The sequence below is a fragment of the Alligator mississippiensis genome, chromosome 7 (genome assembly GCF_030867095.1).
Source record: "Alligator mississippiensis isolate rAllMis1 chromosome 7, rAllMis1, whole genome shotgun sequence".
In the NCBI taxonomy this organism is placed as follows: Eukaryota; Metazoa; Chordata; order Crocodylia; family Alligatoridae; genus Alligator; species Alligator mississippiensis.
The window spans coordinates 88481869-88765736 of NC_081830.1; the positions used below are offsets into that span (position 1 = coordinate 88481869).

General features: G+C 49.9%; 5 protein-coding genes across 9 annotated transcripts in view; 3 read left to right on the forward strand and 2 right to left on the reverse strand.

Annotated features, from left to right (window-relative positions):
* The first annotated feature begins 15162 nt into the window (after positions 1-15162).
* On the forward strand, positions 15163-88149 carry LOC102571956 (IgGFc-binding protein). The gene is made up of 72 exons (XM_059731873.1): positions 15163-15228; positions 17763-17844; positions 19272-19409; positions 19746-19987; positions 20074-20357; positions 20462-20739; positions 21100-21698; positions 22067-22634; positions 22801-23000; positions 23110-23490; positions 23720-24006; positions 24693-24964; positions 26941-27090; positions 27482-27738; positions 27825-27909; positions 28461-28702; positions 28789-29072; positions 29177-29454; positions 29817-30415; positions 30784-31351; positions 31518-31717; positions 31827-32091; positions 32421-32662; positions 32749-33032; positions 33137-33414; positions 33801-34399; positions 36115-36682; positions 37266-37465; positions 37560-37940; positions 39352-39638; positions 40736-41004; positions 42127-42368; positions 42455-42738; positions 42843-43120; positions 43482-44080; positions 44450-45026; positions 45193-45392; positions 45502-45766; positions 46096-46337; positions 46424-46707; positions 46812-47089; positions 47477-48075; positions 49791-50358; positions 50942-51141; positions 51236-51616; positions 52251-52537; positions 53635-53903; positions 58672-58722; positions 60808-63603; positions 64571-64818; positions 65162-65339; positions 66130-66238; positions 66729-66820; positions 67423-67599; positions 70553-70755; positions 71541-71685; positions 72334-72575; positions 72974-73138; positions 73819-73946; positions 75126-75394; positions 76190-76398; positions 76997-77138; positions 78517-78767; positions 79763-79892; positions 80650-80818; positions 81400-81573; positions 82300-82430; positions 82891-83090; positions 84244-84382; positions 85778-85903; positions 86563-86674; positions 87895-88149. Exons 1-72 carry the CDS (start codon positions 15163-15165, stop codon positions 88049-88051), a joined length of 21729 nt encoding a protein of 7242 aa, XP_059587856.1. The 3' UTR covers positions 88052-88149.
* Positions 88150-90780: 2631 nt separating this feature from the next.
* On the forward strand, positions 90781-94632 carry PLAAT1 (phospholipase A and acyltransferase 1). The gene is made up of 3 exons (XM_006270907.3): positions 90781-92131; positions 92525-92793; positions 93570-94632. Exons 1-3 carry the CDS (start codon positions 91903-91905, stop codon positions 93669-93671), a joined length of 600 nt encoding a protein of 199 aa, XP_006270969.2. The 5' UTR covers positions 90781-91902; the 3' UTR covers positions 93672-94632.
* A 1593-nt stretch (positions 94633-96225) lies between these two features.
* Positions 96226-145411, reverse strand: ATP13A5 (ATPase 13A5). Its single transcript, XM_059731270.1, has 30 exons — positions 145236-145411; positions 137190-137363; positions 136864-137010; positions 136583-136653; positions 135583-135663; positions 134720-134789; positions 132329-132463; positions 128633-128705; positions 127783-127914; positions 126559-126729; positions 125449-125606; positions 122590-122778; positions 121931-121992; positions 117608-117758; positions 115674-115748; positions 113732-113888; positions 111870-111987; positions 110998-111122; positions 110611-110774; positions 107410-107532; positions 106259-106338; positions 105101-105143; positions 104211-104320; positions 103409-103505; positions 102243-102315; positions 100680-100854; positions 99302-99480; positions 98013-98101; positions 97474-97554; positions 96226-96744 (listed from the first exon to the last, which is right to left on the reverse strand). The coding sequence occupies exons 1-30, from the start codon at positions 145323-145325 to the stop codon at positions 96544-96546; spliced, it is 3594 nt and encodes a 1197-aa protein (XP_059587253.1). The 5' UTR covers positions 145326-145411; the 3' UTR covers positions 96226-96543.
* An 8542-nt stretch (positions 145412-153953) lies between these two features.
* Positions 153954-195633, reverse strand: LOC102571272 (probable cation-transporting ATPase 13A4). Its single transcript, XM_006270905.4, has 31 exons — positions 195576-195633; positions 194000-194275; positions 189227-189400; positions 186477-186614; positions 185161-185231; positions 184988-185068; positions 184082-184151; positions 183382-183516; positions 182782-182854; positions 181231-181362; positions 180381-180551; positions 178282-178439; positions 177297-177485; positions 176640-176701; positions 175616-175766; positions 172991-173077; positions 171711-171864; positions 169733-169844; positions 168301-168425; positions 167173-167336; positions 165462-165584; positions 165060-165139; positions 163968-164010; positions 163176-163285; positions 162331-162427; positions 161707-161779; positions 159972-160146; positions 159308-159522; positions 157384-157472; positions 156402-156482; positions 153954-155606 (listed from the first exon to the last, which is right to left on the reverse strand). The coding sequence occupies exons 2-31, from the start codon at positions 194090-194092 to the stop codon at positions 155271-155273; spliced, it is 3762 nt and encodes a 1253-aa protein (XP_006270967.3). The 5' UTR covers positions 194093-194275; positions 195576-195633; the 3' UTR covers positions 153954-155270.
* Positions 195634-213695: 18062 nt separating this feature from the next.
* The window catches only part of OPA1 (OPA1 mitochondrial dynamin like GTPase), a 72625-nt gene continuing 2452 nt past the window's right edge, over positions 213696-283868 (forward strand). The window contains exons 1-30 of one of the 5 annotated variants that reach the window (XM_019486415.2): positions 213696-213820; positions 217849-218167; positions 218490-218586; positions 219793-219900; positions 221880-221933; positions 222573-222640; positions 231657-231767; positions 236833-236886; positions 238000-238104; positions 239132-239218; positions 240849-240962; positions 242052-242132; positions 242619-242693; positions 242942-243013; positions 243102-243201; positions 244342-244472; positions 244871-244943; positions 245041-245113; positions 245597-245712; positions 248392-248456; positions 248558-248634; positions 250529-250694; positions 250982-251134; positions 252553-252661; positions 253013-253092; positions 255601-255741; positions 257251-257367; positions 259365-259458; positions 261274-261384; positions 283558-283653. In XM_019486415.2, coding sequence (XP_019341960.1) covers positions 213792-213820; positions 217849-218167; positions 218490-218586; positions 219793-219900; positions 221880-221933; positions 222573-222640; positions 231657-231767; positions 236833-236886; positions 238000-238104; positions 239132-239218; positions 240849-240962; positions 242052-242132; positions 242619-242693; positions 242942-243013; positions 243102-243201; positions 244342-244472; positions 244871-244943; positions 245041-245113; positions 245597-245712; positions 248392-248456; positions 248558-248634; positions 250529-250694; positions 250982-251134; positions 252553-252661; positions 253013-253092; positions 255601-255741; positions 257251-257367; positions 259365-259458; positions 261274-261384; positions 283558-283622 — 3045 coding nt within the window. In that variant the 5' untranslated portion in view covers positions 213696-213791 and the 3' untranslated portion in view covers positions 283623-283653. The remainder of the gene's footprint in view (positions 213821-217848; positions 218168-218489; positions 218587-219792; positions 219901-221879; positions 221934-222572; positions 222641-231656; positions 231768-236832; positions 236887-237999; positions 238105-239131; positions 239219-240848; positions 240963-242051; positions 242133-242618; positions 242694-242941; positions 243014-243101; positions 243202-244341; positions 244473-244870; positions 244944-245040; positions 245114-245596; positions 245713-248391; positions 248457-248557; positions 248635-250528; positions 250695-250981; positions 251135-252552; positions 252662-253012; positions 253093-255600; positions 255742-257250; positions 257368-259364; positions 259459-261273; positions 261385-283557; positions 283654-283868) is intronic. The other 4 variants (XM_019486414.2, XM_019486418.2, XM_019486416.2 and 1 more) reach the window with 4 other exon arrangements.

Below are 283868 nucleotides of genomic sequence, written 5' to 3' on the forward strand. Positions count from 1 at the left end.
GATAATGATTGCTTATTCAGGGCCATCTGACTTCCCTTTGGCTGTTGCCTCCTGCCCCTTTCCCAGGCCAAGGTAACAACTTACGCACAACACTTTTAAAGGTACCCACACATCTTCTCCCTTCACATGTAATATCTCCCATGTAATACTAACATTGGAAGGTTAATTCAACCCATTGTGGAAGTGCATTTTAACAGGTCGCTATTAGTCTCTGTGTTGGCTTTTTATCTCTAAATAAGTGATCTTCTCAGTTTCTCTGCATTCTCAGTCCTTGTTGGTTCAGTTCTTGTTTGGGTTCCTTGTCTGGATGTCTCCACTTCTGTCTTTTCACTCTCCTCTGTTGTTTCTTGTTGCTTTGATGTTAGCTCTGTTTCCTTTGATGAAACTCATGATGCTGCTGCTTTTCTCCCCTTTATGAGCCGCAAGTGTCGTCTGTTCCTTCTGAACACCTGTCCTTCTGGTGTGACTTTATAGGATCTGGGAGGTACTCGATGGGAAACAAGTGCTTTTTTCCCCCCCCAGTCGCCCATCTGAAATGTATCTTTGCTGTGCAGTTGTGGTGACCCCCTGGAACCCCTGTCATAGCACCATTTTTGCTTGAGTTTGTCAAATTTTTTTAAGGTTTTCCCATTTTGCTTTTCATTCTGCTGAGAATTGTGCACAGGATTCGGCAGCCTGGTTTTGAGTTTCCTGTTAAACCGCATTTCTGCTGGGGGCAATGCATGTTTCATGGGCGTTGCCCTGTAATTTAATAGTGGCACATAAACATCAGTGTATTAATCTATAGCTTTTTCAACAACTTCTTCACTATTTGTACTGCATTTTCCACCAGACCACTGGACTCTGGGTATTTAGGACTTGAAGCGCTGTGACAGAAGCCGTATCTGTCTACAAATTCTTTAAACTCAGGACAGTTGAATTGAGGCCCGTTGTCTGTTCTCACGATCTGTGGAATCCCATGTCTAGCAAAAATTGACTTGATGTGAGTTATGCCATGGTTTGCTGTTGTGTTTTTGAGCAATGCAATTTCAGGATAGTGGGAATAATTATCCAGCACTAATACCTATTTTTTCCGAAATGCATAAATAAGTCAATTCCCACTCGATACCACGGAGCTACGGGCTCCTCCATGACCATCATGGGCTCTTTTCTTTGTGCTGACCTGTACTTTAGGCACACTGAACAAGCCCTTCCAGCATCTGCTATGTCATTATTTATGTTGGGTGAATATAGAGCACCCCTTGCTCTCCTTTTGCATTTTTCAGTATCTAGATGCCCTTCATGTATTCTGTTTAACATGTCTTTCTTTAGCACTGCTGGAACAATAAGTCATGAGCCTCTGAACAACATGCCATCCAGTACTGACACCTCTTCCCTGAACTGAGAAGTAGGGGCTAGGTATATATTTTCCAGGCCAACCAACACAAATAGCTGTTATCTCTTTTTGCAATGTGGTGTCCTGACCAGCAGCTTCTGCAATTAGTGCCCACATTTTCTGTAACGAGAATCACTCTTTTAATTATGTACTATGTCTGAGTCTGGAATTCTTCATTTTCTGTCGTGTCATATGCTCTGGCCAACATATCTGCAATAAGTAGATGTTTTCCTGGTGTGTATTGTATGCCTAGATCATACATTTGCAATTGAAAGAAAAGTCTCTGTCATCTGGGCGGCATAGATATCATAGACATTAGGGGCTGGAAGGGACCTCATAAGATCATTGGGTCCTGGCCCCCCGCCATAGGTGGGAAGTCAGCTGGGATCAAGTAACCCCAGCAAGAAATAAATCCAGCTGTTTTTTGAAGGAGTCCAGAGTAGGTGCTTGCACCACATCTGGGGAGAGTTTGTTTCAGACGCTGGACACACACACTGTAAAGAACTTTTTTCTAATATCCAGTCTAAATCAGCTTTCCTGGAGTTTATGGCCATTAGACCTTGTTATCCCTTGGGGAGCTCTGATGAACAGCTGTTCTCCCAGGTCCTGATGTACCCCTCTTATGTAATTATAGGCAGCCACCAAGCCCCCCTGAGCCTTCTCTTCTCCAGACTGAAGAGTCCCAAGTCCCTCAGCCTTGCCTCACATGGCCTGCCTTCCAGGCCTTGGATCATACGAGTGGCTCTCCTCTGGACTCTCTCAAGCTTCTCCTCATCCTTCCTGAACTGGGGGGCCGAATACCCCGCAGTACTCCAGCTGTGGTCTCACCAGGGCCGAGTCAAGTGGGAAGATGACTTCCCTGGTTTTGCTTGAGCTGCATTGGTGGATGCATGCCAGAGTTCAGTTAGCTTTGTCCGCCACTGCATCACATTGGTGGCTCCTATTCATCTTGCGGTCAATCAAAACCCCCAAGTCCCTTTCAGTTGTGGTGCTAGTGAGTGTAGCATTGCTGAGCCTGTAAGTGTGCTGGGGGTTCCTCCTACCAAGGTGCAGCACCTTGCACTTCTCTGCATTGAAGTCCATCTGGTATTTGTCAGCCCACCTTGAGAGTACGTCCAAGTCGGCCCAGCTGCAGAAGCTCAAGGAAAAAACAGAACAAGCTGAACTAGACAGGAATAAAAGACTGCAAAAACCCAAGGCAACACACAAACAAAGAAAGGAGGACCTCACTATGAAGCAGGCAAGTGGGGGCCAAAGAGAATTCCTTGAAGAAACAATGGCCAGCTGCAGATGCTGTGGGGGTTACCATAAACCCATGCAAAGCCCTGCATTCAGTAAGATTCAATCACTTTGCAAGAGTTTGCAGAAAGGAGCAGGAGGCACCACACCATAAACAGCAGGTGCATGCTCCATGCAACGAGGAAGAGGAAGAAAAGAATAGCACTAGATTACATGCCCTCAGTACACCCTTCAGAAGGTATTGCTTTTGTAGGCTTCCTTTTGGACTGTGTTCTTCATCCAAAGTATTTCACAGAAAGGTGCAAGACATTTTTGCAGTTCTTGATGGAACTATATTTGATATTGATGATGTATTATTTGGGGGAAATACTATGGAAGAACATGGCTTGAGGCTAAGAAAGGCACTACAAAGAGCTCGCAGAGCAGGTTTGAAACTGAGCAAGCGAAAATGCAAATTCAGGGTCAAAGAAATAACATGTCTGGGAGTCAAGTTCTTTGAGATAGGGACGCAAATTGATCCTGCAAAGGTTAAAGTCGTTACAAACATGCCATCTCTTATACTAAGGAAGAAGTGCAAAGATTACTGGGAACGAACAATGTTGTAGGGAAATATCTACCTAATTTAGCAGGATAAACCAAACACCTTAGATCACTCCTACAAAAGCATGCTCAGTGGGTATGGGAACATGAATGTGAAGCTGAATTTAAAAACTTGGAGGAAAAAAAATTAAGTTCTAGTACTAAAATACTATGACCCTAAAAGACCCACTAAATTGTCAACAGATGTTTCTAAAGATCACTGGGCAATAGCGATCATCACCTGCTGGATTTTCTTGAGAAGCTGGATACCTTCAAGACAGCCGGCCCTGACAATCTTCACCCCAGGGTACTCAAGGAGCTGGCGAGCCTCATAGCCCAGCCTCTAGCGCGGATCTTTGACAACTCTTGGAGCTCTGGTGTCATGCCTGAAGACTGGAAGAAGGCCAAAGTGGTGCCTATCTTCAAGAAAGGGAGGAAAGTGGATCCGGCTAACTATAGGCCCATCAGCCTGACTTCTATCCCGGGGAAGATCTTAGAAAAGTTTATTAAGGAGGCCATCCTTAATGGACTGGCCGACGCCAACATCTTAAGGGATAGCCAGCACGGGTTTGTCTTGCTTGACCAATCTCATTTCCTTCTATGACCAGGTGACCTATCACCTGGACAGGGGAGATGAGATTGATGTCATATATCTTGACTTCAAAAAAGCCTTCCATCTGGTGTCCCATGATCGTCTCTTGGAGAAACTGGCCAATTGTCACCTTGGGTCCCCCATGATCCACTGGCTGGAAAATTGGCTCCGGGGTCGGACCCAGAGGGTAGTAATTGATGGAAGTCACTCATCGTGGTGTCCTGTGACCAGTGGGGTCCCCCAGGGCTCTGTCCTTGGACCCATACTGTTCAACATCTTCATTAATGATGTGGACACTGGAGTCAGAAGCGGACTGGCCAAGTTCGCCGATGACACCAAACTTTGTGGCAAAGCATCCACACCAGAAGACAGGCGGATGATCCAGGCTGACCTGGACAGGCTCAGCAAGTGGGCGGATGAGAATCTGATGGTGTTCAACGCCGATAAATGCAAGGTTCTCCACCTTGGGGAAAAAAAACCCGCAGCAGCCTTATAGGCTCGGCAGTGCTATGTTGGTTAGCACTATGGAAGAAAGAGACTTGGGGGTCATCATTGACCACAAGATGAACATGAGCCTGCAATGCGATGCTGTGGCTAGTAAAGCGACCAAAATGCTGGCTTGCATCCATAGATGCTTCTCAAGCAAATCCCGGGACGTCATTCTCCCCCTGTATTCGGCCTTGGTGAGGCCGCAGCTGGAGTGCTGCGTCCAGTTTTGGGCTCCACAATTCAAAAAGGATGTGGAGAAGCTTGAGAGAGTGCAGAGAAGAGCCACGCGCATGATCAGGGGTCAGGGAAGCAGACCCTACGATGACAGGCTGAGAGCCCTGGGGCTCTTTAGCCTGGAAAAGCGCAGGCTCAGGGGTGATCTGATGGCCACCTACAAGTTTATCAGGGGTGACCACCAGTATCTAGGGGAACGTTTGTTCACCAGAGTGCCCCAAGGGATGACGAGGTCGAATGGTCACAAACTACTACAAGATCGTTTCAGGCTGGACATAAGGAAGAATTTCTTTACTGTCCGAGCCCCCAAGGTCTAGAACAGGCTGCCGCCGGAGATTGTTCAAGCGCCTTCATTGAACACCTTCAAGATGAAACTGGATGCTTATCTTGCTGGGATCCTATGACCCCAGCTGACTTCCTGCCCTTTGGGCGGGGGGCTGGACTCGATGATCTTCCGAGGTCCCTTCCAGCCCTAATGTCTATGAAATCTATGAAATCTAACTATCCAACGCAGGGCATCTAGGGCTCACACCAAGGCTAAAGCCCTTGACTTCAGAAGGGCCAACTTCAATGAGGAGACTAGTGGGGGAGGCACTGAGGGCCCAGAAGGTAGAGGAGATGGGAGCCCACGAGGGATGGTCGTACCTTAAAGGGGCGATCCTCCAGGCCCAAAGGATAACAGTCCCTGAGAGAAGCAAGGAGGTAAGTGTGCTCAGAGACCCCCTTGGCTCAGCAAGGGCCTTCAGCAACACTTGAGGACTAAAAGGAGGGCGTACGACCAGTGGAAGGGAGGAAATATCACCAAGGAGGAGTACTCCTCCTTGGCCCAGAAGCGTAGGAGGTCTATTAGGAAGGCCAAGGCAGAGATGGAGCTCAGGCTAGCGTCCAGGATTAAGGACAACAAAAAGTCCTTTTTCAAGTACATTGGGAGCAAGAAGAGGGCACCAGGCAATGTAGGGCCCCTGCAGGACACAAATGGTAATCTGGTGGCCACGCCAGACAAGAAAGCTGATTTTTTTAACAGTTTCTTTGCCTCTGTTTTTCTGAACAGGGACCGGAATATCCCACCTACCACATTGATTTGCTCCCTTCAACTAATACTCTTTGGGTCCGACCCCGTAGCCAGTTGCCTAGCCATCAGACCATATGATGATCAAGGCCACAGTTCCCCAGATTAGCCATGAGGACATCATGGGGAACTAGGTCAAAGGCCTTCTTGAAGTCCAGATAAATGATGTCCATATCATCTCGCTTGTCCAGGGCATATGTTACCTGGTCATGGAAGGAGATGAGTTTGGTCAAGCAAGACCTGTCAGTCACAAAGCCATGTTGGCTGGCATTCAGAAGCGTGCCGTCCATTAGTCTGGCATTGATGGATCCCTTGACAATTTTCTCCAGGATTTTTCCAGGGACGGATGTCAGACTGATTGGTCTATAGTTCCCATGTGTGATAACCCTTTCTTTGCTATTGTTACCAAAGGTTTATGAGCAGTGTCAGTTATCACAGGCTTCCCATAGATGAATATATGACATTTCTTACAGCCATATACCAGAGCTAAACTTTATTTCTCAATGTGTGCATATAGACACTCTGACTTGGAGAGTACCCTAGATGCATGTGCTACTGGTCTCCAGCGATCTCCATGTTTTTGAAGCAAAGCTGCTCCAGTGCCTTCTTTAGAAACATCTGTTGACAATGAAATGGGTCTTTTAGGGTCATAGTATTTTAGTACTGGAAATTTAATCTTTTTTCTTCAAGTTTTTCAATTCAGCTTCATGTTCATGTTCCCATAACCACTGAGCATGCTTTTGTAGGAGTGATCTAAGGTGTTTGGTTTGTCCTGCTAAATTAGGTAGATATTTCCTTACAACATTGATTGTTCCCAGTAATCTTTGCACTCCCTCCTTAGCTGTAAGAGGTGGCATGTTTGTAATGGCTTTATCCTTTGCAAGATGGATTTGCATCCTATCTCAAAGAACTTGACTCCCAGATATGTTATTCCTTTGACCCTGAATTTGTATTTTTGCTTGCTCAGTTTCAAACCTGCTCTGCGAGCTCTTTGTAGTGCCTTTCTTAGCCTCAAGCCATGTTCTTCCATAGTATTTCCCCCAAATAATACATCATCAATATCAAATAGTTCCATCAAGAACTGCAAAAATGTCTTGCACCTTTCTGTGAAATACTTTGAATGCAGAGCACAGTCCAAAAGGAAGCCTACAAAAGCAATACCTTCTGAAGGGTGTACTGAGGGCATGTAATCTAGTGCTATTCTTTTCTTCCTCTTCCTCGTTGCATGGAGCATGCACCTGCTGTTTATGGTGTGGTGCCTCCTGCCCCTTTCTGCAAACTCTTGCAAAGTGATTGAATCTTATTGAATGCAGGGCTTTGCATGGGTTTGTGGTAACCCCCACAGCATCTGCAGCTGGCCATTGTTTCTTCAAGGAATTCTCTTTGGCCCCCACTTGCCTGCTTCATAGCGAGGTCCTCCTTTCTTTGTTTGTGTGTTGCCTTGGGTTTTTGCAGTCTTTTATTCCTGTCTAGTTCAGCTTGTTCTGTTTTTTCCTTGAGCTTCTGCAGCTGGGCATTTGTTCTCTCAGCCCCTTGGCACATTCAAACTGTGTTTTCCAAATTAAGGTCAGGATTCTCTAGGGCTAGGGACAGACGTTACACATAAACCAGTTTAAGTGATTGGAAACTGGTTTAAACCTGTAACAGAGCAAACATTCAGTGCAGATAAACCAGTTTGAAAATGGCTGAAACCCGTTTTAGATAAACCTGGTTGAATGTAGTATGAGATTTAACTAATTGGAGTCAACTAGTTTATGCAATGTCTGACCCAGACCCCTTCCTGGTTCAAGTTAAACCAGAGTCCCCCAGTATCGCAGATGCTTTACAGCCCTGAGCTGGGCTAGCCAGAGCTCGGACAGAGACTGCAGGTACAGCAGTGCCTGCCTGGCTTCCCCCTCTCCCACCCTCTCACCCCTCCCCACTCAAGCAGAGATCTCCCCCCCGCCCCCCCTTCCGCTGTCCCACAGCGTAGACCATAGCCAGCATGAGGTATGCTAGCTAATGCTGAGAGGTGTCCATGTAAGGCAGACCAGCAAAGGCCGACTGGACAGTGTCCACTTAGGGATTTTTAGAGCTAATCAACAGGTATTTGGTAATGTCCCTTTGTTCCTTCCTTGGAAAAAGTTGTTTAAGAAGACCTTGAACTAATGACAGAGGCTTTTGTTTTCTTGATGGGGTGCTAAACACTGTGTTATCAACTCCCTGCTGGCTCCCTCTCTAGTCAAGAGCAGTGAGGTTGGGGGGGACCCCTCCCTAATCAGAGCGTCCTGCCGGGGGCTGGCCATGCTCCCCCCCCCGCTCAGCACTATGTTAGGGAAGGGAGGGCTGCTCTAGCGCCACCCAGCTTCTAGCCTGAGCCACTTCTGGTATGTGCCTGCATTTCTTCAGTCCAGAGGGGATGTCTGTGCACTTGCAAATGGGTTCAGCCTAGCCAGGTTAGACTAACCTGCAAAGATTGAAACAATTCAGGCTCAGGCTTTTTGCAAGTCTGTCCCTAGCCTAGCCATCTTTTCCTGAGGGTTGTATCCCTTATACCCAATACTATTTGGTCTCTAATCATGGACTCTTTTATTTCTCCAGAGTTGCATGACTGGCTCAGCAGTCTGATGTCTCTGACAAACTCCTCTAGTGTCTCACATTCTTTCTGCTCTCTCATATGGAAATTATACTGTTCAAAGGTTTCATTTTCAATATTACTGTAGGTTATAATATTCCTCGATTTTTTTTTTTTTTTAAATTACCGTGCCATAGTTTTTCTGTTCTGCTTCTGACAGCTGTGGGCTATTATAACGATACAGAGCTTCTGGGCCTGCTATATTTAAAAAAAAATAGCTACCTTGAGTGGATCTTCCTTCTCTGTAGCTCTACTGGCCATCAAATATATGGTAAAGCTCTGCTTAAATTTCTTCCAGTTTTCTGCTGCCTTGCTAGACAGTTTTAACTCCTCTCAAATTCTGAGATGATCCATTTTTCTATCTTTCCTCGCACCCCACTCCTGGTACCAGATGTTATTCTCAAAAGACCAAGGAGTTAAGCCTATAGAATGATAATGGCTGTTTCTTCAGAGAGCCCTCCTAGCTCCTGATCTGCTGTTGCCTCCTGCCCCTCTCCCCAGGCCAATGCAACGACATATACATAGGCAGACACGGTTCTTTGGGTAAATGTGATATCTTTTATTAGACCAAAGATATCAGATTTACCCAAAGAACCTTGTCTGCTTATGTCCTTAGACCAACATGGCTACAACACACAAAACTTATACATAACACTGTTAAAGGGATCCACACAGGGAGGTGGTGAATTTGGACCATGAAAGTTCATTGTCTGTTAGGCTATCACATTTGTCCTGGGATAAATACTAAAACAGTTCATGGGATAAGAGGTACTAACAATTCACCCCAGGACATCTCAAAGTGCACCTGAACAGTTGTCCCAGGATTGCATTATTGAAGCAATGACAGAACAGTGGCAGTCCATCCAGCCTCTCATTAAACCCTGATTAGAAGGGTGATGTGTGTACACACCAATCCTGGAACAGACCCATTCTGGGACAAACAGAGGCACTTGTACAGGCATACAAGCAACGTCTGTTCCTAGTCTTAGTGAGCCAAAAGCTTGTGCTCTGATCTCTTGCATCTGGATGGCAGAATGAGAAAAAAACTCAGTTCTCTGAATGAGGTTTCCATTTGTACTAGCTGTCGACACCAGCGAGAACTTTTCTTCCCCACACACATATTGAAGATGTAATGAGAGTCTCTTTTCACCAGACACAGGAAAAGCCAGCCCTTTAAACCCTGAGGCTATTTTATATGGAACAGATACATTGACCAAGAGCAGAACACTTCTTTTGCCAAGCTACATAGATGGTTTGAAATCAAATATTATCAAATGTCAAAAGTCTCTGCTAGTCTGTGCTTTATCAGAGGTAGATAGCTCAGGCCTTGGAACCCAGCAATTTTTGTTCCTTCTCATTGACACTTTGCTGAAAGGGTTTTATGATTGTCCCCACCCTCTGTCAATATATTCTGCTGTTGCAGTCTTGGAAACCCTCATTTCCTTCTCACTGAGTGAAGTCGGTGCGTTGATATGTATATTCCACGGCACTGAACATCTAGCTCTGTCTTCTAGCATGGGAACCCTCTGGCATCTACAATGTATTTTAGTTGTATTCGGTCTCTCAGTGCTGGACACCAAAGGGTAAGTAGCACTGTACTGAATGTACATTAGCACAGCTATTCTACATTAGGGGTGTATTCTCCCCTTTAATTGAAGGATATTGTTCAAATGAATGGTGTTATTTTTGAAATGAGTGAATAATTCCATGCATTATCTCCCAGCTATGGCAAAGCTCTGGAACACATCTGGATTGCTCTCTGGGACATCTAGAAGGGAAAGGTCTTCTTCAAGTTATCCACAAAATGCTTAGATGGCCGTGAACACTAATTACTTGTCTTCCTTTCTATTCAGATGCTTCTAAGATACCCTTCTCAATGGGATCTAATTGCTATGCAACATGTTATAACGACTGCTTAGTGTGACTGAAATGAGAGTTTCTTCGCAGGCTGGACTTGCTCTTTGAGTGCATGGCACCGTCTTTGGGTTGTCCTGATCTGCCTGCCCATCCTCCAGCCAGCTTGCTCCAGAAGCCTTCTAATCACTCTGTCCCTTTCTTCACGCTGTGCTTTGCTGTTGAAACACTCTCGCAAGATTCTGTCCTTTCTGCATGTCACCCCTTGGGTTTTAGCAGCAGGCAGTTTGTTGCATATCTTTGATGCATTTGCTAAGCAAAAGCCCTCTTTTTATGCTGTACCAAGCCCTAAACAAAAGGACTGGGGCACCATGGGGGCAGGGTGAGCTGCGCGGCACCGAGTCAGGCAGCCAACACCTGCCCTTGCAGCCGGACGGTGTCGTCAATCTGCCCCTGCCCACTGCAGGCTCTCATGTGGATGTGCGGGGTGCACAGCCACCAGATCCATTAACTATGGATGTAACATTTCTGCCCCAGCACAGGGCTGAGCTTTGGACCTGGGGTCTATCTCATCCCCATGATATCAGTGTAGTTATGTAATATTTCTATAGCACCACAACAGTGTTGCCAACACTCATGATTTGTGGCATTGTTGTTAAAGTCTATCCTTTGGGAATGTGAAAAACTTAGCTCTTTCTTTGCACGCACACACATATATAATGCATGTGTGTGAGTGTGTTGCATATAATATATATATATATGTAAAAGAAACAGCTAAGTTCTTCACATTCCCAAAGCGTAGACTTTAAAAACAATGCCACAAATCATGAGAGTTGGCAACACTGCCACAAGGTCTGCATGATGCATTACAGACAAACTGAAGGGCAGGTCCCTGCCCAGACGAGCCTGTGGTGTAAACTGGAGAGAGGGTTGCCTGGGGTGGCAGACAAAAGTGGTAAGAGGTATGCGGAGGATGCAGGGAACCTGGAAATTGCAGGAAAGTGCCAGGGGAGAGATTGCCCTTGCACCCCTTAGTGCTGGTGTACGTGACAGTGCAGCATGCAGGAGAGCGGAGAAGCTGGCCTTTTCTCTTAGCTTTAGTGAGGCTGCTTTCCATCCTCCAGGTCCCAGGCCCTAGCAGAGGGTGTCATCTGTTCACCCAAAGTCAGTGGGACACAGAGCTGAGGATCATTCACAAAACAAAACCAGCTCACTCTTCTTTGAGTCACCCTTGTAACCTCAGGGCAAGGCCAGTTCTGGGGAGAAATGGCCTGTGTCACGGCGGGGTCCTTTAGGAGGGCCGTGATCTCCTCGAGGTCCCTTGCTCCGTGTCAAGGCCGGCCCAAGGCACCCTCTTATTCTCGCCCGCCACGTCTTGCTGGTAAATATAAGGTTGGGAGGCTGCCTATGACTCCCTGGGCACGGCTACTCGGGACCTCTGTCCCCGTGTGTTCCTGGACCCCACCTGGGGTCTCCCGGTGTAATGGGTGCTCCCCAGGCACCCTAGCCTTATGGGCTGCGCGTGGCTCCTACCACCCCTAATACCACGCCCCAAGCCTCACTGATGTGAAAGACGTTGGTGTGTCTGCACTAGTGCCCCTTCCTGGGCTCTCTCTAACACAATGTCCCTCAATGGGACTCTTGTCCACTCTGGGACTTCCTCTCTGGCCACTGGTCTTTTGGGCCCACCGCACTATTACCCTCTCTGGTGCAGGCTCACGGCGCTGCTACTCCCCATCCTCTCGTGGCAACCACAGCGCCTTGCCCTTCTCTGGGACACTGTATTGCTAACCCTTCCTGCCTGGGTCCACCGCAGCACCTTGCCCTTTCCTGGGTTTCCCTGCAGTGCAGGCCTATTACCGGGTTCGCCCCGCCCGTTCTGGGCTCCTCAATAATCACCCCTCCCTGGGGCTGGGGTCTATGCACCCCGCAAGTGACGCCCTTGCTGGCATCTGCTGCGCCCATCCTGGGCTCCCTAATATGGCGCTCCCCCTCTTTGGGGCTCGCCGTGCCCACCTTGGGCTCCCTGATAAAATCACCCCTCTCTCTGGGGCTGGGGTCTACGTACCCGGCACACAACCTGGGGTCTGTGTCCCCCGTTTGCAACCCACTGGTTGCGCAGGATAACGCGCCCTCCTGGCGCTAGACTGCGCCCTCACTGGTGCTAGGGCACCCCCACCCCTATGGGGTACCTATGAGGCCGCCTCCAACCCCTACAGCCTCACCCAAGCCTCCGGTGTAATAGCAGAGCCAAACATAAACTCAAAGTACAAGCCTCTAGGCTATAACATAACTACAAACCGCATGGCTATAACTTAGTATCATGGCTCGAGCCTCCAGGGCTATCATGAGCTATCCTTGCCATCTAGCTTCTTCCCCCATCCTGGCCGCGGGAGCTCCTGCCTCTCTGGGTGCTGGCAGGGAACTGCCAGCCTGGCCTCAGCCCTGGGCTTTATAAGGGCCAGGCCCTGCCCCCTACAGGCAGCTGACTCCGCTTAGTTGCTCCGGCAACCCGTAGCTGCGCTTGTTCCCCTGGCAACCCTCAGCTGGACTCGTTCTGTCCGGCCAGGGCTCGCTCGCTCTCTCCCTGGCAGTCTCTCCTCTCTAGGAGCAGGGGCACCGGGGTGCCCTGCGACAGCCTGGCATGCAGAAGTATTTGGTTTTGACGGGTAATGCACTCCCCCCATCTCCGACTCCGGTTCCAAGCAATGAGATGAGTGAGGAGAAGATGGAGGCCACCAACTTTTGGCTCAAAGAAGAGTGTGGTTCTGCCAGTGCATCCACTGTGTTCAAAGAAATATCACCATGTTTCAGGAGGATGTAAGCCTCCACCTTTCCTTTGACCTGCTTATTGTTAGCACCAGTATTTCTTTATGATTTTATTTTAAAGCCACCTGATCCACATGGAGTTAAGGGAATATTTTTCTCAACAGGATCGACCAAAGAACAGCTGACAGTTCAGGAACCTGGGATCCCAGAACAGGTAAGTGCAGCTCTACCTTGTGTTACGAATCTCCCGTACACTGCCCAGCCCATTTCTCCAACCTGTTGTCCTCCTGTGTTTCAGCCTACATCACCAGATGCAATTTTAACAACAACTCGAGGCCTTTCTGTGACTGGACCCAGCCGTGTGCAGTGAACCAAGGAGTGTGGATCAGAACGAAACATGCCACACCCACGGAGGGCACGGGTCCAGATGGCGACTACCCCAATGGAAGTAAGAGCTCATTTCAAACCCTCTTGATTTTCTAGCAGACAAGACAGCTGATCAGCTTTTCTGCCCGACTTCCTTTCTTAAAGGACCCTTGAGGCACACTAAGCTTTTAAAAATATTTTTCAGCCACTAATTTCCTTGTGTGCTGAGGCCTGGCTGGTCGAAGTGCAAGACTCTCTCCCCTTCTCACTTGTAGATAACCTGACTTGCCGCAGAGTGAGTTGGAAATCTCTGTCAGTTCAGGGAAGCAGGAAAAGGCTACTATGGGTGGACCTAGGGTTTTGAAAAGTGGGGTGCAGATGGTGTGGCGCAGCATCACATATAGCACGACGCATATTTCTCCAGTTAAAGAGAAACTAGAAGCTTTACTAATATGCCAGGGGCCTGGTGCTACATTATTCAATTTAAGAGCCAAACAGAAACAAATGTAATTGTAATGGAATGTGAAGTAATTCGATAGATTTCTATATAGAGTTTAAAAAAACACAAACCAGGCAAAAAATAGTCAAAAGGTATTGTTTCATTAATCGTGTCATCCTTACATTTCAATGCACATTTATGCAGATTCATAAAACAGTATCTAGTCTTCTTCAGTGTCTTGACAGTGCCGCCAGTACTTCAGTGCCCAGCATTTCTACACCTCAGTTAACATGACCGCACCCAAGTTAAGGATTTTAGCTAAAGCTAAAGACAGTCTGCAGGGCTGTGATATAGAAGAGTGGCATTACCAGGAACGGCCAACGCACAAAATTGCAAAAGAAAGGTTCATATGAATAAGGCAAGATCAAGACCTTAAAAAGGAGAGAGGGCTGTTAGCACCTGTGAAATGAAGAGAGATTTGCAAGAATCTGGTAGACTGAGTCATGAAGTCAGTTGAGTCTGTCAGCGCTGCCTGAATAGAAATGCAACTCCTTCCCCACCCCCAAGTCAGTTAGTTTTAATGTCTGGATGGGGCAGGATCAAAGGGGGGAGGTGCAGCTGCACCACTGCACCCCCTGGGTCCACCCCCAAAGGCTGCATGTACAGCGCTGTAGAACAATGGGAATGCGGACTTCAGCCATAGTGCACGTACAGTAATGCTACTCAAGGTTCAGTTGGGGTCCACGTTTGTTGATAATAATTAACAGCAATAACTCTAATGATTCTAGACCCAACAATGACATCCCCCATGACTCAAGCTGGCACAGAGTATTACAAGGATCAATTTATGATAAAATATGCTTGAAAAGTTGGCCATAGGCTGCATGTGTGATACAATCACCTACCCTGGAAATCTTCAAGAGGAGACTAGACAGTCACCTCGCTGGGGTCACCTGACCCCCCCCCCCCCCCCCGGTTATCTCTCCTGCCTGGTGCAGGGGGCTGGACCTGATGATCTTCCAAGGTCCCTTCCAGCCTTGCAGTCTATGAATAAAAGCAAGTTCAAGCATAGTCCAGTCCTCCAAAGAAGGGTGACTGGGGATTTACTGCCATCCCTTTGTACGCCCCATCGATGTGCTATCCTAACCTTAGCAAAAGCCATGTTCCTTTGCACTATTCGCCCATCTGATCTCCCAGGTAGCCAACATCAGACCTAGTCAGTACTTGTCCCAGAGTAGAACTGGTTGGGAGTCTTCTGTTGTAATCACTTTGTGAATATAAAAATTGGCAAAATCACTTCTTTTTCTTAACTATAATACAACCTTGCTTTTTGCTGTTAAACAGTGCCCAGGATCCACTCCAAAGGTGGCTACAATTCAGTTTTAAATGACACCAAGCAAAACACAAATCTCTGTCTCTCCATTCTGCAGGTGGCTATTTCATTTACCAAGAGGCCAGTAACCTCATCCCATTCGATGCGAACAGGCTTGAGAGTCCTAGCATAGTGGTTTCCGGAGGCATATGCATAGACTTTTGGTATCACATGCTTGGTTCAGAGGATCTGAACGAGCTGAAAGTCATTGTGCAGGATGAGGCAAAGGAAACTGAGGTTTGGCATCGACATGGAAACCAAAGTTCTTCTTGGATGTACGGTTTCAAAACTGTTTCTTTTGAGGCAGAAAAAAGAATAAAGGTAACAGACACCAAGAACACTCCTAAATGTTTGACACGGCAGGAACGATTTTCCTAATCTTTGTAAGCTGTAAGGGGCTGTGCTCTAAAACCAGGAGATCTTGGTTACACTTTGCAATTCAGTGACTTGAAACAAAGGGCAATTGCATCAAATTACAGTATAAACAGAGCGTGCTCTGCTTTTGTCCCCTCTAATTACCACTTCATCATATCATGTTAATGGCATAACTGAGAATAATCAGGGTGTAAATGAAGTGTAGTCAGTGTATTTGGGTTCCAAAATGGCATGCATTAAGTAAGGAACTAAAGTGGCAATAATAAGTGTTTTAGACCTGTAGTTAACCTTCTATCATAAAGGCTGCTTGTAATCATTAAAAAGTGTACACATGATATATTTCCTGTATATTCAGATTATAATTATGCTGTAAGTAAGGTTGCTGCATTATCAAGTGTAACCAAAATCTTCTATGTCAAAACAAAAAACCCCTCATAAAAGCCATTTTGGGAGTAGCTCTGGATGCACTTTTGGTGCATTCTTGCTCTTCAGTAGGCAGCAGCACTGTGTCCAGAATTGGATAAAATATGGACCAGATCACTGCAGTTGTAGCAAATGTTTATCCCTAATGTTGTGAATCTATTGACCCTTGACTCTGCCTATCAAACTTGTGCTGCAGCACCCTAAAAACATTCTCACAATGATTCTTATGTGCATTTAGAGATTATTGTATATTAACTAGGTGCATCTACATTTGCAATTACTGTGATGCAATACACTTCAGAGCAGTTTGAGCCAGAAAAAACTGCTCCCAGGGGCAGCATCTACACATGCAACCTGAGACGGCAGCAGTTTGAGCTGGGGTGGAGAAGGCTTGCAGCTGGCTGGACTGACCAGGCACAATTGATGCCCCCAGTCATTGTCTACATGTGTGTTTCAGTGCAGTAAAGTACTCTACTGTCCCCTATAGTACGTGGAATTAATTACTTTACTGTGCCCTAATGCTAGCGCACATGTAGACAGTGACACTTTATTCTGGAGCAAATTGGTCTATTCCGCAGTAACGTGCACGTGTAGATGCACCCACTGTGTAAGTTTTCTGTTATGTGTTTGTATAGCATCTTGCTCACTTGGAAATTTCCCAGCTCTAGTTTTCAGTTAGAAACAGTCAGCTTAATTCTCAGTTTACTGCACTTTTACACCACGACTGACCATTACCTCAACCTGAACTCATCCTGCTTTACCCCCTGCTTTAACTGAGAGAAGAATAAGTCTCTGTGAATTGTCCTGTTGCTTTTAGTTACATTGTATGAAAATACTTTTGCCTTCCATCTTCCTTACAATGGCATGATTTCAGGCTGCAGAGTACATAAATGTGATGGGTTTGTCTGCGAGTTGAGTTTAAACCATTGAGGCACTGTCTAAATCTGACCCTTCAATAGATCTGAAAAAGCAAATATCAGGGCACAATAGAACAATGCATCAGGTCCCTGCTTTGATATGGAGCATTGCTTTTAGACTTCCACGGCAAGTCCTCTGCTTTAAAAAAAGAGTAGTAAATGCACTTAGTGAGGGGAATGGTCCTGCATGCACTACAATACTGGACTACAGGGGTGTGTGAAGCAGGCCCTATTCAATTCGGACTTGGCCTGAATCAGGGACAGTGATTCGATTTGTTGATTCAGATCACTGTTCCTGATTCGATTCGGCCGAATCCGAATCTGAAGATTCGATGCTGATTCAGAGAATCAGTGATTCAGACATAGACACAGCTTTAAAAATTATTTCTACATACCTCGAAGTAGCAGGCACAGCTTGTGATCACTGTGATGCTGGGGTGGATACAGCGTCCCACAGCAGCGTGGGGGGCCCTCTACATGGTCGGCAGCCAACCCGGAAGTGGACTGGAAGTACTTCCGCTTCACTTCCATGTCCGCTGGGTCTTGCGCAGGGGGGCTCCCCATGCCCCCCGGCTCAACGATCAGCCATGGGAGGACCCCCAGAGCCCCCTCAGACCTAGGAGGCACCAGTCAACAAGCCGGGGGGTGCATGGGGGGTCCCCCTAAAGTGCTCCCCAGGAGACCTGGAAGTGCTTCTGGTCCACTTCTGGGTCTGCTGCTGAGCATGCTGGGGACCCCTATGCTCTTCTGGGATGCTCCATCCACCCCAGCATCACAGCATTTGTGAGCCTCCTGCTACCTAGAGGTACATTGAAAGCTGTCTATGTCCAAATCGCCAAATCTTTCCAAATCTCTCTGAATTGATTCGGAGGGTTCCGATTCGATACAGAGAGATTAAAGGGTCCTCTGATTCAATTCAGATTCGGAGATTCAGCCACCAAATCGGGCCGAATCTCCACCGACTTGAATCAAGGACTGAAGCTTCACACAGCCCTACTGGAGTAGGGCCCCTTCCCATCATCTGAACATCAAGGATTCACTTTGCGTCCTGTTTAGGTCATTTTTGAAGCTGTTCGAGGACTGACAGAATATGGTGACACAGCGGTGGACAATGTAGGTGTCCGAAGGGGACCCTGTGGTGAGTCTTGCCTTGCATCTAAGTGTATTCCCAACCCACTTTTCCATTTTAAGCTGTTTGCTGTACCAGAATGCAGGATAGAGTAAGGACTCCTCAGTGTCCAAATGCCATTAGAAGGAAGTGTTAAAGTGATGTTGTAACTGTAATGGTCCACAAAATATGTGAGAGGCAAGGCTTCTTGTGGATGAGGTCTTTGACTGAACCAACTGCATAACTGGAAGAGACTTAAACAAGCTTTTGGTCCCTGAAAGCTTGTCTAACTCTATGCCAATGATGCAGCTGGTCCAATCAAAGATATCACACACAAAAATCCGGGCCTCTCACATTAGGAGGAAGTCAAAGACAAAGCATTCACTATGAGGCTCAGAAGGATGTCTTGTGATTTCCCCAGGTTCCTCCCATATCCATCCTCAGCACCCCAAACTTGTTCAAAATGAGCTGTGAGCTTCTCTAAAAAGAACCAGTTTTCATGAAATTCAACAAATGTGGCTCGTTTTGTACCATTACTGCTGAAAGTCACCTGTTTTGGAGAGGTCTCTGCTGAGCATATATTAATAAAGAAAGAGCATCCCTTCCTGCCTGAGCTCTGCAGACACCCTGACTTCCTGTCCGAAACAAATAACAACCAATCAGTAGAGACAAGAGGCAGCCCAAACTCTTCGATTCAAAGCATCCTGCATGGGCAGTGGGGAAGTTTGGTTCTGAATTGGCCATTTGAGGCTGATATGAGCATTGGACTGAATCGAGGCTGGGTGACTGGAGAAAGGACACCGTGTGTGGTGAGTGATGCGTCCAGCCTGCCGGTGGGGAGAATGTGAACCAAATCAAAATGCAAGCAGAGTTTTTGTGAAATCCTCAGTGCAGTGACATGAATCGGAGACCTCCGTGGCACTGCCAGTGGTCGCGGATGTTCTACACTAGCAGATGTGGAACCTGACCCCGTGCTGTCGTGGGCAGGAGTCTCCTAGCCAGACTGGCAATCTGTGCTCTATTTACAGTCCCGAGTGCCTCACGTTCAGCAGCTGCCTCTGCTTTCCATCCCCTCTAGGGCAGACGTGCGTTGCAGAGGCTGATGCTGCTGAAGGCACCAGGTGCTGGCAGCCTCCCTCAAGTCAGGTTCGTGCACTTGGTGCCTCATTCTGACTTTGAAAGTCCAACTTCAGCCCTAATATGTAGTCATTTTGGTTTGGGATTTTGGATCAGACTAGTTGCACCAGCTTTAAAAGACTGCTTGGTTGAGAAAACTGCGGACTGTAGGCCGTGCCTGTCCAGGATGTTGTGTTAGGAGATGGAGAGAGCCTCCTTCAGCCCATCATTGAAAAAAGGAAGCGTTTTCCTCAGCAGACAGAGACAGACGTGTCACATTTCTGCTGTCTGGAAGCCAGACATGTTTCACACAGCCCATATCCAGTGTTGTTTCGTTACAGAGCCTGAGCCTGGAACGCCGACCACCACTATCCCTCCGGCCACCTCCACCAGCACCCCCCCAACCATCTCTACCACTACTAAGGCTGACACGACTACATCTCCAGAAACAACCACACAACCCCCCTTGCCAGGTTCAGGTGAATTCTCTTAACAAACCCATATATGAAGGGCTTTTGATGTGTTAATTGGTGTCTCTGAGACTCGGTGTTTCAGTACCAGTCTGGTTACCCTGCACACTCCTCCGCCAGTGGGTGCGGATTCCAACCCAAGGGCTAAATGGATGCCTAAAACCCGAGACAAGACCCTGCATGAGCAGGGGACAAGGGAACTGCTGGAGTCATGTGGGCTGCCACGGGCCCAAGGCCCATACCCAGCATTGTACCTCCAAACTGATGACTTCATGTGTACCAGGGGAGAAGCAGTGGTGGTATGGCTTAAACTCCTGGGGGGGTGTTGTGTGCTGTGCCCTGCAGAGTCCTGCGTGGCGGAGGGAGACCCTCACTACCTCACCTTTGACAAGCAAATGCACCACTTCATGGGGACCTGCACCTACACCCTGTCCAAGCTGTGTGCACCCAACAGCACGCTGCCCAGCTTCAACGTGGAGGCCACCAACGAGCACCGCGGAGGCTACACGCACGTGTCCTACGTTCGTGACGTGGCGGTGGATGTGTACGGCCACAGGATCACTTTAGAGCAGGGCAGAGTGGTGACGGTGAGATCCGAGTGATGGGAGAGGGTGAGGAGGGAGGTGCCTCTTAGCCTGCCGGTTCCAACCCCGGTGCCCTTTCTGCTTCCCAGGTGGACGGGAAGCGGGAGATTCTGCCCTTGGAGCCATCCGCAGGTCTGACAGTCTCCTCCAGCGGCATGTACGTGGTGGTGACCACAGATTTCGGTCTGAGAGTGAGATTTGATGGGAACCATCGCGTGGAAGTGACACTGCCAAGCTCCTTTAAAGCACAAGTGTGCGGGATGTGCGGGAACTACAACGAGAACCCAGCGGATGACTTCCTGAATCCCCAGGGCGGGATGGAGCCGGACTCGACCAGCCTGGGCAACAGCTGGCAGGTCTCCAACCACAGCAGGTAGGTAATGCTGCAGGCAACCTTGGTGCTGTCCAGGCAGTGTGAACTGTACAAGGAAAGCCCCACACCAACCTGAGACGCCTCTCTCTATGATCTTTCCTCAGTTGCCCTCCAGCAGTACATAAGCCCCCTATATGCAACCAGACCACCCAGCAGCTGATTGGGAGCAGTCAATTCTGCGGGCTCCTCAAGGAGGGGACCGGCCCGTTCAAGCAGTGCCACGGTGTGCTCCGCCCTGACGCATACTTCAACAACTGTGCCTACGACCTGTGTGCGCTGCAACTGGAGCCCGGGGCCCTGTGCCGGAGCCTGCAGTCGTACGCGGATGCCTGCCAGTCCCTGGGAGTCACCATCGATGCCTGGAGGAACGCCACCTTCTGCCGTGAGTCAGGAAACAAATGCCCAGGGCCCCTTCCATGTTTCTAGGCTCCCATGAAGCTTATAGGTAGCAGGTGGGTGAGGAAGGGTTGGACACAGTAACCTCCAAGGCTTCCAAGGACAGGCTCTTCCCTTGAATGCTTATGTTTTATCCTGGTCTCTTGCCATTGCACTGAACCATGGGGAGACTGGTGTGAATATGGGGTGCTCAGGCTGTAGAACTGACAGTGTCTTCACGGTCCATAAGCAGACATGAAGATGGGTTGGCATGAAACTGCAAATGCCTTGTCCAGGGTTGATCAGGTGGCCAGGAGAGTACCTTAGCACAACAGCTCTCTTGATATATTTCTCTTGTTTCCCGCAGCGATCCAGTGTCCTGCCAACAGTCACTACGAGCCATGTACAACCGCCTGCCCCGCAACCTGTGCCCGTCCCCTGGCTCCATCCACCTGTGGCCAGCCGTGTGTGGAAGGCTGTGTGTGCGACAGCGGGTACCTGCTCTACAATGACCGGTGTGTCCCCAGCGGGCAGTGCGGGTGCTGGCATGAAGACCATCACTACCCTGTTGGCTCTGAGTTCTGGACCGACGATACCTGCTCCAAGAAATGCAGATGCCCCGCTGCAGGCAGCAAGCCGACATGTGCTGTGGCCTCCTGCCCCCGGGACTATTACTGCGGGGTGCAGAACGGCGTCCCTGGCTGCTACCCCAACACTTACGGCATCTGCCGAGTGCACAACGACCCGCACTACAACACTTTTGACAAGGCAACTCACCACTTCATGGGCACCTGCACCTACACGCTGGCCAAGGTGTGTGGCAGCAACAGCACCCTGCCCCTCTTCAACGTGGAGGCCAAGAATGAGCATCGCGGGAACCCCTGGGTGTCCTACGTGCAGAGGGTGCGAGTCGAGGTCTACGGGCTGCGCATAGACATCGTCAGGAACCATCGCGACCGAGTGCTGGTAAGTGGCAGGGCTTCCCCAGGGCCACTGGGACATGCAAGAAGCTCTCTTATGCATTTCTTCATGCCCATTCATGTTCCTGTTTGTTGAAGCCACTGACTGGCGGTAGCCCTTAGATACTCCTGGCCTTCCCACTATGTCCTTTATGTATTTCCCTTTGTCAAGGGCCCAGAGACCCAGTAAGACCCAGTAGGTGTTTCATGGTGTAGCATGCTCAGAGCTGAGCAGAAAATGGAAATGGCCCTCATCCTCATGCACGGTAACAGCTGGAGTGGCCAGATCCTGCTTTCTTGCTCTGGTCTCCCAGACAAGTGTCTTAGGTCATCACTGGGGAAAAGAAGAAGGCAACTTCCCTTTCCTTCCCTTAGGTGAATGGAGAGTGGACAACCCTCTCGGTGATGGCAGCTGGCGGCTCAATCCGAGTGAGCCGGAGCGGCCGCTACACGGTCCTGGAGACGGACTTTGGGCTGAGCGTGTCCTACGACACGGACCACTCAGTGGAGGTGAAGGTGCCCTCCACCTACTCCAACCGGACCTGCGGCATGTGCGGGAACTTCAACGGGCGCAGAGACGACGAGTATATGAAGCCGGACGGACAGCAAGCCGCCAACTCCAACCAGCTGGGAGAGAGCTGGAAAGTGGAGGATGGCGACCCCTCCTGCAGTATCCCCGCCCCGCCTGCCCCCCCGTGCACTGCAGAGCAGGAGAGGCTCTACCAGAGTACGCAGTACTGCGGCATGATGAGCAGCCGGCCAGGGACCTTTACGGCCTGTCACTCGGTGATCAACCCCGAGAGCTTCGTGGAGAGCTGTGTGTTTGACCTGTGTGCCCTGAACGGCAGCCAGCAGCAGCTGTGTGGCGCTCTGGAGGCCTACGCGGCTGCCTGTCAGGGGGCCGGGGTGATACTGCCTTCCTGGAGAAACGCCACCTTCTGCAGTGAGTAGCAAAGCTGGAGCGTTGGGTCTTGCATCAGCACCGCGATGCATCTCCCCGGATGCCGCAGACTGGTGGGGCCCCCCGGCAGTGTCTGTCCGCGCTTGGGCATGTTTCCAGAGGGGGAAGCCTGGGCCTTAAACCTTCTTCCCTCCTCTCCCTCCTGCAGCTCCCGCGTGCCCGCTCAACGCCCACTACGAGTCCTGCGCCACCGCCTGCCCGGCCACGTGTGTGGACCGCCTGGCCCCCCAGAACTGCAGCAAGCCGTGCGTGGAGGGCTGCGTGTGTAACACCGGGTTTGTGCTCAGCGGAGGGGCTTGCGTGCCGGAGGCACAGTGCGGCTGTGTGTGGCACGGCAGATACTACAGCGTGAGTGCGGCTGTCCCACGTGCATGCTGGCTGGGGGTGGCATCCTGTGGCCCAGGTTCCCATCAGTAACCACCGTGCTTTGTATCCCCGTCCCGTGTCTCCCCCACAGGAAGGTCAGATTGTGGTGACAGAGGACTGCACACACCGGTGCGAGTGCCTGGGCAGCGGGCAGATGAACTGCAGTGCCTTCTCCTGTGGTCCCGAGGAGGTCTGCAAGCTGCAGGATGGCCAGCGCGGGTGCTTCACAGCCGGCTCTGCTACCTGCCACATCTACGGTGACCCCCACTACACCACCTTTGATGGAAAGCTGCACCATTTCCAGGGGGCCTGCAACTACACCGTGGTGCAGAGCTGCGGCAACTCTTCTGCCCACTTCGCGGTCACCACCCGCAATGAGCACCGGGGCAGCCCCTTCTGGACGGCCATCAACTCAGTCGCGTTCAGCATGGATGGCCTCCACATCGTCCTCAGGAAGGGCAAGCTGGTCTACGTAAGTGCCCTCCCTCTTCCTTCAGACAGGGGCATCAGCCTAGTGTTGCCTGTGGTGCCCTGCGATGCTGCTGTGCAACTCCCACATACGTCCCACTCCATTTCCCGCTGTGGCCACAGCAGATACCTAAGGGCCCCACACTGAGCGCAGAAAGGAAGAGAGGCTCTTCATCCTGTAGAGCTTCCCTGGTTTCACCGCCTTTCTCTCTCTGTGCTCCTCTCCCATTCAGATTAACCGTGCTCTGATCACTCCCCCGGCCAGTCCTCTCCTCGGAGTCTCCGTTGCCCTAGTGGGAGCCCATGTGCAAGTCACAACCCCGCTGGGTGTGCAGCTGCTCTTCAATGGGGACCACGAGCTGCTTGTGCGCGTGAGCGAGAAGCACCGGGGAAGTGTGTGTGGCCTATGTGGGACCTACACTGGGAATCCAGAGGACGACTTCATGAGACCTGACGGGGTGGTGGTGACTGATGGCAATGACTTCGGGGCCAGCTGGCGGGTGCCCGATGCGGATTGGCCGTGAGTGCTACCTGAGTAACCATTCCTTCCAAGGGCCTTCTAGGCAGGGCTTGGCCTAGCCGTGGGGAACAGCCCAACTGGGCCGTGTCTTCTCTATGATGCCTCTTTCTGCAGAAGTGATTTCTGGAGAGGGCTTTCCTAGTCCCAGTGCCAGACCCACCCTCACAGGCATCCTACTTTCATAGAGGCCCTTCTGCTTCCTGGTTCAAGAAGAGCTGGTTTTCTCGTTTCTTAGTAGAAAGTCTGAATTCTAGACAATGGCAAATGTGAGTGACCATGCTGGTGCAAGTCATCATTTCCATGCTCTGCTGACAGTTCCTGGGTTAGTCCCTGTGCCAGTGCCCTTCATGCTCTATTCTTTCTCCCCAGTTCATGCAGCCATCTGTGGGATGGGCTCCAGGTGCAAACACCCATAAATGTAGGCACCCTATGTCCTGTAGCAGTTTCCTTTTGTTTCCAGCTGTACGGATTTGAGATCTCAGGAGAATGTCTCAGGAACCCCCAGAATAAAAACAGAGCAAAGCCTTTGGGTTATCACTCCTCCTAGTTTCTGACATGCATGGGCCTTTATCCACAGGCTTCAAGGGCATCTTGTCTGAGCCTTGAGGTCCATGCGGGTGTGTTCCGGTCACTGCAGTCCCCAGCATGCACCCCCAGGCCCACGCTGGTCTCTGTACCTCTTTTAGATGCAACCAGACTGTTCCTCCACCTTCCACATGTACTCCCTCGGAGCAAGAAGCTGCTAAGGTGAAATGCGGCATCCTCACCGCGTGGGACAGCCCGTTCTCCACATGCCACTCTGCTGTTCCAGCACACCTGTACGTGCAGAGTTGTGTCTATGACCAATGCGCCACCGATGGCAGCTTGGAGCAGTTCTGCAATGACCTGGAGGCCTACGCTGCTGCCTGTGCGATGGCTGGCATCACCTTGGGAGACTGGAGCGTGGGCACTGTCTGCGGTAACTTGCCTCTCTTGCTGGGGAAAGCCTGCGTGCTGAACCTGGACCTGCCGTGTGATGGGGCAGGATGAGGGTTTCAGGTTTCACAGGGCTCCCCCCCCCTTCTTGTGGTGAAGCAGAACTCGTGCCCTACCAGGGAATGACGTGAGATCCCCGTAACATTCTCACAGTGCATTCTGGGGGCAGGATTTTGTGTCATCCATATGTATGATACGTTCACTTGGAGATTCCCACTCCTGGGAGGTCTTTACCCTTGGGACGGGATCTGCAGTCCAGAACACACTGCTGTCCCGTGAAGAAACAGCTGCTCGTCATGCACGAGTCATACGGCTGGGCACCAACATCTTGTAGGCACAGGCCATGGAACTGTCTGGCACTGCCTACGATTCCCGGGGCAGTGCCACTCAGCTCCTGCTGGCAGTTGCCTGCAGCATGAGCTCCCACTGGCTGCACAGTGCAGTGCCTGCAGGACTGCAGGCCTGGCCTGTCCAGGATGTTGTGCCAGGAGATGGAGAGCCTCTTTCATCCCCAGCGTCTGTTTTCCATTCTGTTTCCAGCGGCTTGGCAGGCCGGGACAGACGTGTCACATTCCTGCTCTCTGCAAGCAGGGCGTGTGTGGCACAGCCCATATCTATGCTGTTCTGTTGCAGACACTAGGCCACCAGTAAGGCCCAAGAAGTAGCCTTTTTGGTTTGGGATTTTCAATATGCCTAGTCACACCAGCTTTGAAATTCTGCTTGGTTTGGGGAGGCTGTAAGCTGCTGAGCAGTTGCCCTTGCAGACTGTCCCACTGACTTCAGATCAATCCAGTTCTTTATCATGTGTTGCCCTGGATGTTACTTATTTATTCATCTTTGTGGCTGTGCTCCTCCAACCTCCAGGTTTCTCACTGCCAACATCTAATCCCCTGTTAGGCTGGTTGGAGCCAGGGCTTTCAACAGTAACAGCCCAGGCCCTGCTACATGGCCTGTCTCTGCTGGTCACCCTCTTACACTTCTATGTTCTCACCAGCAGAGGAGGATGAAAATGCACTTGTTAAATAAGTGCTGCACTGAAACCCATGCAAGTGGCTGCCCACACCTGAGCTGAAGCAGTGGATTTAGTTTGGGAGGCAGGAGGGTCTTTCACAGCCCTTCCCCCCAGCCCTAAAACAATACTTCCTGCCCCATCTCCCTATAGCTTCCCCAAACCAGCCATCCTTCCCGCACTTTCTTCCATTTCCCCTTCCACTTCTGATGCATGTGCAACCCTCTGTCTGCAAAAGTAGTGGGGCACTAGTAGGAGTAATACTGTCAGCATGCTAATGAAAGGGCTGTCAGTTGGCATTGATAAATGAAGCAACATGGGCACTGTGGGGAAAATTAATTTTTGTAGAGCCAACAGCACACGGGGGAGGGGGTAGAGTGCTAGCCTGATGCCCAGCCGTCTCTGACTCTCTGCACTGAAACAAGAGGTGCCGCATGCCCTCAATGAAACGTCCCTATTCCAACAGGGAGAGTGTTGCTTGCCTCGCTGTTCTCTTCTCCATGGGATTGCCAATCCATTCTTCACTGTTATGCGCTCTGCCTTCCTCTGAGACTTTTGGCTTGATCTCTTTCCTTGCTATTTAATTCAGAATTAAGCTGTCACATTTATCTCTTTTCTGGGACTTGGTGGGCCCTGCACCGCTTTGGTACAGTACTGAACTATTTCTTATTCACGCTATACGTACAATAACATCTACCTGTCACACAGAGATATGTGCCTTACAAACATATACACGAGCACGGCCCATTTCCTCACTTCCTATGGGTTTTGTCAGACATCACTTCTCATCCTGCCGCCCCAAACTCGCTTGGTGATGCATCCAAAACCCACTCCTCCGGACATGCCAACAACAAAGCTAGTGCTGTACTGGAATAGTCTGTCTGGAGGCAGTGGAAAGACTCCCTCAGGTAGATCCTAAACCTATCATCTGTGTTCTGTTCTCGTTCCAGCTCCAGAACCACCCTGTGACTTGTCCTGCTCGTTCGACACAAACTTCTGTAATTGGGAGCAGTTGGCGTCTGACAACCTTAACTGGACACGGCACAGGGGGCCAACACCCTCCCCGAACACAGGCCCTTCCTTTGACCACACTACAGGAGGTAGGACAACAGCTCCTTCTCATAGCACCCTGCATAGACAGGTTTGGTAAAGAGAAGTCAGGTGTTGACCGGCCAAGATTTCAAGAACAGCTGTAAGGGGAAGGCTCATTACATGTCATGACAGTCATGCCTGTGTTACCTCCACCTGGGACATATAGAAGAGTCAAGAGAAACAAATTATGTGTCCCAAAGGGAGACTAGGTGATGGCAGTGTTTTTAGTGTCGTTGGACAGCATCTTCTCCCCTTAGCCAGTTGAAGCAGAATTCTTTGTCCCTTGGGCTTGATTAGAGGATACACTACCCTTTCACATTTAAAGGGCCTCTAGACATTGTCCTGAGGTCTTGGGTCCTGCAGGCTTGTTGAGACTCTGTGCCTTCCTTCTGCTTTCAGCCGGTTACTTCATCTACCTGCAAGGAAGCGAGGCCAGGGCTGAAAATGTGGCTGGCTTGGTCAGTCCAGTGTGCGCTCCCCAAGGACACTTCTGCTTCCACTTCTGGTACCACATGTACGGAGTGGCCCAAAACATGACCCTGCGAGTGTACGTCATCAGGGATGGTGCACGGGAGCTGCTATGGAAGGAGTCTGGCAACAAGGGTGATAGGTGGAACAAAGCACAGATCACTGTGTACAGCACAGGAAACATGAAGGTAGGTGACATTTGGGGCACCCCCTAGGAAAGCAGCCAAGTGACTGGTAGGCAGCCAGCTCAGTATGCATCCTGCCCTTGTCCTAGATCCTCCTGGAGGGTGAGCGAGGTGAAGATTTCCGCAGTGACGTAGCAGTGGATGACGTCTCTCTGGAGCAGAGATGTTGCCCAGGTAGAGGGGCTCTCCTGAGAGGACCTGAGTGCCCATGCAGTGCCGAAAGGTCACTGTATTCAGCACTTCTGTCATTGCCAGCAGGTCACATAACTCTTGGCAAGTCTCAGTAGCATCATTTCATTGCAGGCGACTCTGTGTCAACACCACCGACGACCACCATCCCAAGCACCACGACTCCGTCTACAGCCCCTGTGATTTCAGGTGAATTTATTTCGGTAACACATTGCTAAGAAGACCCTCAGCACACTGGGCTGCATCACTAATGCTCGGGCTATCTGTAACGGTTGGGTTAGAGTGCAAAGTACTCATCTGTGGGGTCAGAATGTGACCATGTGTGTTGGAAATATGCTAGAAAATGCCTAAATCCCAGCTAAGGCTCTGCGCAAGCAGGAGACATGGGAAGTCTTGGAGCGGTGCCGGGTGCTGCAGGGTGAAAGGCTTAAGCTAAGGGTGCCTGCCGACAAGCTGGTGACTCCATGGGTAGCAAGGGACAGGCTGTGGTGGTATAGGTTTAATCCCTGGGGGGTGTTGTGTGCTGTGCCCTGCAGAGTCCTGCGTGGCGGAGGGAGACCCTCACTACCTCACCTTTGACAAGCAAATGCACCACTTCATGGGGACCTGCACCTACACCCTGTCCAAGCTGTGCGCGCCCAACAGCACGCTGCCCAGCTTCAACGTGGAAGCCACCAACGAGCACCGCGGAGGCTACACGCATGTGTCCTACGTTCGTGACGTGGCGGTGGATGTGTACGGCCACAGGATCACTTTAGAGCAGGGCAGAGTGGTGACGGTGAGATCCGAGTGATGGGAGAGGGTGAGGAGGGAGGTGCCTCTTAGCCTGCCGGTTCCAACCCCGGTGCCCTTTCTGCTTCCCAGGTGGACGGGAAGCGGGAGATTCTGCCCTTGGAGCCATCCGCAGGTCTGACAGTCTCCTCCAGCGGCATGTACGTGGTGGTGACCACAGATTTCGGTCTGAGAGTGAGATTTGATGGGAACCATCGCGTGGAAGTGACACTGCCAAGCTCCTTTAAAGCACAAGTGTGCGGGATGTGTGGGAACTACAACGGGAAACCAGGGGATGACTTCCTGAATCCCCAGGGCGGGATGGAGCCGGACTCGACCAGCCTGGGCAACAGCTGGCAGGTCTCCAACCACAGCAGGTAGGTAATGCTGCAGGCAACCTTGGTGCTGTCCAGTCAGTGTGCACTGTACAAGGAAAGCCCCACACCAACCTGAGACGCCTCTCTCTATGATCTTTCCTCAGTTGCCCTCCAGCAGAAGATCAGTCCCCTATATGCAACCAGACCACCCAGCAGCTGATTGGGAGCAGTCAATTCTGCGGGCTCCTCAAGGAGGGGACCAGCCCGTTCAAGCAGTGCCACGGTGTGCTCCGCCCTGACGCATACTTCAACAACTGCGCCTACGACCTGTGTGCGCTGCAACTGGAGCCCGGGGCCCTGTGCCGGAGCCTGCAGTCGTACGCGGACGCCTGCCAGTCCCTGGGAGTCACCGTCACTGCCTGGAGGAACGCCACCTTCTGCCGTGAGTCAGGAAACAAATGCCCAGGGCCTCTTCCATGTTTCTAGGCTCCTATGAAGCTTATAGCTAGCAGGTGTGGGTGAGGAAGGGTTGGACACAGTAACCTCCAAGACTTCCAAGGACAGGCTCTTTCCTTGTGTTTTTAACTTATATCCTGCTCTCTTGCCATTGAACTGAACTATGGGGAGACTGGTGTGAATACGGGGTGCTCAGGCCGTAGAACTGACAGTGTCTTCACGGTCCATAAGCAGACATGAAGATGGGTTGGCATGAAACTGCAAATGCCTTGTCCAGGGTTGATCAGGTGGCCAGGAGAGTACCTTAGCACAACAGCTCTCTTGATATATTTCTCTTGTTTCCCGCAGCGATCCAGTGTCCTGCCAACAGTCACTACGAGCCATGTACGACCGCCTGCCCCGCAACCTGTGCCCGTCCCCTGGCTCCATCCACCTGTGGCCAGCCGTGTGTGGAAGGCTGTGTGTGCGACAGCGGGTACCTGCTCTACAATGACCGGTGTGTCCCCAGCGGGCAGTGCGGGTGCTGGCACGAAGACCATCACTACCCTGTTGGCTCTGAGTTCTGGACCGACGATACCTGCTCCAAGAAATGCAGATGCCCCGCTGCAGGCAGCAAGCCGACATGTGCTGTGGCCTCCTGCCCCCGGGACTATTACTGCGGGGTGCAGAACGGCGTCCCTGGCTGCTACCCCCACACTTACGGCATCTGCCGAGTGCACAACGACCCGCACTACAACACTTTTGACAAGGCAACTCACCACTTCATGGGCACCTGCACCTACACGCTGGCCAAGGTGTGTGGCAGCAACAGCACCCTGCCCCTCTTCAACGTGGAGGCCAAGAATGAGCATCGCGGGAACCCCTGGGTGTCCTACGTGCAGAGGGTGCGAGTCGAGGTCTACGGGCTGCGCATAGACATCGTCAGGAACCATCGCGACCGAGTGCTGGTAAGTGGCAGGGCTTCCCCAGGGCCACTGGGACATGCAAGAAGCTCTCTTATGCATTTCTTCATGCCCATTCATGTTCCTGTTTGTTGAAGCCACTGACTGGCGGTAGCCCTTAGATACTCCTGGCCTTCCCACTATGTCCTTTATGTATTTCCCTTTGTCAAGGGCCCAGAGACCCAGTAAGACCCAGTAGATGTTTCATGGTGTAGCATGCTCAGAGCTGAGCAGAAAATGGAAATGACCCTCATCCTCATGCACGGTAACAGCTGGAGTGGCCAGATCCTGCTTTCTTGCTCTGGTCTCCCAGACAAGTGTCTTAGGTCATCACTGGGGAAAAGAAGAAGGCAACTTCCCTTTCCTTCCCTTAGGTGAATGGAGAGTGGACAACCCTCTCGGTGATGGCAGCTGGCGGCTCAATCCGAGTGAGCCGGAGCGGCCGCTACACGGTCCTGGAGACGGACTTTGGGCTGAGCGTGTCCTACGACACGGACCACTCAGTGGAGGTGAAGGTGCCCTCCACCTACTCCAGCCGGACCTGCGGCATGTGCGGGAACTTCAACGGGCGCAGAGACGACGAGTACATGAAGCCGGACGGACAGCAAGCCGCCAACTCCAACCAGCTGGGAGAGAGCTGGAAAGTGGAGGACGGCGACCCCTCCTGCAGTATCCCCGCCCCGCCTGCCCCCCCGTGCACTGCAGAGCAGGAGAGGCTCTACCAGAGTACGCAGTACTGCGGCATGATGAGCAGCCGGCCAGGGACCTTTACGGCCTGTCACTCGGTGATCAACCCCGAGAGCTTCGTGGAGAGCTGTGTGTTTGACCTGTGTGCCCTGAACGGCAGCCAGCAGCAGCTGTGTGGCGCTCTGGAGGCCTACGCGGCTGCCTGTCAGGGGGCCGGGGTGATACTGCCTTCCTGGAGAAACGCCACCTTCTGCAGTGAGTAGCAAAGCTGGAGCGTTGGGTCTTGCATCAGCACCGCGATGCATCTCCCCGGATGCCGCAGACTGGTGGGGCCCCCCGGCAGTGTCTGTCCGCGCTTGGGCATGTTTCCAGAGGGGGAAGCCTGGGCCTTAAACCTTCTTCCCTCCTCTCCCTCCTGCAGCTCCCGCGTGCCCGCTCAATGCCCACTACGAGTCCTGCGCCACCGCCTGCCCGGCCACGTGTGTGGACCGCCTGGCCCCCCAGAACTGCAGCAAGCCGTGCGTGGAGGGCTGCGTGTGTAACACCGGGTTTGTGCTCAGCGGAGGGGACTGCGTGCCGGAGGCACAGTGCGGCTGTGTGTGGCACGGCAGATACTACAGCGTGAGTGCGGCTGTCCCACGTGCATGCTGGCTGGGGGTGGCATCCTGTGGCCCAGGTTCCCATCAGTAACCTCCGTGCTTTGTATCCCCGTCCTGTCTCCCCCCCACAGGAAGGCCAGGTTGTGGTGACAGAGGACTGCACACACCGGTGCGAGTGCCTGGGCAACGGGCAGATGAACTGCAGTGACTTCTCCTGTGGTCCCGAGGAGGTCTGCAAGCTGCAGGACGGCCAGCGGGGGTGCTTCGTTCCAGGGCCAGGATCAACGACCATTCCCACCCCCACGGCCATCTCCACCAGCATCCCCCCTACTATCTCTACCACTATCCGGACTTCAACTCCAGAAACAGCTACCGCACTCCCCGTGACCAGTTCAGGTGAGTTCCCTTCAGAAACTTCTTTCCCAAGCGCTCGTGATGTCTTAGTCGGTGTCTCTGCGACTCGGTCTCTCTGTACCAGTCTGGTTACCCTGCGCACTCCTCTGTCAGTGGGGGCAGATTCCGACCCAGGGTCTAAATCGATGCCTAAAACCCTAGACAAGGGCGTGCATGAGCAGGAGACAAGGAAATTGCTGGAGTGACGTGGTCTGCCACGGGCCAAATCCCAGCGTTGTACCTCCCCAATGATGAATCTGTCTGTAGAAGGGGGAGAAGTGGTGGCGGCATGGGTTTAATCCCTGGGGGGTGTTGTGTGCTGTGCCCTGCAGAGTCCTGCGTGGCGGAGGGAGACCCTCACTACCTCACCTTTGACAAGCAAATGCACCACTTCATGGGGACCTGCACCTACACCCTGTCCAAGCTGTGCGCGCCCAACAGCACGCTGCCCAGCTTCAACGTGGAGGCCACCAACGAGCACCGCGGAGGCTACACGCACGTGTCCTACGTTCGTGACGTGGCGGTGGATGTGTATGGCCACAGGATCACTTTAGAGCAGGGCAGAGTGGTGATGGTGAGATCCGAGTGATGGGAGAGGGTGAGGAGGGAGGTGCCTCTTAGCCTGCCGGTTCCAACCCCGGTGCCCTTTCTGCTTCCCAGGTGGACGGGAAGCGGGAGGTTCTGCCCTTGGAGCCATCCGCAGGTCTGACAGTCTCCTCCAGTGGCATGTACGTGGTGGTGACCACAGATTTCGGCCTGAGAGTGAGATTTGATGGGAACCATCGCGTGGAAGTGACACTGCCAAGCTCCTTTAAAGCACAAGTGTGCGGGATGTGTGGGAACTACAACGGGAAACCAGGGGATGACTTCCTGAATCCCCAGGGCGGGATGGAGCCGGACTCGACCAGCCTGGGCAACAGCTGGCAGGTCTCCAACCACAGCAGGTAGGTAATGCTGCAGGCAACCTTGGTGCTGTCCAGGCAGTGTGCGCTGTACAAGGAAAGCCCCGCACCAACCTGAGCTGCCTCTCTCTATGATCTTTCCTCAGTTGCCCTCCAGCAGAAGATCAGCCCCCTATATGCAACCAGACCGCCCAGCAGCTGATTGAGAGCAGTCAATTCTGCGGGCTCCTCAAGGAGGGGACCGGCCCGTTCAAGCAGTGCCACGGTGTGCTCCGCCCTAACGCATACTTCAACAACTGCGCCTACGACCTGTGTGCGCTGCAACTGGAGCCCGGGGCCCTGTGCCGGAGCCTGCAGTCGTACGCGGACGCCTGCCAGTCCCTGGGAGTCACCGTCGCTGCCTGGAGGAATGCCACCTTCTGCCGTGAGTCAGGAAACAAATGCCCAGGGCCCCTTCCATGTTTCTAGGCTCCTATTAGGCCCATAAGTAGTAGGCGTGAGCCAGGAAGGGTTGGACCTGGGAAACTCCAAGACTTCAAAGGACAGGCTTTTCCCTTGAATAATTAAGTTACATCCTGCTCTCTTGCCATTGCTCTGAACCACTGGTAGGTCGTCTTTGTACAACACAAGACTGGTGTCACTGTCTGGTGCTCAGGGAGTAGAACCAACCATGTTTTCACCGTGCTTAAGTAGGCATGGAGATGGATTGGGAGGACACTAAAAATGCCCTGTCCAGTGCTTGTCAGGTGACCACAAGAGTCCATTAGCACAACAGTTCCCCAGCACAATATTTTCTCTTGTTTCCCACAGCAATCCAGTGTCCTGCCAACAGTCACTACGAGCCATGTACGACCGCCTGCCCCGCAACCTGTGCCCGTCCCCTAGCTCCATCCACTTGCAGCCGGCCATGTGTGGAAGGGTGTGTGTGCGACAGCGGGTACCTGCTCTACAACGACCGGTGTGTCCCCAGCTGGCAGTGCGGGTGCTGGCATGAAGACCGTCACTACCCAATTGGCTATGAGTTCTGGACTGACGATACCTGCTCCGAGAAATGCAGGTGCCCCGCTGCAGGCAGCAAGCTGACCTGTGCTGTGGCCTCCTGCCCTCCAGCCCATTACTGTGGGTTGCAGAATGGCGTGCCTGGCTGTTACCGCTACACCTACGGCATCTGCCGAGTGCACAACGACCCGCACTACAACACATTCGACAAGGTGACTCACCACTTCATGGGCACCTGCACCTACACGCTGGCCAAGGTGTGTGGCAATGACAGCGCCCTGCCCGTCTTCAACGTGGAGGCCAAGAATGAGCATCGCGGGAACCCCTGGGTGTCCTACGTGCAGAGGGTGCGAGTCGAGGTCTACGGGCTGCGCATAGACATCGTGAGGAACCATCGCAACCGAGTGCTGGTAAGTACCAGAGCTTAGAGTCATGGAGGCATACGGCTGGATGCGACCTCCAGAGGTCACCTAGCCCACCCCCCTACCTCAGGCAGGATCACTCCTATCCAAACCATCCCCTATAAACCAGGATTTAAACTCTACATAAGACTACCCTCGTCTCCGATGCAACACACACCTCAGCCCTGAACCTGCTGCAGGGAAAGTATAGGAACCACAGCAGCCAATCTTCTACTTGTATGAAATACTGGCCGTATATGCTCAGGAGGCTCCACGTGGAGGTCATGTCCCCAGCAACACTGGAGAAAGTAAACCCCGTAATCCATACCAACCTAACCAGGCAGTAAAGCTGCTCCCTGACCTCAAATATGGCATCTGGTGACCTTACGCAGAGGTGCCAGGAACCTCTGGCTTTGTTCCCAACAGAAGCACTGGCACAGCTCAGTCAAAGTCCCCTGCCTGGGCTGCAGCCAACACCCAATGCCTCCAGGAAGTCTTATCTGACACCTGTGGCAGAAGAGAAGAGCATGGAGGGGAGGAAGCAGCTGGCAAAGCCTAGAAGGCTGGGATATCCCCATTGTAGACCACAGCCATCACCGTACCTAGATCATCCCTTACGAGTGCTGTTCAACCTCCTCTTGACATCTCCAGTGATGGAGAGTCTACCCCTGCCATAGGCATCTCTTCTAATGCTTCACTATTTTGACAAGGAATAAGCGTTTCTGGATATCCAATGTAAACTTGCTCTGCTGCAGCTTCCAGCTTCTGGTCCATGTCCTCCTCTCTGCAGCAAGACAGAAAAGGTGCTTTCCCTGTTCTGTGTGGCAACCCTTCAATATTTGAGGGCTGCTGTCATGTCCCCTCTTAAACTCCTTTTCCAAGACTTAAATATGCCAAGCTCCTTCAGCCTCTCCTCGCAGGACTTGCCTTCCAAGCCACTGAGCATTTTTGGTGCCCACCTCTGGACTCTCTTTACCTTTTCCACGTGCCTTTTAAAAATATGGGGGCTAGAACTTCACACAATGCTCTAGATCAGAGGTTCCCAACCCCCGGGCCACAGGAGGGTTGCCTGCCAGACAGGAAGCCCACAAGGGACCGGCATACTGTGGACCGGCATCCAACCCTTTTTTATACAGAGTATATAGTTATATATCTTTATAAATATACTCTGTATAAAAAAGGCTTGACTGCCAGTTCACAGTATGCCAGTCACTTCCGGTCTATGGTCGAAAATGTTTGGGAACCACTGCACTAGATGAGGCCTCCCCAGTGCCAAGTAGAGAGGCATAGTGAACTCCTGTGTCTTGCATTTAATGCTTCTGTTCGTGAATCCCAAAACCAAATTCACCTTTTGTGTGGCTGCAGCACACTGCAGACTCAGGCTTCCCGAAGGTCTGTTTCTTCTGGGTTCCCTTGTGGCTTTCTTCAAGCAACTTCTTCAAGCTCAGCATAGATCAGATCCTCTTACCGGTAGTGCTCCAGTATATGCCCTTCTAATGAAAGAGCTAGGGCTATATTCTGTAAGGGGCATTGAGCCATGCCCTGGGGAGCGGGTGTTTCTAGGGAGAGACCCTCAGAGATGAGAAGACAAAGGAAACATTTCTGATTCACCTGCACCGTAGGATTTGGAGTGACATGATTGTTAGAATGCTTCAGTTTCCTTGCAAGAGCCCTAGGTCACGGCTGGGTAAAATAAGAAGGCAACTTCCCTTTCCTTCCCTTAGGTGAATGGAGAGTGGACAACCCTCTCGGTGATGGCAGCTGGCGGCTCAATCCGAGTGAGCCGGAGCGGCCGCTACACGGTCCTGGAGACGGACTTTGGGCTGAGCGTGTCCTACGACACGGACCACTCAGTGGAGGTGAAGGTGCCCTCCACCTACTCCAGCCGGACCTGCGGCATGTGCGGGAACTTCAACGGGCGCAGAGACGACGAGTACATGAAGCCGGACGGACAGCAAGCCGCCAACTCCAACCAGCTGGGAGAGAGCTGGAAAGTGGAGGACGGCGACCCCTCCTGCAGTATCCCCGCCCCGCCTGCCCCCCCGTGCACTGCAGAGCAGGAGAGGCTCTACCAGAGCGCGCAGTACTGCGGCATGATGAGCAGCCAGGTGGGGGCCTTTGTGGCCTGTCACTTGGTGATCAGCCCCGGGAGCTTCGTGGAGAGCTGCGCGTTTGACCTGTGTGCCCTGAACGGCAGCCAGCAGCAGCTGTGTGGCGCTCTGGAGGCCTACGCGGCTGCCTGTCAGGGGGCCGGAGTGATGCTGCCTCGTTGGAGAAACACCACCTTCTGCCGTGAGTATCTGCAGGGAATCCAATGTCTGAGCAACTCTCTGGTGTTCTCGAGGGTGTCCCCCGTACCTGTGTCACGCCCTGCTTAAAGTTCACGCCTCGTCTCGGAAATATGACGTGCTCTTGGCAGGAAAGAAAGTCCCCCGTCTTTGGTCAACCCATAGAAAAGGCAGCAGCCTTCAGGCCTGACTCTGCCAAATGTGTTTTCCACCTCCTCTTGAGGTCAGAGATAGCCAAGGGTCCATGCTTAGTACATCCATAAGGTCTTTCTAATGACTCTGCAGGGGAATGGGTGGAGATGTCCCCGGAAGAATTAGGCATGGCATGGAGACGTATGAAGTTGGTTCGTTATGTTATGGAAGACTCCCATAGCTAAGGGCAAGTGGACTGAGTTGCTCAGTTTTACGTCCCTCTTTACTGGAACCGAATTGTTCTTGTGTGTCCTGGGCCTGAGATAGTGACTCTGGGGTTCTCCGCTCTTAGGGTGTCCTGGGGTTTAGGGTTTTTAGCGAAAGCCCGATGGCCTGGTCTAGGCGGTGCTGTGCATCAGGGCCATGAGTCAGTGCCTCGTGTGTGTGTTTTCCAGCACTCCCGTGCCCTGGCAACAGTCATTACAATCCGTACACCAGTGCTTGTCCTGCCACCTGCTTCGACCCCATGGCCCCAAGCAACTGCAGCAAGCCCTGCGTGGAGGGCTGCGAGTGCAACACCGGCTTCGTTCTCAGCGGGGAGCAGTGCGTCCCCATCAGGGACTGTGGCTGCCTCCATCAGGGCAAATATTATAAGGTGTGTTCAGGGCGCGGTGTGGGATTCGGGGTTCTTTCCTCGTGCGGGGGAATCTGGGCTCTTAACAGGGTCTTTATTGGGTTATCCCTGACAGAAAGACGAAACCTTCTGGCAAACCGACTGCAAGGGCAAATGCGTGTGCGCTGAGAACGGCACTGTCACTTGCAGTAACGAGACGTGTGAAGCGGACCACATCTGCAAGGTGCAGAAGGGAATCCTGGGATGCTACCCGCCAGACACCGCCACCTGCCACATCTACGGGGACCCTCACTACGTCACCTTTGACGGGAGACTCTACCACTTCCAAGGCGAATGCAATTATACCGTCGTCCAGCCCTGCGACAATTCTTCCGAGCCGTTCTCCGTGACCACCAGAAATGAACACAGAGGAAGCCCGGCCTGGACGGCGCTGAACTCCGTTTCTGTCACCCTGAAAAACGTTCACGTTGCTTTGAGGAAAAACAAAGAGGTCCAAGTAAGTAGACCCCCTGAGATGCAGAGGCACACAGGGTAGCCTGTCTCCTTGGCTCCTCTCCATCAGAAGTGACTCCGATTCCCAGGCCTTCTTCGCCCTCATGGCTCTAAAGAAACAAATACCGATACAAATGCTCTGCAGTACACCAGAGGCCAGGGCCGCGCTTCTTCTCTCCTAGATAACTTTAGGGTTTCAATTTGAAACCCTCACCTTGCTCCTTACAAAGCACAAGTGTCTTTCTCCATCTCTCTGCCAAGGGAGAAAGACCTGTTACGTTTGGCCCCTAGTAAATCCATGGAATAAAAGTGGTATTTCTCCATCACCCCTCTAAGGAAGAAATGACCTGTTATGCTTAGTAGGGATGTGCAGATTCGGTCCAATTCAGGGACAGTGATTCGATCCATCGATTCAGATCACTGCCTTCAGTTTGATTCAGCTGAATCCGAATCCGAATCTGAAGATTCGATGCTGAGTCAGCGATTCAGACACAGGCACAGCTTTAAAAGTTTTTTCTACATACCTCACGGGACAAGTGCAGCTTGTGATCGCTGCAATGATGGGGCGCATGCAGCATCCCACAGGAGTGCGGGCGGCCCGCCACGTGCTCAGCAGTCAACCTGGAAGTGAACTGGAAGTACTCGGCGATTGGCCACAGGGAGACCCTGGGTCCCCCCAGACCCAGGAGGCACCAGTCGTTGAGCCGGGGAGGTTCCCAGGCTCCCTGGTGGATCCAGAAGTGCTTCTGGTCCACTTCCGGGTCTGGAGCTGAGCACGCTGGGGAGCCCCCCGCACTTCCGCGGGATGCTGCATCTTCCCCAGCACTGCAGCGTTCAGAGACCCTCATACCTAGAGGTATGTAGAAAAAACGTTTAAAGCTGTATCTATGTCCGAATCACCGAATCTGCCCGAAGCTCTCCGAATCGATTTGAGAGATTATAGGGTCCTCTGATTTGACTTGGATTCAGAGATTCGGCCACTGAATCAGGCCAAATCTCCACTGAATCAAATCAGGGACTGAAGCTTTGCACAGCTCTCACGCTTGGCCCCTAGTAAATCCATGGAATGAAAGTAGTGTTCAGTTGAGGACATGTTGTGAGCAGTCACTCGTTAAGTGTTAATACTGTTTCTCACCCGCACTACTAGAGCACTGCTACTAGAGCACTGGCGAGCAGGGGCATGAGTAGGAGCCAGGACACGTGGGATCTCTCTGCTCTGGGTGGAGGGGAGGAGAAGGGCTGGAAGCAGTGCATCCTGGTAACTAGGTGGGCCACACTTTCACCAAGAGCCCTGTCGGGCGGCTTCTACCTTCTCCCAGTCCTTTCGTACGAGCTGCAACGTGTCTGCAGTGTGGACACCTCACTGATTCCCAGTGTCCTTGCTAAGTCTTTGGTTTGTGTCTCCCCTGTTTTAGGTGAATGGAATTCGAGTGGATCTTCCCGTGAATCTGCCTCCTGGGATTTCAGTTGCTCTGCAGGGAGCCTATGTGGTGGTTGACACCCCCATTGGCATTCAGGTCAAGTTTGATGGTGACCACGAGCTTTTTGTTCGTGCTGACGAGCGTCTCAGGGGGCAGGTGTGTGGTCTGTGCGGCACCTACACGGAGAATCAGCTGGACGACTTCCTGAAGCCAGACCACCGCCTAGAACAGGATTCAACTAAGTTTGGTGACAGCTGGCAAGTGAAGAATGACAACTGGACGTAAGTAGTTGGGGACTCTCTGGGGAGAACAGGTCAAGGTCTACAAGAACCAAGATGTTACAGGCTCCACGGACACCCGCACTCATTTTTTTACATAAGCCCGTGGCTTTGCCTCATAGATTCATAGATGTTAGGGTCGGAAGGGACCTCAATAGATCATCAAGTCCGACCCCCTGCATAAGCAGGAAAGAGTGCTGGGTCTAGATGACCCCAGCTAGATGCCTATCCAACCTCCTCTTGAAGACCCCCAGGGTAGGGGAGAGCACCACCTCCCTTGGGAGCCCGTTCCAGACCTTGGCCACTCGAACTGTGAAGAAGTTCTTCCTAATGTCCAGTCTAACTCTGCTCTCCGCTAGCTTGTGGCCATTGTTTCTTGTAACCCCCGGGGGCGCCTTGGTGAATAAATACTCACCAATTCCCTTCTGTGCCCCCGTGATGAACTTAAAGGCAGCCACAAGGTCGCCTCTCAACCTTCTCTTGCGGAGGCTGAAAAGGTCCAGTTTCTCTACCTTTGCCTCAGTCTGGGGCAAAGCAGATGTGAATCCTGTCCTGAGTCTGGTGTGCGCACCCATTCCCCTCTCAATCGAGGTTTAATGAGGGGCTGAATGCACCGCCACGTGTCTGGTATGGTGTCAGTGATGCAGTCCCAGGACACCTGTTCAGATGCACTTTGCTACGTTCCAGGACAGGCTGTTATAATTTTTTATCCCATGAACCTTTTCACAATGGACTTGGATGTCTGGATGATCAGACTGACTGCATCTACACAAGATGCTGACTGTGCAGTAGCTCATTAGCAGTAGTGTCATGTGGCACGAAGTGTGATGTGATGCTACTATACAGTAGTAACGAGCTACTGCACAGTCAGCATCCCCTAAAATCCATTCAGCGATCCTTGGGCACAGCAACTCCGGTTACTGCACAGTCATTGAGTACTTGTGTATGCAAGTACTGAATGACTGAGCAGTAACCACTGCACAGCAAGCTTCTCGTGTAGATACAGCAACCTTGTCCCAAGATAAAATGCTTTCTCCCAGGACATATACGATGTCTGTTTGTTCCTCGCATAATGGACCTGACGTTTCTTTCTGATGCAGCTGCGGGCCCACGCCTGTCCCACCAGCCTGCAACCCCGTGCAAGAGAGGAAGTATGAAGAGCTGTGCAAAATCATTGTGACCAGCAGCGGGCCTTTTGTATCCTGCCATTGGCCCACTCCCCCTCAGCAGTACTTTGAGAGCTGTGTCTATGACCTGTGCGCCACGGGAGGGGACACGGAGCAGTTCTGCAAAGTCCTGGGAGCGTACGCTGCCGCCTGCGAACTTGGAGGGGTGAGCCTGGGTGACTGGAGAAAGGACACCGTGTGTGGTGAGTGATGCGTCCAGCCTGCCGGTGGGGAGAATGTGAACCAAATCAAAATGCAAGCAGAGTTTTTGTGAAATCCTCAGTGCAGTGACATGAATCGGAGACCTCCGTGGCACTGCCAGTGGTCGCGGATGTTCTACACTAGCAGATGTGGAACCTGACCCCGTGCTGTCGTGGGCAGGAGTCTCCTAGCCAGACTGGCAATCTGTGCTCTATTTACAGTCCCGAGTGCCTCACGTTCAGCAGCTGCCTCTGCTTTCCATCCCCTCTAGGGCAGACGTGCGTTGCAGAGGCTGATGCTGCTGAAGGCACCAGGTGCTGGCAGCCTCCCTCAAGTCAGGTTCGTGCACTTGGTGCCTCATTCTGACTTTGAAAGTCCAACTTCAGCCCTAATATGTAGTCATTTTGGTTTGGGATTTTGGATCAGACTAGTTGCACCAGCTTTAAAAGACTGCTTGGTTGAGAAAACTGCGGACTGTAGGCCGTGCCTGTCCAGGATGTTGTGTTAGGAGATGGAGAGAGCCTCCTTCAGCCCATCATTGAAAAAAGGAAGCGTTTTCCTCAGCAGACAGAGACAGACGTGTCACATTTCTGCTGTCTGGAAGCCAGACATGTTTCACACAGCCCATATCCAGTGTTGTTTCGTTACAGAGCCTGAGCCTGGAACGCCGACCACCACTATCCCTCCGGCCACCTCCACCAGCACCCCCCCAACCATCTCTACCACTACTAAGGCTGACACGACTACATCTCCAGAAACAACCACACAACCCCCCTTGCCAGGTTCAGGTGAATTCTCTTAACAAACCCATATATGAAGGGCTTTTGATGTGTTAATTGGTGTCTCTGAGACTCGGTGTTTCAGTACCAGTCTGGTTACCCTGCACACTCCTCCGCCAGTGGGTGCGGATTCCAACCCAAGGGCTAAATGGATGCCTAAAACCCGAGACAAGACCCTGCATGAGCAGGGGACAAGGGAACTGCTGGAGTCATGTGGGCTGCCACGGGCCCAAGGCCCATACCCAGCATTGTACCTCCAAACTGATGACTTCATGTGTACCAGGGGAGAAGCAGTGGTGGTATGGCTTAAACTCCTGGGGGGGTGTTGTGTGCTGTGCCCTGCAGAGTCCTGCGTGGCGGAGGGAGACCCTCACTACCTCACCTTTGACAAGCAAATGCACCACTTCATGGGGACCTGCACCTACACCCTGTCCAAGCTGTGTGCACCCAACAGCACGCTGCCCAGCTTCAACGTGGAGGCCACCAACGAGCACCGCGGAGGCTACACGCACGTGTCCTACGTTCGTGACGTGGCGGTGGATGTGTACGGCCACAGGATCACTTTAGAGCAGGGCAGAGTGGTGACGGTGAGATCCGAGTGATGGGAGAGGGTGAGGAGGGAGGTGCCTGTTATCTTGCCAGTACCAACCCCGGTGCCCTTTCTTCTCTCCAGGTGGACGGGGAGAGGGAGATTCTGCCCTTCGAGCCATCCAGAGGCCTGACAGTCTCCTCAAGCGGCATATATGTGGTGGTGACCACAGATTTCGGCCTGAGAGTGAGATTTGATGGGAACCATCGTGTGGAAGTGACACTGCCAAGCTCCTTTAAAGCACAAGTGTGCGGGATGTGCGGGAACTACAACGAGAACCCAGCGGATGACTTCCTGAATCCCCAGGGCGGGATGGAGCCGGACTCGACCAGCCTGGGCAACAGCTGGCAGGTCTCCAACCACAGCAGGTAGGTAATGCTGCAGGCAACCTTGGTGCTGTCCAGGCAGTGTGAACTGTACAAGGAAAGCCCCGCACCAACCTGAGCCGCCTCTCTCTATGATCTTTCCTCAGTTGCCCTCCAGCAGAAGATCAGCCCCCTATATGCAACCAGACCACCCAGCAGCTGATTGGGAGCAGTCAATTCTGCGGGCTCCTCAAGGAGGGGACCGGCCCGTTCAAGCAGTGCCACGGTGTGCTCCGCCCTGACGCATACTTCAACAACTGCGCCTACGACCTGTGTGCGCTGCAACTGGAGCCCGGGGCCCTGTGCCGGAGCCTGCAGTCGTACGCGGATGCCTGCCAGTCCCTGGGAGTCACCATCGATGCCTGGAGGAACGCCACCTTCTGCCGTGAGTCAGGAAACAAATGCCCAGGGCCCCTTCCATGTTTCTAGGCTCCCATGAAGCTTATAGGTAGCAGGTGGGTGAGGAAGGGTTGGACACAGTAACCTCCAAGGCTTCCAAGGACAGGCTCTTCCCTTGAATACTTATGTTTTATCCTGGTCTCTTGCCATTGCACTGAACCATGGGGAGACTGGTGTGAATATGGGGTGCTCAGGCTGTAGAACTGACAGTGTCTTCACGGTCCATAAGCAGACATGAAGATGGGTTGGCATGAAACTGCAAATGCCATGTCCAGGGTTGATCAGGTGGCCAGGAGAGTACCTTAGCACAACAACTCTCTTGATATATTTTCTCTTGTTTCCCGCAGCGATCCAGTGTCCTGCCAACAGTCACTACGAGCCATGTACGACCGCCTGCCCCGCAACCTGTGCCCGTCCCCTGGCTCCATCCACCTGTGGCCAGCCGTGTGTGGAAGGCTGTGTGTGCGACAGCGGGTACCTGCTCTACAATGACCGGTGTGTCCCCAGCGGGCAGTGCGGGTGCTGGCACGAAGACCGTCACTACCCTGTTGGCTCTGAGTTCTGGACCGACGATACCTGCTCCAAGAAATGCAGATGCCCCGCTGCAGGCAGCAAGCTGACCTGTGCTGTGGCCTCCTGCCCCCGGGACTATTACTGCGGGGTGCAGAACGGCGTCCCTGGCTGCTACCCCCACACCTACGGCATCTGCCGAGTGCACAACGACCCGCACTACAACACTTTTGACAAGGCAACTCACCACTTCATGGGCACCTGCACCTACACGCTGGCCAAGGTGTGTGGCAGCAACAGCACCCTGCCCCTCTTCAACGTGGAGGCCAAGAATGAGCATCGCGGGAACCCCTGGGTGTCCTACGTGCAGAGGGTGCGAGTCGAGGTCTACGGGCTGCGCATAGACATCGTCAGGAACAATCGCAACCGAGTGCTGGTAAGTGGCAGGGCTTCCCCAGGGGCCACTGGGACATGCAAGAAGCTCTCTTATGCATTTCTTCATGCCCATTCATGTTCCTGTTTGTTGAAGCCATTGACTGGCGGTAGCCCTTAGATACTCCTGGCCTTCCCACTACGTCCTTTATGTATTTCCCTTTGTCAAGGGCCCAGAGACCCAGTAAGACCCAGTAGGTGTTTCATGGTGTAGCATGCTCAGAGCTGAGCAGAAAATGGAAATGGCCCTCATCCTCATGCACGGTAACAGCTGGAGTGGCCAGATCCTGCTTTCTTGCTCTGGTCTCCCAGACAAGTGTCTTAGGTCATCACTGGGGAAAAGAAGAAGGCAACTTCCCTTTCCTTCCCTTAGGTGAATGGAGAGTGGACAACCCTCTCGGTGATGGCAGCTGGCGGCTCAATCCGAGTGAGCCGGAGCGGCCGCTACACGGTCCTGGAGACGGACTTTGGGCTGAGCGTGTCCTACGACACGGACCACTCGGTGGAGGTGAAGGTGCCCTCCACCTACTCCAACCGGACCTGCGGCATGTGCGGGAACTTCAACGGGCGCAGAGACGACGAGTACATGAAGCCGGACGGACAGCAAGCCGCCAACTCCAACCAGCTGGGAGAGAGCTGGAAAGTGGAGGACGGCGACCCCTCCTGCAGTGTCCCCGGCCCCAACCCCACACCTCCCCCGCCGTGCACTGCAGAGCAGGAGAGGCTCTACCAGAGCGCGCAGTACTGCGGCATGATGAGCAGCCGGCCAGGGACCTTTACGGCTTGTCACTCGGTGATCAACCCCGAGAGCTTCGTGGAGAGCTGTGTGTTTGACCTGTGTGCCCTGAACGGCAGCCAGCAGCAGCTGTGTGGCGCTCTGGAGGCCTACGCGGCTGCCTGTCAGGGGGCCGGGGTGATACTGCCTTCCTGGAGAAACGCCACCTTCTGCAGTGAGTAGCAAAGCTGGAGCATTGGGTCTTGCATCAGCACCGCGATGCATCTCCCCGGATGCCGCAGACTGGTGGGGCCCCCCGGCAGTGTCTGTCCGCGCTTGGGCATGTTTCCAGAGGGGGAAGCCTGGGCCTTAAACCTTCTTCCCTCCTCTCCCTCCTGCAGCTCCCGCGTGCCCGCTCAACGCCCACTACGAGTCCTGCGCCACTGCCTGCCCGGCCACATGTGTGGACCGGCTGGCCCCCCAGAACTGCAGCAAGCCGTGCGTGGAGAGCTGCGTGTGTAACACCGGGTTTGTGCTCAGCGGAGGGGACTGCGTGCCGGAGGCACAGTGCGGCTGTGTGTGGCACGGCAGATACTACAGCGTGAGTGCGGCTGTCCCACGTGCATGCTGGCTGGGGGTGGCATCCTGTGGCCCAGGTTCCCATCAGTAACCTCCGTGCTTTGTATCCCCGTCCTGTCTCCCCCCCACAGGAAGGCCAGGTTGTGGTGACAGAGGACTGCACACACCGGTGCGAGTGCCTGGGCAACGGGCAGATGAACTGCAGTGCCTTCTCCTGTGGTCCCGAGGAGGTCTGCAAGCTGCAGGACGGCCAGCGGGGGTGCTTCGTTCCAGGGCCAGGATCAACGACCATTCCCACCCCCACGGCCATCTCCACCAGCATCCCCCCTACTATCTCTACCACTATCCGGACTTCAACTCCAGAAACAGCTACCGCACTCCCCGTGACCAGTTCAGGTGAGTTCCCTTCAGAAACTTCTTTCCCAAGTGCTCGTGATGTCTTAGTCGGTGTCTCTGCGACTCGGTCTCTCTGTACCAGTCTGGTTACCCTGCGCACTCCTCTGTCAGTGGGGGCAGATTCCGACCCAGGGTCTAAATCGATGCCTAAAACCCTAGACAAGGGCGTGCATGAGCAGGAGACAAGGAAATTGCTGGAGTGACGTGGTCTGCCACGGGCCAAATCCCAGCGTTGTACCTCCCCAATGATGAATCTGTCTGTAGAAGGGGGAGAAGTGGTGGCGGCATGGGTTTAATCCCTGGGGGGTGTTGTGTGCTGTGCCCTGCAGAGTCCTGCGTGGCGGAGGGAGACCCTCACTACCTCACCTTTGACAAGCAAATGCACCACTTCATGGGGACCTGCACCTACACCCTGTCCAAGCTGTGCGCGCCCAACAGCACGCTGCCCAGCTTCAACGTGGAGGCCACCAACGAGCACCGCGGAGGCTACACGCACGTGTCCTACGTTCGTGACGTGGCGGTGGATGTGTATGGCCACAGGATCACTTTAGAGCAGGGCAGAGTGGTGACGGTGAGATCCGAGTGATGGGAGAGGGTGAGGAGGGAGGTGCCTCTTAGCCTGCCGGTTCCAACCCCGGTGCCCTTTCTGCTTCCCAGGTGGACGGGAAGCGGGAGATTCTGCCCTTGGAGCCATCCGCAGGTCTGACAGTCTCCTCCAGTGGCATGTACGTGGTGGTGACCACAGATTTCGGCCTGAGAGTGAGATTTGATGGGAACCATCGCGTGGAAGTGACACTGCCAAGCTCCTTTAAAGCACAAGTGTGCGGGATGTGTGGGAACTACAACGGGAAACCAGGGGATGACTTCCTGAATCCCCAGGGCGGGATGGAGCCGGACTCGACCAGCCTGGGCAACAGCTGGCAGGTCTCCAACCACAGCAGGTAGGTAATGCTGCAGGCAACCTTGGTGCTGTCCAGGCAGTGTGCGCTGTACAAGGAAAGCCCCGCACCAACCTGAGCTGCCTCTCTCTATGATCTTTCCTCAGTTGCCCTCCAGCAGAAGATCAGTCCCCTATATGCAACCAGACCGCCCAGCAGCTGATTGAGAGCAGTCAATTCTGCGGGCTCCTCAAGGAGGGGACCGGCCCGTTCAAGCAGTGCCACGGTGTGCTCCGCCCTGACGCATACTTCAACAACTGCGCCTACGACCTGTGTGCGCTGCAACTGGAGCCCGGGGCCCTGTGCCGGAGCCTGCAGTCGTACGCGGACGCCTGCCAGTCCCTGGGAGTCACCGTCGCTGCCTGGAGGAATGCCACCTTCTGCCGTGAGTCAGGAAACAAATGCCCAGGGCCCCTTCCATGTTTCTAGGCTCCTATTAGGCCCATAAGTAGTAGGCGTGAGCCAGGAAGGGTTGGACCTGGGAAACTCCAAGACTTCAAAGGACAGGCTTTTCCCTTGAATAATTAAGTTACATCCTGCTCTCTTGCCATTGCTCTGAACCACTGGTAGGTCGTCTTTGTACGACACAAGACTGGTGTCACTGTCTGGTGCTCAGGGAGTAGAACCAACCATGTTTTCACCGTGCTTAAGTAGGCATGGAGATGGATTGGGAGGACACTAAAAATGCCCTGTCCAGTGCTTGTCAGGTGACCACAAGAGTCCATTAGCACAACAGTTCCCCAGCACAATATATTTCTCTTGTTTCCCACAGCAATCCAGTGTCCTGCCAACAGTCACTACGAGCCATGTACGACCGCCTGCCCCGCAACCTGTGCCCGTCCCCTAGCTCCATCCACTTGCGGCCGGCCGTGTGTGGAAGGGTGTGTGTGCGACAGCGGGTACCTGCTCTACAACGACCGGTGTGTCCCCAGCTGGCAGTGCGGGTGCTGGCATGAAGACCATCACTACCCAATTGGCTATGAGTTCTGGACTGACGATACCTGCTCCAAGAAATGCAGGTGCCCCGCTGCAGGCAGCAAGCTGACCTGTGATGTGGCCTCCTGCCCTCCAGCCCATTACTGTGGGTTGCAGAATGGCGTGCCTGGCTGTTACCGCTACACCTACGGCATCTGCCGAGTGCACAACGACCCGCACTACAACACATTCGACAAGGTGACTCACCACTTCATGGGCACCTGCACCTACACGCTGGCCAAGGTGTGTGGCAATGACAGCGCCCTGCCCCTCTTCAACGTGGAGGCCAAGAATGAGCATCGCGGGAACCCCTGGGTGTCCTACGTGCAGAGGGTGCGAGTCGAGGTCTACGGGCTGCGCATAGACATCGTGAGGAACCATCGCAACCGAGTGCTGGTAAGTACCAGAGCTTAGAGTCATGGAGGCATACGGCTGGATGCAACCTCCAGAGGTCACCTAGCCCACCCCCCTACCTCAGGCAGGATCACTCCTATCCAAACCATCCCCTATAAACCAGGATTTAAACTCTACATAAGACTACCCTCGTCTCCGATGCAACACACACCTCAGCCCTGAACCTGCTGCAGGGAAAGTATAGGAACCACAGCAGCCAATCTTCTACTTGTATGAAATACTGGCCGTATATGCTCAGGAGGCTCCACGTGGAGGTCATGTCCCCAGCAACACTGGAGAAAGTAAACCCCGTAATCCATACCAACCTAACCAGGCAGTAAAACTGCTCCCTGACCTCAAATATGGCATCTGGTGACCTTACGCAGAGGTGCCAGGAACCTCTGGCTTTGTTCCCAACAGAAGCACTGGCACAGCTCAGTCAAAGTCCCCTGCCTGGGCTGCAGCCAACACCCAATGCCTCCAGGAAGTCTTATCTGACACCTGTGGCAGAAGAGAAGAGCATGGAGGGGAGGAAGCAGCTGGCAAAGCCTAGAAGGCTGGGATATCCCCATTGTAGACCACAGCCATCACCGTACCTAGATCATCCCTTACGAGTGCTGTTCAACCTCCTCTTGACATCTCCAGTGATGGAGAGTCTACCCCTGCCATAGGCATCTCTTCTAATGCTTCACTATTTTGACAAGGAATAAGCGTTTCTGGATATCCAATGTAAACTTGCTCTGCTGCAGCTTCCAGCTTCTGGTCCATGTCCTCCTCTCTGCAGCAAGACAGAAAAGGTGCTTTCCCTGTTCTGTGTGGCAACCCTTCAATATTTGAGGGCTGCTGTCATGTCCCCTCTTAAACTCCTTTTCCAAGACTTAAATATGCCAAGCTCCTTCAGCCTCTCCTCGCAGGACTTGCCTTCCAAGCCACTGAGCATTTTTGGTGCCCACCTCTGGACTCTCTTTACCTTTTCCACGTGCCTTTTAAAAATATGGGGGCTAGAACTTCACACAATGCTCTAGATCAGAGGTTCCCAACCCCCGGGCCACAGGAGGGTTGCCTGCCAGACAGGAAGCCCACAAGGGACCGGCATACTGTGGACCGGCATCCAACCCTTTTTTATACAGAGTATATAGTTATATATCTTTATAAATATACTCTGTATAAAAAAGGCTTGACTGCCAGTTCACAGTATGCCAGTCACTTCCGGTCTATGGTCGAAAATGTTTGGGAACCACTGCACTAGATGAGGCCTCCCCAGTGCCAAGTAGAGAGGCATAGTGAACTCCTGTGTCTTGCATTTAATGCTTCTGTTCGTGAATCCCAAAACCAAATTCACCTTTTGTGTGGCTGCAGCACACTGCAGACTCAGGCTTCCCGAAGGTCTGTTTCTTCTGGGTTCCCTTGTGGCTTTCTTCAAGCAACTTCTTCAAGCTCAGCATAGATCAGATCCTCTTACCGGTAGTGCTCCAGTATATGCCCTTCTAATGAAAGAGCTAGGGCTATATTCTGTAAGGGGCATTGAGCCATGCCCTGGGGAGCGGGTGTTTCTAGGGAGAGACCCTCAGAGATGAGAAGACAAAGGAAACATTTCTGATTCACCTGCACCGTAGGATTTGGAGTGACATGATTGTTAGAATGCTTCAGTTTCCTTGCAAGAGCCCTAGGTCACGGCTGGGTAAAATAAGAAGGCAACTTCCCTTTCCTACCCTTAGGTGAATGGAGAGTGGACAACCCTCTCGGTGATGGCAGCTGGCGGCTCAATCCGAGTGAGCCGGAGCGGCCGCTACACGGTCCTGGAGACGGACTTTGGGCTGAGCGTGTCCTACGACACGGACCACTCAGTGGAGGTGAAGGTGCCCTCCACCTACTCCAGCCGGACCTGCGGCATGTGCGGGAACTTCAACGGGCGCAGAGACGACGAGTACATGAAGCCGGACGGACAGCAAGCCGCCAACTCCAACCAGCTGGGAGAGAGCTGGAAAGTGGAGGACGGCGACCCCTCCTGCAGTATCCCCGCCCCGCCTGCCCCCCCGTGCACTGCAGAGCAGGAGAGGCTCTACCAGAGCGCGCAGTACTGCGGCATGATGAGCAGCCAGGTGGGGGCCTTTGTGGCCTGTCACTCGGTGATCAGCCCCGGGAGCTTCGTGGAGAGCTGCGCGTTTGACCTGTGTGCCCTGAACGGCAGCCAGCAGCAGCTGTGTGGCGCTCTGGAGGCCTACGCAGCTGCCTGTCAGGGGGCCGGGGTGATGCTGCCTCGCTGGAGAAACGTCACCTTCTGCCGTGAGTATCTGCAGGGAATCCAATGTCTGAGCAACTCTCTGGTGTTCTCGAGGGTGTCCCCCGTACCTGTGTCACGCCCTGCTTAAAGTTCACGCCTCGTCTCGGAAATATGACGTGCTCTTGGCAGGAAAGAAAGTCCCCCGTCTTTGGTCAACCCATAGAAAAGGCAGTAGCCTTCAGGCCTGACTCTGCCAAATGTGTTTTCCACCTCCTCTTGAGGTCAGAGATAGCCAAGGGTCCATGCTTAGTACATCCATAAGGTCTTTCTAATGACTCTGCAGGGGAATGGGTGGAGATGTCCCCGGAAGAATTAGGCATGGCATGGAGACGTATGAAGTTGGTTCGTTATGTTATGGAAGACTCCCATAGCTAAGGGCAAGTGGACTGAGTTGCTCAGTTTTACGTCCCTCTTTACTGGAACCGAATTGTTCTTGTGCGTCCTGGGCCTGAGATAGTGACTCTGGGGTTCTCCGCTCTTAGGGTGTCCTGGGGTTTAGGGTTTTTAGCGAAAGCCCGATGGCCTGGTCTAGGCGGTGCTGTGCATCAGGGCCATGAGTCAGTGCCTCGTGTGTGTGTTTTCCAGCACTCCCGTGCCCTGGCAACAGTCATTACAATCCGTACACCAGTGCTTGTCCTGCCACCTGCTTCGACCCCATGGCCCCAAGCAACTGCAGCAAGCCCTGCGTGGAGGGCTGCGAGTGCAACACCGGCTTCGTTCTCAGCGGGGAGCAGTGCGTCCCCATCAGGGACTGTGGCTGCCTCCATCAGGGCAAATATTATAAGGTGTGTTCAGGGCGCGGTGTGGGATTCGGGGTTCTTTCCTCGTGCGGGGGAATCTGGGCTCTTAACAGGGTCTTTATTGGGTTATCCCTGACAGAAAGACGAAACCTTCTGGCAAACCGACTGCAAAGGCAAATGCGTGTGCGCTGAGAACGGCACTGTCACTTGCAGTAACGAGACGTGTGAAGCGGACCACATCTGCAAGGTGCAGAAGGGAATCCTGGGATGCTACCCGCCAGACACCGCCACCTGCCACATCTACGGGGACCCTCACTACGTCACCTTTGACGGGAGACTCTACCACTTCCAAGGCGAATGCAATTATACCGTCGTCCAGCCCTGCGACAATTCTTCCGAGCCGTTCTCCGTGACCACCAGAAATGAACACAGAGGAAGCCCGGCCTGGACGGCGCTGAACTCCGTTTCTGTCACCCTGAAAAATGTTCACGTTGCTTTGAGGAAAAACAAAGAGGTCCAAGTAAGTAGACCCCCTGAGATGCAGAGGCACACAGGGTAGCCTGTCTCCTTGGCTCCTCTCCATCAGAAGTGACTCCGATTCCCAGGCCTTCTTCGCCCTCATGGCTCTAAAGAAACAAATACTGATACAAATGCTCTGCAGTACACCAGAGGCCAGGGCCGCGCTTCTTCTCTCCTAGATAACTTTAGGGTTTCAATTTGAAACCCTCACCTTGCTCCTTACAAAGCACAAGTGTCTTTCTCCATCTCTCTGCCAAGGGAGAAAGACCTGTTACGTTTGGCCCCTAGTAAATCCGTGGAATGAAAGTGGTATTCAGTTGAGGACATGCTGTGAGCAGTCACTCGTTAAGTGTTAATACTGTTTCTCACCCGCACTACTAGAGCACTGGCGAGCAGGGGCATGAGTAGGAGCCAGGACACGTGGGATCTCTCTGCTCTGGGTGGAGGGGAGGAGAAGGGCTGGAAGCAGTGCATCCTGGTAACTAGGTGGGCCACACTTTCACCAAGAGCCCTGTCGGGCGGCTTCTACCTTCTCCCAGTCCTTTCGTACGAGCTGCAACGTGTCTGCAGTGTGGACACCTCACTGATTCCCAGTGTCCTTGCTAAGTCTTTGGTTTGTGTCTCCCCTGTTTTAGGTGAATGGAATTCGAGTGGATCTTCCCGTGAATCTGCCTCCTGGGATTTCAGTTGCTCTGCAGGGAGCCTATGTGGTGGTTGACACCCCCATTGGCATTCAGGTCAAGTTTGATGGTGACCACGAGCTTTTTGTTCGTGCTGACGAGCGTCTCAGGGGGCAGGTGTGTGGTCTGTGCGGCACCTACACGGAGAATCAGCTGGACGACTTCCTGAAGCCAGACCACCGCCTAGAACAGGATTCAACTAAGTTTGGTGACAGCTGGCAAGTGAAGAATGACAACTGGACGTAAGTAGTTGGGGACTCTCTGGGGAGAACAGGTCAAGGTCTACAAGAACCAAGATGTTACAGGCTCCACGGACACCTGCACTCATTTTTTTACATAAGCCCGTGGCTTTGCCTCATAGATTCATAGATGTTAGGGTCGGAAGGGACCTCAATAGATCATCAAGTCCGACCCCCTGCATAAGCAGGAAAGAGTGCTGGGTCTAGATGACCCCAGCTAGATGCCTATCCAACCTCCTCTTGAAGACCCCCAGGGTAGGGGAGAGCACCACCTCCCTTGGGAGCCCGTTCCAGACCTTGGCCACTCGAACTGTGAAGAAGTTCTTCCTAATGTCCAGTCTAAATCTGCTCTCCGCTAGCTTGTGGCCATTATTTCTTGTAACCCCCGGGGGCGCCTTGGTGAATAAATACTCACCTATTCCCTTCTGTGCCCCCGTGATGAACTTATAGGCAGCCACAAGGTCGCCTCTCAACCTTCTCTTGCGGAGGCTGAAAAGGTCCAGTTTCTCTACCTTTGCCTCAGTCTGGGGCAAAGCAGATGTGAATCCTGTCCTGAGTCTGGTGTGCACACCCATTCCCCTCTCAATCGAGGTTTAATGAGGGGCTGAATGCACCGCCACGTGTCTGGTATGGTGTCAGTGATGCAGTCCCAGGACACCTGTTCAGATGCACTTTGCTGCGTTCCAGGACAGGCTGTTATAATTTTTTATCCCATGAACCTTTTCACAATGGACTTGGATGTCTGGATGATCAGACTGACTGCATCTACACAAGATGCTGACTGTGCAGTAGCTCATTAGCAGTAGTGTCATGTGGCACGAAGTGTGATGTGATGCTACTATACAGTAGTAACGAGCTACTGCACAGTCAGCATCCCCTAAAATCCATTCAGCGATCCTAGGGCACAGCAACTCCGGTTACTGCACAGTCATTGAGTACTTGTGTATGCAAGTACTGAATGACTGAGCAGTAACCACTGCACAGCAAGCTTCTCGTGTAGATACAGCAACCTTGTCCCAAGATAAAATGCTTTCTCCCAGGACATATACGATGTCTGTTTGTTCCTCGCATAATGGACCTGACGTTTCTTTCTGATGCAGCTGCGGGCCCACGCCTGTCCCACCAGCCTGCAACCCCGTGCAAGAGAGGAAGTATGAAGAGCTGTGCAAAATCATTGTGACCAGCAGCGGGCCTTTTGTATCCTGCCATTGGCCCACTCCCCCTCAGCAGTACTTTGAGAGCTGTGTCTATGACCTGTGCGCCACGGGAGGGGACACGGAGCAGTTCTGCAAAGTCCTGGGAGCGTACGCTGCCGCCTGCGAACTTGGAGGGGTGAGCCTGGGTGACTGGAGAAAGGACACCATGTGTGGTGAGTGATGCATCCAGCCCATGGGTGGGAAGAAGCTGAACCAAATCAAAGTGTAAGCACAGTGGTTGTGAAATCCTCAGTGCAATGAGCTGATTTAGAGACCCTTTTGGCAAAGCCAGTGGTCTCAGATGTTCGAAACCAGCAGATCTGAAACTTGACCACGTGGTAAGTCGTGGGCAGGAGTCCCCGAGTCCGACAGCAGCTGCCTCTGCTTTCCATCACCTCTAAGGCTGATGTGCTTTGCAGAGGCTGATGCTGCTGGAGGCACCAGATGCTGGCAATGTTCAACCTCCCTGAAATCAGGCTCTTGATCTAGGTGCCTCATTGTGACTTTACATGTCCAATTTAAGGCCTAAGATGTAGTCATTCTGGTTTGGGATTTGTGATCCGACTAGTCACACCAGCTTTGAAAGGCTGCTTAGTTCGGGGAGGCTGCAAGCTGCTAAGCAGTTCCACTTAGAGATTGGCTCACTGACTTCAGCACAAGCCTGGTTTTTATCATGGGTTGTCCTGGATGTTAGTTATTAGTTCAATTTTGCTGCTGCATTCCTCTAACCTCCTGGTTTCTTATTACCTGCATCTAACGAGCCATCAGACTGATGGCTTTTAGCCCTATGCACAGTGAGACTTACCTCTAGGTGATTCATAACAGGAACCAATTGATTGTCAACAACATGGAGGAGAAACCAGTTAAGACAGCGTAGCCCAGTTCCTGCTGCAGAGGTGGCTGGCGTGCCCCGATGGCGTGCCCACGTAACCCGTACCCTGCTCCAGCGCTAAGGTGCCCCCCTCCTCACTCACCTGCCAACCTCGATGTAATAATTTCTTCAGAAGGGAGGCTGCCAACCGGGTCCTGGAGTGAGCCCCAGCTCCACTACCAGTCAGCAGGTCCCTCCTGGACACTGCTGGTCTCAACCCTGTCCGTGCCGCGTGGGTGCCCTTGGTCTGTCCATGCCCCAGGGCACAAGTAAACCTTACCTCCCCTTACACCCCGTCCATGCCTCAAAGGTGCCGCTGCGCCATCACTGAGGTGGGACACTTGTCCCCCAAAGCCCCCAGGCGCCTCAGGCATTTACCCCCTCGTGGGGCTTCGGCCTTCCCCGCTGTACCTCAGCTGGTCCCATAGCAAAGGGGACCTGGCTTCTGGGCTCTAGCCCTAGTCGCACCCTATTACAAGGAGGGCCAAAATGGAGGCTGGACTCCATTTCCCAGCAGCCTCTGCCCATGTTGCTGTTTCCATGGAAACCGCCTGAGCATTGGACTGGAGCCCTGACAGCCGCATGCCCTGCCAGTGCTGCTGGGGCCGGTCTCCATGGAAACCCTGGCCCTGCACTGTCACAGCTCCTGAGGTCTCCATGGAAACCAGCCACAGTGACACAGCAGGGGTTGCTGGGAAATGGAGTCGGCTGTGGATCCGAACCTGCCCGCAGGCCGGACTTCGCCTGTCTCCACCCCACTCGGGGCTCTGGGCCCTCTGGCTCCAAGCTGAGCATTGAGCCTGGCCCCTGGCAGGGCTCGAGGCGGTCACGTGCCCCTTGCAAACCACCCCTTAGCCCCTTGCACAAAGCACCAGGTGAAATGCAAACCACGGGCTGAGTCCCCTCCCCTGCCAGCCCTCAGCATCTTACCGGCCAGTGGCTGGGACAGCGGGATCTCTAGCAAGCAGCTTCCTGCAGAGCTCCTTCCCGCTGCAGCGCCAGGGCCCGACTGCCCCCGGTGCCCCCGGGCCTGTATTTATGCATCTCCCTGGCCCTGCCCCCTGCGCGCCATGTGCCCTGCCAGCTGCTGCAGGCTTCTGCTTCAGCTCCTTAGCTCAGCCCGGGGGTTTAGGGCTGCTAGTCTCTTCTACTCTCCCATGCAAGGCTCCAGCCCACGGTGCTACTGCAACCCAGCCAGCTCCCTGCCAAGTGCTTACTCAGATAGGTATAACCTTGGTCTGAATAAATGAGAATCAAGTCCAGGGTCTTCACTCCTTTATTTCCGGAGCTACACGCAAATATGATTCCTTGGCTTCTTAAAGAGCTCCACTTCTGTAATGGACTGGAGATCCAAGGGCTCTGGATGTTTTGCTCTGTTAATTTAAGGCCAGGGTAGATTTTAAAAAGGCTGTTCTACATTTTACATTTCGGAGCAGACAGTGCAAGCACAAAACAACCAGCTGTGCTGACAATGATAGTGGTTATGCAAGACTCTTCTCGTAGGATTCATGTCTTCACGCTCAGGTCTCTATTTAAGCTCTTCTGGTATGCAGGGTGGCATTATTTTCCACGAGGACCCAAAACTGAGGGTTACAAATTGTCCTCTTGGAAAGCTAATCCTGCCTGAGCATCACCATCAGCGATCCTAGTGTAAATCCAGAGTAGATATCAGCTTCAGTAGTGACAGGTCTAGACTGTAACTACTACTTGGAATTAGTCTCCTGATTTTCAGGTTATAGTTGTCAAAAAACATTGCGAGGTCAGTTCTGCCTCGGATACACGTACACAATTCTCATGGGTGTGAAATCAGTGGAGCTGTGTATGTCGTGAGACTCACAATTGAGATACAGCAGGAATGTGTCAACGTGCCTTCTCATCTGCCACCCCCTTTCTCTAGCTGCGCCGTCTAGCCCGGACCCACTGAAGTGGACCTGGCTTGTAGGCACCACCTCTTACCTCGATTACCTGTCTCCACCCTGCTCTGGGCACTGAGCTTGCTCCGGCTCTGCCTGGGCCCCTGGCCCCATGCTTTGCACCTTGAGCCTGACCCTGGCAGGGTTCAAGGCAATCACATGCATGTCGGGCACTAATGGGACCTGCAAACCAGCCCTCAGTCCTTTCCACAAATCACCAGTTGTAAACTGTGACAGCGACTTAACCTGCTCTAGGTACAGCCAACAACAGCAATAGCTCGCTGTCTTGCAGCAAGACTTCCCCTTGCCTGGGGTTGTGCAACCCTTTACCTGGATGGGCCTCTCCCTTCCTGGGCAGCAGGGCTTTGCCACTGCCTGGTCTCTCTCGCTGCAAGTTTTCTTCCTAAAATAACAGGCTCTGTGTTACAGCTGGTCACTTCATGTCCCTGCCCTTGAGATCCCTTGTCTGACCAGTGAAAGGTATTATGTAAGAGCTGGAAGGCACTATATAACAGCTGGGTGATCATCAAACCTATATAGGAGCGGGAAGGCACTATATAACAGCTGGGTGATCATCAAACCTATATAGGAGCGGGAAGGCACTATATAACAGCTGGGTGATCATCAAACCTATATAGGAGCAGGAAGGCACTATATAACAGCTAGGTGATCATGAAACCTCCAGCAATGGGAGTTAGCTATTTTGGGTTAGGAAGCAAAGTTGTTCCCGTAGATCATGGCTCTAATGAAACAATGTTTAAATACATATTTAATAGTTTGTCAGTCCAAAAGCCCTAAGAAACCTCAGCTGGCATCGCAGCAAATTTCCCTTGCAGGTTAAAAATTTGCAATCAAGTTTTCAATCAAGAAAATGTCTAGACACTGGAGGCATTTAACTATGATTCACATCAGCAAAAATACCTATTTGTTCAATTTACATTGTGCAACGATGCTATGATTATTCATCCTGTGTGCAGTCTAATCCCATTTACTGGCTCAGAGGCCATTGCTTCTGGCACTTTGAGAACAGGGGGTCTTCACTGTAAGAGCACTGTTACTTTCACTAAGGCTCAATCTACCCATCAAACCTGTCCTTGAACAACTGCTGTCCCTAACACTGGAGTATTCAGGAATGGATATCAATAGGATTACTTTGTAAAACCAAGTGACCTGGCTCAAATGTCTTATACTGAGTGTCTGCTTTAAAATGACTTCTTTTTTTAAAGTGTTTGAATTTTAAAGGTTTTTTTTCTTAAAGTTGATTTTCAAAAGTTTGGCTAATTCCAGGAGTGAGCTGGGGGAGCGTATACTTTTACTCATGTTTAGAAAATGCCTAACCCGCTCACTGAAAACATCTAGTGACTTTTGTTTTTGAGCAGGGACTTGACATGTTGGGGACAGGGGTTGAACCTGGTATTAGGGTGTGCCTGTTTGCCATTCCTGTGGAAACGCTGGCTAAGTTTTCCAAGCCTCTAAAAAAATCACATTTTTCACATGGCAGAGACTTGAGTTAGGCAGCTAAATGCTTCGAGAAGATCCCATCTATACTGAGGAGCCTTCGTGCCAGGGTAGCAGGAGCTGAGCGGGATTTTCCCCACGCTTGCTGCTCCTGGTAAGGGAACTGAGAGCGGGGAAGCACTGCCTCTCCGGTGCTGTCAGCCTTGCCCTGCTGCGTGGAAGGCAGAGGGGATGAAACCAGACTGAGGACGGTGGGAACAGAGCAAATAGACAATAAGGAGTTGCAGGAGAAAATCAGAGGTGCGGTATGTGGGAGACTGACCTTGCAGGGAGATGGGGAAACAAGGGTGAGGAGGAAGGAAGAGACTGAGACCAGCCAGGAGTGAGCAGGACAATCCGGGTGGGGGGGAGATTGAACCTGGGGTGGGCACGCAGCCCATCGGGAATTGGGATGAATAGCTTTGGGAGAAGCAAGGCAGGACTGACCCCGGAGCAGGCAGAAGAGAAAGAAGCAGCAAAGTTCAGCCTTGGGGCAACCCAAGAGAAAAGGCTGGCCACGGTATATCCCATACGTCCCATTTCTACAAGACCATTTCTCACTTCTTAGCAAATGTTAACCAGTGCTGCACTCCCCCGTGCTATGACTCTCACAGCAGGTTTACCAGCTTCTCATCATTCCTGTCTCTGTCTTTTTCCCAGGAGATGCAACGACTACCACAAGTCCAAGCACAACAACGTCCACTCCAACAGGTAACTCGGTTCCTTTGGTGTTTAACTTAGAAATTTGCAGGGGTGCAAAATAACGGATGGCTGGATCAGCAAATAACTCCTGGCTGGATCAACAAGAGCTCTGCCCAGCGTGAGAACCAGAAAGCAGGGTGATGCCTAGTTCCCCCAGTGTGTGTCGTTACCCTGGATGCTGGGATCCTGGTTCTCCCTGTCTAGTCCTGCTCTTTTGTGCTGTAAGCGCCTTGTTGCACTTTATGCTGGGAGCGGCACAACTGTTGATCGGGCTTAGTGCTAGCTTGGAGCCTGGAGCAGTTGCATCCTTAGTCTAGAAAACTTCCCTGACTGTCCCGCACCTGCGCAGCGGTGACTTGCTGGTGAGCAGGGGCAGGACTAGGAGCTGTAGGGCTGAGTTGCCGCTACCGGGTTGGTGAGCACTTCTATCCCTGCTCTATGGATGTGGGTGCAAGAGATCCTGGGATACTGGAGGACTTCAACCTGGGGGAAGTAGCCACACCTTCATGGAGCAGCAGCTGGGTAGTATGGATCAAAGATAATCCCACCCTGGAGTGGCATATATTTAAGCTGCATAGTGAGTGCTTAAAACCATGTTAAGGTGTTAGTGTGAGGACAATCCAGGCGTTAAGACCTCCAGAAACTGCTTCAAATTACCATGTAACAAGGCCCTTGGATTCTGCAGTGCAGGCAACAACCACCACTTCCAGGTCCACTCCTTACACACCGAGCCCTGCTGCCTTCGGGGATACAACAGGTGCATCTCCAAAGAGAGGGTGCAAGAGCAGTTGTCTGTGCAAGCTTGCAGGAGCCCTGGAGGGGCTGAGGTCATTCTGAGGCTGCTGATCGGAAGCAGTTAGTCACTACTGAGGAACAAGACGCTCATGGGTTTTTTGCATAGGTTTTCAAGAAAAAGTTTGCATTTTACCAGAAAGGGAGCCTGGCCTGCCAGAGCCACTCTGGCTGCGGGCCAGGCTCTGAGCGGCGAACTCAGCACCGCTGCCGCCCTGGGCCTAGGTAAGGCTTCTAGGGCCAGCAGCAGCCTCCCGACCCGACCCGGGTCAATTTGCTGTGCACCAGAGCGCACGTGCAGACATGAGAAGCGGTGCCTGGGGACAAATAGCACTGGCACAAATATAAGCCGCTGCTATTTGTCCCATGGAAAAGGTACGCCCCTGCACGTGCGTGCTTGTATGGATGTGCCCTTAGTTGCCAAGTCAAGAGGAGTAAAAGGGTCCCCAAGGCTTGCCCAGAGCCTAGTGGTTAGAGCACTTTCCTTGCTAACAAATCCTCCCACGGTGACCCCGTCCTGACTTCCTGGGAGCACATTTGAAATGCACAAGCATTCGCTGCCAGGAGCGGTGGGAACCACCGCCTGTGTGCTAAAGGACATGTCCTCTCATTTGTGAGAGGCCCTGACACTATACCAGCTCCCGCTTCGCTGACGCAAAAGAGCTGGAGAAGCTCATGAACAAATAACACCGAGCAAGTCATGCTGGCTCATCCTGCTTGCCTCCGCAGAGGTGAGGTACAGGAAAGCAGGGCCAGCCAAGGATCTCGATGGCACATGCGAGAGTTGTCATGTTTAGATTTAGGAGACAGTAGGGCTGGGCTTTGAAGTGTGCTTATCAAGGGTTAGGGCCTTTTATATGGACACCCCACCCCAAAGGGAACACTAGGAGGCATTTAGCCGGGAAGGGCACCATAGGAGCTGTGCCTCCCAAAGCCCCAGGGCGTACATGCCCACTGTTGTGTCTGCATGTACACGTTCCTTCCTGCTGTCACCTGCGTGGCTCATCACAGGCCTCTCAACCTGCTGATCCAGCTCGCCTCCCATGCATCACCGCTAACTCCCTAGGGCCCGGGCTGTGGCAATTCTGCTAGGCCACGTGTGCAAGGGGAAGTCTTACTACTCCCTCGCTCCCCCTTCCATGTAAGACCCAGACAGATGCTGGTCTTGAGTGGTTTATTGTAATAACCCAGCTAGATACTTCATGCCATGGCCTCGTGGATGCCTTGGGGTATTACAAGTGAAAAGAGAGACATTGCATTTTTGAGGTGATTGACATTTTGCTTCTTGCTTCACTAAAACAGGAATGTCAACATATTCCTCATCTCCCTCTACTATGACAACTGTTTCTAGTACCACCAGCTCATCCACGTCAGCCTCCACTCCTCTGAGTACGACAGAGCCACCAACCTATTCTCCAAGCTCCAATCTTACTACCACCACTTCTGGTACCACCACTTCATCCACATCAGCCTCCACTCCCCTGAGTACGACAGAGCCACCAACCTATTCTCCAAGCTCCTCTGTTAATACCACCACTTCTGGTACCACCACTTCATCCACATCTACCTCCTCTCCTCTGAGTACGACAGAGCCACCAACCTATTCTCCAAGCTCCAATCTTACTACCACCACTTCTGGTACCACCACTTCATCCACATCAGCCTCCACTCCCCTGAGTACGACAGAGCCGCCAACCTATTCTCCAAGCTCCTCTGTTAATACCACCACTTCTGGTACCACCACTTCATCCACATCTACCTCCTCTCCTCTGAGTACGACAGAGCCACCAACCTATTCACCAAGCTCCTCTGTTAATACCACCACTTCTGGTACCACCACTTCATCCACATCTACCTCCTCTCCTCTGAGTACGACAGAGCCACCAACCTATTCTCCAAGCTCCTCTGTTAATACCACCACTTCTGGTACCACCACTTCATCCACATCTACCTCCTCTCCTCTGAGTACGACAGAGCCACCAACCTATTCACCAAGCTCCTCTGTTAATACCACCACTTCTGGTACCACCACTTCATCCACATCTACCTCCTCTCCTCTGAGTACGACAGAGCCACCAACCTATTCTCCAAGCTCCTCTGTTAATACCACCACTTCTGGTACCACCACTTCATCCACATCTACCTCCTCTCCTCTGAGTACGACAGAGCCACCAACCTATTCTCCAAGCTCCAATCTTACTACCACCACTTCTGGTACCACCACTTCATCCACATCTACCTCCACTCCCCTGAGTACGACAGAGCCGCCAACCTATTCTCCAAGCTCCTCTGTTAATACCACCACTTCTGGTACCACCACTTCATCCACATCTACCTCCTCTCCTCTGAGTACGACAGAGCCACCAACCTATTCACCAAGCTCCTCTGTTAATACCACCACTTCTGGTACCACCACTTCATCCACATCTACCTCCGCTCCCCTGAGTACGACAGAGCCACCAACCTATTCTCCAAGCTCCTCTGTTAATACCACCACTTCTAGTACCACCACTTCATCCACATCTACCTCCTCTCCTCTGAGTACGACAGAGCCACCAACCTATTCTCCAAGCTCCTCTGTTAATACCACCACTTCTGGTACCACCACTTCATCCACATCTACCTCCTCTCCTCTGAGTACGACAGAGCCACCAACCTATTCTCCAAGCTCCTCTGTTAATACCACCACTTCTGGTACCACCACTTCATCCACATCTACCTCCTCTCCTCTGAGTACGACAGAGCCACCAACCTATTCTCCAAGCTCCTCTGTTAATACCACCACTTCTGGTACCACCACTTCATCCACATCTACCTCCTCTCCTCTGAGTACGACAGAGTCACCAACCTATTCTCCAAGCTCCTCTGTTAATACCACCACTTCTGGTACCACCACTTCATCCACATCTACCTCCTCTCCTCTGAGTACGACAGAGCCACCAACCTATTCTCCAAGCTCCTCTGTTAATACCACCACTTCTGGTACCACCACTTCATCCACATCTACCTCCTCTCCTCTGAGTACGACAGAGCCACCAACCTATTCTCCAAGCTCCTCTGCAACAACCACCACTTTTAGTACCACCACTTCATCCACATCTGCCTCCACTCCCCTGATTACGACAGAGCCACCAACCTATTCTCCAAGCTCCTCTGTTAATACCACCACTTCTGGTACCACCACTTCATCCACATCTACCTCCTCTCCTCTGAGTACGACAGAGCCGCCAACCTATTCTCCAAGCTCCTCTGTTAATACCACCACTTCTGGTACCACCACTTCATCCACATCAGCCTCCACTCCCCTGAGTACGACAGAGCCACCAACCTATTCTCCAAGCTCCAATCTTACTACCACCACTTCTGGTACCACCACTTCATCCACATCTACCTCCTCTCCTCTGAGTACAACAGAGCCACCAACCTATTCACCAAGCTCCTCTGTTAATACCACCACTTCTGGTACCACCACTTCATCCACATCTACCTCCTCTCCTCTGAGTACGACAGAGCCACCAACCTATTCTCCAAGCTCCTCTGTTAATACCACCACTTCTGGTACCACCACTTCATCCACATCTGCCTCCACTCCCCTGAGTACGACAGAGCCACCAACCTATTCTCCAAGCTCCTCTGCAACAACCACCACTTTTAGTACCACCACTTCATCCACATCTACCTCCTCTCCTCTGAGTACGACAGAGCCACCAACCTATTCTCCAAGCTCCTCTCTTACAACCACCACTTCTGGTACCACCACTTCATCCACATCTACCTCCTCTCCTCTGAGTACGACAGAGCCACCAACCTATTCTCCAAGCTCCTCTCTTACAACCACCACTTCTGGTACCACCACTTTATCCACATCTGCCTCCACTCCCCTGAGTACGACAGAGCCACCAACCTATTCTCCAAGCTCCTCTCTTACAACCACCACTTCTAGTACCACCACTTTATCCACATCTGCCTCCACTCCCCTGAGTACGACAGAGCCACCAACCTATTCTCCAAGCTCCTCTGCAACAACCACTGCTTCATCAACATCAGTGTCCACTCCATCTACAACACGGCAGACAACTCCCGCAGTTCCACCTTTAGGTAATTCTTAGCAGTGACCTGAATTTTTTGTCACTTGTTGCTGGGTTGAGAGTTGAGTTATCCAGCATAGCATGAGCAAAAGCAGTTCCACCTCCCACGCGCCACCTCCAGTCAGTGCTAGGGGAGGGGGTTTCACTGAGGACACAGAACCGTTAGCACACGTTCACAACTTCTGCACTAGGCTAGTGGACTGGTCTGAACCCTCGTCGTAGTGCTGAAGGGGCTTTAGCATTCCCTTGAACTGCCCCACCCCAGGCAAACAGGAATGGAAGCGGATTTAGCCTGGATTTGCACACTGACCCAGAAATGAGTGCTGTGAAGCACTTCTGTTTCTTGCAAGAAAAAGAGGAAAGAAACTAAATCCAAGTGATATAATAAAGCTGTTTAGTAGCTTTCAGTACTAGGAGCAGGAGCAAAAGTCCTCGTTATGTTTAAGGTGGAACATGATCAGGGACTGTACGACACGATGGTTGGTGACAGCCGAGGGCTGGACTTGATGACTCGCAAGGTCCCTTCCAGGCCTGTGTAACTTTGTTCCCATGTGTATAGAGGTCCTTCATTTCTGGAGATTTGCATTTACAGAAATGAATGTGAACTAGTGACCACTCCCTGTTTCTCCCTACATCCTGCACGTGCAGGGAGCAGAGCAGGTGCTGGCCAGTAAAGGGGAATGCATCTGGTGGAGCTCAGGCTTGCTTCTACCAAATGAATAAGTGCACTGATGGGATGACTTCCTTCTCTTTCCTCTGAGCCAGGGGTATGACTTCTCCTTAGAGCAGCACAGGGGGCCAATTGTGGACAGGTGGCGGGGCTGCTAGCCACTCTGCTCCGGGCTGCCGCTGTGATAATTTGTTCTTAATTTCCATGCACAGTGTGCAGACACCCGAGCGGTGTGCTCAGAGGTGAGAAACTTAAGTCAATGTAGGAGAGATCTGCATGCAACTAATCCACGTGTCTTTCTTCCAAGGTCGGGCTATCTGCAGTGCATCAGGGGACCCACATTATAATACCTTTGACCAGAAGGTTCACCATTTCATGGGCACCTGCACCTACACCCTTTCCAAAGTCTGCAATGCCTCTACTGGGCTTCTTCCTTTTGCTGTGTCCACGACCAATGAGCACCGGGGCTCCAACACCAAAGTTTCTTATGTAAAGTCAGTGCACGTGGAGGTCTATGACAATCAGATTTCTCTTCTGAAGAACAGGAAAGTGAATGTAAGAACCAATTATGTGTATTTTAATATTAGATGGCCTTAAAATATTCAGTCTTCCTAAAATGAGACATGCAGACATGTGAAAACATGAGCTATTTTGGCTGGACATACAGGCCACATGGTGTATTTGTTGAAAAGGCCTCTCCGAGTCCATTGAGAATATTCCTGATTACTCAGTTGAAATTTGCTTTCTAAAAACATTCTGTGATATTCTCTTCACATCCATCGCATTGATCAGAATACCCCTATTGGTAAACTCATTTGCTGGAAGATTTGTGGGCTATTCACTGGGAATCGTGGGATTGTGGACAGCTGTCAGCTGATTTTCCCATCTTCTTGTATAGGTGAATGGCAGAAGGGTGAACCTGCCTGCGTTCGTTGGAAGCAAAATCAAGATCCTAAGCATTGGCGGCTATATTCACCTGGAAACCGATTTTGGACTCTGGGTCAGATTTGATGGAAATCACTATGCAGAAGTCTCAGTGCCCTCTAATTACCAGGGCCAGCTTTGTGGCCTCTGCGGTGAGTTATATGTCCTTGCATTTTAGGGCTTTAGGGACCTAGATTTAATAGCTGAAGGCCAGCGATTGACTAGTTTTGTATCAGGCTGTGTTCTCCTCTATATAAATCTAGTCCTTAAATAAAACAGAGTATTGGGGAGTAGCTGTCAACCTTTGTAGACTCCCTAGTTAACCTCAAGGCCCCCCTCGTAAAATGCCAGCTCTTAATTTTCACTCATGTTTTGACTACAGAAAAATAATAGAGCTGTTTTTCTGTTGCACAGGATGTGTCGAACACTCTGGATTCCTATTTGAAATCTCTGAGTTTATCTTGTGAATAGTGTTTGCACACCTAACCATGCTAACATTGCGTGGCACCCCACAACACCCTTGAAAGGGTCTCAAGGCACCCGGTTGAGAACCACTGGTTTATTTAAAGAATAACACTGTGGCTTTAGGTACCTGACACAATCCTGGTAACCTGGGATTCAACTCAGAAATGATAGCTTCGGCTTCTTTTTAGCAGTACCATCGCCACATGGGGTTTTTTCTGGTGCTGCGCGCTACCTTGCTACTTTTCTTACCACTGCGCAGTATCATCGCCGCACAGTTAGTGCTCAGCAATGCTACTGCGCAGTAACATCTCATGTAGACATGCTCAGTGGGGTCACAACCGAAGAGATCTTCCAGTGGCTGAACCTTCTTTCATCACACAAGCAAGTTCATCAGAGTACATGGTACAAATCATGCAATGATTTGGCCATTGTGGGTTTCGTGTAGTCTCAAGTCTGTCTTTTTTACCCCCTTTATAGGCAATTACAACAATAATCCAGGTGATGACAACATAAAGCCCGACGGTTACGCTGCACGAGATTCCACAGAACTTGGAGACAGTTGGGTAGTGCCGGAGAACAACACCGTGTATGTACAGGAGCTGCTGAAGAAATTCTAGCAAAATGCACTGCATGCTGTCCTGCAGTATGCCCAGCAATGTTGTTTCTACTGCCTGGTCCCATACTGGGATTAAGCAAAATCCCCATTCTCTCCAGCAAACCCAGGGATCCCTCTTTACACAAAGCAGTGAGTGAGCAGCTAGCCTGCCTATCTCTTGCCTTCAAAGTCTCCATCCAAGAGGCACGCACCAGGCAGGAAGGGCTGAAGTGAGCCCACTCCTTTGTTTAGTAGCTGTGTTCTCCCATTCATTCCCATTTCCCAGAATGAGTCTAGGGATGTCTCAAAGCACAGTGGGAAGAGGAGTCCCACTTACGGTGTCCCTGTAGTGGGGTAGAAGATGGCCTTCGGTGGAGCTTGGCTGTGAGAACAAAAAAGCCCACCCTGTAGTGCAAAACCAGCATTTGTCTGAGCTTTGTTTGGAGCAATAAATTGATGTTGTCTCTCTTGCTTCACCCAGATGCTCCAGTGATCCTCCCGGGACCTGTGACCCCAAGCTGGAGAGCGAAGTGAAGAAGAACACGGCTTGTGGCATGATCTCCGATCCAGCAGGTACGGTGCAGATGGCCGCGGTGGCTGGCCTGCTCTCCGGGACCCTTTGTTCTATGTCTGCATCCAAAATGTGTGTCATCCCCAATACTGACAAGTGCAGCAGGACCCACAGGAGTTGGGGGGACCTGAACGTCCTGAGCAGGCAGGTTGTCTCCTTGTTGTGCTCCAGAAGCCTGTAAAAGCTGCTCCACCACTGCCGCCTGCCCATGTGCTGCAATGCCCGCTTTGCTTTCTTGGAGGAGCAGGGCAGCGGGCTCTCTGATGCACATTTATTCCAGCTACTGGCTTCTGACAGCCTGTGTGCATTTTCCACTCTGAGCACGGGGAGCTGGTGGGAAATTTCAGATACCAGCAACTGGCACATGCCCGCGTTATACCAGCGAGCACTGTGTTTTCTTCGAGGGACCCTGTGCTCACCCATGTAAACACAAGGAGCAGGACTCAGCCCATCTCGGCATTTGCACATGTGCTGTTTGGCTTGTTCTAGAGAGACCAGCCTGGAGCACGAATGGCACATTTCTTGCCGTGGCAGGGGATGGGGTAGTGTAGGAGCTCAGCTTCTCTCATCTTCTCTTTCTGGGCTTCTTCCTTGACTCATCCAGGTGTCTTCAAGGACTGTCATGCCAAGGTGAATTGGGAGAATTTCTTTAATAACTGTGTCTACGACATGTGTCTCACTGGAGGGCAGGCAACGTCCTTGTGCTACGGGCTGCAGGCCTATGCTGAGGCGTGTTCAAGTGCTGGGATCTGCATCAAGTGGAGGAGTGCTACACTTTGCCGTGAGTATTGCCATACACATCAGTTACTTTCTGGACATAAGAGTTGCTCAAAAGGTGGAGATGCTTCTGGCTGGGAATGGGATCTGTCCCTTTGTCATGCCGGGAGCCTGCCCAGTTTTATCATGGAGTACTTGCCTAGGTTTTGCATGATGTTTAGGTTGATTCTCCCCCAGCCTTGCAAAGCATTCAGATATGGGTGCACAGAGCACTCCCACACTGTGTTGTCATCTTCAGATTCAGGCCCACCTGTCACTAAAAGGACATAGGCTGGTTCTCTGAATCCTCTGTATCCCCTGTTTAGCCCCATGCTGGGTGAGCTATAGGAGCTTGTGCATGCAGGATAGTCGTACATGCAGAAGCAAATCCCTCTTTTGGTGCAAGGGCAAGGTACTGCAGGGCCAACAGGTGTATGCACATTTTGTAAGGCTCACCCACTGTGCACAACCCACAGCGAGGAGGGGGTTAGGAAAAGACCCTTGTAATCCTGAGGCCTGAGGCTGATGGCCTGGAGAGGTAAGGGAGGAGAGCTGTAGGGAAGTAGGGCGAGGGGAAGATGCAGAGTCTGTGCAGTGGAAGGGAAGTGCGGGGCAGAGGATGTGCTGGAGGCTGATGGGAGGAGCAAAGGTCCCCAAAAGTTTAATGCAGTCTGAATCAATTCCATCCCATAATGAACTGGGATTTGCCTCTAACTCAGTTGTTAGCTCCCTGTTTGATGTTAAATACCCACTGCCTAATTACACGCCTCAGTTTAAACGCTTCTTATTAGCTTCTAAGGAAAGTTTCATTATGCTCAGCTGTATTTGATGTGAGCATCTGCACAGGGGAAATACCAACAAACTGCAGCTCTGCTCCACTGGCAACTCCCCTGCAAAGCCCGTGCCAGCACGCGGATGTGCCGAGGCCCCAGAGACTCGGCGCTGGCTTCCAGGCTGCAGCTCATTTAAAGGGAGATCTTGGGCAAACAGCTGTTCCCTCCAAGTTGTTAGACATGCAAAGCTCTCATAGCCCAGACTAATCAGGAGCCCTCTGAACTCTCTCCAGATTAATTAGCTACAGCATTAAATAGTAAGAGGGAACTTACGGGGATCTACCTATGCTGCACCCCTGGTTGTGTGATGCAGGGATATGTCGTGAGCGGGCCTGACTTGCACGCCTTGTCTTCCCACTGGGGTCCGTATCCCCAAAAACACAGACCTGGGGGCCTTGGGGAGCTGCTGCTGATTTTAGTAATGCCGTGTTGAGTTGCATGGGTTTTGGTGAAGGTCCTGCAGAGTTACACTGGCCTTCCTGGGGTTGACAGCTGGCTCTATATGCAACCCATACCATAAAATCCTATTAAGGGGATTCTAGGAGATGCTTGTATTGGAGAAAATTGGCCCTGACTTTAGCACAACCCCTGATTTAAAAGCATCTGACAAGTCAGTCCTTGCAGATGGCAGAATGGAGACAGGCATAATGTAAAAAGACAGGGCGGAGCAAGGAAAAGCATGGAAAGTCCAAATCTCAGGGTGAAAGCATTGGACTTGCAACAGTCAGGGAGCTGAAGACTTAAAACTTGGGTACAACTGCAGAGTGGGACAAACCAGAAGCATTAGAAAGCTGCGTAACGTGGTGCTCCCTAAATCAATAGTATAAAGTCCACTGGGGACCAGACAAGAAGCTGGTGCCTGGACCAGCAGCTGAAACCACTGGTGGTGATCGCCTGAAAAAATAAGGGGAGCTGCTGCAGGACTGGAAGTGAACAGGACCTCAACTGTACATGAAGCAATTAGTTGTGTGAGCCAGCTAAAAGTAGCCCGGGCTTTGTAGATCAGAGATGGACAAACACCTCCGTATCGCAAAGTGCAACCTGCTCCGAGTGATGGAAGCAGGCGTCTGCTGTGAACGCGCTGGGGATGAAAGAACAGCATTTTCTCTCTATAAGCGACTGGGAGGGAAGAAGAAGACAGGGTGTAATTCTTGTTTCTTTTTTTAAATACTTGGCGGGTGCTCAGATAGTTAGTACCTTAAGGGGGCCATACTTGTACCCAGAGAGAGTCTTTTATTCCTTTAATTTGTGTGAGTTTTGTGCCAGTGAAACGAGAGCCTGAGAGGCTGAAATCCTCTCCCCATTCATGCAGCGTCTACTGTCTGGGGAGTTGCACTAGAAGCTCAAGTGGGATTAAACTCACCACAGGCCACTCCAGTGGTAATGGCTAGGACTGAATTTTAAGTACTGGATTGGCTGTGAAAAGCCCTTGGCTGCTGACAGCATCCCTGCCCTGTGCAGCTGCCTGCCTCTGCTCTGGGTGGCCATGTAGGTTTGGGGCGACTTCCCCCAGCAGTGTCTTTTGTCTTAAGCTCATGCAACTGCAGGGAAGAGAAGAGCACTGGTGGGAGAGGTGGTCCCCCTGGCTTTGGGGAGCATTGGTAGAAGGGGTAACCCCAGCTGTGTCCCAGCTCCCTGCTTACATCATGGATGTCTGCACCTGTGCAGCTGCTTAGAAATCTGCAGAAGCTCTGATGCATGTACTGTGATAATTCCCCTGACTGCAAACATGCAGTCTTGGGCCTCTCTGGACTTGTTTGGGACATTTGGACACCTGTTTGCTGAGACCCACCAGGGCTGCTTTCATACGAGCCACCAGCCAGAGGTGCCGTGCAAGCAGCTGCCCTCTGTTGCCACCCATATTTTACCAGCGTGTGAAAGGGTGGAGGTCTCATCCTGCTCATGAGCAATCCTTGGATACAGCCAGCCCCTAACCATGGATCGTTTGTCTTTCTGTGTCATTCCCAACAAAAAACACTACTATCCAAGTCCTTGAGAAAAGCATCAGCAGCCACTGCTGGACACATGTCTCCAGCCACACGTGGCTTGAAAGATGCATTGTAGGGAGCCGGCAGTGGCCGTTCTAAGAAGATGGTTTGGGAATTGTTTTGTCTGAGTTTGCCTGGTTTTCCTTCCTGCTTGTAGCAATAACCTGTCCGGCACACAGCCAGTATGAGAGCTGCAATACCGTGTGTCCGCTCACCTGCTTGACTCCCTCCACACTCAGCTCTTGCAGCTCCTCACCGATGGAAGGCTGTTTCTGCAGTGAGGGCTATCTTCTGAGTGGAGACAAATGCGTGCCTCAGGAGAGCTGCGGTTGCATCGATGCTGATAAGAAGTATCACCAGGCAAGTTTCCCCAAGCACCATGTCACCATAATTACCAATGCAGTTTCATTTTGCATCATATGTTCATGAACATGTACATATGTGCGTGGCATGCAGCGGAATGGATGGCATCCAAAGTCTGCCTGAGCCTAATGAGCCATCGGGCTAATGAGGTTAAGACACTCCAGTTCCTATAGCCAACAGTGTACAAGGGAGTGATGAGGGATGTGGCTGTGACCAGGACCCCATTTACAGCTGGACCGACTGGGCTAGCCTTTGGCACAGGCCTGGGCAGAACTGGAACTCATACCTCTGGAGATGTAATGTTCTGCCATTCTTCCCAGCAACAGATGGGTTGACAGGCACTTGGGGTGTGTACACACATACCAAGACAACTTAAAATAAGGCGACTTAACTAAGCTGACTTAAAATAAGGCGACCTAACTAAGCTGACTTAAAATAAGGCGACTTAAGTTAAGCCATGTTGGAGTGTACACATGTACAGCTCGTTGATATGGTGGCAGCTGTCTTGTGAGCTAAGTCAATTTAACTAATGCAGCTCAAAATACCACATCTCAGAGGTGTATTACCTTGTGCCAAATGTAAGCCAACTCTGCTCCATATACATGTGTACTCTCTGCCAGTTAAGCTGGCTTTAAAAAAGTTAAGCCAATTTAACTGTCATAAAATCAATACATGTGTACACACTCCCAGATATTCCAGACTCCTTCAATCACCCTGATGGGAAACACCGTTCTCTCTCCTTGGTAGCATGTGTGTTCATGTTTTGCTGCTTCCTCCCACAGTTGGGTGAAAGCTGGTTTACCCATGAGAACTGCACTGAGCGCTGCACCTGCAACAACAACAGCGACATCACGTGTGCAGCCTGGAAATGCGGCATAAAGGAGAACTGCAACGTTCAGGATGGGGTCCTGGGCTGCCATGCCTCCGGTAAGTTCTCCCTGACAGTCCAAGTGGGAATTCGGCATTAGACCTTCCTGATGTAGAAGGGCTTTCATCTTTTGTGTGACGGTGGAGATGCTCACCGCTGACTTCTCCCAGTGCTCAGAGACGTTAAAAGGCAAATTCCCATCTTGCAAATGCTGGGCTTTCCTCAACTGCAGCAGGTGTGCTGGGGGTGCAGAGCCATGCCCCAAATGACCAAATGCCCTGAGTCAGAGGCATGAACTCGGGTTGAGGAATGAATGAGGAAGCTTCTGACCCTGAGGGCCCAATTTAAAAATGGCAAGTGCCCAATTTGGTTTTGCAAGGGACACGTGCTGGCAGGCCACATGCAGGCAGTCCACAGTCCATGCAAGTACCCAGCAGCACACCAGAACAAGTGGCGCACTTGGCATGTACAACTACATGTTTACACATGTTTTGCAAACAAGGGTTAGGAGATGCCTTTGGAAAATGTAGCCCTAAATGTCACCAGCATGAATCTGGGCTGTCCCCAGTGGGAGTCCGCCTGAGTGGGAATGGTGAGGGTTGGGTCTCTGGAGCCTACTTCGGGGCTTTTCTTGTTTGCAATGCCTGATACCAGAACAAAACTCCTTAGCTACCGTAGATCACTATGACCTTTCCTTTAACCTTCAGGGAGCGCATCGTGTCAGGTGGTAGGTGACCCCCACTATTTCACCTTCGACAAAACAATGCTCACCTTCTTGGGCACCTGCACCTACACCCTGGTTGAAACCTGCAACAACAACAGCGTCGTTCCGGTGACCATCAGAGGCAAAAATGAAGACAGGGGACAGAGAGGTGCCACGTACCTCAAAGAGGTCTACATCGATGTGTACGACAGCCGAATCACCCTCCAGAAAAGCAGGAGCATCCTGGTATGTGGTGGTGCTTTTTATGTGTTGAGGACAGCAAGCATGCACTGGCTGATTCAGGGCAAGGAAGTGCCCTGTCTCACAGAGAAGTGTGTCCATGCTTCTTTGATACCCATGGCTGTCCCAGTACAGCTGGATTTGAAAGCACCACCTCCAGCTGGGAGTGGAGAGCCTTTTGACCCTTCTGATGTGCTCATGAAGGCATGAGATAGGAACACTGTCCATTTAGACAGAGGACAGGTCATGGCTGCCGTTGACATTTCATTGGGGGGGAGGGGGGATGTACAAGGCCTGTTTCTGCTGGGCAATCCTCTAAATCCTTGGAGAAAATAAGTCCGGATCAAAAAAAATGCTGTAACGGGAGACTGTGTTTGGCGCTGATGAAAGGTCTGTTGTCACAGCTCAACAAGGAGAGAGTCTACGCTCCGGTGAAGAACCGAATGCGAGGCGTGTCCATTGGCAACGTGGGGTTGTACGTGGTGGTGGAAACCGACTTCGGGCTGGTGGTGAAATACGATGGAGACCATCACTTGGAAATCAGTCTCCCGGACTCTTACTTCTCAAAGGTGAAATTCAGTAACTTATGAATCACGGTTGTTGCTTCAAAACACGGGATTTTCCTTTTCTGCGACCCCCGTTCATTTTTATTCATTTTCCGTCTCCTGCTTTACTACCACGTCTCTCATTGTAGGACTGCTGTGTGCACACAAGGCATTTCTCCTCTGTTTTCTTTTTTACAACCAATCGCTCATGGTTCAAAGGAGCATTTACAGGAAGTGACACAACGGGACGAGTAGCTGGCGCCTAGATGCAGAAAGTGCCCTCGGCATAACGGTGCATGCTGTGAAGTCGTAGGGGATCACAGATATATTACAGCAGGGGTGACCCACTGCAGGACAGGTGCACTAGTGGCATGGGCAGCCTCTGAATGTGGCACGGGTCAGATCGGGGAAGGGAAGAGCAGCAGATAGGGAAGGAAACAGAAAGCAGAGCAGTAGAGCACACAAGGGAAGGGGATCAGTGGCACAGGACTAATTTGTGACACTCCTGCCATAAAGGTTGGCTGCTGGTGCATTCCAGCTTCACTTCATTTCTCTTTTGTCTATTTAAATGGTACCATCCACATCTGAACTATTGATTACGGGGCTAGCTGTTACCCAGCGTCTCAGCGTATTTCTTTTCTCCATCACCCAGCGGTGCTGGGATAGGGGCGCAGTGCTTGTAACCTCGTTCTCTTGAATCTCAGGTGTGTGGCATGTGCGGCAACTACAACGGCAGGAAGGATGATGAGCTGCTCATGCCCAATCGTGTGCAGGCGAGTAACGTTGCGCAGTTTGGAAACAGCTGGAAAGTGGAAGCCGACAGCGAACGAGGGTAAACCTGACTCCTTTTCCTCATCCCATTTGTATCTCTTGGGGTATCCATCTCCGTGCAGGTATTTCAGTGATTTTCCTGCTTTGTAACATGCAATGGCCGGACTGCTTCTAGAGCTGATGCCTCTCCTTCGAGAAGCCGGGGCTCCAGCGGAGATCTAATTCAGTGAGATGCCAGGAGATGAGGAGCTTGGACTGCCAAGCACCTAAACCCTCTAGTGCAGCACCCAGATAACACTGCCAGTCAGTGTTATTTGCATTGTGAGCGCCCAGCGCGGGCGGATGGACGGGCAGAATTGTAGAAAAGCTGGGCCGGAAGAGAGCGCTGACCCAAACCCAATTCCTTCAATCTCTCCTTATGTCCCTCGGTGGCTTGTTCTCGTCGCTGTCCCCTGGATTCACTCGTCTTAAAGCGTGGTGCCCCAACCTGGACACGCTACTCCATCCGAGGCCTCCTTCTTGCTGAGCAGAGTAGGCTAATTGCCTCCCATGTCCTACATGCAACTCTTCTAATTAAAACTCCCAAAAATGCGATTTGCCTTTTTGCAGCAGTATCACACCATTAACTGAGATTTATCTCGGGATCTACGATAACCACCAGATCCCTTTCTGCCTGACTCTGGCCTACACAATTATGTTAGACTTGGTTCGTCATGTCTTAAGTGTAACATCTGCCAGGGGCCCAGTAAGTCCCTAAGCTGTTTTATTGCCCAGATCTGTTGCTGTAAGCAGTGGGCGAACCATCTTTTTGGGAAGGCTATGAACACCCATGTTTTTTAAGTGATTCCCATACTTACGTTTGCATTGTTTTCAGGGACACATGTTCATGTACACAAAAGTTGTGTGTGCATATTAAATGGTTCATTGCCTATGCATATATTGTAAGGGTTTGCACATGCAAACATGAGCCAACACACAAGGCAAAAACATTTGAATGTGCGGATAACCCAAGCTCCCTTTCTTCCCTCAAGGCGAAGGCAGGGAAGAGATTGATTGGCGAGGCAGAAAAGCCTGCATTTGTCACTCATCTTTTTTTCCCCTTGAGTAGAAAGGACCGTGGCCTCCAGAACTACTCGCCTGACTCTTCCTACCAGCAACAAATGTTCCCATCTGGGTCTCAGCCTCAGTGTGCCCCGTGGTATTTCAGACTAAAATCCTCTGTGGTTGTGTTTCCTTGCAGCTGCTTACCAGACAAAGGAGACGAGCCTAACCCTCCCTGCACTGCTGCTGCCAGACCAAACATGGAAAAGCAGTGCAATGCCTTGATGTCAGACCCCTTCAAGCGGTGCCATCACCTGGTTGATCCCGAGCTCTTCATCAAGAGCTGCATCTACGACATGTGCAAGTATGGCGGCATGAAGTCCACTCTCTGCGACATCGTTCAGGCTTATGTGGACACCTGCAAGAAAAACGGGGAGAGCATCACGTGGAGGAACAGCACGTTCTGCCGTAAGTGCGCGGAGAGACCAACCTGGTTTGCGTGGCTGAGAGGGGAAACTGAACTAGCAGCCTTTATTGGTGCTAGTTAGCATTTGGGCACTGGGTTGTGCTGGAGTCAGACCCTGAAATCTGTGTCCCCTGCTCGGGACTGGGCCCATCTATGAACAGCAACTCAGAGATGGGTTGGTTTGAGGAGCTGGGTGGACATTTGATGCTGCAATGAGGTTAGAGAAGAGAGGGGAGATAAGGGAAGACCATAGGGCACCTAGAAATGTGCGAGTGCATTGGGGGAAATGGTTTTTAAATGTCTTCATTCTGCAAGTGTTGTTGGAGTGAGGCCTAAGGGCTTGGCCTGGAGTCCGTTAAGGGCCATATTCATCATCGGTGCTTGGACCACTCCCACAATGCAAAAGAGCCATCATCTCGGCTCAACCAGCCAGTTGAACTGTGCATGTCTGTTTTCTGCCCCCGCCACGAAATAGGGCAGGTGACGCATGACTGTGACTGCAACCCAAGGAAGTTTTCTGTACAATTATTAGTTATCAGTGGCCCTTGCAGCACCCAACACTGAACAGAAATGCTCTAAAAGCAATCCCCGCCAGCTCCAAAACGCCCGGGCTGAGTGATGGGTAGCTCTGAAAGGCTCAGCTGCTCTTTAAAAAAAGCCAGAAGCTAGAGTTATTAAATAACCATGTAAAAATCAGGCGAACGTGGCTGGCGTCTGCACCCTGACTGTATTAGCATCGTACCTGTGGGCAAGGGACCGTGTCGATCCTGCTGTCTTTGTTCTCTCCATCCGCGCAGCATTACCTTGCCCCTCGCACAGCCACTACACTGCCTGCGCTCCTCTCTGCCCGGCCACCTGCAACGACATTTTTGCACCCACGCTGTGTGAGAAGCCAGGCGAGTGCACAGAAGGCTGCGTGTGCAACAACGGCTACGTGCTCAGCAATGACCGCTGCGTGCCGCTGAGGGACTGCGGCTGCAGGGACAACAAGGACAACTACTACAGCGTAAGCGGGTTTGGTCCAAAGCGACTGCCTGGTTTTGCAGCTCTCAGCAGCTCCCGGCGCCTGGGCCCACTGCCCACATTGACCCAAGAGAAACAAACTGGGTCTGAGCAGCAGAGCCGCTGACAACTGCTTCTCTAACGCAAGTCAGTGGGCAATGCAGGAGCTTGTTGCTTTTGCACAGCAGGCCCCAAAGAGTTTAAAGATAGGACCCAAAACTGGGACTCCCAAAAGCAGTGAAAACCTCTGAACACTAGTGATTTGCCGGGGCTCACTCAGGAAGTTTGCCCCAGTCTTTTGTGTCTCGGTTATCTCATGAAGGCAATAAGCCGTGTAGGACTGCAGTGCCCCAGCAAGACTCAGAGCACACGAGAGTGCAGCACAGAGCCCAAGGGTAGGTTCGTATCTATTTTCCAAGCATACGTTAAATTGTGGGTATTTCCCCTCTGCTCTAATAGAGCCAGGAGGGACTGCTCACCTCTCTTGGGTTCAACATGGTACCTAGCTGGATCTCGCCTCTTTTGCTGCTGGCCCCACATTGTATTTGTGAAGAATCACCCCTTTTTGAACGGTGCCCTTAACACAGCTTGTATCCCACCAGGTCGGGGACAGCTGGGTAACCAAACACTGCGGTCAGAAATGCCGCTGCCGCAACGGAAATGTCATCACGTGTAAGGACTACACCTGTGAGATTGGCTCGGTTTGCACCCTCCACAACGGGAACTACAAATGTAAACCAACAGGTACGTGTGCTCAGAGCCCTGCTGCCGGGGAGGGACCGGGCCCCGGGAGCTCCATCCACGCGGGATGCACTTGTACGTCTGCACGGACAGATCATCTGGTGGTGCCGGGGCCACGGGAAGGGATGCGACAGTGACATCTGCTCACTTCCCAGCCTCTTTGCCCTTCTCCGGCAATGCAAAGGGCTCTTAGTGGACACCAGCATCACCCCTCCCCTCCTTTCATCCCAGTCTCTGTAAGAGCAAATTCACTTACCCGTAATGCAGCACGGGGACTTGCTTTCCCCACTTCGCTCCGTGTGTTGGCATTTACACTGCAGCGCGCGGCGGGGATGCAATACTGACACACCAGCGGTGAGGGGTTTCAACCTCCTCTGCACGGGATGATGGCAGAGGAGGGGCCCAGATGCGGAGAGGCAGGTCCGCCTTGTGCTGCTTTGGTCCTGATAGTGTTGATGGCAGGGTACTGCTGCCACGAGAGCATGAAAAGGCCTCGGCTGTCCGCTGAGCTCCCCTGGTAGGCAAGGAAAGGTAAAATTTGGGGTAGGAGAGGGAAGGAAAGCAAATGTGGATCCTTCGGCAAGGACTCCGTTGTCTTCTGCTGAGAGCTGGGCTTGGCAGCAGGACAAAGGAGAGGAAGCTGTTAGTAAAGCTCAGAGTTGGGCAAATGTTGGGTGCCTCCTTCGGAGACCCCGATGCCTTTCATCAATCAGTCGCTCTGATGAGCCCGCTCCTCTTGTACCCAACAGCTCTGCTCAAGATGCTGCCATGCTCGCGAGAGCCGTATCAGGAGCGAGCCGTTTCTTTTGGAAGGTGGCATTAGGTCCCCTGGAAACCTGCCTGCTGCTGTGGTTGCAAATGTGGGGCAAGGGTGTGGGATGGTTGCAAAAGAGCCGGTTCCCACTCTTCCCCATTTGGGCAGCCTAGTGCTCCAGGGACACTGGAAAGCAGCTGGCCCTGTGTTAAGGGACCCATCTAGGGAGCAGGGCAGGGTCAATGTGCCTTCCCTGCTCTTATCAACAAGGTAAAGCAGCTCTGCTGCAAGGATTTGCAAACCCAGTAGGGAGGAGAGAGGGTTCAGAGACATTGCACACCCTTCACGGGCTGTCTGGGCCTGACACCGTGGCTGAAAGGACTGTCTGGTGAAACTCCGCTGTTGGGTAATGAGACGAGCGGCAGTTCTGCGTTGTAAGACCACGCCGGTCGCTGTCCGTCCGTCTGTGTGTCGCCATCACCAGTACAGAGTCCGGGCACCTGCCGTAGCTTTTGTAAGCAATGGCCATAACTCTCTGGCCTGTTATTACACCAAGCCAGTCAGCGGCCTCGAACGAGAGAACTGGCCTCTGCACTCAGACTGACTACGGACACTGTTCCCTCGTAGGTTTTGGGAAGTGCCTGGTCACCGGGGACCCGCACTACCTGACGTTTGATGGCTTGTGGCACCACTTCCAAGGCAAGTCCACCTACATTCTGGCTCAGACCGTCCCCGAAGTCCCCGGCCACCTGCCGCCATTCAGCATCGAAGGCAAGAACCAACTTCTGCCTCTAAGTCGACGCATCACCTTCCTCAAGGAGGTCCGGGTCAACGTTTACAACCACACCGTGATGTTCAAGCAGAGGAAGAGGCTCGTGGTAAGAATCACATCTGATGCATCCCTCGGCTTTTTACTGAACGAAAGACGTTGCAGTGAAAGTTGGAGATTTACTGTCTCTCAGTGACCAACTTCCTCGGTCTCCTTCGTCAGGGAGCGTCTATTAAATTACAGCTTCTGGTACTGCACTGCTAACCTGGCACGGGCAGAAGCAGGGAGTCGGGCTCTCGATGCAATGATACTGGCTTAAAAACCCTATGCTTTAAAAAAAAAAAAAATTCACACCCCTTTTTCATTGCCTCCGAATTTGAGACATTCAGGGGTCATGTTTTCAAGCCTTTCTATTCAACCATAAGAGACAAAAATTTACTTTAAAAAATCAGGACTCATGGTAGAAGTGATATCTTTTATTAAACCAACTAGATTTTTGCAAAAAAAAAAAAAAATCTTTAATTGCAAGTTTTTGGTAAAAATGTAGTTGGTCTAATAAAAGATATCATCTCGACCATGAGTCCTGATTCCTTTTGCCACCAGACCAATTCAGCTACAACCTGGATACCTTAAAAAATTATGAAATCTGGGATTGTCTTGCAGTCACCTGACCCCAGAAACTGGGGCTTTTAAAACCATAGGAGTGGTCTTTGTGAGGAGGGAAAAGGAAGCAGACGAATCATGCTAAGGGAGTTGCACTTCTATTTCTCACATTATCTATCATTATTATTCAGTCTTGTGTTTGCTTGTGCACATATGATAACATCTTTTCTAGCCAAAGAATGGCAATCTCGGGGGGGGGGGGGGGGGTTAAAAAAAGGGTGAAAATACTGACTTTCAGGTCAATCCATCTTCTTTTTGTGCAACATTTACCTGCAATAAGAAGATGAATATCAGAGGTTTTCTTCAGCTATGGCTGTTTGAAACTTTGATCACAAAACCTGAAGACAGGAGAGCTTAGCTGGGAGTTTTTCCCTGCACCCGGGCTTGCGTTTGAATTTGGGCCCAGGACTGTGTGTTAAAAATGCTCTCCCTCTCTCTCAGCTGGACGGAGTGAGCGCTATCCCCCCTGCCCGTCCTCACGAGGGTATCCAGATATTCCAGCGAGCAACGAGAATTTATATGCAGACAGATTTTGGCTTATCCATTAGCTATGACGGCTCTGAAAACTTAGGTAAGTGTGATCAAGAGAACCTACAGTAGCATTTATTCAATTTTACCCTTCCCACGGCACCTTGTGTCCCAGAGGAGATTTCCACCCAAAACGAGACTGGAATCTTGTATCCTCTGAGCCCGTGAGTCTCCTTTGCAACACGACATCCCAGAAACCAGGGGACAGGCTGTTTCCCAAGAACTAGACAACCGGCAAAAGTGGTACCTTTGTGTTTCACGAGTTTAGGGAAAATGGGGCTTGGATTGTTCCTGGCTCTGTTCATGCAAAGCCAAACTTCAGCTAAAGCTAAAGCAAAATCGCCCACGGTGGCTCATGGGGGTGATGGGATGAGGGTCAGACCGGTCCCTTGGTGGTTCTCCACTACCCCGGCAATGGCTGCTGCTCCCTGAACCCTGGGATTGCATCTTTATCTCGGGATATATCTTAGCATTAGAGCCGTAGGCCTGGTTCTCTTGCTTAAACCCAGTTTATTTCAGTGTAGACTCCACTGGCACAAGGGAGATCGCTCCTTAGCTACCAGGTCTGAGAGCTGCTCGTGGGAGTAGAGGGCAAGGGTCCCCGTACCCACCACCGCAGCCCTGCAGGAAAGGAAGGCCTCTTTGACAGGACACCAGTGCAATTCAGGGAGGGATCCCTCCTAGCATCCCCTGCCTGTGGTCCGATCCTAGCACAGAGCTGCCTACCCTTCCCGTCCTTCCCTTCTGCGCGCTTGCTGGTGCTGGGTCCCGGTATCAGCTTCTCCTTCTGAAACCCCCAGACATCACCCTGGCCAACACCTACAAGAACAAAGTCGAAGGCCTGTGCGGTAATTTTGATAACAAGTACAGGAACGACTTCACCAAGCCTGACGGCTCCCGGGTGAGGAACGTGAACGTGTTTGGGGAGAGCTGGAAGGTCCCCGTCGAGAGATCGGCCCATCGGCTCAGGTACACCCTATATATGCACCGGGCCAGGGCTGGCTGCTTAATGAGGCCCTAATAACCTCCAGAGAGGCTGCTGGCACCCTCTTCAGCCTTGGTCTTTCTTCTTCCTGTCTGGGGTCATTCATGTCTTTTTCTAGCTTGCGTGAGGAGGTGGCAGTGCCCCTGCAGCACCCTGGGTTGGTGCCACATCAGGGAGTTGCACCGTGTCGGACTGGAGGGTGGGTGGGCATGGGGGTCTGGCCTCTTTCAAGCGAGGCTCATGGACCCTGGCACAGGCAGGGATCATTTACCTCCCTGGATGACCTGAGGAAAGGCAGAGGCTGATCCGACATCCCCCTGCCTTTGGGAGGCAAGGGGAGCTTCCAAATGCAGCGAGGCTCCCCATGCTTCTGCTCCTGTCCTGACTCCCTGTGTCTCCTCGCTTCCCTGGCTCCGTTCCTCTTCCAGCCAGGACACGGCAGGTGGAGGCAGTGAGATGTCCCCTTAAATCTGGCGTTGCACCCCATCACTGTACTGCTAAGAGTGCATTAGTGTGAGCACTGCACTGAGCAAACTGATGTGCGGTCAATGACTTCCCGTTCCAGGCGAGCTGCAGATGACGAACTGGACGATGCCAAGCTGGAAACCGGGTTCCACAGCGAGTGCTCGGAAAGCCAGCTGCTTCATGTCAACACCACTTCCAAATGCCGGGTCCTGATAGATCCAAACGGCCCCTTCCGAGAGTGTCACTCCAATGTCTCAGCAGACTCCTTCCTGCAGTAAGTCCCTAGGATCGACAAAAGTCTTTCCCCCAGCTCTTCTTTCAAGGTGTTTCTAGAGGCTCCACAGTCAGGTGCATCCACAAACAGCACAGCCATAGACAGTGAGGGCTGGAAGGGACCTCAGGGGGTCACATCCAGTCCAAACCCCTGCTCAAAGCAGGGCCAGCCCCAACTACATCATCCCAGCCAAGGCTTGGTCTACCTGGGTCTTGGAAACATCCAAGGAAGCACCTGGTGCTGAGCCCAGTCGCTCGGCTGGCATTGCACTGCCTCTCGGTGCAGTCTCCACCGTTCAGGGTGTAACAGGGTGGCAAGGTTTCGTGAGCAGCTGATCAGTAAACCAGAGGTCTGGATGCATGGTAATGGTGAGGATACAGGCTGATGTGGGAAGGATGCTTGCGTGCTGGCAGGGATCTAGGAAATCGGCTCTTAGCACAATGCAGTCCACGATGGAGCTCTGCCAGCCACCAGGAACAGAAACGCACGTGGCCGTGACAGGTACTCGTGTCCTTGCTGCTCACACGGGTGCGTGCAAATGCAAAGCCCAGGAGAACAAATTGACCCCATCTTCCCGGTGTCCCCAGGTTTGTATAGTCTTTCTTGCATTACTCAGTCAGAAAAGTACTGGAAAGCCTTTGCGAGAGCCCCAGCACAGGATCAAGGGACAGCCGCTGGCAACACGGCAGCAAATGTTTCGGGCATGAACGCTTTCTCGTGTTGCAGGAACTGCCTGTTTGACATGTGCGTGGAGCCCAACAACAACGAGATGCTGTGTCGGGACATGGAGCAGTACGTGCTGGTGTGTCAGGAGAGGGGCATCGCCGTGCAGAACTGGAGGGAGCGGACGTCCTGTGGTGAGCACGAGGGCGCTCTGTCTTTCCAGACACACAAGTCAGGGTTTGCAGCTCGGAGAGCCAAGGACCCCCACCCCATCCTTCCCTCGGGTCCCGCTCTCTGCTCCCTCTTTATTGTGGCCCATTACAGTTTATCCAACTCCTGAATTCTTTACACACGAGATGAGGCAGACCCCCTTCCCCCCCCCCAGCCCACTTCCCATTTTGATAGGCTTTGATCTCTCTCTTCTTTTGCTAATTGTGTGTCTGCTACACCCGTAGTGGCACACAACAGCCATAGAGCAGCTTGACGCGCCCCATTCTTGCTGCTACGCTTTGGGCCCGAGTTATGTGCTGGCTTTCCTCATGGGGGTCCCGAGTAAACCTGAACAGAAAATAGGGTCCCAGGAAGCCGGTGCGCTGTGCTCCCACGTGCTGCAGCCTCCCGGTACAATGCACCTCTCCTGACTTCCGTCTGCAGCTCCGCAGTGTCCCCCCAACAGCACGTACAGCATATGCACGTCTGCCTGCCCCGTTTCCTGCGGCAACCTGGCAGCTGCCTCGGAGTGCGACCTGCCCTGCGTCGAAGGCTGCGAGTGCCTGCCCGGATACATCCTCAGCGGCTTTGACTGTGTGCCCTACAAAGAGTGCGGCTGCACCTTCCTCAACCAGTACTACAAGGTGGGTGGGGACCGCTCCCCAACCAGCGCTTGGCACCAGTGGCCTCTCCAAATAATTCTTGCCAGTGCCTAATCTGTCCTTAATCATGCGTGGCTTCATGCTGGCCATTTGCTCTGTGATGTTTTGGGTCTTAGAGAAAGGGCAGGGGGTGGAGCAGGTCACGGCATGTTCCTGGGGTCCCTTCCTGCCTGTAGGAAGTGCCGGGAGCAGCACCATGGATGCAAGCACTTTGGGGGCCCATGCAATGGCACTGGAAAGTCTGGGCTAGCTCTGTCTCATCTGCCCCCTGAATAACTGTGCATGCAAGAAGGGATATCCTGGGCTTATAGATGTGTTAGGCACTGGTGATAGAGACCTGTCTTAGCACCTCACTGTGGGCCCAGTCCTGGCGGCTCTGAGCAGCACCAGTGGAGAGCTCACAGGCTCTGTGAGCATGCAAACTCAAACACGGCATGCCAAAATAAACACGTTTACAATTTGTAATGCTCATTAATGAGGATTAAATGCCGTGGTGTGTACAAGTGCCCTCTGACATGCATGGTGCTCCTGCTGATCCGGTGCCTGCATAGGAATGGCTTGGGAACAACACACCCCACATCCAGGGCACTGGACTGGATGGTGCTTGAGGTCCCTTCCAGCCCTGGGTCTGCCGACAGGGCTGGACCCTCGCAAATGCCTGTGCCTTGAGCTCTGCTGCAGAGCCGGCTGCCCAGGAGGGGCTTCCTGCCCCTACCAGACAGCAGAAAGCAGCTGCCTCCTTTCATAGGGTGAAGCTACAGACCTGAAGCACGTGCAGGCTCTGCCCATGATGATGATGGGGTTCCCTCTGGGGCAGCACACAAGCAGGCTGTGGGGCTGGCTTGGCATCCACTCCTATTTTTCAGGCTGACTTTATTCAGTGCCTCTGAGTCTACCAATGGACATGGGATTTATTCTGGGGCAGCCACGGGATTTACTCTGAGATGCTACGGCGGCACAAGCCCCCTGTCCCATTCTAAGGGCTTGTGAAATACCAAGATAGCAATAATTTGAGTTAATTCCTATTCCAATGGCGTGTCTATGCCTGTTTTGATGCCAGTCAAACCCTGGGCCAGTTAGACCTGGGACAAACCTGAGGTCTGCTTTTAACCTCACACTCCCCATTCTCTCCCAGGTTGGAGAGACGTTCATGACTGAGGACTGCTCTCAGACCTGCGTGTGCACGGAAAGCTCCAGCGTCTCCTGCCTCCCAAAACCATGTGGCTCCGAGACGGTTTGTGGCGTGGCCAACATGACCCGTGGATGCTACCGGAGTGAGTCCATCTCTATGCACGTCCTCTTGCCCCTGAGCTCTCTGCCCAGGGTCCCTCTAGGAGCAAGCGCTGCACCCGGGCAGACCTTGTATAAGGAGGGCCCTCGGGCAGGAACCCAGGATGGGCCTCTTGGCAGGGGGGAAGGATGTAGGCAGGAAAGGGGCTGTCAGGTGTTGCCAAAAGCTTCCCAGAATGTCTTGGGCAAGCACTTGTCAGAGGCTTCTTCCACAACCTTGCTCTCCTCGTGCTTACAAACCATCAGATCTCCAGCCACCATTTATTTGCAGCCAGTTGAACCTGGTTTGTTCTTGGAATCGCAGAAAAGTGGGGCTGGACGACAGCTCCAGAGGTCCCATCTAGTGCAACCCCCTGCCCAAACCATGCCTATCCTTGTCCTTTAGTGCAAGCAGCTTTCCTCTCTCCATGATATTTACCCTCTTGGTACCTTAACGAGAGCAATGGTCTCCACTCTGAGCCACCATTTGGCCCGGTGACACAAGCCGAGCCCCTCTGCTCATGCCCCTGTGATGGACTCTCCAGCCCCCTGATCATCCCAGTCCCCTTCTCTGATTGAATGAATCTCTCCTGAACAGGGAAAGCCAAAACTGTGTGCAGTGTTTGAGTCTCCCCAGGGCCTCGTGGTGCAGCAGTGTGATTGCTTCCCTGTTTCTAGTGGAGAGGCTGGATCCCTTCTAGGATGGCATTTACAGTGTTTCTGGCATAGGGACATTTTGATGCTGGCTAATACACCCAGGGCAGGTCTTTCTCCTCTCCTCCTTCCAAGGGAGGAGTTTGCAGCTTAGAAGGGAAATCCCTGTTATTGGTTCCCCAAGTGCATGAGCCAAGTTCATCCCAGTTCTATTATTCCCTTTCTCTCAGTCATTGAATCATAGACAATGAGGGTGGGAAGGGACCTCAGGAGGTCACATCTAGTCCAACTCCCTGCTCCAAGCAGGACCAGCCCCAACTACATCATCCCAGCCAAACTGAGCCTTAAAAACCTCTGAGGATGGAGACTGCACCACCTCTCTGGGTCACCTGTTCCAGTGCTTCACCACCCTCCTAGGGAGAGAGTTTCTCCTAATATCCAGCCTCAACTTCCCTTGCTGCAACTTGAGCCCATTGCTCCTTGTCCTGTCATCTGCCCCCACTGAGACCAGTCCAGCTCCAGTTCTTCTTCCATGCCATCCCAGCCCTCCTCTCTGTTGACTCTATCACCGGCCATTTGCACTAAGACACACTTACTTGCTCAAGCACCAGGCCCTGAGCCAAGGAAACCCCTTAAAACATGGACTAGCACCGTACGGCTGCCCTTTCTCATGCAGGGGAGCAGGGGAAAGCTTCCCCAGGCCGGATTCCCCTGGGAGCCTGACACGTCCCCCTCCCTCCTTGCAGGTTCTCCGTGTCTACAAAACCCCTGCCAGAACGACGGGACATGCATTCCCGGCAACAGCGATTCCAGCTTCAGCTGCATCTGTCCTGACCCGTACATGGGGCCTCTCTGCGAGAAAGACCGGATAGGTAAACAGGCTGTTGTGAGCTTCGTTAGACACACGACCTGCTTGGTCAGCAAAAGCAGTGTACGCTGACTGCAAACAGCTGGGCCTGAGCAGTCACGAACAGGCTGCTTCTGCCAGGACCCGATGCTGCCCTCGGTGACACGGGTACAAATCAGGAGTAGGTGTGAGACCAGAATTGAAATCGGACTCAGGCCCACATCGCATGGGCACTCAGAAACTTAGTCGTGGGTGAAGGGCCCAGTCCCGCTCACGCTCTGGAGGCTTCGCCTCTGAGGATCCACTTGCAGGTACAGCCCAAAGCCACGGGATCACGGAGTCTGCCACGTGCTCAGTGCTCAGGGTGGGATACAGGGTCGGGGCTCTGTGCCCCCCTGGGATGCAGCTCACGTCACGACCTGGCATAGCTGATGGTGTTCCCTGCCCCAGCCTGTGCCTGGCAGACATGGTGAGGATGTGGGCACAGGGCTTATCCCTGCAAAGAGAAACCTATGGTTAACTCAAGTTGCCTCTGGAGGGAGTGGCAGCAGAGGGGCGAGAGTCTGCCCCAGGCTGGAGCCCAGAAGCCAACACGCGCCACGTCAGACAGATCTACAGCTGCCTGGGCGTGGGAAACCTGCTCACTCCCTGCATGCTGAACCTGGGCTTGCCTCTCCCCCACAGATAACCAGGTCATCCCAGGCGGATCTAACTCCCTGGTCTACATCATCGTGGGTGTCGCTGTGGGTGTTGTTGTGCTGGCGCTGATCATCTCCCTGGTGCTCTGGGGATACCGGTAAGGGTTTTCCCAGCTGCTCGACACAGGAGCAGGGTCTGGGAGCTGCAGCATTTGCACTGCTTACCAGCACAGCCAGACACGACCTGGTGCTCAGGCCATTGGTTACGGTGTAACCCACCCTGCATGTGGCCACCGGTTACAGTGTAACCCACCCTGCATGTGGCCATTGGTTACGGTGTAACCCCCCCCCCCCCGCATGTGGCCATTGGTTACAGTGTAACCCCCCCCTGCATGTGGCCATTGGTTAAGGTGTAACCCCCCCACATGTGGCCATTGGTTATGGTGTAACCCACCCTGCATGTGGCCATTGGTTACGGTGTAACCCCCCCCTGCATGTGGCCATTGGTTACAGTGAAACCCCCCCTGCATGTGGCCATTGGTTATGGTGTAACCCACCCTGCATGTGGCCATTGGTTACGGTGTAACCCCCCCCTGCATGTGGCCATTGGTTACAGTGAAACCCCCCCTGCATGTGGCCATTGGTTATGGTGTAACCCACCCTGCATGTGGCCATTGGTTACAGTGTAACCCACCCCTGCATGTGGCCATTGGTTAAGGTGTAACCCACCCTGCATGTGGCCATTGGTTAAGGTGTAACCCACCCTGCATGTGGCCATTGGTTACGGTGTAACCCACCCCTGCATGTGGCCATTGGTTACGGTGTAACCCACCCCTGCATGTGGCCATTGGTTAAGGTGTAACCCACCCTGCATGTGGCCATTGGTTACGGTGTAACCCACCCCTGCATGTGGCCATTGGTTAAGGTGTAACCCACCCTGCATGTGGCCATTGGTTAAGGTGTAACCCACCCCTGCATGTGGCCATTGGTTATGGTGTAACCCACCCTGCATGTGGCCATTGGTTATGGTGTAACCCACCCTGCATGTGGCCATTGGTTAAGGTGTAACCCACCCTGCATGCGGCCATTGGTTATGGTGTAACCCACCCTGCATGCGGCCATTGGTTACGGTGTAACCCCCCCCCCCCTGCATGTGGCCATTGGTTACGGTGTAACCCCCTCCGCATGTGGCCATTGGTTACAGTGTAACCCCCCCCCCCACATGTGGCCATTGGTTACAGTGTAACCCACCCCTGCATGTGGCCCATGGAGCCCCTCAGTCCCACCCAGATCCCATTAGTCTGCTCATGCTGGTCCCTAACCATGAGGCAGCATGGTGGAGCAAACCAGTAACCCCACGTTGACTCTTTCCTTACAGAAGGAAGAGGCAGGATCAATCGAGATTAGCCAGTCAAAGGTCTTGGTCCTTGAGCCACTCAACGGATACACTAGACCAAGGCACGGGACAGCAAGACCTTGGCTTTGTGGTCAACACAGCGTTTGATCAGACAGAAAATCAACCGCACCACTCCTAGCGACCTGCTTTCCTTCTGACTGTTGTCCCTTTTCCTGCTCATGATTTCCCCCAACCCCTTCCTAGCATAATATTTACTAATAAAACCCCTGGACATCTCTGGGCACTCTCGTCTCCCTCAGTGTCCCCAGCCCTTGCTGGAGGGAAGTGGACCTGACTCCCTGCAGAGGTGCCGTGGACTGCAGCGGCACTGCTTACGTGAGCAGCACCGGGGGTAACTGGTGCGGCCCCCTGCCCGCAGCTGGCTCAGGAACTGCTGTGGGCTTGTTCCCTGCCTGGAGGAGGTGGGCGAGGGTCTCCGGAGAGCTTGGCTGCAGGCAGGGGCTGACGGGGTCCCCGCCGAGGGAAAAGCTGACCTGCTGTGGGGCTGGGGTTGGGCCTGACACCCCTGGACCACCCAGGGCTGGAGTTGGACTTCACAGGTCTCGTGCTGGCCTGGTACAAACACTGCCAAAGTCTGTGGGCTGCTGGCCAGCATTGCAAGGCCTTGGTTGGCACTGCTGCAGGTGTGAGCCTGATGACCCCGGGGTGACAGAGGTGCGCGTGGTCTCCCCAGCACAGCACTTGGGATTTGCACCCCGGGCTGGGCGAGCGCATGGAGCTCACGCAAGCAGACAAAAGGGCATTGTGCTGCGCAGGCGTTCAGGAACGTGCGGCGCTATTGGGGAGCAGAATAGGGCTTTGCCTTGCTTGTGTACTGGGAGCAGAGCCGGGCAAAGCCCCCTGCTCAGGCAAAAACCAATTGCTGCAGGTGCCTGGGAGGTCACAGCCGCTCTGACGGCGTCAGATCTGCGTGCTCAGCATCCGCTTCCTATTGTTAGTGACGGCCCCTCCTCGTGCCCTCGCCCCCGGGAGCTCCGGGTGGAGGGTGCTCGGTGTCGCGTGCCTCAGCCTCCCGCACAGCCGGCCCGGCTGCAGATTACAAGCATCTCCTGAGTTGCCATGGATACCTGCGCCGTGCGGCTGCAGGCAGGGAGGCTTTGCCACGGGAAAGGCCTGCCAGCATCCCAGACTCGAGGCAGGTGCCACGGGGAGCAGAGGCACGTCGCTGACACCTGAGGACGAGCACCGGTGAGTCTTGGCATCGCCGTTGCCGCCCGCCTGCAGTCCGGGCTGGCCCCCGAACGCCAGTACTGACCCCATGCCGCTTCTCGGTGCCTCCGTCCAGTGCAAGCCGCAGCGGTGACATGCACCCCTGGGGCCTGAACTTCATTGGTTCTGTTCCTAAAAGCGGCCCCAGACTCGCCCCCTTTTTGGAGACTGCTTGCTCCTTTGCAGGAATTTCACGATGATGATGATGGGGGAGTGCGCCGGGGGCGCTGGCCTGACCATCTCCACCCGCGTGTGCACTAATAGCACGGTTTGCCAACACCCTGGACCGCGGACCTCAGCGGGGCCCATCTCTCAGTAGCACCGAGGGCCGGATCCTGCCCCTTGCCCTGATGCTCTGGGAGGAACAACCAGCCTCAGCCCCTCCACAGAGGGGGGTTTCTCCCTGGCGGACAGCAGCAGCCGAAGCCCTAAATCCCCGCTGGGCCCCACAGATTCAGGGGCCCCTCATGGGAGGGTCCCACGGCTGCTGCCTGTGGGGTCTGTGGCTGGCCACGGGGGCCCGGGTGCCTCCGTGTTTTGGACAGTGAGGCCAGGGCCCCGGTAAACTTATCCAGGGATTCCCCGCGAGGCTGTCCTACGCCTGCCGCCTCCGCAGGGGGGATGAGACCCATGTCCCCATCCTTAGCAGAAAGAGGCATTTCTGGATGGGTAAGAATAAGAGCTGCCACGTCCTGGGTCAGACCCCAGGTGTGTCTTGCCCGGTCTCCTGCTGCGCGGAGGCTGGAAGGGAGCGCCTGGGTCCGAGCCGGGTTTCCCCTGTTCCTCTCCCCATCGCAGCCTCCAGCACTTGTAGGAAGGTCTGATGCAGACGCCAGCTCCCTCACTGCCCTGCTCAACAGCCTTTCCTCCAAGCACTGGGAGGACTCCCATCGCCGGCCCCTTCGCCAATGTGGCCTTGAGCCTCCCACAGCCCCCGAGGGAGCAGGAAGGACCTGACTGCAGGCCTCGTGCCCCCCACCCCGCGCTGTGTGCCCTTTCCCCAGCGCGGGTGTCCAGCTCCTCTGGGCGCGGTGGGCTCCCCCGAATCTCAGGCCAAACACTGCTGCTGCCGGCATGGACCCGGGGCTGGCACCCCACCCCAGCGAGGGGCCGGGGGAGTCCTTCCAGAGGTGGGGGTGCTGGGGCACGGCACAAATGCTGCCTGCGCTGTCTCTGGGGCGGGGGGCGTCTCCTGAGACCGAAACCTCCCTGGCTTAGGGACGCTGAAGGCTGCGGTGCGTTCGGCCCCGATGCTCAGACCCAGACTCTGCTTCCAGCCCCGGGGTCCAAGGGGCTTTGCCCGCCTGGTGCAAAGGGCCTCGCTGGAGGAAGGAGAAGCCGGCTTGCGTGGACAGGGCGGTGGCCTGAACTTGCCCCACCTGGGGCAAACCTGCCCGGTGCTCCAGGGGCAGGGGCAGCCCTTCCCGTGCGGAGCAGGTGTGTGCACACGCGTGTGCAGGGGTGCAAAATCCAAGCGGCGCCCTGGCCTCAGCCTAGTCCGTCCTGCGCTCCCCCGGGCACGGGTGGGCGCCCCGCCCCGCCCCGCCCCGCCCCGCCGGTCCTGATTGGCCCGCCTTGATTGCTCATTTGCATACCAAGGGCCGGGCCGGGAGCGGAGCGGGAGCGCGGCTCTGCGCGGGGCTGCGCGCTACTTTCAAACCTGGCGGTCCAGCCGCTCGGCCTCAACGCAGGTCCTGCTTGAGCTGCGGGCACGCGCGTGCGCCTGCTGTGTGCGTGTGCGTGTGCGTGTGTGCGCGCGCGCGCGTTGGCAGCGCCCATGTGCACGTCTCTTCCCACCGTGTGCATGCTCTAGCCACGTATGTCTGCGTGTTCCCGCCCTGTGCGTGCGCTGGCAGTGCCTGCGTGTTCCCACCGTGCGTGTGTCCAGGTGCATGCGTGTTCCTGCCACGTGCATGCTCTAGCCGTATGTGCACATTGGCAGTGCCCGTGTGCCCTCGTGTTCCCGCCGTGTGCTTGCTCTAGCTGTGTGTGCATGCACGTTCCCACCGTGTGTGTGTGTGTGTGTGTGTGTGTGTGTGTGTGTGTGCTGGCAGAGCCCACGCGTGTGCTGTAGCACTGCCGGCGGCTGCAACCCGAGACGGAGGCGAGGGAGCTCTCCAAATTCTTTCCAGAGCTCCTGGCAACGCTTGTGGCATGGGCTCCCCCTCCCCGTCCTGCACCAGCTGCGTGTGGGGGCAGGGGTGCTGCGCGGAGGAGGCCGGGTGTCCGCGGGCCGCCGCGCCGGGGGCTCGTGCAGGACGTGCGTGAGCCTCTGCACGGCTGTCTGCCCAGCCCCTTGGTGCGGGGTCCCGGGGCCGTGCCCAGCTGCTGTCCTGGGATCCCCTCCGCCTGCTGTTTCTGTCCAGCGGCTCCCCCCTGCACCCCCGGCGAGCGCAGCTCTGGGCACCTGGGCAAGGACGGAGGCCTGGCGGGTCCGGAGAACTGCAGATGGGGCTTGGGAAAGGGCAGCTGAGCCCTTGGGCCAAGGGGGAGAGGAGAGGGTGGGGTTGCAAAGCCCTCGCTACCCGCGGGCAGAGCCGTGCAGACTAGACCCGAGCGGGCAGCTGTCTGGAGACGCCCGGCGAGACACGGCAGAGCAACCGCTGCAGGGTCATCGCAGGGCACGGGAAGGGGATTTGGGGCAGCAGGACCTGCCGTGCAGGAGCTGGAGGAGCCGTCACAGCGGCAGTGGGGTGTTATCGCCCGGCTGTGGGGGGCGGATGGGCCGGGGGGTTATAAGGACGTGGCCTGACCCTTCCCATGAATTCTCTGTCCCAGGCGCCTTGCCCCACGCCACAGGATCGGGTGGAAACCCAAGCTGAGCCGGCGTCTCCCTGCCTCCCCTTGCAGATGGCAGCTAACGACAGCTTCAGCGTGACCTACCCTGGCAACCCCCAGCCCGGGGACCTCATCGAGATCTTCCGGCCAGCCTACCAGCACTGGGCGCTGTACCTGGGGGACGGGTACGTCATCAACGTGGCACCTGTAGGTAAGAGGTGCCCCACTCCTCCTCTGCCCAGGAGGAAGCACGTTCTCCCAGCTGACGTGGCCATGCCGCCCGGCCTCGCTGGGGCTTTGCATGCTGAAGGCAGAGCAGCAGAGGGCTCCTGGCACCGCTGCTGGATGTTATGTGGCCTTTGGCATGTCCCATAACCTCGCCTCGTCCTTCCTGGGCAGCAGCGCAGAGGTGAGCCCGTCTGTCCCAGCGGCGCTGTGCCCAGGGGAGCTAGTTGCAATGAGATGCAGGGCCGGCAGGTCCCGGGGGTGCATGGCACCGGCTGGGCATCGGACCCTAGTAGCAGGGACCAGCCTGGGCTGGAGCTAGCACAGCTGGGTGCTGTACCGGCCCCGGGTCAGCCTCAGCCCATCTCTGCCCCCCCAGACGAGGGGGCCGCGGCCTCGCTGGCCAGCGCCAAGTCGGTGTTCAGCCGCAAGGCGCTGGTGAAGATGCAGCTCCTGAAGGACGTGGTGGGCAGCGACACGTACAAGATCAACAACAAGTACGACGACGCCTACACGCCCCTGCCCGTGGAAGAGATCATCCGGCGCGCCGAGTTCCTCATCGGCCAGGAGGTCTCCTACGACCTGCTGGGCAACAACTGCGAGCACTTCGTCACGCTGCTGCGCTATGGCGAGGGTGTCTCCGAGCAGGTACGTGGGGCGGGGGGGGTGCACGGTGCATGTGGGGGTGCATGGTGCACGCGTGCACATGGACGGCTCTGCCCGGCTCTTCTTGCCCAGGCAGGAGCTGCTCCTATTTCCCTGTCCACCTTCCCCAGCCCTGTGTGGGGGCACCCAGGAGCAGGCCATGCGTGCCAGAATTTGCAGGACCTTGCCACAGGTTCAATTAAAATTGGAAAGGAACCAGCTATAAAGTTGTTACACATTTTCAAGCTGGTTGCCTCTTTTTATAGTTGGACAGACATTTTTATCGTGCCATCACTGCTTTGCACACGTTTATTGCTAAATATATGTAACATCTAGCAGGGGCTTCAGTATTGATGTGGGTCTGGGTGACTTGGGTTGTCAGGATACAAGCTACAAGGCCTAGACACATCAGCTCCTCGTGGCAATTTATAAGAGGGGGTCCAAGCCCCGTGCGGCTGCCGCTGCTGGGTCTGGCGTGTCTACGTACATCTTGGGATCTGGCTGTGCCTCTGGGCTCGGTGGGGATCAAACACTGGAGTTATCCAGGGGTTCGCGTGCAGTCAAGCCCCTTCTGGTGTCAGGCCTGTCAAGCAGGAATGGGTACTTTGGAGCTGCAATGGGTCTCACACCAGTGGGATGCATCCATCTAACAAGAGCCGTGCCCGACTTCACAGGTGCCGGTTGCCTTCCCCTGGCAGCTGCATCAATAGCAGCGTCCGTGTTCAGGAAAGACAAAGCCCCTGATTGTTTTCAGCCTGCCTTTTGCTTCTTTCTTGCAGGCCAACCGAGCCATCGGTGCCATTGGGTTCGTAACCGCTGCTGCCGGCGCGTTCTCCTTGCTGGGCTTCTTTCAGAACAAGTCCCGAGAGCGGCACTGTTAGTCGCGTGCCCAGGTGCACGTCCGGCACCGACGCTGGAATCCAGCCTGCACGGGGCAGCTGGCGGATGAAGCTGCAGCGGACACAGACCGTCGTACACCAGGACGCCCGGCTGGAGCGTGCATCGGGTCGATCTGGGCGCGATGGTGTGCCTGTGCATTGCAGTGCACTAACGAGCAACGGCTTCACCCTGACGGGCACGGCTTTGCCGGGCACTGGCGCGCTGAACTGGGAAAGGCGCCTGCTGTGCGCTGGCTGCTGACGGGGCTTGTCCAGACTCTGCTTTCCTGGGGCTTTTCAGTGAATAGCTTTGGTTTTTTTACTTGTTTGGAAAACCATTTTTACACATTTTTAGAGGAATATTTTTGAACTGTGATAACCTTCCCCTCCATTGCCCGACGGACTCTACGCACGGCCGGTCACGCTGGCTTGCAGCTGTCCTCGTGTAGGTGCTCGGGACACGTGCTGCACCTCGGAGCTGCCGCCGTGTCGAGCCCGGAGCTGCGTGACACGGGAAGGAGGACCGAGTCCCGACTCTAGCGGTCCCTCCTATGTTTGACTTGCTCCAAGAAACGGATTTCCTCCCTCCTGCCTGTGCAGCGGTTTCTTTGCGCTGCTCCGTGGAGCTGTCAGAAGCGGGACTCATCCTCAGACCGGCTGGGGGAGATGGAGCCGGAGAGCCACCCCCATCAAGGAGCACACGGCTTCTCCTGGGCAGAGCCTTACTCAGAATTTGCAGGACTTTGCCACGGGTTCAGTTAAAGCTGGAGAGGAACCAGCTATAAAGTTGTTACGCATTTTCAAGCGTACAGGCAGGCTGGAATCGGGAGCGTCCATCGTCTGTGATTTCAGCGTCCGAATGCCGAGTGCGGGGCCCCTGGCTGCGTCTCGTAGCGCAGCCGCGTCTGCTGTTCTGCTTTCCTGTTGAACTAAAGCTGATTTTTAAATACAATGGAAAACAACACGGAGGCGTTTTGTTACAATGCGTGTGAATGGTGGGGTCAGTGATGTCGGAGCCAGGATGGTCCAGAAATCAGAGAATCATAGAAAATAAAAGTAGGAAGGGACCCCAGGAGGTCACATCTAGTCCGACCCCCTGCTCCAAGCAGGCCAGTCCCAACCACAACATCCCAGACAAGGCTTTGTCTAGCCAGGTCTTCAACACCTCCAAGGATGGAGACTGCACCACCTCTCTAGGTGACCTGTCCCAACACTTCACCGCCCTCCTAGTGAGAGAGTTTTTCCTAATATCCAACCTCAACTTCCCTTGCTGCAGCTTGAGCCCATTGCTCCTTGTCCTGTCATCTGCCCCCACTGAGACCAGTCCAGCTCCATCCTCTTTGCAGCCCCCCTGCAGGGAGGTGAAGCTGCTATTCAATCCCCCTCGGTCTTCTCTTCTGCAGACTCAATCAGCCCATTTCCCTCAGCCTCTCCTCACCAGTCCTGTCCCCCAGCCCCACAGCCATTTCCATTGCCCTTCGCTGGACTCTCTTCAACGTGTCCACATCCCTTCTGTAGTGGGGGCCCACAGCTGGACACAGGACTCCAGATGTGGCCTCCCCGGTGCTGAATAGAGGGGAAGAATCACTGCCCTTGATCTGCTGCCAATGCTCCTACCAATGCAGCCCAGGATGCTGGTAGCCTTCCTGGCACCAATGAAGTGAGAGGCAAGGATTTCTTAGGGTGAAATCTTGTATTGATCTATGTCGCTGGCACAGAGCTAGGTGGGTTTTTGAATGCGAGGCTCTTCTCAGGTCTGCCCAGAACAAGCCAAAAACAGCCAAGTAAAGCGCAGCGGCGGGAGGGGATGAAATTGTGGGCAGAGCAGCGTGTGCCTCCAGCTCTAATGCAGGGCTGATGCTACTGGGCTGCTTCCCAGCCATGGAGAGAGATGCACATCAGCATGGCCTGGCAGGGCCACCCTCTTGCCCCGTGCTGACACCCGTGTGATCTGGTCCAAGTGTTGACTGAGTCGTGTGTGGGATCAAAGAGGAGCAGGCTCTGCCCTCATTTCCCACGTGGGGTCCCATGACGGCAGTGCTGAGCCCACGTAGCATGAGAGCGCACGCTCAGGTGTGCGAGTCTGAGCCTGCAGAGCCCGAGACCTCAACAGCAAGAGGCGTACCACGTACTCAGTTTATTTGGAACAAATTATATTATATATAACAATGTATAAGTATATATTGTTATATATAATATAACAAACTCTCCATGCGTTCGTCTTTCTGTGCAGCTTGGACTTGAAGTGTCCGTGCTCCACTGCAAATCCCCTCACGTGTGCTCCTCCAGCGACACCTCACCTTCCCGGTACACAGGATGAGGTCCGTGCATGGGTTGTGCAGGGGGCAAAAGGGACGTGCCTTAACACCACACCTGCGGACTGGGATTCTCCCAAAGCAAAGCAAAAGTCAAATCCCTTGACTTGCCCGGGGGAAGCCGCACAGCAAGTTTCTTTGTGTAAAGATGTGCTGGACAGTGGACTTGGCTGAGCGCCGCACGTTGGAAACCCGGGCAGGTCTGCAGTGACCGAGTGGAATCAGACTCCGTGTTTTACCAGTTTTCTGCAATACCAGTTTTATTGAACAGATACCTGTATTTAGCATAAAAAGCAATTGAGTGAGTAAAACTACCTTGAATATGGTTACTCTACAAAAAGAAAGTGCTTGTCAGTGTCCGAGGGCAAAACTGTAACAGACCCCACCTGCACCTCTCAAATGATGTGACGTGGCTGGTATTGGCATGCTTATATTTAAAAAAGAATAATAAAGCAAAAAGGAAGTGGTGTTTGTACACATAAAAACAGTGAAGCTAGTCCAGGTTCCTTATAAATTAGGGAGGTTGCCCGAAGGCTGTGGCTGGGCTCCTGCGGGAAGGCTCACTTCTCCTCGCTGTGCTCGTAGGCTGGGTTTGTGTAGATCTCGTTCTTGCCGTTTTCTGCAAAATCAGTTCTCTGCAAAGGAGGCCACGTTGGATCCGTCGCCAGCTTCCTCTGCCACTTCCGGTACTGGCTCTTGGAGCGGAAGCCAAAGCATTTCTTAATCAGCAGCCAGAGACGTCTGTTTTGCAGGACGAGGTCCTGGGAAATGACGGTGCGGAGTTAATGCTGCTTCCCGCACTGGCGAGCAGAGTTAAACTGGGTGCTAGGGAGAGTGGGTAAGATCCTGCCCTCACCAACACGTGTGGACCTTGCCTAGGAACAGCCTGATCCTGCCCCTACGCAGACTTTCACCCCAACCTCCTGCAAGCGTCAAAGACTAGAGCACCGGGCCCTTCCAGTGCAGGCCCCGCGGTCTGCGCTGCTTTGCAGTGTTATCGTTATTCCTCCCTTTTTCCAGGGTTATCTTTATTCCTGCCTTTTAGCTCACAAGTGGATTCTCCCCCTTTCCATCCGTGCAACGCATTGCATTCGGGTTGGTCACTACCGAAATAGTGCACCGTACTGGGAGCGTGCCGTGCTGGTTCTGAGCGCCTGCTTCTGCCCTGGGAAGCTGCGCTAGTCCGGTCCCCGGTCTGCAAACCTAACCTTGTTCTGTAATCAGTGAATGAAACCTCACTTTTCCTCCCTGAAAACATTCAGGCTCACTCCTCGCACAAGGCGTATGTGAAAGACGGGATGGCACGCCATGCACACGGTGGCATTACCACAATGAGGTTCGGTTGAATGTTTTCAGAGTTGTTTGCATGAGAAACTCTTGGGGTTTACACTCGACCAGGAGCTACAGTCTCTTCGTGCAGGGAGGAAAGAAATGCATGGGAAGCACGTATTGCTTCTGCTGGCTTTCAGGGGATAAAGAGGCACACTCACCTCCACCACGAATGATACGCAGAAGGTGACCAACGCGGTGATTAAGATATAAACCCTCCACATCGTGGGAGTGCAGAGGAGCTGTTGGAAAAGAAACAGCAGAACAAGTCACTGGGGTTCAAATGTCTCTGTCCAATTTCTGCCGATCCCTCACCGCCCCCAAGGCTGGGGCGATGTCTTTTCTCACGGCTTAGCGCTAAGGTTAACATGACAGCAGCATCGCGTTGTCTCCTCAGACGGCCGAGAGGATCAAGCCACTTCAATGGTGGGCCCTGCTCCTTGGCTTTCCAAGGGTCACACAAAAGACACTGACCCGAAGCTCCCACTTGGCCAGACATAACTGGTAGGCAGCACTACCCTTGCATCCGAAGGCCACATTAAGGAAGCCTCATTTAAGGCTGCGGTGGCTGGAAGCGAGACGGCAGCATAGCCATGAAGTCCCCACTTTGTGCCTCAAGATCTTTCTTCTTCCACTTGTGCAAAAGGCATCTGGCCAGGGTGGGGGACGTGGAAAAGCATGAGCTGCCCTTCCTCCTTACCTCCATCCCACGGTACACAGCATCGATGTCAGCAAAGAGGATGAAAATGCAGATTCCAAGCTGGAGGAGCAGGAAGAGTGAAAATATATCTGGGGGAACAAGAGTGTTAATTGAGTTGTGAACGGTGTCAGTGCCCCGAGCCGTTTGCGATGTGTTTGGTGGTGACGTGGGGCCGGCAGCTCCTGAACCGCTCGCGCCGCCTCCATTGGTTCAGCAGCGCTTACTGGCTTGGCGAACGGAAAGAGCTGGGGGACAAAACGAACCCCCTGCATCCCTGCTATTTGCACGCGTGATGTGGCAGATACGGGCTGATGCACACTACCCACGTACGTGGCAGGAAAAGGGGCGTCCGTGGTGTCATCCAGCAAACCTGGGGGGACAAGACGTGTCTCGGTGGGCCCTATTTCCTCCCCGACCCGTGTGCATGACTCCTTTGTGTGAATGGGCACTGCGGACACGGAGCATTGCAGCACAACAACCCGTGCAGGGATGGGGGGTCTTAGTGCCGTGTGCTGGAGGCCAGGTCGTTTGGGGCATTGCTCAGGGAATATATACAGCCCTCTGGAGTGGTCTGTTGCCTTTTTCAAAGGATCTGGTGGTTGCAGAGCAGTTCCTAATAGCTCAAATGTACGGAGGTGCCCCCAACCCCTTCTTAGGTCAATGGGAACCGGGCCCCATTGAGGATCTGGGTGCCAGTGTCCACGTCAGCGGTATCCTTCAGCAGCCTTGTCCATTGCCACGGTGGAGGCCGAGGACTGAGCAGGCCCCAGCACTGCTCTGCAGGCACCGAGACAGGGAGGGCAAGGAGGGCATTGTGAGACCACTTCTGCCCCGCTCTGGGTGCAGAGAGAGCTGGCAGGGCTGCATGCTGTGCGGAGACAGCACAGAGCTCGTTTGTGGATACGGATACTCAGCAAATGATTATTCAGTGTTTAACAGGCAATGATTACAGCATGGTGCCCTCTGCAATGCACGCACTTTCCATCTGCTGGCACGTCCTTCTGTTTTCTTGGGGCTGTGATGGCACAAAAATGATCCTCAGACCTGCTTGCTGGCCTTGCTAAAGAGTTATGCATGGGTCCGTGGCTAAACCCAGCCAACGCTGCTCCCACTACAATAATCTATGCTGGCTTTTAGCCAGATTGACTCATATTAAGAGGATTATTTTTCACTCAGATTAGGAGGATGAGGCGAATGAGAGCACCACCGTCTCAGCTAGCTCCCTGCCAGAGCTGTTTTAGGATGGGAGCACCGGTCTGCGAAGGGCACGGGAGTCCAGCTATACTCACAGTTGGTGTAGATGGGCTTCCGAAACGGCTTCCCCTTGGAGAACACAAAGGCTATAATTATGCAGTTGATGGTCGCCAGCGGCCACATCGTGGTGCCTTCATAACTGAGGACGCTGCTGGGGACGTGCGTAGCATTTGTGGTTGCGGTGCTGACAGGAGCCAGGGGCTGGGGACACCCTCTGCAAAAGAGCAGGCTGCGTGTGAGGCACCTCTGCAGGCGTGCGTAGACAACACGGGAGTTAATGTAGACCACCTGAACATTTTAATGCGGCTTTTTTTTGGTGCGGTGCATTTTTGTTTGCACGGCACGGCGTTCGTGTTTGTACAAACTGGGCTTTTAGGCAAGTTAAGCCCCCAGAGCCAAGCAGCTCTTGCATCGCATCCTATCCGCGCCCTACGCCTAATGAAGGGTGGCTGCGCCCAAAAGTTTGCAAAGAACTTTTTCCCATCTACTCAGTTGGTTTAATAAAAGATATCGCATCTACCCAAAGAACCTTGCCATCCTATCCACCCTGCATTTCTACTGCCCTGGGCACGGTCTTAGCGGGAGACAATGTGCAGCAATAAAAGGTGCTGTTTTGCTTCACAAAGTCCCAGCCTCTGCCCTGCACTCAGCTCCGGGAGCGGTAGTGACAGGACAGGATCCTTGCACCCTTCTCCCAGCCACCTCCCTGCTGATTAGCACCGTGCAGCCATGAACATGCAAGCACCCGAGAGCCCGGGCCTGGCCCCGCGGAGCAGGGACGCCCTTGCCCGGCTGCCCGACCACCTGGGCACATCTCCGCGAGGACATGGTGTAGGCAGCTCCTGATTTGAGAAGGACATTTTACAACACAGAAGACACCCGATTCCTGACTCCGGGCACAACCACGTTTGCATGAAGACAAATGGAGAATAAGACCCAGCGGCCGTCTGTGCTCCCAGGAGGGGTCTGCTCGGAAAGGGAAGGGCTCCAGAGCCGCTGCAGGGAGGACAGCTGGGCTGGTTGGGTGAGGGCAGGAAAGTGGGGTTTGGTCTCGTGTCCATCTGTTTGCTCTGCCTTTGCTGTGAAAGCCTGAGCAGGGCTAAATGCACAGCAAAGGCCACGAGGGATGCAATGCCTCCGAGCCACATGCTTCCCTCTGTGCACGCTATACTCAGCACCGGCATCGTGGAGGGTAGCACGGGCTCAGTGGGAAGAGCAAAGTTGCTTTTCACCCTGTTCTGCATAAATGCAGACTCCTGCGCTCCCCGAGTGGGGGGCCACTCTCCATTGCATGGAGGAGTCGGGGTCGGCACGCTCCCCGTCCCCGAGAGCTGCAGCGCACCCCGTGTCTCAGCCCCTGCCCGGAGCCGGCAGCACGGTTCTGGGATCGGATAGGAGAAGCGCCGGCTTTACCTGGGGTTGGGCGTCTCCGAATACCAAGGCTGCTGCTTCACCAGGAGGAAACCGCCGAAGAGGATGGTTGTCGTGAAGCACACGTTGAGGACGATGGAGAGCAGCAGGGGAGGAGAGATGAGCTGGCCTGGAGGTCGGTAAGGCGCCAGCTTTGGGTAGGCGTGGGTCAGGCTCACTGGAAAAGAGAAGGGGTTCGTGTCGCCGGGAGGCCTGGCTCGGTGGCTTGCGTAGAGCAGCCCGGCCTGGCCCGGCTCCTCCCAGATGTTCCTCCACATGTGAAGGCTGCAGGGTTTGTCACTAATAGACAGCCAAGGAAGAGGGCAACGCGCCACATGCCAAGGAAATGCATTCGGCTTGTACACTATTAGTTCCCGTGGCACATGAGGGATGATGTGGCTAGCGGCCCCTGCCTTTGGCTTCCAGCCTGAGTGACCACTGCCAGCACGGTTGACTCTGGCTGGCCTTCAGTACCTGTCTAGGGGAAGGTTTGAACTCGTGCCCCTGGACTGATATGCAGAGACTGCCTTTTCTGCACATCAAAGGGCAACTCGCCCAAAGGGCCCCAAGGAACAGGCATCCACCTTCAGCTTCCTCCGTGCACAGTGAAGTTTATTTTCTACCTCAGGAGACTTTTACCATCTTTAGTTTTCCTTCAGCCCGAAGAAGGGTGGTTGTGCCTGAAAGCTTGCAAAGAAAGATCATTCTTTTGGCGATTTCTTAGTTGGCCTCATACAAGGTATCATCTCTGAACCAAGCCTTCTTGAGGGTTGCATCTCTCCTGGATTGATAGTGAGACTAAGCAGGAGGCAAAATGTGGCCTTCATCTCCCTGTCTGGCTGCTTTTCCAGCCCCTCCTCGCATGCCCTGCATTACAGCCGAATAGCAAACCGGGTCACGCCGTCTGCCCTTGCTGATCCCGCAGCCCCAGCCCTCCCCGTTTCGTGCTATAGCGATTCACTCGTGGACATCCCAGGAGCCCCTGGAACTCTAGGAGTCAAAATCCTCTCCAGAGTCTGAACAATCCCACGAAGCAGCAGGAAGCGTCGGACATCGATGCTGAGAGCAGCGCTCTGCCGGGAGCTGCCGGGTTCGTATCGCTGTATTGTGCGAGCAGCAGCGAGCACGAGCCATTGCTCATTTTGCAGGAGCCTGCAGCTGAGGCCATGTACTAGGGGTGCCGCAGGCTCGCACAGGAAGAGCTTAGGCAGAAAGGGACGGGCTAAGTGATTTAGCCATGGTTACACAGAGAGACAGTACCAGAGCTAGGAACAAAACCCACTTCTTCTGAGTCCCTGCAGAGTCTCAGCCCCTGACCAGCCTCTCTTCCACTTGAAGCAGCATATATAAGTGCAAGGCAATGTCACTGCAATTGCAATTGCAAATGCAAAAGATCCCGGGCCAAACCCTATGCTCATTTTCACTCCCCGACCCCACCCCTGGCAATGGCTGTGGCATCACTGCCAGAAGAAGATGGTTTTCTGTTTAGATGGATGAACAAAACCAGCGTGGGCTATTTGCAGACAACACATCTTATAAACAGGTAGGCTTTGCCAAGCCGCTTACTTGTTAAGCAAACCAGAAGTGTGATGCCAACATCTTCGATGAGGTACTGGTAATTCCCAAAGATTTGTAGTTGCTGAAGGAAACCAAGGGAAAGCTCGTGTTACAGAAGGTTGATTAGGATTTTTCCATCGTGGCATATGTGCTTGGCACCAATCTAGGCTGCTCCGTCTGAGCCTAATTTGCACAAAATGAACTTTTTCAACCCCAAACCATTTTCATTCCCTTCTGTTGCTGGACTCTCTCCAACTCATACACATCCTTTTTGGAGTGGAGGGCCCAAAACTAGACACAGTAATCTATATATCTATATATATATGAGAGAGAGAGAGAGATCTATATCTATAAAATAAGTATATATTATGATACATAATGTAATTTGTTCTTCTGTCCATACCCTATGATTTTTGGAGATTTCTCTAATATAAGTGTATATAACTTTGTCCTTTGTCAGTTAACAGAACATTTTACAGAAATCTCCAAAAATCATAGGGTATGGACACAAGAACAAATTATAAATAATATATACATGTATAATATTGTTTAAGATTTAAGCTCTGGTGTTAATTAGGGCTCCAGTCCTGCAAATGTTGCCATGCCCAGGAAACCTGGCCGAGCCCTATGGCGCTCCATGCCGCTATAAGAATTAAGCCCATGCTCAAGTCAGTGGGTGTTAGGGATAATTCACAGCTAGGAGAGGCAATCAGATTGCTTCCCTAATAAGAAAAGAGTCTTAATATAGCAGTAATCCCCAAGAGAGGCCCTTCCCCTCAGGGCATCTTCCTTGCTGCAGCCTTTCCCCCATTAACTCTCTTCCACCCTCCTTTAGGGCTTTTCCCAGCATTTCTTCCTGAGCACTTTAATGGTGCGGCTGCATCCCTGGTGTGGTCACTTTGCAACCAGCCCTACTCCCAGCTGGTGCATGCTCTTGGTTCCTCTTGTGATTTCCCTTTAAAAGGACCTGGTGCAGGCTCAAAGGACTCACTTATTGCCTCACCTGACTGCTGCTTTCTGTTGTTTCTTACACCGCTCTTGACACCTTTGGAGCAATGTAGAAACCCCCTTCTCCCCACAGCAATATTGCATTAGGGGAGATGCAAACCTGAGCACAGCAACAGTATAGTAGGGAAGATGAAAACCTGCATGAGAGGCTGGTCTGAGAGGCTTACCCAAAAAAGCAACGAAGTGCCAATAAACTGAATCAAGCCGTAGAGCGTCAGGTATTTAAACACTGCAAAGGAAGCCACCAAAGCAGCACGGCCTTCCCTGCCCAGGAAAAAAAAAGTAGGTGTTAGGACCAAGCACTTTTACTGGGATATCGGCTTGATAAATGACCGGGGGGACCCACAGACAAGGGCTATATCGTGTCCTCCAGGCATCACAGGGAGGTTTAGCGGACACGGTGTCTGCAACATCTGGTCCCAATCTGTGACCACTACAGGACTGCTGCGCTGCTTCTGCTCCATCTCCCATTCGTTTGTGGAGAAGCCGGGCCCAGGTAACCAGGCGTTTGTATGTGTGTGTGCTCAGGTGATACAGCGTCCCCCTGCCCCGTCCCCGGCTGCCGTGCACGGAAGACGGCGTGTTGCAGAAACAACACAAGGAAGGAAATCGGGTCTATCTACGGTGAGTACGCTGCTTTGATCTTTCCCTCGGTTTTGTTTCTGACCTCAGCTGAAAAACAAGGTATAATGTGCAGTTTTCTGTTAAAGGGCAAATTGGCTTTTATTCCACAGTGAATCTGCTAGTGAAAAGCCCTGCTTCTGGGTGGTTGTTGAACTGTCTGGTGACTTGTCAGGCCTGTGCTGTGTTGCTGCTTTAGCATGGGTGGGACCTGTCCCTACAGCCCATTGTGACGGGTGTGACGCTCCCGGTGCAGGAGCAGTCTCTGCACAGACATCCCCCTGCGTGTGACGGGCTGGAAAGTTCACAGTGTGTGAGCAACAAAGCAGAGCGGGGGCCTCCACGTACCGGATCAGTTCTGGCACACACTCGATGTTGGGGATTTGGGAGGTGAAAGGCGAAGCCACTGATGCCTCTTGCTCTGACAGCGAGATCCCAGCGTGGGCTGCTTTCAAAGCCTGCAACACAAGTGTAAGAGAAGGAAGAGGTCCCGGGGCACACTCGTGCAGGGCGAGGGGGGCTGCTCCTCACTGTGTGCGTTGGGTGCGTGCTAGTTGTGTTTCACAGGTTTGGAGCAACTGGGTTTCCTCTGCCCCAAAGCTAGCTTGTTCTCTCCATCGGGAAGCGTTTCCTGCTACTCGGCTTAAGCTTCCTTCCTTCGTTTCATCCATGACCCTACTTGTGAACTGCACATCGTCTCCCCTTCCACAGCCTACAGGATGTCACCTTCCTCCTTAGTAATCCTCGAGCCAAGGTCTTGGTATCTAATGTCTCTTTGTAATCCAATACCAAGGGTCCCCTGCTGCTTTTTCCTTTACTGCTCTCTTCTAAACTCCCTTTGACACAGCACCTTGGCTTCCTTGGAGCACAGAAGTGACTTCTCACCAAACTTTGTCAAACGTGCTAACTTTTTTTTTTTTTTTTTTGTAATTTAAAAATGACTGCATTGTACAGCCTAGCAAATTCAATTAATGCAGTTTCAAAGGCAGCACAAACTTGGGAAATAAATAGGAGTGCTCCAGCATGGTATTTCTGGGCATGGTTTATTCCTGTTTGCACATTTATGTGAAGCACTCCTGGAAATGGCTCTGAAAGGATGCACCGACTGAATGTGCTCTCACGTGCTTTGGGGCAACAGAGATGTAATGCCTGAGCTCCTCCTTTCATGAGTCCTGGCACAACAGATCAATGCGACAGGAGGTACCAGGAGCCTGGGAGTGAGTTTGGTTTCTACGTACCCCACAGTCGTTGGCTCCATCTCCACACATGCCCACGTAGTAACTGAGGGGGGGAAGGAGAAAACAAAAGAAGAGTTGTACTCTGGATGTTAAATGGTCACCAAAGTATACGTGTTCATTCCTCGATGCGATGTGTTAAATGAGAAACAAAAAAACAACTGTACATACGAAAATCCTGGGGGGGTTATTCTTTTATAAACTGTGAGCGTTTCAATGCACACCTAACTGGAAAGGGGATTTGCTTGGAATAAAATATCGGCAGCTTGTCTAATGTGCTCAAGCCGTGGTAATGCATGGTGTGTGCACGTGGCTATTTGTGTCTAACAATTCAGGCAAGGGTCTTCGAGTAGATGTGATATCTGTTATTAGACCAACAGAGCATAGCCCTGCTGTAACAATTCAGTCATTTCATGGGGATTTTTGTCAGCGTGGTTTCTGCTCCAGAAGAGGCAGGTCCCACACCACGTGGCTGGTAGCCAGGCCTCGCAGACAGGCTCGGGAATATAGAAATAACCTGCTGGAAAGCCCTGTTTTCTGTATTTGCGGCCAAATGCTAAGGGGGGGCTGGTGCCTGAAGTCGGCCGAGCGGGGAAGCCTGTTCTGCCGCTGTCTGCAGAGGGTACTCCTTTCCTGGCCAAATATCCAGGGAGAAAAAGTCACTTCAATGTTTTTATAGGATGTTGCTCTTGCTTCTGCATTGCAAACCACACTTCTCCCCCCTGCAATGCCTGTTCTCTTCAGGGGGGCATTCCCAGGGAGGTGCCTGGACGAACGCGCTGCAGACCAGAGGCCACACGTGAGAGTCAGATCTGGTCTCCACTCAGCAAAGTGGAGTGGCCGTAAGAGTTCCTGTTGCAGCTGAGGTTGCAACCCAGGCCCATTTACTTTGATTTCACCTCACCCTGTTTAGAGCTGCCTGTTTTTCTTCTATTGTGATGCTGAGTATTAGAATTAGTTTAAAGTAGTTGCTTTTAATGGGTAATGGCTGGCTAGATGCAAACCTGGGGAGGGAGGGAGGGAGGGAGGGAGGGAGGGAGGGTGGAAAGTGGACTTCTGTAATCAGATTGAAGCGGCACTTAGCTCCTGGCTGTCGCAGTATCCTTTCTAACCATGTTTTAAAGAGACCGTGTCCCTGTTTTGATCCAGCAAGGGACTTACTTCAGGTTTTGAAACTCTTCCACGAGGCTGGACTTCTGGTTGGGGGACATCCGGGCAAAAACTGTGCCGTTCACTAGGATCTGTGGAGAGAAGGACATTGCAAGGCTAGCTCGACAGACATTTCATTTCCCAAGAGGTGCAAGAGGCCCATGGGGGAGCAGGCTGGTGTTTAAAAACCACCGTTAAGCTGTCCCCGTCAGTCTCCCGACAAGGCGAGGACCCACCTGGCCCAGCTTCGAGCAGCTGTTGGGCCCTGGGGTGCTGGTAATGTGAGCATGGCACCTCTTGCACACTCACGGCACCTCTTGCACACGCACGGCAGAGCCAGAACTGGGATCGGGAGACCCACAAACTTGGAAGAGGGAGAAATCCCAGTTGCAAAGCAAGAATGGCATGGCTCTGATCCTGAGCCCAGCACGGTCAAGGGGCTCCCTTCCAACACTTGCAGGAAATGCTGGATGAGTCCCTGGGGGGCTGCAGTGGAGACCCAGCTCTGTTTTTTGGGGGTTTTTTTACACATTTTCCCTCTAAATGTAGCTTGTCTTTTCAACACTTCCCTTTTGCAGCAACCTGCACACAGTGCTAGGGTTGGCGCAGTGATCCTTGTTCCCATCAGAGCCTTAGAAATGCTGATGTCTGCCCTTGTGATCCTGAATAAGCGTGGCGTATTCAATGCTGTGGTTCCCATTAATACTTTATGAGACAAAATGCTCCAGTCCGGCTGTTTTCATCCATTGCTCGGGGCATAGAGCAGGAGGGATCTGGAGAGAGCAACTTATCCAGCTCTCTTCATTATCCGTGCCCATGAAATAGTGCGGTGGTAACTGTGTTTTTCAGCCACACGATGTACAGGGGCAGGTTCTCGCGCTGTTATAAACTGGCCGAGGTTCATGCTCATTAATCTCAGCAGTGTCCCAATGATTTATATCAGCTGAGAACTGGGTCTAAAGAGCCCTTCAACCAGCACCAGGCTTGTGATGGGAGATTAAACATGTTGGGGCTGAGGGTCAGATTTGTTACGGCGCGAGTGCAGCTGAGGCTGGGGGTGATCACAAGCCGTGGGTAGCGGGCGTGCAGCAGCTTTCACCGCCAGTAGGTTTGGCTGCAAAAGAGAGGGGAAAGGAGAGCCCTTTGCTTCCTCCCAAACTTACTTTTGGCAGCAAGCTGCTGAAATGTTTCACTATAACTTGATACGACTTTCCATTCATGGCAAAATGGTGACTGTGGACATCCCTGTCGGGAGGAGTCCTCGTCTCAATGTCAACGTATACTTCCTAGAAATCAGACAAGAGTTGGTTATTGCCACGCTTGGGTCATAGTGTTAGAAAGCAGGTGGAGGTCATGAAAGTGGTGGCCCAGTGTAATTGCTTGAACGGGGTTGCATTATGGTCTTGGTGGCGATGGAGCTGGGGATCTGGACACCTGGGTTTGACTCCCCACCTTGCCGTAGTCACTTAATGTCTTCGTATCTCAATTTGCCATCAGTATAACGAGGCTATTAGCCTCACCCACCCTCCGCTGGTAAACTTGTGTGGCCTGTCTGCCCACACTTCACCGGTCAGGTGCTGTCCTATGTCGGTTTACATGTAAACCAACACAGCTACACGTTATGGGTCCGGTGCCACACTCAAAGTCCCGACGCTCATGCAGGTTTCTAACCTGTGTCCAGGACCTCCACCTGACACAGGAGGTGCATGGTCCCACTAGGGGGAATGCCATACTGGATCTGGTATTGGCAACGGGGGATGACATGGTAGGGGACCTCCAGATCGGTAACTATCTGGGAGACAGTGATCACCTTATGATAGAATTCAACATAAGACGGCGAGTGGGTAAGGTAACTAGTAGGGTGAAAGTGCTAGACTTTAGGAAAGCTGATCTCAATGCACTCAGGCGATTATTCAAGGACGCACTGCAGAGTAGGAGTTTTGAAGGGATGGGAGCCCAAGAAGGGTGGCTGTGCCTAAAGGAAACGATCCTTCGGGCACAAAGCAAGACGATCCCCGAGCGAGGCAAAAGAGGGAAAGGGGCCAGGAGGCTTCCATGGCTGACCAGAGAAATCCAGGGCAGCCTAAGGGCCAAAAGGGGAGCACATAAAAAGTGGAAACAGGGTGAGATCACTAAAGATGAATATACCTCCTCTGCTCGTGCTTGTAGGGAGGCAGTTAGGCGGGCCAAAGCTACCATGGAGCTGAGGATGGCAACCCAAGTAAAAGACAACAAGAAATTGTTTTTTAGATATATAGGGAGTAAAAGGAAGGCCCAGGGTGGAATAGGACCCCTGCTAAATGGGCAGAAACAATTGGTGACGGACGGGGGGACAAGGCTGAACTCCTCAACGAGTTCTTTGCCTCCGTGTTCCTAAGTGAGGGGCACGACAAGTCTCTCACGGGGGTTGTAGAGAGGCAGCAGCAAGGCGCCAGACTGCCATGCGTAGATCCTGAGGTGGTGCAGAGTCACTTGGAAGAACTGGATGCCTTTAAGTCGGCAGGCCCGGATGGGCTCCATCCGAGGGTGCTGAAGGTACTGGCTGACATCATTGCAGAGCCACTGGCGGGAATATTCGAACGCTCGTGGCGCACGGGCCAAGTCCCGGAGGACTGGAAAAGGGCCAATGTGGTCCCCATTTTCAAGAAGGGGAGGAAGGAGGACCCGGGCAACTATAGGCCAGTCAGTCTCACCTCCATCCTTGGTAAAGTCTTTGAAAAAATTATCAAGGCTCACATTTGTGAGAGCCCGGCAGGGCAAATTATGCTGAGGGGAAACCAGCACGGGTTTGTGGTGGGCAGATCGTGCCTGACCAACCTAGTCTCTTTCTATGACCAGGTTACGAAACGCCTGGACACAGGAGGAGGGGTGGATGTCGTATACTTAGACTTCAGGAAGGCCTTCGATACGGTATCCCACCCCATACTGGTGAACAAGTTAAGAGGCTGTGATGTGGATGACTGCACAGTCCGGTGGGTGGCGAATTGGCTGGAGGGTCGCACCCAAAGAGTCGTGGTGGATGGGTCGGTCTCAACCTGGAAGGGTGTGGGCAGTGGGGTCCCGCAGGGCTCGGTCCTTGGACCGATACTCTTTAATGTCTTCATCGGCGACTTGGACGAGGGAGTCAAATGTACTCTGTCCAAGTTTGCAGATGACACAAAGCTATGGGGAGAAGTGGACACGCCGGAGGGCAGGGAACAGCTGCAAGGAGACCTGGACAGGTTGGACAAGTGGGCAGAAAACAACAGGATGCAGTTCAACAAGGAGAAATGCAAAGTGCTGCACCTCGGGAGGAAAAATGTCCAGCACACCTACAGCCTAGGGAATGACCTGCTGGGTGGCACAGAGGTGGAAAGGGATCTCTGGGTCCTAGTGGACTCCAAGATGAACATGAGCTGGCAGTGTGACGAAGCCATCAGAAAAGCCAATGGCACTTTATCGTGCATCAGCAGATGCATGACGAATAGGTCCAGGGAGGTGATACTTCCCCTCTATCGGGCGCTGGTCAGACCGCAGTTGGAGTACTGCGTGCAATTCTGGGCGCCGCACTTCAAGAAGGATGCGGATAACCTGGAGAGGGTCCAGAGAAGGGCCACTCATATGGTCAAGGGCCTGCAGACCAAGCCCTACGAGGAGAGACTAGAGAAACTGGACCTTTTCAGCCTCCGCAAGAGAAGGTTGAGAGGCGACCTTGTGGCTGCCTTTAAGTTCATCACGGGGGCACAGAAGGGAATTGGTGAGGATTTATTCACCAAGGCGCCCCCGGGGGTGACAAGAAATAACGGCCACAAGCTAGCAGAGAGCAGATTTAGACTGGACATTAGGAAGAACTTCTTCACAGTTCGAGTGGCCAAGGTCTGGAACGGGCTCCCAAGGGAGGTGGTGCTCTCCCCTACCCTGGGGGTCTTCAAGAGGAGGTTAGATGAGTATCTAGCTGGGGTCATCTAGACCCAGCACTCTTTCCTGCTTATGCAGGGGGTCGGACTCAATGATCTAATGAGGTCCCTTCCGACCCTAACATCTATGAATCAAGTTTGCACCAGGGCAAAGCATGTGTTTCTGAATGAGTTTTAACTCGGGGACCTGCAGCAGGGATGGGGCATGCTATCGATCCGCAGGGCAGTGTTGTTTATTACTGCATTACATGTGTTTTTCTGGACGGCGATCAGTCCCCCCTATAGCGCATTGCATCCTATGTGCTGGCCTCCTGCCTCGCTCCGCGAAAGACAGGAATGAAACTCTGCATCCTGCCAAACTCCCATCACGGCAGCTTCAAGCTGTTGGCTATAAGGCCAGACACAAGAAAGCTGCTCATCACACATTGCAGGGTTTGATGCTCTATTAAATCCCAAAGCTGGCCTTACATTGGTTTCAGCTGTGGCTTGTTTGCTCTCTTCCATTAGTTGCCAGGTAATGGATGCTGGGGTGGTGCCTTCTGGCTCATTGGCTTCTATGAGAATCACTGGGCTGGACTTGGGGATCATTTCCGAGTTTTTGGCCACAGTCACAGCTGTTTGCAGGTTGTCACCTGGAAAAAAAGGAAAAACAAGTGAGGCCGACGGTGCTAACGCACTTATTGTAACTTAGCAGGGGTCGTCCTGTCGCGTGCCAAGCCCCTCCTGAGCTTGTCTCTCCCCCGTCTAGTTTAGTGTCAAGAGGGATGAATCCTCACTTCTGCACCAGTTTTACTCTCTTGCAACTGAGGTTAATGCTGCCAGCCTGGGGTGGGACTGGAGGACCCCTTTAGATACCTGTGACCATCACGCTCCTGATGCGAGCGGCGCTGAGCTCCTCCAGCACAGGCTTGGTCTCTCTCTTCAGCCGATTCTCCATGATCAAAAGGCCCAGGAACGCCAGGCCGGACTCCACGTCCTCCCTAGCAGGAAGGAGAGAGCACGCGGGGATTGTGAGCAAGGCTCCTGCTGCAGCACTGGTTGCCCTTAAAACTGGCACTTGGGTGCAAAGGTGCTTTTCTCTCCTGTGACACTTTGGCGACAGGAATTCAAAGCGAAGCTCGTCCCCCAAGCTTTGGCATTGCTGCAGCGCTGGACGGCGGCTGCTCCTCCCCATCGCTGCCTTGGGGAAGGAGCGCGTTACAGCTGTGTCCCACCAACGCCGCATGGGTGGCCCCGAGCACATGCCGCTGTATTGGCAGGGGTCTCAGGTCTGGGACTTGCGTTTCTTAGAGGAGCACTAGCTCTTAGGCTTGGCCCGGTGGTCCTCGTTCCCCCCCAGAGCCTTAGAAACACCACTGTTGCCCTTGTGTTCCCAAATTAGTGCGGTGGGCTCCGTTACTGCATATATCCTCCTGCATCACAAAGCAATGAAATGCTTTGGTCCGGCAGTTTTCATCCATTGCTGACATGGGGCACGGAGCAGGAGGGATCTCGAGAGACCAACTGATCCAGAGGCAGGGCAGGCAGTGCGCGTGGGGGGTTTTAGCAGGGGAACGTGACACAAAGCACCAAGATCTTTTCCTGTAAGCTGCGTTTTTGGAAGGTGCCGCACAGAAACTGCAGACAGACGGACGGGTGGATATGGGATATCCCCTTATCGGTGCCCTTTGGTGGGTCATGCATGCTGGCTTTGCAAGGCAACTTGCAGTGCTACCGGCAAACCTTACCTCTCTAAGCTGTCCACAGCCACATCCTTTCCCACGTTTAGCGCTTTATGTGCCAGAGCAATGACTCTAAAGCCTTGTGTCGTGTAAACCTGAAGCTCCTTCACGAAATCAGTTGGGACTGTTTAGAAGAGAAAAGAGCAGGTGAATCAGTCTCGTGGATGCGTTTACTCCTAGTCTTCGATGGGCTCCTTTCCTAGAGCTTATTGCTGACCTGTTGCATCCTGCAGGACCAAGACCCACACCCAGGATGAGCTGCCTTGAGCCCCAGGGCCCTATAAACTGATCTGCATGCGTGCTCAGTGCTGTGAAATGCATTTAAGGAGTGGGGAAGGGAGGTGGTCTAGTGGTGAGACCAGCCCTTGGCGGTCCGGGCTCGAGACCCTTGGTCTGTGTGTTGCCACTAAATGCTGTATGGCTTCGGGCAAGTCTCTTCGTATTATCTGTATGTCTCGGGGGGCAAATTCTCTGATGGCGAGAAGTTGGCTCCAGGGGAGTTCTGGGGTCGGCCGGGGACATCTCTGCTCCTTCTCCCCTCAGCTGTGTTGAGCATCAGTTGGGACTAGCTAAGAATCAAGGCCTTAAATCTTTGCTTGCCTGATAATCCCAGGGGGATCTGAAAGGCAAACACATCTTTGGAGCTGTACGTATTTAACCTGAGATAGTTACAGTATTTCATCATTGCACCTGCTCGGTATGGTACCAAATCCCTGATGATGCTGTGATCAGTGCAGAGCCACAGAAGGCAGGGCTAGCCGTGGGGTGGGAACTTGTGAAACCAGAACGGGACTGATCCCAAAGTGTTTTTCTGATGTGAATTGTTTGAGCTGTGAAGAGGTTACTGCAGTTGGATCAGTGCAATTTAATACTCAGGTTTCCTATTGATCCCCCAAATCTCACAGGGAGGCTCGGCAAAGCTGGTTTCAAGTGGCTTCAGGTCGGGTCCCTCTGAAAGCACAAAGCCAGGCCCCGCGCATTGGCGCTGAGACCCCTCTCACTGGTCAGCAGCCGTCTGAAAGTAATGAGCATGCCACATTTGTAACCCACCCAAGATCCGACCAAATTAGGGTTTTTACAAGAAAAAGGTATTTTGGTTGGCTACAGAAGCAAGGACAGAGGCCCTGGTATCACGCTGCAAAACGAAAATGAAAAGGTGGTGCTTTCCTGCAGTGGTTACCTGTAATCGCACTCATTTGCACTTATCTAGTGCCTTCCCCACCGCGGGAACATAGCAATTCAACGAGGTAAGGCGATACGATGCTGCTGGCCCCCAGGCTGGTAGGTGAGCAAATGGGGAAGTGAAGGGCCTGTGTGCTGAGATCTGGATGCCCTTGCGTGTGCCCTACCCCTGACAGCAGAGCTAAATCGGGCACTTGAAAATGCCATCGCTCGCTTCGGAGCCAGATGCTCAGCTGGCAAAAGCAGCCAAGCTCTGGTTCACGCTGGTCATGTATCGGACCACGTGCGTCAACCTCCCCCCTGGGGCCATGATTCCTGGTGTGCAAATAGCTGTGGGAGCTGTTCAGAGAAAGCGGGCATGCAATGGCATGGCTGCACTTTGCAAAAAAAGAAAGCAAGGGTCTCAGTGTGGATCAGCAAAGCCAGAAATAGGAGCCAAGTGCCCTGGCTAATCATACCACAGGGAAATCCCTGCATTGCTGGAGCAACTGGCAGATAACGGCTTGGCTTTCTATCACGAAATGGTTGCTCCAGGACGGTGCTGGGCACGCGCGGTCACTGCAGTCTTGGGGACTTAGCACCTCCAGGGTCCCAGCTCCTGAAGGGAGTTTGCATTTTGCCTGCACGGAGGCAGAAGATCCCAAGTTGCCCCTCCTGATCTTGGGTGTACAGAAATGTTTTCCTACCAGTCTCTGGCCTGCAAAAGCTGGCCACCATTTCGGGTGCTCCCTTCATATACAGATCATACTGGTTCTTCCCGACCTCCTGGGTAACAACAGCCATTCTCTGCAGCGCGGAGGAAAATGGGAACTGATGGAGAATCACGATCCCTTCCACCGGAGCCTGAGAACATGTCGGGAAAGTGGGATATTAGATCCTTCATCATCATCATTCATTCATTCATTCATTCATTAACTGGGCCAGCCTGGGATCATTTCCTAAGGTGAGCATGGTGTGGAGTCGGTGCTTATTGCACGAGGGCATGCACTTGCCCCTGTAGCCCACGACACCCCAGAAAATGCACTTCTGTGTCATCACATCTATTTCTACACACACTCCCCTGGCGAACGCAGGCCAGCCACCTCCAGAATATCCTCTAGTGATTCATTTTTAAATGTCTCAGAAGATGTGTCTTCCAGACACCGTTCTTAAGGAACCACTCCAGGGCCTACAGACCTCAAGGATGTCCTTGTATTCAGCCTATCGTCTCCCTGTTTTAACTTCTTTGGGTGTGTCCGGCCGAGTGTGCACATGCAGTATGTGGCACTGCAGGCCCGCACGTCGCACGCGCTACACTTGCAGGTGTTCCCTGTGCTGCTAATTTGCAGCATGAGGTTTTTTTTGACACTGGGAAATCCAAAAAAAACCACGCTAGAAAAAAGCGGGGCGGTGCACATGTTTTGGGTGGTGCACGCTATCACCCAGAGCCTGGCCGGTCAAAGCCATGCTCTGGCTGCCGGCCAGGCTCCCTGCTGCTGGATCCGCGCAGCTCGAGCCCGGGCAGGCTGCTGGCCCCAGCCTCCCCTACCCCATCCAGGGCAACATGCCACGTGCCAGAGCACGCGTGCACAGGCGCTCCCCATGGACAAATGGCGGCGTTCCTCGGGGTCAGCTGTTTGTTCCTGGGGAAACGGGCACGTGCTCGTCTGGACACACCCCTGGTATTTGTGCATGCAAAGCCGTTTGAGATCTTTGCAACAAAGAAAAGTGCCTGTTCCTCAACATACAGATATGGAAACTGAGGCACAGGGTGGCCAAGGAACGTGTTGTTCTAGGCATACCAGAAATTGGGAATTCAACCCAATTTTACTGACTCCCCCCCAGGACCATCTCCTCTTCCTCATCTCTTGGATGGTGCTTTGTCCATCTTTGTTCAATAGGCTTCAAGGACCAAACTGTGTCTTCCTACAGAGGAGCTCAGACTGATGACCAGAGCTGCCCGTGCCCATCTAGTTGGGGGAACTTGGGCATAGCAGTTTAATTGCTTTGTCTGTAATTTTAAAGCTTTCCACGAGGAGGTTTCTGCCCTCACCTTTTAGCATTTCTGTTTTCACAAGACTCTTCCCAAGAGAGCTGGAGAGGGAGGTGCGGGGAAAGCGTGCTGCTTCCAGCTCTGCCAGCAGCTGCTGTTGCAGCATCTCCTTCCCCAGCACTCTTGCTCTTTCCTCCGAGTCTTTTGTTCTCTCCCACATCTTTCATTTCTTGCCAGCACGGCTGCTTCTCTTCCTTCCTGCTGAACTCTCTCCCTGCTATATTTAATTTATCTTTCAGGAGAATGGAGCTGATCTAGTTCATAAGACTGGCTTAACGTTCATGCAGGGACTCTGGGGCAGAGCCTTGAGGTCCCTTCCAGCCCTGGGACTGATCCGGCGTGTCCCCCCCATCCTCCCTCCACATGCTCGCAGGCCAGTTGAGGGTGTTGGACTACTAATTCTTCCCAGGGCTGGCTTTCCCAGGGCCAGACTGTCCAAGGGACTCCTGGTAAGGTGCAAACGCAGCCCCGCAGACTGGTGCAGAGGCAACAGCCAGCTATATCCGCCAGTTCTCATCATGCTGGGGGTCAACGAATGGAGCACGCCAGGAGGGACATGAACGTGATCCTTTCTTTGTTAAGGACACCGGACTCACATTGCTAGCGTTTGGTCCTGGTTTAATAACGATGCACGAGTCTAGCCCTTCAGTGTCGCTTGGATCTTCCATCTCCTGCAAAGACCAAATAATCATCTATTAGGACATGGACAAGAAAGCATCAGCCCACACCTGCAGGCGGAGGTATCACCAGGGAGGGGCAACAGTCCAGGCTTCACTTCACCCTCCAGTTTCCACCAGTTCTTTTTTTACCTTCTTTGCACTTCTGAATCTGACTTTGCTGCAACACCCACAGCAATCCTTGCCTCTCGCTTTGTTGCGACAAATTTAGCTTTGCTGCCAGCAAGGATGATTTTTGAGGGGGAAAATGCACAAGACCCCAAACCCAGAAGATGGCTCCTCATTGGTTTAGTCTGATGCTTGCAAAATTACAAGTAGAAGTGGGATATTTCGGCTGCCCCAAAGCCGGCCCGGGGTGCTCAAACGTGACAGCTGAGGGTTCACATGTTTGTCACCAGCGTGAAACAAGTGAAAGGCAAGAGCCACTAGAGCGAGGCTGAATGAGGACAGAGCGAACACCCGGCAGATTTGCACGTTTAAGCTGAATTCATGCAGACAATGAAAGGGCTGGAGTTGCTGGCCTGTTTAAAGCCAATGAAGTAAATCTCTAGAACGAGAGGGGCTGGGTCCTTCCTGCTAGGAGGTCCCCACCTGCTGCAATCAGGTGAGCCCTCGATCGCACCCGGTCACAATTTTTTTGTCAGCAGCCTGGTATGTCAACACCTGCAGTCCAAAAGTGACACCCGTCTCTCCCATGTGCTGAACAAAAATATGAAATATTGCTATAAAAAGCAGCAGTAGGTGTGCTGTCACCACAACCCAAACTGCACCGAGCGCTCAGCTGAGGAGCTCGCCGGTTATTCTGAGCTGCCCGCCTGCGCTCTATGTCTGCTGGCTTCCCCGGGGGGCACAGCTGCTTGTGCCCCCTCCGAACGGGACCCCCACGTGCCCAGCTTCGTGGTCGATGCTGCTATACTGAGACTTCTTCACGGCATCCACAGCCAGGCTGGAGCAGGTGGCGGCGCTTGGGCAGCGGTCTGTGCTGCACAGGAACGGGGATGGGGACGTATTGCTGCTCCTGGAGCTGGGGGTGTTTCCCCACAAGACCCGAGTGCCCGGGTTTTGCACGCCATGGAGTGCAATGCAGCACGGAGCTGTACCAGTTTTGGTTATATTATCTTTTTTTTTACCCCAGCCTGGCTTTTTATCCCCAGGTATTTGTAAAGCAAAGATTAAAAGGGGCTGATAGCTGAGACGGGAATTCTTGTCCTGGTGGCTCTTAAGGCAAATACTGCTTGCTTTAATTTTAATGCATTTTTCAAGCTGCTTGAAAAGGCTCTTGCTAACGGCTGTTTCTGTGGTGTGCTAGTCTCACATGATGAAGCAATAATGTTAAACATGGCAATTATTCTGGTTTCTTGCGGGTGATTATTCTGACTATAAAGGGCAGTGAGGACTGGCCAAAGGAGTTAAGAGGGAGAGCAACATGGTTGTTCTTAATCTTGGTTACATTTGCATCTCATTGAACAGCAATATGGATGGCAACAGCAGAAATAAAACCTCCCCGGGGGAGTGAGCGCGTGTGCAAAGCCAGAGCAAGCAGGCTGAGGAAAGGGGCATGCACAGATCCACCTTGAGCCCTGGGATAGCTGCAAGCTTGTCCCACTGCAGACAAGGGGTGGGCCTGCAAAGTGATCCTGTCCTTTTGCCCTGTAATGTTCACTATTATGGTCGCAGCCTTGTGTCCTGGCCTGGCACACTGCACACTCGGAGGCTGCTGCAGGAGGCAAGACTGCAAACTCGCATGTGCTGTGGGCACCTGAGTCTTGCTAGCTATTTGAACTGCTGCCCGTGGGAGCTACTTGAAGCATTGGCAACCCATGTCCACGTGTTAGGAAGAAGAGGCATCTTACCCAGTTTGTGCCCTCAAACATTTTCAGGTCTAGTGGATCTCCTTGTATCTTCCCGTCCAAAAGAGCCAGGGAATGGCAGCTCGCCATGGCTCCGCAGACCGGTCCCCAGGGCAGAGGAGCGCCGGAGGTGAAGCTGTGCACGTTCTGGAAACTAATCAAAGCCAGAGGGTCAGTGTGCAATTCCTGCACGTGTGAATGCCTTTACACAGACTAGGGCAGGTGCTCAGCTCGTGCAAATGGATGGTGCTCGGCTGCCTCCGATGGAGTTGTGCCCTTGCACAGCAGCTGAGGACCCATGTCTCTGACCGCTGGACACACAGCCCCACTGTGTTCAATGAGCAGCGGTCAGCTGAGATGCAACGGGCAGGGAGCTCTGCACGTCCGCTGAACGCTGCCTGGTTTCTGAGCACGTAAGCCACCTCCGAGAGCACGGGGAATGGAGGCTGCAGTTAGGGCAGGGCCTTGGCTTCTTGCTTGACCGCTCCTGAGAGTTACTTAAAAAAAGAGATGAAAGAGCAGTGGCGAGAGAGGAGGCTTTCTCCAGCCTGCCATGTCTAATTGGGAACAATTTACTGTGGGGACTTCAAAGAAGTGCAATGAAGTGGCAGGGTGACAGTGCTGACTTCCTATTAAATGTGCATATGTGCGTGCGCACGCGCACACACACACACACACACACACACACACACACACACACACACACACGCTCTGCTTTCCCCCTGGAGTTACTGTTTACACCCATGCGAAGGGGTGTGAAACCCCCAAAGAGTGTGAGGGGGTGAAAAAGTCTGACTTGCTCGCACTTTCCAGCCCCTTGGTACCCGTGCAAGTGATGACACGAGGCGTAAGGCAGAGGATTATGCCCAAGCCCTGTTGACACGTGTGGCATGATGCACCTCTTGCTCACACCTGCAGGACACCGAGTTGCTGAAACAGTGGTGCAAGCCGGGTCCTGCACGCTGCTGGGTAATGACACCCGCTCCCTCCTCCTGACACAATGTGTGCCAGTTCGGGATGAGTGAAGGCTTTGCAGCTTGCGTGTCCCCTGCCATCTTGGTTTCTCTTCCCTTTCTTGTGGGCCCAGGACATGCTCCTACAGCATTAGAAGAAGCCAGTGACTGGTTGGCTTTGCATCTACCTACTAGTGTTGAACTAGTAGAAGACCCATCAAGTTTTAGATGTACTAAGAGAAATGTAAATAAGTCAATCTGAAGTTCAACAATGCAGCTGCTCGCATACAAAAGGATCCTTGCATTTCCAGATCTGCTACCAGTTCTGTATCAGACAACCTGAAGCCCTGCTGCAGTTGGTCAATTAAGTAATGAATGCTTGTGAAGCATTGAAAACTGATCCATCCTATACCACATATTGAAAAGAATGGCCAGAAAGCCTCTTAATTGCAGGGAGGGTGCTTGGGTTCGCCCACGTCTCGGAGCGTGGCTGTCTGGACACAAGTAGAGTGATCACGTGTGGCACGTTAGTGAGATGGGAGCGGGCAGGAGTACTTTGCACTGGGATGCTGGCAGGCCGTCAGCCCGGTTCCCTGCTAGGCAAGGTTTGGACATGCCTGCAATAGTCATCCTTCAATCCGGCACCTCCTGGTGCAGAAATGTCACGGAGAGCTCGTTCTGTTCCCGTGCTCGCAGGAGCGGACACCGAACTGCGGGGCGAAATCAAATGAAATGATCACGCCGTTACTCAGCGCTAGTTTGCTTTTGGTGGTTTGTGAACTTTCTGCTGAATGAAAGGCTCTCTCTGCTGTGAAAAGCACAATGGACTTCCATTAGTCGCTGGCCAGGAGCCAGGCAGAGATTGCATTACTTTCCTCTGATTTAGTCCTACTAGAAGAATCCTTTACTGGGCGACGCTTGTTAATTAATCTCTTCTCATTAATTTGCATCAGATAGTAATTTTCGCTCTGTCCTGTGGGGAGCTTATTATTAGGACTATAATTTTTCCCCTCTTGGCATGAATTCATTCTTTCATTCGTTATACACAATTATCTCTTCTGTGCCGAAGTACCTGGTCTGTTGGCAGTGATTGCTACCGGCAAGAGAGCTGATGTGGAGCGTGCGCTGTTCACACCCGCCGTGTCGGCTCAGCACCTAACCACTCCTCGCGTGTGTTTGGGCTGAACGTGGTATGCCTGATGCAACGTGGAGTTAGAAATGTCATCCCCACGGTTGGAAACAGCAAACGGGTGGGATTCCTCGTACAACCAACACGTTCCCACGTTTGCTGCCACCCGTCCGGACACTGGCAAGGGGATTCAAGGGGGGTCTGTCGTGGAGGCCTGGGGATCATGACAGCGGGTGGGTTTTAGGTCGTTCGGATGGTAAAGTATCACAGTAGAGATGATCTGGATGTTAACTCCCAGATTCATTGACTGTTGGTGAGGGATTGATATTATACTGTCATTGAAGCCAATGCCTGTTTCTACAATTAAATGCCTAGCTGAGGTGGGCACCCCATGTCCAACGCACTGAATGTCGCACAGAGCTGGTGCCCGCGCTGAGGAGCTTTCGGTCTAAACCAGTGGTTCTCAACCATTTTTAGACTCGAGCTGTGAGCAGATCCAGGATTTTGGGAAGGGATGTGCAGATGGTGCGGTGCATCATCACATGTAGCACAACCCCCACTGCAGAAAGAGAAAGACTGGAAGCCTGACTAGCAAGCAGGGGCCTGGAGCTAAATTACTCAATCTGAGACTGAAGCAAAAAAAAAAAAAAGGTGTATTGGAATATGCATTTAATTTGCTATGTCATATATATCATATGTTATATATAAAAATGCAAACAACTATGCAAAAATAATCCAAAGATGTTGTTTCATTAGTCCTGCAGTCATTACAGTTAACTGTACATCTTTTTCAGATTCAAAAACCAAAATCGAGCTTTCTGGAGCATCTGGGCAGTGCCTCCAATGCTTCGTAGACAGTGATTCCCCCACCTGAGCTAATGGTCACTTGGATTAATATTTGCACACCCGAGTCAGTGATTTTAGCTAGAGTTAAAAACTGGTCTGCAAGTCTGTGCATTGGGAGCTGCATTACTAGAAGCAGCTACCAGAGAGCAGCACTGCAGATATGAGGAGAGCTGGGGTCGTGGAACCAATAAAGGCCGTTTAAAAAGAAAGAGGGTTGTTAACACCTACGGAGCGAAGAGTTTAGAAGGAATCAAGCACGTTATAAGAAGCCATTAAGTCAATCGACTCCCTCATTGCTGCCTGAACAGAAGTGCTGCTGCCACCAGACCACCAAAAGCAAAATAGCTCTACGTAACGGCGTGATTATTTCACTTGATTTACACTTTGGATGGAATTAAAGTGGGGTGCAAATGCATCCCCCCAGTCCCCGTCTGACTCTAGGACTCCTTCATTAGACTCGAGCTGCCTCTCAGAAAATGCCAGATCTTTGTTTTCACTCATTTTTTTGACTACAGAGAAATGCTGGGGCAACTCTTCTATTGCAAACAACTCGGAAAGGCCACGCCAGGTTTGTGCCGCCCTGGATTCCTGTTTGAATTCTCTGGGTTTATCTTGGGAATCGCATTTGCACCTGTAACTGCACTAGTCTTGCAAGGCAGTCCACGGCATCCTCGAGAGGCCTTGAAGGAAGGACTTGGGTGCCTAAGACTCACCTCACTCAAGACCAAGGGTGTGATCCTCAGAGCCCCTGTCTGATCCCCTCAGCACCAGAGTTTCTCGGGGAAACCTCCCTAGGCCTCTCGCCTTCTGCTGCTGCATGCACAAGCGCTGCTGCGGTCTGGTCAGGGCTGAGCACCCCCGTGCCTGGCTCATGCCTAAACCTGGGTAGGATCCAGATCCGGTCTCCCCTGAGATGCAGAATCCCTGATGCATCTACAGGACTCAGCATGTCACCACCACTTCCATTGAAAGCTGCAGCAACCGGCCTCTCTCTTTGTGCTACAGCCTGCTGCTAACATCGCTCACCTGTGCTATCGGACCCTTGGGTTCAGGTCCCTCCTCTGCCTGGGGGGATCAAGCCTACCCCATGTCTCACCTGCCCAAAAGTGTATACTTCCCTCACTGCCAGGTGTTGGCTCTTCAGGGCTGGGGTGCTCCTCACTCCTCCCAAAGCTGCTCCCCTTTGCAATAACAGGATTCACTGAGCCAGAAAGAGGGGTCTGGCTCGCCCGCCCAGCGGCTCCGTGACTGGGCTGGGAGCAGGGAGGTCTGGGCTTTTATCTCCATTGCAAGAAGTGTCTATGCACTATCTCTCTTTATCCAAGTGAGCAGCTCCTAAATACAACCAACAAATACAATCCCAAAATACAGAGTACATTTGTAGACAAAAAGGCTTACCGGCTTCCTTCTGAAGGGATCACTCCCCATAGATCCAGACCGTCTTCTGTTAGCGTGCCAGTCTAGTTCAAATAAACATGGGATTACTTGGTTATATAAAGCTGCAGGGCCTGAGTCTGCCCCTTGACCCAGTGTAAATGAAACTGGGCTGAATTCGAGCGTTGTACGAGTGCAGAAATGGTGCAAGACAAGCCGTATCTTAAAAACAAGCAAAGCAGTGACTCCAAGGCTGAACGGTGTGCATCGGGGGCCCTCCGCCTCCAGCCCATCACCCAAATCTGACATGCGGAGCCATAGTATCTGGGTGTGGGACTCCCCCCAGGTCAGGAAATTTGGCCGTGAGGGAGTGGTGGAAATTAATACAACCATCCTCCCCTGCTGCCAAATCCCCACGCTCCAAACCCTGCACGGTTGCTTGGGGCCAAATTTATACATGGGCATGTGGCTGCCCCGTGCTGTGACGTGGCTGCGCCCACAGGATGCCCTGGAGCAGCTGGTGGTTCGGTGGGCAAGGCCTGGCGTAGGGCTTTCTGTGCGTGGAGGAAGCAGACCTAGTCTGATTCCCTGAGCATGCACGCAAGGAAGATGGTCCCAAATCCACAAAGAGGCGTTGCGTCCCTGGCTGACACGCTCGTTATGAGCCGCGCTGAGTTCCTTACTTTGTCAAAGCAAACCAGGTTGATCTGCCCGCATATGTTGATCCTCTGTGGGCTGATGCAGAAAATTTTCTTCTGCTTCAGCCTCCTCTGGGCATAAACAATGGCTGTTGTCAAAGCCGCCGGGATAGCGGGGGGCACGGGGACGGTGAGGAGGAGCAGAGCCATCGTTATCGTGTCCGATACAGATTGCTGAAACACAACGAGGGCGGGAAACGGTTAAGGGGAAGGCGTTTGATCCTAGTTAATAGAGAGATCATTGTGCTCTCGTAGTTGCTGGGCATAAGACCAATTATCAAGAAGGGATTTTATACCCTGACCCTGGCCAGGTCCCCTCCAGCCCCACGTCTCTGACTCAATGAAGCTTTCCAGACTTGAATCCCCCCTACGAAAATGCCAGCTCACAGGTTTCACTCTTTTTTTGACTACAGAAAAATGCTATAACAAATCTTCCATTGCAAAGACCTCTGGAAGGGCAGAGTGTTTGGGGGACTTTCAAAATCTCTGGGTTTGTCTTGAGGATTACGTTTGCACCCCTGCACCTCACGTTTTTTCAAGTCTTTGAAAAAATTATCAAGGCTCGCATTTGCGAGAGCCCGGCAGGACAAATTATGCTGAGGGGAAACCAGCACGGGTTCGTGGCAGGCAGATCGTGCCTGACCAACCTAGTCTCTTTCTATGACCAGGTTACGAAACGCCTGGACACAGGAGGAGGGGTGGATGTCGTATACTTAGACTTCAGGAAGGCCTTCGATACGGTATCCCACCCCATACTGGTGAACAAGTTAAGAGGCTGTGATGTGGATGACTACACAGTCCGGTGGGTGGAGAATTGGCTAGAGGGTCGCACCCAGAGAGTCGTGGTAGATGGGTCGGTCTCGACCTGGAAGGCTGTGGGCAGTGGGGTCCCACAGGGCTCGGTCCTTGGACCGATACTCTTTAATGTCTTCATCAGCGACTTGGACGAGGGAGTGAAGCGTACTCTGTCCAAGTTTGCAGATGACACAAAGCTATGGGGAGAAGTGGACACGCCGGAGGGCAGGGAACAGCTGCAAGCAGACCTGGACAGGTTGGACAAGTGGGCAGAAAACAACAGGATGCAGTTCAACAAGGAGAAATGCAAAGTGCTGCACCTAGGGAGGAAAAATGTCCAGCACACCTACAGCCTAGGGAATGACCTGCTGGGTGGCACGGAGGTGGAAAGGGATGTTGGAGTCCTAGTGGACTCCAAGATGAACATGAGCCGGCAGTGTGACGAAGCCATCAGAAAAGCCAATGGCACTTTATCGTGCATCAGCAGATGCATGACGAATAGGTCCAAGGAGGTGATACTTCCCCTCTATCGGGCGCTGGTCAGACCGCAGTTGGAGTACTGCGTGCAATTCTGGGCGCCGCACTTCAAGAGGGATGAGGATAACCTGGAGAGGGTCCAGAGAAGGGCCACTCGTATGGTCAAGGGCCTGCAGGCCAAGCCCTACGAGGAGAGACTAGAGAAACTGGACCTTTTCAGCCTCCGCAAGAGAAGGTTGAGGGGCGACCTTGTGGCTGCCTATAAGTTCATCACGGGGGCACAGAAGGGAATTGGTGAGGTTTTATTCACCAAGGCGCCCCCGGGGGTGACAAGAAACAATGGCCACAAGCTAGCAGAGAGCAGATTTAGACTGGACATTAGGAAGAACTTCTTCACAGTTCGAGTGGCCAAGGTCTGGAACGGGCTCCCAAGGGAGGTGGTGCTCTCCCCTACCCTGGGGGTCTTCAAGAGGAGGTTAGATGAGTATCTAGCTGGGGTCATCTAGACCCAGCACTCTTTCCTGCGTATGCAGGGGGTCGGACTCGATGATCTATTGAGGTCCCTTCCGACCCTAGCATCTATGAATCTATGAATCTCACAGGCCAGCCTGGCTGAGACTCCCTGCTCTCGGGTCTCATGGCCTGAAAAGCCTTGTCGAAATACTCCGCCGTTCCATAAGCCCTTGCTCCACCACTCAGTCATGGGGAGAGCATTGCTTTAGGGAAGGCACCCATATTTCCACCCCTCTTTTTATTTGCTAGGCTCTTTGTCACAAGACGGTGACCAAAATGCCCGTTCTTTCCACAACACCGCTCCCACAGCAGTCTCCGTAGTGACAGATGTACAATACTTCTTACAACGGTGCAAAAATTGAAGAAAATGGCTAAGTGCAATTAACTGTGACTGTTCGTTACGTGTGAGCCATGTGCTCATTAGGAGGTAGAGAAGCTTTTGTCCCTTCAGCACCAAAACACCTCCTCCTACCACTGGAATTACTGCAAAAGAGCAACTCCAGCTGCTTCCAGTGAAGAGCGGGGAGACCAAATGGAGTGAGCCACTGGAGAGAGAGACTTAGGATCACGATCCCAATGCAACAAGGAAAGTTTAGGTTAAATATTAAGAAAAAATCTCTCACTAGGAGGGTAGGTAGCACTGAACACCACCTCTGTGGGTGACCTGGACTCTCCATCCTTGGAGGTGTTGAAGACCCGGGTAGACAAAGCCTTGTCTGGGATGATGCAGTTGGGTCTGATCCTGCTTGGAACAGGGGTTGCACTAGATGTGACCTCCTGAGCTCCTTTCCACCCTCCTTTTCCATTATTTTAAGCATCACATATGCACTTCCTAGTGCTGAAAATCACTGCAGCACAATGGTTTTTTTTGTTCCTGGAGGAAGTCACCCTTTATTCAGTTTGTGATGCTCTGTTGTTTTCTCACTGGAAGTTAAAAACGTGACTAGAGGATGGTCCGTTAACTAAGTGAGCAGCAGAGGGAGGCTCTAAATGCTCCGTGTACTCGGCTTACCCTCTCCCGCGGGGAAGGGAACGTGTTACACCACCGTCCATACTGACCTTCCTGTATGCGTACACGCACACTGTGTAGATCAGGCCAAGTACGCCAATCACTGCAAGGCCTACAATGAACTTGAAGGCATCTCTGTAGAGTTTGAAGTTCACAGGCTTGGGGTACAGGATGGATCTCACCAGGTCACCTTTAGCTGTGTTGAATCCTACAGTAAGACAAGGGCCACACATGGCATGTGTTAGGCCGGGCAGAGCCTCTAGACAGCTTTTCCGCGGTGCGTGGCCAGCTCACGCAGGGAGAAATTCCCAGATCCGTGGGGAGGTTGTTGCTTATTGAGGATGGAGCTGGACTGGTCTCAGTGGGGGCAGATGACAGAAGGAGCAATGGGCTCAAGCTGCAGCAAGGGCAGTTGAGGTTGCCACCGTGGGAATAGGAGTTTTTTGGGCAAGGCTCATCGAGTTGTGGCTGCTGTCGCTCGGGTGCCCTGCGAGCCTCGTGCCGCGAGCATGGGCAGGCTGGCAAGCCCATTTCATCCAGCTCAGAGTGCAACGGGGAGGTTTCGAGCGCAAATTAACCTAATTAAACTCCAGCTACGGTTAACTTGTAATCTCTCGTCTTTCCAAATACCTGAGCTCTAACCCAGGCCTGGTTCAGAGACTGGCTGTTGTACAGCAACGCGAGTCTGCTTTATTGAAGCAGTTGCACCGGGTCCAACCCGAGCGTGAATGTAGTACAAGGGTATTTTCTCCTCCTCTCCATGCAGGGCTCTGTGGCACGTAGCGACTCACACCAGTATCTGCACAAGTAAAGTTATGCCTCTCTGGCTTCCCCAGTATAATTCAGGCAGTGTTAGATGTGCATGTGCAAAAGCCCGTGGACGGCCTGCCAAAGGTGTGTGCAACTCTATTCAAACCGGCCTTCTCTTGTAAGGCTGCCTTCTGGGAGGCCAGAGGCCCGTGACATGTGAACCTCTTCCCTCGGGAATCCACCTAGACCCACCAACATGTTTCTTGGCCTTCAGATGGAGGGGATCATTTTAGGCACCGTTCACCTGGGCCGGATATGAGCCATAGACATAGAAATAATTGCTTTAGCATCATGCCTTCTCCTAGCACAACACATGCACACACCCACAAAGTGCAATGCAAAATAAGTACCGGTCTGCAGCACCACGGCTCTCACGGGCCCTCTGCCGCTCGGCTTGGTTTGTATGACCTCGGTTCCGCAGAAGAGGACGTGTCTTCGGTAATCCTCCACACTGTGGGTTTTCCAGGGCATCGTGTTGTCCGCGTGGGGCAATGCTGTTTTAGTGACGGGAATGCTTTCGCCTAAACACCATTTGGGACAAATGCAGGGAGAATGCGCTTAGACACCTCTCGCGTGCTGCGCAGCCCCTCTCAGTGGCTTCCCGCTACTTCACCCCCCAATTCTTGCCGTCTACAGCAAGACTTTTAAACAAATAATAATAATTAAAAGGGAGCTAGAAGAGTGGGGGCCAATGCTTTTGGCAGGCACGTCGCTGGGTAAACCCAGCCGCCTCCCCCATGTTGCTCTCATCCCTTTTGCTCTGCTCTCTGCTGCCTGCCCTGCCTGCCGCTGCTCTTCATCCTCCGGCGTGGATTTGCTCCATGCCACCCAGAGAAGCGACGGTATGGTACCCCGAGTGAAAACCATTAGTAGCTGTGGTTGTACCCTCAGGGCACATCAGACACCCCCGAGCAACTCTCCATCTAAAGCAGCGGTTCGCAACCTTTTTTTGGACTCGAGGCACCGCTCATAGGCACGCCTCCATCGCTTTTGTGAACAAAGCGGCACCCATTGCAAAAAGGAGTGTGTATAGGACAGTGCTGCCGGCCTTGCGGAGGGATGGGGCGCTGGCGGTGGGGATTGTCCATGCGGGGACACGCCTGAGCCTGCGCTTATCTGCTTCTCTCCTTGCACCTTTGGGCACCCTTCAAAGGATCTGCTGGCACCCCAGGGTGCCTCTGTACCCTGGCTGAGAGTCGCTGCTTTAAAGGCTTGAGTCAAACTTTGTCTTTAGTTTGTGTCTGTGAGAGACATTGCCCTCTGCTGTCCACATGCAGGTGTCATTGCCTGTGCATTAAGGAAAAAACCCATCTTTCAATGTATTTGCACCATGGTTGTGTTTTCTGTTCCTGAGACAGCATTAATCAGACTTGTTTTCATTTTTAATAAGAAACTGGCTTGCACTACACAAGGGAAATGATCCAAAGCCCCTCTCAGGGAGACTTTGAATTACTCTAGTTATAGCAAACCCGCGGTCTGCAATCAGAACGGATAGAAACGTGCCTGCAAAGACGGACAGAAACAGAGGAGAGAGCTTCGCGGAGACAACGGGGAATCCAAACCCAGGGCTGTACCTGTGAGCATGCCTTCATTTACAATACAGCCTCCATCGATCAGGACGGCATCACATGGCAAAGAGAGCTTCTTTCCTTCTAAAACAAGAACGTCTCCGGGGACTAAAAGGTGAGACTCCAGAGTTTTGCAACCTAGAGTCAAACCAAATGAAGTGAGCTTTCACTTATACCCAGCGAGGAGCGATAGAAATGTTTTAAGGCAAACTTTCTCCAAACACCTTCTCTGCACGACTGCATGGTTTTCAGACTCATTCTTGCAGACTGGGACAAGACTAAAAGAAGTCGCTTGTCTACCTGCCAACCTCCAAGTGATGTTCTGGGGCTTAATTAGGTACTTTCTATAAGGTGTTTTGAACAAGAAAATCTATCTAAGGGCCTGGCAGTCGGGACTCGTAATAGAGATGATATCTTATATTAGACCAACAAGATTTTTGCAAAATATTTCTTTCTAAGGTCCTGAAGTTCTTGCGTCTTAAACGACTCTCACAGCCCTGGTGTCTGAGCCCCTCGCGATTTCTAACACACGGGCTCTCTCACAAGTGCCTTGGAGGTAGGGCGTGGGATTCACCCTGCATCAGAGATGCCTAAGGTCCCAGAGGCAGACCGTAGCCAAACGGGAAACTAAACCCAGGTTTCTAAAGCCCCACAGCTGGCATCCTAGACGGTGCATCATGCCGTTATTTTGTCCAAGTTGACCTTCACCCTGAAACAAATTTCTGGGGGTTGTCTGCTCATGAGTTCAGAGAAGTCTCCTGCGGAAGTCGGAGAGAGCTGTGCAATTCCCGGGGCCGTTCGACCCCTCGCGCGATGAGAAGAACAGGGGAAAGATGCCGAGCTGGACATGGCTCACCTTCATCTTTTGTGCACGCTTTCACCTGGACTCGGTTGTGCTCCTCCACCAGGTTGTGCAGCTTGACGGATTGCTGTTGACCAGGAAGCAAATGAACTGTTGAAATACTCGTGCGCGTGTTAAGGAACGCATGATAATTCAGCGACTGGGATAAGCTTTCTAGTTCAGACATTGAACTTAGTTGCATTAGTAGTGGTAGGATTCATTACTGCTGGTGCTTTCGTTACCACCAAGGGAGTCTGTTCAGAGTATTTGCCTGGGTCTGAACAGGCTGAACAGTATGTGGCAGATCTCGCCTCTTATACCTTTTGTAAATCTGTTGACTTCAATCGATTTATCTCCTGCTTTACAGCAGTGTAAGGAAACATGCAGTCTCTCTCTCTCTTTTTGTAATGACATTTCCAATCCTTTTTAACAGTGATATTTTTTTTTTTTTTCCCCTGCACTGATCCACATTTATCCTTACCAGAAGGATGGAATAAAACTTGAGTTATAATTATTCACTGATTACCGAGATTACCATTGCAAAAACAAAACCCAGGCAAAGAAACAGCAGAGCTTACAACATTTGATTTTAGCTAGTGGTTTCTGCGTGTCATGTTTAATCCCATTTTAGAAATCTGCATATCCCGAGCTGTACAGTGAGGTGAAGTGCCACACGCTGACTGGCCTGCATCATTGCACAGGGACGCAGAGGGCATGTGTCATCTGAATTGCAAAATGTAATCCCAGGCGTGGACTTCTTCAAAGCCTTGTTATGAAGATAACAAACCAGTTGGAAGAGTACTGGGAAGCTCCAAGCACTGTCATTCTTGTGCCAAAAACACTACCCAGGCAGGAGCCTTGCCCAAGAAAACTGAAGAGGCCGTTCTTTCCACATTCGTTATGGGCTGATAACCCAGATGATTACGCTGATTAAAAAGCCAGGTCTCTTAAAGGGACAGGCGGACACGTTTGGTTGGGCTGTGTCTGCACGACAGACGCCTGCCCGCAAAGGTCTGTTGACCACGGCACAAAAGTATGTGATGGTTAGCCATCACGGCGGTGCGGGCAAACCCTCGCGCTCTCCCGTTGCTGGTCTCGGGAGAGGGTGGAGCAGGAGTGGCAGGAGCTAGAGGTGCCAGCCCAGCTGGGCCGGGAAAGGACTATTGCTTTCCCATGGTTTACACCACGGCTCTTTTCATAGGTTTCATAGATTTCATAGACATTAGGGCCGGAAGGGACCTCGGAAGATCATCGAGTCCAGCCCCCCGCCCAAAGGGCAGGAAGTCAGCTGGGGTCATAGGATCCCAGCAAGATAAGCATCCAGTTTCATCTCGAAGGTGTTCAATGAAGGCGCTTGAACAACCTCCGGCGGCAGGCTGTTCCAGACCTTGGGGGCTCTGACAGTAAAGAAATTCTTCCTTATGTCCAGCCTGAAACGATCTTGTAGCAGTTTGTGACCATTCGACCTCGTCATCCCTTGGGGCGCTCTGGTGAACAAACCTTCCCCCAGATACTGGTGGTCACCCCTGATAGACTTGTAGGTGGCCATCAGATCACCCCTGAGCCTGCGCTTTTCCAGGCTAAAGAGCCCCAGGGCTCTCAGCCTGTCATCGTAGGGTCTGCTTCCCTGACCTCTGATCATGCGCGTGGCTCTTCTCTGGACTTTCTCAAGCTTCTCCACATCCTTTTTGAATTGTGGAGCCCAGAACTGGACGCAGTACTCCAGCTGCAGCCTCACCAAGGTTGAGTACAGGGGGAGAATGACGTCCAGGGATTTGCTTGAGAAGCATCTATGGATGCAAGCCAACGTTTTGGTCGCTTTACTAGCCGCAGCATCGCATTGCAGGCTCATGTTCATCTTGTGGTCAATGATGACCCCCAAGTCTCTTTCTTCCATAGTGCTAACCAACATAGCACTGCCGAGCCTATAAGGATGCTGCGGGTTTTTCTTCCCCAAGGTGGAGAACCTTGCATTTATCGGCGTTGAACACCATCAGATTCTCATCCGCCCACTTGCTGAGCCTGTCCAGGTCAGCCTGGATCACCCGCCTGTCTTCTGGTGTGGATGCTTTGCCCCAAAGTTTGGTGTCATCGGTGAACTTGGCCAGTCCGCTTCTGACTCCAGTGTCCACATCATTAATGAAGATGTTGAACAGTATGGGTCCAAGGACAGAGCCCTGGGGGACCCCACTGGTCACAGGACACCACGATGAGTGACTTCCATCAATTACTACCCTCTGGGTCCGACCCCGGAGCCAATTTTCCAGCCAGTGGATCGTGGGGGACCCAAGGCGACAATTGGCCAGTTTCTCCAAGAGGCGATCATGGGACACCAGATCGAAGGCTTTTTTGAAGTCAAGATATATGACATCAATCTCATCTCCCTTGTCCAGGTGATAGGTCACCTGGTCGTAGGAGGAAATGAGATTGGTCAAGCAAGACCTACCCGCAACAAACCCGTGCTGGCTATCCCTTAAGATGTTGGCGTCGGCCAGTCCATTAAGGATGGCCTCCTTAATAAACTTTTCTAAGATCTTCCCCGGGGTAGAAGTCAGGCTGATGGGCCTATAGTTAGCCGGATCCACTTTCCTCCCTTTCTTGAAGATAGGCACCACATTGGCCTTCTTCCAGTCTTCGGGCACTACACCAGAGCGCCAAGAGTTTTCAAAGATCCGCGCTAGAGGCTGGGCTATGATGCTCGCCAGCTCCTTGAGTACCCTGGGGTGAAGATTGTCAGGGCCGGCTGACTTGAAGGTATCCAGCTTCTCAAGATGTTCCTTCACAAAGTCAGCATTAATGGAGGGCAGGGGATCACCCTCACCCGGATTCCCGGCCCAGTAGCGGGCATGGGCGTCCCTCTAAGCTGAGCTCCTGGTTCATAGCGGGAATGCTTGTAAGTGCATGGCCTCGCCTTTTGTATTCGTGAATTTAATCCTGTTTCTATCACTCCCATCCTCAAAGATTTTGCATTCTTCCTGTAAGATACTCCGATCCTCTCCCGTATTAAAGCTGCCTACCAACGGTGCCGCTGTTAAAAATCCGTGCTGCGAGATTTGCAAAACGCTTGCCATTTTATAGTCATTTCAGATGGAGATTACTGGATTTTCCCCATTTGCATGTATTAAGCTCTTAGAGTTTTGCTACCACCTCAGTTATGGTAATTCAATTTATAAGCCCTCTTTCCTATTTGTCATCCTGCCTTTGTTCCCATGTTCACTGCCATTGTTCTTGCTGAAAGCTGAGCCAAAGTATTCATTTATTTTTGGGGCCGTGCCTAGCTTCTCGCTGATCGCGACTCCATCCTCTGTGCTGAGTGTCTCCAGGTCTTGTACTGCTCACCTGAGCTTGGTCCTCTGGTGTATGCATGCCCTTAGAGGCTCTGCCCAGGTCAGGCCTGAGAGTTAAAAGCAATTATCCTATTTCTTTTTGATGTTAACCCCTGTTGTCCCATTCATTTTCATTTCCCTACAAAACCAAAGCCCTCTTGAACTCTGGAGAAATGCAGGCTCGATCCAGAATTCAAGGATTTGAAGTCTATCCCTGTAAGGTAGAGATAAAGCAACTTGCATCTCTGCTGCACTAGACAACCGACGCTACCAACAACCGGCAGGATGTGGTGCAGAAATGGCTCCTAAATCTGTGTCTCTCAGCAATAAACTTATTATGGTTCCCTGAACTAGGAAAATAACCACATAAATAACCACAGCTTACCTGTCTGAGGTCAAACACAGTCAAGCTAATGGAAATGATTGACAGGATTATGATAGCCACTGAATACTCCACGTAACCTTGGGTTATCCAGAGCGTCAGGGTGAAGGCTTGGAAGACGTAAAAGGGATTCAAAATCTGAAAACACAAAGGAGTCACAAGCAATGCGGGGGTGGAAATTACAATGACTGACTCTAAATGCAATGACATCGTCAGCACGGGGTCTAAAACAAAGGGCTGCGATGCTTGTTCCAAGCCAACGCTCTCCCACGAGGGTTCAAGGAACGCACTTTGGCCTCTGTCTCGGCCATCTGAATCAATCTCAGGTTTGTTATAAATGCAGGCTGGCGCAATCCAGCGGCTCCGCGGTGGCTGCAAGGACGTACCTGAATCGCACCCGTCGTCTCTAGCTGCCCACGTCTCCGACTAGCACGCACTCAGTCCTAGAAGTGGTGTCAAGCCAGAAGCAATGTCTCCACATGGATAAAAACTGAGCTAGTCTAACTGGCCTCATTCGCTGGGGATTTGGGGTTTGATGCATTATGAGGGTTCATTCAATATTTACAAGGAAAAGGAAAATCAAGGAGAAGAAACCAACAGGTTCCTCTTGAAATTAGCCCTCAAAAGCTGCAGTTTGGTAGAAAATGAAAACTTTATAGAAAGCTGCCTACTTTCATTTATTTATTTATTTATTTATTTATTTATTACTATTAAATTTGACCTGACTCTGGAGGGTTTGATTTATTTTATTTTATTTTATTTTATTTTTTTCCCCACTCTCTTATACTAGTCGCCCAGCTTTAAGCAACCCAAGGACTTCAGGGCATCATCCTGTAGTGGAAAATCACATAGCCCAAGTCAAATTCTGCCGTTGCCTACACCTGCACCGTTCTGGTGAAGTCCATGGCTGGGGCACCTGAGCACATACCATTTGGTGCTGCCAGCTTGGCTGTCCTAGCATCCAGATCATCGGATGCAGAAATTTAAGCAAACCTTTTTTCAGAAACTTGTCCAGACCCTTTCTGATCAAACAGCAAGTGCAAGGCCCTGTCCTGCAGTGCTGGTATCACCAAAACATTGAAGGCAATGAGAGCTTTGCCTGTATGGAGACCAGAACTGAATGAATAATTTTTATGACAAATAGATCCTCCAAGAGAAATTATTGAAATATATTTTTGCAATATTTATCCAGGTTGCTTAAAAAACAAATGAAAGGGAACTAAAGGAAGATGAATACTTGGGCAATACCGCACTCTCCTGACCAATCTATCACCAAGAGCATCCCATTACTGATATTTCTCCAATCAGGATTCATAGTAGAGATGATATCTTTTATTAGACCAACAAGATTTGGCAAAAAATGTTCTTTAATTGAACAAATAAAAGATTTTTTTTTTTGCAAAAATCTTATTGGTCTAATAAAAGATATCATCTCCACTACACGTCCTGATTGCCTTTTCCTCTAGACCAACACAGCTACAACCTGGATACCTGATATTTCCCCAGGCACTGAAACTGCAGTGCAGCAGAGAACCGCTCTGGGCCCAGGTATTAACGGTCAGGTGTGGGGCAGCAGCCTGGGAGGAAAGTGCATTTGTAAAGTGCTTTTCTGAGGGCCCTGTCTTGGGCAACATCTCACAGGGACACTGAAAAAGGGTGGGGTATCAAGCCCAACCAATTTCAGGAGAGTTACAGCTTTCTATGCTTTTTTCTTAGGGTATTTTATGCATTCGATATAGGGTATTAAAATGCACAGACCAAGTAATAGCTTGGATTCTTTTCATGCGTAGAGTAGCGTGGCCTTTATCCCGTTTGAAATACTTTGGCACGTTGTAGAAATGCATTTTCCTAGCTCGATGACAATGCATGGTGTACAAATGTGGTTCTGTTCACAGTTTACCAAAATCATCCTCCATCCTCCACAAATAAAAGCACATGTCCCTGCTGCCCTCCCCGCTTCCCCCTCATTTTCCATCACCCAGGTTGGAGAAGGAGGTCTTGCAGAGTGTGGACTTCATTACGGTTGCATGCATGAATTTAAAACAATTCTGCTTTCAGACAGTGCTTTGTATCCTGAATGGAAGTTACTAAATTATAACAGACACACACTGCAATTCCTCTACTCAGAATTGAAATATAGTCACTTGAACTGAAAACCTACCACCAATTAGGAGGACTCTGCAAGACTACAGAGTAGTTTAGGATACCAACTTGACTATATTGTCTGTAATTTAAATAGCAAGGGGAATTTATGGAGCCAAAGTATCCAAGAAGGGCTAGGAGATGATTGCTAGCCAAACCTTACATCCCTCACAACTGTTGCATTCCCAGGTGACAAGACTGAGCTTTTCCTTCAAGCGACAACAAAACATAAAGAACATGGATGCAGCTCACCTCTTTAAAAAGTAATTTCCAAATAGGGCGGATTTCAATTTCAATGGCATTGGGGCCACACACTAGCCTCCTGTAAGAGATCATGAATCGATTGATATCTGAGAAACAAAGTTTAGGGATTTGCTCGTGGTTCCACTAGCTCTTGCCTGTCAGGTAACTGAAAAGTCACACGCAGCTGTGCATTCAAGCAGTGGTAAAGCTGATCTCTAAAAAGTAGCCTCAAGAGCACAGATGGCTGGTTGAACGGGGTGGAAGTCTATCAATAAGCCTTCAACTTTGAGGACAAAGTACACTGAGAGCAATTTTCTCGTGTCCCATTCACGCACATCTGAAGGTCTTCGCTGCAGCACTAAGTCTTGCAGCCTCGCGGTAAGTGGCCGCACTTCCTCGCTCCACGTCTGGTACCAGACTGGCCGTGCGCGTCCACGGAGCTCATGGTTCAGAGCCAAGAGCAGAAACTTCGCAGCGGCCTGCTTCTCCACAGGAACTGTCTACACTGATCGGTCCAAATGTCCTCCACCTCAATATTGCTCTCTGACCCTGAAAAACCCATCCGTTCCCTAAAATGAGAGCTGCCGCAGTAGTACTAAGGGTTTGCTACAGGAGAAAATGTGGCCCAGTAATCATACCAGTGCAAACCCTGAATAGAGCTGCATTGAGTGATAGTTCTTGGTGCCCATTTTGAGTCCATTGACAGTTAGAGGAGTTTCCCAATATTTCCATTAGTACAACTGAGAATAAAGTGCAAGTTGCACTCATTTTGCACACCCGCCAATGCTATTTGTGCACTACACACTACTGGGGTAAACCACTCGTGCTCATTTGTGATAACGACCAAACAGGAGAGGAGATGGGGCCTGTACCTGATATTCTGTTCTTCCCTTGTCAGCCCAGCTCCGAACTTCTGATGCATGTCATTACATGAGTTGCTGTCCTCCAGTGACCTAGGGTAATCATGAGAAAACTCAGTAATGAGGGTCTAAAAGAACCACAGAATCTCAGGAAACAAGGGTGGAAGGGAGCTCAGGAGGTCGCATCTAGTCCGACCCCTGCTCCAAGCAGGACCAGCCCCAACTACAGCATCCCAGACGAGGCTTTGTCTACCCGGGTCTTCAAAACTTCCAAGGATGCAGATTCCCCATCCTCTCTGGCTAACCTGTTCCAGTGTTTTACCACCTTTATGGTGAGAGTTTTTCCTAATATCCAACCTCAACTTCCCTTGCTGCAGCTTGAGCCCATTGCTCCTTCTGTCGTCTGCCCCCACTGAGACCAGCCCAGCTCCATCCTCTTTGCAGCCCCCCTGCAGGGAGGTGAAGGCTGCTATTCAATCCCCTTCTGTCTCCTCTTCTCCCAGCTAAATCAGCCCAGTTTCATAGATTTCATAGACATTAGGGCTGGAAGAGACCTTGCAAAATCATCGGGTCCAGCCCCCTGCCCAAGGGGCAGGAAGTTAGCTGGGGTCCAATCACCCCAGCAAGATGAGCATCCGTGCATTTCTTAAAGGTATCCAGGGTAGGTGCTTGCGGAGGGAGCCTATTCCAGACTCCAGAGACTCGGATGGTAAAGAAGTTTTTCCTTATGTCCGGTCTAAAGCAGTCTTCCAGCAGTTTGTAACTGTTAGACCTTGTCTTCCCTTGCCGTGCCCTGGTGAACAGACGTTCTCCCAGTTCCCGATGCACATGCCTTATATGCTTATATATATACATATACGTATACATACATATATATGGATATCCTCTCTGCCTCTCCTCACAAGTCATGTGCCTCAGCCCCCAAACCATTTTGTTGCCCGCCACTGGACTCTCTCCAATAAAAGGGACTTTATTGGCACCACAAACTCTGCAACCAGCAGATCAGACTCACCCGACTTTGTGGAACTGTTTTGCAGAAATATCCCAAATATACCGGATCTTCTGCACCTGGATGCACCTCACCTGCAGGATCAAGCGGCACAGATGCCATTAAGAGGAACAAACTTTGTTATATTACAGGGCCTCTTGGTGTGAACAGATGGGCATATCCCATTAGCATGAAGGGGAGTCACAGAAGGATACTGAGATCGTAGACCCCTTAGAGCCTTTCACTTGCCTCATCTTGCACTTTATCATCACCACTTCAGCTCTCCAACCTTAAAAATGACTTACTTTTAACTCTGGCTTCATGATGGCTCTATTTATAATAGAATCCTTGTCGGCAATGAGGAGACCATCTGGTTTATCACTAACTGACACTGTCAGTGTGCTCAAGTCAGTCCAGGTCACCTTCTTTCTGGTGTATCTTTGAAATTCATCCTAGAGAAATAAAGCAAAGATCGGAGAATTTCTAGGCTTCTATGTAAAGCGCTAGCAGATTGGCAGTGCCGTGGAAGGAAATTACCCTTTCACAGGGGTAAAATAGGGTCATATCCAAGTCAAGTGGACGTGACAAGACGTGCACCCCAAGGCAGACCCCGAAGCGTGTGTGCACCTACCGTTGTTCGAAGCAGGACCAGATCCGCGTCTTGCAAGCTACACGGAGCGCAGTTTGCCCACACATCCCACGCTGGTTTCCAGTAGAAGAGAAGCAGGAGGGCCCCGCAGGACAAGATATACCCGACAATGCACAGGGCTTTCCGGGAACGCTGGGTTTTGTAGCCAAATATCTCCTGTGGATCAAAGAGGAGGCGTTGCTATTATTTGACCTTGAGATTTATTTTTAAGGGCAACTTGAACGTTATTTGAGAAGTATTTCTGGCTAATAAGCTCCTTTGTGTTCACTTTGAGAGATCAGATGGGCTCTGAACTGGTACATCATTAAAACTGAGACGAATCGGATAGCAAAGCCACCCGGAGAAGGCAGTAATAGATCTTGTTACCAGAGGGAGAAGCGTTGTAGTGGCTACTCTGAACCGGCCATCCAGTTACCTTTGAAGGATTAACTTGAGTCTACAGTTTTCTCTGCCATAGTCTGGCTGATCTACCACATTAACACTTAAATCCATCTAATTCCCCTACAGTTTTATAGCTTCGCTTCGACAGCGGTGCGTACTTGTACAAGAACTCAGCGTGGTTCAACAGGTTTTGCCTTGCAAACCAGGAAATCCCCTTAAAAGTGGATGAATGGTGAAAGCTGCTTTGTAATTTAGTGACAGCCTCCTAGCATGTGCAACCTTATAGTACATGGGCACTGTTTACATAATTAAAGATGCAATCCTGTTTCCTAAATTCCCACAGTTTTACCTTGATTCTTCCCAGTGCATTGTTCATTTCTATAGTAACTTTTCTATAGTTCCCTGGTTTGTCGTCTGCTTTCATGAGCTGGATTTGTGTTCTTTTTGCTTAGTGGTATTCTATTTCATTTTAAAAGTTTGTGTTCAGACACAAACTGCAGTTATGAATCCACGTGCTTCTTTTCCACCAGCACCTTGCAGGGGTCTCTCCACAATGCTTGCAATAACCCGGTGCCTGTGCTGTAGCTAGGAGCACGGCTATTACAGGCCTCCCTTGCACTCGGGACCCCAGCATGCAAGTCCCATCCCAATTCCCCATCGCCATGAATTGTGTAGCTGAGATCCTTGCATTCAGAGGCATTTGCAGACTCTTGCAGGGCTCAGCCTCCCGCCGTGCAAGGGGCAAACCTTCACCCTCACTCTCTAACTGCACAGGAGTCCATTCAAGGTTATTACCTGGCACGGTAATGCCCAGCCCTGGATCGGTTTACAAAAGACTTCAAGGAGGGAAGGAGATTTGCTGGTTCACAAAGCACCCAGATGAATTTCCACAGCTCTTGCCAAACTGGGAGCGGCCCAACGGCTCCATGCTGCCGTCACCACCTTTTTTCTGAGAATACCCCCAGCCGCCTCCGTCCACGCAGTCCCTTGGAGGTCATCCCAGGGCTGAGCCACCGGCTGTTTTTTGTCATCTCCCTCCCCCTCTTTCTCCCCTGACACTTTCTCTTCCTCCATCCTCCTTTGCTGCTCTGCCATGTCCTGCTCGGCCCTGTCCGTCTCTGCACCAGTGCGTCGCTCCGCCGCCTGCCTTGCCTTGTCCTCCGCGCGCTCTGCTGCCCACACTGATGCTCTCCGCGTCCCACCCTCCGCTCCATCTCTGCACCCCTGCAATGTCCTGCTCGCCCCCGCCTGCTATGGAGAGATGCCCCCACTCGCTGAGCCCGGGCCTGGTTTCCCACTTAGTTCTCCCGTCCTCCATCGAGTCCCACCCAAGCCTCATTCCTTGAAGAGAAAAACAGAGAACATAAAGGCATTGGGTTTCGTATCCATAGAGGACGGAGGAGCTGAAAACCAAACTGTCCTCTATGATGACCACCCTATTCATGCCCATGTTGCTCGCTTGGAGAGGGAGGGGGCTGGCTCAACCGCTGGGGCTGTCTGACCACTGCCCGCCACGCTCCACCATGCCCGGAGCCTGGGCGGCCTGCGGGAGGAAAAGGAATCGGGACTCGTGGCAGACCAACTAGATTATTGCAAAAAAATATTTGCAAAAAAATGTCTTTAATTGCATGCTTTCCACTCTTAAATCCTATGGGCTGGTTCAAAAATCCTGCAAAAAGTTTGTATTCTCTGTAAAACGCTGTCGGGTTTTGCACAGCGGAAAGGTCAAGATACCGCTTCTTCCACCCGTCGGCCTGCAACGTGACGGTGTGAAGCTGTCACACTTTCCCAAATGCTGAAAGGTGTTTATTTGTAGCATTCATTCAGTCAGCCGTGTGAATCAGCATCCCTGAAACTGTTTTCTGTCTCTTCTGTTGACAACTGCGAGATTGCAAGATGCCCGTCTGAAGGAAATTTCCCGTATTAACAATTAGCAACCATCCAATTAAAACTGGAGTGTGGAAAGGCCTGAGTCTTTGAGTTCCAGTCTCTGAGCCAGGGCGAGCGCGTTACAGCGAGTTAGACGTGGGTGGGGACCGGCCCACGGACGTTGCTTTGTGGTAGCTGTTCACGGGTTTGCAGGGTTCAATGTTTTGTGGTCTCAACCTGCACTAAGGTGAATAGTTTTGACTAAAAGTATTTCAGGGGGAGGGGAGGACGTCCTTGCTCTTTATCCAACAGCACTTTGGATGTGTGACTGATCTGAGAACAGGGGTTTGAGCCATTGCCTCCATCCCTCAAAAGACTGTCCTAACAGCCACGGCCATATTATGAGGTCTTTTAAGCTGGGTGTCCCTTTGACCCTTCTGCCAGAACCGTGAATAACAGCCCTGAGCGATCACTGAGGCCGAGAGAGAGACAGGACCTGGTTCTCTAGCCTTGGTGGTAGGACCATGCATCGTGTAGGTGGAAATGCCTGACTTCCAGTCCGTGCCACTAATGCCAGTAGTCCCTTATGCAGAGTAAAGCAAGCCATTGAAGGTGGAGTTTCCAGTCCCCGCTCCGGTGAGCATTCATTACTGGTGCAAAGTGGAGCCGTATGGACAGAAGAGACTGAGCCCGCTAGGCTGATGGTCTGGGCACCCCGTGGCAGGTGAAGCACACAGGTTCAAATCTCCTCTCCCAGGCCTCTGTCACCCCAGGAAGGGCGCTCACCACTTCTTTTTTGGAAAAAAGGAAAGTGGAGCTTCAGTAGCTGGTCTTCTGTGCCCTTGGCCTCCTTTCCTTTCCTTAAGTGTCTAAATGCCCAACTCTTCATTGAGGATTGTGGTCTTCCTTGCACACTTGTTTTCCAGAGTGCAAGGATACAGTCAAGCCTGTTGGAGGGAAAACCCAGAAAATTACCTGGGCTTTGCCCTTCACATCCTAGATGATGGCAGCGAAGACCAGGAAAAGCCTGTGCTCGGAAGTGCCTGGAGGACGCTCGTGGGTTGTAATACTCATCGGCTGCACGTGAGTGCAATAACCACGGGTTATCGTCCCACCTGCAAGCAACGCCTTTCACCCTGGCACAAACACGGCCGCCACCCCGACTTACAAGGTGCTCAAAGCAGCAGCACCGGCTGCAAATTCTTTGCCAGCAGGTTTGCGCCACCCAGACGAGGGATTAGCAACAAAAGCACAGCGAGCAATTATTAACCGCCCACAGGACTGCAGGTCCCGGCACCTGCTTGTTGGGAAGCAGAAGAACCCCATCACCGTGTTAATAAGCAAAAGCAAATGCACTTGCCTCGCTCTCCTGTCCTACTGGACGATGCAAAAAGTCCCTAACAGACTTTTGCCATTTGAAATGCACACGACTGTTGGGATTGTGTAGCCCATCCCTGAAATACAACCACCTTGGGACTGGACAGAGAGTCTTAGCTGCTTCAATAGCTAACAGGTGCCCTGTAATCTGGAAACCAAACTAAATCTGGTCTGAGTGAGACTGCAGGCAGCTAGGAAAGCAGAACACCATCGCACAGCTGGCAAATTCCCCAAAAGCCAAACTCATGGCAACTGTTTTGACTAGCCCGTCCAATGTTTTGGCCGAGGTGTGATTTGAAGCCCGTTTAATGACACTGGTGTGAACACCTGTGCGAAATCCTATTGGGGTTGAAAAGGGAAGGTTGTTCTGCTTTAGCTGAAGCATGTTTCTAATTAATTTAAGCTAAGCTGACATGAGTGTTGGCATAGCCTTTAGCACCAGCTTCTCTAAATGGGTTTAAAAGCATATTTGGAGTTAAACCTGTGCAGCCCTGCAAGGAAAGGTGTCAGGAGACTTCAAAGACACCTGGGGAACTCAAAATGTGGTTGAAAATGTTGAGGTCAAACCATGAGGCCACTTCTGAATGATTTGGCTATTAACAGTAGGCTTTTAGAAATCTAAAATAACAAAAATATTGGGGTTGGAAGGGCCACACGGGTCAGATGCATGGGCCATCTGGGCCAGCATCCTGTCTCTGGCAGTGGCAGTAGCAGATGCTTTTAGGAGAGGATGTGTACAGGGGCTGTCTAGTGCCGTCCATCCCGCGGTGAACCCTTCCTGCAGTAGTGCCAGGCCCTTGCACAAGACCGACACTTCCCTTTTCGGAGCATTGCAGGTTCATCTGTTCAGACTTTCCTCCACAAACGTGAGAGTGAGAAATTTGCTTCTATTTTTAACTAAAAACCAAGGTGCTCATCTCATCGTATGACTTGGAGCCGGGGTTTTAGGCAAAGCACTACATACCATTAGACTCTCGGTGAAAGGACCTGCAGTAAATGATTGTGGTGCATTCGAAGCAGAAAGTGGAAGTCTATGCACCTAATCTAGGACTCTTTGCCACGTGGGCTCTAATGGGAAAATATATATATACGTAGCATTAAAAATCAGCAAACGTATTTTCCATTTTAGCCATTTGAGATGTGATGCATAGCATAAGTTGGGAGCTTGAGTGAATCCCTTTAATGTCTAGAAGTGCTCATACTGAGGCCCTTGGTTTTCTATTTCACTCAGCCACGGTGCTTTCTGCAGCACACAGCTCCACAACACAGACTGCGGCACGGGTGTAATCCCGAATTGAAGCATCCTCCTGACTTGCAAGTGCCGCTTCCTGCAACCGCGAGGTATCCCTGGAAGAAGTCTCACCTCCAATGGGCAATGCACCTCCCCCTGCCTAGCTTCTGAGATGCAATGTTTTCAGAGCTGGGCAGGTTGTAGGAAACGTTATTTCGCTATTACCAACATGTTATTGCAGTGTGAAATATCCCCACTCAACCATACTTCTGGCAATCATTTCAATTTTAAGTGATTGTCATGGAAATATGTAGGTAGAATATAGAAATGGAGGGTGGAAGGGAGCTCAGGAGGTCACATCCAGTCCGACCCCTGCTCCAAGCAGGACCAGCCCCAACTCCATCATCCCAGCCATGGCTTTGTCTACCAGGGTCTTCAAAACCTCCAAGGAGAGAGACTGCACCACCGCTCTGGGTAACCTGTTCCACTGCTTTACTACCCTCCTGGTGAGGAAGTTTCTCCTAATATCCAACCTCAACTTCCCTTGCTGCAGCTTGAGCCCATTGCTCCTTCTGTCATCTGCCCCCACTGAGAACAGCCCAGCTCCATCCTCTTTGCAGCCCCCCTGCAGGGAGGTGAAGGCTGCTATTCAATCCCCCTCGGTCTTCTCTTCTGCAGACTCAATAAACCCATTCCTATCAGCACCGGGCAATCCAGTAGGCCCGTGCTGATAACAATCCAGCTTTCTGGCTCTTTGTCCACACTGGTGGGACGAGTCTTGCTTACCATTAGCCAAAGGCAGAAATGAATAGCTCAGAGACAGAAAAAATGACAATGAATAACTTGAAGGTGAGAGGTCAGAACAAACCACAATTTAGCCTGCATTGGTTGGGTTCAGAAATCGTGACTGTCCCCCCTCCAGCAAGATGCCCCGCATGACTGTCTCCTGAAGGTTTACTGAGCTTTGTCAGATAAGCAGAGCTAGATAGACCAGTTCACTCAATAGTTAATAATATGGTTGTGTTTTTTGGCCCAGTGCAGTACTTGCCTATTGCCAAGGCTGCCGGTCTGTGATATGCAGGTCGAGATAACCGCCCGGTACAGCTCGGCCCACTGTACAGAGCAGCAGGTGAGGTCTCCTCCTGCACCACCTGGCCTGCCGAATAAACACCGCTGCACCAGACAAGAGCTGGCGAGCTGGGCAGAGGCACCAGGCTCTAGCAGGATGTCCCCAAGGGGCTTTCCTTGCACAGTCTGCACGGAGCACAGCCCGCCTCCACTTTATAAAACAGGCTATTTCAAGTACACGTGCTATTAACGCAGGGCCTCGTCTGCCTGCATCCCTCATGGCCGTGCACAGAGTTGTGGCACTCTTGCAGACGCAGGTCCCAACATTCAAGACATTTTATAGGTTCAAACTGCTGCCGAGGAGTGAAGGGGACGCTGGTGAGCTCCAGGCTCTGTGTTAAGCGATACTTCCCGGGCAATCTCCGCTCCATGATGCTAAAAGGACTGCAGGACACCCAAAGGACGCAAAGTGTCCTGGGATCCCAGGTTTTACACTGAGCCTTGTGCGTGCCGGACAGGGTGGTCGGCCGTAGGTGGGCGCGTGGCTCGGAGCCCTTGCAAGCACCACCGCTAAAGCCGGTGATGAAGTATCTAACAACAAAGCCTTGGTGCTTCCCGCACATCCCAATCACCCTGCAGCTGAGGCAGCCAAGTATTGGTACGAGTCAGACCTGGGCGGAGGCTTTGCAAGTGTCACACACCTGAAAGCAGGCAGGCGAGCCCGTGGCTCATGACGCTGCCAGGAGTTATTAAAGGCTGTTGAAACCAAATGGAAGACATCCAGATCTCTGTGGTAAAGGGAGCGCTCCTTGAGACAGGGCTGCTACCGCAGGTGTGTACTCACTCAGCGGCTGAAGTCAAATTTGCATCTGCACTGCACTGCACTGCACTGCTGGCCTCTCTCCCTCTCTTTTATCAACAAGAGCATCAAGCGCAGATGCTGTGCAAGAGAAGACAGAGGACTGTAGGAATGTAAAGACTGGTTGCCAAGTCATCCGTGCACAAACAATATTTGCAAAAGCTACTGAGGGCAGAAATGGAGAAAGCCTGCTATTGACCCTCACTAGTACTGAGTGCAAGAGCTTGATTGTGGCATTAAAATATGCTGCAGAACGAATCCGCCCTGTGGAAACATAATCCTTGAGAATGTGGATTTAGCAAGCAGAGAGTGAATAGTCCCCAGGAAAACTGGATGCAGCCCAGCAGAGCCTGAGCACAGCCGTCTGGGGGGCCTGAGCGGGCACCCCCATGGAGCAGAAGCTGCTCCGTGTTTGGGGGTACTCTGCACTGTAAGGACACTGGCCCTTTAAGAGCGACCGGGGTGAGTCTGGGTTGGGAGCCAGGGCTCCAGGCAGCTGGAGGGCAGAGCTGTCTCCCAATTAGCTCCCTCTTTTACTTCATTGTACTGAGAAAGTATAACCTGTTCCTGCAAGCTGCCTGCAGCTCCTCTGCCGAGCCCATAAATAACGCAGGCTCCCCCCTCCCTGCTTCGGCACCGGTCCCGGTCCCTTGGGAGCACTGGGCACTGTCACTACCGCCATCTCTACCCTCCACCTGTGCACGCAGGGAGCACCCAGCTCCTCGCACAGCGAAGGCATCCTCATCCCCTTCCAGCTGCACCTTGCTGCACATAACAAAAAAGTTGCTTTCCTCCGGCCTCAGCCCATCCCACCGGTCCCGCAGCTGCCCAAGAACAGAGCGTGCTGGATTCAATGAACGGCAGCAAAAAAAAGAAGCTGCCTTGAGACGGGGTGAGATGAGCGGATGCCTCTGGGAAGGGCCAGGGAGAAGGGAATTAGACGGCTGCAGCAAAACGTGTCACCCCCAAAGACAGCACGGAGGGTGGCACCTCTGCCAACCCACGCAGGGCATGCTTCAGACAGCATCTCAGCAGGCGTGGTGCTTGGGGGTGAGCACTGGGGGTGACTTGAAGCAACGGGGGGCAAAGAAATCGTGGCCTGTGGATAAGCACCTGCCCTGATCTGCTCGCTGAGGATCCGTCCGTGGAGACATGGAAAGCCAGGGAGGTCTCTGTATAATGTCACTGGCTTCGAGAGAAAAAGAGGTCGGGGGAACGCCAGCGACCCCTGCTCTGCCCTTACCAGCTCGCTTTCTTCCCCTTGGTTGAGCACGGCATGGTGATCCTGCCATGACTTCTCCCCTCTCAGAGCGATGCTTTCAATCCAGCGCATACTGTCTGGGCAGGAGGAGGGCTGTCGGCTGCTGTTACCGACTTGAACTCAGGACAGCGATCAGTTGAGCTCTCAGCATGGTCCTCTCCGCCGCCTTTGCAAAGCTCAGAGCACACGCCTCCCTTATTAAACTGGCAGCAGGAGGAAAGGAAATCCATCCTCACGTGTAAAGCCCTCGGGTGCTCTGCTTATGCAACTGCTGTTGTCCTCTCCCTCCTGGTGTTAGTTTGCTGAATCATATGAAAGTCCTTACTTAAAGCGAGATTGCCAAAGGCAGAGCGAGCGGGTCATGCCTCCCCCCGGCCTGCAAGCAGCGCTGGGCATCTCGGTTGCAAATGTGACCATTCAGTGGAGCTTGCCTGTACATTTGGCCCGAGCTGTCCCAGAGTCTGAGACTGAAATCCTGGGACAGGCTACTGCCCACTTGGGAGGAAAAAGCCAAGGGCCAGGGGTATTTCGAGTGCACGCACCAGCAAACCTCAGCGTGGCGGTCAAGCAGGGCTACAGAGCGTGATTTCCATGGGTTGCCCCTGCCGGGGCACAGCCACAATGCAGCTCCGAGTCCGCTATCGCTACTCAAAACGGCATCTATACATTGCCCTACCCTCCGGCACTTTCTACTGCTCCGTCTCCGCTGCTAGAAACTCTTGAGAAAAATAGGAAAGGGAAATGGAAGAGGACAGGGAAGAGACAGCCCCTTGGAAGAAGTGCTGGGAGGTTCTCCTAGGAAGTCAAACATTTCCTTGCATGGTTTTTACAGGGATCCACCCCTCCTCTCCCCAACCCCGATTTTGCAGCCCTCTGATCATCAGCCCAGGAAGCTCTCGAGGACACTTCTTGCCCTGGCAGAGCCCCCGTGACCGGCAGCAGTTGGAAAATGCCTTGGGGATGAGTCCTCCCAGGACACCAGTGCAGCGAGGTCGGGCAACAGCCTCCGAGGTGGCCCCTCAAAACAGCTTATGGGGTGCTGGCCGAAGCTAGGAACATAAACGTCGTGTTATGCTGCATCCTTCTCCCGTTTCCCTTCTGCCACAAGGTCCCCTACGCTGGAAACATTCATTTTGGACAGAAACGAGAGCTCTTTGGGGGTGGTAAGAATATGCCGTGCTTTCATCTTGTTTTCTTCTCCAAAGGTCTGGCTCTTTGTACTCGGGCAGACGACCGGGGTGGTTGGGAAGAGCGCATCCCGCATCTGCGCAGGGGCTGGGCTGGGCTGGACCACTCCAGGGGTCCCTTCCAGCTCCGCGCTCCTGTAACTCTTGCTTCCTAGAAATGATCGGCCTGGTTCCCACGTGTGGGCAGGCTGGCAAAGCTTTTCCACCTGCCACGGGCAAATGCAATCCATCCCCGCTGAGGGGGTGGACAATGCTGAGCTGGTAGAGATCTCTATCAACTTGGCATGGCTCTCCTACCTGCGTACATGCCCGGCAGGGGGGAAGCCAACCCCGTCGCTGCCTGGCTCCACTTCCAAAGGCTTCTGGGACATGATGCCATACTTTCCAGGATGAGTCCATGGAGCAACACGTCAATCCCGTTTTCCTGATCCCTGGAAAATCTCCCCTGCCTTTTATTTGGCTTCAGACAAACACAGCTAGCTACGGCTCTCACTTCACTGGATCACCACATCCGGAGCACATATGAATCTTGGAGTCCTAGCGGACTCCAAGGTGAACGTGAGCCGGCAGTGTGACGAAGCCATCAGAAAAGCCAATGGCACTTTATCGTGCATCAGCAGATGCATGACGAACAGTACCAAGGAGGTGATACTTCCCCTCTATCGGGCGCTGGTCAGACCGCAGTTGGAGTACTGCGTGCAATTCTGGGCGCCACACTTCAAGAAGGATGTGGATAACCTGGAGAGGGTCCAGAGAAGGGCCACTCGTATGGTCAAGGGCCTGCAGACCAAGCCCTACGAGGAGAGACTAGAGAAACTGGACCTTTTCAGCCTCCGCAAGAGAAGGTTGAGAGGCGACCTTGTGGCTGCCTATAAGTTCATCACGGGGGCACAGAAGGGAATTGGTGAGGATTTATTCACCAAGGCGCCCCCGGGGGTTACAAGAAACAATGGCCACAAGCTAGCAGAGAGCAGATTTAGACTGGACATTAGGAAGAACTTCTTCACAGTTCGAGTGGCCAAGGTCTGGAACGGGCTCCCAAGGGAGGTGGTGCTCTCCCCTACCCTGGGGGTCTTCAAGAGGAGGTTAGATGAGTATCTAGCTGGGGTCATCTAGACCCAGCACTCTTTCCTGCTTATGCAGGGGGTCGGACTCGCTGATCTATTGCGGTCCCTTCCGACCCAAACATCTATGAATCTATGAAAAACAGGACATCCTGTAGCAGGGTGAGATGGTCCTTCACCTCCAGCCTCCTGTGGTGTTCGCCCCATCAAACCGACCTGCTCGTGAGGCCAGTGGGTGCCTTGTGCTGCTCAAGCTGCCAGAGGACTTTCTGCTAGTGGTCAGCCCTGGCTCGGGGCCTTTTCTGAATGGCTTGACCCTGGACAGCTCAGCTTCGCCTGCATGGGTCACACTGCAGTAATTGAGCCCGGTTTCACACGTTCACTAGTAAGCAGCACAAGCAAGCTGTCTTCGCCCCGCTGCCCCATGCAGACTCTGTTGTGGGGCATCCACCCCCTGCCGCATCGCACGCTCTGGCTTTGCACAGATCCCCATTTGCAAAAGTTCTCGGTGGCATGCAAATTTTTTGCATTTCCTCCCCAACCCATCAAGCTGCAGCTGATGTTCCTGTGCCGCAAGCCAAATCCCATGTGTAATCATTAGGTGGATTAAATCTGCCCTCAGTGTGTTTGCAACCCTGGGCCCAGTAACTCTGCATGGGGAGGGGCAGTGAGGCGGTTTTGTTAGAACTAAGTATTAATCGCCAGGTCCGGTTTGGTTTCTTGACATAAAAGATATGCCCCCTGTCATGCGGAGGGTGGGTTTCAGCTTGATGCTGTAGGGCTTCCCAGTGCTGACGGAGTGAAATTAAAGGGCTGAACCGGTATCAAGCAAATGCATACTGCCTTCGCCCCTGGAGGTGCAAATACATCCAGTCTGACAGGCAAAGCAGGTTCAGCGGAGTATGTATTTAGGAGAGAGAGAGACTTCCGTGGACAACAAGGTGATGCTGATGTCAGCCTGCCCCTGATGCCCCAGCACCAAGTCCAGGAGTGACTTTCTGAGTGCTTGACGCCGTGGGGCTTTGGAGAGAGGTAGAGCCTGCCTTGCCCCAGCTCCCTGGCTAGCTTCTGAGCAGAGGGCACCTGCCTAGTATCCCCATACTGTGGCCTTCTCCGTCTCCTCCTCCACCCGTCATGAATGGATGTGGGTGGTTGCATGCCATAAGCATTTCCAGCTGCGCCGTAGGGTGGAAAATCCTCCTGCAGGCTGCAGCAGGACTGGAGCTCGTGCTGGCGTCTCCGCTGCTGGTCTGCTCCGATGAGGTTGGGTCGAGTCCCTGCTGTGCTCCCATCTCCATCAGTCCCTGTTGCTCCCTCCCTTGCAAAGCCAGGAGCGATGACGCTAATCCCAGGAGCTGTCGGGGCTCAGACAATCCCACCGCTCGCACTTGTGGCTCCGTCTCTGAGCTGTTCATGCTCGTCTTCGAGCACTCGGAGGGGAAGCTTCCAGAGGGCTAGAGAAAAGCAGACATGGAGCCTACTTTTGAAGGGGGGAGAAGCACACCCAGGGACTTTGAGACTGGTCAGCCTAAGTTCAGCATCCAGGTACGCACAAGAAGAAACTATAAATCATGTTGTAAGCATCTAAAGGAAAATAGGATGGTCACAAACAACATGGATTTATCCAGAACCATGTCGAACTGCCAGATTTCCTTCCTGGACGGGGTAACTGGGCAGTGGCTAAGAGGAAACAGCAGGTGCAATATCTCTTCTCTTCAGGAGGCTTTTTACACTGTCCTACGTGACTCTTTCTTAGGCAGCTTAAGAGAATATGGCCTGGCTGTAACCAACATCACCAAGGTGCAAAACTGGTGGAAAAATCACGCTCCAAAAGCAGTTCTCTCTGGTTCATTGTTAAATGAGGAAAGCACTGTGGGGTCAGGCCAACTCTCAGGATCTCAGTATTGCTAAGTACTGGGCCAGGCCCCCGGGATGGCAAGTGGTATCCCACACCCCATCGTTGCGCTTGCAGCATGGGGACCAGCATGCCGTGTTTAGTGCCAAGACGGCCCGTCCCCACGGGTGGTGAAACCACTCGGAAATGCTAAGTCCAGGCACCTCGGTCTGCATCCACCTGCGAAGGGAACGGTGCAGAAGCAGCCAGCTGTGGCCCAGAGGTTGGTCTCAGGGACAAGCACTTTCTGTGCTGGAAACACAGCTGAAAGGTGACCCCAGTTTGCAGGCTGGTGACGCTCGCTCCCTGTCCGGTGTTTGTGAGTTCATGCCCGCACTCATCCCTTCCCCACCTGGGCTCTGCGCTTGCCTAAGCTCTATTGCTTCTTGGTTTCTCTTTATTTGCTTCCCAGCTTCCTTCTCTTGGCCTGTTTCTCAGCCAGACCCTGCTCCCTTCTGGTGCACACCCTGAGCCGGTCTGCCCAATTCTTTTCTTTCCATGCGGTTCTCCAATATCTTCTGGGTTCACTCTGAAAGGACTGACAGCAAAGAGTTGGAGGCCCTGTCAAGACGCTCAGGATGACTATGGGTGGGCCGGATGCTGGAATAGGGGTGCACTTAGGAGATCTGCGTGGAGAAGGCGTCACGCTGCGGGGACAAGCTCTTTGGAGGAAAGGATGAGAGCTGAAAATAAGCGTGATGAATTTGCAAGGATCAGGTGCAATCCAGTGCAGGTGAGGACCAAGTGCCATCCTCAGGCAGGAGGAATCAGAGACATGGATACAAGACCCGGCTCGACGAAGCCCTGCCTGGGTTGATGTAGTTGGGCTGGTTCTGCTTGGAGCAGGAGGTTGGACTCAATGCAACCTCCTGAGATCCCTTGCAACCCTCCTTGTCTGTGACTCTAAAACAGGGGCTATGTGCCTAGGTAGCAGCTCTGCAGAAAGCGGCCTGGGTCTACAGCGACCCCCCGTCAAACCGGAGTCCACAATACATGGCAGTCATCCCCAAACAAGAGCGTGCAGGGGAGGGGGTCGTGCTCAGTGCTAGCAGAGCAGGAGAGTCGTGCGAAAGGTGCGGGAGGGAGTTACTGCTCTTCCCAGCACTCGTGAGCAGGGCCCGGCGTGCAGCTTTGGCACCCCGCAAAGGGAGATGTTGACAAAATGGAATGAGTCCAGAGCAAGCGAGGACAAGAGGCTCTGCAAAGTGACCCCGGAGGAGAGGTTGCAAGAGGAATGGCTTTGTTTCCTCGAGAGAAGATGGGAGGCCAGCAGCCCACTGACACACAAGAGGCGGTTTCTGAAGGGAACAGGGATCAAGCGTGCTCCAGGGCCAGTGTGGGAGGGACCAGAAGAAACCAGCCCAGTTCATAGCAAGGATATCTGAACTGGCTGTTGAAACCTGGCGTTTTCCTAACTTGCTGACACACTGGATGTGTCGTCCCCGAGGCGGTGGAGCCTTTCCCTGAACCCGGGTCCCACAAGCATCTCAGGGTGGTCTAGGTGCACTTGAGCAGCTGCAATGCAGGGCGTGGACCCTTCCTGAGGTCCCTTCCAGCCTTGCATTGCTATGATGCTGTTCTCCTAATTAGCTGCTACCAGATCCCATGGGAGCTGGGAACCTAGCAGGGTACCAGGGGTCTATGGGGATGGTACAAACATGCCCAGGTCCCTGGGATGGCTAATGACAGTGGTTGCACAGGCATGGAAAGCTGCACACTGCAGAGCAAAGGTGGCAGCCTCTGATGGCTGAGGATTAGGGAGAAACCTGGGCAGAGACTCGTTCCAAATCCCTCCTTTACCTGCCCTGCACATGATCCTGCCCTTGGCACGGGCTCACGCAGGGCTGAGTCCCATGCCAGCCAGCCAGGCCTCGTCCTCCTGCTGCTCCTCCCCTGGTAATTGTGTGCTCAGCAGCTAATCCGCAGCTGCAAACGCAAGCTGAGCCCTAGGAGGCCTGGCCTGCCCTGCCCTGCCCTGCCTCATACCTCACAGCTTAGCCCTGTCCTGGGGTGGTGAGCATGCCCCTTGGCAGCAAGGCAGGACTCGACTCCTCACTGCTGAAATATGCACTGGTGACAGGCGACCAGGGGTGCATCAGCTCTGTGATGCCTCGGGACAGCGAGCGCCGCGCAGCACAGACACCCCACAGGAGCTGAGCCCTGCCCTGGGCTGTGCCGTGCACAGGCGCATAACCAGGCAATGCAGCAAACCAACCTGAGCCTCGGGCATGAAGGTGCACAGGGCCTTGCCCCGTCTGCTGACCTGGCACCGAGTCAGATCCATCAGCCGTAGGATTAGAGGCTCCTGATAGCACCCTGGTTGCACTGGCTGCAGAAACCGGGACGGGAAGGTGAATGGGGCAGGCAGGTGCAAGAGGACAAGGGAGGATGCTGTGGTTAGTGCAGTTCAGTGGTGCCAGGGGGAGCTGCGTGCCCCCCGTCTCTGCCACTGTGTTCCTGTGTGACGCTGGGCACATCATTTAGCCCCAGGGTGTCAAACTCGTGTGAGCTGGAGGACCAGACTGGCCTGTGCAGTCGTTCTCACAGGCTGAACAACCCACCTCTAGGTCTGGCCCACTGCGGATTTGCAATCCCAGTAATTACACACCGGGAATTTAGCTGTGGGAGCGGTGCAAACGCCCTGCTTAGCTGCCAGCCCGGCGGCTCTCAGAGCTGCGGCAAGAAGCGCTGCAGCCGGTGCTGCTCGGAGGTGCGCGGTCTTGTTCGGATGGCCTTTTGCTTGTGATCGCCTTCTGTGTCCAGGCTCGTGGGATCTGTGCTTTGCAAGGCCAGTGTATCGAGCATGCTTCTGGAAGCCGAGCGCAGCACAGAGCTGCCACTTACCCCCCCAGATTTTGGAGCGCTCTCTCAAGCACTTCCGTGGGCCAGTTCTGGGCTGCAGACCCAGCTGCGGTCATCTTCGTCTTGCTGCATCATAGGCTAGGCGTGAAGCTCATCTCTAGGCTCCACAGGGGTGAGAAGTGCCTGAGTCCCTGCACAGCCAAGCCGGGCCGTCGGGAGCAGAGCTGCGGGGAAGCCCGTGTCTGTACGGAGGGCAGGGCACGGGCTGGCTGGGGGGCCTTAAGTGTGGGCAAGGCAGGGCTTGCAAGGGGTCTTGGACTGGGCAGAGCAAGCCTTTCCATGCATGTTAGGTGTCTTTGCGGGGGGAGGCTAGAGCATTTGAATGGCTCCCGTGGCTTTCTTTGGTCTGGCCCTGCTGCTGTAGCCGGGGTCCTGGTCCCTGGGAGAAGCTAGCTATAATACCATGTGCGGGGCAGTCACTTGCCTAAATGCTGCTCGAACGAAAGGCCCGGACAGGTGGTGGTGCCTGGTGCCACGTGTGCCCTCTTGTCTCCTCACCCGGGTGATCCACGTTCAAACTCCTGCCCTGCCACGCTGCCTTCCCAGGTGACCAGGAACAACTCCATCTCCTCTTGTTTCTTGCCCTTCCTTGCCTTGCAAGTGGATGAATGAGGGTTTGAGACACGTGTCGAGGCCCGTGCAGGGCGGCTCTGTCCGAGTGCAAAGGTTAGTCTAGTCTGAACGATTCAGGCTGTGTTAAGGCTATTCCTGAGATGCTGTATGTAAGATCTGTGGTGCTCACTGCGAGTGTGCATGTAGAGACTTTGCCCCAGCAGAAGTGCACGTACGTGTCTGTTCCCATCGTTACAGGGTGATGTGACCCAGGTCCGGCAACGGGAACGCGACTCTCTGCCTGCACCTCGCTGGCTTTCCCTGCAGCTTGGGACCTGAGATAGACCCTTGGCTGGGACAGTTTGGATAGGGGTGATCCTGTCTTTAGCTAGGTTTTGGACGCCATCAAGTTTTAGGGGCATTTGGGTCCTTTGCACGTAGGAACTCCTGGGCCATCATGTCTGCTCCCTTGTGTTCGTGAACAGCCGCTCATCCAGGAGGATCCACTCCAGCCCCAGTCACACATGCAGCCACAAAGCACCTGATGGAAAAATACTATCAAGACGTAACAGGGAGGAAGCAGGAGATGCAAGGGCAGCGCCGACACCCTGCCACTCCAGGGACCAGAAACCAGTTAGGTTAAAACATGCTTCAGTGATTGCCCAGGCCCAGAGGACCACTCCCATGGGTCCAGAGGAAGGCAGAACATCCCCATGATCCATGCAATACAGCGTGGGGGGAAGTCCTTCCCTCACCACAGGCTGGACCATCCTTTATGTAGCGATCACAGGGCATGTCTACATGTGCGCATTTAGTGCACATTATCCTAATTTAAGACACATTAATGGTGCATTGCCTACATGTGCACATCCTTAATGTGCCTTAAAATGGCAATTCAAGGCTATGTGAGCCGAAATTTGATACCTGCATAAAGCAAGTATCAAATTTAGGCACAATTAAAGTGCAGATGCACTGATGCCCATTAACGCAGTGTGCGTCAATGGATACACACTGCATTAATGCACATTAGCACATCTGCATGTGAGCTAATGCAACTTAACTATTCACACCTAATTTAATGTGCCTTAATGCGCATTAGTGTGCCGTGTGTAAATGGGAGCCTAAATCACCTTAATGCGCCTTAAGTAAAGTCTCATTTAGTTTAGGCATGTGTAAATACACGTGTAGACACACCCACAGCACACATGAATAGGAATCAAACAAAAAGTGTTATTGTGGAGCAGTAGGCAAGCCTCTGAAGACCCTTTGTCTGTCTCTGACTAACTGGCTGCCACCAGAGGGGCCATCTCATCTCAATTCCCAACCCTTCTATGTTAGGGAGTGTCTCTAAGTTGCATCTTTTATTCTATGCCTTTTAGAAAAGGGCCTTTGATAACATTAGCCCTGTTTTGGGCCAGTGTCCAAACCCAATGAGGTTGAGTGACTGCGCGAGTCCTGCTTTGTGTTTGGGAATGAAGCTCTTGGTTTTGGTAAAGTTGCTGAGGCTGGACGAGGAGGAGGAATTCACACCAGCCCCTGTGCGTCCTCATTTAAAAAACCGCAAAACAAAACCCCTGGTCCAGTTCTGTGGCTGCAGCAGCGCGGCCCTGCTCCCAGGTTTGGGGGAAAGGCTGGGTCTGGCTGGGGAGCGAGGCAGCCAAGCTGAACGGGGACCGGGCTGGGGACCTTTCTTCTGACCATGATTAGCTGGTTCGGCCTCGTGAGCCTCACGTGCACGCACCAGAGAGGCACCTGGAAGGTGGCTGTGAGCTGGGGACGTGTGAGCTGGCCTCTAACTGCTCTTTAATGAACCTTATCCCTCTGCACAAGGCCTGGAGCATGAAGCAGGGAAATGCCACGTGTGTGCTTCAACCAGAGCAGAAAATGAGCAGGTGAAGGACTTGCCCGATGCCTGCAGCAAGTCAGTAGCAAGGACAGGATTAGAAACCTGAAGCCAGCTCCTCTTGGCAGTCCTGCTGGGCCCTCCTGGGAGAGCTGGAGGGGGCAAGCAAGGCAGGGGAGACACGTGCAAGGCGGGGAGAACAGCACCTGGTCCCTTGACACCTGCTTTGGTCCAAGTCGCCTGCATGACTGCGAAGGGCACTGACTTGCAAAGATCAGTTAAAAAAAAAAAAAACCCATCTCTCAGAAATGCATAAAACAGCCCAGGATACGCTGCTGAGACCATTCTTCCTCCGAGCTCATTGCTTCCACTTCTGGAAAATAGGTTTTTTATGGGGAGGTAAAGAGCAGTCTCGCCGCACTGCTGCAACATCGCTTAAACCCACAGCACACGTGAGACTCCCTTTGTGGTCCTTGTCGGGGCAGAGCACACGGTGCAGCTTGGGAGGTGGCCTGCCAGTCCCGACCAGTCCATCCCAGCTGCCAGCAGCCAGGGTCTACTGGGGCCGGGTGCTGGGAGCATGACGGTGTTAGCCAAATGCCACCACAGCCTGAGTTAGGGCCGTGTCCTGCCCCTGCTGTGCCACGTAACACGGAGAGAGTCTGGGTGCGGACGCTCAGTGGTAGGCGCGGGGTTGTGTCTACTTGTGGCGGGCGCCGCGAGCCCCCGAGTGAGCGTTTTCTCGTTGCTGTTGAATGCCAGGTTGGTGTACGCCGCCTCGTCAGTCTCCACGGGGATCGCCGTGGCCTCGGAGAAGGTGGTTGTGTTCAGAGGGGGCCAGGCGGGGTCCCGGGACAGCGCGCGCCGCAGGCTCTGGTACCGGCTCTGGGACCGGTACCGGAAGCGGGACTTCAGCCACATCCACAGGGCTCGGTTCTCAATGACGGTTTCCTGCGCAGGGAAGCACCGACAGTCAAACCCCGGGGACTCGGGGACGGCTTCTCTGCCCCCCAGGACATAGCACCAACAGTGGGAACGCAGGGCAATCCCCATCCTGCCGAGACACGTCCCGCTTACAGCCCACGACCAACCCCTTCTTGCAATTTCTCCCGGTGCAGGCCCCTGCAGCCCTGCTGGCATCACAGGAGATTCCCATGTCGCGGCCGGTGGTAGATGCTACTTCAGGCCACGCTGGTGAGGGGCCACAGGCATGAGAGCCCTTTAGAGGCGTGGACACACCGTGTATACCCCCACACCGGTAGAATCGTCCCAGGAAAAACAGGACAAAACTCTACCAGAATGGGTCACACTGGCCTGGGTGTGGTGCGTCCGCTCCTATCCCGGGATAGTGTTTGCTCAGCGTAAGCAGGCTGTTGCTGGCTCCCCACCACCTCGGGAAGAGGCCATGTGCCAGCATCTCCCACACCAGGTGCTCCGGGATAAGTGGGGGTCTGACCGCTCCGGATCTGGGTGCACTTTCTTCAGTGCACAACACAGCGTATGTGACACGGGGGGTAAAAAACCCTGAACTGAGGAGGAAAATGCAAACGCTCCTCTGTCTGGGAAGCAGGTCCTGCATCCCCGTGCACCCCAGAGAGGAAGGAGCTGAAGCAGGCAGAGCCAGCAGGGTCTGCCCCCGACCATTTGGGGTCAGAGGTGGGTTGCTAATGCTAGTGGGTGCTGCTCTTCCAGGTGCTGGGGTCCGGCCCTTTCTGCTCGTGTCAGGAGTTAAGCGAGTGCCCTCACCTCTACAAGCAGAGACGCAGCGAACGTGATGGCCAGCATGATCAGCATGGAGACCCTCCAGACGGGGGGCGTGCACACCAGCTGGAAGAAAGGCAAGAGGGGAGGCGGTCAGCGACACGTGGGCACCAAAAACACACGTGGGATCCCGTGTCACCGGGGCACCGCATCTTGTCCGACGGTAGGCGTCTGCTACTATCTGGTGAGCCGGCGCCGTGGGTCACCTTGTTACCTATGCTGAGGGCAGCTCTCCCAAACCCATTTTTAGGCCCCTATCAGCATTACCAACCACATCGTCCCTACCCACACTACCTTAACTTGGTACCTGGTGGCTGGTTCTTTAAAGTGCGGCAGCGTTTTGGGGGCTCGTAGCAACCCAGCTCCTTGGGCTTGCTCCCTGCCTGATCCAGCAGCTGCAGCTCGTGGAGGGACCCAGGCCCCAGAAACCCCCGCCAGATCATCCCGCTCACAAATGTCCTGAAATACTTCTTCAAATCGACTTGGCTTCCTGGCCCCCTGCTCCTTCTGAAGCCCACAGCCTTGCTCCAGGGGTGCCCAGTGTGTCCATGTCTGCTCTTATTCTGGGGTTGGCCTGCCCTCCCCGGGGAGCTCCCCTCCTCTCTGGGACCATTGCCCGTGCCCCTGGCCGTCCTTCTCTGCACCTGTGCTATGACACCCGCGTTGTGCCCAGATGCTGTGGGAGTGTCCCCGGCGCTCTCGCCAGCCCTGCATTTGGGCAGTGGGTCTGGCAATGTGGGGACTGGGCTGTAGGCAGCTAAACAAGGCTGTGAAGGGTCGCTGTGCTGGAGGGATGTGCAGAACCAAGTCTATGTGATACCCCCCAGGAGCTGTTAGTCCCTGTGGCAAGAAACCTCCACTTTCAGAAGTGCTTCCAAGCCCGTGAAGGCTCACGCCGTCTGTCCGCTGTGATCCCAGCCCATTTGCAAGGAAAGGCAGTGAGCGCACCCCCTGGAATCGCACTTACGTCGAAGATGGAGTAGACACCCTCCATGTCAGCAAACATCAGGAAGATGCAGACGCCCAGCTGCACGGTCAGCGCGAGGACAAACTGGTCTGCGGGGACACGAGCAAGCAGAGAGCAGGTTGGGCCCAGGAGCCCCGGCCGGGCATCCCCCCACCCTTCCCCGGGACACGCAGCGCAAGATTTCCACAGAGCGGTGAAGCACTTGGAGCAACAGAGGAATGAACGGAGGCAAATCTCCGCCTGGCCCAGTCCAGGGGCTGAGACAGCCTTGCAGCTAGAGATATTGAGGCAGGAAGGGAACAATCTGACCATCCAGTTTGGCCTCTTGAGGGCCCTGCATGAAGCCCTGTAGCTTGGGAGCTATCCTGCCAGGGTGAAGCCTTGGTGCTATTGAAGTCAGAGGGGCCAGGACTTCGCCCCAAGAACACACCGCGTCCCTAAACCCTAGGTGAACTGTCCCCGTGGGCGAGTCCCTTGGTATTAGAAATGCAAACCTTATTTCTGATTTAAATGTCAAGCACCAGTGTCCGGCCATGGGACGTGCCTTTGCTTGCCTGTAAGTGCTGAGGGAGCATGGCAGTGTTGCTGCTTCACCTTCTGCAAGAGAAATCGCAGCGAAGTGGGGCTGGCAGGGAGCTCCAGGGCTCATCCGGTCCAACCCCCTGTGCAAATCATCCCAGACAAATCCCTCATCTAAACTCTTCACAAAACTGCCGTCAAATGCCTCCAACCCAACAGCAAAGATGGGTCAGCAGAGCCCCTTCGTGCAGGAGGAGCTGCTTTGCCTTTATTTTGGGGGGTCAGTCTGTGGGCTCGTCAGCTATTCATATCGGACCCTCATCACTGCTCTGGGCCTGGACTGGGTTCTGACTTCTGCCACTTTTAACCACTGAGATGAAGTCAAGCAGAAGCCCTGAATCCAAATCTTCTGGGAGCTCGGTCTGGCAGCACAGCCGGGGAGACGGGGCTCTTGGGTGAGCCCCCAAAAGCAAGGGCAGGGCGAGGGCCTTGTATTAGCGCTGGCTCTTCTCTTCTGCATCTCAAGAAGATGAGCAGGCATCGCTGCCTGCCTGCTGACAGGGCACAGGCGGCCGCGGGTCTGTCATTTCTGCGGACGTCCCAAGCTCAGGAACAACCCGCTGGTTTCTGCAGGGCCCGTCGGTGCAGCCCAGGCACCAAGCCAGGCTCCTTGTCGGGTCAGCTCACAAACCGCAGGCCCAGGTCTGGGGGGAGCTCCACTGGCCGGGATGATGGAGTTGGGCTGGTCCTGCTTGGAGTTGGGGGTTGGACTGGATGTGACCTCCTGAGCTCCCTTCAACCCTCCTTGTCTGCAATTGTATGACTCATTCTCTTGCACCCTGAGGTGCTTCCAAAAATCCCCCCACAAGCACCCAAAAATGGATGCAGCACCCTAGCACTGGGGTCCTGGACTGGGATGGTCTGGCCAGGGCAGCTTTAGCTGAGGCTTTCCCTAGTAGCTCCCAGACCATGGGGCTGGCGATGCTGTGGCAGCTGCACAGGGCCTCGCGGGCTGTGCTCACAGCAATACTTCCAAAAAAAAAAAAAATATATATATATGGGGGGGTGTATGGGGAGGTGTATATATGCATGTATGTGTGCGTGTGTGTGCATGCATATATATGGATGTGTGTGTGTGTGTGTGTGTGTGTGTGTGTGTATGGATGTGTGTACGTGTGTGTGTGTGTGTGGGGATGGATGGATGGATGGGGGTGTGTGTGTGGGTATGGATGCATGTGTATTTATATGTGTGTGCATGTGTGCACACACACAACTTTACCCCCAACACTCTGCCAAGCAGCCCTTGTTGGTCCAACTTGGCAGATCAAAGCACACTTGGCCAGTTAAACCATTAAAAACCCGTTACAGCGTCCGCACCGCGTATCCGCGCCCCCGCTGTACTCACAGTTCGTGTACGCCGGCTGCCTGAACGGCTTGCCCTTGGAGACCACCAGCGCCACCGCGATGCAGTTGATCGTGCTCAGCAGCCACACCGTGCTGTTCTCATAGCTCTTGAAGCCGTTGTCCACCTCCTGCCCGAGGGTTGCGTTCCCCATCCCGTTGAGGCTGCTGCTGGAGGAGGAATGGTTTGCCAGGCTTGTCTTTCCCGAGAGGCAGGCGCTGTAGGAGAGAGACCCCATGGTCAGCAAGGTCAGCTGCTCTGTCCCCTTTCAGCTAGAGCCTTCAGACCCTAATGAACGATTCCCCGGCAGCCCAGAGAGGGAGGTACAGGGAGTAAAAATGGCTTGGCTAAGCTGAGTGTGGCATTGCAGCACCATCACACCCCCACTGCCATGTGCCCTGCTGCCCTACCAGTGCCCACGTGCGTGCCCAGACTGGCATCCTGATGCACTGACGTGGGATCATGGTGCATGTGCCAGACCATTTGGGCTGGGTCTGCTGCATGGTGTGTTTGCTTGGATTTCCTTGCAAGGTCTTGCAAGGTCCCTTCCATCCCCTGACAATCTCTGAATCTATCTATGAAATATTACCACCGATTCCCCGGTTAGATCCAGGTAAGCCAGTCCCACCGTGCCTGCCCATGCAGGGCCGTGGCAGACCTCTCTCACCTGGAGATATCCTCCTTGGAATACCAGGGCTGCTCCTGCACCACCAAAAAGCCACAGATCTGCAGGCCCAGGCTGAAGAGGATGTGGAGGACCAAGGAGAGCAGCAGCGGGGGGGAGACCAGCTGGCTCGGGGGCCGGTACGGGACCAGTTTGGGGTAGGCACCATTCAAACTCACTGCACGGAGGACAAAGAGGCAGAGCTGCACTCGTCCACCCAGAACAACCTCCACTTAGCAACGCAGCATCTGCCGCGCAGGGTGCATTATGGCACAGCCAATAAACTAACTCTGTAGGGTAAGGGATGAAATAGCCAATACAATATTGGTTGTATCGAACTAATTACTAGCATCTCACGTCCAGGAAGATGTTGGAAACATCCCGATTCTCCTGTTCACCCGCCTACCCGGTTCATTGGGGTTCTCCCTAACTTACACGGGTGTCAAAGGGGTGTCCTGGCACCGGAGTGGCAGAGCAAAGAGGGTGTCCTGATGCCCCGGTGCAAGGAGGAAACAGGGGATGAGGAAGCTGCTGATGTGTGTCACCAAGGGCCGTGGCTGGCCCTCCCCGGGCTGGTGCAATCAGGATGTGTCCCCAGCTGTGCAAAAAGGTGCTGCGTGCCCTGGCGCTCAGGGGAAGAAGTCCAACCCCACACGCCTGGACTTGCTCTTCTTGAAACTCTCCGAGGCTTTGCTTCGTCTGACTTGCCTTGTTTCGGCTTCCCTCCCTCCTCCCCCAGCTTCCTCCCCTAGTGCTTCTGACAACTGGCACGTCCTTACGGCCTGTCCCTGCCTTAGGTTTCTGCACCACTTTCCTTTGCAAGTAAAACTTACTTCCCTCGCTACTGTCCTTCTGGAGCTGTGCATCCACAGCTGGGCTGCAAGAGGCTGGGAGGCAAGTCTGTAATCCTGATCTTTTTGAGTCTGGGAAAATGCTGGCTGGAAAGATGCTGCCAATGTCCACAGGAGCAAGATGCAGCAGAGCGCAGCGTGCCCGTTACACTGCTCCTGCTCTCTTGAACTCCTCCTTAAACGCACACGTGCACGGTCTGTGTGTTATTTGCTGTATCGTGTGCTGCCAGGGGCTGCAGATCCCATGGCAGAGCCCTTCTCTCAGTGCAAGACTTATCATGAGGCTGGCACTGACTTTACTCGCGTTGGCTGAGGATAGCCAGAACAAGGGCTGCGAGTCCCCAAAGGGCCCTACCCAGCTTCCCCGAGCCTCCAGGCTGGAGCACTGCATGCAGGGATGCTGGCTGGTTGAACGAGATCGTAAGCTGCAGCCACAGGGATTTAAATGTGCAGCAAGGACCCTTTCAGCACCGCTGAATTGCATTTGAACTAAGTGATCCCTAACACGAGCCTTTGCCCCGCTAGCCGTGACTTACCACTAGGCTTCACACAGTGCTTCTCTGCTCTCCCCATTGGGCCTGGCTTCCCTGGCCTTGGGGACCTTCCTGCCTTGTGGAGTGAGCTGGAAGGGGTCTAAGTTTCCTTTCCACTTCATCCAGCTCCTCTGCATGATCCACTCTCCCAGCTCCCGAGAGCCCCGGCCGACCTGGCGACAAAGCCCAGCCCCAGGACCTCCCCTTTCCGCCTCCCGCAGACCGAGCCTGCACTGCTGACTGCAATATTCCCTGCCCTCTGGGGTTTTCCTCTTCGACGTACAGGATTAAGCACTTCCACGAGGGTGGGAATTAACTGAGACCCCTTCTCACGCATGCCTAGAAGGGACTTACTTGTGACACCAATTACCGTGTTGATAGCCAGGTCTTGGAACAAAAACTGGTAGTTCCCAAAGGAGTTCAGTTGCTGAAAAGAGAAAGGCCAAGAAAACAAGTTTAAATCAGACGTTTGCCGAAGGCTTGTGTGTCTTTGGAAAGCTGCAGGATTTTCACGGGGCAGGTGCCCTGTAGCTGGCTCTGACGTCCCAGGGAAGCTGTTCCACCAGATAATGTGGGAACCTCCTAACAGAGCGCCCCATTGCTGTGCGCACACTCGTCCATCAGGCTAGCGCCCCCTCCAAGGGATTTGATCAGAGGTGCCAGTCTGAAGCGGCATGTGCTTTCTTTGCTGCCAGTGATTTTGGAACAGAAACACGCCGCTAGGTCATTCTGGCTTTCTTTTAATGCCGGGCTAGGCAGCCTCTCCCCTCTCCTGCACAGCTAGGTTTTGTCTTCTGCCCCCGGTCTCTGCCTCTGCCCTCTGTGGAACAGCCGCCTGCCCCTTGTTTTGGTGCATAGGTTTGCCCTGTTCAGCTGCAGTGCTGCGTGCAAGCTTCCTAGCTTTATCTCGGCCATTCCCTTAAGGGAGCAGCATTTTGCTGATTTCTCAGGAGCGAGCTCCGGGTCGCAGAGCCGTACCCAGTAGAGCAGGAGCACACCGAGGTACTGGATGATGCTGTACAGCGCCATGTACTTGAACATGCAGAGCGAGGTGACGAGGGCGGCACGGCCTTCCCTGCGCAGGGGAGAGGAAAGACGGGAGCGTTAAGAGACCTGCGCGTCTGCCCGGCTGGGAAGGGAATTCACAAATGCCTTGGCTGCTGCACGGGGACCCGATCTTGCTGCCCCTCGCTCAAGAGAGCAGCAAGTATAACTGGAGAAGCCAATAGCAACGCGTGTGCGAGCAGAGATGCACCCGGGAATGAGTGTTGGGAGATGGGGCGGGAAAGCCGGTCTGCGCTCACCTTGGACAGGATTACCGAGTGGTTATCATCAGGCACACTGAAAATGCGGTGGGGGTCATTGCAGACTCTTCCCCTCACTTTCCAAACCCAGGGAGGACCTCGCCTGCCTCAGCTGTGCCATGCCAAGGCCCCGGCTGTTTTCCAGCCCAGACAAATAGCCTGTGGACTTCAAGAGCAAACCCAGAACCGTCCAGGTTTATTTCATGGGAGCGTGGGGGGGAGGGAGGACAGCACGCTGAGTGGTCAGAGCAGCGGGCGAGGACCCGGGTGCTTTCCCTAGCTTTGCCCCTGGCTCACTGTGTCATGAAGGGACATCTCTTCTTGCTCCTGCTCGGCCGCGGGAGACCTCCCAGCATCTACCGCAGCGAAAAGCCCCTCAGACCTAGAGCTGCTTTTTCAGACAGGAACCGTGCAGACAGCCCCCTCGGAGGTGCTGCTGGGTGCCGATGCTCAGGGCTGTAAGGAGGTCCGCTCTGCCTGACCCCGGTGTGCGGAGGGGAGAGGTGGTTGTGCACGTACCTGATCAGCTGGGGCACGCACTCGATGGTGGGGGTTCGGGTGGTGAAAGGCGAAGCCACCGATGCCTCCTCCTCCGACAGCGAGATCCCGGCGTGCGCCACTTTCAAGGCCTGCAAGGCAGGTGCCTGTTTGGGACCCGCGTGCCAGCGATGCCTGCCAACCGCTCGTCCAGCCTGCACACCCATGAACCCGCAGGGACTCCCGGGGCCAGGAAGCAACAGGGGTCACACCCCCTGGGCTTCCTTCATCCTCCGGTGCTTCTGGTTTCCAGTGCCGGAAGGAGCGGAGAGTCAGAGTAGCATCAGCTTTGGCCAGTGCCGTGCTGCTGGGGCACCTGAAGCAGCCAGTGCCAGCCCCATGCCAGTCCTGCTGCCCATTGCTGCAACACGGGCTCCTCCTTGGGTGCAGCTGCTGCCATCGGCACAGGGGTGACAGTAGCGGGGTGGGAGGGGGCTGTTTTGTGCAATAGAAAGCGAAGGCCCTGACTGTTCCCCACTCCCTGACAGTGCACGGCGCTGCTGAAAGCTCTGCTTGGGACAGCTAGCCACCTGCACCCCCAGCAGCCTGTCCCACCAGCCCTGCAAGTGCTGGGGAAAAACCCGCTGAAAGACCGAGGGTGTTGCCCCATTGTCTTGGGCCGGGAGATGGGTGGTTTCCAGGGGCTCACATTTGCACAGCCTGGGCGAGGGTCCCCTTGAAGGTCAGGGCCTGTGTCAGCCTCTGTCTCCAGGCCTGTTAACCCCCCGCACTGCAGTCACTCAGAAAACCCCCTGGGAATGGGCTGGCACTCACCCCACAGTCGTTGGCTCCATCTCCACACATGCCCACGTAGTAACTGCAAAACAAGGCGGCGCGCCTGTCAGTGCTGGGTCCCGCGAGCCCTGTCTCCTGGCGTGGGATTTAGTCGTGAAAGGTGCATGGGTGCAAGCTGCTTTGGGTGACTAAGCCCTGGTGTGGTCCCAAGCAGGGTTTGTCCTCCGCTGTGTCCACACTGAAGAGTTTCTGAAGTTCCCCCTCAGTCCTACTAACTCGGGTGCAGTTTGCCGAGTGCTGCGGGCGGTAGGAGACCAGTGCAGCCCCTTGTTCCTACTGTTGGGCTCACTTGTGTGTGTACTGGGACTTGATGACAGAGTGCCTGTGGGTCAAGCAGTCTGAATACCCAGCCTCTGCAGGGCTGCAACACTGGAGATGCCCCGGAGCCATGCAAAAGTTGGGCTGACAGGGCCCTCGGCACGCCACACCTAGTCCAGCCCTGCCCAGAGCCAGCCCAGCGACAGGGATCCTACAGCCTCACTGCACGGCCTGCTCCAGGGCTGAACCACTCTCGGAGCGAGGAAGTTCGTCCTAACCTCCACCCTAGGTCTCTTGTCACTGTTTCAGCTCATCCCTCCATGTCCAGAGCCCTGGGATTATGGGAGCAGTGAATCACCTGCCTCTCTAAAACCACCCTTTTTGTACATGGAGACTCTTACTAAATCCCTCTTACCATCCACTGCCCTGAGCTAAAGACTCCCAGTTCCTACCACCTGTTAAATCAAGTTTCCTAGAGCTCTCCTGTGGCTTTGCTCTTCCCAGCTCTGGAGGTGCGGGACCCAAAACTGGACAGAGCGAGTGCTCCAGGTGAGGCCTCACCAGCACTGAAGAGTCCCTGGGACTTGCATATGACCCTCCTGGATTAGCAGGATGCTACCAGCCTTTTTAGGAATAGGATGACACTATTGACTTGTATTCAGCTTGCAATCCCCTCTAACCCTCAGGCCCTCGGCGGCGGTGCTGCAGCCCAGCCTCACGCCCCATTTAGCATTTGTGCCTCTGAACGCTTCCTCCTCCACGCAGGACTCTGCATGCGTCCTACGAACGGTTTAATGCTCACAGGGAACTTACCCCAGCTTCTGAAACTCTTCCACGAGGCTGGATTTCTGACCAGGAGACATCCTAGCAAAGACGGTGCCGTTCAGCAGGAGCTGGGAAGAGAACGATCCCAAACGTTTCATAGCACTTTTTAAGAAAGACGCTTGATTTAAGCCAGGGGTTGGTTTTCAAGTGAAGGAGCAGGGACAACTCCCCTGTACTTGGAGAGACAGAGCCAAGGAGAGAGGGACCAACAGACGGAGGGCCTCACAAGAAGCATTCACCCAGGAAGGTGAGCTAATTAATCTACACGGCATCCCCACTACACGTTGGGGGGAGCGGAGGACTAGGCGGGCTGCACAGTCCTCTGCCCAGAGAGAGATCACCGGGGACCGTACGACTGCAAATCAGCCCTTGCAACAGCCCACAACTTACCCTTGGGAGTAAATCGCGGCAGTGCTGGACTAGGACCTGATACGATTTCCCACTTATGGCAAAATGGTAACCACCGCATCCAGCTTCGGATGTGACCCCTCTTTCGATGCAACTGTCAGTCTCCTGTAAATCAGGACAAAGTTATCTCCATGCGAGGGGCTGCCTCCGCACTGGTGTGTGCAGGTGCTGCACTGCATAGAGGGGAAAGGCAGGGCTCAAAACTGGGGCCTTTGTAGCGTCAGCCCCGGCCTGTGCTCTCCCCCAGACTGCCTGCATGATCTCAGGCAAGGCACTACAGCTGGGTTTTAAAGGTTTTTTTAAAATGTTTCACTCCCATCTAATCTGCACCTAAATTAGTGGGAGTTAGGCACCTAAATATCTCTAAGATCTGGCATTTTGTTTCTCCGCATCTGAATCTCTCTGTCTGTAAAATGGGTACAACAGTTCCAGGTACAGGTATAAGGATGATGCAGGCCTTATAATCGCTGTACATAAATGTTTGTCTCTTATTAGGCTTCGTCTCTCATCTCAGGCACTGTCTGATGCCTCCCCCACGGCGTGGGAAATGCTGCTCAAGTTGGACTAGGGGGAAGTGGGAGCCCAAAGATGCCAAGGCCTCTCCTGCCATTTCCTCACACCCCTCATCTCTGCCCAGAGGCCCAACTCCCACAGCGAGAGATCGGCTCCGTAGATTGTCATTAATTCAGTCTGACGCCCGCCCTTTGCAGGGAAAGGGACAGAATCGTAGGCTCATGCCCCAGTTTTGCTGGTAGAAGTTTAATTAATATAATTTCTTAACGCCACTGACCCACGCTCGCTGGGCAGAGCACATCATTGTAATGTAGTTTGAACCTTTGTTTCAATTCATTGCTTGTCAGTGACTCTGCCCGGCCCTGGGACCCCCTCCATCCCCTGCTAGTCCTCCAAGGCTGTTTGTAAGCCCCTACACGTGGGCACATCTACACATGCACATTTACTGCACAGTAACCTAAATTACTGCGCAGCAACTGAAAACTACTGCGCAGCACAGGCACGCGTCTACATGTGCATGCCCATACTGTGCAGTAACTATGGCAACTTACACCGGCTTGGGCGTAAATTTGATCAAATTGATGCCCAATTAGTTACTGCGCAGTAATGCTTGTGTAGATGCCTTACTGCGCAGTAACACTGTGTGTGTGGACTGACTTGGGACTAACGTTAGTCTCAAGTCAGACCACACACAGTGTTAATGCGCTTTAATACCTGCATGTGTAGGCGCCGGCCTATTTCCGCGTACTGTGCAGCAAATTTAGTGTGACGTAAATGCACGTGTAGACGCACCCAGTCTGCATTAGGGAACAGACTGTGCAGAGCAATCACTGGGAAACGGGCTTCCACTAATACGAGGGGGTGCTCGGTGTGGACTGGGCCAAACCTTCAATGTGGCTTTTGTCAAGCCATTCTTGAGGCCAGTCTAGAGGGGTTTGAAAACCAGCATTGACACCGCGCAGCCTCCTTCACCCCGGCAACACCACCCCACCAACCGCAGCGTGGCGTGTGAAAACCCCTCTCTTGTTAAACACTTTCTGACCACAGGACAATCTCAGATCTCAGCTCTTCCACAGTCCTCCATTGAGCTATGCCAGCACCGCTTGGATCTGAACTTGGTCCGACTGCCTGTGCACAGTTTGTTCTCCCATCACACGAGACGTGCTCATCTCACACTCACCAGGCCTTTGCTGCCATTCAGGTGGCTCCCCTCCATCAGCGTCCAGGTGACGGAGGCCGCAGGGGTACCTGGCAGTTCCTTTGCTTCCACAAGAATCACTTGGCTGGTTGGAGAAATCATGCTGGCATTTTTGGCAACAGTCACTGCTGTCTGAATGTTGTCACCTGGAAAATCATGAGGGTGTCACCTGCAGCGTGACACAAATCTTTCCCTAGCTCCTGCAGGCTCTAGTTAGCAGAGAGATTATGCATCTCCATGGAGTGACCGCTGCCTTGCACACATCATCCTCGGGATACCACAGAGCGCTATGATCTCACTCCTTTCGCTCACTGCCAAGATGCAGCCATCTCTGGGGTGGAACATGGCAGCTACTCAACAGCCCAAAGAAACAGAATTTGTGGACGTAGTTTTGGATGTCAATCAAGGCTTTGCTAGGCCTGCTCTGTGATTAAATATGTGCCATTTTATCTGATCTGGACTGAACTCCGCTGCTGGAGTCTGTGTCCGAATGTGGCACTAAGAATAAACAAGGGATTAAACATTGTCTTGTTGCTGCAGCAGCAAGGGCAGACTGGAGACCAGCCCTCCTCAGTGATCTGGGCAGGGCGCTGGCATGGGCTGAGGACCAAAACGGGGCAAAAGCAAAGATGGTGAGAGCCAGATCAACTTTGCAGGCGGCCAGGATGGGAAAGCTCACCCCTGCTTTCTCTCTCACTCTCCATAGCATCCCCGCCAGTGTTGCTGCTGGCAGGAGTGGTGTGAAGGAGAAGTATCAGCTGAAAAGGGAGTGAGCTGGCAGGGTAGAAGGACCCTGAAATGACAGCAAGAGGCCAAGCAGTGGAAAGCAGAGGGAGGTCAGGAGGCTAAGTCAGTCCAGCTGCAGGTCTCTGGAGAAACAGGGCGGATGATGAAGCCATGGATCCAAAGAGGCTGGTGCAACTGGGAGACCCACCCCCGTGGCTCCGGCAGGAGTCACATCTGGCACGTGGCCTGTCCCGAGATTTCCTGGACTGGGTAAGACAAACCCATGCCAGTGATGGGGCACCAGAGCACTCATGATGAACCCACGTATCTGGTCTCTGTCGCTCCTTCCCAGCAGCATCAGCAAGATCCTCCTCCCTTAGATACCTGTGACCATCACGTTCCTGATGCAAGCGGCACTGAGCTCCTCCAGCACAGGCTTAGTCTCTCTCTTCAGGCGATTCTCCATGATCAGAAGGCCCAGGAACACCAGGCCGGACTCCACGTCCTTCCTGAGGAAGGAACAGACCCGTCTCATTAGCTTTTTCTGGACTCTTGGGTCTCTTTGGACATTGACTCAGGCTATTAGCAAGCCAGATAGCTAATTAACCCTTTGGACACCTGCTGTATGCTGTAATTAATTATAATTGGTGCAATTATAACTGGTGCATAAATGCTGTATGCAATTACTATTGATACTTCTATCCCCTCGCCCCCCGGGGGTTCTGCATGTCACTGATAGGGGCTGATAGGCGTGCTCTGCAAGCAGCCTCGCTTGCTTTTCCTCCTCTTCTCGGTCCTCTCCGTGTTGTATGCACTGATCTCAGCACTGGGCGACTGCCTGGGGTGGTTGCTGTGCTCTGTTTGTCTCGGGAGCACAACACGGAGCAGCCGTTCTGTGCTTGCTTCTACTCTGAAAGCAGCTCTGGCGTCACGGGAGCTTCATGTGTGCTTCTCCATGACCCCAGGTCCAGTCTGTGTAAAGTCGTGAGCAGTAAAGAGCTAGCCCAGAGCAAGACTGTATTGCAAACCATGCTGCAGTCTCTGCAGGGATGCCCACAAGGCAGGATAGCGAAAATGCCCCTTTAGGTCCCAGTGCCCCTGTGGTGAAGCAAATGCATCCCACTGGGGGTTGATTAGGACAGTGGAGTGGTACCTGGGGCTTGTGCACAAAGAGGGGGCACTGAGTGGGGTAGAAAGGGCTGGAGAGAAACCCCCAGTTGGGACACCCAAGGGGGCGGCCTGGCTGGAAGAGCAGAGAGGGAGGATGTCGACCTGAGGACCAGCCCTGGGAGGACAGAGGATGCTGGCACAGGGCCCTCTCTTCCTAAGGCAGTGGCTCTACCTGTTCACACCGGAGGCACCCTTGATAGATTGCAGGCTCCCCTCCATAGGTTCACGGCCCCCTTGGAAAATGCCAGCTCATAATTTCCACTCCTTTTTTGGACTACAGAAAAATATGAGAGCAATTCCTCTGTTGCAAAGAGCTTAGAAAGACCACAGCAGGGCAGAATGCTTTTAACTCTCTGGATTCCTATTTGAAACTGCTGGGTTTCTCTCATGCATCACACTTGCACACCTAGCAATGCTCACACTTGAAAGACTCTCAAGGCACCCCAGAGTGCCACGACCCCCTGGTTGATCCAAGGGCCGTCTTTGGGGGTCCTTAAGGACCAGGTACATGGTGGAGGTGTGTACATGGCCCACCAAGACTGGATGCTGTAGGACCTGCATCCTCACATCACTCCCTGCACATGACAGCAGTCCCACACATGGCCTGAGCGCGTGGCAGGCGAGCAGGAGAGTGGTTGCCCCTTACCGTATCAGACGAGCTGTCTGGTTCCCTGCCTGCAGGACTCTATGCGCCAGTCCGATGACCCTGAAGCCCTGGGCAGTGTAGAGCTGCAGCTCGCTGGTAAGCTGTGATGGCACTGTACAGACAAGAACAGTGTCTGTACAGACAAGAACAGGGAGACACGGAGGGAGCAGTGTGGTCTGGAGCAGGTGCCTTTGAACAGGAAAAGCATCCAGGCCCAGCGGGGAGGGGGTGTGGATCTACAGAGAGATGGGCCCAGGTGGCTTGGGACCAGCTCACTGCCTAGGACTGGGCTCGCAGGGGACAGTTGTTTTTTGTTCTTGATCTGTGGTTCTCGCTTTGCAGTTCTCGCCTTGCTTTATTACAATTCATCATAGACTCATAGGAAAGGAAAGCAGGGAGTCATCTAGTCTGGCCTGCTGCTGCAGGCAGGATTGTCCCTGACTCCACCAGCCCAGCCAAGCGTCTGTCCATCCTGCTCTTGAAAACTTCCAGGGACGGAGAATCAACAGCTTCCCCCAGCAGCCTGTCCCAATGCTTGACCCCCTTCAATCCCAACATCCCTTCTCATCTCCAAGTTCAATTTCTCTTGCTGCAATTTAAGACCACTGCTCTTTGTTCTGCACCCTGCAGCCACAGAGAAAAATGTCTTCGTCCTCTCTGTAATTGCCCTTCAAGTGTTTGAAGACTGTCATCAAATCCCCCCTCCGTTTTCTCTTTTCCAGACTAAATCACCTGAGTTCTTTCAGCCTTTCCTTGTAAGTCATGTCTCCCAGGCATCTCATCCTTTTTGTTGCTCTCTACTGGACTCTTTCTAATTTGTCCGTGTCTGTCTTGAAGTGCAGGTCCCAAAATTGAGTACAGTACTTCAGGGGAGGCCTCACCAGTGCTGAAGAGAGCAGAAGAATGCCTCCCCTTTATTTGCAAGGGCACTATAAATACAGCCCAGGTTGCTATTAGCTTCTTTTTGCAAGAAGAGCTCTCTGTTGGCTCATATTCAGCTTACAGTCCACTATCACTCCCCAGTCCTTTTCTGCAGCACTGCAGCCTCAGCAGTCTGGATTTGTGCATGTGATTGTTCCATCCTAAGTGCAGGACATGAGACTTAATAAAGCCCTTGGACATCTGCTGGGGGAGGTGTGCTATTCTAGCCACTTTACAGATGTGTAAACTGAGGCACACAGAAACAGAACGATCTTCTCCGCGCTGACGCAGCGAGGTGCCTGGCATACAACCCAGACTGCTGTGGTGCAACTCAAACAGCTGCTCCCCTGACCACTCATATTGGTCAGGAGTAAAGAAACCAGAATCATGGTACTTGGCTGCTGTGGGTCTACTCTTCCTGACGTGCACCTGTCTAAAGGAGACCTCGCTTTCCTTTGTACTTGCCTCTCACCCCTCACAAACCTCTGGCTGGCTGAAAACCAATAGGCAAGACCCAGTTAGATCTCCCTTGTATGTCTGCCTGAGTGAGCTCTGTTGAACAAGAGAAAGGCTGCGGCCTCTGTCAGTCCAGGCAGCAGGAGTCTGAAGTCAGAAATCAAACCCAGGTCTCTGATGTCTTCACAGTCAAGGAGTCACCTTTGAGCTCTGCGGCCATGCCTACACGTGCATTTACACTGGCTTAAATTTACTGCGCAGTAAGTGGGACTAGGCTGGCATCTACACGTGAAAGCATTAAAGCACATTAATGCTGTGTGTGGACAGACTTGGAACTAAAGTTAGTCCCAAGTCAGTCCACACGCACAGTGTTACTGCGCAGTAAGGCATCTACACGTGCCTTACTGTGCAGTAACTAGTCAGGTGTAAATTTGATACCTGCATGGTGCAGGTATCAAATTTATGCTGAAGCTGGTGTAAGTTACTGCACAGTATAGGTGTGCACGTGTAGACACATGCCCATACTGCGCAGTCATTTTGGTTCCTGTGCAGTAAATGCGCATGTGTAGATGTGCCCAGTTTGGACTGAGCCTTCACATACCTGTTTCTGGTCTACAAAACTCAGCCACCGTCTCCGGCGCTCCCTTCATGAACACATGCTGCGCCCCTCCGATTTCCTGAGCAATGACTGACATCCTCCGCAGGGCTGAAGTAAATGGGAAGTGGTGCAAGATGGCCATGCCTCGCACAGGAACCTAGGAGGGAAGGGCAGCCATGATGTGCCTGGACCGTGGCGTGGCGGATGGGCTGACCTGAAGCATGCCCTTTTTGCTTGTGGGCATAGGGCTGGGTCACAGCAAGGGTGTTAGTGCGAAGAGCGGGAGAGGAAGGACTTGGCATGGTGGCCTGGGCACAGCTAGGACCTGAAACCCAGACAACAACTGTGGAGGCAACATCATGTGGAGGAAAATCTTACCAACCCTGAGCTCTGGGGTACGTACATCATTAAATGTATGGGCAAATGGGTCTGTTGTACCAGGAGGAGCTGCCTGGCAAATGCTTGCAGACTGGCTCCATTATCATTACCCTGCTTTATCTGTCTGTGTCTGTCTGCTGCCTCTTGTCTTGCAGCCAGAGCGGTGGTTTTCAATCGGTGGTCTGCGGAGCCCTGGGGGTCTGCAGACTATGTCTAAGGGGACCAGGAAAGATGACTATGATCAATCAGAAGTTTGTGAACACCTGCACTTCCAATTCAAAGCGGTCTGCACCTCCATTAGAAATTTCAAAGGGGTCCGCAAAAGAAAAAAGGTTGAAAACCACTGGGAAGCAATGCCCTTTGTTCTGTCTGTACAGCACCTGGCGCTGTGGAGTGACAGCCCAGGCCTAGATGCCGTGTGTGCATTAGTAATGCCATTTGCCAAGTCAGGGGTGGCCCAGCTGCCGCACAAGTGACGTGGGCAGCCCCTGTCTGTGGCAAGCCAGAGACTGGGCTGGGAGCAGTGAGCACAATGGCAGACAGGGCATGGAGCAGAAAGCAGAGCAGCAGAGCAGGCAGCAGAAGGGGGTCAGAGTGGTACTTTGGGAGGATGCGGGGCTTAATTTGTGGCACACCTGGCAGTAAGGTTGGCCCCGTGGCTTACGGTATGGACACAGCAGACTGAAACACCACGCAGCGCCGCGTGCGATGCACGCAGCTCTGATGTAATACTGCAGGTCCAGGCGTGAGCCCTCGGCCCACGGACGAGCTGTCCCTCGCGCTCGCCGAGCCTCCGACTGTGAGGCTGCGGAGGCCTCACAGCCCGGCCCTTTGCAAAGTGATCAGGCCAAGAGAGGAGCCAGAAATGGATCTGGAGAAATGATGCGTGTCTGACAGTCCCTTACCTGGCCGGCTTTGGGTCCAGGCTTGATCATCGTGGTGTGCACAGATCCCCCGCCCGCCGCGTGATCTCCACCAGACTCTTCTAGCTCCTGTTCACGTAAAGAGCACCATTTGCATTGCAGGCTTCACGGTAACGTCCATGTACAGCAATTAAAGATGCCCAAGCGAACAATGTACCTCAACCTAGAGGGGACAACACACTCCAGCCTGGCAGGGGCACCGGTTTTCCTACTTGCAGGCCCAAGCCCAGAGCTGGGGTTCGGATGCCCCCAAGTTTTGCTTGCCCTCGGCCACATGACTGCAGGAGCAAGCTAGGGAGGAGTCTCCCCCTTCCATAAAGTGGGCTTAAAGCCGAGGCCTTCCCACTCCAGCAGCTAAGTGGGAGGTTTACTATACGTTACCGTGGCAGGTACTATCCCCGTGCCACGACAGCGGTCTTCCCCAGGTGTGACTAGGAAGACCGCCTCGGTGGTCACGGTGTTTCCCAACATCCCCCATCCTGGCAGGTGCAGAGTTTGAGGTTTACAAGCAGGACAAAAAGGCAGGACTTTTCTTTGTGTGTTAACAGAGCGTGGCTCCCCTGGAGAACTGAGGACTATTGCTTCGCGCATGTGCACTGGGTTTCATCCAGCAACTTCAAACGAACCTCACCAGGCTCCTGGCGGAGCGTAAATATTATTGCAGGTGTCACCAGCCAGACCACCAAGCCCTGCTCACGCCTTCAGCAGCTGCCTCGGCCTGAGGCACTCAGCTGCCATTTCAGGATTTTTAATCAGAGCTTGCCAAAATGACCCGGCTCTTCTCGGAGATGACAGGAGCGACCCGTGCGCTGTTTTGCCCAATTCGTGAGGCGGCTGCGTGGTGCACTTTGAAGTCCTAGAGCTGCCGGGGCTTTGCAGCACGGACTCAGTGCTGGGCCTGGCTCCAGCCTGGTGCAAGGGATGCGGCTGCCCCTCTTCCGCTGAAATAGTGCCCAAACTGAGCCAAGAGCGTGAGCCTCTAGGAAGCTGCAGTTTGTACGTGTCCAGGAAAACATCTGGCTGGAGTTTGGCTTCTCAGGTCTCTCCGTGAGGTTGCTCCTGCATGTGGCTGGACTAGGTGTGCCCTGTCTCCTTAGAGTGACTGCACCAGCTGCACCCACTGCAGGGGACAGGCTGAGCTCTACCTGCAGCGCCTGGGCATCGGGCATCGGGCACCGGGCACCGGGCAGGCTGCTTCTCCTGTGCTCACTGCTCTCCAGCTGGTGCCAGGGTGCAAGCGGGAGGAGGAAGCCATCTAACCTCGGGCTAGGACTCGTTTGGGGTGGAGGTGTCTCAGGACACAGCTGCAACCCCCAAATCCCAGACCTGAGCAGATCTGCCAGGCACGAGACGGGGTCGGCCCTGCCCCTCACTAAACGCTGCTGTGGCTGCTGGAAGAGGAGGTGAGCCCAGCTTTCCTCCATCCTCCTGGCAGCTCGGGCACTGTCTCAGGATGTGGAAGAACTGGATCAAACCCACATCTCCCCCTGCCCAGGACTGACAGCGCTTTGCTGCTAGGCTGGGTTGGAGGGCATCCTCCACCCGTTTTGCACTGGAAGGAGTGAGGACAGCAACTTGGTCCAGGTTTCTGGATTCACGCAGCTGGAGAGGGAGAGCGCAGGCAGAAGCACATGGGGAGAGCGCCGAGCTGGTTGGGGTCCGTTCCCAAGACTGTTTATATGTCCTACATCAGACCATCCCTGGACAAAAAACAGATGTGCGCCTGGGAGCAGAGTCCTCAACTGGAAGTCTACCTGCGACTGGCACGACTTGCTCAGTACACTAGAAAGAAACAGGCAATAACATTCCCAGAAGAGGTTTCTTCTTCATTCCCATAATGAATGATTGGTTTATGCTCCAAAGCTTGGAGGCTTATATTCCACGTAAGCTGCAAACCACGTCTGCCGAGAGGAGAGTCTGACCCACCAGTCGGCTACTCCTCGTTTGCAATCTTGGCATCAGTGACGTCCTGCAGCAGCGGGTTCCTGGCATTATGTGGACGGGGGGTGATTAAATATGTAATGTTTCGATGTCGCTGCCCACCTCCCTGCTCTTGGGCTATGGAGAAGGCTGCAAGGTGCACAGATGTGTCGATGTCGTTTGACCCCGGCGCTCTTTCCTGCCAGGGCAGGGGTCGGACTTGATGATCTGCTCAGGTCCCTGCTGACCCGACCAACTGTGAAACTATGACAGTATGAAACTATGATGTAGCCAGGATTCAAGTTGCTGTCCTCTGCTCTGTGCCCATGTTCAAAATCCAGCGCTGAAGTCCTGCAATCTGTCTCCTCAGTGAAACGCAAAGAAGCAGAGCTGGATTCTTAATTACGTGGCTGGCTGACGAGGAGGAAGGGTAACTGGGTGGCTGAAATGGCTTTGGTCTATACCCCCGGGTACATGCGTGCAATTGGGAAGAGGAGCAAGCAAAGCAGGGAGAAGGCTGGACTTGGCTGAGACGAGCCTTGGTCGCCGGGGAACCTGTTTTGGGAGTGCTCTTCTGGGTCTGTTCCCTGTTTTGGGAAAGGCCCAGGTGCTTTGTCGCTGCCTGGGAACAGCACAGGGGAGCGGGAAGCACCCCAGCCTGACACGGCAGCGCGAGGAGAGCCTTACCCAGCCAGTCGCTTCAAACATCTTCAGGTCCAGGGGGTCGCCCTGCGTCCGCCCCTCCAGCAGCACCAGTGAATGGCAGCTCACCATGGCACCGCACACCGGGCCCCAAGGCAAGGTCTGGCCAGAGGCGAAGCTGTGAACCTCCTGAAAGCTGGTTTATGAGAGAGGAGAGGAGAGGAGCTGGCATTGCCCGGGGTGCACTGAATGGCCAACAAGCAACGGGCTGACTGAGCCCCGTCCCAGGGCCAGGCCACCTCAGCTCTGCTGCAGGGCTGCTGGCCCTCTTTCATGTGTATTGCATGGATGTCAGAGACATCAGGGGCTGGAAGGGACCTCGTGAGATCCTCAAGTCCATAGGCAGGAACTCAGCTGGGATCAAGCGATGCATGCATCATGCATCGTTCTTCCACATCTCCACCAAGCTAACTTTGGGGAAGGGCTGTCGCGGCTGTGCCCTGAGGTGCTGCCCTAAAGCAGAGGGCTCTGCTGCATCCTCCAAGGCCCTGGGGCTGTGCAACACCCAGCTTGTAGGCGCTTGCTGCCCAGTGGGCTCCTCAGCTGCCGGGGAGCAGCCCATCGTAGGATCCCTACGATGGTGACCCTCAGGAGAGAGCTGAGCGCAGAAGCACCCAAGCTAAACAGGAAAGGGATGCCTGTGTGGCTGGCAGACCACAGATAGGGGCCATCTTCACCAGAGAGCCTGGCTGCAAAGCCGTTGCTGGAGTTTGGCACTTAAGTCCTATTTGCATGGGGGAGAGGGAGAGGGAGAGAGACCCCCTGCACCCCAGAGTAGCCAGCAGCCTGGCTGAAGCATGGCTTCAAATCCCTGTTCCCCCATTTGAGAGCAGGGACTTGAACCCCCAGCCTCCTGAACGTCCTCAACACAAGGGTGCTGTGTACACCGAGGTGGGTCCCACTCAGCCTGTCCTGCTGGGGCCAGTCCATTGCGTGTGCACAATGAAATATTCATCGCAGCCGTCTCAGTCCACCAGGCGACAAGCTCCAGTTACCATCAGAGACTTACCGGTTTCCTTCGGCAGGCACCACCCCCAACAGGTCCAGGCCGTCTTCTGTTAAGGTGCCGGTCTAGATTGAAAGGTGCATTTACATTAACTTCACTTTGCAAAAGACCCAAGACCTTGGAGACGGACACAAGAAGACTATTGCCTGGGATCTGGGACGTGCTATGCTAGTTCAGAGCCAGGGTCCCCAGGCAGGGCTCAATGCTCAGAGCCAGCGTGCAAGGGACAGAGCACAGCCCAAAGGGGCTGCTCGTGCGAGCATGGCCTGCACCTCAGCAAGAGTGCGGGACTGGAGCCTAGGACTGGGACGTGCCATGTGCATCGGTCACTGTAATAGTCATGGCAGGGAGTGGGCAGGACGGTGTGCGCGGGGTGCTCCAGACCATGCACACTCACGCGGCTCCGTAACGAGCTGGCCTCCCGTCCTTAGACCATCGGTGTCTGTGTACCTGGTGCATTAGACCAGCCGCAGCAAACAGACAGACTCGGTCTCTATAAACGCTGCTCTCCGTTCACTGGGAGAGCTGAATTACGTGCCCCTGGCACTGCCAGGGTGTTGCCCCCTCCCCGGTCCCACACTCGCCGTTTACCTGCTGCGAGACGCCGGCTCCAGCAGCACACCAGTGTCCCCAGTAACACAGCCAGCAAGCGGCACGCACCTTGTCGAAGCAGAAGAGGTTCAGCTGCCCGCACATGTTGATCCGCTGAGGACTGATGCAGAAGATACCCTTGTTCTTCAGCCTGCGCTGGGTGTAAATGATCCCCGTCGTCAGGGCCGCGGGCAGGGCTGGGGGGACAGCAATGGTGATAATATCCAGTGCCTTTTTCACAATGTCTCCTGGCTCTTCCTGAGGCAGAGGGAAGGCAGTTAGTAGTCAGCAAACAAGGGAGAGCCCTGCTAGGGGCGCCTGTGTCTATCCCCTTCGCCAGCGCAGGGTGGGACATGTGCTCTTAAACAGCCCACCGTAAATTCACTTCCCCAGACCCTGCCTGAACAGCCTGCAGGTACTTGACTCTGAAAGCAAAGTGCTTTCCTCAGAAAGGAGGAAAAAGTCTTCCACAGGCCAACTGTGGAATGAAACTCCTTGCTTCTCAGAATCAGGATTCAGGCTTTTTTTCCATCTTATGTGTGCGTCTCTCACAACTGACGGCTCACTTGTGACTTGTTTTCTCAACCAGATTGCACAAAAGTGCATCACCCGTTTGGCAAAAATTATTTGCCAAGTGTTCTGCATTGCACATCTCCTGTCTTAGCTGCTCTGAAATGCTGCACTTGTTGCATACACCGGGCATTGCTTTAACCTGTGAGCACTGAGAGACTGCTACAGGATGCACGAGACACCATTATTAAGACAGCCTCCCTCTCAAAAAGCTTACAATCTAAGGGACACACATAGAAAAAGGATGTCCTGAACAACCTCAAAAGAAACGATAACTGAAACCATTTGAAGGCTTGCTGCCTCGGCTAGGAATATGTGGGATTTTTGCATGTTGCCACGAAAACAGTTTCACTGAACAGGGACCCGACATGTTAGTGCAAAAGTGAAGTGAAAATAAGACCAGGTTTCAAATGCAGAGTGGAACAAGTATGTCCTGGGCCTTCTGAATTGTATTATGAGCATTTCTTCCACCCCTGCCACTTACCCCATTCAGTGCAAATATGCACACAGTGTAGATCATCCCAGCAGTTGCCAGTGCTATCAGGCACATCAGGAAGCTCATGGCATCTCTGTACAGCTTGAAGTTAATTGGCTTAGGGTAGAGAATGGACCTCACCAGATCCCCTTTGGCTGTGTTGAAACCTGCAGTGAGAAACCACACCCTCTGGGCGTCAGTCGATGGTGGGATTGTTTCTAAAAGCTCACTGAGAAACTTGGTGGTTAAAAGATTCATAGATACAATGGCTTAAAAACACAGGGAGCCTTTGTACACGCCACGTTTTTCGCCCATTCTTGCACTGCAACTGCGTGACTTTTTGCACAAGCAGGTTTTCCAGACGCTTTAAAAGTCTTTCTCGCGCATTAAATTAAAACTCCTTGGACATAGTTTAGTTTGGCTCACCGAGAATTAAAGCATCGCGTCCGTGGATTTGTTGCATGCAAATGCAACGGCACTCAAAGACTTGTAATGAGCCTCTTTACCCACCAGATGGTGCCGCAACTTTTTTGTAGTTCACCCCTTCAAATTGCTTTTGCTTTTGAATTGCTTCCGGTTTTTTTTTCTTTTCTTGTGTGGTTTGCTGGCTTCCTGCTTCCACAGCTGCACAGCAAAGCACCGGCATGGGGTGGGTGGGGGAACCCTGGCCTGGGGGGCAGTACTGCACCATCCTGCTCTCCTGCAGTGTCAGCCAGAGGCCCGGCTTAATTCGTTTGAAAACATAGTGCGTGTAAACACAGATGCGACGCTCCAAAATAAACAAGTTTAAATATTATAAACCTATTTAATTTAATGAGGATTAAAACCCATGGTGTGTACAGGCACCCAGGAGGGCCAGATGCTGCATTACAGCTGATAACTGCTACTGCATGGAAACAACCTTTCCATAGAGGGTGCTGTTTGTCTTAAGAACTCGGTGTCCTGCCCTGCCAACAGTTACTATGACACGTGATGAGTGCCAGCCACCATGGGTAGACTCACTGGCTGGAGTCCAGGGCACTCATCACAAGAGCAAGTGACTGGAATTCAGTGAACAGAAAAGTCGGCGGTGGAGGCGGTGTGCCTTCGAATGAAGGAGAGACCACACTGTAACGCAATGTAAAGGGATTGCCTGGTGCAGACTGTACCTTGCTGCAGATGCATTAGGAGGATGCTTGAGGTCTTTAGATGCTGCTCCATTTTGGGGGTAGAAATGTATGTACCTACTTGGGAAGAAACCTCAGATGTGCAAGGGGAAGCCTCCCCCAGTGTAGCTGGGCTGGGCTGGGCTGGGCCATTGATGGCTAGTCCAGACGGGTTTCTGCAGAGCCCATCCATTGATGAGCGGGGTTGTCTCAGAGAAACTTGCTGCTGGGTCTTGGTATTACCTGGCACTTCAAGTTCACTACAACCCAACCCACCGCGTGAGCTTCCACTGCCACAAGACTCTCAGAGTCACGCATCAAGCCCTAAGACCCCTGCTCAGACCCCGCCATGCTCCAAAGAGCCTTGCCTGCCCCTGCCCTCCACCACCTTCTGTGGGGTGGTTTCATGCCATTGCCAAAATCCCTGCTGTCTTGTCCAATCCTGGGGCTGCTACCTCAAGCACTTCCCCTGGCCACCCCTGCTGTGGTGTCAGGACGAGAGATTATCAATCCCTCTGCTTGTGCCAAGCCTCTCGGGGCCTCCCTGGGTCCACTGCCCTGAGGCAGACTGACCAGGGTCTAGCTGCGCTTCCAGACTGCTCAGAAGGTTTGAAGTTTCTAAAACAAAAGATTGGATTTTGTGAAAAGATGAATTTGGGGCTTTTTGCCCAGATTTGGGAGGAATTCTTTTCTCTTTTTCCAAAATCTTGAACATGATCAAGAAACAGAGATCCAGGTCCCTGGCCTGCTATAGCATTTTTGGTAAGAGCCATGCCAAGCAAATTCAAGCAACAAGGAGCAGTCTGGTGCAGACAGAGACACAGGCCAAAGCCGGCATCCGGACAGACTGCTGTCGATCTGGAGTAGCTCCATCAGTACTATGTGACCGGGTGAAGGGGGATTTGACTCTCGGTCCAGTCCAGCCACCACGTTAGAGAAAAGCCAAGTGAAGTGTTGACTAACCCGTCTGCAGCACAATGGCCTTCACCAGGCCCTCGCCGTCTGCCTTGGTCTGGATCACCTCTGTTCCGCAGAAGAGGATGTGTCGCTTGTACTCCTCTGAGCAGTGCGTTTTCCAGGGCTCGGCATTATTGGCGTAGGGCAAGGGGGCCTTCGTCACGGGAATGCTTTCTCCTGCGGGTGATCAGATCGCGTTAGGCCAACTGCAGCATTTCAAAATCTGCCTTGATGGATGAACGTGCAGTCGTGTTCATAGAGTTTCTAGTGGGTAAATAGCTGCTGGAGCTGACAGGCTGGTTGGAAAAGTCTTCCCTGCGTGCTGTCACTGCCGTGGTATGAATGGGGCATGAGGAAGGGTCAGATCTGGCCCTTGCTGGAGTCAGTGGGATAGCTCATGGGTGTCTTGGCTCCCCGAACGAGGGTCCAAGGGCCCTCATGCTCTGAGGTTAGTGGGGCTACAGCCTTTGGGATGCTGCCTGATTCAGGCTGTTGTCTCCAAGGCATCTGGCTAGTTTGGACCTGATACTCGGACTCGCTCTGCACCTGCTCCTCCTGTCCTCCTCTTCCCTGCCCTGCTCCATCTCCTCCCTTCCCTTCCCTTTTCTCTCCTGTTTGGCCAACACTCCCCTAATGAACATGCCTGCACCCCTATGCAGAAAACCATGACGTCACATCCGCTGCCATCATGCAGTTTGCTCTGCTGGTAGGTTCTGTCTGTTCCCCCGGCCCTGAGTCTGCCTCACCTGGCTGACGTGGAAGTGCTTTGTGCATAGTGCTTGGTACAGTGGGGCCCTGGGCATGGCTGTAATAGCCAGGAATAATAATGATAATAATAATACTGCATGGTGAGTACCTGTCAGCATGCTTTCGTTCACAATGCACCTGCCACTGATCAGGACGGCATCACAGGGCAGAAAGCTTTTGCCCTCGGTCAGAACCAGCGTGTCTCCAGGCACCAGTTGATGTGACTTCACCTTTTGGCAACCTGCAGGCAATGGGAGCGGCAAAGCATTGTTTGGCCCTAATCTCTTGCCCAAGCAGAAAAAGAAACCCAAGCACCCCCCAGTCAGACAAACGGTCATTTGTTTAGCAAATAGATATGGGTCTGAAGTGGGACCTCCGGATTGTGTTTCTACCAGGCTGCATGTAACCCAGGCCGCTGCACTGGAGAAAAGTTTGGACCTGGATTCAAGCTCTGAGACACCACAAAGGGCCCAAACAGGAACTCTGGCTCCGAACACCCTGCTACTTATTGGAGAAACCTGGATTCAGACTCCTGCTTTTCAGATGGCTGCCTGGACAAAGGAGCATGTTTGAAATGCTGAGCTCAGACAGGCGCAGAGCCATGAAGGGTAGTTACAGGACTTGCTCTGCCATGTGGCCAGGATGACTCGGGTCTCCGTTGCAATAGACTGGTTTAAACCACCCTGGCTAGGGACAGACATTACACATGACCCAGTTTAAGTGATCTGAAACTGCTTTAAACCTGTAACAGAACAGATGTTCAGTGCACAAAAACCATTTTGAAAATGACTGAAACTGGTTTGAGATAAACCTGGTTGAATGTAGTATCAGACTTAACTGATTTGGGTCAAACTGGTTTATGCAATGTCTGTCCCAGACCCCTTGCTGGTTTAAGTTAAACCAGACTCCCCCAGCATCCTGGCATGCTCTCTGGGCTGGGCAGGCTCTCTGCTCCACACCAGGGCTGGCCCCTCCCCTCTGCTCCCTGGCTGCAGCTCCAGCAGAGCCTGCAGGCATCTGCCTGGCTTCCCCCTGCTCCCACCCTCCCCTCCCCACTCCCTGCTAAGTAGGGATTTCCCCCTCCCTCTGCCTTACACAGACACCTTTCTGCTGTGGCAGACAGGACAAAGGCAGACTCAACAGGTAGCTGGTAATGTCCCTCTGTTGCTTTCTTAATGGCCTGATAAACACTGAGTTAGGGGTGATAAACACTGTTATCAATTCCCTGCTGGGCTGGTCGGGGGTGGGGGGAACCCCTCCCTAATCAGAGCATCCTGTCGGGGCCTGGCCACACCCTCCCCCCTCAGCTCAGCACTGTGGAAGGGAAGGGAGGGCTGCTTTAGCTCCCCCTGGCTTCTAGCCTGAGCCACTGCAAGCATGTGCCTGCATTTTCTCAGTCCATAGGGATGTCTGTGCACTTGCAAACTGGTTCAGCCTAGTCAGGTTAGACTAACCTGCAAAGAGTGAATCCATTCAGACTCAGGCTTTTCGAATGTCTGTCCCTAGCCCCTGGCCATACAATGAGTATGCAATGACTCCTCTGTAAGTGGCACCAGCCAATTCAGCAGATTGGGAAAAAAGGGGGGATGTCGTCTGTGCAAATTCTGGGTGTTGAACTGTCGTGGAATTGGAACTGAAATGAAAACGAAGCAAGTCTCACCTTCCATTTTCCTGAACACGGTCACTGTGACATTGGTATGGGACTCAACCAGTCTGTGCAGCTTGACAGATTGCTGCAAGGTGAGAAGGGAACACAGGAAAGGGTTAAACCTCAAAACATAGCAATGCATTCTTCAGTCCAGCCCCTGTGGATGACTGTGGTTGTTTGCAAGGCGGTGGGTGACAGACACTTCTACCTCTGTGCCAGGGACTGCTTTTGAAGTCTTCGTTTACACAAGGATGGTGAGCAAACAAGGTGCTGCTATGTGGAGGGAGGATGCTGGTAACAGCAAGAAGGAGAGACGACTAGGAGTAGCTAGTGAAACCAGCTGTGGGGACTACTGGGTTACAGCGGTGTCATTAATGTATGCATTTGGTATGCAAATGGTTAAGGCTGGGGTTTTCAGTGGGATTTAATCCACCCTGGAGATGTACACGTATATCGAGCTCCCCCGGTAAAGGCCCCAGCACTGCAAAGTGTCTTTCACGTTGCGATCGCCTGGTCGCGTGTCCAGCTGGATGTCACGTTCTGGGGTCTGAGCTCCCAGGCAGCAGCTGGCAGAAATGAATCATTCCCCATCATGGGAGGCAGAGTGCTTACCTTCCTGAGGTCATACACGGTTAAAGAAACTGAGAGGAGGGACATGAGTAGGATAGCGCTGGCATACTCCATGTAATCATCGGCAAACCACAGGCATATGCTGAAGAGCTGGAACACGTAGAAAGGGTGCAAGACCTGTTTGGAGACACAGCAGCAATGAGTCCTGGAGCTCTGGCTCCAAGCTGGGACACCACAGCTTGCCAGGACACAAGGTCTAAGCATCCGAGATCAACATGGACGGTAGTTTGGATGTGCGGGGCCCAGTTTGAGCCCAGCAGCGCTGTGTTGTCTGGGCGAAGCAGAGCAGAGAGGAGAAGGTTTGGGCTGTGGCATGAGGAAGGCACTGGTGGGAAGACGTGAGCCAGCCAGGTAGCACAGCTGGGGTCAGTGACCTGTTGCCAGCTAGTTTGGAGGTGCCTTTCACTGCTAAGTGCCTGTTTCTCGCACGGCCGAGCCCAGCTTTACGAGATGAAGCAGCCGATGCTTTGGCAGCGATGAGAAACTAAATGCAAAGCCGCAGTTCGGGTGTGGTGAGGGACTGGGAACGATGGTGCGTGATGGTTTCAAGGAAGTTTTCAATCCAATCTGGGGGAGAGGGAGCGTGCTAGATGGAGGACCAGGCACAGAACCGACCGTGTCCCTTAGGCCTGTTCCACCGGTCCAAAGACCCCCCAGTAACGGCCATGGAAACACAGCTTACCTCTTTGACGAGTAGTTTCCAAATAGGGACAACGCGGACATCGATGGTATTTGGCCCGCATATTAGCCTCCTGTATGGGGTAAGGAGGGATGACTATTAACGGGACCTCCATTGATTTAGCTGTGTCCCCGCACCCGCGAGTACAAACAGCAGCAGCTCCTGCTGCATCGCGAGCTGGCACTGATCCCACTCGCAAAGCTGCAAAAATCTCCATTCCCAAGACAGAGAGAAATCATCTAGCGTTCTGCATATGCCAGGTATTTCCATGCATCAGTTCTTTGGCGGCAGAAGTATGGGCTTGCTAATGTCCAAACACTACCAGTTACCAGGACAGAGAGCGCCCGCTTTGCACACCCAGAGAGGACAACTCAGGGCTGTAGCAACTGCACGCGCAGAGGGGCAGTGAGATACTCAGACCCGGCCGGGGGATGCCATGGGATGCCCATCACCGCACCGTTCCCGCTCATAGCTGTTAGTCAGACAGCACTTCTTGGTCAATAAATTAAGATATTTTCTAGCAATGTGTTCATCTACTTGAATGAAGTCAATGGTGAGGACTCATTAATTACTTAAGTTATGTACACTAAGCTGTCCTGAGGAAATCGTTAGTGGATTATCAGTGCGGCTGCTGGAGACGTGGCTTTGGTTCTTTCTGGGCGTGCTGTTTCTCTTAACTGGAAAGCAGAAATAATCAGCCTCAAAGCATATAGCCGCTCTCCAAAAACGAACAATTGAGAAATACCCAGAGATATTTCCAGTAAAGAGCTCAGCCCATCCTTTCCTTTGCACACAGCTGCCCAATGCCTAATCATGTCCTGGGAGGTCCTACACCCGCCGCCCTCCGTCCGCGCTGACACCAGCGTGTAGATGTAGTGCTAAGTGCCCCGGGCGGGCCGCAGTGCGCACCTGATAGCCTGATCTTCGTGGCTCAGACCAGAGCCAAACTTGTCGTGCATATCTGAACACGTGTGGTGGTCTTCTAGACAGCTGAAAGACAAAGGAGAAGTTTTCCTGCTGAAGGCATTCTCCAAGAGGCCCTATTTCCTTAGGGAAATGTGTAAGCAGCAGTTTCAGCTCACCCAATTTTCTGGAACCGCTTCCCAGAGATATTCCAAAGGTACCGGATCTTCTGCACCTGGATGCACCTCACCTGCAAGACCAATGAGCAACAGCTGTGTTTGCAAGGCGGGGGGGGGTGAACAAAAACCGGCTCATTGCTGCTCGGGGACTCGGGAAAGGCAGGGGCGCTAGCGGGGCTGGACTCCAGTGCGACAGGTAGGGAGAGGACAGCACCTGCAGGAGGTTGTAGCCCTCGTGCCGCCTCCTCCGACTGAAGTTATGCACTGACAGATGGGCAATGCAGGCTCCGGTGCTAAAGGCCCTCACGGCAGCACCGTGACAAATGCTTCTGCCATCCAGGGCTGGCTAGAAGACACTGTCTCATTTTGGTAGACGATAACCCTACCTCCTCTACACACCACTTGGTGACATGCCAGCTGGACTACAACAACGCGATCCACCTGCGCACAAAGCCGTCGGCCTCAGGAAGCTCGGACTAGTGCAGGATGCAGCACCGTGTCTCCACGGTGCCAAATCCAGGGTCATCTGCTGCATTCAGACATAGCATCATAGAACAGTAGGGCTGGGGGGACCTCAGGAGGCCAAATCTAGTCCAATCCCCCACTTGGAGGGTTGCGGAGTATTTTTAGACGTTGCCAAGTCCATCCTCTGAAGAACGTTATGCATCGCTTCCCCCTCTCAGACCATGCCAGCTCTTACATGTATATGTTAATATAATATATTCCCCAGGGGAAAAGGAAAGGAAAGAAAAGCTTTGTTCAGGTGCATCTAAGGCTGCCCAGGTGGAGCGATGGTCTCTGCTAAAATCCTTGTGGTATCCGAGATGTGAATGTCGTTGAAGATAACGAGCACCATCGTGCATTGCTGGAGCGTGTCTGGAACAAGGTGGGTCCGGAGCTGGCTTGGGTTCCTGGCTGCCAACGCTGAGTGATTTAGGCACTTACAGCAAATTTCCCCTCAGATGCATCCCATATGCTACTGCCCTCCCTGCCCATGCCAGGGCTGGGTTTCCACCCCCGAGAAACAGCGGACCCTCTTTCCATCCTCCCGGTAGAGTGAGGGGGGCCCTGGCTGATGGGCCCTTTTCCAAAGCAAACCAGCACAGCCCCCTGCCCTCCCGTGGCTCTCTGCCCCCCAGCACCTCCGGCCCCCATCGCCTTGCGTGCATCCCGAAGGACGGCTCCCTGCTCCTCCACGCTGCGCTTCTACCGACCTCGCCTGCAGCCTCTGGCCAGTGCAAAGGGTGCTGAGCAGGCGTGAGAGGATGGGCCAAGGCAAATCCGAAGAAAGGTAAGAAAATATTATGCCCTCTTACTTTTAAATCCGGCTTCATTAGGGCTTCGTTGATGACAGAGCTTTCATCTGCAACGAGGGGATGGCCTGGTTTGAAGCTGGGCAGCGCGGACACAGAGATCCACGTCACCACCTTTCGTGAGTAAAGGTGAAATTCATCCTAGAGAAAGGGGAAAGAGAAGATCGCGTGGGCTTGAAGGGAGACATCCTGCACCTCAGCGAGGCCAGAAAGCAGGCGTCCTGCAGCGCCCTCAGCAAAGACGACGCTAATAACCGGAGCGGGATGGATGCACAGCTGCTGCAGACCCTGAGAGTTAGGAGGTGAATGAGAGGTAGGAGTCTCCATCCTTGGAGGTGTTTAAGTCCCGGGTAGACCAAGCTGTGTCCGGGATGATGGAGTTGGGGCTGGTCCTGCTTGGAGCAGGGGGGTGCACTAGATGGGACCTCCTGAGCTCCCTTCAACCCTCATCGTCTATGATTCAAGGTGCACCCCACAGTGCGTGGCCCCCACTGCTGCCGTCCATTGGGCATGTGGCCCCGGGGTGCCCTGGCAGCTGGATAGCCCTGACTCAAACTGGGGGAGCTCGTGCAGCAGCTACTGCCCTTAGTGTCTCCTTCCAGCTGGACTGCAGGACGCAGAGAGGACGTGTGCATCCAGATTCCCCCTTGGTGGCAAGCTTGGATGTCTCCTGTGATATGCAGGGCGTAAAGAGATGCCCGCTCTGTGGATCCTCTGCCTACTCACCAGGCTGCCCTGTACGGATGGAGCGTGGTCGGCTGTAACAGCGCGCCAGGCTGTCTATGCCACGGGCCTGGGAGGGGCTGCTCCGGGGGGTTATGATCGCCGTGCTGTCCCCACTCCTAGCTGGGTCCCAGTTAGTAGAGAGGGTGGAGGCAGAATCCCAGTAGGGCTGGGAACCCTTCTTGCAAGCAAAGCTAGAGCAGGAGCAAAGCTGTTCTGCAGCGAACGGGCTGCAGGCAAAGGATTGAGAAAGCATTAGTAGTCTAAACAAGCAGCAGGTGGGAGGGCGTCAGCGCTGAAAGCAGCGGTGATGGTGTGGAATGGAAATAACTGAGGCGAAACATGTGCAAATACAAACTGTCGTGTGCACGGAAATGCCGTCCGTGCAACTTGGGTCACATCCAGCTGCAGGTGAGTAACAGAACTAACATCCTCTCCCCCTTCCAGCAAGCTCAAAATGAAGACAGGTCTTTCTATGCCCTTCTGATTACACTAATGAGCTTGTCCGGAGGTTAAGGCAGGAGGCAGAAAATGAGACAAGGGGCTCATTGTTGCATCTGGGTCGAAACTTTCTTTAACGGCAAGCGTGACTGCTAATCACACTCGGTGGAGCCAAACCACCGCTTTGGAGCCGATGGTAAACTATGAAGACTCATTTTGTAAGCCGAGGGGAGTAGTCCAGGGGGCTGGTTGATGGGATTGTCCTGGTCCTCAAGAGCAGGAACATCCCCATCTCGATGCTGGCGTAATCGGATCAAATGCTAAAAACGGCGCAAGTGCCACTTCCGTGCAAAGAAGCCAGGGACAGGCTCTTCCGCTGCGCAGCGCCCAGCGCTCGCTTTCACAGAGGGCCCTGATAACATGGATATCAGCAAAAATGCAATCCTTGTTTCATTACATGGAGGCTAATTTAGAAGCTCACTTATTTCAGAAGCACTCAGCATGGCAAATCCATTTAAAATGACACCTGAGAATAAGTAATTAAAAATGCAAGCCAAACTCAAGATTAAATGATGAGATTAAACCTCGTACACTTTCTTGATTAGCAGAGTCCCATGAGCTTTTCTGGAGGCAGAGTCAGCTTTTGTGTGAAACAGTCCAGAGACAGGCCCCGATTTCCAAAAAGCCCTAAGGCAGGTGATCGCATGCATTTGTCATGACTTCACACGCGTGTGCAGACACGGTGACTGCATTCGTTACGTCACGTGACTGTGGGTGTGAATGGCTTATGGCTGCTCTAACGTGTGCTGCTTTGGGATTCCTGAACGAGAAGCATTTCAGGCTTCAGGACCGACTCCAGCTTGTCTGCAATTCTTGTTTCTGTTGTAGAGGATGTGAAACGAAGTCAGGGCCGATGCGGGGGTTCACTCCAGCGTCTAGGGGACAAGAGTCCCTAACAGGAAACCTCCATGCTGAATCACTCCCTTGCCAGGACTCTCTGCAAAAGGATGGATGCTGCACTGGGGGTGGAGAATAGATATGCCTTCATCTTGGAAATGGTCTGATCACATCAGGGTTGAGGCTCACTGGTACACAGCACCATGAAGCCAGAGCCGCACCCATTCTGAAGGGGACTAGGCACCTGTCTCCCATTTCAGCACATTTGAAATTTGGAAACTTTGTGAAACAGCCATGGCTGGCTCCAGGTGGCAGGCACAGACCCCCTCCCGCCCACCCTAGAAGGCTGGAGTGGAGCAGAGCACACGTCCCAGATGCCAGCTCATGAAAAGACTTGACTAAAAGGCAACTTTGATTCTGCAATAAAAGGTAAAACCCCAGGATAAATACCATGGTGCCAAACCACAGGTGGCATGGGGACCCTCCCCACGATACTGGGAGGCTCCTGCCTCCCGTTCCAGGTGTGGTGGATGTACAGGACTTGTAAAGCACGCTGGGTCCTGCGCAGGAGAGCTGCCAAAAACCAGACACTGTTCCTGGACAGCAGCAGTGTGAGATCTTGGTTACATGATCCCCTCAACAGCCTGTGAACTGCAAGCAAGCCAGTAGTGTGCAGGTAGGTGAGCACTCACTGTGGTCCTAAGCAAGACGACATCCGCTTCTTGCAAGCTGCAGGGAATGCAGTTTGCCCACACATCCCATGCTGGCTTCCAGTAAAACACCAGCCACAGGGCCCCGCAGGACAAGATGCATCCAGCAATGCACAAGGCTCTCCGGCAGCCCTCAGTTTTGTAGCCGAACATGTCCTGTGGAGCAAAGAAAAAGAAGTAAAGGAATGGGGAGCAGGTACTCCAAAGCAACACATGCATCCCACATAGCGGGAGGAATCCAGGTGAGTATGAGGAGCTATGTGGGGTGGCACTGCACAACCCCGGGTCACAACCATCGCATGCACAGAGAATGCTGTAAGCTCTGGGGAGCTAGTAGCAAACTTGGAGCAGGGGGTTGGATTACATGTGACCCCCTGAGGTCCCATCCAACACTGACTTTTTATGATCTCGTGCACATGGCAGAGTCTGGAGTGACTGAGGTCTAAAAACCCCTAGAAGGAAAATTTGAAATGGGTTGCCTGAAAAGAAGAGACACAGCTGGAATCATATCTAAGTGTGGAGCCAGATGTCTTGGGCTATAAGTCAGGAGCTCAGCTCTGTGCTCTCTGTCTGTGTAGGTGTCGGGCGAGTTGGATGAGTGGTTACCAGCTTCCAGCAGGGCCTCGAGAGCAGTCCAGCAGTCGTCTTCACTCCTAGCAGTAGGAGCAATTAATATTGCAGTGATCAATGCTTGGCCCCTTGTTTTCCACACTCAAAGTGCTGGGTGACACCAGCCAGCCCTCCTTATTCCTCTGTGAGCAAGTATCATTAGCTGCACTTAAAGGTGGAGAAACTGGACCAGCAAGGTGAGGTGATCTGCCCTCAGCTTCAGAGGAAGGGATTGTCCAGGAAGTGATGACTGTCAGAGCCTCCTCTCCCCAGTCCCATCTCCCGGACCACAAGCTGTGTCTCTCTGTTAACCAAAGTTAGCAAGGAGCTGGTCAAACCAGCTGTGCTTATTCTTGATGGGTAGACTTTTTTGATGCAATGCATCCAGGTCCCAGGTAATGTAGCTGAGGATGCTCACTGTCCCTGGCCCTCCCCTCCCTGCGGGTTCTGGCCTCTGTGTCTTGGAGGAGCACAGGGGGGTCTTGGAAAAATACCCACAAGTTGTCCCCATCAGTAGCATTTGGAAAATTGGTAGCAACAGCAGCAGCGAGAGCAGCACAGGATGGCTCTTTGGACTTTCCCGGATTGCACTAGGCAAAAGATAAGTGTGCTTAGAGGTAGGTGCACCTAAGAGGAGATGGCTAACGTGTGCCTGCCTCAGCAGAGAAGCAGGTATGTCTGTGGGCCTAACTCAACTGCTCTGAGTTGTTCTAGGCTCAAATGAAGCCTAGACAGCCTGGGAAGAAGCTCACTTGGCTTTCAGCACAGCCAGGGTCGAAGCACCAGGGATCCTGCGCCCCAGACTGTCAGGGAACAGGTATCATGCAGCCTGGTCTATCTGTTTGTGCAGGGAAAGCAGTGAGGATGATTGACCAGCCCACCCAGGTCCACTGCTGGGAAACTCTCTGTGAAAGGTCGCCCTCCCTGGCGCCATCTTTCTGGTTATCCACGCCTTACGTGGGGCGCCCTTGCGGCCTGCTTTGGAGTTCTTTGGTCCCGCCCTAATCTCGCCTGCCACGTCTTGATGGAAAATGTTGTTTATGCAAGTGGGAGACTGCCTATTATTTGAGGTATGTTGGGGTCTCTCCTGTTATGGCCAGACCCCTGTTTTCTCTGGCTAGGCCTCCCCATCCAAACCCACTAAACAGGGTTTGACTCCAAGGCTCTAGCTTTTTTTTTCCTTCCAGTGCCTGGAGACTTGTGGCCAGCTTTCCTGCTCCCTTCTGGAGCCCAGCACTCTCCAGCCCAGAGGCACGGGAACTGGACCCACACCCAGAGAGCCGCAAGTTCAAAACCAGGGCACAACCCCAAACCTACCCGTCACCCCAAACAAGAAAAAAAACAAAATACAACTGCCTTTGAGTATTGGGGTTTGTGTCCCCCCCCAAAAAACTGCACCCTCTCTGCCCCCCCGGGGCCTCTCTCACTGCTCCCTCTCTGGGGCTGGGGTCCCCACACTACCGTGAGTCCCCTATGAGGCCTCCTCTGTCCCCTTATAGCCTCACCCAAGCCACTGGTCTTAGACAGTAAACAAAACACAAGCCCCTGGGCTATAACATAAATCCTAGCCGCCGGGCTATAACATTAGTCCAGTCACACCAGGGGTGCTCCATCATTCCCCAATCTCGGGGCCATACCTGCAGTCTGGCCTCTCCCCTCTGCTTACTCTGGGAGAGCTCCTTCCCCCTTGGGAGCTGCCTGCCTGGCCTCAGCCCTGGGGTTTATGTGGGACTAGGGCCCCGCCTCCTCCGGCCAGCTGACCAGATCCAGGTGCGGCCAATCCCCTCATTAACCGGTTGTCCTAGCAACCCGCACCTGGATGTTTATTTCTGCTCTGTAAGTAGCAGGCACCTTAGTGCCCTGCTACACTCTCCTGCCCAGCCATGCACCTGACAGCCACATCGCCTGGGGCGGCCGACACACCTGGAAGGGAAATCTCCAGGATGTGCTGCATGCTGGCAGGGGAGGCAGGATGGTGTGCTGAGAATGAGACCATCAAGGACACAGCCAGGAGCTCCTCACCCTCGTGGGCATCACTCTTGGGTCCTCTTTTATGCAATGCGAGCTTGATAAATCCCTTAACTTCTTCGTGCCTGTGTTCCCTCACCTGTCTGATGACGCTAAGGCCACCTGCCTTTGCAAAGCATCTTGCTACTGTGGAAGTGTGAGGCACCAGGTAATTCATCACTTCTCTTCATTATGACTACTTGATTGCACTGGAAAGACAGCGGATACTTAACACCGGTAGCTGAGCACTCTCTGGAGGCCAGGGTTGGCTGACCACGTGCCAGGACTCCTGGGTTCCCTTCATTGCACCGCTGCCAAAATATTGCTGAACCCAGAAAGAGTCACTTGATCCCTCTGTGCCTCTGAATCAGCAGGGTGTCCTGAGGCTTGAGCTATTCATTTCAAATTCTTGGAGGTTTTTGGGAAAAAAAGGGGCTGAGGACGTGCAAGGAATTATTAGCCCCGAGAAGCTGCCAGAGCTGCTGATATTGGCAGAAAGTTTGTGTATTCAAAGAGCACTTGATTTATTAGCTTTATCTGGAACCAAGAAGCAGAAACTGCTGCTGTTAATAGTATTTGCAACCACCAAGCCCAGATCTCAAGGACTTACTACACCTGTATCCTCTAAGCCAATGCTATTTGTGGCCTAAGGAGAAAACCAGCTTGTTATTTGCAGGACACCCATGAAGACAAAGTTCAATGCAAATGCCAAGCAAGTCCAGGCAGCCTTCTCCTCAGGGAAGAAATTGGCCTTCAGCTCCCAAGCTGTGAGGAGGACAAACACCACCAATCCCATAGAGTATTTCAGCTGATCCCATCGTCAGGTCCTTTCTGCTTTGGTAGCAGGAAGGGAACCTGTTTGCAGCAACCTAAAAGCATTGTCGCTATAACGACAGGTAATAGGATTAGACTTGAATACTTGTTGAAGGACTCCCGAGGGATTTAATAACTGGGCCTCTGTCTTAACTGCCAGGAAGTGTTTCACTGGGGTCTGCTCCAGCTTCCTCGGAAGTCAGCAGCCAGGCATGCTGCGGCCCCAGGGGCCTGCGCCGCCCAGGGCCCAGCTGTGCTAGGGTTTGAGTCCTGCTACCTCTGGGGAGACGAAGCGACAGAGTCCATCCCCGCGCTGATCCCCAGTGACTACCTGGCAGGGGTGGATGGGACGGTGACCCGGGAAGGACAGCTGAGAAGGGCCCTGCAAGCAGGACTATCATTGCACCGAGGGATAGCCTTGGTATCAATGAGTCAGGACCTAGGAGCCGGTGGTTTGACTCTGGTGGATGAAAATGAAGGATGAAATGCTTCCCCACAGTCAGATTTTGGAAACAGGGGTTGCATGGTTGGTGACCTATTGGCTGCTCCATGCAGTAGGCATTTTCTCAAGCAAAGGACCACTCTCACAGCACGTTTCTCCCTCTCTCTGGCTCTGCCCTGTGCACACTCTCTCTCTCTCTGTCTCACACACATGCACACACACACACGCACACGTGCTTTAAAAACAAATTCCTTGGAACCCTCTTTCGGTGAATAATCACCGAACAAATCACCCTTCGCACCGTACTGTGGATGCTCCCTCCCCACCTCCTGTCGGCAAGCATCCCTCAGGTTCAGCGCTGGGACTGAGCCCATGGGTCGGCAACTCGGGGCTGGACCCGATGATCTTATGCAGGGGGTCGGACTTGATGATCTATTGAGGTCCCTTCCGACCCTAACATCTATGAATCTATGAATCTATGAATCTTCCCAGGTCCCTTCCAGCCCTAATGTCTATGAAATCTATGAAAATCTTGCAAGGTCCCTTCCAGCCCTAATGTCTCTGAAATTTATGAAACTCTCTGTTCTTTGCCCCCTACATCTCGTGCAGATGGACAGTACTGCCTAAAGCGTCAGCCATCCCCTTGCAAAGGTGCGTTGCACTCCCCCTCGGCAGAGGACAGGTCTCAGTCACTGGTGGATTAAGAACGGTGGTTCCTGGTGTTCGGTTTCCACCTATTTGAAAAGCTTAAAACACGCATGCACAGCAGCAGCCAGTGCAATGCTGTTCCAGCAGTGACGCCCGTCTGCTCTCCCATCCCAAGCTGAAATGCAGGCGGCAGAGCTCTGCAGCAATGCATGGGAGGCATTCAGACGGCGACTTACCATTTCGTTGTCCTCCCCCTGGTTGAGCAATGCCCAGTGCCCTTCCTCCATGGTGTGCGGCTGCATTTGTCCTCCAGTGGTGCCAGGACCCATCTGTGGCTTTCATGCCCCACAGCTGGGCTGCAGCGGTCCGGTCCCTTGCACACCAAGGAGCCTGCCTCAGAGCACACCTTCGTCCCTGGGGAGAGCTCCTCCCTCTCTGGGGGTTTCGGGCAGCACGCCTCCTCCCTCCCTGCTGGTGCCTTATGTCCTGAGGCTGCTGCCGGGAAGGAAGGCCTGCACATGGGTGTGGGAGGAAGAAAGAGGTTTGCTCTGCTCAGTGTCTGCCGTGACTTGACTCCCAGTCGTAACTGGGATGAAAGAACAGGTCTGCTCAGGGCAGGGCACAAGGGGAATGGCTCCCCTCCCGGGAGGATTAGAGGTGCGTGGGCAAGGGAGTGCACCTTCACAAGAAGGAAAGGCAGGCATCAGCAAAACTGCACTGTGCAACCTGTGCAAACCTGGGGCCCCGCCTGGTCCCAGGTATTCCAGGAAGGAAGCAGGGGCGGCCTGGCCTCCAACCCAGGCCCCCGATCTGCACGTGTGCACACATCCAGGGGATGGACATAGTCTGGGCATCAGCACTGCCACTTGTCAATGGGGTGGTGCCCCCCAGATGAGCCGGCTCTCACCCCAGAAGGGATAAAGCACGGAGCTGATCCTACAGCTGTGCACCCCGCAGCCTGGGTGCTTCCCCAAGGGCCGCGCGTGCAAGGTGTGCAGCAGGATTGGGGCCGGAGAGGGGATGCCGCTGGTGGGGCAACACAGGGACCTGCCCCCGGTTTCTTCTGTCATGTGTGTGAAGGATTTTATTTGCCCCCTCTTCTGCCCTGTCCTCTCATGGCACGCACTTCTGACAGGTGCTACAGGACCCTCTCCTAGGCTGGCAGCCTTGTCCTGCCCAGTCCCGTCCTCTCTCTTTTGCATGCCAGGCCGTGACGTCACCTGTTTATTAACGAGGAAGGCTGTCCCCAGAGTCTCTAAGTGGGACGAATGAGTCCTGGCTCGACCGACCACGCTGGGGTCTCCCAGTCCCACATGTGTTACGGCGCCCTGCATTCACCGTCTCTTCTTCCATGCCCCACCGGCACCCAGACCTCCTGTGCATGGACCACCGGCCCTAATGGTGCCTCAAGGGCAATGATCGTGTCCTCAAGTCACCCCCACAGTCACAAGTTTTACTCTAGTTTACTCTGGCCCTGTCCTCCTATCTGTCCCCCACCCCACTGCTACCCCTGAGGGCTTATCTGTGCGCGCCAGCCCTCCGAATCCCGGAGCTCAGCACGGCTGCTATCTCTCCATCCCTGACCCAAGCAGCGCTGCTATCTCGGTGTCCCAGGTGACCCCGGCAAGTCTTGCTGCACAGAGGGCTTCCCAGGCAACCCCAGAGCCACGACCCAAGTGAAAAATAATTTCCACCGGTTGTTTTCCAATTCAAACAATCCCACCTTAGACGTCCACCTGCTGCAACGCCCCGTCCCCCTGCTTTCCCACCTGTTCCCCCAAGTAGCTGGCTCCCTCCCAGACGCCCGCGTACCTTCCTGAGTCTGCAGCCTCCCTTCTGGCCCCTGTGCTGGCAGGAGCTCTTCTCCCCGGGGACTGCCTGTCCTGGCTCGGGCGCTGGGCGTATATTTGCCCAGGTCCCACCCCTCCTAACTCCCTGAACCAGGCACAGGGGTTGCTCCTTCAGCCGCTAATCAGACCGCTCCCTTCTGCTGCAGTCAACCCAGCTGCTCTGCAGTTTTAGGGCTTGTGGACTGTGCTTCTGGGGCTGCCATAAAAGTCCGAGTCTGCTCTGCTCTCTGGCTCCTCATCCCTCGGGGAGTCACGGGGCTTGGGTTCCCCGTTACAGCAAACCCTGATCATTTTTATAGTCCGGCATTTTAACCTGGTCCTACCCCTTTCCTGCTTCCGTGTCTTCGGGGGTCTTTGACGAGCTGCGTGTCGCACCCGGCCGTGAGGACAGCGGTGTGCAAGGATGGGAACTGACTTGCTGAACAACCAGCAAACACAACCACACCGTGGATTTTTGTTTAAGAGAGCTGAAACTCTCTGGAAAATGCAGGAGGCGCCGAGTTACTCAGTGCTTTCTATTCTCACCTAAATCTCTCCCAAGTCGGGCATGTTCCCATTCAGCGTGCTGCTTCCTGCAGCGACGACGCAGACAGCGGAAGATGTGGGGAGGTTTCCAGGAAAATGGAAAAGGAGAGGTGTTGGGAGGAGAAGACAGCGATGCAGATGCCAGGAGAGGTGGCCAGGCCGAGGATCTATCGGCTGCTGGGAACCGGCGTCAGGACCAGAAGCGGCAGACAGCTTGCACGTGAACACGGGTGTAGCCAGAGGCACTGCACCCATCCACGGCTGCAAAACACCAGTGGTAAAACCCAGTTGAACTGGGACCGTGGCACCAGGGCTTCCTTTTCCGCTTGACTGTGTCCTGGTGCATTGCTTATCCTTCAGGCCCTAGCTTCTGGCCAGGTTATTCTCTGAAAGCCTCATCTCCTCTTTTGTAAATAAGTGAGTTTCCATCTGGCTGGGCTGGCTGTGAAGGGGAGCCTGAGGAGTCAGTGCCCCGATGCCCCAAGCTGGGAACCAAACAGGAAGAACTGCAGAGAGCCCATGTTTAAAATCCTGTGAGCTTGAAGCCAGTCACAAGGTTTGGGGGACTTGCACACCAGTGCTTTAAAGCGTTGGGTTGGCCAAACTGCCTCTTTCCCCAGCCCAGAGCCTGGGCCCCGCAGCCGCAGGGGAAGAGGACGGCCGCGTCGCACGGGGGCTGCAGCCTGGTTGCGGGGAGGCCACGCCGCGCTCAAGATGCAGGGTCCCAAGGACCCCGTCCAACCCGAGTCCTGTTCACGTCAGCGGGAAGGTGCTGCCTCCGTTGTTTCCTTGCAATGAGAACAGGAAAAGCAGATGAGGAGGGTGCGTGCGGGCCACGACAGTTTGGGCAACTTGAGTTTTGTGCTGTTCTCCCCCGTGTGCCACACCGAGACAAAGGCCACAAAGGCAAAGGGGTTTTTCCGCTGGCTTCAGGGAATTTGGGCTTAGATCCGGTGGGGTTTGCTGCCTTAAATCCTTCAGTTAACTGCTGCCCTCCACTGTTTAAATGAATTACGACACATTTCCTTTAAACCAGCCCGTCTTCTGTGTCTCCATCACAGCACCATCTTTTGTTACCTCTGCGTTACTGAAATGAGTATAGAAATCATCCACGCCCATGCAAATACCTAGGAAAAAGCAAGGTTTCATTTAACGATATAAAAACTCAGGGTAAAATGCAGAACAAACAACAATCTCTATATAAATAAATGCAAAAATCGAGAACTCTTGGTTCAGAAATGATACCGTTTATTAGACCAACTAGGAAATTGCAAAAATAATTCTCTTTTTCTGCAAGTTTTCAGGCTCAAACACCCTTCATCAGGCTTTGGGAAAATTAAAGGTGGAAAATTAAAGATGGTAAAAAGATGGTAAAAAAGCCCCCATAGGTAGGAAATAAACTTCATTTTTGCACTATATAAATAGAAATAATGCACCGAAAAGAGAAGAGCAGCACATGCCTCCTCCGCCCACAAATCCCGATTCTGCAAATGCATACATTTGCATATCATTAACTTTATGGACTGTAACGTACAGTACAGTACAGATGACCAGGGACTCGATGTCCCTGGGGGAAGCCCCAGCACCATTCATCTTTGCAGGATTGAGGCCTGTGCCCTTATGGGCACTAACAACCCTTCCAGGGACACCCCGAGCAAGTCAGAACTAGCTACGTGGCTCCGGGAGCAAGAGGGAAGGAGTTGGGTGCACACGTAATGTTTTCATGGAGGGTAAAGCCCCAGGTAGAGATAAAAGGACTATGGAGGCGTTGCATGGCTTTGCAGGAAACTATCAGCTTCTCCGAGCATCCGGCAGAGCTCCACGAAGGAGGAACGGTAGGGAAGGTGGGGTCCATCTATTGAAGCCCAGGGAGAGTATCTTTGCAAAGCCACCAACTTGCAAACCCAGTGAAGAGGGCTTTAAACGAGGTGTGTTGGGGGCCAGGGACAGAAAGGCAAAACATGCTGATCTATAGGGCTGGACTCTGGAGAGGAAATGGGAAACCACAAGAAGTGCATAAGAGAGATGAGAGCGAGACGAATGAGGCATGGCAGCCAGGGGTACAGGGTACAAACAGCAAGAAGTGGTGGCCTAGGTGCATCTAGGAGCCACATTCGACCATCCCCTCACCTATAGACATCACACGCAGTAAAGCTGCCTGGAGATGCTTGGGTAGCATGCCGTGGGATGCCGACTCCAAAGCGCTCAGCACCACTGCCCTCGCAATGGTATCTGGCCCAGCACAGTATTGTCCTGTATGGTCCAGAAGTTGTCGCGCTAGAAAGCTCGTACTTTTAGCCGTGCACTGAGACTTATAATGGGCTACGCAAGCTACACACCCCTGTCCTCTCCGGCATTACACCAAGTGATATAAGAAGACAGACCCTGGCATCATCATGGCGATGGAGGCAAGAGATGATGAAAAAACACCTTCTCCATCCACTGGTGACTGAAGACCCAAATAGATGGAGGCTTAAAGGCCATAAGCCATTTCTACATGAAGCCCACAATCTCCTGGAAGTGGCTGGAGATGCTGAATCAAGCCTATGGGCAGCAACAGAGTAGGCCAACCGCTGGAAAAGATCAGACCTATTTCTACAGCGTTTTTCACCAACACCAAACAAGCCCTTCATTGGGCACAACCTTGACAGAGAAGCACGAGTCAAGCTGAACAGACTGAGATCTGGACACGGATGCCTCAAAACAGCACGTTACAAGATGCACATCTTGGGCAGCCCCTTGGGTGAACGCGGGGTCCAACAAACAGCACCGCGCTTCATCAACAGCTGCAATCTGTACAAATGCCCAGGTGGGGCGGGTGCGATCCGCACATTGAGTGATAATACCACAAAATGGCTCATGGACGTGGAAGTTGATCTCTAATGCCACACAAATGAGAAAGATTGTGTGGAGGGGGCTAACTCGCATAGCAAGGAAGAGCGGCATAAAAAGGGAGGAGGCATTGGGTTGTGTGTCAAGGATGTACTGACTCGCCGTGCAGAGCAGGAAGAGAAGTGACAGGGACATTAGAAGGACAATAGGCTTCAATTCCCAACAAACTCAGGGAACTGGTGGGCAGGGTCTCTGGGGGAAGATAGTGGGAGAGAAAAAGGCAGGCAGGAGAGCTGGCGGTTGTTGAAAGAGGATGTATTAAATGTACAGAAGAAGCCTATCCTGATGCAGAGGAAAAACAATAAACATGTAAGAGGCCATTAAGGCTGCATCAAGAGCAGCTTTCTGCCACCTGAAGATCAAAAGGGAGTCACACACGTGGAAACGAGGGCATGTAACTAAAGGCAAGTATCAACAGAGAGCACAATCGCGTAGGGATATAATCAGGAAAGGCTCAGGCACTTTGACTGCCAATTAGCAAGGGTCATAACAAGCTTCTGTAAGTATGTTTGCAGTGATTAAAAGCCTCGTCCTAGGCAAGGAGAGCAAATACTGCATGATGCAGCTAAGCTTGAAGTACTCACGGCCTTCTGTGCTCAGTCTTTACAAGAAAGATCAGTTGGCATCAAATGCTTAGCAGAATTATTTTTCACATGTAGGAGGTTGCAGAACCGGTTCAAGAAAATTCAGTCAAGTATGTGCATTCAGGTCAGCAGGGTCCAAAGCTATTCAACTTTGTATGCTTAAAGTACCTGTCGAAATAATCTCTGAACTATTAGTGACGACGTCTCCAAACTTGTGGAGGACTGGAAAAGTCCCAGAGGACCGGAGAAGGGCAGAGTGCCTCTCTTTAAAAAAAGAGAAACAAGAGGACTTGGGAATTAGAAAGCCCGGCTGAAGGATCCCTAGAAAAGACTGGAACAAATGACTAATTGATCACTTTGCAAGCACCTGGAAGATAATTAAGTGATAAAGGCAAGGTGTGTTTCTGTTGGTCTAGTCAACAGGGGCTTGTTAGGAGCAGATCGCATCGGACTGATCTAATTTCTCTATTTCAAGAGATGCCTGCTCTCCTGGGTAAGATGTGATACACTCGGACTTTAGTAAGTCTTTTGCCTTTGTCCCGTATGACGGTCTGAGCAGCAAGCTAATGAAGTGTGTTGTGGTGTAGTTGCTAAGGAAGTGTGTTGTGGTGTAGTTGTAGCAAGCTAACGGTGTAGTTGTGATCATCACCATCACCTGGGCGCCCAGCTGCTAAAAAAATCCCTTTCCACGACTCATTAAAATTGGTTGAATGTCAAACTTGAGAGGGTATCAGGAGGAACGTGTGGGTAGGAGTCTATGGCAGTCTGTCTTTCTTGGGCCCAGTTTTGCTCAATATTTTAATGACAGTTTGGATGGTGGCATGGGGAGGCCACTTTACAATGTGTGGATGATGCTAGTGTGGTCGTGACAAACTGGAGGGAGGTTCTGAAACCAATCCGATGCAATTGCAGTGTTACAGGGAGGAAAGAGGATACAAATGGGAAAATGCACATTGAGGAATGCCTCCCTGTGCAGCAGCAGACCCAGAAATGATCCGGGGTGAGGGTGGATGCACAAAATAAGAATAAGCCAGACACAAAATGATGTCAAAAAGCCAGGCCAGACATATTCTGGGATGTATTATCAGGGTGTATGAGACAGAGGAGGGAATTATTCTGTTGCAGTTACTGCCAGTGGGATCTCAGCTGGATGCTGTGTCTAATTCTGGGCATCATATATTATGAAAGAGTCTAGAGGAGTGATAAGAGACAACCTCCAAGGAAATGTGGAAGGAAACGGGTTGACTTTCTCTTGGAAAGAGAGGATTGAGGGGGAGGCACAGTAAGACACCTCCAATATGTAAAATGTTGTCAAGAAAGAGGAGATGTGAGCTATTCTCCACTGGAAGAAAAGAGATTGATTTGTAGCAAAGAAGTTTTAGGCTGGAAATTAAGGAAAAAACTTCTTTTTATAAGCAAGCACATGTATATTTATGTATGCATATGTATACATGTATACACAATATAGACAGACAAGGTTCCTTGGGTGAATTTGATATCTTTTATTAGACCAACCCAAATAGTTGGAGAATAGTTATTAAGCAAGCTCTTGGGTTCAAAAACCCTTCATCAGGCTAAGGAAGTTTCAGCAGTTGGTGTGTGCTCTTCCTGGACCAGAACAAGAAGATGTTCAACACTGAGAAGTGTAAAGTGCTCCGTCTGGGGAGGAAAAATCCACAACAAACGACAGGCTTGGTGGTGCTGCGCTACCTAGCACCACGTTCATTTTATTGACTGTAACATGAAGAGGAGCCACCCATGCAATGCTGCAGTCGGCAGAGCAAACCATACGCTGACATGCATCACCCGATGCATCTCAAGCAAAACTAAGGAAGTTATTCTCCCGCTCCACTCGGCACTGGTGAGGCCGCAGCTGGAGTGCTGCGTCCAGTCCTGGGCAACACTTCAAGAAGGATGTGGAGAAGTTGAAAGAGTCCAGAGAGAGTCCAAATCCGGTGGGTCACAACGCTTCCTCACGTGCATTGATGAGCTCTACTTGTCTCAAGAAAACTACGGGCCGACAAGAGGCAAGGTGCTGCTGGACCTGGTACTGGCCAAAGGGCATGATCTAGTCGGTGACTTGAGAATCGAAGGGAAGCTGGGAGACAGCGATCACGAGTTGACCACTTTCTCTATCCACCACAAAGCTGGGAAGTCAGCCAGTAACGCAGAAGTCCTCGACTTTAGGAAAGCCGACTTCCACAAGCTCAGGAGGTTGGTTGTTGAGGCCCTGAGAGGCCACAACCTGGCAGGCAGGGGAGTCCATGATGAGTGGTTGCTCCTGACGAATGCAAGCCCTGAAGTACAAGGGAAGTCTGTCCCGGCCCATAGGAGAAGTAGCGAAAGGGCTGGGCAACCCCCTTGGCTCCCTAGGGAATTCATAGACCCCCTACATCTAAAAAGAGAAGCTTATGAAGGATGGAAGACGGGAAACACCACTAAGGACGAGTATTCATCACTCGCCCGCACCTGTAGGGAGTGAACTAGGAAAGCCTTCAACACCGAGAAATGCAAGGTGCTCCAGCTCGGGAGAAAAACCTGCATCGCACTTATAGGCTCGGCAGTGCTACGCTCGCTAGCACCACGACTGGAAGAGACTTGGGGGTCACGAGTGACCACAGGATGAACATGAGCCACCAATGTGATACCACAGCTGGCAAAGCAAACAAGACTCCGGCTTGCATCTACCGATGCATCTCGAGCAAGACCCAGGATGGCATCCTCCTGCTGTACTCGGCTGAGCAGGGTCGTGCCTGGAAATGCAGCTTATCGCTGCAATGAAGGGAGCTGATTCTTATTTTTCAAGCCAGTTGTCTGATGAGCAGCCTCAGGCAAAGTCTGTGTCTCAGGAAGGAGGTGCAGTGCTGCAGCAGTGTCACAGAGCTCAGGAAAAATGGCCAGATTTCACCAGCCTTTGGCAGAAAGAGCAACTGTTAGTTATGTGAACTCTACAGAAACAGTTATGGCCAAGACCGCAAACCAGCGTGTGCTGTGGGCGCCTGAGTCTTGCTAGCTATTTGTATTGCTGCCCGTGGGAGCTACTTGAAGCGTTGGCAACCCGTGTCCATGTGTTAGGAAGAAGAGGCACCTTACCCAGTTTGTGCCCTCAAACATTTTCAGGTCTAGTGGATCTCCTTGTATCTTCCCGTCCAAAAGAGCCAGGGAATGGCAGCTCGCCATGGCTCCGCAGACCGGTCCCCAGGGCAGAGGAGCGCCGGAGGTGAAGCTATGCACGTTCTGGAAACTAATCAAAGCCAGAGGGTCAGTGTGCAATTCCTGCACGTGTGAGTGCTCAGCTCATGCAAATGGATGGTGCTCGGCTGCCTCCGATGGAGTTGTGCCCTCGCACAGCAGCTGAGGACCCATGTCTCTGACCGCTGGACACACAGCCCCACTGTGTTCAATGAGCAGCGGTCAGCTGGGATGCAATGGGCAGGGAGCTCTGCACATCCGCTGAACGCTGCCTGGTTTCTGAGCACGTAAGCCACCTCCGAAAGCACGGGGAATGGAGGCTGCAGTTAGGGCAGGGCCTTGGCTTCTTGCTTGACCGCTCCTGAGAGTTACTTAAAAAAAGAGATGAAGGCAAAATGGTGAGAGAGGAGGCTGTTCCTGCCATGTCTAATTGGGAACAATTTACTGTAGGGACTTCAAGGAGGTGCAATGAAGTGGCAGGGTGACAGTGCTGACTTCCTATTAAACATACACATGTGCAAGCATACGTTTTGCTGGAGTTACTCTTTGCACCCTATTGAACAGTGAACAGCCTCTCCTACAAAAACACAAGTATGTAAAGGCAACAATCTGAAGTTCAACAATGCAGCTGCTCGCATACAAAAGGATCCTTGCATTTCCAGATCTGCTGCCAGTTCTGTATCAGACAACCTGAAGCCCTGCTGCAGTTGGTCAATTAAGTAATGAATGCTTGTGAAGCATTGAAAACTGATCCATCCTATATCACGTATTGAAAAGAATGGCCAGAAAGCAGGGAGGGTGCTTGGGCTCGCCCACGTCTCGGAGCGTGGCTGTCTGGACACAAGTAGAGTGATCACGTGTGGCACGTTAGTGAGATGGGAGCGGGCAGGAGTACTTTGCACTGGGATGCTGGCAGGCCGTCAGCCCGGTTCCCTGCTAGGCAAGGTTTGGACATGCCTGCAATAGTCATCCTTCAATCCGGCACCTCCTGGTGCAGAAATGTCACGGAGAGCTCGTTCTGTTCCCGTGCTCGCAGGAGCGGACACCGAACTGCGGGGCGAAATCAAGTGAAATGATCACGCCGTTACTCAGCGCTAGTTTGCTTTTGGTGGTTTGTGAACTTTCTGCTGAATGAAAGGCTCTCTCTGCTGTGAAAAGCACAATGGACTTCCATTAGTCGCTGGCCAGGAGCCAGGCAGAGATTGCATTACTTTCCTCTGATTTAGTCCTACTAGAAGAATCCTTTACTGGGCGACACTTGTTAATTAATTTCTTCTCATTAATTTGCATCAGATAGTAATTTTCGCTCTGTCCTGTGGGGAGCTTATTATTAGGACTATAATTTTTCCCCTCTTGGCATGAATTCATTCTTTCATTCGTTATGCACAATTATCTCTTCTGTGCCGAAGTACCTGGTCTGTTGGCAGTGATTGCTACCGGCGAGAGAGCTGATGTGGAGCGTGCGCTGTTCCCACCCGCTGTGTCGGCTCAGCACCTAGCCACTCCTCGCGTGTGTTTGGGCTGAACGTGGTATGCCTGATGCAACGTGGAGTTAGAAATGTCATCCCCACGGTTGGAAACAGCAAACGGGTGGGATTCCTCGTACAACCAACACGTTCCCACGTTTGCTGCCACCCGTCCGGACACTGGCAAGGGGATTCAAGGGGGGTCTGTCGTGGAGGCCTGGGGATCATGACAGCGGGTGGGTTTTAGGTCGTTCAGATGGTAAAGTATCACAGTAGAGATGATCTGGATGTTAGCTCCCAGATTCATTGACTGTTGGTGAGGGATTGATATTATACTGTCATTGAATGTCAGTAGGGGAAGGAGGGCATCCTGTTGCTGTAAGGGTGAAAGGTTTATTTAGTCTATAAGGAATATTTATGGACTCGCACCCTGCATGACAGCTGAATAAGCTCAATATATAGCGGAGGGAGGTCATTCTGTAAATCCCCCCTCCCTACATTTAATGAGCATTGTATGTGCATCTCTGAATGAGCAAAATGGTGCATTCAATACAAAACAGTGCTTGGCACTGTGCCTAGGCACAGTATTAGCACTGTATGTGCACACCAAACTGGTGCATGCACTCAGGAGCTTTCACTTTTAAAAGGTTGAGAAACACTGGTTTAGGCTGAAGGCTCCCCTGCAAAAATGCCAGCTCTTTGTTTTCATTTGTTTTTCGACTACAGAAAAATACTGGAGCAATTCTGCTGCTGCAAAGTACTCGGGCAGCCACAGGGAAGAGTGACTTGGTGCCACTCTGGACTCTGGCTTGCACTTTGGCTGTGTCCAGATGAGTGCGGCTGTTTGGTACCCTGGGGACACCTGTGCCACACACACTTTGGCGCACAGCAAGTTGCCCCAGGTGGGGTAATGGAGGCTGGGGCCAGCACTGGGCTGTCCCCAGCAGCCTTACCTGGGGCCCCGGGGACCTCCCGGGGCTGCAGCAGCAGTGGTTCTCCTGCGTGGAGCCTGGCTGGCAGTCGCGGTGCGGCTCCCGGGGGCCCGGCTCCACTTCTCAGTGGCGCACGCTCTTCTGCTTCTTTCCTTTCCCCCCCAGGGTCAACATCCAGGGGTCAAAATAAAAAAACCTCATTAAAAATAAAAGCAAAGCAGCGCACTCATGGGAACGCACCCTTGCAGCGCAGAGAACATCTAAATGTGTGGTATGTGGCGCTGCAGCTGTGTTTGCATGCCACATACACGCTCATCTGGATGCAGCCTCTGGGTTTATCTTGGGGAATCATGTTTGCACTCAGCTTGTGAGGCAGTCCACAGTACTCTCTTTTCTTCCTAAAACAATGTGGTGGTTACGTCACTCACGCGTGCTGTCAGACATTTGGGTTCAGTTCCCTCTTCTGCCTTGGTGGGGATCAAACCTACCCGGAGCTACTCATGAGCAAAATGAACGGAGCTTTGCTCATCACTAGAAGTGGTGCAGAAGTGGGGCAAGAGGAAAATAAGACACACAAGCAGTATGTTAAAAATGAGCAAAGCAAAGTAGCCAAAAATAAATGGCGTAGATAGGTCTAACTCCAAAACAACTGAGATGTACCAATTTTCCCTTGGCTTGGGGTCTGCCCCTGTATATCTGGAAATGATTGCTGGCCAGAGGGAAGCTTCAGGGTATGTGAAAATTGCATGTGGGGGAGACTGGGGATACAAGAGTCTTGGGGAGAAAAGGAAATTATGAACCAAATTTGATGATTGCCTAAATTGCCACTGGCACAGGTGGTCATACTGGCAGTGAATTAGCCAATTGCTACTTACACATGGGCATGTGGCTGCCCCGCACTGTGACGTGGCTGCGCCCACATCCCAACCTCCCTGCCCTGGAGCGGCTGGTGGTTCGGTGGGCAAGGCCTGGCGTAGGGCTCTCTGTGCGTGGAGGAAGCAGACCTAGTCTGATTCCCTGAGCATGCACACAAGGAAGATGATCCCAAATCCGCAAAGAGGCATTGCATCCCTGGCTGACACGCTCATTATGAGCCACGCTGAATTCCTTACTTTCTCAAAGCAAACCAGGTTGATCTGCCCGCATATGTTGATCCTCTGTGGGCTGATGCAGAAAATTTGCTTCTGCTTCAGCCTCCTCTGGGCATAAACAATGGCTGTTGTCAAAGCCGCCGGGATAGCGGGGGGCACGGGGACGGTGAGGAGGAGCAGAGCCATCGTTATCGTGTCCGATGCAGATTGCTGAAACACAACGAGGGCGGGAAACGGTTAAGGGGAAGGCGTTGACTCATAGTTCATAGGGAGATCATCTTGCTCCCATAGCTGCCGGGCATATTGACTTAGCTTCAATCAAAACGCAAGGCTGTACCTGTGAGCATGCCTTCCTTTACAAGAAACCTCCGTCTATCAGAACAGCATCACATGGCAAAGAAACCCTCTTTTCTTCTAAAGCAAGAACATCTCCTGGGACTAAAAGGTGAGACTCCAGATTTTTACAACCTAACGTAAAACATAAAATGAAGTGAGCTTTCCCTTCTACTCCAGCCATGAGAAACAAAATTGTTTTAAGGCAAAATGTTCACTAAACAGCTTCTCTGCACTATTGCATGGCTTTCAGACTATTGTTTGCAGACTGGGACAAGACTAAAAGAAGTCGCTTGTCTACCTGCCAACTTCCAAGTGATGTTCTGGGGCTTAATCATTCCTTTCTGTAAAGGTGTTTTGAACAAGAAAATCTATCTAGGCAGACAAGGTTCTTTGGGTAAATGCGATATCTTTTATTAGACCAATTCAAATAGTTGTAAACTTTCTTCTTTGCAAGCTTTCAGGCACAAACACCCTTCGCCAGGCTGAGGAAGCATCTGCAGGTGGTCTGTGCTCTTCCTGGATGGAGCGGCAAAGCAGCCAGAGGCCAGTCTGTATGCAAGACAGACAGGCAGTGAAAATGCAAATTGAGATAGTCAGTGGGGGAGAGACAGGTGGGGTGAGGGAAGGGGAATGAATCTTTCTAAGGTCCTAAGTTCTTCGTCTTAAACAACTCTCACAGCCCTGGCGTCTGAGCCCCTCATGATTTCTAACACACGGGCTCTCTCTCACAAGTGCCTTGGAGGTAGGGAGTGGGATTCACCCTGCGTGAGAAATGCCTAAGGTCCCAGAGGCAGACCGTAGCCAAACGGGAAACTAAACCCAGGTTTCTAAAGCCCCACAGCTGGCATCCTAGACGGTGCATCATGCCATTATTTTGTCCAAGGTGACCTTCACCCCGAAACAAGTTGCTGGGGGTCGTCTGCTCATGAGTTCAGAGAAGTCTCCTGCGGAAGTCGGAGAGAGCTGTGCAATTCCCGGGGCCGTTCGACCCCTCGCGTGATGAGAAGAACAGGGGAAAGATGCCGAGCTGGACATGGCTCACCTTCATCTTTTGTGCACGCTTTCACCTGGACTCGGTTGTGCTCCTCCACCAGGTTGTGCAGCTTGACGGATTGCTGTTGACCAGGAAGCAAATGAACTGTTGAAATACTCGTGCGCGTGTTAAGGAACGCATGATAATTCAGCGACTGGGATAAGCTTTCTAGTTCAGACATTGAACTTAGTTGCATTAGTAGTGGTAGGATTCATTACTGCTGGTGCTTTCGTTACCACCAAGGGAGTCTGTTCAGAGTATTTGCCTGGGTATGAACAGGCTGTCTGGTGTGCTGCAAGGCTCACCTCTGCTGTGTGCCTTTGTACATCTGTCGACTTCAAAGGATTTATCTTTGCAGCAGTGTAAGAAAACATGCAGAGTCTCTCCCCCTCTCCCTCTCTGGCATTTTCAATCCTTTTAACAGTGAATTTCCCTACACTGATCCGCATTTATCCTTACCAGAAGGATGGAATAAATATGAGTTGTAATTTTGCAGTTAATACAAAGGATTACCAGTGCAAAAAACCCAAAACAAAACAAAACCAACCAGATCTTACAACTAGCTAGTGCTTCCAATGTGTCACGTTTAATCCCATTTTAGAAATGTGTTCAGCTGTAAAATGAGGTGACCTACCACGCACTCACTTGTCTGCATCATTACAGTGTCGTGTACGGTGGATAACTACAGCTATCACTCCACTGTTATATCTTAATGTAATAGTGCTATGTTTACCATGTCACATTAACCTATCGTAATGATCTTGTCCTTGACTCTGACATCCAGGCTCTTCTCTGTCCCTCCAAGCTGAGCTCCTGGTTCATACAGGAATTCTTGTTATTACTCTAAGTGCATGGCCTCGCATTTTGTATTCGCGAATTTAATCCTGTTTCTATCCTCCCATCCTCAAAGATTTTGCATTCTTCCTGTAAGATACTCCGATCCTTTTCTGTATTAAAGCTGCCTACCAACAGTGCCACTATTAAAAATCCGTGCTGCGAGATTTGCAAATTCACTTGCTGTTCTTTAGTCATTTCAGATGGAGATTATTGGATTTTCCCCATTTGCATATATTAAGCTTTTGCATTTTTACTACCACCTCAGTTATGGTAATTCAATTTATAAGCCCTCTTTCCTATTCGTCATCCTGCCTTTGTTCCCATGTTCACTGCCATTGTTCTTGCTGAAAGCTGAGCCAAAGTATTCATTTATTTTTGGGGCCATGCCTAGATTCTCGCTGATCGCGACTCCATCCTCTCTGCTGAGTGTCTCCAGGTCTTGTACTGCTCACCTGAGCTTGGTCCTCTGGTGTATGCATGCCCTTAGAGGCTCTGCCCAGGTCAGGCCTGAGAGTTAAAAGCAATTATCCCATTTCTTTTTGATGTTAACCCCTGTTGTCCCATTCACTTTAATTTCCCCTACAAGACCAAAGCCCTCTTGAACTCTGGAGAAATGCAGGCTCGATCCAGAATTCAAGGATTTGAAGTCTATCCCTGTAAGGTAGAGATAAAGCATCTTGCATCTCTGCTGCACTAGACAACCGACGACGCTACCAATCACTGGCAGGATGTGGTGCAGAAATGGCTCCTAAATCTGTGTCTCTCAGCAATAAACTTATTATGGTTCCCTGAACTAGGAAAATAACCACATAAATAACCACAGCTTACCTGTCTAAGGCAGTTCAGCCCATTGCACCCCAAGGAGGCTGCCCGAGAGCACACCTTCCTCCCCGGGAGCATGGCTCCTCCGTCTCTGGGGGTTTCGGGCAGCATGCCTCCTCCCTGCCTGCTGGTGCCTTATGCCCTGAGGCTGCTGCTGGGAGGGAAGGGCTGCACATGGGGGTGGGAGAAAGAGAGGGGTTCGCTAGGCTAAGTGTCTGCCGTGACTTGACTCCCAGTCATAGCCAGGATGAAAGAGCAGGTCTGCTGCAGGCAGTGCTCAGGGCAGGGCACGAGGGGAATGGCTCCCTCCCGGGTGGATTAGAGGTGCGTGGGCAAGAGAGTGCACCTGCACGAGAAGGAAAGACAAGTGCTGGTGATACTGCGTGCTCTGCAACCCGTCCAAATCCTGGGCCTGGCCTGGTCCCAGGTATTCCAGGAGGTGCTTGGTGTTGATGGGGGCCCTACCAGCCCTGATGGTGCCTTGTAGGTCATAATTGTGGCCCCCGGTGACCTCCGCAGTCATGGCTGCCACTCACAGGTTTTACTCGAATTTGCTCTCTGGCCCTGTCCTAATATCTGTTCTCCACCCTCTGGGCTCCTGCTACCCCTGAGCGCTTCTCTCTCTGTGCCAGCCCTCCAAATCCCTGATCTAGACATGGTTGCTATCTCTCCATCCCAGCCCTCCGAGTTCCTGACCGGGCAAGTCTCAATACACAGAGCATCAACAACCCAAACCTCCGTTCAAAACACCAACCAGCTCTTTCTAGCTCATAAACAATCCCATTTTGGGGGTCCAACTGCAGTAACCCCAACACCACCACCCCCCGCCCGTCCCACCTGTTCCCCCAAGTAGCTGGCTCCCTCCCAGACACCCGGGTACCTTCCTGAGTCTGCAGCCTCCTTTCTGGCCCCTGGGCTGGCAGGAGCTCCTCTCCCCAGGGACTCCCTGCCTTGGCTCCATGCTGGGCATATAATCCCCCAAGTCCCACCTCTCCCAATTCCCTGAACCAGGCACAGGGGTTTCTTCTTCAGCCACTAATTAAACTACTGGCTTCTGCTGCAGTCATCACAGCTGCTCTGCAGTCTTAAGAGCTTCTGGCTTTGTGCATCTGGGGCTGCCGGCTGAGCGGGAGCCATAAAAGTCCGAGTCTGCTCTGCTCTCTGGCTCCTCATCCCTCGGGGAGTCACGGGGCTTGGGTTCCCCGTTACAGCAAACCCTGATCATTTTTATAGTCCGGCATTTTAACCTCGTCCTACCCCTTTCCTGCTTCCGTGTCTTCGGGGGTCTTTGACGAGCTGCGTGTCGCACCCGGCCGTGAGGACAGCGGTGTGCAAGGATGGGAACTGACTTGCTGAACAACCAGCAACCATAACCACACTGTGGATTTTTGTTTAAGAGAGCTGAAACTCTCTGGAAAATGCAGGAGGCGCCGAGTTATTCAGTGCTTTCTATTCTCACCTAAATCTCTCCCAAGTCAGGCATGTTCCCATTCAGCGTGCTGCTTCCTGCAGCGACGACGGAGACAGCGGAAGATGTGGGGAGGTTTCCAGAAAAATGGAAAAGGAGTGGTTTGGGGAGGAGAAGACAGTGCTACAGACGCCGGGAGAGGCAGCCAGGCCGGGGATCTACTGGTTGCTGAGACCTGGTGTCCGGTCCAGATGCCATGGGCAGCTTGCAGGGAACATGTGTTTAGCCGCTGCCAGGGGGATGCTGCATCCAGCACTGTGTAAAAAATACGAAGTCAGTGTTGAAACCCACCTGGGCTCAGGCCATGGAGTCAGGATTTCCTTCTTGGCATGACTGTCCCTGGTGCTGCTTCCTCAAGTCCCAGCTCCTGGGCTCAGGTTATTCCCTAAAAGCCTATCTCTCCTTTGTAAAACAAGATTTTAAACAACAACACACTGCCTCTATTATTTCTGTGCAATGGAAACACAGCAGAAGTGATTGAAGAAGGCGTATGTGTGCGAGCCACCCTGTGCGTTTCATGAGATTTGGGGCAATTTGATCTTTGTGGTGTTCTTCCCCAGGCCCGATGGTCAGCTAAAAGCCTCTGCAACCACCTCGGCAGGGATTTCCAGTTAATTGGTGCCCTCTACCGTTTCAATGAGCTGTGACATGTTGGCTTTAAACCGGCGCGTGTCTTTGGTGTCTCTATCATGCCATCAATCTTTTGTTACTGAAACGAGTGTACAAAGCATCCACACAAATACCTAGGAAAAAGCAATGTTTAATTTAACAATATAAAAAAAACCCAGGGGAAAATGCAGAACAAACAACAATCCTAGCAGGTGAGATATGAATAATGAACCTAGAAGAGAAGAGCAGTACGTGCCTCCCTCATCCACAAATCCCCTGATTCTTCAAGCGTGTATATTTGCACGTGCTAAAATATATGCACCGTATTTTACTCAGCATCCCTGGGGGAAGCCGCAGCACAGAGTTACAGAGGAACATTCCTCTTTGCAGGATTGAGGCCTCTGCTTGTATCTCGTATCCCGCACCTGTGCCCATCTCCCGCTTTTGTCCGCTCCGTGGAGCGCTGCGCGTGAGACTCGCTGCAGTCATTAAAGTTTACGCAGGACTGTTCTTGCCAGAGCACAAGTGGTGCGAGTTGGAAATCGTCAGTGTAAAGCTTGGGGGAGGATTGCTGCAGTGGCAGGGGTTGATACTGCAGAGGGAAAGTATTGAACCAGATACCTCTAAAATGATCCGTCCCCTATGTATTCAATACCCTTTCTGGCATCCACCATTACTGGGTTAGAGATGCCGGAGAAAACATCTCCAAGCCTTCTATTCAAGCCATTATTAGAGTTGTTATCCATGCATTTATCCAGGCCCTGGTGAACCTGGCCATGCTGTCTTCCTCCACCACCTCCCATGGCAATGCATTTCACAGGTTAGCAAGTCGCTGTGTATAAAAGTCCTTTGTCAAACCTGCCCCCTCCTACAGCCTGCTCTTCACCCGCCGGGGGCGGCCCGTGCGCCTTCTGGAGGCAGCCGGGTGCCGTCTGCAGCCTGGCGTGAGAGGCACAAACCCCGAGGCAGCGTGGGAAAGTGCTGCAGCCTAACCCCCCCGGGGGCTATTACCCCACACTCCTGGCTCTTGGGGGCACTAAACACCCGGCCACACGGGCAAGGGGCACAAAGTGACCACGCATCTTTTGTGGAACAGCTTTGTGGCTTGATCCCTGATTTCTCCTGAAGAAAAGCTAGTGGGGTCAGAACTGCAGAGGGGATTAGCTGGCCAATCACGCCTGAAGCGTAGGCGTAAGATTGGGGCCTAATGCTATAATCCATAATATTGTTAAAATAATAATTAACTGTCATCATTACTGTTAATTATTAATGATAATAACATAAACATCCATGTTGTGAATAATAATTGATGGTCATCATCACCATTAATATTATTAATGATATAATTATTGGTAAAAACAATGCTGATAATAATAATATAATTAGTATTGTTAATAATAATAATGTTAATATTGTTCATGCAATATTATTATTATTAATTGGCATTACTGTTAATCGGCATATTGCTAATGATATTATCATTGTCAAAATAATTTTACTTATTGTTTACTTATGTATTGTTATTGAATTTTATATTATTAGTATCAATTGGCATTTTTGTTAATATTATCATTGTCAACAATAATAATTTTATTATGATTTATTTTAATCATTATCATTCCCAATAATATTTTTTTATTATTGTTAATCAGCGTTGTTACTATTATCGTTGGCGATCATTTTTATTTATGTTTATTATTCATTATGTATTTATTATTAATGTATCTTTCATGTATTATTATTTACTTTAATCGGCATTGTTGTTAATATTATCGAAGCTAATAATAATTATTATTTTTATTATTGTTTCTTTCATTTATAATTACTGATTATTTACTTTATTATTAATCGGCATTGTTGTTAAGATTATTGTTGCCAATAATAATAATAATATTATTATTAATTTATTATTATTAATGTATTTTTCATTTATCATTACTAATTATTTACTTTGTTATTATTAATCGGCATTGTTGTTAAGATTATCGTTGCCAATAATACTAATGATTATTTATTTATTCATTTATGATTCACGTATTAGCATTTATTCAGTATTAACTTAATTCTTTCATTGATGACGACTCCCGCCGTGGGAAGCAGGCAAACCACGCCCCGCGCCAGCCCCGCCCTGCTGGTGGCGCATGCGCACTGGCGCGCTCTGCCCGTGCGGCCGCCGGAAGGGGCGCTGGTCCGCCGCGCTCCCGCTCCCCGCCGCCGCAGGAGGCCGGAACCTTCCCGGCGGTGCGCGCGCTCCCCGGCCGGAAGGGGGCGCGGGCGGACCGGCCGTTCCCGGAAGCGGCGGCGGCGGCTGACAGGCCGGGCGCGGCGGGCGCGGCTGCCCTTGGGCGCGGCCCCTCCCTCCCTCCCTCCCGTCCCCCCCCCGGTGTCGGCATGTGGCGGGCCCGGGCCGCGGCGGCGTGGTGAGTGCTCCCCTGCGCCGGCTCCCCTCGCTCGCTGCTCTGCTCTGCTCCGCTCCGCGCCGCACAGCGGGGTCCTCCCAGCCGCCAAGGCCGAAGTCCAAACGCCGTTGTGGTGCGGGACTCCTCCCCCCAACCCCCCCCCCCCCCCCGAGACCCGATTTCCACCAAAAACACCCCAGGACTTTGTGCTCGGCCCAGTACAGATGAATACTGTCGCGACGCTACCGTATCGGTGTGGTAAATAGCAGTCGTAGTGACTCGAGAGGAGCCGTGGAGGCCACTTCCCACGTTTTGAAGGGACTCCCCGGGAGTCTCGCCTGCGGGAGGGGGGCATTGAGCCTCCTAAAGTCCAAACGGAGGTGGGCAGGTGGAAGCCGGGCGTCCGTTTATAACAGTTGGAAAGGCGCGTGGGGGCAGGCGTGTGTATACTAGAGCTCGCTCCCCCCGCCTCCGTTTCCCCGCGTGCTTCGTTCGTCGAACGAGCCGTCGGTCGGCGGCTGGCTGCAGCGCGGTCGTTACCGCGTGATTAATTGAGTCTGCTGCAACCCTCCTCGCTGCCCGTGACTAGGGGCCCGCAGGTGCCCCGCAGTCAGGACAGCGTTCCCGTCGTGAAGCCGACCTCGCTCGCTGCGCGACGGCGCTGTTAATTGTGGCCCGGCAGAGGAGTCTGGCTGGGTTCTTCGTCAAGCCCAGCTTCTATTTTTAACGGGGTATTTATAGGATTCGTGTTTACATGTATAACGATGTCCAAACGGTTGGATATCAGTGAAAAGAAAAAGTGCTTCACAGAGTAGACGTGTGACATCTCCAGACTAGGGTGCCGGGTGCGTGCTGAGATCCCTGGGGCGCCGCGCCTGAATATACCTCTAACGTCTCCAGCTTACCAGTTGGGAAGCAAGACCAACGTTTCTTGTGCATCCGGGAAAAAATCTGCAGTTTCCATTTGAAACTCCAGAAGTGCCTGATTTTGATGCTGTTGTCTTCATTAATGGTGTTTTTGACTTTTTATAAATAGACATTTTAAGATGATATTGGCGGCAAGCCCTCACAGTTGAGGATGATCGCTCCTACAGGTCAAGTAAAGGTTTCATAGCGTGAATCAGATTGTATAACATAGAGCTGAAACAGACGGACTGAACAGAGGTGGTACGTTCATCCGCCCTGGCGATCTTCAGAAAGCATCTTGACGCCCATCTGGGTGGGGTTGTCCGATCTCTGACCGAGTGCAGGGCGGCTGGACCCAGCGATCGCTTCCGGCCCCTAACAGCTGTGAAACAACACCATCAGCATGAGATGTTCCTGCCCTCATTCAGAGACTTCGTTAAATGTCATGCCTTTCTACGAAAGGTTTAGATTTTTGTTAAGCTACATTTTTTCACTGGAAAATATTCCCATTGACAATTTATGCCAGCCGGAGAGAGCAGAAATCTTGCCTTGACTGGAATAGACCCCTCTTTTATGAAAAGTTGGATTACAGCTTTCATGTACCCTGAAAATAGAGGTGGATTTGATGTGAGAGCTCTTGTTCAAAAGACAGTGCAATTGCCATGCGCGTTTTAATGGCAGTGGTGTGTAAGGCTGTGCAGCGTGCAGGCAGAGCCAAAAATAAGCGTGCAGCATAAATAGTGAAACATGTTTCAGAGGATTTTTTTTTAAACATCCTCAAATAAGGAAACTAGATTTAAAGAAAATAATTACAAAGCAGCATCCCTAGCCTACAACTAATTAAAGTGATCATCAGGTCACTATTTACTGTTTTATTCATATGGTAATATCTGCCCAATTTCAGCTGTTCAGGATGAAGTATAAGCAACTGAAAACAGAGTGTTTATCAGGGAAAATGTGTCTTGCCTATTGCTACTTCTACTTGCACTGCTTATAACAAAGTGTATTTGTGTGCTGGGTGAAACAAAGATCTTTGTGTACTATGAGTTTTATCTTTATTACATGTGCACTCAACTAGATATTTAATATAAAATGTAAATATTTATTAAAACTAAATTTTAAAACAAATATTGCCAGCCAAGAGAAGAGTGGAAAGCTTTGTATGGAGTGCTTTCTAACATACTTGTCCCGCCTGGCTATATCGGCAAAGCTACACATTAAATGCATCATTTATCCACAATGTGTATGAAACTAAAATTATAGAGAAAAAAATCCTTTTTATTCAATGACTTTTGGGATTCTCAATTCTCTAAAATTACCATATTAATTATTTATGTGCAGAGATGATGCATCCAGAAAATGGTAGAGCTCAATGCAGTTAACATCCTCTACCGATGGATTTATCATGTTCTTCCCAGTCATTGGCTTCTAAAGCAGAAGAAGAAAAGCCATTTCTGGTGATGTGATCTTCTAATCTGGGAGTCTGCAATCTGTGGCCTGTGGGCCAGATCCAGCCTGTAACGAGTTCCACTTTGGGATGCAAAAGTTCCATCTAGTGTGGTGGATCAGTGGCATGGAGCTGCACTGTGCCACCTTCCCTTCCCTTCCCTCACTTTGCTGCTGCTGTGCTGTGCTACCCTTGCTGCAGAGAGGGTGGGGATCAGTGGTGAGAGTAAGTGCAGGCAGCTGCTGCTCTGGCAGCACAGAGACTTGCCGCCCAAAAGCCAGGTGGCAAAGGATAGCCCGTGCTGGCAGAAGGGTACTTGAGGGTTTAACACTGACAGTTTTCATTTCAAGTTGGTGACACTTGGCAAGGATGGGATCACCAAAAGGAAATGCAAGTTTGACTGTATCAACAGGACAATTAGATGCAAGACGCTGGCCGTGATAGTGCCACGTAGCACTGGTTAGTAGGGCTGTGCGAAGCTTCAGTCCCTGATTTGATTCGGCAGAGATTCAGCCCAGTTCGGTGGCCGAACTTCCAAATCCGAATCAAATCAAGACCCTTTAATCTCTCCGAATCTAATCATAGTTTCATAGTAGCTAGGGACAGGAGGGACCTGAACAAGTCATCTAGCCTGGCTAGATCTAGCCTGGCACATTTTCCCTGATAACACTCTGTTTTCAGTTGCTTATACTTCATTCTGAACAGTTGAAATTGAGCCGAAATTGTCCATGTTAGGTGTTTTCCTAAGGCTAAATTATTTTTGGAAGAAATTTTAGGTAAAGTGATTTGGCCATTTCATGAAAAACAAAGTCGGGGAAAATAATTTTGTGCATATTAAAAATAGCAAACATTTTGTTGAGAGAGCTTAGCATTTAGAAAAATTAGTATATGATCATGTATTTAAAGGGTGTGTTATAAAGCTTATGTATCAGAAAATAGGAACTACTAGAATAAACAACCTCAGGTGCTTGAGTTTCCTACTTGTACGATGTTCTAATGCTTTTTTAGTGCAATTCTGGGTATAGCAAGTAGAAAAAAACTTTATAAGGAGTATCTCTTCCTATGAAAAGACTTTTTTCTGCCCTTTGAGTGAAGAATCGTCATAACCATGTTCTTGGACAGACTGTTTCCTCCTGTCTCCTCAACCTAATACTTGCATATACTTGGTTATATGTATGTGCCCTAATTCACCGTTTCAGCTGCAGAAATTAAATTCACAGGACAACAGATACCATACTTTTAGCTTTGATGCTTATTTCTATCCTTCATAGTCTTACTACAAGTGATAGGGTGTTTCTGCAGTAGGCATCCCATTAAACCTAAGTGTTTTCATGCAGTTCACCACCCCTCCTATGCTTAATATGAAACGATGAAGTTAGTACCACATTCTTAATATCAAGCTAATACATGAAAAGTTATTTGAAGTCAAATATGATGTTTAAAGCAGCAAAACATTATACTTGTATTAAATGAATATGCTACCTTTTCCCCTCCCTGCCCATGGAACAAAACTATCTGATTTCTAATTAGGAATTTTCCTGCTGTGGAAGGACCAATAGAGTAATTTTATTCTTCATCCTCTGAAACTTCATATGCATATGTAATCTATACACTGGCCTAGGTGGTCTGTTGGTGTGATGAGTAGAGCTATTGCATAATCAGAATTAACTCATTACTTTTTATCTCTGTCTTTCAGCCTCGTCTGCCAAAGTTTAGGAAATAGTGGCTATGGAATGAAAGGAAAATCACCACTGCAGAAATTGCACCTTGTTTCCCGGAGCATTCATCATCCCTGTTATTCAAGTTCAAAGTTTCAGAGACCACCCTTAAGGATATCGGTGCAACAGTTCTCCTCTCTTAACCACCTTACCTTAAGAAAAACAAAACTTTTATACGTAAAGCATGGATACCAGCCCCATAGGAACTTTTGGCTAGCTAGAGTTGCTTCGAGGCTTCTAAAACTTCGCTATCTTGTACTAGGATCTGCTGTAGGCGGTGGCTATACAGCCAAAAAGGTATTTATCTGTAGCATGTGTTTTTCCGTATTCATCGGATGCTTTAGAACAGTAGCTCTTGGTGTGATCAATAATTTGCACGCAGTAAAAAGTTTGAGGTTAGAGAGAGAGAGAATAATTCACAGTAATTCAAATCATTAGAACAGATTTTAATGGACACTAATAGGATTGTGTTTTGAAGACTATGTAACATAGTTCTGGGACAAAGCCAAGGCCCCAGTAAGAAAGTTGGTGGTTAGTGCAGTAGAGACAAGAACATATATTCTTTCCATCTGATTATTTATGTACAACTTCTTATTACCTTTTTCTTTTTTTGTATTAGACTTATGATCAATGGAAGGACATGATGCCCGATCTCAGTGACTATAAGTGGATTGTTCCTGACTTCGTATGGGATCTTGATGAATTCATTGACTTTGGTATTGCAAAAACTAAAGTGTTTTTTACTTATTAAAGCACATTATGCACCCAGCTCAGACTTAAGACCATAGTTCCTCAGAAGCTGGTTACTTCTTGATAAAACCTCATTAGAACATTCATATTGACTGATTTTTTTTTTTTAAACTTAAGTATTCAGGAGTACATTTTACCAGGGAGCATGCATCTCAGGCGTTCAGGGTTGAAAAGACCGCATGTTTGATAGTGATTATTCCATGAGAATGGATCACAGAATATGACTGTCATGACTCATAATTCAGTTGCACACTCTGTAACAGTATTTCAAGGTCACTGTCAGCCTGAAATCCAAGAAGTACATGCACACATACACACACTGTCTTTGAGGCTATTATGCTTCTATTCAAAATCTCTCCTGGTTACTTATGTGAAAGATTTGTACAAGTAACAAGACTACATGGCTAATTTGGATATACACCAAAAATGGTGAAATTACCTATTCACAAACTGCTGTTACATTGACCAAATAAACAAACTGAAAGCTAGGGAGATACTGGTTTCTTTAACGATTCTGTCATAAGCACATTATACATCTATTCTCACTCATACTTAGAAATATATTAAATAAAAGGAACAGCCATTTAGGTTGGGAGGTATTATTTAAAAATTGTAAACACTCTTGAAGTACTCAAATATTGTGGGGGTCGTGAATATACTTTAACCATAGTAAGTTGAAAATTTTCAAATAGTAATGTCATGATTATTTTAATTAGCAATGGACTTTGAATTTTACTACCACTGGAAGCTTAATATGTGCATGTTCTTATGATACAATAAATTGTCCATTTCATAAAGTGGAAAAAAATCACCAAACTTTCTTCTAAGTGCACGAAAGATAGTCAAAATAAAGGTGCATATTAATCCAACAGCATCTTCTCCAAAGGAGTTATGGACACAATGACTAGGTTTCTACAAAGCTTTAAAGGTCCTAAAGCAATTGATTTATTAGCCAGCACAAAGTCTAAATAAGAGACCTGTTTTCTGCTCTGGTAAACTTTCTCAAGGGTATCAAGAATAACAAATATATATAGGTAGCTCGAAGTATGTTTGGTCCATATATGAAGGGTAGTTTTGTTTTAAATTTGTAAGTAGCAACTAGACCTTACAGTCCCATTTACCATTTATCCAAAAAGAAAATAATATCAAGCTCTTTTTATACTTTGTCTTAGAAAAACTTAACAAAGTCCTTCCTGATGCAGAAGACCTTGCCAAACTTCTTCCTGATTTTGACAAGATTGGAGAAAGCCTCAGTTCACTCAAGGGATTTTTTTCACCTGGTGAGAACAATGTTTTAGTTTTAGTTATGCAAAGATGTTTTATTTTACAACATGACGTCACAGACACGTCTTTTTAAAAGTTAAAAGAAAAAAGCATTGTAGAAGTTGCATGTTTCTTTGTGTTGCTCATCTAGAGGTCCTTTGAGTAATAGGTAAGTGCAATGTATGTTTAAAGGTAAACACTCTGGTAATAAATAAATAAATAGAATTAAGAGGTGAAACAGAACAGAAAGCTAAGGGACCCTAATTAGCCTCACAGCAGATTGATTTAAAACTGTTAGTAAGATGCAGAGACTAAAGTTAAAATATCCAATTAAGATGAGAACACAGGTTGACCCAGTACCCTGCAGTAACATTATACTTGTAAAAGAGAAGAATGATGCTAAAAGAACATGCTTCACATGTTGGCCTGAACTACTGAAAAAATATAAAGTACACTGCCAGAATTTTCTCCATTTAAAATGAGTGCAGTGTTCAGTAGATGCCAGTGGGCATGTCTGCACTTTCAGTTAATGCACTTTAGGTAATGCGCATTAAATTTAGTGCCACTGGGCATTTGTAAACATGCATGTGCTGCAATGCCAGGTGCTGCAGCACATCCATTTGTATAAACAGCGAAATGCATGTCAGCGCTGAGAAAATGGTGGCAGCACGCTTTTGAACTAAAATATATCAAAAGTGTTCTGGTTTAAAAGTGCACCGCTGCCATTTTCTGCACGCTGACGCACATTTTGCCATTTATACAAATGTATGAGATGCAGTGCCAGGCACGTCAGCTTCTGTGCTCCGCAGACTCGGATTAATTGAGTCTGCTCTGACGCGCTGGATTTCTGGTGCATTGGAGCAGATTAAAGTGCATGTATAAAGTACGTCACAATGGAGGGCATAGAAAAATGCGCATTAGCTTACTTTTAATGTGCATTAGCTAAAGAACACTTTTTTGTGACACTTTAATGCACATTGAAATAGGCTAATGCTCATTAAAGCGCATGTGAGGACGCATCCAATCACTTTTAGCTGGTGTGGTGATATCTTGGGCTGATTTCCAGGTGTTCTACTTGGGCAAAACTCATGTTGAAGTTAGAAGCTTTTTGGAGGGGTACACACGGTAAATTCTGGTTGTGACAAATGAACTCCAAAACCCAGACACTACACAAAAAATGGAAGGCTGTGTTACAAGTTTAGAGATTCTGCCCATATTTGTTGTGAACTTAAGCTTTAACCTTTTTTACAACCTGAGAAATTAAAAAAAATTCACACAGTGAAGATAAATAGATTTTAAGGCCCCTAAAGTGTCCCTTTGATCATTTACCCTCATCTGCTCCTTAACGTAGATGATCGAAATTCACACAGACGTTCCTGCAGTGAAGGGAATTTATTCTTTCTCACTACATCTGTGGAACATTATCAAGCTAGACAATCTTGTGGTTGAGTTGGAGCTTATCGTTTAACATGACCATCTAATCTTGGTTTGAATGTAGGACTGCAAGCTTACATGTTAAATGTCAAGGTACAGATAGAGATATCAAACTTCATAGCATATCTTTAAGTGTGGATGCTTGGAAACTTAACTCTTCGAGTCCTATGAGCATGTTCCTAATGGGTTTAGTTACACACCATGAAACAAAATCGTTTTTCGTGCAAGACTTCATTTTCAGTCAAATTGGAAACAGCAAAGTTGTAAAGAGCAGAACCTAAAGGACACTGAAATTTGGCAGTGATGAGAAAAGCAAGATAAGAAACCAGTAACAAGTAAATGAGCCACCCATGTTCATTAGCTTTTTAAAATTGGAATGTGATACTGACTTTGCTATGAATCGTTATCCGTTTTAGCTGCATTTGTTAGCATATCGACACTGACATGATTTCCATTACGTCTGTCTGGTCCCTGAACTGACACTGAGATCCCTCACATCTTTGTTTTTGGTTTTGTTTGTATTTATAATTTTTATTTCCCCTTTCTTGCTGGTTTTTCACAGGTTACAATTTGGTTAGTGAAGTCATAGGAGCTTCTGATCTACTTCTGTTGTTAGGTGTGTAAAAGCCCTTTTTATTGCCCTTAACATGCCTCTTTAATTATTTAAATATTGATATCCTAAGAGGGGATGAATAAGTACAAGTGCAGTTTATTGCTGCAGTTTCATTTTGAATTGGAAATACTTAACAGCAACAGTTTTGGCAAAACTCAATTCCCACAGTGACAAAAGCCAGTGCTTCATTGTCCAAAGCCTAAAGAGATATCTTTATTTCTTGCATTTTTCAGAAGCTTGCTCAGAAAAATATTATTTAAAATCTGCAGGAATATTTTTTTTTTCTCATCATAAATGGTAACTTATCCCATCATGATCATTCCATCAGAAAAAAATTGTCGTAGAGCTTAAATAGTCTAATTGAAGTTGCCTATTACCTTTTATAATAGTCTGTATAGTTTGAAGTATAAGCAAGATTGTAATATACTTGTCTTCATAAATGGATTTTAATCTCCTCCCTCCCCAGTTTCTGTATATATTGATTGTAATCTTTGGACTAATTGCAACTTCAAAGAGATAATTTGTATAATCAGTGCATTGGTACTTGTACTGTAATTTGAACTTGAAATTAGCTAGTTGTAGTTTTGGGTTTTGAAAAGGATGTTTGTGGTGTTGGAGTAAGTTTCTGTAACTTTTTCCCAGGTACCCCAGGGGAAACGGCATTCAAAGCTACGGACCAGGGCTATGACGATGACAAACAGTACAAGAAGGTAAATAGAAAGAAGACTTTGCAATCGTAAGGCTTTAAAAGCTTAAATGGGTATTTTCAATTACATTTAATTGAAAATAAACCTTCACTAGTAAACAGTAAATGTCTTAAGGGGACCAAATGGAATTTATAGCTGAAACAGCATGCAGCTACAATGACTAAACGTTTGGGCAGAACAGAAAGAGCAACGCAGTGTCACTAAGGCACTCTGTAGAACTATGGATAGGAATGGGCATGTCATTTTAAGTGTACTGTATTCCCCTGACATTTTGGGGGGTCTGATCTTGCCAGCACTTGCTGCTTATAGCTCAGAAGCGAGGCCTTAATGTTTAAAACTCGAAGGGATTTATCACGCATGTGCTCTGGTTGTACCTTTTACAGTACTGGGTCTTATGACTCTCTTTGTTTAAACAGTACATATCAAATTTTGTATTTATCTTTTTCTTATCAACACACAGCACAACTTTTTTAAAATGTATATTAGTATACCTTGAAGTGAGAAACGTAAATCTTAGTATTCACATTTCTTATTCACAGATCTTTTATTAAAACTATTTACTCCCAAATGGCAACTCTAAATATTTAATTTCATAGTTGCTCTTGTTTTTTCGTTGCACATTTTGAAAATTTATGAACAAACCAGAAAGAAAACTAATGCATGTTGTGAACTTTTATAGTAAAAAATTAGTCGCTTTTACATTTACAATCAATACAGTTTCTGTCTTGCAACTGGAAATATTTCTGTTGTTCCAGTGCTACCAAAACTGTAAAAAAAATGACTTATTTTAACATGTTTTGATGCATGCAGGCATGTATACATGTGTGCTACATTTTTACTGCATTTACAGATACAGTGAAATCTGTACAAGAGATCACCACTTGTTAGGTAGCCTGCTGTTTTAGAATAACCTCAAAGTCTACATTTGAAATAATTGCAGTTTTGTTTCCCAGTTATTAGAAAACTGTCCTTTTCTTAGGAACTGATTTGCTGTCTGTTTTGAAGTTTTGCTCAGGATAGATTTCACTGTTTAAAAATTAAAATTGGATTGAAGTAAAGGTCATCTTACCTATTACATATGGGAATTAAATAAGATGTTTTCATATATAATTGAATATTTTGCATGTAATGAATGCTTCTGTAACTTTATTTCCAAATGTAAATTCATAAAAAGTACTAAGACCATAGCTGGTCATAATGGGTAATTTCTAATAAATATGTATTGAATGTGGGGGGTTTTCTTCTCATATTTTCTGCAAAGGAAAAGTATTCATTTTGCATAAAACTATTAAGCAAGTGTAACACTGACCAACTTATTTGAGATCCAGTGTCAAATTCATATAAAGATTCTGTGTTCATATCCAGAGATCTTTTTTCCTGTGCCTGTTGCTAGTTCAACCCAGTGGTACATGTCTGTAGACATGCCATAGAGAAAGAGAAATGAATGGGTCTGTACTACTGTGGGCTGTTTCATGGCACTAATTTCCTTAGTATTTTGATGGAAAACAATGTTATGGGTCCCAGGAAAGCCTTCTTAAATTTGATTTTTCTGCTTATGGACCTAGTCTAACTGCCACTGACATCAATGGTGTCTTACAGTTTCATAGATTCATAGATGTTAGGGTCGGAAAGGACCTCCAATAGATCATCAAGTCCGACCCCCTGCATAAGCAGGAAAGAGTGCTGGGTCTAGATGATCCCAGCTAGATGCTCATCTAATCTCCTCTTGAAGACCCCCAGGGTAGGGGAGAGCACCACCTCCCTTGGGAGCCCGTTCCAGACCTTGGCCACTCGAACTGTGAAGAAGTTCTTCCTAATGTCCAGTCTAAATCTGCTCTCTACTAGCTTGTGGCCATTGTTTCTTGTAACCCCCGGGGGCGCCTTGGTGAATAAATACTCACCAATTCCCTTCTGTGCCCCCGTGATGAACTTATAGGCAGCTACAAGGTCGCCTCTCAACCTTCTCTTGCGGAGGCTGAAAAGGTCCAGTTTCTCTAGTCTCTCCTCGTAGGGCTTGGTCTGCAGGCCCTTGACCATACGAGTTGCCCTTCTCTGGACCCTCTCCAGGTTATCCGCATCCTTCTTGAAGTGTGGCGCCCAGAATTGCACGCAGTACTCCAACTGCGGTCTGACCAACACCCTATAGAGGGGAAGTATCACCTCCCTGGACCTATTTGTCATGCATCTGCTGATGCACGATAAAGTGCCATTGGCTTTTCTGATGGCTTCGTCACACTGCCGGCTCATGTTCAACTTGGAGTCCACTAGGACTCCAAGATCCCTTTCCACCTCTGTGCCACCCACTTGTCTTTAATGATGGATGTATTGAAGGTTCATGTGAATTCAAGCCTATCCAAAATGAAAAGATGCCTTGATTAATATGACACTGTCCATCCTTAATGAATTGGCAGTAATTTATTTTCAGTTACTTGCCTTATTGCCCAATTGTCTTTACTGGCTCTTTAGTTTTATTTGCATTATTTTTGGAATAATTCTCCTGTTCGTCTTGTCTTGTTTCTCTAGCCAAAGCCACACTTGTACATCTCTTCTCCCCTACCCCATCTTATTCTTTGGGAATATTTGAGGGTAGCAGCACAGTGTAAACCCTGGGTAATGTGGGCAGCCATTTAAACTGTGCAGTTGGCACTAGCCATTTGCCAGAGTCTACTGATCTCAACATGAACTAGAGAAGCCAAATTAGGCTGAGTTCTAAACTTAATCTAAATAGTTCTTTTGGAAGAGGGCAAAAAAAAAAAGTTCTGCCTCCCATGTGCTAAGATTAGGCCTTTTCCCTCTTTCACCTCTGGTAATGGAAGTGTACCACACTCAGCCCAATAAAAAAGTATTCCTCTGTCCTCTCCAGGGTTGAAAAGCTCCTCCTGCTGCTGGTGGTGAGAGCAGGAGGGCCTGCTGATAGGCACACTACCTGCCTACAGCCATAGTAATGCAGTCAATAGCTAAACCGAGGGTTTACGGTATCGGGAAAAAAGATGGAAGATGTATTCTTTTCATTTGTTTGAGGCTACAGAATTTTCAGTTTGCCACTAAAAGCATGACTGTGCTTCAAAACACCCAGGCACTAGTGGGCCTCCTAAAGTTCACCCTGGGATCCTAGTTTTGTTATGCAGATATTATCCAGAAGGCCTTGATTATGGAACAGAGTTGTATGGTAGGAGGACAGCTCCTGAAAAACACAGGTTAGGAAGCATCTTTTCTGCTTAGAACTGTGAGTGTTTCTCATTGAAACAGCATTCACTGATGGATAATGAAGAGAGCAACGTTAATTTCTGTAGAAAACTTTTTAAATTTCCCATAATAGATCAGGTGACCTTTCTTCTTGCTATGCATTCCACATCTGATTCATATAAGATTGCATTCCACAAGTGATTGATTGCAAGTTGCACTAAAATTGTGATTGTGTGAATGAGGAAAATAAAACAGCATGGTATAAAACATATCTGATTGCACTTGATCCACCCCGGCTCAGTTTCCTTGGCCCTGAAAAAGTCAATAATTGGGTAAAGACCCTAATTATCATTTCTTGTGTAGAAGAAAATGATGTGTAGTATCATTTTGGGGTGAACTGGCACCTTCTTTGAGACCAAAGCTTTCAGTAAAATGAAGAGGAAAATAATGAATTTGGACAATAAGCTTTGGAAGGGACAGAGAAAACAGTCCCAGATCCTGGGTCATTGACTTGTTATGTTTTGTACCAGTCAATGTGCTGCAGCTTACATAACTTATATTAATGTTTCAATGCAAAAGATGTATCACTTTCCAGTTTTTGTCATTACTTTTTTTAGTGCAGTGGTGTGTCAAATAAGGATTGAGTCATTAATTATTATTTAATTGTGTCTCTGCGTGTATTCAGTGAGACATTTTGTGGAGGAAGAGAGGGCAAATGGAGTTGTCACTGGAAAATATTTTAGTGTTTACGTAGTATCACAAGTGTAATCTGGTTTAGAATCAGTGGAGTCTCATCACTTTTGGTCTTATAAAAGCCACTTACAAGGCCTTGGATCATAGGGACAGCCTTTTACATTGTGCAGATGGCATTACTCATTTCCCAAATCCCATTGATGTAAATCTTAAAGGTGCTGCCTAAACCAGGTTAAGCATGCTGGTTAACTCATATGGGAATGGTCTTCGTGCAGTTCTTTACACCTTGTTAAGGCTTCTTCTCCTGTCAGTCAGCATACCACAACAACAGGTTCCCAGCCCTCCCAGAGAAGCTTTCCCCCACTCATGCTCCAAACCTGGAAATGTGGTTGTGAAGCCACTCCCATGACACCTCCACTACCACACAAGCATACTGGAGACCAAGATGTCAAGAGCAGAACTGTGGTGCCATTGGCGTGGCTTCACCACTTCACATCCAGGGTTGGTATAAGGAATTGAGAATGAATGAATGGGGTGTGCCTGCTCCTGCCCCTCACCTAATGTACTAGGTAAGATGGCCTTTACTTCAATCCTGCCCTGGAAACTTGATGCAAAGACTCCCTCAGAGCCTTATGCCTTAATTAGGTTTTGCAAACCTCAAGGCTACAATCAATTTCAGGGCTGTTAATAGCCCTGCCTGACAGTGGTCCGGATAGGCTAGAAGGATTAACTGTTCCCTGTGCATGTTGGGCAGTATTCTGAATGCCGGGCAGCCTCCTCCATGTAGCTTAGTCTGTGTTTAGATTTAGCTTAAGTAGGCCAAAAGGGCCTTCCTGAATGAGGATTTTCCTGTGGTCTAAGAATCAGTGCTGGGTCCCCATGTGATTTTCCCCATACTGCTGCTACTGGAGTTAGAAAAGAGGTGTAGCAAAGTAAGCATGGCTGGGGTCACAGTCTCATCTCCATCTTGCAGGTCAGCTGTGTCCCAGTATTGGCCATGTAGCATGAGTATGCTCTCTTCCCACCATGTATAGTATAGCCTGTCTGGCATCAGTTGTATCTTTACTGTTTTTCCTTGACGCCTTCCCATGGCATTTTGTACAGCGAGGTTAATAATGACTAACAGCTTTCTTAAACAATAGCTCTTGCTTGGTGGGTGAGGATTTTCCTGTCTTGTAGCTGCCTGGCCAATGTCTGAAGTGGGCAGGGAAATCAGGAAAGCAGATAATGGGAGTAGCAGAGGCTTATACAATCTGCTTCTCCATTTTGGGTTAGTTAAGTTCAGAATCCCTGTCAAGCAGACTTCAAAAACCTCAGCCCCAAACTGTAGAGTTATTAAGCTATTATTAAAATAAATTCAGGAATCAAGATAACTAAAGATTTAGTCTGTTTTACAGTTGCTGTGTGACAGATAAGATCACTTCCTTTTCTTTAAGGATCATCTTTCAGTACAAGTCATTTTGAAATGGCACGTCTTGGAGGAAAAAGGAATTCTACAGGCTAACTGAGTTTGTGACAAAGCAGTGTTGTTCCTTGACTGCACAAGCTGTTCTCACGTAGCTAGACTTTTGAATTAAGTTAACAAAACCACGAGAATAAAGAAGCAGCGCGTTCCAGCTCCCTGCTCTGATGCTGTGCACCCACATCTCAGCTCTGTGTGACAGTTGCCATTTGGAGTGCTGCATCTAGACAGAGTGAGGCTGGATTAAGGGGCAGTGTGCATACCCAAGTCCTTTACCTTGATTACTTGCCTGACCCTATCTTAAGATTTAAATGTTTCTATACTCATAACTTCCTGCCTAAGTAGTGTAGATGAGAGAGGATTGTTCCTGATGTCTTTATAAATTCTTTTTTTCTTTCAAGCCCTAACATTGTTTTCAGAGTATGTAAATCTAGTAGGTCCTTGATCTTTGTGTGCTTTTGATTATATTTTACACCATACTTTAAAAACATATCCAATAACTTAATGTAGACGCAGCAATTGAAAAGCAACTCTGTTTGGCTGCTGCTTCCTGAAAATCTGCTAAATTTTGTTGGTCTCCCACCCCACTTCTCAGTTTAATGTGCAGAGCTCTGTTTTTAGGCAACTCATGTAAAATTTTCAACGCAACTTTAAGACTTCAGCTTTTAAGTTGCTTTGAATTTTTAAGGGGGTCTTAAGCTTGCATGGGCATGTCTACACATGCATTAATGTGCCATAGTTACTGCGCATGAAGTTTAGTAACTGTAATAACAGGTACTAACTCAATGTTCAGTAACCAGTGCTACTCCACAGTATTTCGGACACATGTCTTTCTAGTGACACTAATGTACAGTAGACTAATTCTAAAAGCTTTAGCACAGCTTTTGCTGTGACGCGCTAATGCGCAGTAGAATTAGTCTGCCATCTCTACATTTAGCATCTCATGTAGACATGCCCAGTGTCACTTAAGCCCTCATCCTGTGAGAAGTAAGTATGACTTGGCTTTACTGTCTTGAATTCTTCCATTGAAATCAACAGAGCTTCTGCTCCCTGGAGCGGATCTAAGCACATAAATTTAAGTACTAGGCTCTTAAATATTTTTGTAATTGGGATTTATGCTCCAAACACATTTTGTTTTTTGAAAGTGACCTCTATAACCAAAGTGCAAGAGAATTCATCCAGTAGCTTGACTATAAAATAACCATTTTGGGTATTTTGAAAAGGCAGAAGTGAAAGTTAGAGCATGTGTAGTTGTATCATTCTGTTCTTTTTCTGTTGCTTTTGCACAATTTGCATCATACACTTTGTAGTGTGTTTATTGGCCTGTCTTTTGAGTGTTTCTTTGGTCATGCAAGTGGCAATACTACAGGGCTTTTAGTGTAACATTCCATTAAAAGGAGCCAATCATCGATAGTGATTTCAATAGGTAAAATTCCATTAATTCATTTAAAGGAGAGGTTGTTTTTGTGTGTGGGGGTCTTATCCTGATATGGCAGTTGTTATATACGCCATTCCAATATTCAGTGTTTTTTCTTTCTGTTTTACTAATATAATTCAACAAAAAAACAAAAGAATCTATTATAAACTAAAGAAAAGAAAGTTTTAAATTTTGAAACCATCTTACTCATCAAACTCCCCACTTTTATATTGTACTGGACTAAAGGGAATGCTTTTCTCTTTCTTTTTCTCCTTTTCTTTTTTTTAAACTTAGTTCCCCAGGGAATAGAGAACATATGGAACAGGTATCACAGGAAACAATTGCAAATTAAATAATGCTGTATGAAGTGATCCTACTGTATAGTGCCTCGTCCAACATAACGGGCAAATTAAGGCTATCAAGGCCACTGTAATTTCATGTGTTCTTCCTTTTGTAAATTTTCCTACTCCTAACTTAATTTTTAAAGGGACACTGTCAAGTCATATTTGAGAGCTTACTTGTTGACAAAAAAATCATCAGAGTTCTAAAAATATACATAAAAGTGAATATTTAATATGCTGTGTGCTCTAGCAACTGCTGCAGCTTCCTTAGCCTGACGAAGGGTTTTTGAACTCGAAAGCTTGCTTAATAACTATTCTCCAACCATTTAGGTTGGTCTAATAAAAGCCATCAAATTCACCCAAGGAACCTTGTCTGCCTATATCCTTAGACCAACACGGCTACAACCTAAACCCCTGCAATATTTAATACGGCACTTGACAGATCAGTATCATTTACTGTTCCTATGTATTAACACAATGCTTTTATGTTTGGTTTTCCAGCATTGTAGAGATTTGAAGAGTATTCCTTGAAGTAAAAGTGAAATTGATATTGTTACATAAATCTACATAACAGCATTTACAAAATCTAAAATGTGGATATTTGACAGTGTCTTAATTTTTTTTATCCTTCCTCCATATTATGTCTCTGTGTGTACATGCCTGTGTGTATGTGTATATATATATATATATATATATATATATATGTATGTATGTATGTATGTATGTATATTTTTTGTGCAGCATATGTACATGATGGATGAGCTTTGAGGAACAAATTCATTTTTTGAAAAAAATATTCATGTTCATGGTAATTGTGGGCAAGATTCTTTGGGTGAATGTGATATCTTTTAGTAGACCAACTAAACAGTTGGAAAATTGTTCTTTGTAACTTTTTGGGCACAAACACCTTTTTCAGGCATAGGGAGAGTCTGTTCTTGTTTGTGTGCTGTACCGTGTGGAATGGATTTTTTTAAGCACTGTTATGTGTAGTTTCAAGCCTCTTGTTCTGTTGACAGGTTGTTGTTTTCCCCTTGAAAATAAAATGCTATGTTTGAGCAGAATGTTGTGTTTAAATAATAGGTTGATATAGATACCTCCAAGTTTTAAAACAAGTTCTGTAAGAAATTCCAAAGAATTGTAATAAACACCATTTCTGAATTGATATAGGCAAAAAAATAATTATTGGGCGAATTAAAATTAGATGTATGAATAAGTATGCAACACATTCCTGGGATTTGTTAGTGAGCGAGAGGAACTATATAATTTAAGTAGACACTGCAAAGATGCAAGAGAGAGAGAGAGTGAAGAAAATTTCAGAATATCCTCCCTAAACTTCTGTTCCTTCAAGTTTGAATATGGGAGTAGCAGGACTCGATTTTGTTTTTTGACAAACCACCTATGTACCTGAGGTATTTAAAAACCAAATATGTGCTTCTGTAACCTCAGCAAAATTAGGTATATTAATTGATACTCACGCAGTCACACGCTCAATTTTTTGCAGGGCCCCAAACATCAGATCTGACTTCTATTTAAATACCTAAATCTCATGAATCAATTGTGGAAACAGTCCTTCTATCTGGAGACGTTTTATGTAAACAGTTGGAAATGAGGTGCTGAAAATTATCACAGTCTCTCTCTAAATAAGGGTAATTTAAGCTTTTTTGAAAAATGATTATAATACTAAAATTTAGCTTATTCATTGTTTGTTCTACCTGACTTTGCTTTGCAAAACACAGGCTAGCTAGCTGCAGCCAGTTCCAGGTAGTTAGCAGTAGCTTTTGCAAATCAGTTTCCATTTTTGTTTGAACTGACCCATTCATTCCTGTCTTTCATCTGTCTTTATGTTATACCTTTTGGTTTAACATTGTTCTCCTCCCACCCCAAATTTTTCCCTTTCTTCTTATTGTAAACTCATGGCAGGGCCTGCTTGGTGAACTCATTGTGTTACAACAGCAAATCCAGCAGCACGAAGAAGAAGCACGCAAAGCCGCTGACCAATATAACATGGGCTCTTCCCAGCAGAAGGCAAAGGTGATGGCTTAAAGGACACTATGTACTGTATTCGTACTAATCAAATACTTCGGCCTCCTTCATTTGGTGTAGAAGAATCTAATTTTTGTCTGCTTATGAGCCCAGATCATTTTTGCAAAAGTATGTTTTACGAGAGTGTCTGATATAAATTGGTTCTACTTCCAGTTGATAGAACTGGTTTTTGCCTTTAAGTGTGTTGTTAAAAACAAACAAGATATTCTTGAGCAGTTTCATAAGTAATTTAACTTTCTGTTTTTTAAAAACTTTTTAATATGTTTCTTGATTCTAAATATATGATTTAAAGGTATTATGTTTGGGATTTGTGGAGATGAAATTAGGCAGTCATTCTTAAACTGAGTAAATGCTGCCTAGTTTCCTAATTTGGAGATTGGATGCAGGAATTAAAAGTATATCCGAGATGTTTCCTCCCGGGGTTGGGAACTAAAATGCTGCTTCAGCAGCCAATTGTATTATGCTGGAATAAAACTATAAAAATACCCCTTCCCCAGCCTAGTTAAAATGATTGATTATATCATGTGACAAAATTATTAGTAACACGATACGATGCTCTAGCAGATTGCTCAGACGTTAGCTGTCAGCCACAACTTTACTCCTGTATTTATACACCTAGCTTGCTTGCCTGGGCATCCAGGTAATCGTCCGTAGCCCCTCTGTTGGCCACAGACGTGTTGTCTGATGTGGTTGATGTCGATGCCGGAACTGGATTCTTCTATCCATCAGCCTGCATCTGGAGATGCTTATTAGGTTGGAAAGTTTTGGTAGTTTGACAAGGTTCCTTGGGTGAATTTGATATCTTTTATTAGACCAACCCAAATGGTTGGTCTAATAAAAGATATCAAATTCACCCAAGGAACCTTGTCTGCCTATGTCCTTAGACCAACACGGCTAAAACCTACACCCCTGCAACTTGGCAGTTTGAGGCACTTCAGACCTAATTATTGGAGTGTATTCTTTTTTGCTTCTGTGTATGGAAATATATTTTGGTGCAGTTCCTGTGCTCACAGAATGGCCCCTTTTTCCTGACCTGCACATCTCCATAGCTCTGGAAACAACCACTGAACTTAACTTTCTCTACATCGGAAGATAGATGCAATAGAGAGGTGGAGAGATCTGTCCATTGTGTTGTGTGAATTTGTGTGACGTTTCACTGAGGTATCCTGAAGGAGATCATTTTTCAATCTCTAAAACTGAGGGAGCATTTTGAGTTTAAGTATTCCATTCTATTTCCAGCCGTCATTTTTTAAATTAGTTTAAAATGGTACATACAGTCATTCACAGTCAGTAAAAACTATTCTTTCTTCTCTGTACAGCTACTGGAAGATGAGTAGGGAGGAAGATGTGTCTCTGGGGGGGGGGGTTTCTCATTTATATGTCCCCTTTCTGTTTAGAGAAAATTGACTGGTTTTGCCCTCAGTGAGACCACGCACTGTGCAATAAAGGGCTTGAACGTGCAAGGCACTGAAATCTAACTACTCGTAAAAATTGCTCGGTAGTAGGTTAGCTAGTCCTTCACGGTCATAGAAACAGAGTTGCCATCAAGAGGGATACTGGCATTAGAAAACCAGAGGTACTGTCCATTTATTATATTTTTCCTATTCGCCATTTTCTTCTCATCAGAGGACTCCTCTTCCCCTGCATCGCGCAGCGTGCAGCATCTGTACTAATAGCAGAAGCGGTTAGTGTTGTGTCTTGGTACAGTGTCATATCCGACTGCGCTGAGGGAGCTGCAGTCCGGAACAGAAAGGCAGAATTGGTCCACAGAGCAACTTCCCCATATTTCTAAAGAGCTTTTTCAAAGGAAGTCTTCCTACTGGGCTACTTTATGTCTTCAGACTCTAAAGCAGGTGTGTAAACTGGGATACCTAAAGAGTCGAAACAGTTGCTGGAAAAGGAATGTCATACTTGAGATTTAAAACTGTCTCCGTTTTAGAAGGAACCGGTGAAGAAGAAAGCATGACATTATTAATCATTGTCTGCAAGGAATTTCACCTTTTTTTGCCTCCAGTTCAATAGCCTAGCTATTTCTGGTTCTGTAAAGATGAATACTAATTGCATTTCTGAAATGCTGCGAATGTAACTTTCTTTGTAATAACAAAAAAGCTAGCTTTTAACGTTAAGATGTGCTGTGCCGTATACATGCCAGGGAAAAGGAAATGATAATGCATCGTATTTTGTCACAATTAAGCCTTTTACTGTGAAACAAATTGAATGATTGGATTAAGCAGACCACTTGTTCCTGCACACGTTAAAAGGAGGATATAATTCAGAGATTCCAGCTGTTGATCTAAACTCTGCCTTTGGCAGGCACAGTTTCAGCTCCCACTGAAAACAGCCAGGGTACATTCATTTATGATGGGGCTGGATGTGTTTCACTTTATTTTGCAAGTCTATCTGCTTGCCTGTCGGCTGAAAACCGAACTGGCGGAGTTCCATTCGTATGCTTGTTCCTCTTGTTTTAATACATCATAGGCATTTTTGTCAGTGTGAGATTGCAGTGAATTAATTGAGCAGTAAAAGGCTGTGCATGCATTGTGTTATGTAGAGCTTTTCAGTAGTGTTATAAAAGAAGGAACTGTAAACTACCCAAACTATTTCTATTTTTCAGTTTTTTGTCTTAATTTCTCTTCAAAATAGTCTAGATGTTCTCTTTAGAAAGAACTATAAATCCAGAGGACACCTGTTATGTCTGTTCACTTTTAATACAGTTTTTATAACTCAAAAGGGAATTCATTCCCTTTGGGTTTTTTTCATTTTATTTATTTTCCATTGGGTTAAATGTTGTATTAAGTTGGGAGGTTTTTTGTTAGATAGCAACAACTTGAATAGTTGCCTCTTGTAAGCATTTCTTTGTGCTTTTGCATTTTCAGTATTGTCTCTAAGAGTTGTCTCTGGTTTGGTAGGGGAGGAGGGAGTTTGTGATGCCGTATCCCATTATTAACTATGGACTGTAGGTACCTACAGGGATTTTCGAAAGCACCTAATGTTCAGACACATAACAATGTTAATCTTGTTCCTCAACATACTGCAGAAAGACAGCTATATTAGTGATGTGTTCAGTGTAAGAAGCTTTGAGGAATAGAATAGAGGCAATGTTTTTGAAAATCCTAGTGGATATTTAAGTGCCTCTTTATACATCAATAAAAGCTTACCCTTTTTTAAAAATAATTTTTATGCATGAATGGGGGTGGGAAATCACAAGGCATTATTATACAGCAGAGTGAAAAATAAAAAGGCTCTGTGGGGTTTTTTTAAGTAAGCATTTGGTAAAGTAGGACTGTAAATTAGGCATGTGTGACCATGTTGTTACTTTGTAATTTGGCAGTAATTATGCTGCTTATCAACAGTATAGAAACACTTGGGAGTATTAGGAATGAAATCCTCCCAGTGAAATCTGTGAGGGTGCCGACTACCATACGTACAAGCTCACCTGAACGACATACCTAAAAATTCGGTATTGTTTGCACGCTGCAGTTTCATTATGCTGCTCTGATGGTGCACATTCATTTGGTCGTCTTTGACCTATTTCTGTGTCCATCGTGGAAGTGTCCCAGGGCTGGGTGTTTCCTGGCTCCAGTTTGCGCCCCTCTGTTGTTCTCAAACACCCTAATGAAGGCACGGCGCTTTTTCAGACTCTGTTTCCTCATTAGTGGCATCTTGTGATGGGCAGCAAGCCGCCCTTCTTTGTGTTGAGTGACTGCTTCTTAGTTTCTGTTCCCTGCTTTCTGTATTTGGGGTTTAGAGATGGAAAGAAATGATGGTCCATTTCTAGCTCTTTATTTTCACTGGTTAAAAAAATCCCCCAAGAATAAGAACGCGATTGGATGCAGAATGGGTTTTCATCTGATATTGCAAAGTAAATACATGGTCATAGGTTAAATGGCTTCAATATTTCAGTCACCATAGGTGGGTGAACTGCCAAATCTACAAGCAGTTATGGAATTGAAATACTAAACTTGTGTCCTGTAAATTTGCATCTGTACATTGTGACACACTCTTTGGTATAACATGAATTCGTTTGAGTTGCAAATATTTTATAGTGGCTTCATTTTAAAAATCAAAATTGATGTTATTATTATTATTTTTAGGAGCATGTTTATTTTTGCTAAATTCAATCATTTGTCAGTTATCTTCTAAGCTTTACATAACACCTGTTATTGGATCACGTGTGCTTGTATTCTTAAGTTTTTGAAGAAATAAATGGAAAATTGTTTTAAATGACTGATTTTACTATTTTTAAATCTGTTTTACCTTACAGATTTCTGTTTTTAAAATTGATTTAAGATTTCCATGTATGAAATGGAGTAAGATTAGACTTCATTTCGCTGAACATTTAACATCTTTACCTTTATAATCACTTGTCCATGTCCTTGCCCATTTTTAATGCTGTCTGAATGATAGCGTGGGCCAGCATAAAGCAACCTGAGAGGACTATATGGACAAAAGGGAGGGATAAAATAGAAAAATGAACTCGGCACTTACCTAGTAGAACATACTTACTGTATTTAGGTAGCTAGGTCCCAACACGACTCAGGTCTGTGCAGGACATGCAATGTATTTCTACCCTGGGAGGTTTTATGAACAAGAATGCACTACAAAATTCAGGGGCTATTGATAGTTGAGTTGTTGAACATAGTATCAGTAGCAAATTGTTGAGTTAGTGTTTGCATCGTTAAAATGCTGTACTCATTAAATTACTATTATAGCCCCAAACAATTTAGCCACCCTGAAGCCGCAACTCAGTTTTATTTATCCTCCAAGTTCTATTTTTCTGTATTGGGTCTTGAAAGTGTGTATTGCAAGATAAAAGCTTGACTTGATTTTATATGATCTTTCTGTTCTGCATGGAAACTTCAATAATCTTTAATCACCAAATTCTAATTGGACTTAACAGCTTGATTTGATTGAAAATGCATGCAAAATCAGTTTTTTCTCTTATGATTAATAAAACTTTGGCTTTGTGATTCATTTGCACCCTAAGGATAAACTAGATGTGCTGTATGTCAAGAAATAGGAATATTAAGAAATATTCTTCTTCATGTTATAGGTCTCTGACAAAGACAAAATTGATCAGCTTCAAGAAGAACTTCTGCGCACTCAGGTACTAAACCCTTCCCAAAAAAGAGCCCAAAATGAGAGCAGCAGCGCCAAACTTTTGAACAAAACCCTGTCTGTGGTGTGAAATATTTGCAAAAAAAATGGAATTAAATTTTTATTAGATTATGGATCCCAAATTTCTACAACTGGGCTATGATACTTCATCCTTAATTCATCAGTGTTAGTTTTTACTTTTAAAATTTAAAAGCAGTCTTGATTTGTTTTGTGCCTAATATTCCTTGTATGTAGCTGCAGCATCTGGTATGTTTGACTGGCACACTTTTGCTTCAGGTAGGAAATAGGATTACATATAAAAGGATTACATTTTAATCTCTCAACCTATAAAATGTCATTTCTAGTAGAGACAAGCACAGTAGAGACAATATGCATTAGCTGATTCTGCATAAGAGATTGAATATGAAACTGCATAGTTCTGTTTTGGGGAAACACCACAGATGATGGACTGTTGTTCTGTTTATGGTCACAGTGGCCTGTGCAAGAACCAAATGCGCTTTTTCTTGTCCCAGCAGAAAATTTACATTGTTGGCTGAGAATTAGTTAAAATGGGTAGTAGTCTATCAGATTGATTTATTGATTCACAAATTTCTCTCCCATATAAAGCCATTTTTGCAAGAATATTTTGCAGTATCTTTAATTTGCAAAAAATTAATAAGGGTAAAGTAAGAGTTTTTTGGTGTATTTCTGTTTATCTGAGGGCTTTGAGACCAACAGCAGTGTTCAGGACTGTTCTTTCTTGGACAAACCTGAACTATGCTAACAACTGTAGGCAAAGAAGCCTGTTAATTGATCTGATCATCTTCATCTGAGGAAGTGAGCTGTTGCTCATGAAAGCTTATGCTAGTAAAAGTTTATGCATCTCTGATTCACTTAGTCTATAAGATGCATCTCTACCTTGCCTACTTTTTTATAGCTGAGAAGTATTTTGTTAATAGTTTTGTTCAGTTATTTCAGATTTTAACAAGCTTGATAGTTTTGACAGACTTGGCTGGTGCATTGATGCTTTTTCATATAGTAAACTTCTTATATTAATAAACATTGACTTATCTGTGCCCATTATTTTTATTGTTATTCTAAAATTTGTACTTCTGTTTTGTAGCTCAAATATCAACGAATGCTTGAGCGCTTAGAGAAGGAGAATAAAGAATTAAGAAAGCTGGTCTTGCAAAGAGATGACAAAGGCATTCATCAGAGGAAACTAAAGGTACTCCACCATGTATCTACACAGCAATGAGGAATCCAAATGAAGCTATGAGCCCAACCACTCCAAATCACTTTTCTTATATCAGTCTTTAAGTAAATGAGACACTTTAGGTGTCTCATGAATGGTCCTTTGCAGACTTGTCCGTACTTCATTTCTAATTGGGCATTATCTGTATTTTATTACATGAAGCAGTAGTTTTATACCAAAAACACAGCTGAAATTGCTAAGTTTATCCACATAACTACATACATGAAAAAAATGTATTTGTGGATTGGGCAGTATTGTATCACTTCAGCCTGTTTGGTTTTTAACTATAGAATGGTTTTGCTGTTTCGGTACAGTGCTCTGGAGCCTCCATGATTTACAGTGGGTAATTTGAAAAATGGTGGGGAAAACAGTGCTGAGGTCAGGGAGACATCTTTTGATGTCCCTATTTAAATCCAGGCAAATTTACAAAGTTAAGAGCTGTTGATGAAAACATTCAGAGTGTTTTGCTAAATACACCTTACGCTTAGCTCGCTGCCAAAAAACCGGGCATCCTTTGGATGACACGCGTGCACTGCTCCTCACTGATCCATGTGCCAAGTGCTGCCAGAGGGAGTTGAAATGGGACCAAGCACAGTGTGCACTTAGCCATTCATACTGAGCAAACCTCTAGGAATTGAACCCAGATATTCAACATGGGAACCTACTTTTCAGATACTTAACTGCACCATTTCAGAATTGGTGAAGTCTGGATATTCAGCCCTGCTGTTTGTAAAATCAGATACCAAACCCTACTGTTTCAGTGAACTGTACATCCTCCTGTAGTGGCTTGTCTGCAAAGGACAACAAATTACATTTGGTGCCGGCTCTTTGTGGTTAATATGGTGATCTTGGCTGCAGTACTAAATGTTCAGGGCTTAAGCCCTTGAGAGAGTAAGCATGCAGGAATCCTCCTTACAAGACATATAGGTGAATTTTTTTTACGCTTGGTCTCAGCTCTGCTACTTGGCTCTCTTCCCCTTATATTTTCAATTCTTTTTAGAAATCTTTGATTGATATGTATTCTGAAGTTCTAGACATTCTGTCCGACTATGATGCCAGCTATAATACCCAAGATCATCTACCTCGGGTAAGTTTTAATTCTTCACTGGAGATTTGTATTTGGCAAAAAACATTATTTTGCACAGGGAATATTATTGTACTTATGTAAAAGTTGCATGTACTAGTCAGCAGACACAAAATTAGGAGTTAGCAGCATTTTTTATGTTACTTGCAGAAAGATCAGAAGACTAATTTAATTGAAGGGCATTTTCATATATTCAAGAATAATTAAAAATTAAAGGCAGTCCATTGTCCTTGGATTTTTACACACATTGTCAATTGAATTGCTTTTTTTCTTTTTCTCTTTTTAAAAATTATCGAATACTTGCACTTAATGTGAATCCCTTTGTTTTTTCGGATGAAGATGTGGTTTCTACATCCATGCTTTCCCCTGCAGTTTCTGGTTCACATCTAAAATGGAAAGAGGCGTGTTTCCCAATGTAGATGTGACCAAAACCTTGTGAGAGCAGGTCATATGTCTTTAGGCACCATTGAGTCAAACCTTGGCTCAAACATTGGTTTAGCCACTGACAAGTTCTAACCATGGTTCAGATCCAGACTCTACTTTTTACTTTTAAATAACTTAAACAAAAATCTGAATTGTTAGATGATTAAAACTGCGTATTAAAGAATCACTTATAACACATGTTTCCTCTCATATCCAGTGTAACCAGTAGGCCTGTGCGAAGTGGCTAGTATTTGCTTCGGATTTGGATTCAGCCAATTCGGGGGACAGCGATTTGATTCAGTGATTCGAATCACTGTCCCGATTCGATTTGGCAAATCTGATTCAGAGATTCGGCTGCTGCTGAATCTGAATCAGCCAGGCCCATCCCCCCCAGCCCAGCAATGGCTGCCCTGCCCACCCCAGCTCCTGGCTCTTTGGGGAAAAAAAGCCCCGGTGCTCACCACTCCTGCCGGCTGGGGGCGATCCCCGCTGCCCCCCATTACCCCACGCAACATGGGGGGCTCTACATGAGCCCCCCAAGGCCCTGGTAAGAGTGGTGAGTCCCAGGGCTTTTCTTGGTTGCTTTTTTTTCTTAAAGGGCTGGAGCTGGCCTGGGCAGGGCACCCGTGGGGGCTGGGGAAGTGATGTGGGGGGTCGGGTGGCTCATGTAGAGCCCCACACACAGTGGGGGGCAGCGGGGATCGCCCCCTGCCCAGCAGCACCTGGTGAGCACCAAGGCTTTTTTTTTAAAGTACCAAGCTGGGGCGGGCGGGGGCAGCCTGGGGGTGGTGATCAGGGGGGCTGGGGGAGTGGGAGGGGTTGGGGGGCTGGCAGGGTTCCCCCCATGATCCCCTCCCCAGCCCCACTTCCCCCGCCCCTAGTGCTTACCAGCTCGGAGTTGGCTGCAGCTACCAGGGACTGCCTGAATCATCAGCGCTCTCCGAATCTTTTCTGAAGCTTCAGAGAGCATTGAATCTATTCAAACCTTTAAATTGGTCCCCCGATTGGATTCAGATTCGGCCACCAGATCGGACCGAATCTCCTCCGAATCGAATCACCACCCAAAGCTTCGCACAGCCCTAGTAACCAGTGCTTATATGGATTTTTGTACTTTCTGTTGACGTTTAAACTAAGTTCTTAGTACATTTTGTGAAACTCAGAAATTGTCTTAATGACTGAAGGCCAGTGATTATTGAACCCATCATTTCAGGTAGTTGTGGTTGGAGATCAGAGTGCAGGAAAAACCAGCGTGCTAGAAATGATTGCCCAAGCTCGGATATTTCCTCGAGGGTCTGGGGAGATGATGACACGTTCTCCTGTTAAGGTAAGCAGCAGAGATGTATCTTAATCCTTGTAACAATATTCAAGAATCAAAGCATCCCAAAATGCTGAGTCGGTCTTATCTGATAATTAAGCTAATTTGCACGTGTGCACAAATGCCTGATTTTTAAGAGAGTATCGTTGACGGCAAACATTCTGCATGGCCATATCCTATCAGTATGTGCTCCTAGAGCAGGGGTGGGCAATTATTTGGGTCTGCAGGCCATATAGGGAGTTTTGCTGAGCTGTCATGGACTGAGTCAGTCCCCCTCCCGTCCCCATGGGGAGCAGTGTGCGGGAGCGGGTAAGGCTGGGATCATGGGGCAGTGACAGCATGAGGCCAGGGCAGAGCTCCAATTCGTTCCTTGCGTGCCCCTGCCCACAGGACCCGCGCCTCTCGCAGGGGTGCTCAGGCAGCTGATCGCGGCTTTGCGCCAGCCCTGGCCTGTTACTGCCCCGTGATCCCAGGGTCTCTTGGGCCCCACCCGCCTGTCTTGCTCCTGGAGGCTGCTGCCTGTAGCCCTGTCCATGCTGCCTGGCCATGGGCCCTGCTCACATGGGTCCTGCCCCTGGCAGTGGGCGCAGGTAGATGGGCAGCAGGGCTAGGTCCAGCAGTGGCAACTAGAAGGAGCCACCACTGCCAGGGCTGCTGGAAAATGGAGTCTGGCTGCCGTGCCGTCCCAGCCCTGCTGTGCGGCTGGGTGTGGTGGGACCAGCTGCACGCGCCATGTCCCAGACTGCCCCATGTGCTTCAGCTGGACAGGACCGAGGGATTCACTGTGGGGCAGGCAAAATTCCTCCTGCCTGAGGGCCATATTTTGCCCATTCCTGTGCTAGAGCGTATGTAGTACCTCCTGCTGTGGTAGCCGCATTGACTTCAGTTGCGACTACTTACACTGTCACTTCTCTGTTTGGTGAATAACTAAAAGATTTTCATTTAGAAAGTTATCAATCAAGAACCTTTCCTGAGTTGTTAATCATTTAAATTATATTTGAAAATATCAGATGTCATCATTTGCTTTCTTTTTTTTCTGATTTGTATCCCTTTTCTTTTAACATTTTTTGTAACATGTTTCTTCTCCCTAACTATTAGGTCACCCTTAGTGAAGGTCCCCACCACGTGGCTTTGTTCAAAGATAGCTCTCGGGAGTTTGATCTAACCAAGGAGGAGGATGTGAGTATAAGAAATAGATGGAGGAAAATGTAATGTTGATTGTGTTTTTGTTTGGAAAAATAGATGTCTGTGCTGGGCAGCTGTTCCCCATTTGACTTTTGAATAAAGCAAAGTATTTTGCTAAGGGTTAAACTCCGTTTCAGTATGATTGCTGTTTAGATTTGGGAGGTGATGAATTGTACCCAGTAGAACAGGCGCCTGAGTGTTACAGCTTCCAGCAATACTTCTGAGTGCTGAGAATCCAAGAGCAATCCTAGTCAGACATTTGGGACTCCACTCACCAAAACAGATATTCTTTTTGCCTGCCTCTCAGGTGGCTTTTGAGTCTCATCAGCATTTCTAAACAAAGATCTTGGGATAAAGGCTGCTTTATAGCTGATAAGTCCCCTTTTTCACTCATGCTAGTGGACATTCTACAATTAACAGGTAATATTTGGTTAGTGCTGAGTGTTATTAGTTCTAAAATCTTTGGTTGTGTCAAAACAGCTTGCAGCCTTGAGAAATGAGATAGAAATCAGAATGAGGAACAGCGTGAAAGAAGGATGCACTGTTAGTACTGAGGTAAGGCTTGCTGTTCACCGTGGGGGGAAATCCTTTTTGTATAGCTCATTTGTACTTGTCCCTTCAATTCTGGGGCTGACTCTAATGAGTTGGTACCAACTGTAAGAACTGCATGATATAAACTACATTGATCCTGTAAAACAACTCTTCTGCCAGGGCTATTTTTCATTTAGCATGAGACTGCTTGTATTTAAAAAAAACAAAAAAACCTGCGGTGAAAAAAATATCATTCTAATTTTTTTTTATAGACCATTTCCTTAAACGTGAAAGGTCCTGGCCTGCAGAGAATGGTGCTGGTAGATTTGCCTGGTGTCATTAGTGTGAGTATACAGCAGTAATACTAGTTGATAATCTCTTGCCGGAGGAAGCAGTCTTTTGTGACCTCTTTCTTATATATGTATATTATAGACCGTGACCTCAGGTATGGCTCCAGACACTAAGGAAACTATCTTCAGTATCAGCAAAGCCTATATGCAGAACCCTAATGCCATCATCCTTTGTATTCAAGGTAAGTTAGGACTAGAGACAGTAATTCATATGGTACTGGTTTCTATCAATTAAAGCCTTGCAACAGGCTCTTTAGATTGTTCAACCAGAGTTTTAGAAAGCTGGCCCTGAGCAGAAATCAATGTTTAAGCCTTCTGTGCTCTCAAGAAATGGATACAGGTCATCTGAAATAATGTGGGAATTTGGTGTGTGGGCCCCACCGGCCCTTGGTGGCTGTCATTTTTTTTTTCTTAAGCTAGAAGGTGCTTCACATGCACTTTTTTGCCACTAATGAAAAGAAATGGATACAGATCTTATGTGCTTTTTATTACTTTTAAAATATAACCAAGATGGTGACACAGTTTAAACACAAAGGCCGCGTCCAGAGAAGTGCGGATGTTTGGTACCCCAGGGACAAGAAGCAGCGGCACACCTTGTGCTACTGTTGCTTGTCCCTGGGGAACGCCCGTGCCATGCGTGCTCTAGCATGCGGCAGGTTACCCCGGGTTGGGTAGGGGAGGCTGGGGCATGCACAGTTGCTTGGGTCTTGGGGGCTGGGGAAGCTGCAGCCCCCGTGGTCCTACAGCTGAGAACTTGGCCGGCAGCTGGAGCATGGCTCCAGCCAGCAAGGCTCCAGTTTTGGGTGGCGCATGCTGTCGCCATGTGCACAGCCCTGCTTTTTTCCATGTGGGTTTTTTTGACCATGGGGTTTGCAAGGTACAAGTGTGGGGAACACCTGAATGTGCAGTGTGTGGCACCGCAGACGGCACAGTCACTCCTCTGGACTTGGCCAAAGTTTCCCCAAGACAGTGTTCAAAGGTTGCAGACTATAGTAGAGAGAATACCCTTTAGAAAACCTAGTAAATGTTTAAAGTTCAGTGTATTTTAGCTTGGGTTTAAATCTTATTTTTGTTGTTAGTCATTTTAAACACTCTGTTACCAAGAGCCCAATTTTTTCTAATGGAAAGAAAAAGTGGAATTTTTTTTCTGATTGTGCCAGAAGCTAAATGATTAGGGATTTTATCATTAACATTATGGACTTCACTCAACCAGCTTACTAAAAAAATATATGATTTTAATACCTATTAAATTCTTAGAGTTCTAGTGCTGAATTTTGCTTACCGGTCCCTGAAATGGCAACTTTGTATTTTTTTTTTCCTAGATGGGTCAGTGGATGCAGAGCGCAGTATTGTCACTGACTTAGTCAGTCAAATGGATCCTCAAGGAAAGAGGACAATTTTTGTTTTGACTAAAGTGGATCTTGCTGAAAAAAATGTGGCCAGTCCAAACAGGGCAAGTATAAACCATGTATTCCCCCTCCTGCCCCAGTTCCTAAATTAGGACAGCACTGCAAAGAATTGTGGTGCAAATACAAACATAGCAGTGCACCTACCAGTCACAAAAATGTCTTTCCATCTTTATGTAAATCTAATCCTTGACCGGACTTCATGCTTTTATTCATTTCAAGTGACTTTCGGTCTTCTAAATAGTTTGCTCCATTTTTAGTATTTTTCCTTTAAATTACATCTTTCAAAATGTAGTGGATCCTTTGCATAATCCCCTAAAAAAAACCCATTTTTTGTTAGACTTCTCTATCATTAAATATAGCTTTTAAATGTTTTTAAAAGTATGTTAAAGAAACGAGAACACACGTGAGTTCAGCTTGTGGTCTTTTATATGTATTTTCATAGATCCAACAAATCATTGAAGGTAAACTCTTCCCAATGAAGGCGCTGGGTTATTTTGCAGTTGTCACTGGAAAAGGTAAATAGAGTTCCATGTCTGATTCTTTGACTCTTTGCTGACATGGAATGGATCATTGCCTCAATGGAACTGTTGCAGCACTCTCTCCTTTCTTTAGGAAACACCAATGAAAGTATCGACTCTATTAAAGAATACGAAGAGGATTTTTTTCAAAATTCAAAACTCTTAAAGTACGTTGCTATTTATTTTTTGGTATTAAAGTGCATCTCATCAGTAATTGCAAACGCATTTCTATAGTTTAACTTTTTACAGACTTGGATTAGGAAAGCACTTTGCATGTTGCAGTGTCTTCTAATTCTCAAAGATCTGTGTGGGCAAGCGTAGCTTCCCCCTCTAACAGCTAGCTATGTGGTCTGCCTGCAGTGAACTGAACAGATGCCTCTGATTTAGCAAATTTGCATTTCCTGTGAAGGAAGAGACCAGATGCATGTTCCTTAGACACTTGTGGCCCAAAGTTTCCCTCAGAGGCTGCACTGAGCCTGTGTTTTAATGCTAAGAAGACTCCAAATGTGATTTTGTGCATTTGGATGCCTGAGTGGAGAATCAAGGTTTTAGGCAGATGCATGCTCTCATGTTGAATTATTTTCTAGTACGTAAAATAGGGTTTTATTCTTGAAATATTTTTCTGTACATATGGATCTCTTTCTTCACAGAACATGTATGCTGAAGGCCCACCAGGTAACAACACGCAACCTAAGCCTTGCCGTGTCAGATTGCTTTTGGAAAATGGTGAGAGAATCTGTGGAGCAGCAGGCTGATGCTTTTAAAGGTAATCTCTCTGTCTCTGTCTCTAATGTACCTGGAGGCAAAGCCTCATAGCATTGACTAAGGGCAGACATAATGTTTTCAGGAAGCATGCAAGTTTCCATTATGCGGTTCTGTGAATGAGCCGTAATTCAGCTTTTCTGCAGAGGGAAGAATCCCGTGGCCAGCATAATTCATCATTTATTTATGATCATGCTTTTTAATAAGAAATAGCTAGCTCCCATGTGGGGAGCCTGTGGGCAAGAGGTATCTCTCAAGTCAAAGAGAATTTGTGGCATAAAGGCTGCAACTTTATTAGATAAACAAGTATCTATGTAAGTGAGAGGGAAATGATTCTGAACTCTCCAACAAAGTGTGAGTATTCCTTTGTCCCTGTTGGGGGCAAGATAGTTTCCCGGTCCAAAATACCCATAGTAGAACATAGGCATAGTACACCTACATCATCCCTGACTAGTGGTTGTGCAACCTATTCTTGAAGACTTTCAGTGATGGAGAGTCCACAACTTCCCTAGGCAGTCTATGCCACTGCCCTGCACTTCTAATAGTGAAGAAGCGTTTCCGGACATCCAAGCTCAATTTACTTTGCTGCAGCTTCAAGACATTGGTCCGAGTCCTCTTCTCTGCAGCAGGAGAGAACAGGAGTTTTCCCTCTTCTTTATGGCAATCCTTCAAACATTTGAAGACTGCTATCATGTCCTCTCTTAAGCACCTTTCCTGCAAACTGAACGTGCCTAGCTCCTTCAGCTTCTTCTCATATGTTTGCTTTCCAAGCCCTTGATTACCTTTGCTCACCTCTGTGGAACCCAAAACTGCACACAGTGCTCTAGATGAGGCCTAGCCAGCGCCAAGTAAAGGCACTATCACCTCTCGTGTCTTACACCTAATGCTTCTACTGATGCAGCCCAAAACTGCATTTGTCTTTTGTGCAGCTTCACCACCCTGAAGACTTGTATTGAGTCTGTGATCTAGCAAGACTCCCAAATACTTTCCATAGATTCATTGATTGTAGAGTCGGAAGGGACCCAGTGGATCATTGTGTCCAACCCCTGCCCCTGGCAGAAAAGAGGACTGAGGTCAGATGACCCCAGCCAAGTGACTATCTAGCCTCCTTTTGAAGACCTCCAAGCTAGGTGATAGCACCACCTCTCTTGGAAGCCCATTCCAGACTCTGGCCACCCTTATTGTAAAAAATTTCTTCCATAGCCAAGTGTCACCCATTTTATAATTGTGTTTCTGATTCTTCCCGAGTTGCAGCATCTTCCATTCATCCTCATTTAACTTCATCCTGTTAGTTGTAGCCCAACTTTCCAATCTTTTGAGATCCTTTTGAATTATGCTGTCAACCTCCAACACATTTGCAGTCCTCAGTTTCATGTCATCTGCAGACTTGCTCGAGAAGTTTTCTGTGCTGGCATCTAATCATTAATTAATTAATGAATAGCACCAGGCCGAGGACAGACTCCTGTGGGACTACTTGAAACCTCCTGCCATTCTGACATGGACTCTCTAATGATTACCCTTTGCTTGCAGTTGTTGAGCCAGTTGTTTCTCTAGCTTATGGTAGTTTTGTCCAGCCCATATTTCTCCAATTTGTTTACCAGAAGGTCACATGGGACCTTGTCAAAAGCCTCACTGAAGTCGAGATGCATGCTATCCACAGCATTCCCTTAATCCACCCAAGTAGTTACTTTGTCAAAGAAGATCAAGTTTGTTTGACACGATCTGTTTTTCATAAATCCATGCTGGCTGCTTGTGATCAGCCTTTCTTCCTCCAGATGTTTGCAAATGATCTTCCTTAGGCTGTGCTCCAGTGATTTCCCAGGTATGGAGGTGAGGCTAAACTGGCCTGTAGTTCCCCCAGTCCGCCTTTTTTAAAGAGGGGCGCTATGTTGGCTATGTGCTTTTTCAGTCCTGTGGTACCTGGCCCATCTTCCACAACTTCATGAAGATCATTTCTAAGGGCTCCAAGATCTCCTCTGCCGGTTCCTTCAGTACCTTGGGATGAAGTTCAGCTGGCCCTGCTGACTTGAATTCATTTAGACCTATCAGAAGCTCTCTGACTGTCTCTCTTGTCATCTCCTCCCTCAGTTTGCCCCCTTCCTTATCTAGATAATCCTTATTTAGGTGTCTGGCTACATCTTTTTTTTTTTTTGTAAAGACTGAGGCATGAATGAGGTCAGCCCACAAAAAAGTGTTAGGGAGCAGTAACTGCTGTTGTCCGCTGTTGCATGGTAAGTTCCATTTTATTGAGGACCGGGGGTTGCCAAAGAGCAGCAGGACTGCGAGGGCAGATTACTCAGTTAGATGGTATCTGTTAAAAGGCTGGGTAGGATCTTTCACACCCCTTCCTGTCAGACAGATTCCACCCAGTGCCATGGCTTGATTCTGTTCCCACTGGCTTCAAGAGAGTTAAATTGAAAGTCCTGTTGACTATGTTTAAAAAAGAATGCCAAACACCGTCACGCTTTTGCATCAGCCTTTCAAATTTGCACCATAAATAAGAAAAATAATGTATTCTATTTTTTATGCTTTGTGGTCTTTTTGAAAGACCAAATGATTTGTCAGAAACAAGTTCCATGAGAAATTAAAGAATAGGTAGGCTGCTGGAATAGCCATGCAATCTCTCTAGATTATAAAGGAGTCTTAGTCAACGTAGACATCTGATTCTTCTTTTCTCTCATAGCGACACGTTTTAATCTTGAGACTGAGTGGAAGAACAACTACCCGCGGCTGCGAGAGCTTGACCGGGTAAATTACATTACATTTGTACTTGATATGTTATATAAAACTTTTGACTGCCTTAGACTGCAGATGTCTTCATTGGCTTACACACTTTTTCTTTTCTGCAGAATGAACTGTTTGAAAAAGCAAAGAACGAAATCCTTGATGAGGTTATTAGTTTGACCCAAGTCACACCAAAGCACTGGTACAGTAGCTGTCTGGTTTACATTTAAACTGTATGCCTCTTTTCCAAAAACAGAAGAGTGCTTTTTCTGTATTTCAGAAATGTTATTCAGTTTTAAAATAACTGTCACAAGTTTACAGGATAGTTACCCCTCTTATGTCTTTTGCCTATCTGGAATGTACTTTTTTCCCCTAAATATATTCCTCATTCACCAAACTTGTGTATAGTTCCTGGCCAGTAGAGGTTTGAGCGTGATTTGTTCTTTTGTCTAATTGATAAAAGACCCAGTAGAGACAGCTCCGAGAGTGAAAATAAACAATGAAGTCATCTTTATATCTCCTGTGAACTTCATGTGGGTCTCGATTAGGATTTGGGCCAATAGGTCCAGAATTCCATCAAGAGATAACTATTGCCTTAAAAGAAAAAACTGGGCACATGAATGTGTTTTGGAGTATGTGTTTAATGCAGCACATTCTTCTGAGTTTGTATTCTAGGCTCAGATTTCCAAGTTTAATGCAGTCCTCAGTATTTCCGTGCTTATCTCTTTCAGTTTAGCAGTGGATCTTGAGTACCCTGACCCATCACTTTTTCCATTTCATCCAGTGGATTATGTCTGTATGATACTGATATTGGTGTATTTGTAATCCCTCACAAGTTAGTGTCTCTACCATGTTCTAATTTTAAAATGTAGGACATTGTAATAGAACTTGAAACCTAGTTTAAATTCCCATTACTACTAGTTAAGGTTAATTTGATTAAATGAAGATTAAAAAAACCCCAAAACTAAATGACAAGTAATTGCTTGAGATTGCACTTCCTGATGGGCAAAAGACAGTTATAACTGTACCTTGTAGTGCTTTTTTTAAGAAGCAAAGGCCATAGCTAATGGTTTCCAAGACCCATTAAGTGTAAGTATCTTAGTACATCATCCTTCACTGCAGTGATGCTTTTATCTAAATAAATTATTTTCTTAAGCAGTGAAGAAATGCTTAGGTACTGAAAGGGCTTTAAACAAACCATCATTTTTTGCCAGCAACAACAGTTATTTTCATTTGTCAATGATAAATGTTCCACAGTTCTTCCCTGGGTGTAAAATCTTTCAGTTACTTTTTGACTTCATATAAATAGCTTTACAAGCCTTGAAAGCCTATTTAAGCCAAAAGTTCTACCTTTAACAAATTGAAGCCTTCAGACCCGTCTGTACTGACCTTGTAGGTAGACAGTAGGCACAGTAAAAGGAGAATAGGAAGAGTTATCAAAAGTAAAGCAAAATTCTTCTGAGTTGGAAGGAGGTGAAATGATATTTCTGAGAAGTTCCCCAGGGATCTTGTTCTGCGTTGATGTAGTTAGCATGGCAGCATAAGCAAGTCATGAGACCTCTATGTCCTGTATGTTACAACCCTGGTCCCTCTAGCCCAAAAAATATTAAAACTTCCAAAATATATTTCAAACCATAAAAATAAAAAAATGCTTTAGGTTAAATCAGGACAAATAAGGCCTCTGTTCTGTGTACGCTGTGTTCTAATTCTGCATAATGCACCGTAGATGGGGAAAATTATTCCTACCTGCTGTATGTCTTCATTCAACCAATGTAACTAATGACCCTTGGCACGCATTCATGGTGAGAAGGTCTCACAGGTGGAAACCTTAGACAGGTCCATCATTCATCGAGCCCATTGAAGTAGCAGTGAGAATTGCGGACAACTGTTTTTATTCACTCAGTGGAGTGGGCGGAAGAAATGTCGAAGATTTGTGTTCATGACATCTTTTGAAGGGAGTGGCTTGTACTCATTAAAAATAACGAAAGCATGAAATGCTACACATCGGCCTGCTAGAGCAGTTTAAGATAGACTTACTGCTTGGATCAGAGCTCTGCACTGGAAGCTATCACGAATGTTACAACTTTCCATTTTAGGGAAGAGATTCTTCAGAAAACATTGTGGGAAAGGGTATCTACTCATGTGATTGAGAACATCTACCTTCCAGCAGCCCAGACTGTCAATTCAGGAACATTTAACACCACTGTAGACATCAAGCTAAAGCAATGGACTGACAAGCAGCTGCCTAATAAAGCAGTAGAGGTTAGAACTAAATTTTTTGATTAATTTTAGTTGTATAAATGAAGATCTGCATAGCTACAGGTTTGTATTTTCCTGTTAGCCATGGTTTTCTATACAAAGTGTGTTAAAATGCAAGTTTTAAGTTAACTTAGTGACTCCCAACTTTTTTTTTACCGGGGCCCGATGGGAGCGAAACAGAGGAAAACTCAATAAATTACTTTAATATCCTTCATATCTTCATGTGCAAGTATTAATGTTTATATGCATGACAATTTTGTCAGTCAAATCACTTGTCACTAACTTTCTAGGTGGCATGGGCAACCCTGCAGGAAGAATTTTCTCGATTCATGACAGAACAGAAAGGAAAAGAGCATGACGATATCTTTGATAAATTGAAACAAGCTGTTAAAGAAGAAAGTATTAAACGGCACCACTGGAATGAGAGAGCAGAAGATAGCTTGGTATGGGGTAGTATTTGTTCCCGTAGCTGACGGATCATTTGCTCTTGAATTCTTTTCATTTAAGATTCATGTTCACTTTGGTTGCATTTTTTTAAAAACCCTTCATATGTTGAAAACTGTAATACACACCTGAGTTTGACACAGTGCGTGTGCAACTGCCTTGCAGTATGAATTGCAGTGTGAATCAGTGGTTCTCTCTCTTGTTCTGTTTACCTTTCATAGATCAGCTAGCCTGCCACAATCCTTGCTTAGCTCACAGAAAGAACCCCCCAAAAACTCTTGATTCATTGATTGCAAATGGACCACAGTTTGAGTATCGCATATACAAAGCATTGTGTCATTGCATATGCTGGGATGATTTGAGCAGACAGGGATTACCTGAAGGAAATTGGTGGAAGGGGTCAGACACATTTCAGCAGTGTGCAGAATGTTGCTTTTAAAGCTGTGTGCCACACTGACTAAATGCTAGAGATGTAATGAATTATTGTTTTATAGCCACATTCCAGGTTTGACCTCTTCTAAGTTCCAAACGAATCACACACTGTAGGCCACGTAGGATGCATGTGGGTAAGGCAGACGGCTCTTTAGTGCAGGTGGCACTAGCCATTTGCCTGTTCCTGCTGATTTCAAGATGAAAGGCACTGCTTAAAACAATGCAACATGGGGCTCATGCGGACTGCCTGTGTGGTTTGGCCTGCTATAATGATTCAGCCACGCCTTCCTTCACCAGTGGGTGTTAAACATGATGGTAGAGCTTCAGCTTCCCCATTTGGATTGGCCAGGCCTCTAAAGGCAGGAAGCTATAAAGGAAGATGGGTGGAGCAATAAATCAGGCCGGATAGGCCCTGCACAAATAGTCTTCCCCTTTGCATCTGCTCTGGGCCACTGTAAAAGATAGGATGCTGGGCTAGATGTACCTGTGGGGTGACCCAGTCTGGCATCATGTTCCACAAGCACAAAAACCTAAAAAAGATTTCAAAAGCCCCCAGCAAGTCATTACTCCAGTCTGTGTCCTCACATCACGCTGCTTTGTTAATCTGTTGGGCTCGGTCCAGCTTCCCTCTTGCAAATTTGCTGACAGTTTGCATCCAGTCAATGTGGATCTGCTGGTGGCTGCTCTCCAGGAGAAAGTGTATCTTGCACATGGCCCTCCTGGTTTAGGCTGATTTAAGACTAATTTGTGGGATAATTGCCGTCTTTCTCTGTTTTTTCTCACCTCATTACTGTATGTTACATCAGCCTCTGCTTAGCCATTTGTTCCTCCTTATAGCTCCTTTTTCTTGTTACTCAGATCTCCCTTTTTAGCAGAAATGACAGGGTCTAGTTAGTTGTAGAGCTGTTAGTAGCAGAACACTAGACTGAGACTGCATTTAATACTGTAAATAGAAAGATGAACCGTTTGTGTCTCGTATTGTCAGAGAGTGATCCAGCACAACGCTTTAGAAGATCGGTCGATATCCGATAAACAGCAGTGGGACGCAGCTATTCATTTCATGGAGGAGACTCTCCACAGTCGTCTCAAAGACAGTGAGTGCTCGCACTTTGACAGCAGTTGCTGCGCAGTAATGTATATGTATGTAATCACAACTATGTTCCACGTGTAGTGCATTTTGTGTTCTTTACCAGCGTTTGTTAGACTAGGACACTTATTTAAAATTAATGGGAGATGTATCTGAACCCTCTCCACCCCACTGCTCTGGAAATCCCATTGTGCTTGAAAACTAACTGAAAACTTAAAAAAATATTTAAAGCTTTGAATTTCTTAAAAATGGGAATAAATGGTCCACTTTGAATCAGACACAAGGTTTTGGTTAACAAGACATCCTTCCAGGTAGAGTACATGTTGACTGATCCCTTTAACCTTGTTTCTTTTTTTAGCTGAATCTGTTATTGAAGATATGGTGGGTCCAGACTGGAAAAAGAGGTGGCTGTACTGGATAGCCCGTTCCAAAGAGCAGGTGAAAGCAAATTCAGATACTGTCTGCTTCCCAGGTGTATGCTTTTGTGGTAAACTTTGTGGTAGTTAATAGCTAAGCGGTCTAAAATGTGGAACTGTCACTACTGGTACTGCAAAGGCAAAACAGGAAATTGGACATCCAGGAAATTGAAATATCCTGCCGTTTCCCTCCAAGCTTTTTAAATGTTAGTCTGAAGAGCGTACTATGTGTTTGGCAGACAAAGTACATAGTTTCAGAAGCTGCGAACTGGTTACCTTTCCTGATAAGGAATTTCATCTTTTTTACTGCTCAGTCATGAAGTATTTGTTGTAATCAATTAAGTTCTTCTTGGAGGAGATAAATTAACTAGTATTTAAGCAGAGTGGAAACTGATCTGGTTTCTCATAGTGTCTCATGATGTCCTGAAAGGTAGGAGGATTGTATAGTATATCATCATGCTTTAATGGTGTCATCACTGTTAAATTAGAAAGCATAGCTAGCGTGCTAAAGGCAATTAGAATTGTTGCCTAAGCATTCCCCCTCTCACTTGCTCTTAACTTTCGCAAAATTCCATGATATGTATTTAAACTGTCTTTGACTAGTCTGTCTCCAAAGGGAGATTTATTTTTAGCCTGTCACGCTACAGATGTATAACTAAATTTATTTCTCAGGATTGATTATAATCTGAAGAAGAAAGCCTGACCAAAAAATGATTTTATAGCTCAGAGGAAAGGAATCCAAAGTTCATTGTGTACTCCAGAGGTGGAGACAGAATACTTCAAAAACTGTCCTATCTCATTGGGTGTTGGATGAGTTGCTGAAGCTAACGTGGCCCCTCTTTGAGCAAGACAGCAGTCGTGGCTCGGGATTCTGGACTCCTCTGTGAAACTGAGACTGGATTTATAAATGCCTTGCAAGAAGGACCAGACTATCATGTAATTAAACTAGGAGACTGATTCATGAAACGGAGCAGAGTTAAGTTAGAGAAATCTGTGGAGATTTCCTGACCTGTAAATAAAGTACCTGGATCTGTTTTTCCAGTACTCCCTTTGTTTCTCTAACATTCAAGGTCAAGGCTGACTCCACAATCCCTGAGTTTAAGAAGAGTCAACATTGACTAAGAGCAGACATTGTACCAGCAGTGTCTTCTTCAGAGGAGATACAAGACTCTGAAGTCACAGTGTACCTCAGACCTGATATGAGCTTAGACAGTGTGAGCCCTAGAGAAGATATGAAAATTAGTAATGAAACGGTTTCACCCACAGCATCTAGGGTCTGACAAACAGTTGACAAGTCAATGGCAGGGCTCCCAGGGAATCAATCTTGGACCCACTCTGTTTTCAAGGTCCGTGGCTGCAGGGCAGCACACCATGCCAGGGCTTCTCAGCTCCTTGCTTTGAAGCCAGGAGTTAAGCCAGAGACTCCTGAGGCTTTCTATCTCCCAGCCATGGACCTGGGAGTCCTGACTGTCTTGAAAGCCTGGAAAACCCTGCTGTGGCCAGTACACTTAGGTCTGAGCTTTTGAGTGTGCAGGAGGGAGCCTCAAGCACACTGAGGCCAGAATAGAGGTTCTCATGGCTTTTGGAACTTGCCGAGACAGAGTGAAATTGTTAAGCCCTGGGAATCCTGCTTCCGGCTGTGTGAAACCTAACAAAATGTTGATTTTACTGAGCACCTGCAAGAATTCCCCAGTCTGGCTACAGAATGCAGCTTTGCCAGGCTAGTGCTGTCAGGGATTCCTGCCATGCCATGCCATGCCCTCCAGCTACCTGCTGCAGTCATGAGTCCCAGGAAATGCAGCTCTAAGTATGGCTCAGCTCCAAGCTCTGCAGCAGGAAGCCTGGAGGGCCTCCACTCTGGGGCTATCTGGTCTCCCTGCTGGGAGCTGGACTGCGGAGCCTGTTGCAGACCTTCCAGGCACCCAGTCTCCCTGTGCTGCCTGACATGTTAGTTGGTAGACCAAAGAGCCAGCTGGCTTGAGAGTTCCCAGCACAAGGAAGTCCCATTGACTGCTGCTCTTAACAAGAATGTCAATTCTACTGAGCAGCTTCCAGATGCTGGAAGTATGTTTCATTTCAGAAACTCTGTCTGTTGGGGTTTCTGTTTCATTTCCAATTCATAGTTCACAGGAGCTTAAAGAAGAAGTTTTTCATGATCTAAACTAGAGCTACATTTAAACAAATGGAAACTTCAAGTGAACTAGAGTTCTGCATTTTGGTCTGGTCTACTGAACAGAAAAAAAAGGTTGATGAACCTTTTGACTTAGGTGGTGGCTATGTGATTGTCTGTTTAGAATTTTAAATGCAGGCCTTAATTAAAAATATTCTGTGCAAATAGTTCACACTTGTTACACTTTCATCCTTGTCAAGTATAAGAGAGTTGTTAATCCTGTCTGGTCTAGCAGCAAAGGTGCAGCATGTTGTATAAGTTGACATCAACATGGAGCCACAAAGTTTATGCCAAGAGGTTGCCAATTGTAAGAAATGCAAGGATTGGGTCTGTGCTTTAATTGAACCTCTCTCATTTTAGCACGTTCGCAATGAAACAAAGAACGAACTTGAGAAGTTGATCAAATGTAATGATGACCATGCTGCTTACCTGGCAAATGACGAGGTGACAACTGTCCGGAAGAATCTCGAAGCAAGAGGAGTAACAGTGGACCCCTGTCTGGTAAGATGTAATGTTGTAACAGAACATGTGGACGCTCTTTGCAAGCATTTGTAGGCCCTATTTAGCTACCATAAAAAGGATTGTCTCTAAACATTGAGTTTGTAATCCAGATGTCTTTAAAAAATTGCTAAATGAGTGCTTGCACGCAATGCACACATTTTTTGTAAGGCCCTTTCTGCTGGCTGTCAGACAACAGCTCTGCAGCCCTTTGGAACGTGACAGCTTGGAGTGAGCTCCGAATCTGCTGAGCAGATATTCTTTTCCCCCTTGTAGAGGTCTGTATTGTGGAGTGTCCATGCGTACATTATATAATGGATTCAAGTGCCACGGGGCAGGAAACATTAAATATATTTAGTGTTTTTTTGGAAGGATGTGTGATTTGTACGCAATGATATGTGTAGTTGAGTTTGAAGTTCGTATCTGTATCCAAGTGATGAATTGGCCAAAGACGCTGAAGTTAACTTGTATTTCGTTAGGGCACACCCAGAGACATTATCTACAACCTAAATTATTCTGCAAAATAGGTTACAGCCTTACAGTATAAGGAGCTAAACTGAAGTAGGGTCTTCATTTCATTAAATATGCAGTTTAAAACATTGTGTAAGAAAATCTGAATAGTAACAATATTTGGTACATGCAGATTTTCTTCAGCATTGTTATGGCCTCAATCCCACTAAAGACTTATGCATGTGCTTAACTGTACTGTCACGGATATTCAGTCTACTTCTTACACAGCCCTTTTCATCAATATGTCTCAAAACTCTACAACATTCAGAATCACTGTCCCCATTTTAGACAGGAAAAATGAGGCACGGGGTGAAATGACTTGCCTAGATTCACTACCCAACCAGTGCAGAATTAGGAAGAGATTCCAGTCTCTAGTGTTCTAGTTCAGTGTTGCATCCACTTGATCACTGGTACTTGATAAAACAAAGTACTTGTCGCATATGAGTTTGCAGTATTTGACATGAACAATCCTGCTCAAAAGGACTTTTAAATGTATAGTTTTTCATAAATCCACTCAATAAAAGTTCCATTAAAATAGTTAGGTATACCCTTTTCTGGATAAACATTAAGTTAACTAAAGTGTGCTCTACAGAAGCCTTGATTCTGTGTCATAAAAGGACAGCCTGTGCACTATATAACCTGTAACTTGACATTTTAACTCAGATGAACCGTGTGCTGTTTCAAAATGTGTACAAGATTCTTCAGCCTTCTAAGAGGGTGTTGAAAACCCTGAGATGTAGAATGTAAATGCTGTGACAGTTTCCTTTTCAGGGTTTGTGTTAAATTTAGTTTAAAACTTGGTTGTATGCTATAACTTCCATTCATTTTCCAGTTGATAACCAGTCTTTGATTAACTGTTAAGTTTTATCCAGCATGAAAAAACTTACGCAGTTTATTCTAAACACTTTATTCTCAGTTTTTGAGAAAAGATGTGATTGTTAAAGTGTAACACTACTAGTAAACTGATATATATTTCATCCATTTTGAATGCTGTCGTTGTAGATTAAAGACACATGGCACCAAATCTATAGAAGACATTTCCTGAGGACTGCTTTGAGCCATTGTAATCTGTGTCGAAGAGGCTTTTATTACTACCAAAGGCATTTTGTTGACTCCGAGGTAAACTGAGGAACACACAAATACTAGTGTCTTGGGAAGCTGAGCAACTTAAATGGCTATGGAAGTATAGCCAGGAAGAAATATACTATTTTAAAATTAGTTTAGTCCTCTATTTATGCACGTTAATATTAGTATGGTCTTTCTGAGTCTGGCGAGCTACTACGTCGGCCGAGTCGGTAGCATTGAGTCACGCAGTAATTCCAGAACCTGTCCACAAGATGTCAGTCGTTAACTAAGTGGCTGTTACAAGAATTGCCAAATTTCTAACCCTTCTGGCTATAAACCCAGATCCTGACACTGCCAGGATATGCAGTTTTTGAGGCGTGCATGTCCCAACTTGTGCGCAAAGTCCCAGCTCAAATCTCTTGTTGTTAAATGGCTGCGTAGAATAAATAATGAGCGAACTGAAAAAATAGAAAGTAATAAATGAACAGAGGGAGAGAAAGAGAGGGTTTTTATTTAAACACTTCTTTCTCCAGGAACTGCACTTAGCACTGCCCAGAGCTTCATGTGGCTTGCAAGATGTGGCTTGGCCAACCTCCTCTTATTACCTGGCAACGTTGCTGTGCAGAGTGCTATGAAAGTTTCATGTTACCCTCTGGCGATTTGATGTTCTGTTGGTGTCTACTTAGGTCTGCCAGAAATGTCTGATTTCCTTGTCAGTGTCTAAATTTCAAAGTCATAGTACAGGGAAAGCCTTCATGCTAAATAAAGGGTTTTCATTTTTGTTGTTTTTTTCCCCTGGGGTAAGGATAGAGAAATCAGCGTTAAGAGCAGGAAGAAGGGTTAATGTATGGTACAAGAGGAAAGATCCATATGAAAGTAATTTACTTTTTTATTATTATTAATCCACCACATAGCTAACAGACCTTTCCACTTAAACCTTTTATTATCAATGCGACTGTCAGTCTTTATAAAGGTTAAGAGACAAATGACAGTTTTGTTCTCATGCAAAAGCTGTTTTGGAAATCTATTTTTGCTCCTGAAAATGCATGTCATCCACCAAAGCTTAAAATGGCTTGGTACCAATTTGTATTTAAAATTAGAGGGCGAGATGATTAAGAAAACATCACCCACGTTTAGTCTCACCTTTTATAATTTAATGTATAGTTTACATTTTAAACTACTGACAGTTTGGCAGTGCTGCTAGAAACAAAGGGACGAACTTATAAGACATTTAAATTAGAGTGATTTAAATAAGAGAAATTTCAAAGGAAAAAAGGCCCCAAGAATTTTTTTTTTAAATTATAAATCTCTGGCTATGATTAGTTGGGAATAAACCCTTGTGGTCAGAAAACCAGCCTGAGAAGCTTCTCTGCAGGGCTGCTGTGATGACAGTAGGGGAAGAAGGGTGCCTCTGCATGGGGTTTCAGAAGGGCTTGGGAGGCTGCAGTTTTTGGCAAGCACATGGATACAGTCAGGAGATTCTGTTGGAGTTCATATCCTGAGTTTTCTTTCCATCTATTACTCTTCATCAACTCCTCTGTGGAGTTGGAGTTATTCTTCTCTGCCCAGCCGGTGGGAAGGGAGGCTGCGTTTCCTCTCCTTTGTTATTACCTGTGCATCCCTTAACCCTAGCACCCTCTTCACAGACATTCATCGGACAGGGAGACAGGCAGAGTCCCAGAGTTGTTTTTTTTTTATACACATATACAGCAAAGCACCCAAAGAGGTTAGGTACACGGACTGGCATGTATGTAGTACATGCAGCTAATTTCTGAGTGCTGCCCTTTTCACTGGGGAAGTGTGAGCAGCTGGTGGCAGTCGGGGAGCAGAAGGAACATATAAGGCTAACATTGGCCCTTATCACAGCACTGTAATCAGTGTTTCTTTGCATAAGTTAGAGAGAGAGAAAGAGTGTGCGTGCATGCGTGTGTGCATGCGTGCGTGTTAGTCTCCCTGCCCTATTCGTCTCCAGAGTATATCTTTTAAGAGTCTGTTTTGTTCGCTGAAACTCCCAGACAAGCAATGCTAACAGTTTCTTCTGACTGTTTCAGCTTGAATGTAATGATGTGGTTCTCTTCTGGCGCATACAGCGAATGCTGGCAATTACAGCAAACACACTGAGGCAACAGCTTACCAACACGGAAGGTAAGGATTTTGGTGTCTGCCTTGTCTGAAATGTAATGCTAATGTTAAAACATTTCTAATGCTATCACATCAGGATGTGGCTCTCAACTTCATTGTGGCCTATTGCCTTTTTTAATGTTTTGGTGTTAAACGGTTGTCAGATTTTGAAATGGGTTTAAAATAGATAGCATGGCAAAGACTCCAAACCATGGGAATACCCTGCTACAAATTATCTTCAGATGCTGACTTGCCATGCAGAGCTAGATAGTGAAATCTGTTGTAAGCAGAGAGAACTTCAGAAAACAGTTGCTATCTTTGTTCTTTTTCAATCCGATCTTTTGTCATAGGTTTAATAAAATCTGTATATTTGATACTAAAATATCAATCTAAAATAAACTTTTAATGCATAAAAACATTTCAGGCATTATGTTCTAAGACCCATATCTTCCTAAGACAACCACATTTATACATTAATCAATTAGCACCATGGTGACTACTAATAATGAACTCCCAGCTGTGAACCAGAGACTCTTTCAAGCCAACCTCTTAGGAAAAGATTGAGTAAACAGGGAAACCTTGCCACTTGCCCTGAAAGTCAACAAACCCTCCACAGCAAAGCCTCTGTCCCTAAATATACAAAGCAAGGGACTGTCATCTTGAGTAGCCAGCTGATTGATCTCCCCTGCTGGCATGGATCACCAAGAGCCTTGTCTCTAACAAACACAGGGCCCAAACTATCAAGGGCTCTACAGATGAAATCAACACCTCAGATTCCTCCAGGGAGGCCGTTCGGATCCTGTGGAACACAAGGGCATTGTGTTCATTGTTTGACCATCCAAAAGGAGTAGTCCTAATCTCTTTAGCAAGCAAAGGTGGACAAAAGTGCTCTTGGCTCAAACTTAAGAAGTGCCATACTGGGGCCACAGCTGTTATCTGGGCATCCTAAAACAACTCGAGATCCAATAACCCCATGCAAATGTGTTCAAAAGAAGTGCCCTCAGTCTAAGGATCTAATGTTCTCTGCACCTTGATGTCCCTTTGTTTTCGGAAGAATGAGCTTTACCTGATTATTTCTCATCTAGGCCAGGTTCTGGGAAAGTTGAAATGTTTTAATAATAATAGTTTAAAAACCCCCACACCAAGTATGATGGCACTAACTTTCTAGTAGTACTTTGCATCAGTGGATTTACAATCAGTGCTTTACAAACATAGTCAGTATCATCATCCCCATTTTACAGAGGGGCACGCCGAAGCACACCACAAGGGACTTGTCCAAGGTTGCTCAGTAAGCCAGTAGAGGAGCCAGGAATCGAACCCAGGTTTCCTGCAGGCCAATTGAGTGCTGTCTCCACTAGGAAGTACAAGTAGGAAAGCATGGAGTGTTATCAGTATGATGACACTGCAGCTTCAACAGACTCCCCAGTGGCCTCCTGTTCACCTTATACTATCCAAAATCATACAGATGTGTAACTGCCCACCTTAGCATGTGCATTTGGTGAGTCATCTCAGCAGAAGAGCTTCAGCTCTTGAACTAAAAAGTGTTGTGATAATACTTGGAAGGCCAGGCTCAGGCTTTGTCCTACTTCTGGTATATCGGTCCTGAGTCTTTTTTGTCATGACATGTGTTAGTGCTCATCTCTGTTTTCCCTCTCCTCTTTCCTTTAAGCTTGTAAATCATTGATTAAGTGTGATCACAACCACCCTTTCCCACAAAATCAGACCCCCCCCAAATCTGGATTTTTCTTCCAAAAAAATTTGCAAAGAGAGGTAATTCTTTTGATGCATAAATTCCTCCTTCTTGAAGAATTCACCACTATTTAAATCACACTTTTACAGTCAGGCGTTTGGAGAAGAATGTAAAGGAAGTGCTGGAAGACTTTGCTGAGGACAACGAGAAGAAGGTTAAGTTACTAACTGGCAAAAGGGTCCAGCTGGCAGAGGATCTCAGTGAGTAGCAGTTTTACTTCAGAAATAACTCAGAAGTAAGCAGATCAGTGGTACTGACCTTGTTTACTGTGAACCAAAAGTAAGGTTGAGTTTGTAGTGATAAATGTTTTGTCCACATGCTGCCAGACAAGGTTCCTTGGGTGAATTTGATATCTTTTATTAGACCAACCCAAATAGTTGGAGAATAGTTATTAAGCTTAATAACTATTCTCCAACTATTTGGGTTGGTCTAATAAAAGATATCAAATTCACCCAAGGAACCTTGTCTGCCTATGTCCTTAGACCAACACGGCTACAACCTACACCCTTGTCCACACGCTGGCATTTTGTGTGCATCTTTCATGGAAGATTTTTAAACATTAGGAAAACCTTTACTTACTGCAATATGGTGGTGATGCTCTGTCTCGCATGAAACTGTGACGCTTGTTTACTGACAGTGCTGTTAAAACAGATTAGTTGATAATGCCCTTTTGCATGGGGCAGGTCTGGATCTCCTACGGAGTAGTGACAAGATGGTTCAATGCTGCTCCATTTTAAGCCAGCATCTTTCTGCTGAGATTGTAAACTTAGATCCTGTGTAAGTGCATTTTGGGGACAATTGTAGAAAGTTTATGATCTCCTGCTATTTCATTAGTGATGCACTGGCAGAGCCCTGGTACCTCCACCAAGCAGTCAGCCTACATACAAAGCCGAACCCCTGGAAGGGAGGAAAAAAGTACTGGGGAAAAAATAGTCTGTCATCCTGGAATTAACACAGACCCAAAGGGAACCAAATTAAGGTCTAAGACAACTTTCTTACTAGCATTTCCTAACTTCAGATACTTGACTTCTCATTAATTTGCTTTTGACATAGCTTCTGGGTTTATATTTTGGATACTGAGCATAACCTAGTCTGTTGGCCTGCTCCCTCCAACTTAGCGAAGCATATTCTAAGGTGCAGCATGAGAGAGCGTTAAGCATATAATTACTGCAATATTTTCCTATTTGTGGGTTGTTATTCTACACCTGCTAAGGTTATGATCTCTTGCATATGAATAACACCGCATAAGAACAAATATGTCATAAGCAGAAGGCTAAGGTTGTGCTCTTGGTCCAGCAGTTTATATGATTGCATTGAGAGTATTATCTTTACATTTAGATAATTTAGGTATTCATTTTTCTTTAAAATAGGAGTGCCATGATATTTTTGAGTTCTACAGAATAAGAATTTTTGGTGGGACCTTTCTGATCTGTCTCCTGATCTCAGCACCTATGAGAGACATCACTGGTCCTTGCAGTACCCTCTGCTTGTTAGCACATGGCAGTTAACATCGGGTGATCTGTACTGCTTCAGCAGTCCCGTGTCAGTCCTTCTGCACTGCTATTTTTATCTCTCAGGTTGTGGAGTCGGTATCATCAAGACGCATGAGGGGAATTGAACAGCAATTCTGTGTTTAAACTGCAATGCAGAATATCAATATTTAATGAAAAAATTAGCTCCCTCCTTAGGAATGAATCCTGTTTTGTTTTGTTTTTTAAATGTCGCCTTTTTTATATTTCATCTTCTTCTTTTGCCATTGTGTTGTTTTGAGCCAAAGCTTGTGACAGTAATGTGATTCTTTGTTCACTTTGATTTGTCCTTGATTATTCAGTGCTATAACATTGCTAGTAATTTTCAGAAAAATATACAGTATTTATGCAAATCTAAAATACTTAGAAGAAAAAGCAAGGAGTTATGGAAGCTAGAGTCCACTAAACAAGACAGCCGTGGTTTCCAGTTGGGTTAATTTCTGGTTTATTTTTCTGGTTTCCAGTTGGGTTACTTTAGGGGATAATGTCTGTTAATACACTAAAGCAAGGGTCGGCAACATTATTGGGCCAAGTGCCAAAAACCCTGCAACCTGGACTTCGAAGATGCTGGCATGCCAGGGGCAGACAGTGGGGCAGCCACAAGGTATCCAGTCCTTGTCGTGGTAGCACAGCCCCAGCCCCTTCCCTGCTGTGCTCCCCAAGGTACGTGTGCAGCTGCAGTCAGCAACGAGCCAGGCTGGGACTCCGGACCCCAGCGCAGCCACGTACAACCTTGCGGCTGTCTGCTGCAAGCAGCCCCGGCTATGTCTGGATTGCCACTTCCGTGTAGGGAGAGAGGGAGCTGCTCCAGGGGCTGGCTGTCGCCCCTGGAGGGCTTCTTCAGGCAGCAGCTGCAGCAGCCTTCCAGTGCCCCCCATCTCCTGATCACAAGGCATCAGCTGAGAATCGGTTGAGCACACACAAAACAAATGGCATGGGGGACGAAGGGGGGCAAGTTCGCAGCCACTTCCCCCCCACAGAGTGAAGATTTACAAACCAGAGCCATCATTCAAATGAATGGACCAACCCCCCCAGCCCCAAATGCACTGGGGCAACACATTGGGGGAGGAAGTAATGACACGGGAGAGCTGCTGCTGACTGCCAGGCATGGGCACTGCAAGGCAGAGAGCACTGGGCAACCCCCCCTCACCAACCAAGGGAAGTCTGTGCAGTGGCCATATAACCCACACTGCAAAGAAAGGGTGGGGGAGCAGGGCTAAGCTGCACAAATAGCCTGGGCTGCTCGCAGCAGGCAGCTGCACGTGGCTGCACCGTGATCCAGAGCCCCGGCCCAGTTCGTCGCTGGCAGCAGCTTCACATGTGCCTCAGGGAGCGTGGTGGGGAAGAGGCCACGGCTGCCCTGCCTCCAGCCCCTTCCCCACCATGCGCCCTGTGTTGCGCGTGCACACACTGCTGCCACACAGCCCGGGCTGCTTGCAGCCGGCGGCAGGCAAACTGCAAACAGCTGCACCAGGGTCTGGAGCCCTGGCCCAGCTCTGTGGCAGCAGCAGCTGCACGTGCATTTCGGGGCACATGGAGGGTAAGGCACTGGGGTTGCATTACCCTAGGCCCCTTCCCCACCATGCGCCCTGAAGCACACATGCAGCTACTGTCACGGAGCTGCACTGGGGTGCTGGACCCTGGTTCAGTGGTTGCAGCCTCCCAGCTGCCTGTCACACCCAGCCCAGGCTTGCCACAGAGTCCAGGCTGCTCACAGCAGGGCTTGCAGCCTCCCTACTACCTGCTGCAAGCAGCCTGGGCTCCATGGCTAGTGGCAGCCACCCAGAGCCCAGGCCAGCTGTAGCATGCCGAGCAAAATCTGGCACGTGTGCTGGGTGTTGCTGACACCTGCACTAAAGTTTCTTGCCATAAAATAATAGAGTCAGACTTCCGAAGAGAGAAAGCTAACTTATTGACCATAGCAGTTTTTGTATTCTTAACTGCGTAAAGAAATATGAGTATATCCTCAATACGTTTTTAGTCATATATGGCTAAGATGAAGTGTGGCATATATTCAGCACGTTAAAACATAGGTCGTTCCATACGACTACTGCAGGATGTTTCTTGATGGTGGCAGGGAGGGAGTCATAGATCTTGCGCACAATTTTTTATAAAATCTTCACCCAGTGTAACGTTACCATTTAGGGTGATGTATGCTGACATGTTCTGCTTTATTGTACCTCTGGGAAGATTTGAAAGCCATCAGCACTTGGCTGTGCAGTCAACTCAGAAACATTTTCCTTACTCTCTCTTGTGCATGATTGGACTGCTAAGTGATGCACATTTTATGGGCGAATGACAGAGAAAGAAAAGGGTTTTCTCGGCTTTGCCGTAGCGAGCAGAGTGTTTTTTGTTGTACTTTTTATAACCTGGGACAGACCCTTCATGATAGCAGAGAACATGGAAGACGCAAGGAGATCTGTAATTTCCTCCCGACAGCAGGCAGTGGCCGCTGCTTCGGGAAAGAAAAGCATTCCTTTTGCAACACAGTGTCATTTAAACGTTTGTATTTTAATTAAACAGACAAGGCTGTTTGGGTAAATCCGATCTCTGTTATGAGGCCAAATCAAATAGTTGGAAAAACTCTTCTTAGCAGGCTTTAATTAAAATTTTAATTAAAATGTATTTTAATTAGGAATTTGGGATACAGGAATGAAAGAGATTTTCCTGCCTCAAGTCCAGTCTCTTTCTGTTGCAGGCAGCCATGTTACGTAATCCTGCTTTTAAATTTAACAAGCTCCATATTAAAATTAGACGGGTTGTTTGGCTCCTGCTGCCCACATTGAGAGGCTGCTCCAGAGTCTGACTTCTTTGATGGTTAGAAACTGTCTTCTAATTTTCATCTTCAATTTATCAAGGGCCAGCTGAGATTTAGCTTCCTAATTTGAAGCTCTACTTGTAAAGGAAGCCTAGACTACTTAAATACCCTCAGCATGTCAGGGCTTGTCTCCTGGTCCTGATAACAAAAGTCAGGCAGGGTTGCTACGCTACATGGACATTTAGCACTGGAGCATTGGAAGTGTTTTATTGTGTGTTTACTCGGCGATACCAGTTGATAGCAGACTGAATGTTCTAACTTGGGTGGCACGGCCTCGCTATGAGACCTTGGTAATTCACAAGGCTCATTTGAAGCATATTTTACTATATATAGTCTAAATCCTGAAATAGTATTTTAACCTTAACGCATGTTTTTGTTAATATCGGTCAGGGGCTGAACCTTACGGTTTTATAGTAGAAGGAGGTATAGTGTTCTTTACAGTGCTGCTTTCCACTTGTTATTGTGGGCTTTCCAAAGCCTGTCCAGGAACTGCCTGCTAGAACAATTTTAGTACAAGTTGTATAATATACAGCCTCGTGCTGATGGCTGTAATCAAGATCTTTTTAGAAAGAAAACATGCACATAGTATGCATTTTTTCTTAAATCAGTTATTCCAAAATAGTCTTATTCTGTAGAATTGAAAATGGATAGTTTCAGATTAAGAACAGTAACTATTTCCTACTACAAGAAACAACTGGAGGAAGTTTAGCAGTACAGGAAGGGATGGACAGAGACATGCAATTTGCTGGGGAGAAAATGATTAAATATTTTAAAGGTGCCTTGTTACAAACTGATACGGGAGTTTACCTTGTCTGTCCCTTGGCAATCGAAATAACGCCAGAGCTGTTACCAGACTCTCACAAAATTAGTGTGCCGATACTGTTTTGGATAAGGTCATGGTTTTGCCAGGTAGTTGCATGGGTCGGTAAGGTCCTCTTACCTTTCTTGGCGGACGGTTAGGATGCGTCTGGCTTTCACCCACAGTAGTCAGCAATGACTTGTTGCCGACTCGGTTGCCTGTGAGCTCCTTTGAAACATGAGTATAATTTGTAGGGTAGCTGGGAGCTTACATGTGTTTGGTAGCCAGAGTAAAAACAGGCCCAGGGCTTTAGCTTCCCAGTGGGATACACAAAGTTTCTTCCACACTAAAAAAATTACAGTTGTCTCTGAAAAAAATTACAGTAACTGAATCCAGTACCTTGATTGTACTTCTAATTTCATATGGAGCCCAAGTTACACAGTAATAAGTTTCCTTTATGAAATGAGTTTCATGCATATTTTGAATCTTACTGGAAACTTATTTAAATCAGAACTCTAAATGCAGGATGTGAAATGAGGTATGAAATGATGTATAGTAGAGCAATAGGAATTTTAAAAGTTACATAAAGCATTACTGTTTTAAGGTGCATTTACTCATTAAAAAGCCTCTTGTCAGTCTCTTCCTCTCTCCCACAGTCTTACATTTTAAATCACTGCCCGGGGCAGGAGAGAGAAACCCTACGGCATATATTACTAGCATTAGCACGAGCTGTGCTTTGCCTAAGGCCGCAGCTGCACAAATCTTGTACATTTAAGTTAAAGTTCTAGCTTCACTTCTGATGTTTAAATGAAGGGTAGTTTACCTACTGTTATGGGTACCGTTACATTATGAAAAATGGGTTATTCCGGGGGTATCCTTGAGACTGGCTAATCTTTCATGACATTTACTTTGTGTGTTGATTTCTACTGCATTTTTGCTTTATTCTCTTTCGTTAAAGTGGTTATGCTGAGCACCCCAGTAAACCGTGTTACTGCTGGCCCTGTTGAACTTCATCAGATTTAAAAGCAAGCAGATAACTTTAAACAAACTGGTTAAAACTACGTCTGCTATGTGGGGGGTTTTTTTGGTTTTGGGTCTCGCTATCAAGAAGCCTTGACGGGCAGACAGAGTGATGAGAGCATGTGAATCAATTTGCTCCTGTTTTGTAATGTGGAATTCCTTTAATTTGTTCATTCATTTCTGGACCCTGAATAAATGGCAGTTACTCTAACACGGGGGTGCCAAACTCACCTGGTCCCTCAGGCCAAATGTGTGGCATGGGTCTGGTCCGCAGGACAGATCCAGCAGCTGCTTTGTATCAGCACCCACCCCAGCTGGACTGCACCTCCCGCGGCGCCCGTTCCAGCTACTGGGGGATCCATGCAGCACGTGGCGCTCCCAGCAGCTGGTGCAGAACTGCGCCGCATGCAGCACCTGCTCAGGATCCATGCTGCATGCAGTGTCTGGGTGCCGCAGGCAGCGCTGGTCCCAGACTGCCTGGAGCAGGCGTCATGTGCGGCATGCATCCAGGAGAGCCAGGGCGGGTACCACATGTGTTGCATGTCCTGGGCCCTGCACACGGCACCAGTCCGGATCAACTCAGACCCAGGGGCAGCACTGGGGGTCAAATAATAGGGCTCTGCAGGCCGGATCTGGCCCGGGGGCCCCATGTTTGATACTCCTGCTCTAACGGCTAGAAGCTGTTAGCACCTACAGAACTAATGCTTTTAAGGGCATGCTTCACCTTGCAGCAAAACTTCCAGACATAAGTACTCTTTGCTTCTAGAGTTGAGTTTCCTGCAGAAAAGTGTTCCAAAATATTGAACCATTTCGTGAGCCTGATCGACTTGCTGTCTAATTCAAAATATAAAGGACCGAAGTAAACTTTCAAATTAGCATGAGTGTCCCAGGGCTGCTGAGTTGCTCTACAGCCATCCAACGCAAGGTGGCAACAACCAGCCTTTGTAGAAGCTCTTGGGCAGTTCAGGAAGCCTAAGCAGCAGCGTGCCGGGCATCCGGCCTCTGTTTACTGTTCTGTACTGATTGATGCCTGAGCATCGCCCAGGCAGCCAGCATTTGTTTCCTTTGGGAGGATGCAGCACTTGTCTGGGCTTGTCCTCTTCTCTCTGACTCTCACCCCACCTTACTCTGCAGTTTGCGTGGATTGTACACAATAGTTGAGGGAGGTTTTGTCTTACTTGCACAGCCGCGTTCTAATAAGTGCATTGCAAGGTTTGTCTTTACAGAGCGAGTCACTATGGTTATGTGTTTTTCAATGTTTAAAACTTGTCGCAAAGTAAATATGGAAAGGTAAGGTGCACAAGTACACAGGCATTTTTTTCACTTCTGAACTTAAGTGTGCTAGACACAGTCCACACACATGGGAAGACGTGAGGTGTAATGCTGGCTCTGATGGAGTTTTTACCGTTGACTGCAGTAGGGCCAGGGCTTCATCCTGACTTCTGCTCCAAAGACACTACTCTGCATCCTTAGGTCTTCCTTTCTTGAAAAAGGTTAATTGTGCGTCTAATTTTCTGCCCTGTGCCTGTGCATATACGAATTATTTAGCATGCAAAGCATCTTCCTGCAGCTTCCAGGGTGCTATTCATCCAGTTTCCAGACAGCTTCAGGTATTTAAAACAACAGACATTCAGCTCATGCAGCCGAGGAGCGGGAGCAGTTGGAAGGATGGCAGGGGATCAGGAGAACGCTGATGGAAACCTGACACTTAAATGACTGCATCTGAATGTGGAGGGGTCAACCCCCAAGTCAGTTTGTCAGCACATAAAGTATTGACATCTGTGCAGGTGTCGCAGACTAGTCAAGACTTCGTTCTGCACAAAGGCCTATTGAAACGGGGGAAGACTGAGCCCTTGAATGTGCGGAAAAAGAAATTCCTCGCTTAGGGCTATTTTCTTAAATTCTGTCATAGCTCTAACTTGTAATCTTGATGTATAGAATGGGGTGTCGTTTTCTTTTAAAGGCCAAAGCGTATCAAGCCTCATTAAACCACTTTTAATAGAACGCTTCCACTTTTTATATCTGAGGCTATTACTGGCATCTTGCTTCTTCAAGTTACTATATTAACCGCTTAATACACTGTGCATTTCAGTTGGGTTTGAACCTCACTATTACGCTGCATTGCATGTTACGTTGCAGCTATTCTTTTAGCGTGCACTACTTCATGTTACTGGCTGAATATTTGCAAGTCTGCCATGAATGTAATAACCAAGCAGTTTATTTGCCAGTTTAGTTCAGTTGCAAAGCTTGCATACCTTTTCTCTCAGCAGCTTCGTTTTAGGTCCTTACTATGTAACGATTGTGGAACCAGTACCGGAGTTTATTTGGCTACCGTTTCATCAGCAACTTCTGTTTTATAACAACATTAGTGATTATTTTGCTTTGATTATAAGCACCCCTGTTCTTATTATTTTGTGTTTTAAGTGGAATTTGGAAAAAAATGGTTCAGGAGTGCTAATCTGGGAGCATCTGCAGAATAATGCTGTGTGCTGACTTTTTTTTTCTTCATTGCTATGATCTGTAAAATGATAAAACTTTTATGAAACGTATATGTAATATGGTCATGAATAGTTTTGCTTTGTTTTTTTAATTTCCCTTCACTGAGAGGACTGTGTGCAAGGTCTCTCGTGGCCTGTACTTCATCCTCCACGCGGGTGCTGATCACATGTTCCTTAAAATCATGTCTTCTCTTGGCTTCCCTAACCCCATTTGCTTTCAGTTGTTTTTCTTCTGAATCTGATCTTTCCCTTTAATGGGTCAGTGAACTGGACCAACTCTGCTCACAGCTGCAGGAGGGATGTAACCTCTGGTAGGTAGGGCTCAGACTCTTTAGGGCCAAACCGGCACTGAAAAAACCAGTGCAGATAACAACAGCAGGCTGGTCACTCTAAATCTTTATTTTACATTGTTACTTGAATATTTAGTGAGTGATGCTCTGTGTTTGTACTCTCCAAGTTAAGAGGCAAAGGGTCTAATTCTGCAACTGCTCGCTCTGCGCTCCAAGCATAGTCCCTGTCCCAAAAGGCCAAGAAGGCAAAACATACCAGGACGTCCAGAAGGAGGAATAGCATACAGGCAATTAGGATAATTATTAGGAGCTCTCCAGATGTGAGCATCACACAAGTGAGCTCTCAGAAAATTAAATGAGGGGAGGCTGTCTCCTTTACAAACCAATGACATACTTCACTTGCATGGAGCAGCTGCATTTTCACAGGTTTCCAAATGTCTCAGTGGGATCTTTATGAGGAGCCCATCGATTATAGGCTGATCTTGCAAGACTCAGGTAAGGATAATGGTAGCGAGGTCTGCAGATCAAACAGCCGTCCTGATTATTATTGCTATCATCAAAAGCAGCTGAAGAGCTGCCAAGACTTTCCAACTTCACTTTTGAGAAGCAGTTTGCTCCCATTCTGGTGGTCGGTATATCCTCTGTCCTTACCAGTGGCTTTCCCCAATGTGCTAATATCATTTCAGTCCTATCTTTACCTGATCCTAAGTTGGCGTACCTGCATTTCTGCACCAGTTCCAGCTAGAAACGGAGTGCCGTGCTCAACTTGCACTGTCTGACAAAGCAGAACTGGTAGAGGCGAGTGGTGTCGGCAAACTCATGGCAACGCACTGTACATCCTTGCTCGGCTCCGTAATCATCTGAATACAGTACATGGCTGGGGCAGGGAGTTTGTGTGTGTCCACATCCCTATGTGCCTGCCTCTGAATTTGTCTGTCACTAGCAATAAGAGGCATCCAGCTATTCTGGTTGGTTTTCCTACTCTACTTACTTATAAAGCAAATGATTGCTGTTTTTGCATCTAGTTATCTTTTTCCTTCTTTTTTTTTTTTTTTTTAATTCAGCCTAGGCAGTTGGAGCTCCGCCAAAGTGAATGTACTTTTTCTTACTGGAGGCAGTGTGAATTTAAGTTCTTTGTCTTGTGAATTTTTTGCACAGCTGTACACAACTGACAAATTAAAGCAGCTGCTAGAAGAATGCCAAGGATTGTTTGTGTCAAAGTGCAGATAAGGTAGCTCCTGCTTTGTATCAGGGCAGAAAGGGCTTTAAGGAGCTGCGTCTTCTCAAAGAGAGAGGTAATCCTCGAGGGAGAGCATACATGGGTTGTAAACCTCCTCTGATAGAGTGATGGTTTACTTAACTTCAGATCCCAGATGATGACCTGAGGAGGACTGTGCTTTCTTAAAGTTATTGATGAAGAGCTAGATGCTGATATCCAGGCTCAAAAATGGATCCTCACAAAGTTTAGCACATTCTTCACTAACTAAATCTATCATTTAAAGTCAGCAAAGAAAGATAATTATAAATTGGTACAAGCTGAAAGGCCTATTTACTGCCTGTTAATCTTGTTCTAGGCCACTGATCTCCTACCCTTTGATGCAGGTTATCCTGGCGTTATGTTTACCAAGTGTAATCCCTGCCTAAAATTCATTGCATGTTGCAGTGATCGATGCAGGCTATTGGGGCACAAAGTTTTTAAAAATCCGGCGTTGTTTGTAAATACTTTATATATTGTTGCTTGAATTGGAGTTTCCTGTAGCAGTAGCGGTGTTGGTGGAAATGCAGCGGTTTTGCAAGTTGATGAGTCAAAAGTGATGATCCCAAACTGAAAATAGTATATCCCAAACTGCGGGATATATTATTCAGATCCCAAAAGTGCAAAGAAATTACAACACTATGCTTTCTACCAGTATTGCCTTCCAATATCATACTAGCATAGAAAGTAAAAGCACCAACGTATGAAGGGGTGGGGGAGCAGAAACAAGCAAATACAATAAAACAGCCTCTTCTTTTTCAGATCGTGAACATTTAATCAACTATTCTTTATTGCTGACAAACAAGTGAATCACAATACCACTCATATCTAAGCATTTTTCTTGTTATTTCCCTGGCAGACACTTGCTGATTTAGTGCGCGACTTTACGCAAATGTTGGAATAGATCAGTTTGTGATCCACGTTCCTTCTGAGTACAGTCTTTCTTTGGTTTGAGGACTGAAAAGTTTTGGTTATTTACACAGTTAAAATCTCGTTGCAGTTCTGTAATCCCATTGATGCACAAGGGTTTACACAGGAAACTTCCACTGGCCACATAAGCTGCTTGTGTATCCTTTGAAGCAATGTCAACCTTTTTTTTGATGAATTATTGAGTAATATTAAAGATCCAGCTTCCGGTTTATATTTTTCATCAGTTCCTGCCCAAGATAATGGTCACTTTCTCATTTGCTCTTAGAACAGTTTTCTTTCCACAATGAAATCTTTGTGTGATTGTAGACCTGATCTAAGGCATTTCTTGTCTGTACTATGGCTGTGCTAATGGAATACGTTCCACTTGTGCCCTGAACCACGTGAGTAATCCCTGTCATTTTTACATTGACTCCGTCTCTTGTTCGGACAGTTTTAATTAGAAATTGTACCCTTAATGAAAAATTTTGAAGCCTGTGTTAGGTTATGAGCTTAGCTGGTAGGATACATGAATTAATATCCCTTTCATAGACACGTGGGACATGACGTGTTCACAGGAACATATCTTTTTTAAGTTAAAAAATATCTATAGCTGTCCTTTTCACTTCAGTTTAGCTACCTTCCCTTAGATACGGTACCCTAGCCCTGTCTGGTGTGGGAAGGTGACTTCACACGAGCCAGCCCCTTCAGCCCTAGGGAGTATGCTGCAAAATACAGTCAGCTTCTGTTCTGTTTGATTGGTGGGGGAGGAAATGTGCGGCTGAAACCGTTTCATTAGCCAAGAAGGGCTCACATGTAGATCTGGGGCCACTGTAGGTCAAGACATTGATTGATTAGTAGCCTACAGTTGCATTGCTACAATGCACAATTCCTGCTTGTGGTGTTAAAAAGCATTTTACCAGTGTTGAAACGGCAGTGCTAAGTACTTCTGGAAAGTAGCTTTATCCTCTGATAAGATTACTTTCATGCCGCAGGTTTAGTTCTGTCCCAGTATCATGAAATAAAAGCATTACTGTTCTATGGGGGAAGTTAATTCATTTGCTCAGATGCTCGGTTTTTGCTCAAATTAAAATATGGTTTGAAGAAAGAGTAAGAGCATTCAAGATGCTATCTCAGAATCCTGTATCTCCTAGGGGCAGAGAGTGCGTGCTAAGGGGAAGAATGTGCGTGCACGGCCTGTCCAGACTGCTCTGCCCACTGCCCCTCTCCCCGCACGGCTTCCAGCGTTCAGAGGCCGAGGAAGTCCTACCTGGAGGTTGCAGGTTACATACTAAAATCAGTAGATCCACAGTTTTGGGTTTGAGCTCCTTCAGGACTCTTGCATGAGTGCCATGTGGGCCTGGTGATTTGCTGCTGCGTAGTTTATCACTTGCCTTCATTATCTCCTCTACTGATATCTCCATTTGTCCTCTGGAAGGAATGGCTATGAAATAGAAATCCCGTTAACATCTTAACATCGTTCACGATAAACAATGAAGCAAAGAAAATGTTTAACTTTTCTGCAATGGCCTTGTCCTGCTTGAGCATGGATTTTACTCCCTCTTTGTCCAGCAGCCCACTGTATCCCTGAAAACTTTCTGCTTCTGATGCACTTAAAAAAAGAAAAAAAATGTTATTAGGTTTGGCATCTCAAGCAAGTTGCTCGCAAACTTTTTTTTTTTTTTGCTTGCCCTGTTATCATTTTACCTTTAGCTTATCAGAGACTATGTTCTTTTTTATTTCCCTCACTTGGACTTGTCCTGCACTTCTTGAATGATAACTTCTTGTCTTTAATAGCCTCCTTTATTCTCCCTTTTAAAGAGCCAGTATAGTTTTTAATCTGCTAAAATGCGTTCAATTTGTGCCTCCAGTAGAGTATTTTTAAATAGGTTCAATGCGGTCTGCAAGTTTTAACAGTTTTTGCTGCCCCTTTTCTTTTCAACTAACGCCCGTACTGTTGTGTAGATCTTCTTTCTGAAGTGAAATGAAACCATACTTTATTTATTTTTTGGTTTTTGTTCTTTTTCCCTCTCCTGCATGGATATCAAACCTGGTTACATTGCTGTCACTATTACAGAGTGGTACTGCAGCAGTTTGACCTAAACCTTGGACGCTTCTCAGGTCTAAGTCGGGAACAGCTCCCCTTTTTGTGGGGTCCAAGACTAATTGGTCCAAAAAGCAGTCATTTATGGTGTTTAAAAATTTAGTTTCTGCATCCTGCCCTGAAATGTGATCTACCCAGTCTATATGAGAATAATTGAACTCACCCAATATTATTGGTGAGTATAATTAAGGCCTGGCTCAACAAAGCCTTGGCTGGGATGATGTAGTTGGGGCTGGTCCTGCTTGGAGCAGGGGTTGGACTAGATGTGACCTCCAGAGGTCCCGTCCAACCCTAACTTTCTATGATTATATTGTCTGCTTTTGCATCCTTTTTAATCTGCCTTAGCATTTCTCATTCACTGCCACCATCCTGATCAGACAGTTGGTAGTATAATGCCAGAAGATAATATTTTTAGCTCATTTGATGTCAGTGATTGGGATACACTTTTCCATCCAAACTCTGTTCCAGAGGTTGAGGTTTTTGTGGTGTTCAAACCGGCATGGTGGTTCTGGCTGATAAAATGCTAATTGCAGATTCTGAGTGTCGTTTCCCTTGTTTAAGGATTGATCCAAAGAAATTCAGATTCTGTCTCTGAGGGGGGGAAGCAGATCTCCCTGATGTCTGTAGGATCCTAGGAAAGTCAGGCTGAAAGGGACCTCACAAGGTCACATCTAGTCCAACCCCTGCTATAGGCAGGATCATCCCGAACTAAACCACCCCAACCAAATGTCTGGGATGACAATTTCTGAAAGTTTCCAAGGATGGAGGGTCCACATCTTCTCTAGGTGCCTGTCCCACTGCTTGGCCACCCTTATAGTCAGAAAGCTCCACCTAATCTCCAGCCTAAATTTCCCCTGCTGTTATCTTGCTGAGATCCTACGATCCCTGCTGACTTCCTGCCCCTGGGCAGGGGGCTGGACTCAATGATCCTCTAGGGTCCCTTCCAGCCCGAATGTCTATGAAATCTTGAGGCCGTTGCTCCTGGTCCGGTCCCCTATAGCCACCAAGAAAAGCCCATCTCCATCCTCTCTGTAATCACCTTTCAGGTATCTGAAGGCTGTTATCCCTGCTCGGTCTTCTCTGGACTAGGCAAGCCTAGTTCTTTCAGCCTTTCCACAAAGTCTTGTCTCCCAGACCCCCTGTCATTTTTGTCGCCCTACACTGGACTCTTTCAAACCTGTCTGCATCCTTGAAGTGTGGGACCCAAAACTAGATGCACTGTATCTACTTAAAGGAGGTTTTTGGTCAGTTAATTAATAGGAGGCTGTTGGGGAGCTCATGTGAATCAAATTCAAATATTATCTCTCCGTAGCATAGTATTTCAGCCTCTCACAGATGCCACCCAGCCATTCAGAGCAACTTTCCACCCATTCACTGTGACTCTGGGGCTCATATTATTGGGATACCATGCCTATAATTGCACGCTAGAATAAGATGCTTGTTAGAAGAGTTATGTAACGTGAGCACCACTGGGTTGAGCATTGCCAGTTAGCTCTGGGCTCCGGCTAGTAAAATAGAACAGGGCTGTTTTATCTTTATATGTCTGAAAGACAGGCTTGATTTACAAATGTAATTAATAATATTGTCGTCATGATTATTCCATCCCAGCGAACATTGTTTTGAATTTCAAAATTTATGGAAAGTATTCAGTTCTTGTGGCCATGAGTTTGAATCTGTTACATGTTCTTATACGTGTTAAACATTTTATGGCGGTAAAAGATAGTTTTACTGTAGTGTGACATCAATTAGCAGCTTTGTTCAGTCTGCTCTTGCTACCAGTAACCAAGTGGTACCCTAGCTTTTCTGCAAGCTTGCATTTCAAGTCTGTATATTTTTAATGCATCATGGATTTACTATATGAACCATTATAAATGCCATTTAATCCCATTCTGCAGTGCTTTTATTGCACTAATGAACTAATTGTTTAAGAATCATTCACATGATTCATTCTCCTGTTCTGCCTTTCTTAAAACGTCAACCACTGAAGGCCTTTTGACAGACCAATATTTATAACAGTTTGACAGCAGGATGAGGAACAGCGTTTGTCTTTGTAACAGCCTGAAGAAAGGGCCTTTCCAGCACCCAGCCATGCAGTTACAATCTTGACCTCTTTCTTATGCTGGGAACATACATACAGCAGACAAGCAGCACCTCCCATGTGTTTTCTTGACCTGTTGACTGTCCATTCACTTCCCATCTGTTTTGCAGTCTTAAAGGAACAGAGGGGGCCCTCTACTTATAAATCTGTCTTTGCAGGTGATAAATGATGTTCTGTCTCTTTAAGGGCAACCTGGGTGGTTTTGCCTCTTTTTAGCAATTCAGCTTTCCTCTTGGCCACATCCAGAGGAAAACCTGGTATGTGAACAAGAGGAAACCGGCAAAAAATGTGATGGGTGATTTCAAAGGATTTTTTTTTTTTTTTTAATTCAGCAGGACATGACCCTGCAACGATCGGTAAATTATAGTCGCTCTTAATCTTCCCAGTTCTCTAAGACCTGAGCAGGCATGTTGATGCTGGTTTGTAACTGTGGAAGGGAGGCTGTTTTCTGGGGCAGAGTCTGACGATGGTGGTTAAAACACTGCCCTGCACTGTTTCAGCGAGAACCGAAGTTTTTGTGCGCGGCCTTTACAATGCGAAAGCTCGCAGCCCAGAGGGTTGAGGCCGGAAGACTGTGCGGCATCTGCCGTGTTGATACCTGCTCAGCGTGACTTCGTGAATGGGACCGGGTAGTGCCTGTGATAGCCATAAGCCGAAACTCAACCTTTTCTTGTAAACTAAGGATCAGCATTCCCTGTGTATTTAAGTGCTTACTGCTAGGCATGCTAATCAAGTCTGGCTTTAGGCTCAGGTTTCTTTCTCGGTGGAGGAAAGATGCTGTGTTCACAACAGTAAGTTAGATTTCTCCAAATAATTAAATGTAGTGTAGAGGAAGTTTAGAGGATAGCAATAATGGTTTGCAGGCAGGAGGGGATTGACTTAGGTGGAAAGATAAAAAGGACTAAAATCTAAGCTCCAGATGAAAGGAAAGACAACTCAAAAGCCTGCAAATATGGGAGAAAGAGAGGGAGGGAGAGAAATTATTCAACATAGCATGAGGCCTCTTGAACAAGGTCCCCTGATGCCACTGTTGTACTTCAGTCTTAAAACCCTTCCTGTCCTCTTGAAATAACAGGCATAAATCGACCCCTCTATTACATTAAGACTGCACCAATACAGGGCACAAGTCGTATCTACATCCCATGCCCGCTGCTGATGCCATGGCCTCAACAGCGCGCGCAGGGGTGGGAGCTGGGGAGCCTCGAGGTGCTGAAAAAGTAGCCGATGCAGAACAACGTGCTGTCGGGAGTAGATGTGCCTAGGCAAGGACGCGGGCTAATGACTATTTCCAGCATTGCTAGCTGGGAGGCAGAACATTTTGGGGGCAAAGAAGAGATTAAAACCCAGATCCTCCCAACGCTGTGCTCACCCCTCCAAGGTCTCCCCCGAGAAAAGCATCTCTACTAAGAAAGTATTTAAATGCTTTTCTGAACATGGGCTCAGTGCATGACTTCGGGCAAATTACACTACGTCTCTCTACTTTCCATCTGTCAATGGAAATCCTCATTTCTTCTGGTGAGGCCGGGTGTGCGGATTAACTTTCCCATTTGCAGTGTTGTAAAGCGCTACGACCAGTAAGCACAGACAGCCGTCCCTGCTTTTGCAGTGTGACTGGTCGCTCATAGATTATAAAAATAAAAGTTCCCCTCTCTCCACCTTCATGGCTGTTTGCAAGGCAGGGACAGAGTAAAGTGGTCTCTTCCTGTGTCACTTTTAATGTTAGGGCTAGACAGAAATGGCGTCCCGTTCAATAAAACGTGCTTATTTTTTGGAAAACCTAAACAAAGATGTGTAATTGGAGAGAAAATGGGGGAGACGGACATCTGCAAGAACGCCTCTGTGAAGAACTTTTCGTTTCTTCGGGGAAATTTTCAGGTTTTCAGTCAGGAGAGAGGCATCTTCAACTTGCAGCAGAAGGCTAGATGCCTCTGTAATGAAAGAAAAAAAGGCACATGGTTGTAAGGCAATTTTTCTTACCTCTTAAAAGCATTGCATGGAAAGGGTAAGTGCCAGTTATACATGATACCTTTTAACTTCCTAGCTTTTGTCACTCACGCAGTCGTGTTACACGGTTGCTCAAATCTAACTCACCAGCTTTGCTGTGCTGGGAACTGGTTTCTATTTTGCCCCGTTGTGGCACTGCCTTTACTGGTGAGGCTGGTATATAATGCATCCTTAAGGTTGGGATCTGTCAGTAAGCAGTCCCTGTAAGACTATTTTGGGTCTTGTTCTTCTTTCCTGAGCTGATGTTAACAGCAAAAACAACCCTCATCTTTAGCTGTGTCTTTCTGTATTCACAGTGTATTCCGATCCTAATTACAGATCAATTAGTCTGGTTTTGAACCTTTTAGAGCTACTATCACAGGATTAATGAAAAGAAAATGAGCAGGAGACAAGAGAGACCAAGCATGAATGAGTCTCTCAAGACAGCCGAATAAAGAATCCCTTCATTCTCTCTCAGTGAAGTTTTATGGGATATGGAGAGAGGATTATGGGAATATTTATGGGGCATAATGAATTCATGTATGGAGCAGCTCATCTTTTAGGTAAACATTGGATAAATGGGAAGTAGAATGGGCATTCATTGCCTCCAGGCCTGCGCGGTTCATTGTGCCGGAGCTGGAAACGGGTTTGTTACACTTTCTCCTCACTGGTTTCTATTAAGTTTTGACCACAGTTGAATGGGGGGTGTAAGAATTATATATTCATCACTCTGAATCTATAGTAAAACCACCAAAGAAAGTATCCCCCTCTCTCTAGAGCCCACTTTAAGCTCTGGCTCATATTTAAACTTCACAAGTAAAATATAATAAAACAGCAGTACTCAAACTTATGCGACACACTGGTGCATTGGATAAAAACTTGCGGAAGTTCAGTATTTTGAGAGATGTGTACTGGTGTAAATACTCATTGTGCCCAATGAAAAGCAGTATTAATTAATAGCAGGGCTCTATGCCCATGTATTGCGAAGTGCAGTTTGGAGAGGAATACATTTCGCTTGGTGCTGCGTCAGGAGAGGTTGTATTGCATCTAGGAATACAACATTTAGCATGAGTAATTGCAGCTTCTCGACAGCTTTTTTTAGGCTGTTTTCTATAAGAATAACTGGTATGGGGTTTTTTTTAAAGTATTAAATTACCTCAGTACCTCATAATTATTACAGTTAAGCAATGAGTCCAATGCTATAAAAACTAATACAGCAGTTATGACTATAAAGGAAATTTTAGCATGTCTGTTCTCTGATTCAGTGTGCTCTAGTGGGATAAATATATGCCATTTTGTTATTTTAATATTCCTTAATTGAAAAATGAAATTGGGTATTACTGGCACGCAACCTTTTTTAAAAGGGTGAACTCATAAATTATAGATTTTTTTGCTGATACTGTGAATTTTCTATACTGGAATATTTCATTAGTCAAGGGTTGAGCGGGGAAAATACTTGCATTTAATGCCATTAAATCTATCTGCTTTCAGTGAGCTTGATCAATACAAAAATGTATTTGCAGAAAGACTGTTGGACTGAAGGAGGCAGTCCAAACAAAAACCATGCTCTGACTGCGACCGAGGTAGACCTCCCTCGGTCATCACTTCATTCCCTTGGTCTTGTGAGCCATTGCTGCTTGGTTCGGGGGGGTAAGGTATGGAATTAATTATTACAAAAATATTCTTTGTCCACATAATGCAGAGTCAGCCTGAGTTCACCTGTGATATCTGTGTTGCCCTCCTAAACGCGCAGGATGTCGATGTTCTTATTGCACGTGCATAGCAGCATGGAAGTAGTACCTATTCTTTGTCCTTTTTAAAAAATAAAGTGCAGAGTGCATTTGATTTAATAGGGAGAATGTCTTAGCAGAGCCTTTCCCAGCGTGGGTATGGTTTCAGAGACGGTAATTGTACTTCGTAACTTGTCTCTAGTTGCGTATTATTTTGTTCCGACTCTGTTCAAGAGCATTATAATAAAATGGTGGCAGAAATCACGGAGCGTCCTTTGCCTTTCACCTGAGGGTCCCATACTTGGCAAATGTGAATTCAGCTTCACAGCATCTGTGTCCTCAGCAAGTCACTTTCTCGTGCTCTAGCAGATGGGGATGCCGTGCAGAGGACTTCGGTGACCTGCTGGAGATGACCTAGGACTTGAGTGGCAGAGTTAGGAGCAGAGCTTGAGTCCCTGAGTTGCATTGATGCAAAGGCCCCCAAGCCTTCCTGTCTTCCTTTGAAACAATAGACCTAAACCTCCCTCCGTAGTGAAAAAAGACAGCAGCAGTATGGGGGGAAACTGTAATTAGCTGCTTTCGGCTGAATTGTGGCTACCCAGTGTATGTGGATTTGAAAGTCCTTGCTCTTAAGGAGAAAAGAGAAACTTTAAAGCAAAAAAACCATGTTACGGTCTCTTCAGAGCAAGTTGGTTTACTGAGGGGTCATCTCTCCACTACTCATTTGGATCACATTTGAAGTTTTCAGATGCAATAGTAAGCCTCTTGAAATCAGTGAGGCCAGGGCATCCCCTTTGTTCGTGTCATCAAGGCTAGAATTATTCAAATGTTTAAAAAAAAAAGCCCACAAAAAAACACCTCTTTTGTATTTCTAGACCTGGACTGCTGTTGATAAGGTTTCTTCCAAGTAATGCGCCCGAATGTGTATGTGTGTCAGTTCCCAGGAAAAGGGGGTAGTAATGGAGGGGAAAAACCAGTTGCTAAAAGCACATTTCATTTAATTTCTAGATCTGGACGGCATTCTGGCACCGTAGTGCTAAACAGTGTGCTATGTGCTGTGCCTCGGTTCGCTTTTGCACAGGTGCTTTCTTTTCTCAGAGGCCGCCGTGCCGAAGCTAGTAGGAAGCGAATTGGTCTCTCCAAGTGGCTCTGCCAACTTGGAGCTGACGTCGTTGCTAGAGTGGCTGCTCCCCGACTAGCTGGCACTGCAGAGGGGTGAACAGAGAGGTGTTTGGCCATGTTAGTCTGAAATCAGGACAGACTAGAGTTGCACTTTTACTGACTACCTGAATCAGAGATGTAGAACATGAGCTTTCATAAGCAGCAGCCGACGTCAGCTGCTGTGAAGGGACTGCAAGAAGCAGAGCTGCTAAAGAGAAAGCAGCACTTAAAATACAAAGGCTAGGGAGGGTGGAGGGAAAAAAGAGAGGGGCACTCCTGGGAGAGGCACATGGGGTGAGAGAGCAAGAAACAAAGCAGTCAGCCCATTGAGGAGGCTTATAAAAGCTAAACCAGGTAATGGGATAAGGCTCCCTAGTCCTGGTGTAGACCGTTCTTAACACAGTCCAGGCTGCGGGTGATTTCTTGTTCCTCCGTTTCCTGTTCACATGCGTTTTTAAGGTGTTGTCTGACAACAGGCAGTGATGGCAAGTCCTTGGAGGTTAAAGTCAGGTGAATGGGGGTGAAAGTCAGGTTTCCATTTCCGACAGGCCGTTCACTTTCCGAAACATGAATATTTTTTCTCACGGAGAAATGTAGTGGCCTACCCCAAAATGGAGTTTTGCCCTATCTCTTTCAAATGCCCGTTACAAAACTCATCTTTATTCCTCTGTATTTTGAGTGGAATCTCTCTCTTTGGTCTCACCTGCTACAAAAGCCCCTTTTATCCTAAATATTTTCTTGCTTCTAAACCATTTGTTAGTAGACTATGAGGATTATGGCACTTGTTGTTAATAAAAGCTGTTATTTCTTCTACCTACGTCCTACAAACATTTCATTTTGAGCTGATACACGCTCTGTAGTGCCCTGTTGAATGACTATTATTTTCTTCATTTTTCAGTTTTGCTGGGTGTCTGCTGAAACCTAAAGTTTGCCATGTTCCATCAGAAAAAGGACAAAAACTGTTAATGGAAGATAAACAGCCTTCTCTTATACCTTATAAAAGGAGATAAAGAGGCTTTGATTGGAGTAACGTTTCAAACTGGGGAGGAGGCGGGGAAGGATCTGTGTGTGTGTCCATGTGTGTCAGAGAGAGAGAAAAAGAGGCTGCCTTTTTTATTCCTAAAACGAGATTTCAGGATTTTTCTGAATTACAAATGATTTTCCTTTTCCATGCACAGTTAAACACAAGAGATGACTACATGTAGAAGCATTTTCTAGAAGCACCTTCAAATGCAGGGGGAAAGCATGATGCAGACTTTAGATCCCCCTTAGGTTTAATTAAACCATTGCAATTTGCATAGAGCAATTACATTATATATCGATGGGTGTTGGACAGGCTCTTGATGGAAAAGAAAGGGATATTATACAACTGATTCTTCTCCCTATTTCTTAATGAACTGTTATGTTCAATAATTGCACGTAGTTTTGTTCAAGCTCTATGTTTCAGGATGGGGAAGTAGATTTAGATTCAGAGGTTTTATAATCAAAAGAATAATCTGATTCGATGCCTCTGGTCAGTGCAGAGGTTCAGGAGACCCAGACCCAATTGCAAACTTTTTCTAATACAAAGCGTGGGTAAGAGCATTTCCAAGCGCTGCAACTGTTGTCCTTTCATGCAGGTGTGCAGAATATTGCAGTGGGGTTCCTTGAAATACTACCTGTGAGATGGCCAGCATTGAACTGTTTCTTCAGTGATTATGGGAGTCTTTTTACTAATGTGGAGAAAAAGAATATTTGGTTAAGAGAGAGAGATTAGTGCACATCACTTAATGGATAAAAACTCGTGCGGTGTGACAGGTGCACGGCGGTGCTGGTGCGTGTGAACCAGTGGAAACGTGAGCTTTTCAGAACGTAGCTAGTCCAGTATCAGATTGCTTTACTGCGTCCTAGATTTATTAAATTAGCATGGCAGCACTAAAGGAGCACGTCCTACATAAATGGTCTTTAAAACACAATACGAATCTAGGGCCAGCGCGTTCAGTTTTAACCAATGCAGAAACTGTACACAAGGGTTTAGCTGAATGCCTGCTTTGGCACTCAGTGAATTGTACATTTAGAAAAATGCTTGATTATAGCACTAGATTTTGTTCATATTTATGGATCAGGTTTTTTGCTTCACTGTGCATTTATTTTTTATAAAGCAGCAAGAAATTGTAATTCCATGTTTTTCTGATCTTTCTAGAAAAAGTTCGGGAAATCCAGGAAAAACTTGAAGTCTTCATAGAAGCCCTTCATCAGGAGAAATAGATGGAAGCAATATTTTTTAGTTAATTAAAAGGTAATTATAATACTCTTACTACTCTGTGTTAAGAAGCTAACCAATGGCTTGTACTGGTATAGTGTTAGCTTTGTGACAATCCCTTTCATCTTGCAGCTTGCTTTGTGCTTTCCTTTTTGGGTGCCACAGCCCTAGCCTCTGATAGCAGGAGAATATGAAGCCTGATATAAGTATGCTCCCTAGGTCAGTGGATCAAGTCTCATGAAACAGCTGTA

Bases quoted from the DNA above. Each gene is read 5' to 3' on its own strand.
- LOC102571956 (XM_059731873.1), top strand. From the start codon at position 15,163: ATGCTTGGTTCAGAGGATCTGAACGAGCTGAAAGTCATTGTGCAGGAT. The intron at 32,092-32,420 runs GTGAGTTCCCTT...TGTGCCCTGCAG, and splicing joins ACTCCCCGTGACCAGTTCAG to AGTCCTGCGTGGCGGAGGGA. The intron at 83,091-84,243 runs GTGGGTGGGGAC...ATTCTCTCCCAG, and splicing joins TCCTCAACCAGTACTACAAG to GTTGGAGAGACGTTCATGAC.
- PLAAT1 (XM_006270907.3), top strand. From the start codon at position 91,903: ATGAATTCTCTGTCCCAGGCGCCTTGCCCCACGCCACAGGATCGGGTG. The intron at 92,132-92,524 runs GTAAGAGGTGCC...CTGCCCCCCCAG, and splicing joins CATCAACGTGGCACCTGTAG to ACGAGGGGGCCGCGGCCTCG. The intron at 92,794-93,569 runs GTACGTGGGGCG...TCTTTCTTGCAG, and splicing joins GCGAGGGTGTCTCCGAGCAG to GCCAACCGAGCCATCGGTGC.
- LOC102571272 (XM_006270905.4), bottom strand. From the start codon at position 194,092: ATGGGTCCTGGCACCACTGGAGGACAAATGCAGCCGCACACCATGGAG. The intron at 184,152-184,987 runs GTGCGCACTGCG...TACCCCATACAG, and splicing joins CACGAAGATCAGGCTATCAG to GAGGCTAATATGCGGGCCAA. The intron at 168,426-169,732 runs GTAAGGGGCAAC...TTCCTTCCTCAG, and splicing joins CAGACAGCTCGTCTGATACG to GAAGGACGTGGAGTCCGGCC.
- ATP13A5 (XM_059731270.1), bottom strand. From the start codon at position 145,325: ATGCGCTGGATTGAAAGCATCGCTCTGAGAGGGGAGAAGTCATGGCAG. The intron at 137,364-145,235 runs GTAAGGGCAGAG...TTTGATCCACAG, and splicing joins AAGGGGAAGAAAGCGAGCTG to GAGATATTTGGCTACAAAAC. The intron at 98,102-99,301 runs GTGAGTATAGCT...TTGTTCCCCCAG, and splicing joins GAAGCCCATCTACACCAACT to ATATATTTTCACTCTTCCTG.